This window comes from Trachypithecus francoisi, unplaced genomic scaffold (assembly GCF_009764315.1).
Source record: "Trachypithecus francoisi isolate TF-2019V2 unplaced genomic scaffold, Tfra_2.0 Lachesis_group18, whole genome shotgun sequence".
Lineage (NCBI taxonomy): Eukaryota > Metazoa > Chordata > Mammalia > Primates > Cercopithecidae > Trachypithecus > Trachypithecus francoisi.
This window is the reverse complement of record NW_022681463.1, coordinates 56,553,872-56,842,229: the sequence shown is the minus strand read 5'-3', so window position 1 is coordinate 56,842,229 and position 288,358 is coordinate 56,553,872. Positions and strand designations below refer to the sequence as shown.

General features: G+C 37.7%; 1 protein-coding gene and 1 pseudogene across 4 annotated transcripts; both read left to right on the top strand.

Annotated features, from left to right (window-relative positions):
* Positions 1-76,839: 76,839 nt before the first annotated feature.
* On the top strand, positions 76,840-263,379 carry TDRD3 (tudor domain containing 3). 4 transcript variants are annotated; one of them, XM_033177599.1, is made up of 14 exons: positions 76,840-77,402; positions 115,542-115,626; positions 120,815-120,876; positions 142,918-143,078; positions 149,518-149,659; positions 168,558-168,629; positions 170,583-170,732; positions 178,884-179,024; positions 199,269-199,425; positions 200,452-200,577; positions 218,406-219,256; positions 224,068-224,193; positions 256,735-256,860; positions 263,117-263,379. In XM_033177599.1, exons 4-13 carry the CDS (start codon positions 143,005-143,007, stop codon positions 256,849-256,851), a joined length of 1,956 nt encoding a protein of 651 aa, XP_033033490.1. In that variant the 5' UTR covers positions 76,840-77,402; positions 115,542-115,626; positions 120,815-120,876; positions 142,918-143,004; the 3' UTR covers positions 256,852-256,860; positions 263,117-263,379. The 4 variants fall into 4 exon arrangements, with proteins under 4 accessions (XP_033033490.1, XP_033033487.1, XP_033033486.1 ...); XM_033177596.1 differs by having other exon boundaries at positions 77,289-77,402; positions 120,811-120,876; positions 263,117-263,377; XM_033177595.1 differs by lacking the exon at positions 76,840-77,402 and adding an exon at positions 77,649-77,797 and having other exon boundaries at positions 120,811-120,876; positions 263,117-263,377.
* On the top strand, positions 219,749-219,817 carry LOC117063783 (annotated as a pseudogene).
* Positions 263,380-288,358: the final 24,979 nt, after the last annotated feature.

The window sequence follows — 288,358 nt, the reverse complement described above, 5'->3', positions numbered from 1 at the left end:
GACATTCTAACATCACAATTAAAAGAACTAGAGAGGCAAGAGCAAACACATTCAAAAGCTAGCAGAAGGCAAGAAATAACTAAGATCAGAGCAGAACTGAAGGAGATAGAGACACAAAAAACCCTCCAAAAAATCCATGAATCCAGGAGTTGGTTTTTTGAAAAGATCAACAAAATTGACAGACCGCTAGCAAGACTAATAAAGAAGAAAAGAGAGAGGAATCAAATAGACGCAATAAAAAATGATAAAGGGGATATCACCACCGACCCCACAGAAATACAAACTACCATCAGAGAATACGATAAACACCACTACACAAATCAACTAGAAAATCTAGAAGAAATGGATAATTTCCTGGACACTTACACTCTCCCAAGACTAAACCAGGAAGAAGCTGAATCCCTGAATAGACCAATAGCAGGCTCTGAAATTGAGGCAATAATTAATAGCCTACCAACCAAAAAAAGTCCAGGACCAGATGGATTCACAGCTGAATTCTACCAGAGGTACAAGGAGGAGCTGGTACCATTCCTTCTGAAACTATTCCAATCAATAGAAAAAGAGGGAATCCTCCCTAACTCATTTTATGAGGCCAACATCATCCTGATACCAAATCCTGGCAGAGACACAACAAAAAAAGAGAATTTTAGACCAATATTCCTGATGAACATCGATGCAAAAATCCTCAATAAAATACTGGCAAACCGGATTCAGCAGCACATCAAAAAGCTTATCCACCATGATCAAGTGGGCTTCATCCCTGGGATGCAAGGCTGGTTCAACATTCGCAAATCAATAAACATAATCCAGCATATAAACAGAACCAAAAACAAGAACCACATGATTATCTCAATAGATGCAGAAAACGCCTTTGACGAAATTCCACAGCCCTTTATGCTAAAAACGCTCAATAAATTCAGTATTGATGGAACGTACCTCAAGAGCTATTTATGACAAACCCACAGCTAATATCATACTGAATGGGCAAAAACTGGAAAAATTCCCTTTGAAAACTGGCACAAGACAGGGATGCCCTCACTCACCACTCCTATTCAACATAGTGTTGGAAGTTCTGGCTAGGGCAATCAGGCAAGAGAAAGAAATCAAGGGTATCCAGTTAGGAAAAGAAGAAGTCAAATTGTCCCTGTTTGCAGATGACATGATTGTATATTTAGAAAACCCCATCGTCTCAGCCCAAAATCTCCTTAAGCTGATAAGCAACTTCAGCAAAGTCTCAGGATACAAAATTAATGTGCAAAAATCCCAAGCATTTTTATACACCAGTAACAGACAAGCAGAGAGCCAAATCAGGAATGAACTTCCATTCACAATTGCTTCAAAGAGAATAAAATACCTAGGAATCCAGCTTACAAGGGATGTAAAGGACCTCTTCAAGGAGAACTACAAACCACTGCTCAGTGAAATCAAAGAGGACACAAACAAATGGAAGAACATACCATGCTCATGGATAGGAAGAATCAATATCGTGAAAATGGCCATACTGCCCAAGGTTATTTATAGATTCAATGCCATCCCCATCAAGCTACCAATGACTTTCTTCACAGAATTGGAAAAAACGGCTTTAAAGTTCATATGGAACCAAAAAAGAGCCCGCATTGCCAAGACAATCCTAAGTCAAAAGGACAAAGCTGGAGGCGTCACGCTACCTGACTTCAAACTATACTACAAGGATACAGTAACCAAAACAGCATGGTACTGGTACCAAAACAGAGATATAGACCAATGGAACAGAACAGAGTCCTCAGAAATAATACCACACATCTACAGCCATCTGATCTTTGACAAACCTGAGAGAAACAAGAAATGGGGAAAGGATTCCCTATTTAATAAATGGTGCTGGGAAAATTGGCTAACCATAAGTAGAAAGCTGAAACTGGATCCTTTCCTTACCCCTTATACAAAGATTAATTCAAGGTGGATTAGAGACTTAAATGTTAGACCTAATACCATAAAAACCCTAGAAGAAAATCTAGGTAGTACCATTCAGGACATAGGCATGGGCAAGGACTTCATGTCTAAAACACCAAAAGCAATGGCAGCAAAAGCCAAAATTGACAAATGGGATCTAATTAAACTAAAGAGCTTCTGCACAGCAAAAGAAACTACCACCAGAGTGAACAGGCAACCTACAGAATGGGAGAAAATTTTTGCAATCTACTCATCTGACAAAGGGCTAATATCCAGAATCTACAAAGAACTCAAACAAATATACAAGAAAAAAACAAACAACCCCATCAAAAAGTGGGGAAAGGATATGAACAGACATTTCTCAAAAGAAGACATTCATACAGCCAACAGACACATGAAAAAATGCTCATCATCACTCGCCATCAGAGAAATGCAAATCAAAACCACAATGAGATACCATCTCACACCAGTTAGAATGGCAATCATTAAAAAGTCAGGAAACAACAGGTGTTGGAGAGGATGTGGAGAAATAGGAACACTTTTACACTGTTGGTGGGATTGTAAACTAGTTCAACCATTATGGAAAACAGTATGGCAATTCCTCAAGGATCTAGAACTAGATGTACCATATGACCCAGCCATCCCACTACTGGATATATACCCAAAGGATTATAATTATTCTACTACAAAGACACATGCACACGTATGTTTATTGCGGCACTATTCACAATAGCAAAGACTTGGAATCAACCCAAATGTCCATCTGTGACAGACTGGATTAAGAAAATGTGGCACATATACACCATGGAATACTATGCAGCCATCAAAAAGGATGAGTTTGCGTCCCTTGTAGGGACATGGATGCAGCTGGAAACCATCATTTTTAGCAAACTATCACAAGAAGAGAAAACCAAACACTGCATGTTCTCACTCATAGGTGGGAACTGAACAATGAGATCACTTGGACTCGGGAAGGGGAACATCACACACTGGGGCCTATCATGGGGAGGGGGGAGGGGGGAGGGATTGCATTGGGAGTTATACATGATATAATTGATGAATTGATGGGTGCTGACGAGTTGATGGGTGCAGCACACCAACATGGCACAAGTATACATATGTAACAAACCTGCACGTTATGCACATGTACCCTAGAACTTAAAGTATAAAAAAAAAAAAAAAGAATGCCTTCTCCACCTTGTTTTGTGGCAGAGAAATACCCCTTGATCATGTCCAAGTGTGTTTTTCACTCTTATTTCTGAATCATGTTCTAGTTGCTTAGCCCTGCCATATGGGCCCAGTATTCATTTTGAGTATAATATACTAAATATTATTTTTTCCAGATCAGTATGATAAAGGAGTGATGTGCAATTAAAAAAAAAAAGCATTGACGGTCCCATCACTTGTCTGGTCTCATATCAGAGCTATAATAATTGACAATGTTAATTGAGTATTTACTGTGTGCCAAGTTCTGTACTAAGTGTTTGACTTTGATGATTGATTGATTGACTGATTGATTTTTGAAATGGAATCTCACTCCGTCACTTAGGCTGGAGTGAAGTGGCACAATCTTGGCTCACTGCAACCTCTGCCTCCTGGGTTCAAACAATTCTCCTGCCTCAGCCTCCTGAGTAGCTGGGATTACAGGTGCCCACCACCATGCCTGGCTAATTTTTTTTTTTTTTAGTAGAGACAGGGTCTCATCATGTTGGTCAGGCTGGTCTTGAACCCCTGACCTCAAGTGATCGGCCCACCTCAGCCTCTCAAATTGCTAGGATTATAGATGTGAGCCACCATGCCTGGCCTGATGTCTTATTTAATCGTTCCTCTGACTCTGATGGAATACGTATAATTTTTAGAGACTAGGCAATGGAAACTTACAGAGGTTAAGTGACTTGTCCAGTCACATGTTAATAAATAACAGTTCTGGGACTCAATCTCCTCTGCCTTCAAAGCCTGTGCTCTTAAGTACAATATGACATTGCCTCAGTATATCTGAAGTCATAATGAGATAGTAGACTGCTTCCAAAAAGGTCTCCAATGATCCCTGCCTCCTAATATTCGGTCTCTCACGTAATCCCCTCCCTGTGTGTAGTATGGATCTAGTGACTAGCTTTTAACAAATAGAATGTGGCAACGGTGATGGGATGCCACTCTAACATTAGATGATAAAAGATTGTGACTTCCATCTTAACAGCACTCTCACTTGCCTTATTGTTCACTTGCTCTTATAAAGCAAATTGCTATGCTGTGAGCTGCCCTATGGAGAGGCCCATAATGCAAGGAACTGAGAGTGGCCTCCAGCAAAAAGCCCATGTAGAAATGAATACTGCCAACAGCCACATGTGTGCGCATGAAAGTGGATCCTTCCTCACTTGAGCCCTGAGATTTCTGCTGACCAATGGGCACTTTGAGTGCAGCCTGTGAGACTCTGAGCAGAGGATCCAGTTAAGCCATGGCCAGATTCCTACTTTACAAAAACTGTTGTTTCAAGCTACCCAGTTTGGGGGGTAATGTGTTACACAGCCATAGATAACTAATACAAATGATAACGTCAATATTAATAATATTAATAACTGTCCTAGTATCTTGCATTTATGTAGTGTTTAAAACTTTTCCAAAGACAAATCAGGTTTCAGAATAATGAAATTAGAAAAATATATTTCTAGTATCTTCCCCTAAAGCATAGCAGCTGCTTTTGAAAGAACCACCTGTATTTTCAACAAGAAAAGCTGGTATTTATTCACCTGTTTTCATTACCTTAATTCCCATCTCTAAAACCATTTGAAATATGGTACCTAGCAAGGGACGCTTTTTCTTCTTTGCACTAAGCTATTAGCAAAGAGATATGTTTAAGCATCTGGCCTGGGTGTTCTTTAGGACCTCACATTTGTAGCAGCCAGTTGGACTTCTTAGCCTGTGCTGGGGTTTCCTAATCCCTATATCAATTCCTGCTCCAAGAGAGGGACATGGATTTTAACCTGTCAATCAATATTTTTGCCAGTTGAGATGAAATATAAGAGGTAAAAGTAAAAAAGTTAACATAAGACCAGAGCTCAAATTGGGCAAGACTGCAAAGAATTTTTCCAGAAAGTTTTCCCGGAAGGAGCTAATTACTGTGGGAAAAAGTAATCTTCATGTTTGGCTTGAATAACCACAGAAACAACAAAATGCAAATATTTAAAAAATAATGGGAAAATAGAAGAAAAACTTTTGATTATACTCTTGGTGGGCTTACTTTAAAAACAAGAAACCACTGAGTGTATGTGCAAATGTGTATATACCTACACATACACATTAGCAGAAAGAGAAACATAGGAAATAGACTAAAAATGTACTTATTTTGCACATAGTTATAGAGCAAGGAAGTCCTGGATATAACTGTAAAGGTTATACCACAGAATAAGATAAACACAGTCTCTATCCTGATATAGCCTACATTTTAGTGGGATAGACAGATAAGTAAAAGCTAACGTAATAAATCAATAAACAACTACAGGTTGTGATCATGATTGAAAGTAAAAACGAGGAATTGTTTACACTGGACATTCAGAAAAGGCTTGTCTGAGAACGAAAGAAAGTGGGGTCAGCTATGTTAGGAGCTGGGAGGGAGGTTTCCAGATAAAGGGAATAGCAAATACAATGGCCCTAAAATAGAAAGAGTGTAGACTGTTCTAGAACTGTCAAATGTCAGTGAGCCTGGTGAAGAATGGTATGAAATGAGGAAGTGGTGGTCATAGGCCAGATCATTTAGGACCTTATAGGCCCTGCAAAGGAGTGGGATTTTACTCTAAATTCAAAGGGAACTTATGTTTTCAAAAGATCACCCTCGTGGCTATGTGAGGAATAGATATAAACAAGCTAAAGTGGATGTCAGAAGCTGAATAGAAAAAAAAAAAGCCTATTGCACTATTCCAGGCTAGAGATGAGAGTGGCTTAGAGCAGAGGTTGGCAAAAGACATAAAGAACAACGGACAGATTTTGGTGGTAGAATGAAAGGGACTTAAAGCTGAATTGGATGTGGAGGCTGAAGGATTGGACGAATCCAGGAAACCTCTTGGGTTGCGTGTTTGATATGTGAACATAGTGCCATGAATTGAACTGAGAAACCCTACAGTGATCTGTGTGTTGAGAGAATCAGGAGGTTGGTTTTGAACATGTAGTCTGAGATGTCTCTAAGAAATTCAAGTAAATATGTAATTTAGAAAATTAGATCTATGAGCTTGAGCTAATATTATATTTTATATATATTATGAATATAAAGTCAATCACATTCTGTAGCTAGCTTAAATATATCAATATATACAACATGAAGGATTATGCTTACTAATGTAATTCTTTGATTTTACAGAGCTGAAATAAATCTCAGACTTTTTCAAGTCATTTTTCACTTTTAATTGTCCAAACACAACACCATTTAATTTTTTTCAGCTTCATGCTTTCTAATTTTTTAATATTTGAATTTTCCATTATAAAAATATTTCTAATATTTTTTAGAATATTAGAAAGCTACAGAAAGGGGAAGAGGTCTAAAATTTATAGAGCACTTACCGCAAAACAGGCAGAAACAACATAACATTATTTCACTTAAATTCATAACAATCCTCTAAGATTACCTCCTTTGGGCAGGTGAAGAAGCTGAAGTTCAAAGCATCTAAGTTAACTTGTCCAGTGACATGTGATCAAGATTCAAAGCCAAGTTGTCTTTTGGCACTAAAGGCCACATCCCATCTTTACAGAAGATGCAAAGCCCACAGCGTCTCCTTTTGTTTCTCTTTTAGTTTCCATATTTTTCCCCCTGTGCTTACATCTCTTTTACTGTTCAACCCAACTGAATTCAACAAACACTTGGAGCAGCCCCTACACTTGTATTGCTGCTAACTGCATTTCCGCTGGGTTTTGGACATGTTCCGTTCTTCACCTCCACCATTTGATGGTCTTCTGCCATCGTCTCAGCTGCTTAATAACAAGAAATTCCCCATATCCCTTCCTCTCAAAATGTCATAAATAGCTGCTATTGCCTTGGCAATTTCCTGGACTTCCATATCCAGTGAGGATTGGCTGTTACCTAAACTGTTAATTTTCTCCTGGCCATAATCCACAGGAAACCATATTCATTAACTCTGAGGTTTGCATCCTGGAATAAACAACTTGATTTTCTTCCTCTTTGCTTTTTGTTCTTCTATGTTTTCTTACTATATTTCCCATTCTCTTATTTCACTTTTAATTTCATTATTTTCTTTTTACGTCATTTTAAAAATAATCTAATGCCCGTTTCTAGTCTCAGTTTTTTTCCCTGCATTTCTTTTTTTTTTTTCTAGTTGAAAGTGCACTACTTGAACCATAGTACTTATTTATTCATTTGTTTAAATAGACTAACAGCCCCAGCACAGGACTTGACCATTCCATATCAGAAAAAAATTGGTAGTTGTCCTTGAGAGATATACCTATCTTAATTAGATACATTAGTCAAAGGAAAGTCACATGATTTTTTTAAAAACAAACTCCTCTGTAGCTATTTCTATGTGCCTGTCACTGTTACAAGACATGAGCTATTACTTAATCTTCCTATTCACTCTGAGATAGCTACTATTATTATCTTGTTACAGATGAAGAAGCCACAGGAACAGAAACTCAGAATAGAAAATCTATATCAATTTTTACACATGAAAATAGAAACTGACCCTTATCACCTGACAGAAGTTTTATATTTGGGGTATTGTATGATGGGAAAAAAAACCCAGAAAATGGGGTCTCTTACTGTGTAAAGAAGTGTAATGCTCTCAGAAGAAGAGAGTTCCACAGGGAGAGAACTGAGGAAGGAGACCTGACTTCCTCTGTGTGCAGGAAAGGCAGCTATGAAGGAAGAGTGACCTCCTTGTGAAGGTAGAAGTCTCTGGTGTCTTTCCTTTTGATAACAAAATAAAAATTTTATGTTAGCTAGAAATGTATCCTTTACTCTGCTAGTGCTCCACTAGAGCAATCTGCATTTACCTGTACGCTGTGATGTGCTTGTTTGAAGACACTAAAGGAACATGGTGCCCTCAGAGAAGACAGCATCAGCTTCTTGAGTGGACTGTGGGTCACAGTTCCACGAAGTGATTAGCAGTGCTGTTTGGCAGTCTTAGAGGAGTATTCCAAAGAAATGTAAGACCAAACCTGGCAACCCTTATAGAATGGAGAATGCTTCCCTGAAAGGGGACAAGAGGAAATTAGGAAACATTTGCGTTTCATAATACACATGAATTTTTCATAACATATAAGCATGATTTCACAGATAATCTTAAAAATAATCCAGTAATAATATGACATCCTGATAGCATTGTAATTAAAAAGAAAAAAAATCACAAATCCACTGGTAGCCTAACACCAACAAAACACGTACAAACAACTTTTTGTTAAGAGTTACTCCTTTATCAGTAGCAACATGGTTGAGTTCTATTTGGAACCACAATGTATACATGAACCAAATTCTATTATTTGGAAAATTATCACTCAAATGAAAATAAGCCAACACTATAAGTTTAACCAAAGAATGCAAAATAAACTAGATTAATAATAATGAAGTGAACAGTACTATATAATTAAAGAGTAAGACTAGTAGTGAAGAAAATTATGACTAACACAACATAATACTGTTGATGCACTGATGATAAAGGGTACTTTCAAAAACAGGAAGAATTGCAAGTATCTGCAAAGCATAAATAGTAAACAGTTTTCAAATTTGCTTAAAAGCCAGTAGAATGTTAATTTAGAGTCCCTAGTAAATTCCAAAATAAGTATAATTTAGTTTATGAATACCACATTGTAGTAATTCTTAATAACTACTTACAAATTATTAACTCACTTAGAAATGTTTTGGCCAGCATGTAATAGAAAACTCTAGCTGATACTGACCTAAGCCATAAGAATTTTCACTGTTTATATAACAAAAGCCTGGAGGCATATGATTTGAGGATTAGATCAGCAGCTCCAGATTTTAGGGTACTTGGTTGATGTCTTTGTGATTATCTTGGATATCCCCGCAGCACCAAGTATCACGTTCTCAGGCCTCAAAATTTAAAGACAAGAAGCAAGAGTGAGGCCAGAGTGGTGAGAGAGCTCCTCCCACAGGCCTGTTCCTGTTTATCAGGGAGAGAAAAACCTTTTCTAGAAGCCTGCCCATTAGACCTCTCAGGTCACGTTGGCCAGAACTGGGTCCATGGCCATGCAAGCTACAAGGGAGACCAGGAAAGTAAATATATAGGTTTTGTTTTGTTGTTTTTTGTGTTTTGTTTTTTTCCCAGCTTCTAGAGAGGTAGAGATTAGCAAGGAAGAAGGAAGTTGGAAATGGGTGTTGGACATCGTTAATAAATGTTGGCCATGTTTTCTGTTTTAGTCTATTTGGGCTACTATAACAAAATACTTTAGACTGGGTAATTTATAAACAATAGAAATGTATTGCTCACAGTTCTGGAGAATGAGAAGTTCAAGATCAAGGTGCCAGCTGATCTGGCATCTGGTGAGTACCCATTCCTCATAGGTGGTGCCTTCTATGTGTCCTCACATGGTAGAAGGGGAAATGAGCTCCCTTAGGCCTCTTTTATAAGGGCACTAATCCCACTCATGAGGGTGAAGCCCTCTTGAAATAATCACCTCCTACAGGATGCACATTTTAATTTTATTGCATTGGGGATTACGTTTCAACAAATGAATTATCAGAGGATGGAAACATTTAGACCAGAGGATTTTCCATGTGTAGAAGCTCTTACTTTATCTGAATTTCTTACAAAATGAAGTCAAGACTTCTTATATGGCAGGCCTTTCATGTGCCTACTGTCTAGCCTTTTCCCCACCTTCTCCCGTAGGCAACTGAGGTTCTGACCATTGTAAACTAAGTACAGTTCCTACACCTCAGCATCCAGACCTATACATTTACATCTTAGCTTTTCTTTCACCCTTAAAAGAAACAGTCTGTGAAGTACGTTCCAGCCTGCTCTGTAATCCCAGGAAAACTCCGTGCTTTCCACGTCATCCTGTATTCTGCTGTATCACTTGATCACATTGTTTTGTGTCTGTTTATTTGTCAGTCTTCCTCACCAAACTCCGAAGGGGATTTTATTATGCTCACTTTGGGGCAGCACCTTGCACATTGTCAGGCATGTAATAATAGCTTCCTAAAGGCTCCTTGAATGAAGGAATGGATGGATAAAAATATAAATCTTTGGCCAGGAGCAGTGGCTCACGCCTGTAATCCCAACACTTTGGGAGGCTGAGTCAAGCAGATCACGAGATCAGGAGTTCAAGACCAGCCTGGCCAACATGGTGAAACCTGGCCTCTACTAAAAATACAAGAAGTAGCTGGGTGTGGTGGCATGTGCCTGTAATCCCAGCTACTTGGGAGGCTGAGGCAGGGGAATTGCTTGAACCTGGGAGTTAAGAGGTTGTAGTGAGTCAAGATTGTACCACTGACCACTGTACTGCAGCCTGGGCAACAGAGCAAGACTCCGTCTCAAAAAAAGGAAGGAAAGAAAAAAGATACAAATATTTGGATTCGTCCTTGCTGTCCTATGTGTGAATGTCCTGGATATAAGCATAATTTTCTTTCCTTTCTCTTTTCTTCTGCACATTTTCCCTTGGATGCCCATCTTACCTGGGGAGCACAGCACCAACAGGCTGCTCCTTCTCTGGGCTGCTGATTTGTCCATTGTCTGTCCTCCGCAGGCTGCCTCCTAGGCCTCAGGTGCAGTCTGACACCTTGCTGCATTTCCTCTTTGCATTTACAGAAGATCTCCTCTGTGTTGTCTGCCTGTGATACTACAGGGCTGCTCAATCTCAAAAAGGCCCTGTCCGCTGCCTCCAAAAAGCCCTGTCCACTAGAGTAAGTCCATTTCTTACCTCATCACTTGGTTACCAACTGTCTTTACTGATCACATTTTTCTCAGTATATCCTCTAATAGGAGAGAATGTTTTTCTTTATCAGAAAACTTTGTATTATAAAAGAATAGAACCGATTTCCTATTTGAAGATTTTCACCACACCCAAAAGAGAAAACAAGAGAACACACAGTTTCTAAGGTTCTCCCTGGTTTCCTTACTTGCCGGATCCCGTTACGCCTGAGGAGGAGGGATGGAAGGAGAGAGCTCAGCAGGAAACATTTCACTCTTTCCTGCCTCTTATTTATTTATAATTTTGAGAGCGCTGTCTCCAGGAGGGAAGTAATGCTTCTCTTCTCAAATTTCTCACTGGCTTTCAAATGGGGTTAAATACTGATTTCTTTAGACTTCTGACCTAATATATTCTACACAATATGAATCTGAGGTTTGATTTCTAGGTGGGTGGGTAAGAGGTGGAAAGAGTTTGTACTCAGAGCTTAGAACTGAGAACAAGTTGAAAGATTTGCCAAAGTACAGGGGAACAAAAAATGTGCAGAGGTCTCAGGATTTCAGGCTTCTCTGCTAAAACATGAGTTTTCATAACTTGAACTGACTTTAATATGATTGATTCATTAGTGAACATTGTATTTTGTAGATTGCATTGGCCATAATTGGATAGAGATTGGGAATTAGCACCAATCAGAGCAAAACTGCTGTTTGGTTGCAGCCAAGCTTGTTTAAATGGCTGGGTGATAAGAAGATGGCTGATGAAGGTGATAAGTGCTGTCTGTAGATAAGCACTGAGCTAATTGATAGTTCTGGGGGTTACTGGAAAAGAAACACAATTAGTTCTGCAGTGACACAGAACTCGTCTTCAAAAAATATGGGGAAATTTTTAGTTATTAAAATAGTGTGGGTGGGAGATTTATTGGCAATAAGTGGATAGAGACCAGAGATGCTAAACTCCTTGCAATGCGCAGGATAGACCTACACAAGGAGGAATGGCTTGCCACAAATCTAAAATGCCAAAAGTTGCATGTCCCTAATCTCCTCCTGCCCCAAGGATGGGTATACCAGCTGGAGAGAAAGCAATGTTTTGGGTTTATAGCTGTACATGAAATTATTAAAAGAAAGCCTTTATTCTGGACATCTTGAAGTCAAAATTCTATGGTTCCTTTACCATCTTTCTCACTGAAACAAAAGTTGTTTTTCAAAGCTATTTTTTCTTTTATGTAACAGGAATTTTCTTAAGAAGACAACTAAAAATCTCTTTTAGCAGGGCAGGTAGTAAAAGAGGAAGTACTTCCCAGTACTTGAAATATTACAGATTCCCTTTCCTAGAAAGTTTACTGTACTTGTCAGTTTTCTCCTCCACTTTGGGTAATATTTGAATTCAAAAGAAAACTGCTGTGTGAAAGGGAAAGGTTGGCCAACTTATGCTTCTTTTAGATGGTATCAGTAAATCTGAAGTATCTTCAATCTGTCTTCACTTTAAAATAAAATTTAGCTTACTATACTTTCCCTTAGCACTTTAAAAAATCATCTCTTTCTGATGAAAACTCAGTGCTCATGTTGATAGTCCATTTTAAAAGTTAATCTGTTTTTTCTCTGGTTATTTCTAAGATTTTTCTCATGACTTGTAAGTTTGATTACTTTATCCCACAGTTTCACTATATGTCTAGGAATGGATTTGTTTCATTTATCTAGCTCAGAATAATGTATGTTTCTTTAGTCTGAGGTCTCATGTTTTTGTTTCATTCTGGAATTCTCTTAGCCATTTACCTTCTTATCCCAATATTTTCATTCTATTTTCTATTTCTCTTAACTTCTCTTTCTTTTTTTTTTGAGACAGAGTCTCGCTCTGTCGCCCAGGCTGGAGTGCAGTGGCCGGATCTCGGCTCACTGCAACCTCCGCCTTCTGGGTTTACGCCCTTCTCCTGCCTCAGCCTCCCGAGTAGCTGGGACTACAGGCGCCCATCACCTCGCCTGGCTAGTTTTTTTGTATTTTTTTAGTAGAGATGGGGTTTCACCATGTTAGCCAGGATGGTCTCGATCTCCTGACCTCGTGATCTGCCCAACCTCGTGATCCACCCATCTCGGCCTCCCAAAGTGCTGGGATTACAGGCTTGAGCCACCGCGCCCGGCTCTTAACTCCTCTTTCACATTTTCTATCTTATTATTTCTCTGTGCTACGTTCTGGGTTATTTTCAAAGATTTATCTTCAATTCACTAATTTTTTCTTCTGCTGTATCTAAGCCATTATTTAACAAGTCTATTGAAGGTTTATTTTTAAGCAACTGTTACTTCCTTTCTATTGTTCTTAAATGGTCCAAATTCCTTCAGCTTTAAAGTTTTACTCATCAAAAAAACGATCTCTTTGAACACCTTAAATATGTTTATATCGAAGTCCTCTTTGGATTGCTGTATTATCATAGTTGTGAAATCTCCACTTTGTTGGGTTTCTTGTTTACCACTAAACTCTCTCATACATTATAATCTCTTTTTATGTGTTAACCTTCTATAAGTTATCTTTGCTAGCAGTATCATATGAGTCCTTAGAGGTTTCCCTTAGGGAAACTTTCTCATAGACTCTATTGAGGTTCTGAACTATCATGTTTTCCAGTTTGAGATTTCTGCATAATGTGAGTAATGTAAATTTAGATACTTTCACCTGAGCATAGATTTGACTTTTCCAGGTAGACTCCTCCATATCCCCAACCAGATGGGCTGTTTCTGGGCTCTGTTTAAAGTTTATTGGCCTCGTGGCAGGAAAATTCTTCCTTGGCTTCTCACTTTAGGCAATGAATCTAGTTCTTACTGTGTGCAGGCTCTGCACTTTGAGTCTTATCTCCACAAGGTATTAAAGCCTTGATTATGGTATCCTGGTACCTCACAGGCAATGAAGATTTAATTCCTCTTTACTTGGCGATTTCTTCATTTATGCAATCTGGATTTTTTCTTTTTTAGTGTTTAGATACATACTATTAAAATATTTTAAATGTTCTATCTAGATTTCTATGTTTTGTGATTTTTTGCTTTTCTGGAGGAATGAAAACAATTTCCCCTTCTGCTTAGTCCACCATTTGGACTGGATGTCATTCCAGGTCTTCTTGTCTTTACGACAAAAGTAATATTCACTCTAGTACAGATTAGATGCTCAAGAAATAGTTGTTGAATTGTTATATAATTAAAGTTTTATAGCATACTTTGGCTGAGTTGAACCTTGTGTAAAGGAGCTTTAAAACAATCTTAAGGAAAATACGTAAAGCAAGAGACGAATACTGTTTTTGATAATGTGTCAATTTGCTTATTCATTTTATAGTGGATGTTTCTGTTTTTCACTATGGAATTGCCTGTTAGAGTTACCTGAGAAATTTATTCTTTATACTTCTATAATTAACCAGAAGAGCTTGGGGCTTTGGTTTCAGCAGATTCTGGGTTTAAATTTCAACTGTGCCCCACTCAAATGTTCAAGTCACATCGTAGGGACTCAACAATTACTTGTTGAAGGAATAAATGAATGGATGGATAATTTAGCTAAGGATCAGTTCCTCCTATGTGAAATGTGGCCAATAATAGTAACCGCCCCAGGGCTTTAGAATTAAATGAGCTCACCTCTGCGAAGAAACCAGCATAGCGTTTAGCATAGAGTAAGAGCTCAGTGAGTGTTAACTATTATTATTATTCCATATAGTTACTTGAAATGCATATCTCAGGGCCTAGAAATAGAAGAATTAAATAATTATGCATTCCTTTAACTTTTCCTCTTACTTTCATTCTTTATATCTTCTTTTGAAGAATGTCTACTCTTGGCTGGGCATGGTGGCTCATGCCTGTAATCCTAGCACTCTGGGAGGTCGAAGCAGGAGGATCACTTTAGGGCAGGAGTTCAAGACCAGCCTGGGGAACACAGTGAGACCCCGTCTCTATTTAAATAAAAAAATAAGAAAAAAAATCTGCTCTTTATAAGGCCATTCTCATAGATGTCATTAAGAATCCAATTTGAATTCATAGTTCTATGGTTTCCCCCATATTTCTGAAAAAAAATCTGATTTTTAAATATATTAATAATATTGGAATAGTTGTTCTCCAAGTAAGTATTTATTACATTATTAGAAAAATTAAGAAAGTAGAGCCAAGTAGAGTTCTGGCATCACTGCATCAGTGAAAACACTGTATCAGATTTTTCTAAAGGAGGAAATGTTTCTCTGACTTAATAGATATTAAAAACCAGGAAGAAATAAAAACACAAATTTCCTTGAGGTCATTCTAATCTTCACTGATTACTTTTTTAAAGGGAGTTAAAATATCTTAAAGAAAATTAGATCATCCTATAGTTTTGTGCTATTATTTTCCCTTTAATATTCAACTACAATTTTTGCAATTTAAACTATAAATTTTTAGAATTCAGTTGTTTCCTTGCTTGATAATAAATACAGAAACGTATAGTGCCATCTTGTGAAAAAGATGCAGAACTGCATTACACTAATTTATTTGTGTTAAGTTGAAATATAGCAGAGGAAAGGGATATAGAGCTAAAAGTTGTGCATAATAAAGATTAATCAGCATATTTCTGCTAACTTAGCTAGATTTAATGTTAAAAAATAGAATTTAGATGGGTTTTCCACCCGTCCAAATATTTCTGTAGCCTGGACAATAACCAGAAAGGCAAGGGTAACATATTGAGTTGAAATTGTTCAAGGGGAACTACCAAATTTCAGAACATTTTTATTCTGAAGGGAAAAAGGAGAAGAGAAAAACATTATGCCTGATGCTTTGAAATGCAAAGCTGTGTACATGATTGAACCAAAGATGTTGTTAACCGCTATGGAGAGGAGAGGTGAAGCACATTACAGGTAAATTCGAGGCCCTTGGAATGATCTGATTAAATAGACAAAAGTGGCTACTTGCCTACTGACTCAGGAGCACTTTCCTTGACTGCTTTTCTTATTGAAACACCCCACACATGTGTATGTTGGAAATTGTTACACATTTTTATCAGGATAGTACAGAGATTCGGTGAAGGCACTAATATAGGAAATGAATTTGTATTTGAGGTGTTTTTTGTTTGTTTTTGTTTTTGTTTTTTGTTTTTTGTTTTTTTTGAGACAGGATCTCACTCTGTCACTCAGGCTGGACTGCAGTGGTATGATCTTGGCTCACTGCAACCTCTACCTCCTGGGTTGAAGCCTTTCTCATCCCTCAGCCTCCCAAGTAGCTGGGACTACAGGCATGCACCACCATACCCAGCTAATTTTTGTATTTTTAGTAAAGATGGGGTTTCACTATGCTGGCCAGGCTGGTCTTGAACTCCTGACCTCAAGTGATCTGCCTGTCTCAGCCTCCCAAAATGCTGGGATTACAGGCGTGAGCCACCATGCTACCCATGTATTTGAGGTTTTATAGAGGGCCAAATGAAAATAACAAAGAAAGATTGTTTTTGTTAGGATGGGCTGATAGAAAATGAAGATGAGGAGACAGAATCAGGGAAACAGTGATAGTTGAGGGTAGGAGGTGATTAAGTGAGGTAAAGAGATGGCAATAGCATTTGAAACAGAATCTCATTTTTTGTGATATCGTTCTGATGGCCAAAAAGGTAGCTTCCAGGAAGTATGCTGAAGAAAATACTAAGGACAAAGAAAAGATGGGAGAACAGTAATAATGAAAGGCTTCATTTGAAAAAAACATTTGATCATTCCCTTATGATCCTGCTCCTATTACCAGTATTTTGTTTCTTGATTATGTAATGGCTCATAGGAGTTGTCATCAGCAAAATAATTTAACTCCCTCTCCTCCTTGCTATATGTCTGCAGAAGTGGTCATGTACCTGCAGTGAGGCATGAAACTGAAGGAATTTTACTCCTAAAACCTTGCTTTGAATTTTCTTGCCTTCATGGATTTAACTTAGATCCTTTAATGCCATAATAATTTGGTTTCATATTGAATGTCCTTTGGGCTTTCATTGTCTTTTTTTTTTAAGAAGTTTTCTATGAGTTCAAAATAATCCTTTTGGTGAAAAAGCAATTCAATTATAGTCACAGCATAAAAGAAACCCAATGTGATACAATTCTCTATCAAGATCAGATTTACTGCTAAACCCAGATGATTTTATAAAACCAAAATTTGTGTTTGCATTTTGAGACACTTGACTGAGAGGCTTGATCAGAACACAAAGTGTCAAATAAAAGTGAGTCTCTCATCTAAATAAAGCAGAGCTGAATTAAGAGTTTAAGTGACTCTTAGGGAAATAAGTTACCTTGGCATGCCATTTATGCAGGTTTGAAAGGTGATTCTTAGATACTGGATCTCCCCTGATACCCTTCCACTCATAGGCAGAGGAGAAAATGTGCAGTTCTTTCCATATCATGGAGGTTTCCCATGCCACAGGAATGCTTAACACACACATTCCCAACCTTACCAGGACAGCAAATAGATGGTATTGCAATTTAAGAAGCACCATTCTTTGAAGACCTGTTTATATTCAAATTGGTGATGGCACTTAGTGGCAATGTGATCTTAACCTCTATGTCTCAGTTATATTTAATCTGCAAAATGGGGTATTAGTATTGATCCCATAGGCTATTATGAGATAGCAGTGCTTGGCATAATTTAAGCTTCCCCTAATGTGAGCTATTATTATTATTATTAGATACAAATAATCAAAATATAAATGAATAGGTTTACATGTATATGTTTAGACACTGCTAGTGATCATAAAGATGAGATAAAATTTGGCATTGTATGCCTAGAAAAGGGAATTTTCTGAAGAGTGACCGATGACTAAGGATGAGATATTTTAGGATGAAGGAATTCTGTAAAGGTTTAAGTGAAACAAAGAAGGGAAATAGCGGAGCAGAGAGATGCTTTTGTAGACATGAAAATACTCTTGAATAACATGGCTTTGAGCTGCACAAATCCATTTACATGTGAAAATGTTTCAATAAAAGTTACACAGAGTATGCCTGCCTGTCCTGCCTTCCCTTTTATCTCCTCCACCACTTCTGTCTCCCTCCCTCCCACAGCAAAACCAACCCATCCTCTCCCTCCTCCTCTTCAGCCTACTTAACATGAAGATGATGAGGATAAAGACCCTTCTGATGATCCACTTCCACTTAATTGAATAGTAAATACATTTTCTCTTCCTTGTGATTTTCTTAATACCTTTTTCTTTCCTCTAATGTACTTTATTGTAAGAATAAAGTATGTAATACATATGACATACAAAATATGTGTTCATTGACTGTTTATGTTATTGGTAAGGCATCTGGTTAACAGTAGGCTATTAGTAGTTAAGTTTGGGGGAAGTCAAAAATGACATTCAGATTTTCGAATACATGGGTAATGGCAGGGTATCAGCTCCCCAAACTCCCATATTGTTCAAGGACCAACTGTAGTTGTTAGTAGGTGCTTAGTAAATTTTTAGGGTGGGAATTGATGGCAGAGGTTCAGAATAGGACCAGAAATACTTAAATGAATCAAGAGCAGCAGAGGGGAGGTTAGAGGTGGTTACTGAGAAATTGGCACAGACCAGAGGGAGGTGGGACCCCCCCATACCTTCCATTCTCAGTTTCTCACGTATTTATCACAGCATCTGTAACTATTTTGTTGAACTTCATTGTTTATATTCCCATTGTCTTCTATTGCTATTCAAAATGTGTTCCTAGGACTAGCAGCATGGGCCTCACCTGGGAGCCTGTTAGAAATGCAGGCACTCAATCCCTATCCCAGAACTAAGCATTCACAAGTGCATTTTTAACAAGATGCCCTGATGCTTCCTATGCATGTTACAGATTGAGAGTCACCATTTTCATAGATCTTAAGCTTCTAGCATGGCGCCTGGCACTTAGTCAATTCTTCAAGGAATTTTATTGAATGAATTAAGTTGAATTCCTAGAGGCTACCAAATTGAGCTACAGGTGGAGATGAAGAAAGTAATTTCAACCCAAAATCAATGCCTTGAGCTAGAGCTAAACTTTTAGTGACTATAGAAACTAAGTAAAATCATCTGGGCTGGGCACAGTGGCTCATTTCTATAATCAACCACTTTGGGAGGCTGTGGTGGGCAGATCGCTTGAGTTCAGGAGTTTGAGACCAGCCTGGGCAACATGGCAAACCCTGTCTCTACAAAAAAATAAAAAATAAAAAAATAAACAAAGAAAAAACTAGCTGGGCATGGTGGCTCACGCTTCTAGTCCCAGCTACTCAGGAGGGTGAGGCGAAGGGATCACTCGAACTGGGGAGGTGGAGGCTACAGTGAGAGAAGACGGCGCCACTTCACTCCAGCCTGGGCACCAGAGCAAGGCTCTGTCTCAAAACAAACAAACAAAATCTGCCTTGGCTCAGAGATAAAAAGTATGGTGAGGAATGAGGAACGAACAGAGTGATTGGAGCTAGAGGGCAAAGGGACCCTGAGAAGGAAGGGCAGGAAATAGCCCACCAAAACCCTGGGAATATATATAAGAATCCTTCCACAGCAGTACAAAATGTCAAGTTCTTAAACTATTACTTGTGTCCTACACTGAGGAAGATTGTGCATGGCAGTGGGAAAGGCCTAAGTGGGAGGGACAGGCAATTTAATCATACCCAACTTCTAGGGGAGGTGAATTGTCAGGGAACTTTGTTTAGACAATTGACTTAAGCATTTAAATTGCAAAAGTATTATGTAGAAGAGGCCCCTACCCACTCTTACAGGGCTACATTTTTAGATGCACAAAGAAATTGCCACTTAAATAATAGTTAATCATAATACCCACTTTTTGAGTTGACCCTAACTTACTGGATATGCTGACAATGACTTTGAAGTATTCACTTAAAATATACATTTAAAATATTCATTTTATAGGCTTCCTTTAAAATAAAGTATCCCTGTGTTTTAACTTAGCTTTGAAAAGACAGAATCATCTTTCATCTCTTTACCTTGCATATAACCTAACCATAATTCTTATCTAACCTTTGTTCACAATCTGTCTCAAATAGATTTCTTCCCTTACATTTCTGAAGCCACTGCCTTGATTCAGGTCCCTGAAAGGAGCAAGCAAGATGATTTTCTCCTTTCTACCTTTAAAAAGTCTATCTTTCTCTTTGAAAAATGTTTTTTGTTTGGTTTTGTTTTGTTTTCTCCAGAAGCATACCTAAAACGGTTTTCTAACTAGGAATTTGGTATCATGCTTGAACTTTGGAGTTAGGTAGAACTGGACTTGACTTTCTACTCCATCTCTTGTTACATGTGTCACAATAAATTACTTCTCTGTTTCAGTTTTCTCATTTGTAAAATGGCAATAGCCATGGTATTTTTCCTCATAGAATTGTTATGTAGAAGTAAGATAGTACATGTTTGTAAAATAAATGCACACTAGTGGTTAGGAGCATAGACTCTAAAGCCAGGCTGCTTAGTTTAATGTTTGGCTACCTACTAGCTCTGTGTCTTTCGGCAAATTGTATCATCTGTCTATGATTCATCTGAAAAATGGGGATAATAATAGTACTTACCTCATAGAAGTTTTTTTTTAACCTTAATTTATTTTTTATTTTTATGTTTTATTATACTTCAAGTACTAGGGTACATGCATACAACGTGCAGGTTCGTTACATATGTATACATGTGCCATGCTGGTGTGCTGCACCCCTTAACTTGTCATTTACATTAGGTATTTCTCCTAATGCTATCCCTCCCCCATCTCCCCCACCCCACGACAGGCCTCACTGTGTGATGTTACCCACCCTATGTCCAAGTGATCTCATTGTTCAATTCCCACCTGTGAGTGAGAACATGTGGTGTTTGGTTTTCTGTCTTTGCAATAGTTTACTCAGAATGATGGTTTCCAGCTTCATCCATGTCCCTACAAAGGACATGAACTCATCCTTTTTTATGGCTGCATAGTATTCCAGCCTCATAGAAGTTTTATGAGGAATAAATGAGAAAATGCTTCATTGTGTCCGGTACATAGTAAGTGCTATACACGTTTCTTAATTTAACGATTGCACACAAGATGCGTTCAATAGTTGTTTTTCTATCTCCTGCCTTTAGTTTCATCACCATATCACATGCATCCCCACTGATTCCTTACAGATCTTTCTAAAATATCCTTCTCCGCATCAGTTAGAATGTTGTGGTCAACATGAGACCCTTCCTTATGGAGCTAAGATTGCTGCTGAAGCTCATAAGTACCACATCCTTAAACAACAGAATTCACAAGGGGAACCAGATGGATTTGGAGAACGTGGTAGCCAGATGATTTTCTCGTTCTGCCTTTAAAAAAGTATGTCTTTCTCTTATAAGGCATGTCTTTCTCTTTGAGAAATGTTTTTTTCCCCCAGATGCATTCAGTGGATTTATTTTACAGCTTATTGCTCAGACTTACATTCCCAGAGCTAGTGGTCACCATCCATTAAAGCTAGGCAGGCCAAAAGAAAGAATGGCTATTGGGGAGCCAATTGACATTGTCTGGTATGCTTTGATCGCGTCACTTTCTTGCCCTTTCATGTCACCCCATCGCCTGTTCAAAGTGCTCTCACCTTTCTCAGTAGTTATCAAGACTCCTCCATGAGGTAGCCCTTCCACTTTCCCAGTCTCATCGCCATGGACCTCTTCTGTATAGTTCTACAGGTGCCAAACCATTCTATCAGCTATTACATAACCATGACTTGTACTTTGCTGCTGTTATGGTCTGAATGTGTTCCTCCAAATTCATATGTTGAAACTTAACTGCCAATGTGGCAGTTTTAAGCAGTGGCTTTTTGGAGATGAAAAAATCAAGAGGGTAGCGCCCCATGAATGGGGTTGGTGAACTTTTATAAAAGAAGTTTGAGAGAGCACCCCAACCCTTTTTGCCCTCCTCTCTGCAATGTGAGGATGCAGTGTTCCTCCCCATCAGAGAAAGGCAGGATTCAAGGTGCCACCTTGGAAGCAGAGATCGGGCCCTCACCAGACACTGAACCTGCCAGCGCCTTGATCTTGGGCTTTTCCACCTCCAGAACTATGAGGAATCGATTTCTATTATTTATAAATTACCCAGTCTGCAGTGTTTTGTTATAGCCGCGGGAAGAGACTAAGACACCTGTCCTCCTTTCCCCATACTTTATTGTCTGTAACACATTTATCTTTTCTCTCTCTTCCAGCCACTACAGTACACAGGCTTCTTGCTCATCTCTGTGTATTAAATTGAACCTCTCCTTAAAGGTCCAGATTAAATGTCTTCTCTTTTCCTGAAACATTTTTTGATCTTCCATGACAGAAAGACCTTCCCTTCCTTCACATTTCTCATGTTGATTGTATTACTTAAATGTTCTTTGGTGTTTTAGTTATGGAATGGGCTATGCATTTTTCACCTTTATGTCCCATTTCTCCCAACTATGTTTAATAAATAATAATAATTATAATACTATTTATTGTTTACCATAGATGGGTATATTTACATTGAGCACTTTACATGTATTATCTCACTTATTCATCACACTAACTCTTAAAGGCATAAATATTTTCTTTTTAAAGATGAGTAAACTGAAGTCAAGGACAGATAGTGACTTGCCTTAAATAAAAACTCAAATCCTGTATTTTCAAATAGTGTGCTATATGCTTCTTTAGTTATTTACTTCTCAAAGTAGTCTTTATTATGTTTAAAAGAAGGAAAGGGTATTTGTATGATTTTCTAATGAAGATAGCCAGTCTGTATAACATGTACCCTGTGCTCACATCTCTTTCCCTCAAATTTAACCCTAAGAAACAAAATTATGTTTTTAGTTTTTTTAAAGTATCTGAATAGCTATGTATTCTTCTTCTATTTTCTTGTTTTTGTTTTTTCAAGATGGAGTCTAACTCTGTTGCCCAGACTGGAGTGCAGTGGCCCGATCTCAACTCACTGCAACCTCCGTCTCCCGGGTTCAAGTGATTCTCCTGCTTCAGCCTCCCAAGTAGTTGAGATTACAGGCATGTGCCACTATGCCCTACTAATTGTTTTTATATTTTTAGTAGAAACGGGAGAGTGGGGGTTCACCATGTTGGCCAGGCTGTTCTTGAACTCCTGACCTCAAATGATCTTCCTGCCTCGGTCTCCCAAAGTGCTGTGATTACAGATGAGAGCCACTGTGCCCAGCTAGCTATGTATTTTTCTATCCATTCAACAACAACAAATTCCTGAATAAATTGAACGTATACTGCCTGTATGTACCGAGCAACATGCTAAGTCACAATACTTTGGCTCTATACAACTATTCAACAGAAATTGGCTTAAACATATAATGTTTTTATTATCTCCCTTAACAATTGGTAGGAAGTTGCTAGGTGGGTGCAGTGGCTTAATGATGTTAGGTCTTAGGATTCACATCTCTACAATTCTCCTGACCTAATAGTTGTAGTATGGATGCTGCAACTCCAGAAATCACACCCTCACATAACTGCATTCAGAAGCAGGAAACAGGGAAATGCAGGGCAGAGTTCTGTTTCACCATCTTTTTATTATCAGGGAAGAAAAGCTGTCCTACATTTCCCAGATTTCTCATTGCTTTCCACTGGCCAGAGCTGGATTACAACCTTGCCCCTGGAACACTAGTCCCATATTGCCTGAGATGAATCTTCTGATACTTAAACTAAATTGAGATTATGTTAGTAAGAAAGAAAGGGAAATGAACTTTGAGCCAACAACAGAAATGGTCTTGTTAGATGAATAATGTACACGTGAGTAAAAGGGGCACAGTTTCTTGTCCTGATGAAGCTAGCAACAACAACAAAATCTCCTAGCAAGGGTGATAGATATTATATTTAAAAATAAAATTCTACATTGTGATGAGTAATAAAAAGGAAATAAACAAGGAGCTGGGAAGATAGACTGATGTCTACTTAGGACAGGGTATTTCTGGAAAGACCTCTCTGTGAAGGTGACATTTAAACTGAAACCAAAGAAACAGAATGAGTCAACCATAAGCAGAGCAGAAAGGAGTGAGTAGAAGCAAGTATAAAGACCCTTGGTTAAAATAAAAGAAAGCAAGTGTGACTGCTGATTCGTTGGTACTATAAGATTAGAGAGGGGTGGAGACCTAGCTCTTCACAAAAACTCATTCTCTTCTTCTTTTGTAGCACTTGAGTGCAGCCAGGTGAATGGAGGTACAACTGCATTATACTTCCCAGGCTCCCCTCATTTAGGAGGGGAGTGGCACGTCAGTGGGAGTGATGCAAAATACTTTTGGGCCAGTAACGCATGCAAAGGGTGTACCTCCTTATCCTCTCTTCTCTGGCCCCCCTCCACCCCCACTGGCCGCATCTTCTTTGTAGCAGCTTCTTTGGATGTTTAACTGCACCCTCTTTGTGGCAATTTAAACTTTGGATGTTTAGATGTGGAGAAGACTCTAAAATACTTGTTCTTAAAGTGTTATCCCAGATCAGCAGTAGTAGCATCACCCAAAAACTTGCTAGAAAGGCAGACTCTTGAACCCCAACCCCAATCTACTGAATCAGAAACTCTGAGGATGGGGCTGATATCATTTTTATGTTTGTCTCCTCCAAACCTCATGTTGAAACATAACCTCGCGTGTTGGAGGTGGGACCTAATTGGAGGTTTTGGATCATGAGGTGGATCCCTCATGAATGGCTTAACACCATCCCCTTGGTTTGAAGTGAGTTCTCAGTTCATGGAACATCTGGTTGTTTAAAAGAGTCTGGGATCTCCACTTTCTGTCTCTTGCTCCCTCTCTTGCTTCCTCTCTAACCCTGTAAAGTGCCCTCTCCCACTTTGCCTTCCAGTATGAGTGAAGTTCCTTGGAGCCCCATCAGAAATTGAGCAGGCACCAGCACCATGCTTCCTGCTCAGCCTGCAGAACTGTGAGGAAATTAAATCTCTCTTTATCTTTTTTTAATTAATTACCCAGTCTCAGGTATTTCTTTACAGCAGTAGAAGAACGGACTAACACAGGGCCTAGCAATGTGTGTTTTAACAAGCCCTCCAAGTGCTTCTGATGCATGCTGGAGTTTGAGAGCCACTGTTCTAAGAGAAGGAGAAAACACAAAATGAGAGAAACCCAAGTCCCTGAATATTATGTGGAATAAGGCTGGATATATGAATCTGGAGCTTAGGGGATAGTTTTGGGTGGGAGATGATCAGCTTAGTATGATATTTAAAGCCACAAGAGTGAGTAAGATAACCTAGGGAGAGGGTTAGAGAAAGAAAAAGAAGAGGACCTAGGATTCAGGCATCCGTAATTTTGACATTTAGAGGGAGGGAAGAGGTAGAGTAGCCTACAAAGGAATCTGAGAAGTTGTGGCTAGAGAGGTATAAGGCAAACCAAGAGCTAAGAATGTGATGTTATGGAAGTCAAGAGGTTAAAATGCTTCAGGGAGGAAGTTGGGGTCTCCTCTGCTTAACTCAGAAATTTTCTCCTCCTCACTGAGTAGTGCCATCACATATTTTGGAGAAGGGACTCTGACTCAACAGTGAATCTGAAAGAGTAAAAAGCAATCCTATGCTCCCTTGCCAATGTTTAATACAAGAATGAACCTGAGGCCCAATTCTGGCAAGAAGTATATTAAAGACTTCTGAGAGAATCCTTTCTTTCTCTTACTAGACAGCCACAGGAAGCCAGTGACTTTCTCTCCCGTTGGATGTAAATAATAGCACTGGCTATAATTGGCAGCCATTTTACAACCACGAAGTGATCATGAGGGTACCATTTTAAGACCATAAGTTTCCTCATCTGTAAAATGGGGATAATGCTAGCATCTACATCATAAAGGATGAAGCTGGCACTTTAGACTCCAATACAGAGATCAAAGTAACCAAAGTCCTTGACGACATGGTTGAGCTGCCAAATCTACCAAACCAAACTTTCTGTTAGGCAGGTTAATACATTTCCTTGTTGTTGAGTCAGTTTAATTTAGGGTTTCTGTTACTTGTAGCTGGAAGCAGCTTATCTGATACAGTGATATATGAAGGCTGCTTCTATTTTTAATTGTCAGAGAGTCACTGATTTATTTCAAATTTTCAAGAAAGATTATTTGTATGAAGTATTGTTCAATGAGTTTTGTAAAGCACTTTTCTAATAAAATGGAATCAGTAACCTAATCTTATAAGACAACAAAAAAATCAGCTTAGGAATAATGGATTAAGCATTTTACTTATCTGAAAATGAATATATATTTTCTATTAATGCATTCTACAATTCAAGTCATATTTTGAACTCTCATTTGGCATAAAAGATGCAAATATTGAAAGTCTATGTCTTATCCTTCCCTCAACCTTGAGCAATTGTAAGGATTGAAAATTAGGTGTATGGAAAGAACATCTTGAATATTAAATATGCAAAATACTATAAACATGAAAATATATCCACACAAAGTCAATGGTTTGACTGGTTGAAATATTGATATCTTAATTTCATTTAGAAAATCGATTTATTAAAATACAATGAAGCGTAATACTTCAAATTAATTTTATTTACTACTAGAACACTGAGGTCGTAGAAAGAATGTTAATTTAGAAATCAGGAGATCAGGAGCTTTGTTGATTAGTTCCATCCCTGCCACCAGTTGTGTGGTCTCAGGGACATAATTAACCTCTTGTTACCTTCTCTAGCAAAGTGAGGAGAGGTTGGTAACCTGTAGAGTTCTTCTAGTTTTCTAATTCTATAATTTAAATTGTGTCTTAAATTTCTAAAGTAAAAATAACTATAGACACATTTTTATAAGCATGTTATATGTTTTCTACCCTGTTTCTGATTCCAAATTGGTAATTGCTTCTAATTCATAACTTGGTCTCTTTTCAAACATTTCTATCTGGAATTATTTACTATGAGCAGGTAGGAAAATTCCATATAGATGAGTTTTAATTAAAGTACTTGCATACTATGCACTGGCAAGATGCATTTCAATGAGAGGTGCAAATAGATTGTCACAATGAAAAGGGAAAATTTCCTCTTTGTGTTGGTTGGAAACAGGATTAAAATTAAGAATGATTCTTAAACCAGCAGTGTATTTCATAAACCATGAGATTATCATTAACAATATTCTTATTGCAAATGCCACTGTTGACATTCTCACTTATAGTGCAGTACATGCCGCATCAGCAGGATTAGTTTTGGGTGTGAAGTTTATAGTGTTTGATTTGTGCTACAGTGTCTACAATGACAAACATGTTTCAATGGTCCAATGACCTAAGTCAGCTTGTGCAAATGTGAACAGCAATGATGATTTTCTGTGAACCTTCTCAGATATTGGTAGACAAATGTTATATTTGTTTATTTTAGTCTACTATTCCTTGTATTTCTCCCTTCACACCTTCCCAACAAAAGATATGTATATTATACATGACTATTAATTTGGGGCATTTTCTTAGTAATTCACTGCCTTCTCTAATTTTAAAAGACTGTGTAGAACTTAACCTTGGACTTGATAAATATGATTCAATTGAGTTAAACTACTGTTCTTTTGGAACTTAAAAGGTAAAATGCCAATATAAATATGTGGTAATTATCACCAGAACTGTTCATTTTTAACTATTAAATTTAAACAAAGAGCAATTGCTGTTTGTTCATGCAAAACAAACAGTGCCTGCTTAAGATCTTTTTGATTAATCTGCTTCCCTGCATGCAGATTCAAGAGAAAACACAGCCTCAGGCTCAGTACACACATCTATGAAACAAAAAAAAGCTTTGCTGTCCCAGTCGATTGTTAGAGTGTTCCCAAAAAAGGGGTTTAGTGGTAAATAATGCAGGATCAGCTCCGCGAAGGGAGACCAAACCCCAGGAACAGACCAATACATCCAAGGCTTGGCAGATGTAGCCCAGTTCTAGAACAGGCCTTGAAAACAAAAGGGGTGCTTTGTTGTTGGGAGAGTGTGGTTGAATAGGTGAAGTATAGGGATTTACAGAGAAGGTAGCTATTAACAGGCGTAGTGCCAGGTCATACTAGAAACTGCGTCCAAAACAAGATAATAAGGAAAAAATTTTTAAAACCAAAACTCCTGGCAGAGTTGGAGCTGTGAGTATGACAGTCAGACACAAGTCCCAGGCACTGTGCTCAGCTGGATAGGTCACCTGGGTGGATGCCAAGGGCGGGACAGGCTGATAGGGCCAGATAGGAAGGAGAAGACTCTGTTGAAAGCTCCCCCATGCCCTTCAAGCCTCCCAACTTGAATGAAGATCCATAGAAAATTACAAAATACCAAGTCTGGTTGGATTTTTTGTAGAAATGGGGAAAGGTGGAGATGGATGTTGAGGACATAATGAAGAAAAGGGAAAGCATTCCCTTCTCAGAGAGCTATAGGAAATCACAGGGAGGACTCTAGATGGGCACCAGGTGGGACAAGCGTTTCTGTCAGCTCTGATGGAGAGGGGAGCCTAGGAGATCCCTAGGTTACATGAAAGAAATGAACTGCATACTGCATTTTAGGCACTACTGTCACCAGATCAAGGAAGGCAGGAACTGGGTTCAATCTTCTGGGAGCAGGGCTGGCAGGGACAAAGTAATGAGCAGATCCCAGCTGCTGGCAAGAGACATTGGCTGAGCTCCTACAGGGAGCCAGGGCTCTGACCAGTGTGGTTAAGGTCTGCGTGTGAGTGGTGGTGGGAGTTGTGAGTCTGTGGATGGGCAATGTCAACCAGGGGAGAGCAATCTTAAACATCCAGGTGGAAGAAGTCAGTTAGGCAGCATGCCCCCATTGGAGTTATTAAAAGGGTTCTTTTAGGTGGATTCATAGGCTCCCCTAGCAATCTTGTCTCAGGCCTGAATATTTCACACCCTATTGCTTCCTTGGATGAAAAAGTTGATATGCAGATTCAATATCTTCTGATTTAATTTTGAGGCAGAGCAGAGTAGACTGCAGCTGCAGGGGGTCATTTGGACCATCTGGAAGGGGGCTAAGATAGGGACAGGAACTGCCATCAATATGGACAGAGTTTGATTTCTGAGGGGGCAGAAGAGACTTGTGAATAACTTATTATAGAACAAGTCAAGACAGTATGTGATCATTTGTCATTATATGACACAGATTGGATAAAAACTAGGGCATTACACAGCATTGATTAATGTATTAAATAATTGTTGAGAAAGTGCTATGGGACAAGAACCATACTTGGTACTGAGGACACAAAGATGTATGATATCATCACTGTTCTCAAGAAGCTCCTTGTCTAGTAGAGAAACACATGAGTTAAATTGAAAAAAGCCTAATTTGCTATATCACATACAAGCAACAAGTCTTATGGAAGGCCAAGGGAGAACACCCTACTCAGCCTGGGAGCTAAAAACAGCCTCCCAGACAAAGAAAGTCATGTCAACTAGGATGTAAATCTTACACTGAGAGAGAGAGAGAGGGAGGAAGGAAGGAGAAGAGAGCTGGGAGGGGAGGGGGAGACAGAGAGACAGACAGACAGACAGACCAACTTGGGACAGGGAGCACTGGGCTATAAAATCCTTTTTTAACCAGTAGTTCCTCTTTCAAACTTCCACAGGGAAATGTGTGCACAGGAACTAATGATCAGCTCTGGCCCTAAATCAGTGAAATGAGCAGGTGAGGACAGACCATGGGGATTGTGCAGAGTAAGTTGCCTACAACAAAGGTAACCCCACAATCCTTTGCCTCTTTCTGTTTTGTCCTTCACCCTGATTTCAACCCAAAAGTAGACCAACTACCTCCAACCCTGTCAGGTTGAGACTACAGGGATACTCCCTGAGCCCATTGCACCTCTCCAGCAACTGGTAAGGGAACCACAAAGACTGTCCATGCACGGGTTTACCTTGTGATATCTTTTCTCAGCCCAAAGAAAAGCTCTTTTCTTCTCATGGCACTCGGTAAAATGCCTTTAAGATGACCAAATATAACAATAGTCCTCTATTTTGGGAGAAGTGTATGGTGAAGGGACTGGGTGAGAGGAGCTCTCCAGAGAGGTCAAGAGTCCTGTATGCATAAAGTTTTGAAGCATGAAGAAACCTAGAAATGGGTATTCTTAACAGAGGAAACCCTATGCCAAAGATCTCAGGCATGAGAGATCCCAAGGAGTCTAGGAAATGCCAGAGAATGCAGCATGGTTGGACCCTAGGATGTGAGGAAGGATTGGGGGTGACAGAAGAGGGGAAAGGCTACATACCTTGGACATGATTCTCTAAAGATTCATAGGGCATCAGATGACTGAAAGTAGTAGGCATATGATCAGATTCTTATTGTAGAACCATTGCCTGCTCATATAAAAAACCCACTTAAACCTATTCTGAAATTTACTTACTACTATCCTGATTCCCATTCAGTCTCAGAATTTAGTAAAATGAGATTCCTATAGTGGATGATTAACTGCATGCTCACTGCAAATTGGAACGTGTCAGAGAGTGTCCAGGAGGAATGAAGTTCTATTAGTGTGAAAGCAGCATTATAGTCTCAGAATAAGAAACTACTGGGCACATTAGGTTGAAACTCTAGGATCAAGATAAGAAAGAACATGAATGGCATCTTCCTATTCAGTAACATCCCCAGACAGCATACGGAAATGAAGAAGCAGCTCACTGAAAGGAAGGGAGGTGAGGTGAACCTGCTTGGGTTAGGACCTTGAATAAGCTATGAGTAAGGATAGATCTTCCCCCCAACCCAAGACAGAGTTTCACTCTTGTTACCCAGGCCCAAGTGCAATGGCACGATCTCAGCTCACTACAACCTCTGCCTCCCAGGTTCAAGCGATTCTCCTGCCTCAGCCTCCCAAGTAGCTGGGATTACATGCATGCACCACCACGCCAGGCTAATTTTTTGGTGTGTTTTTAGTAGAGATAGTGTTTCACCATGTTGGCCAGGTTGGTCTCAAACTCCTCACCTCAGGTAATCTGCCCGCCTCAGCCTCCCAAAGTGCTGGGATTACAGGCGCGAGCCACTGCACCCAGCCTAGGATAGATCATTTTTAAGAGCAGTTTAGAACAAAGTTTACATAATGATTCCCAACCCAGATCTAAAGAGAGACTCTGCCAAGAGTTTTTTGGAAGGGGCACTGCCTTGATAACCAATTGTTAAGTAATTGCTACATAACAAATTAACCCAAAACTTAGTGACTTAAAACAACAATACTTATTATCTCACAGTTTGTATTGTGTCAGGAATCTGGCCATGACTTAGCTGGATGCTCTGCTTTAAGGTCTCTCACAGACTACAATCAAGGTGTCAGCTGGGCTGCAGAAATCTCAAGGTTCATCTAGAGGAGTATCTACTTCCATGGTCATTCCTGTGGTTGTTGGCAGGGTTTAGTTTTCTTGTAGATTGTTGGCCAGAGTCCACCCGCAGTTCCTTGCAATGTGAGCCTCTTCATGGGGCAGCCAAAAACGTGGCATCTGGTGTCCACCACAGGGCAAGCACATCAGAAATCAGAACATTTTTGTAACTTAATCTTGGAAGTGCCCTATGCTCTATTTGCTAGCAGTTACGTCCAGCCCATTCTCAAGAGGAGGAGATTACAAGCCATCTTAGGAGATGTTTAATACAGGTAGGAAAATATGGGAAGAATAAGCCCCATTGAAACTCTCTCAATCTAAGGATAACATTGGAGATGGAGCCTAAGATTGTAAATAAGGGGAACATGAGAGGCTGAGAAGGGGGATCTTCCCATTTAAGCATTGGAAAGAGTATGGGGAAGAGAGGAGAGTCTAGAAAGTGGCAAGAAGAAATACTGTCAGGATTTCTTAGGAGATAATGTGAGACACCTGCTGGGCAAAGAGTTATGAGATTGGACTTCCATTTTGCTGCTAATGACTTACTGAGCAAAGTTCTTCTGCCTCTTGAAAATCTCGAGGTTGAACAGTCACAGCTGGATGCAGGCTCTCTCCATAAGGCTGATAAGGTGGCTTCTGACAGTCCCAATCTCCCATCCTCCTACTCAGTAATCACAAGATGTTTCTGCCTGTAACATACATTCACTCCATAAAAGGGCTGGTTGGTCTGCTTATGCTATATGACCACTAGTGGACCAATCATTGTATGCAGGAGGGTGTAAGATCACAGTTGGCCTATTCTGAGACTCATACCCTCGTAAAGGCCCAGGGCCTTGTAGTCATTAGCACCGTTCAACAAATGTTTTCATTTCCCTTCTAAGCACATGGAAGGAAGGATTGCACTTCCTTGGCCTGTTGGAGTAACTTGGGGCTTTCTTTGACTAATGAAACTAAACAGAAGTGATGGGTGTTACTTTTAAAAAATATAACAGTTTTACTGAGCTATAGTTTACATGCCATAAAAGCCAGTCATTGGTTTTTAGTATACTTAAATTATAACAGTCAGTGGTTTTTAGTATACTCACAGAGCTGCTCAGCCATCACCACTAATTCCAGAATATTTTAATCACCCCAAAAAGAAACTCCATACTCATTAGTAATCACTGCTCATTTTCTCCTCCCCCATTCGCTGTCTGTTACTAATCTATATTCTGCGTCTATGGATTTGCCTATTCTGAACATTTCATACAATATGTGGCCCTGTTGTAACTGGCTTATGTCATTTAGCTTTAACTTCTTTCATAATGTTTTAAAGGTTCTTGCATGTTGTAACTTATATCAGTACTTTATTCCTTATTATGGTTGAATAGTATTCCATTTATGGATACACCACATTGTGTTCATCCATTCATCAATTCATGGACATTTGGGTTTTTCCCATTTGGGGGCTATTACAACTAATGCTGTTATGAACATTTGTGTAGAAGTTTTTGTGTGAACATGTTTTCAGTTCTCTTGGTTATATGCCTACGAGTGGAATTGCTGGGTCATAGGGTAACTCAATGTTTTCTTTAAAAAAAAAATTCTAAATGGTTTTCCAAAGCACCTATACCATTTAACATTCTCACTAGCGATGCTCAAGGGTTCTAATCTCTTTGCTAATGCTATTTATTTTCTTTCTTTTTAACTGGGGTATCTCATTGTGATTTTGGTTTGCATTTCCCTAATGATTAATGATGTTGAACATCTTTTTACCTCCTTATTAAGCAATTGTATATCTTCTTTGGAGAAATGTCTACTCAACTCCTTTGTTCATTTTTAAATTGGGTTGCTTTTTTTTTAATTGTAAGAGTTCTTTGTACGCTCTGAATACAAGTTTCTTATCAGATATATTATTTGCAAATATAGTTTCATATTCCTTGGGTTGTAATCTCACTTTCTTGATAGTGTTCTTTGAAGCCAAAAGTTTAATTTTGATGGTTTGTTTTTTGTTGTTGTTGTTTCTGTCATAAAAAAGAAACACAAGGTCATAAAGATTTATTGCTATGTTTAGTTTTTACATTTAGCTTTACATTTAGATTTTACGTTGAACTTTTACATTTAGGTCTATGATCCATTACGAGTTAATTTTTGTATATGATGTGAGGCTCAACTTCATTCTTTTTAACGTGAGTATCTGGTTATCCCAACATCATTTGTTGGAAAGACTATTCTTTCCCTCATTGAACAGTCTTGGCACCTTTTTAAAAATCAATTGCCCATAAATATAAAGGTATAATTCTGGGCTTTCAATTCTGTATCATTGATCTATATGTCTAGCTTTCTACCAAGACATGTGTGTCTCTTCTATGTGAAGGCTTTAAGAGCAAGTGAATGATTTAACACACTTTATTCCTCTGCCTCTTCATTGGCAATGCTCCCAAAAGAGGCTGGAGTCTTAGTTTGGGTTTCAGAGTGATAGTAACATGAAGAGCTCTGAGCCAAAGCACACAGACATCATCACACACAATGTGAGTGAAAATTAAGTTTTACTTGAACTATCTAATATCCAGAGGTTCTTTGTTTACTGGTCTGTCCTGACAAATACAGAACTATAATTGACAATTCTACGTAGAGTAGGGTCAAGTCCACAAGAAAGCCAGAAGAAGAGAAATGAGAAAGTATGCTGGACAAGCAAAACTAGCTACAATTTTAAACCCCAAGGGTTATGAGCTAGCCGTTATTGTAAATCTTGGTTACCTTACCAACATCAACACACATGACTGACTATTGCATCTTGGGTACTGAGGTGCAAGTAATTCAGTGTACAAATGGTATCTCTACCCTCAGGATCTTACATTTTAATTAAGGAAACAGAATGTATACATGGAAAATAAAGAACAATGCAAGGTGCCATGTAATAAGCGGTGCTAGAGAGGATTAAAGGAGAGGGAATGAGGATGAGATGGGAGGCTAGGAGAAGCTAGGAGGGCTTCTTGGCATTGTGACTTCAGCTGTGCCTTCTGGGAAAAGAAGGACTTGGGTAATCAAAGAGGAGAAGGAAAATGCATTGATATAGGTGAGTAGAGGGGTAGGCAAAGAAATACTAACCTGCTTGGGAGACAAAAATAAACAGACCATTTTACTTGGGCCAAGAACGTTTGTTCAAAAATAGATGTAAAAAGAGTTTGGGGGTTAAACTGAGGAAGGCTGTGAATAATGAGCCTAAGTTTTATTAAGTAGGGAGTGAAAAAATATGAAAATTTATGTAGAGGGAAAATGATGTTTTTGTGAAATTAATCTCATTGCAGTGACATTAGAAGCAGCACAGGAAATTCTACTTTCTCTTCTCTGCAAGGACCAGTAAAGGTGGCTCTTTAGACTTGCCTTAGCTCATCAGTACAGTCCTGTAGGGACCTGGAAGTGCCAATTACTTTACTGGCATTCTCTAAACTAGAAGCAGACTAGCTGAATATTATCATCTGGTATTGGAGTTTTCTAAATTGGGTAGTATACTGTCAGTATATGAAATGATAGTGTGTATTTAAATGGTCAAAAAACATACTGAATGTGGGCTTCAAATTTTCGGATCCATCAAGACCTTGCAAACAGACTCCAGAGACAAATGGTAGACTTTAATAGTGAGGAAAATTGAAGACTCAACCATCTGAATGTGGCAATTATGAGCCATTTTGAGTGAGAGTTAGCAAATATTTTCCCAACTGTCAATTCTAAGAAACATGCAAACAGAATCTGTATAAGTGAATGCAGCAGTGAACCTGTATCTCTGTTAAACCACAGAGAAATGAAATAAGCTGATTTTAAATTTCTAAAGGGAACTTAAACCACCTGCTAAGTGGTAGAATTTAATTTGCAAGATGAATACTTGGCAATGTGACACTTCTTTCATAGCTTCATTTGCTGTTTTAATAAAAATGTTCACAATGCTTTGGTTCCATCTGTTAGAGAGAGTGAAAACAGCTAACTGCTATTCAAACAACAAAAAATACAGCTTTCTAGAAAACTATATCAAGTGCCACCAAAATGTAAAGAGGTATTTATAAATTTTAAACTTCTGCCTCACTTCTAAAAAATGTTGTTGTAATTGCATTGCATCTTGGACTCAACATATAAATAATTTATGCAAAAATTTTAAATTTAAATTATTCCCCCACACTCTAAATGCAAACAAATGCTTTCAAAGTTATCATGACCATGAATCTTACTGCAGCAAGCTACAGATTTTCATTATAACAATTTGTAAGCAAATATTTGGTTATTTTTATAAGCCACAAATCTGGCTGAAGGAGAAAATGATGTATAATAAACAAAAACTCTGCAAACCACAAAGTATGTTGTTGCTATATTTCCAGATCAGAGATAACAATAAGCTATAGTAAGGTAGCCTCCCTACTATTAATTGGCTTTCCATGGCTTTTTCCTCAGAATAGATCAAGATTTTACAACTTTCTTTTTTTTTTTTTTTTTTTTGAGACGGAGTCTGCTCTGTCACCAGGCTGGAGTGCAGTGGCCAGATCTCAGCTCACTGCAAGCTCCGCCTCGGGTTCACGCCATCTCCTGCCTCAGCCTCCCGGGTAGTGGGACTACAGGCGCCGCCACCTCGCCCGGCTAGTTTTTTTTTTGTATTTTTAGTAGAGACGGGGTTTCGCGTGTTAGCAGGATGGTCTCGATCTCCTGACCTTGTGATCCGCCCGTCTCGGCTCCCAAAGTGCTGGATTACAGCTTGAGCCACCGCGCCGGCCGATTTTACAACTTTCAATAAGAATTATTTCTCAAGCACCAATTCCAGTATTTAATACAATGCTGGCAATATAGCTAGACACAACCTATGTGTTTGTTGAATCAGAGAAGTACAATAGTAGTCATGTTACATCAAGAAGAGACAATGAAGGGAGAGACACAGAGATGGGAACAAAATGTAGGAAAAGAAAGAAGAGCTTTTTCAGGCCAGGTGCGGTGACTCACGCCCGTAATCCCAGCACTTTGGAAGGCTGAGGTGGGCAGATCACTTGAGGTCAGGAGTTTGAGACCAGCCTGGCCAACGTGGTGAAACCCTGTCTCTATTAAAAATACAAAATTTAGCCAGGTGTGGTGATGTGTGCCTGTAATCCCAGTTACTCGGGAGGCTGAGGCAGAAGAATTGCTTGAGTCCGGGATGCGGAGTTTGCACTGAGCCGAAATCACGCCACTGTACTCCAGCCTGGGTAACAGAGCAAGACTCCATCTCAGGAGAGAGAGAGAGAGAGAGAGAGAGAGAGAGAGAGAGAGAGAGAGAGAGAGGAAGGAGAGAAAGAAAAAGAAAGAAAGAAAGAAAGAAAGAAAGAAAGAAAGAAAGAAAGAAAGAAGGAAGGAAGGAAGGAAGGAGAAAGAAAGAAAAGAAAGAAAGAAGGAAGGAAAGTAGAGCCTTTTCAACTCTCTGTCCCATGGAATTATCTAAAACATTGGCTTCAGCTTGTCTTAACCTTGAGGTACTGGCGAGTTGTACAGTGAGGAAAGCTAAGGCTAGCAATGACATATAAGGGGGTCTGCAGAATGTCCTATTGTCTTTCCTGTGCTCATTCCTATAAGAAAATTGTGTATTTACCTTTCCTGCCGAAAGGTAGGGTTATGAGACACATCTTCTTGCTGTGTCCTCACTTGGTGGAAGGAGAGCTAGGTTGCTTTCTGGCCTCTTCTTATATTAGGGCACTGATGCCATTCGTAAGGACTCCACCCTCATCACCTAACTACCTCAAAAAGGGTCTACCTCCAAGTACCATCAAGTTGGGCTTACGGTTTTAACCTTTGAATTTTAAGGAAACACAAACATTCAGTTAATTGCAACAAATATGTTTTAAATGGTAAATGAAACAATTGTCTCCGCATAAAGAGACCATGAAGCAGGACTATATATAACAATTTTGTAAAATAACAGAAAGAAATTAAATATGAGGTGCAGAACTGAAAGTTGAAGAAAAACGTAAAGCAATTACAGAAAAAGAGGAACTGGTTAGAGAACAAGGGAAAATAGACATTGTGGAAATTCATGGGGATATAAAAGATAGAGGAAATAGAAATTGAGGAAGTAGAAAAAACTTGAGGAGATAAAAAGAATTAGAGGGAAAACAAAAGAAAAATCAGGCAAAGAAGCTTCAGTGTATGCATATTGAAATCCTTAAAGAAGATGAAATTTTAAAAAATCTGAAAGTTAAAGATACTTTTTGATTCAGCCTATTGAAAGGGTATATACTAGTTCAACGAAAATTGACGTAAAATGGTGAATCTGAAGATATATCCTAGCAAAGTTACTAAGCTAACAATTGTTTTATATTAATTTTAATTTTTAAAATTTACTTTAAGTTCTGGGATACACGTGGAGAATGTGCAGGTTTGTTACGCAGGCATACATGTGCCATGGTGGTTTGCTGTACCTATCAACCCATCATCTAGGTTTTAAGCCCCACAAGCATTGTTGTCCTAATGCTCTTCCCCTCCTTGCCCTTCACCTCCCAACAGACCTCGGTGTGTGATGTTCCCCTCTCTGTATCCATGTGTTCTTATTGTTCAACTCCCACTTATGAGTGAGAACATGTGGTGCTTGTTTTCTGTTCCTGTACGCTATCAATTTTATTTATTTATTTTTTTAGACGGAGTCTTGCTCTGTCACCCAGGCTGGAGTGCAATGGTACGATCTCGGCTTACCGCAACCTCTGCCTCCTGGGTTCAAGCGATTCTCCTGCCTCAGCCTCCCTAGTAGCTGAGATTACAGGTGCGCACCATCACACTCAGCTATTTTTGTATTTTTAGAAGAGACAGGGTTTCTCCATGTTGGTCAGACTGGTCTTCAACTCGCTACCTCAGGTGATCCACCCACTTCAGCCTCCCAAAGTGCTGGGATTACAGGCGTGAGCCACTGCACCCGGCCTCTCAAGCTAACAGTTTTGTATCTACCCAAGTTATCCTTCAAGGCCTTGAAGTAAATTTTGAAAACATTTTGAATACATAAGAACTTGAGGAATAGAATGCCCATGAACCCTTATTGAGGAAATTATTGAAGGATAAACTTCATTAACAAAGAGTGACTAAGGAAACAATAGCAAAGAACTTACAGTGAGAATTAAGTTCATTTAGCAATAAAACCAAGACAAACAAGTTAATTAGCTAATTAATTTCAAAATTGTGTACATGTATACAGGGTTTACTTTCTACCACTCTATTCTAGAAAGCAAACTTTGTATATATGGTCACAATTTTGAAATTAATTAGCTAATTAATTTGGAGAGTAAGGGGGAGAAAAAGGAAGATTGTCTCATCTGTAATATCTGAAAGTCATAAGATATTATTCTGAGTTGGCAGTTAAATACTGGAAGTAAAAGAAAATGAATAAACATGAATAAATATAATTGTATTGACTCATACTGGGGACAAAGGCAAAAAGGAAAGCAAAGAAGAAAACATTCTGATATTATAGGATTACATCATAGAAACTAACAGTATCTAAAGAAATAAGGGTAAATCAAAAAATAAAAATATAGACCTTCCTAAATATAAAAAACTACATACAATGCAAACAAATTACATTAAAAGTACTTTAAAAACTTTTCATCAGATAACATAGCATAAACAATAAGGCCAGATATATCTATCATATCCATAAGTGTAAATGAGTTTAACTCACTTCTGAAAAAAATTTTGTTGGAGAATAAATAAAAACTGAGTTTTGTTCTATATGCAGGAGACACATATAAAACTTTCAGAAGAGTTGTAATCGAAGTAGTTCTCGGCCAGATGTGATGGCTCATGTCTGTAATCCCAACATTTTGGGAGGCTGAGGAAAGGAGGATTACGTGAGGCCTAGAGTTTGAGAACAGCCTGGGCCACATAGCAAGACCCCATCTCTACAAAAATAAAAAAATTAGTTGAATGTGGTGGTATGCATTTGTAGTCACAGCTACTCAGGAGGCTAAGGTGGGAGAATCGTTTAAGCCCAGGAGCTCAAGGCTCTAGTAAGCTATGATTGTACCACTGCACTCCACACTGGGTGAAAGAGAGAGACCCTGTCTCTAAAAATACAAAACTAAGTAGTTTTTGAATTTTCAATATCAGATAAGGTAAAATTTAGAATAAAAAGCATTTTATAACAAATGTTTTTGTAATGCCAAAGCAGACAATCGACAGTGAAGATATGAAAGTCATGAAAATCTATGCACCAGTCAAAATAGCAGTCATGCCCATAAGGCAGAAATGATAGAAATTACAAGGAGAAATGGATAAAAATACACCAGTATAGAAGATGAATGTCTTAAAAGACCTAAACATTATTAAAATAAATCCAGTTGATGCATGTTGAACTTTGTTCCTGAAAATAAAAAATACACCTTGTTTTCACATTACCATGGAGCAAGTCATGAAAATTAGTCATCTTTTACGTCATAGATTACTCCTCAAATAGTATATTTGATAACAATCAAATAACTTTGTGATTACAAATAAAACTATGAGTAATGAGAAAATAAAAGGGTCCTTTCACCTGAAAATTTAAAAATTCTTAAGCAACTTGGGGCATGGGTCAAAAATAGCTATAAACTTAAATTGCTGAATTTCTAAAAATAATAAGAGGAAAAATACCATAAAACTCAGCTCAAAAAAGATTATAGCCCTCAATATTTATATTACTTAACAAAGAATAAAAATAAATGAACTATGCTATCAACTGAAAATGTTTGAAAAAGGAAATCAAAATAAACTGAAGGAAATAAGGAAGTAGTAATAAAGATAAAATGTTAACAAATTAAAAATAGAAAAATAAAATGGATAAATCCAAAACCTGATTATTTGAGGGAGAAAAAACAAAAGAGTACACAAACTAGCTGGCTTAATAGAGAAAAAAAAAAAAACACAAGGAAAGTATAACTACGCAAATTAATAAATGACAGTAGGGAAGTAACCTGTGAAGGAGGACATTCAAAGAATTTTGAGATTACTCTGCTCAACTCTATGCAAATAAATGAAAAACCTAGATGAAATGAATAAATTACCATAAAAAGATAGAAAATGTAAACAAACCAATTTCTAAGAAGAAATAGCAATTGTCAAGGAGTGATCTTCTTTGAAAAATTACCAGACCCAGACAATTTTATAGGAATTTCTGCATAACCTTTAAAAAAATGACTCCAATGCTATTGGAACTCTTCCAAGTATGGAGAAAAACTAAATTCTAAATCTATTTTTTTCATAAGTCTGCAAGACCCACACACAAAAATATTAAAACACAAAAGAAGGACACATAGAGAACAATTGAAATAATGGAAAGACATATCATGTGCTTGATTAGGATTCAAATCAGTTTCCTCCATGTTAATTTGCTAATTTAATGTGGTCTCAGTGAAAATACAACAGATTTATTTTCCCTAGACAGTTGTTTCTAAATTTCACATAGAAAAATTTAAAAGCAAGAATAAAACATAATGACTCTAAAACAAAAAAGGAAATGAATTTTTAGTGAGGTAGAACTAACCTTACCAAGTGTTAAAATATTACAAGGCCTTCAGACAATCAAATAGGTAAGAATCAAACTTTCAGAAATAGAGCCAAGTATATAGTATAAATTAGTATATGATAAATGAGGCGTCTGAAAGCTGTTGAGAAAAAAACTAATCAAAAGGTGGTGTTGAAAAAACTGTTGTGTGTTCTGAAAAATACTTTAAAAAGATACCTAACACCTTCTGATAGTCATAATTCCAAGATGACCCCAAGATTCCCACCTCCTAGTGTACATGGCCTGTACAATCCCTTCTACTGGATTATAAGCAGGATTTATGAATATGTGTCACTCTCGTGATTAGATTATGTTACTGGGAAAAAGTGAAGATTTAACAGATGTGATTAAGGTCTCTAATCAGCTGACTTTAAGTTAATCAAAAGGGAAATGTTATTGAGTGAGCCTGACCTAATCAGGTGAGCCCTCTAATGAAAAGTTTTGGTGTCAGAGATTCTCCTGCTGGCCTCAAAGCAACAAACATCCAGATGTAAGGGGATCACATAGCCAGGAACTGTGGGGCACTCTCAGAGTTATAATACGTCTTGGCAGATAGCCTGCAAGAAAGAGGGCCCTATAATCATAAGAAGTGAATTCTACCCACAACCATGTAGGCTTGGAAGAGAACTCCAAACTCCACAAGGGATCACAGCCCGGTCAACATGCGATTTCAGCCTGTAAGACCCTGAGCAGAGGACCCATCTAAGCCATGCCTGGCCTCCTGATCCACAGAAACTGAGGGGTGATAAATATAAGTGGTATTAAGTCACCCAGTTGTAGTAGTTTGCTACACAGCAATAAATAAATACAAGTCAAAACATGAGTTCCAAAAAAAAAAAAAAAATGAGAGAATTAAACATAAAGGTTGAAACCACTAAATAGGACAGCACATTAATAAATATATGTAGGATGTCAATAGTTGACTCAATAAAGTAGCCAGGCACAGTGGCTCGCACCTGTAGTCTCTGTTACCAGGGAGGCTGAACCAGGAGGATTGCTTGAGCCCGGGAGCTTCAGGTTGCAGTGAGCTATGATCATGCCAGCCTGGGTGATGGAGTGAGACCTGGACTCAAAAGAAAGAACAAAAAAAAAGAGAGACAGAGGCAGAGAGACAGAAAGAATGACATGGGAGAAAATTTTTTATGGGATATAGTTAAAGCTATAAAGCTATATTTTTAAATGAATAATGCACAACACAACTAAAATGTTGGGGGGGAACAAAAAAATAAGCAGAAAGGAAAATTTAACTAATAAACCTATAATTGAGTATGTTAAAAGCAATAAAATAGACAAAGACAGAAATAGAATTGATATGTGAAAATCTTTAAAAGGCTAGTAAGACAAACCTCAGACAAATCTGACCAATGAGAAAAGAGAAATGTACATTACATTCAGAGAAAAATTTTTAAATAATGATAGAATTCTAAGTACAACTAACCATTTATTTAACATAATGAAAAAAGCAATCCCATTCAAAATAGCAATAAAAACATATAAATTACCTAGTAGTATTCTTAATAAGAATAGAAAGAAAGAACAACTTTTTAATATAAGCTCTAAAAAGACTTGAAAAATCAGAGACATGCTGTGCTCTTGTATGCAAAGACTGCATATTATAAATATGCAATTCTAGGCTAAGTGTCTCTAAAAAAGTTTTAAACATTAGCCAGATATGGTGGTATGTACCTATAATCCCAGCACTTGAGAGGTTGAGGCAGAAGGATTGCTTGACCTCAGCTCAGGAATTTGAGGTTGCAGTGAGCCATGATTTCACCACTGCACTCCAAATTGGGCATCAGTGTGAGATCCCTGTCACACACACACACACACACAAAAACTGCAATTCTATAATTTAATCTATATATTTCATACAAGTCCAATCAAAAGTCCATTTGAAGCTGAAAATCTAGATTAAGAAATTTTTTAAAAGGTCATGAAAAGTTACACTACCAGAGACTAGATAAATAGAAGTATAGTAATGCTAATATTAACAAGATTAATAACGATGCTCACCATGTGGCAGGAATCATGTTAAGTATTTCACAACTATTTTATTTTTGGCGTGCTCTTTGAGGTAGATACTACTATTATTCCATTTTTACAGATGAAGCAATTCAGCATCAAAAACAGTAGACTTCATTGAGGCCATCCTTTTAACCACTGTCAATATAGTCTCAAGGTGACACTGCTGGCAAAAGTTTGGACTAGTGAATAGCTGATATTGGGGCAATTGATATATTATTTGGAAGAGAATAAAGCTGGATCTTTCCCATCTGAGTGAAGCAATCTCCAGAAGGATTAAATGGAAACAATTTACATTAAAATAAGCTAGAGAACAATAGATATAATTATGTATAATTCATATGCTCTCTGGGAAGGAAAAAATTTTCTAAGCCCAACACTGAAGAGAGGAACATAAAAATTTAAACTTCTATATAGGAATAAAAAAATCAGCAAACAAATATTAAAGCTTACTAATACATTTAAAGTATCAATGACAAAATGGTAAAAAAAAAAAAAACACAGGAATTTGCTAGGCAAAGGTAATATCTTAATGTATAAAGCGCCTTTCAAATCAATAAGTAAAAGACAAAGACCTCAGTTTTGTAAACTTGGGTACTCCTTAGGGACAACTCAGTAAGACCATGGTGGGGGTAATGTTGACAACTTGGCATGGAAATATAGAGAACTACTGTGAAATACAAGGACATTTCTTGGTTGGAAGGAGATTTAAAATTATGCCGAGACGCTCCAGGGAGTATAATTAACTCCTTTAATTAGTCATTCAATAAATGTTTATCTAGTCTGTACTCTCCACTAGGTGCCAGGGGCACAGTGGGGAGCAAGACATGGAGCATATCTTCCCGTTGTGAAAGAATGTAGATTAAGGAGATCAAGGCAGAGTGAGAGAGTGAAGAGCTATTCTGAGAATTAAAACAAGGTGGGGGGACTGCTTGAGAATGATTGGCCATGGAAGACTCCTGTGTGGTAAAATTTAAGCTGAATCCGATTGACAAGAAGCCTGATGATGCTGTGGCAAGAAGTCATTGTACATAAGAGTGGAAACAAGGTGACCAGGTGGCAAGGTCTGGCAGTAGTCTAGGTAAGAGATGATAGTGTTCAGACTAAGGTGGTAATAATGGAGACAGAGAGAAGTCAGCGTACTTGGAGCATGTTTTGGACGAGGTAGATCAACAAGATTTGTTGATTTGGAGGCTAAGGGAATGAAAGGAATTGGGGATGTCAATATTTTTTATGCTACAAATTGGGTCTGGGTTGATGGTGGTGCTATTTACTCAGATGGAAAAAGCTTAAAGGGAAGCAGATAGCTTACGATGGAGGGTAAGTGGGTAGAATGTGAGAATCATGAATTATGTTCTACCATAGTAGGTTTGAGATTTCAGAGACATTAAGAGAGATGTCCAATAGGCAGAAGTAAGTGGATGGACTTGGAGAACAGAGATTTGTGTGCCATTTTCTTTTTTTTTCTTTTTTTTTTTTTTTGAGACGGAGTCTCGCTCTGTCACCCAGGCTGGAGTGCAGTGGCCAGATCTCAGCTCGCTGCAAACTCCGCCTCCCGGGTTTACGCCATTCTCCTGCCTCAGCCTCCCGAGTAGCTGGGACTACAGGCGCCCGCCACCTCGCCCGGCTAGTTTTTTGTATTTTTTTAGTAGAGACGGGGTTTCACCGTGTTAGCCAGGATGGTCTCGATCTCCTGACCTCGTGATCCGCCCGCCTCGGCCTCCCAGGGTGCTGGGATTACAGGCTTGAGCCACCGCGCCCGGCCTTGTGTGCCATTTTCATATAGATAGCATGAAGGGAAGAAAAGGATATAAATGTATCTATTACCACTAAGCTGTATACTTAAAATGATTAAGATGTAAATTATATATGTGTATTTTACCTCAATAAAAAAATAGATATAAAAAAATCCTAGGGGCTGGGTGTGGAGCCTCATACCTGTAATCCCAGCACTTTGGGAGGCCGAGGCGGGTGGATCACATGAAACCAGGAGTTCGAGACCAGCCATGGCCAACATGGCGAAACCCTATCTCTACTAAGAATATAAAAATTAGAGGGGGTGTGGTGGTGCACACCTGTTGTCCCAACTACTCAGGAAGTTGAGGCTCAAGAATCACTTGAACCTGGGAGGTGGAGGTTGCAGTGAGCCAAGATTGTGCCAATGCACTCCAGCCTGGGCAACAGAGTAAGACCTTTTCTCAAAAGTAAAATAAAATAATAAATAAATAAATAAAATAATTTTTAAAAATCCTAGGATCTAGATAGGAATCTCCAGGGCAAGAGTGTAAATAGAAAAGAGAAGGATGTCCAGGAAATAACCTCAGAGTACTCCAACATTTAGAGCCGCTGAAAACAGGAGCCAGCCAGAAGCCTAAGAAGAACTGGTCAGCGAATGAGGAGCAACGCAAGAGGGTGTGGTGTCATAGAAACCAAGAGAAGAGTTTCAAAGAGGACAATGTGGCCAACTGGAAGACAAAGTGATCAACTGCTTTGAATGCTGCTGAGAGGTCAAGTAAGAGGTCAAAGTGATGATTAGATTTGGCAACCTGAAGCTATTGGTGATCTTGATGAGGACAGTTTTTGGGTCGGGTCGTAGAGGGAGCAAACGCTAGCCCTAAGTTTAGTTAATCTCAGTTTTGCTATCATGAAGTAAGGAAACTTTAGCTACTGGAGCAGGTTTCCATAGGCTTACCTTGAGTTGCCTGTCCATTCCCAGATTCATAGTAATATAAAGAACTCACTTTAGACTGAGTCCTTCTACCTGTATCCATTGCTGTGTCCAGGGAAGTCAATTCATGGAGCAGGAGTCTATAACCAGGAAACCTCCCTTGTGCCTGTGTTTGTCTGCAAAATGGTATACAAACATTTATCTATTCTTAAAATAAGTCAGGGGGAGCAAACATTTTGTAAAAAATACCTGGATCCAAGGTCAAGTCTTAATATAGGCCTTACTTATGTGGTACAAATATTCTCAAAGAGACAAACCAAAATGTATTAAGTACTTAACATTCTTGACTCATCATCTCTTTGTAAGAATAGTGTTTCTCCTATTATCTTTAATCTAGAGTCAAGTTAATTTGATTTAATGATCGTATTGTAAGCTTATCTAATTCTTATTTTCGGGTATCATCCTTTAATGTATTGTGAACTATGTGTTTAACTAAGTGTAGAGAATTGTAAAATGAAGATAATAGGGTAATTAATTTGAGCACAAGTACAAGTTAGTTTTAACAGTACTATAGTGTATACAAGTATTTCTCTGAATTATTTCTGAAAGTATAGTTAGATTTATCCCATTTAATCATAACATATTTAACCTGCTTTTAAGTGAGTTAAGACCACTAACTTTTTCAATTTTGTTTTAGAAGTTAGGTAAATTTGTTTTAAAAGTCAAGAAAGTGAAATAGAAATGATTATATTAGTCAGTCTATATGAAATGTCACTCATGTTTATACTTTTAAAATGTTAATTCTGTTTTACCAATGAATTGTAATTCTACTTAGCAACACTCCTTTCCATTTTTAGTTTCTAAGAGAAGATATGTTTAAGTAATTACTAATAAGTTGCTATAAAGTGAACACAAGTTTTGGAACTTTTATTGCTTATATTTACAAAAACTCAAAGTAAACGTGTCGAAGAGTTTCTTATAAATGTTTCACAGTCCATCTATTGGGCTCAAGAACCTGAGAGCTGGGGGAGGGAGGGAAGGAATGGACATAGTGAAATAAGCTATCGATATTATTTTATTCTTTTATAAAACCATGTGATGGAAAAAGAGTTCTGATTCCACATGGGCACTGTGCTGATTGACATTATGGCCATAGTGAGGATCAATTATTCTTTTATTGTGGACCTGATTGAGAAAAGTCTACTTGCTTTTAGCAGCTAAAGAATAAAATCACTAATCAAGCAAATCACCATGGCCATTCTAGTTGTTTGGGAAAGTCCTAATGACTTCGTTCCTTCCCATTGATGCAGAGGCAGGTGCAGGATTCCTCCTCACCCACAAGTTCCCTTCTATTGTGCACTCCATTGCATCAGGGCTTTTCTCCACGCTCTGCTTCCAGAAACAATCTCTTATCTTTCATGGCCTCATGGCAGACCCATGAATTTCCATCCTGCTCTTGCTTTCTGCTTACCTTATGGCCTTGGATCAAACCACCTGGGACTCAGACCTTGATTGACACCCCAGCCTAGGTCAGTAAATATTTGTTTAATCTAATTTAATTTTAATAACAACTTTCTACTTCCAAGATAATTATTCAATGTTTACAAATTTGCTTGCTGATATAATTAGTTTTGTTTATTTTCTCCTCTTGTAATAACAGCATTGGATTTTGTGGATAAACCTCTTGCTTATAGTAAAACCTTTATTTATGGTGTTACATTATCTCTAGGTTTTGCTATTATCTATGCATCTGTTCTTTTATTTACAATATTCAAAAACTGAAAGCACAGCATTTGTATTAATTTTCTATCGCTACTGTAAAAAAATTGCCACAAATTTAGAGACATAAAAAAACACAAATTTGTTATCTTATAGTTCTGGTGGTCAGAAGTTTGCAATGGGTCTCCCAGGGCTAAAATCAATGTGTTGGCAAGACTTCATTCCTTCTGGAGGCTCTAGATGAGAATGTGCTCTGTGCCTTTTCCAGCTTCTAGAAGTTGCTTGTACTCCTTGGCTCTTGGGCTGCATCGCTCTTCCCTCTGCTTCTGTCCTTATATCTCCTTCTCTCACTATCCCACCTTTCTATCATAAGGACCCTTGTGATTACATCAGGTCCACCTAGATAATCCAGGAGACTCATCTTAAGATTCTCCCTTTAATCACAACTGCAAAATCCCTTTGTCATGTAAGGTAGCATATTCACAGTTTCTGGGGCTTAGACATAGACAACTTTGGAAGGACTATTATTCAGCCTACCACAGCATTCCTTACTGCTATACAGACAAACAAGGAAATACTTAAAATTGAGACCAGACTTTAAAATGTTAATTAAACCCTAATACTAAAAGACTGAAGTTGTATAGAAGAAAAGTTATTAAGCCAGGTGGTAATATTCTGTGAAATCAAAAGTTAACATTAGGTATTTAACCACATTTAAATTTAAGAGAAAATATAAATGGCATATTGTTTGAAGCCAACATCTATCTACTCTAGTAAATACCCAGGGATGATTTGTTTTGTTTAAGACTTTAGCTTTTTATAGCATCAAACTAGATACTTAGTGATATGGTTTGGCTCTGTGTCCCCGCCCAAATCTCATGTTGAATTGTAATTCCCAATATTGGGGGAGGGACCTGGTGGGAGGCGATTGGATCATGGGGGCAGATTTCCCCCTTGCTGTTCTCATGATAGTGAGTGAGTTCTCATGAGATCTGGTTATTTAAAAGCATATAGTACTTTCCCCTTCACTCTGTCCCTCTCTCCTGCCACCATGTGAAGATGTGCTTGCCTCCCCTTTGCACTTCTCCCATGATTGTAGATTTCCTGAGGCCTCCTCAGTCATGCCTCCCCTACAGCCTGTGGAACTGTGAGTCAATTAAACCTCTTTGTAAGTTACCCAGTCCCAGGTTATTCTTTATAACAGTATGTGAATGAACTAATGCAGTTAGCCCTCATCATTTCATTTTTCAGTCATTTGTTTTTGTAAATAATACATGGAAAACAAAAAATTAGCAGTAAAAGTATGTAAATGATTATATATATGTGTGTGTGTGTATATATATATATTCCTCAATCCCTCTGTCTTCTAGTTGCTCAGGTTCATTCAGATGCAACAGGTCACCAGTTTTCTCTTCAACAGCTTTTGTTTATTTTTCCAGAAATTACTTGATCATTTTAGAAGCTTCTCTCCAAAATCACTGAGGCATTCAAAAGTTAATCTATACATACTTTTTTATTTATAAAACTGTCTCAATATGAGTTACATATCTGTTGGAAATAATTTCTGGCTGGGTGTGGTGGCTCACGCCTGTGGTCTCAGCACTTTGGGAGGCTGAGGTGGGTGGATCACAAGGTGAGGAGATCAAGATCATCCTGGCTAATACGGTGAAACCCCATCTCTACTAAAAATACAAAAAATTAGCCGGGCATGGTGTCACATGCCTATAGTCCCAGCTACTCAGCAGGCTGAGGCAGGAGAATCTTTCAAACTCAGGAGGCGGGTGAGCCAGGATCGTGCCACTGCACGCCAGCCTGGGCGGCAGAGTAAGACTCTGTCTCAAAAAAGGAAGAAAAGGAGAGAGAGAGAGAGAGAGAGAGAGAGAAGGAAATAAAGAGAAAGAAAGAAAGGAAAGAAGGAAGGAAGGAAGGAAGGAAGGAAGGAAAGAAAGAAAGAAAGAAAGAAGAGAAAGAGAAAGAGAAAGAAAAAGAGAAAGAAAGAAAGAAAAGAGAAGAAAGAATTTCTATTGGCAGTAGAGACCTTTTTTCCTGCAATTTTTGGTGTTTAATATCTCATAAAGTATGCACTGCCTAAGAATCTACAGTAAGTACTTTAGTATCAATATTTAGGTCCTTGATCATGCTTTAAATTTTATCTTTAATTATCTCCACAAAAAGACCAACTGTCATGTGAACATCAAAGTAATGGCCCTGGAGGTAATACCTTAGCTCAAAGTTTGGCTCTTTGAGCTTCAAGTTGTTTGGCTTTGAGCAAGTTAGTTTACCTCTTTTTCTTCGCATTGTTGAGGAGTAAAATGGGCAAAATAATAGTACCCACCTCCTAGGGTTGTTAGGAGAGTTAACTACTGCATAAAGTAGCTGGTATTTACTTAGTATTTAATAAACAATTGTATTTATGCATAACTCCAGTCATTGTGTGAGGATTATCCTCTTGTATTTGCTCTACATAGCTTCGTTGCTAGTGATTACTATTATTCTACATTTAACAAATTCACCCTATATGGGAGAAAGAGTACTGGCCTGCAATTCTCAGTGTTACGACTGGGATTATTTTATGGACAGTAACAACTAATGTTCATTAGTGTTTATTGTCTTCTAGGCTCTGTGCTAGTGTGCTTTAGTTGCATTGTTTTTTAAGCTTCACAAAAACCTTTGAAGTAGGTCATGTTATTGTCATCATCGTCATTTCAAGGGTGGGAACATAAGCATTAGATAGGTTGAATAACTTGTCCAGCTAGTTAGGAACAAAGCCAGGATCTGGACCCAGGCGGACTAAGTCCAATGTTCATACACTTAATTATTGGGTTATACTACCTCCTGAAGAAAGTGCTTACTCTGGCATTTCTTCAATCATTAGGCCATCAGTTCCTTATTCTTTCATTTTCTAAAAAATAAAAATAAAATATTTGTTGAATGTCTATTATACCCCAGCTACTCTCATAGGTAATAGATAACAGTGTGCCTACCCTCAGGCTGACAGTGGCTAACAGCAACAAGTTAAAGATTCCGAAAAATAGTACCATAACTTACTACTACTAACTTGAAGCTGGTACATGTAGTTTTTAATACTTGCTATAGCACCAGCTACCTTTCTCTTTCAAAAAAACAATATGGAAATGAGAAGTTCTCTCATATGTTTCTCTGACTGAAGAAAGCAACTCATTTTTTCTCTCTCTAGTCTCCTCTGTCCTTCTTTTACACTCTGATTATTAAGTGCCTATCTAGCAAGATCCATACCTTTTAATATTTTTAAAACTTATTAATCTTTTATGTTTTTATTTTTGCATTTAAACTTTTTATTTTGAGATAATTATAGATTCACATACAGTTGTAAGAAATAATATGAGAGGATCCAGGTGCCCTTTACCCAGTTACCCCAATAGTAACGTCTTGCAGAACAATAATACAGTATCACAATGAGGATATTTACATTGACAGAATTCATCAATCATATTAAGATTTTCCAAGTTTTCCTGGTGTGTGTGTGTGTGTTTGTGTGTGTGTGAGTGTGTGTGTGTGTTTGGTTCTTTATATCAGCAATCCCCAAACTTTTTGGCACCAGGGACGGGCTTCGTCAGGGGGAGGGGTGAATGGTTTTGGGATGAAACACTTCCACCTCAGATTATTAGGCATTAGATTCTCATACTAAGTGTGCAACCTAGATTTCTTGTATGTGCAGTTCATTATAGGGTTCCCGGTCCTATGAGAACCTAATGCTGCCACTGATCTGACAGGAGGCAGATCTCAGTTTTGGTTACTCACCCGCCACTCACTTCCTGTTGTGTGGCCTGGTTCCTAACAGGCCACAGACTGGTACTGTTCCCTGGCCCAAAGGTTGGGGACCTCTGTTTTATATCATTGATATTTTAATTCAAGATAAGCCCTTAATTTTTTTCCTCACATAATTTAATTTTCAAATGGCCTTCAGCTTGAGCAATCTTTACATTTTGATTTTATTTTTGGTTTTTACTTTTTTTTAGAGACAGCATCTTGCTCTGTTGTCCAGGCTGGAGTATAGTAGTGCAATCATAGCTCACTGCAGCCTTGAACTCCTGGGCTCAAGCAATCCTCCCCACTTTGCCTCCCACATTTTTAGAGAGAATCTCTATCCTTTTCTGTAATAGAACCTTTGACGTTGCTTTATCTATTTATTTATTTATTTTTGAGACACTTTGTCTCTTGTCACCCAAGTTGGAGTGCAATGGCATGATCTTGGCTCACTGCAACCCCCACCTCCTGGATTCAAGCAATTCTCCTGCCTCAACCTCACAAGTAGCTGGTACAACAGGTGCGTGCCACCACACCTGGCTAATTTTTGTATTTTAAGTAGAGACAGGGATTTACCATGTTGGCCAGGCTGGTCTCAAACTCCTGACCTCAGGTGATCTGCCCACCTCAGCCTCCCAAAGTGCTGGGATTACAGGTGTGAGCCACTGCACTGGGCCGATGTTGCCTTTTTTTAAAGACATTTTAGTCAACCATGAAGGATCCTTATCATTTTTGTTCATGTCACATATCTTTTATGTATTTATTTTCTTTAGCTCCCAGTGTGTAGTTTTTAAATTATCTGCAGAGATCCTGTGGCTTATTTACTTTAAATTAATTTATGATTATTTTCCTTATAAATGCACTTATCTTATTGTATTGGTAAAATAAGGTAAATGTGCTATAGTATTTTTTTATTTTCCCTTAAGTTTAATCATATTGAGATAGATCATATATTAATGGTATACTATCAGATTTTCTATAGATAGGGCTTCCTATTTTTACTTTCATTCACATCTAATATAATGTATTTCTTTTTTGTATGCTAAAATTACTTATTTTAAAAACCATCGAATTGAGTAATTTATCCTACATTAAAGCTTATCCTCAAGATGTCATCTGCATTAGTTATTGTCAACATGTGTTTTATAGCACTGCAATCTTCCTGCGTTTTCTATGGTTTGCAGCTTGGCCTATATCCCATTGGTTTTTCTCTATCCAGCTTTTGAAATTAAAATGAATACAAAATTATCATCTTCAATTCCAATTAAATGCAATATAATAGTCACATTACTTTGAATTTTTGAGTTTTAATCGTTGCTTTTTGTTTTTAGAATTTATTATTTATTAAGTAGGTAGTCTTAGTTCCACCATCTGATATAAAGACATAGGAACTCCAGATCTCTTGAATCTTTAAACAACTATCTACTGCCCCGCAGTCGCTAAGACATGAAGATCACGTAACACAGGGGACACACCACACAGAAACTACAAATTGATGGCCCATAAACCACATTCAGTTTGCAGATATTTTGCTTAGCCTGGATGGTGTTGGCCAGCATTGCATTTTTAAAAAAGTTTTAGTTGATTGACAGAACCTTAAAAATCAGGAGATTTCACATTAAAAACACAGATTTCCAATTTCCCTTGAAAAATTTGAATGTTTGGTAGCAATGAGCCAGAGTAGAGGAGCAGTGCCCAGTTTGGACAGGGCAGGTACTCTAGTAGGCCACAGCCCCTACTGCTTACTCCTGTCTCTGACCCTGAAGGCAAGTGGCACTGATCCTTTATCATGGCACTCATGCCATTGTTTTCCTTAGAGTTGGTCTACCTGGCTCAGTCATGTTACCTGCCTGATCCTACAGGTATTATATTATTCAGGCCTGATGCCTGGACTTTGGTCAGAACTTCTATCTGGTTTTCTGCTTGGTGCTGTCATTCAACACAAGATCAGGAGACTTCCTTCAAATTACACCAGAGACAAGTTGGAGGCTTCCTCCTTGGCTTCCTTCAGGAGGCTTGTACCGCTCTCCCTAGTACCCTGGAATTTTACCTCTGAAGCTAGGTAGAGAAAAAGAGAGCCTTCTCTGTAAGGACTGGAGAAGAGCTTCCATGTCTTCTTTCCCTGGTGTCACCCAGCTGTCCATTTAAATCTTCCAAATTTAAGGCATTCCCAGTAAGAATTCTGCTGGTAAACAGCCTTCTGTTTACTCTTTGATATCCCAGTATTCCAAAGAACTACACAGTTTAAGTTGGAGTAGGGTGGAGTTCCCCTACGGGAAATACCCCCAGGCTCTGCCTTGACGTACAGTCACACTGAGGGGAAGAGAATGAAGAAAGTCAGTTCAATGGCTTAGGAAGGAAAGAGGCTGATGGTCTTATTATAATTCTATTAATTATATCTTTGCAATTTCCACTAACATGTCCTTCCCTAATACAAAGACCTAAATCTGGTATACTTTGGACTCCATTTTGTCCTTGATTCTTTCACTAGTTGGAGTGAGTAGGGGTAGGGAAGAGCTTTGGTCTCCCATAGAAGTCGGATGCCACTAACACTTTAGGGTATTAAAATTTCAGAGTGTCAATTGCTGTTCTCCACATCACACTGCTTGTGTATGCATGACTTTAAAACCTTAGGTTTTTGGCCCATTAAATACAGCAAACTTTGATTTTTGAACTGTCCTCAGGGTTTTGAGAATCATTTGTTAGTCTCACTATTTTGATACCCACCAGGGAAAATATCCAACCTGCTATGGAACAGGATCGTTAACTGAAGCAGCCACTATGAGAAGGAAAGTGCATAATGTTATAAATGAAGTCACCGCCATGAAATAATACAGATGTATTCTTTTCAGTGAATTCTGTGCAAACACCCAGTCAAGCTGAGACTTCCCTGATTATGTATAGGGAATGTGTTCAGAAAATCACCAGCTGGGTTTTTCAGTGGTTTAAAAGCTGCTGTGCTGTAGCATTCCAGAATAAAAAAAGTAAATACCACCTACCAACCAGTAAAGTTTTTTGATGCAGCATCCCTTTACTTCAAAGCTTATAATGAAATTGATTTTCAGTGCTTTTTCATTTCAACTTGCAAGCCCCATGAATAACTACTCTAAAATAATTTCAACTTAGAAATGTTCAGGAACTGGTGAGAAATTGATAGTGACTGTTTTATGCTTAGCTAAAAGATATTGAATAAAAATGTAAAGGAAGAACTTGCTGTGTTTAGATGAGACGAACTATATGATAAGGAGGCAAGAGGCCAGAAATAACTTTCCATGATAAAGAGAGTAATTTAAAACTTTCTTTAATTTTTAGTAGGACTGAACCCTCAAACAAATAATGTTTCACTGCCTGGAGAATTGGCAGAGGCTGTAAATCAGATTCTAATGCATTTGTTCCTGCAATGCCATCCATTGATTATGGGCATCTGATGCTAAACATTTTGATGAGTTTTTTTTTTTTTTAATTCAGCAAATCATCTAGATATTTGGAAACTTTGGGATGACAGCCACAAATTTTTTACTTTGCATTCATGTAGATATAATTTTGCTGATATTTATTTTGAAGGACTCTGTGGATCCATATTTTATGTGTCCTCAAGTTTATACAATTTGGGAGGGGTGGCACTTCTTTAAGAAATAGAATACAAAATTATGCACAAATATTTGGCAAGAAAGTGAGTATTTACTTGGAAATATAGTGAAAAGCACAACAAATTATAAATCTCAAAAAGCTAAAAAATACCACAAAGATCATAATATCCAGAAATTTAACAAAATGCTTTTAAATGATGAACTTTCTGATATGTCTCTATAAAAACTTTTTTCCTTATACTTTTTATTCTCAAACTCACTGATTGTCCCTTCATATGACAATAATTTCAGAATATAATTTTTTATCCAGGGAATAGAAAAATAATTCAAGCTTCTCTCTAGCATTGTTGATGTAAACTTGGTTCTCCTTTTGAAAGTTTAGAAAAGTTTTAGCTTCCAACTCCTTCTTGGTAAGGTTGACGTACAATTTTAATGTTGTTGCTAAATTTGGGAAACCTCTGTAAAGTTTCTTTCACATATGAGCTGTAGGATTTCAGGGCGTTTCAGGATCTTTTGATCTGATAGCAGATCAAAAAATTTGTAATTGAGGCCTTTGTGTTAAGATGTTCAGTGGTTCTGCACAGTGTGGTGTCAGAAGATTGCTGGAAGCCATTCCTACACTGGAACAGCCAGCATTTAAAACTATGTAAGACTTTGGGAGGCTGAGGCAGGCAGATCACCTGAGGTCAGGAATTCAAGACCAGCCTGGCCAACATGGTGAAATGCCGTCTATACTAAAAGTACAAAAATTAGCTGGGCATGGTGGTGGGCGCCTCTAATCCCAGATACCTAGGAGGCTGAGGCAGGAGAATTGCTTGAACCTGGGAGGCGGAGGTTGCAGTGAGCCAAGATTGGGCCACTGCACTCCAGCCTGGGCAACAAGAGCAAGACTTTGTCTCAAAAAGGCACAAAACAAAACAAAACAAAACAAACTATGTAAGAAAAGTACTACTGACTTTCTTCACAGAATTGGAAAAAACTAAACTTCATATGGAACCAAAAAAAGAGCCCACATAGCCAAGGCAATCCTGGGCAAGAAGCAAAAAACTGGAGGCATCACACTAACTGACTTCAAACTATACTACAAGGCTATAGTAACCAAAACAGCATGATACTGGTACCAAAACAGATATATAGACTGATGGAACAGAACAGAGGCCTCAGAAATAACACCACACATCTACAACCATCTGATCTTTGACAGACCTGACACAAACAAGCAATGGGGAAAAGATTCTCTATTTAATAAATGGTGTTGGGAAAACTGGCTAGCCATTTGCAGATAACTGAAACTGGACCCCTTCCTTACAACTTATACAAAAATTAACTCAAGATGGACCAAAGACTTAAATGTAAGAATAAAAATCCTAGAAGAAAACCTGAGCGATACCATTCAGGATGTAGGCATGGGCAAAGACTTCCTGTCTAAAACACCAAAAACAATGGCAACAAAAGCCAAAATTGACAAATGGGATCTAATTAAACTGAAGAAACTTCTGCACAGCAAAAGAAATTATAATCAGAGTGAACAGGCAACCTACAGAATGGGAGAAAATTTTTGCAATCTACCCATCTGACAAAGGGCTGATATCCAGAATCTACAAAGAACTTAAACAAATTTACAAGAAAAAAAAAAAAAACATCAAAAAATGGGCAAAGGATATGAACAGACACTTCTCAAAAGAAGACATTTATGCAGCCAACAGACATATGAAAAAATGCTTATCATCACTGGTCATTAGAGAAATGCAAATCAAAACCACAATGAGATATCATCTCATGCCAGTTAGAATGGTGATCATTAAAAAGTCAGGAAACAACAGATGCTGGAGAGCATGTGGATAAATAGGAATGCTTTTACACTGTTGGTGGGAGTGTAAATTAGTTCAACCATTGTGGAAGACAGTGTGGTGATTCCTCAAGGATCTAAAACTAGAAATACCATTCCATCCAGCAATCCCATTACTGGTTATATACCCAAAGGATTATAAATCATTCTACTATAAAGACACATGCACACATATGTTTATTGTGGTACTATTCACAATAGCAAATACTTGGAACCAACCCAAATGTCCATCAATAATAGACTGGATAAAAAAATTGTGGCACATATGTACCATGGAATACTATGCAGCCATAAAAAAGGATGAGTTCATGTCCTTTACAGGGACATGGATAAAGCTGGAAACCATCATTCTCAGCAAAGTATCACAAGAACAGAAAACCAAACACTGTATGTTCTTACTCATAAGTGGGAATTGAACAATGAGAACACATGGACACAGGGAGGGGAACATCACACAGCAGAGCCTGTTGTGGGGTGGGGGGCTAGGGGAAGGATAACATTAGGAGAAATACCTAATGTAGGTGACAGGTTGATGGGTACAGCAAACCACCATGGCATGTGTATACCTATGTAACAAAACTGCACGTTTTGCACATGTACCCCAGAACTTTTAAGTATAATAGTCATAAAAGAAGAATAATCCCTAGGCATTTGCAGAAATGCCTTTAATTAAAAAGATGTTTTAATATTTATCTTCAAATTGTGTCTCTTCACTATGTCTGACCTAAACAACATGCATATATAGCAACGTGCCCCCACTTTGAAAATTAATGTATTTTCTGTAACAATGCACATTTTCTTTATTTTGTAAGTTTTTCTGTTGGTGATGAAGAACAGTAAAGAGGGGGGTGCTATAAAACATCAAAAAACCAAAAAAAAGAAAAGCACTTACAAACCACATAAATACATGACACCAAACCCAAACTAAATGTAACCCATCACAGTTCCCCTTAGGCAAATCCGGAAAATGCCTGCAACAATGACAATGCAGAGTAGAAAGAGACAGTGACTTTAGCTAAGTGAGTAAAGTATCCTTCTTTTGCAGATTTTATAAAACAGGCACAGTGAACATGCCTCTGTCTTGAGGAAAAAAAGAATATGAAGCCAGAGGACTAGATTCAGCATTTTGCTTCATTTTATTATTCACTGAGAAGCACCCTCTGAACTCTGACTGAGTGCTAGTCTAGCCCCAGCCCAGCAAATCAAGAGCAATTGTCCCCTGAATGTTTGTGTCCCATTAAGTGTCTAAATATTTTTCTTCAGATACAAATTTGGTGCCTAATTTCTTTCCTTCTTGTGTTGAACAAATTCTTCGTTTTCTTCTGTTCAAACTCTAGACTTTCTGAGACTACCAACTGAGATCTGGTCTTTACGATTCAGCCTTAGAAGTTACCTGACCCTCGTGTAATAGAGAGAAATCATTCCTTATGAATATAAGAATGAGAAGATGAAATATGTTTTAAACATAAAGCACCATATTATTTAAGAAATCAGAAAAAGAAAATGTGGCATCTTTTTTCAATTGAAGGGCAAATACATTATTTTATTTTATATACTATTAGGGCCGGGCATGGTGGCTCACACTGTAATCCCAGAACTCTGGGAGGGCAAGGTGGGTGGATCACCTGAGGTCGGGAGTCTGAGACCAGCCTGCCCCGCACAGTGAAACTCTTTCTCTGCTAAAAATAGAATAAAATTAGCTGGGCATGATGGCTCATGTTTGTAATCCCAGCTACTTGGGAGGCTGTGGCATGAGAATCCCTTGAACCCAGGAGGTGGAGGTTGCAATGAGACGAGATGGTGCCACTGCACTCCAGCCTGGGTGACAGAGAGAGACTCTGTCTCAAAAAAAAAAAAAAAAAAGAAAAAAAAAAAAGATTGTTAAATGTAAGGAGAGCAGATAGATTAATTTATGTCTGGATTGCAATTTTCCTGTATCAGATGATACTTAATCATGTTTAATGTAAGTAAAGCTTTGCCATGTTCAAAGTCCCATGCTCTTTCAAGAAAGAATTCAGTTTAACTTATGATTTAAAAAGAAGTGTCACTAGCATTGTTGGAATAATTTGGTGAAGTGGTAGTTTCCAGTACAACTTTCATTTGGAGGACACTGAAAAGTCAGCTTGTTCCAAAATATTTCTGTATGTCATGGCAAAAAGGGATATTTTAGTAGAGCATGCCCATCTCCTATTGTGATTATATAATTTATTTAATTATATGAGCTATTTATCATCTTGATTTCTGTAGAGACAAAAAATCTGACAGGTCTGTGGGTCAATACAATTGAATGAAACACAGCAGAGACAAGATCTCGATGGCAGTAGAATTTTTGATCATAAGATGACACAGTTGGGGTAATGTCACAGAAACCAGCTACTGTGGAAATCGCAACTTTTCAATTTTATTTGGTAAACATAAAATATGCCAGTGTTTGTTTTATGCATTAATTTTCTGGAGTTTTTGAAAGGTTTCAGATAGGGAATAAAATAATCAGTATTCTAGCTTTCCAAATGTTATTTGATTTCTTTTTGAAATGGTAGCATTCCATGTAATTAAAGAAGTAGATTGTGGTTAAGGGAATCAGATGAAGCATGCATATTAAATATACAACTTCTATAATCTCGTGTAAATTTTTTCTCTTCAATTTGAAATACACCGGGGAAGTGCTTGAAATGGTTGTAAGAGAGAAAATCCAATTCGAACAGGCTGAATAATGTATTGGCCTATACAACCTAATTTCTTCAGGTTTGGCTTGATTCAAGGGCTAAAATAAATCAAGTTATCTTTTTCAGCCATGCTCTCCACTGTGGGGCATCATTTTAAGGCCTCAAGCAGTGGATTCTTGTATCTCCAGGCTTGTATCATCCAAGATTTAAACCTATGTAAAAAGGGAACATGTCTCTTACTGGTAACTTCAGCAGAATCTTAGATGCTATTTTTACAGGACCAACTAGGGTCACATTCCTATTCCAAATCAAATCATTCCTAGGGGAAACTAGTAGTCTGATTGGCCAGGCCTGAGTCATATGCTTCATCCCTGCAACAAGAGATGAAATTGTACTTGAACCACATGGATGCAAGAGTTGCAAAGAAATGGAACCCAAAAGAAATTCAAATACAATACTGCTAGCAAAAGCAGAGTAATGACTTAAGAAAATAATTTGGAACCTACCCTTTGATTAACTTAACATCACTACACATCTTTCTTCATGTATATAAGCTTCCAAACATGTCTTAATTTGCTACGTAATGACACACTTTCATGTGTACTCATGCCTTCCCGCAAGGGAGGCAACTCAGCATTTGGTACAATTACTGCATCTAACTCTAAATCTACAATATCTGGGTTATGCATGTGTATTAGTTCATTCTTACACTGCTATAAAGAAATACCTGAGACTGGGTAATTTGTAGGCCGGGCGCGGTGGCTCAAGCCTGTAATCCTAGCACTTTGGGAGGCCGAGACGGGCGGATCACGAGGTCAGGAGATCGAGACCATCCTGACTAACACGGTGAAACCCCGTCTCTACTAAAAACTACAAAAAACTAGCCGGGCGAGGTGGCGGCGCCTGTAGTCCCAGCTACTCGGGAGGCTGAGGCAGGAGAATGGCGTGAACCCGGGAGGCGGAGCTTGCAGTGAGCTGAGATCCGGCCACAGCACTCCAGCCTGGGTGACAGCGCGAGACTCCGTCTCAAAAAAAAAAAAAAAAAAAAAAGAAATACCTGAGACTGGGTAATTTGTAAAGAAAAGAGGTTTAATTGGCTCACGGTTCTGCAGACTGTACAGGAAGCATGGCAGCATCTGCTTCTAGGTAGGCCTCAGGGAACTTACAATCATGGGAAGGCAAAGGGGAAGCAGGCTCATCTTATGTGGCCAGAGCAGGAAGAAGAGAGTGCGGGGAAGTGCTACACACTTTTAAACAACCAGATCTCACAAAAACTCACTCACTGTCACAAGAACAGCAAGCACCGGAGTGGAAACCTTCCCCCATGATCCAATCACCTCTCACCAGGCCCCATGTACAACACTGGGGATCACAATTTAACATGAGATTTGGGCAGGGACACAGATCCAAACCATATCAGCATGTTTAGGTCTTAATATAATTCTCATGGTTTAAGAATTTATAGATAAATGATAAATCTAATCCCTACCAATAGACTCAAAATGCAATTGTAGATAGAAATAGGCTAATATCAACTTAGAATTCTTTTAGAGAGGAGGATAGAATGGGAAACAACTTTAAGTAGTAACTGACTCAATAGTATATATCATGTCCTGCAGATGAGGAACTTTTTGACTGGGCAGTAAAAGAAAATTTTGGGGCAGTGAATTTAGCTGCCTCGTTTCTTCCCTCTGGAAAGCTCTCCCAAGTCTGGTATCCTCCATAGATAGTGAATAATAGGAAGGAAGCTCCTTGTGGTGGATGTGCATCTTTACACTCCACTTCCTGGTACAGAGGAGACAGGAGTGTGAGAGCCAATTGTATACATCCCTTCCCAACTCTGTATCCAGTGACACACTTTGATAGCTTGAAATGGCCATGAAGGGAGTATTTATACCATAGAAATCAGCAACTATGAATCAAATGCTCCCCATAGCCAGTTTTACCATTCTACCAGGACATCACTGAGAGGAAGTGATGGGATTACTTAGGACTTAGGGGTTTAGTAATTATCAACTTTTGTTTATTAATCTTGGAATTTCTTTGGCAGTGCAGTTTTTAAAAGAATTTAGTTAGCTCTGTGTCTATAAATTCCATGGGTTAATCACCAAATCTGTTGATCTAAAGTTAGAGTCTTTCAACATAGAATCTGGGCAGGGGATTTGTACTTCTTAGCAACTATCTTCAGTTCCTTCTTTGTTTGCCTAGACCTCAGTTTCAGGACCTTTATCTTGGCCTTTGTCTCCCAGCACAGGGAACATATGGTCTGCCAGTGAAGAGGCAATGGCTAATCGACTTTTGGCCCCCAAGCTGCAAGCCCAGTGAACATTTGCAATTAAAATAATTATCCCCTTTTGCAGGAAGAGAATTTATAACAAGTGATGCTAGGTAGGAGCCTGACCATCAGACTTCTTTTAAGTGCCAGTTTCATCTCATGCTAAGTTTCCCACCTCCTGCTTTGTTTATATTTCTCTAGTTTAGTGCAGATAATTTTATTTTTATAATATTGCAAACCTTCAGATCACTGAACCCTCAGCCATCTTGGATTATAGGGCATTGACAATGTCTTTCTGAGAATATTTTAAAAGTCTTTCAAATGGGTCAATTTCTATGAAGTTGTCTTCCTTGTAGGAGGAAAATCAAGAGACTATGGTATCTTGCAAGCCAAGTGAAGAATATGTATCAGAGTGGAAGAAATGCTTAACTGTGTCCATTGTTAAGACTGGCTACAAAAGGGTAAAGAAAGACTGAGTACTGGATTTGGCAATCTGCAGACCTATGATGACCTTGAGCAGTTTCAAAGGAGTAATGGGGACAAAGTGAGATGGGTTTAACTGAAAATGGAGGAGAGAAATTGGAGAAAGTAAGTTTTGACAAGGTTTTGGTGTGAACAGCTTCCAATATTATTTCTATCCCGATAAGCTTTTGACTGCATGTCCCTCAATATTCTTCTTTCAACGAGAAGGGTCTTTTTCTACTGGGTCTGTCACATTCCTGTAACTACTCTAATGAGCCTAACTTATTACCACCTTATGGAATCTATAGGTATTACAAAAACGAGCGGTTTTTTTTTTTTTTTTAAACCCTTTAACCTTTTTGCGGTTAGTCAATAGTATAACAAGGGTCACAGGATTATTTGTTGAGAATTTATCACAGCTAATATATGTAGTGTAGTATTTTTTATTAATAAAATGAAGATAAAAAATACAGATACAATGCTGCAACATAAATAAAAATTAGACTTAAAAAGTGGTTTGAGGTATAATGAACAAAGCTATACACATTCCAGGCATTATTAATCTATTTACATTTTTATCCACTATATTTAATTCCACTTATTAATACTTCCTGGGAAATCTCATTTTACTTTGTTAAAGTTAGAATAATCAATTTTAAAGCTATCATCTGCTGGAAGGTCTAAATTTGAGAATGAATGAATTTACTCAGGCTTTTCTAGGAGCCTTGAATTTTAAAAAGCCTTACAGTTTATATATAATAAGGATCAAACCTCTCCTCCACTGCTCATTTGTAGATAGAATGTGCATTTGGAGGTAATACTATACTGGCTATTTGCTTGACATTTCTGAACACAGCTTAAGTACAGGAAGTAATGAAGAGGAGTGATAATGGAAGGAAATGCTGAACAGTATCATCATTCAGCTCAGTTCCTACCTTCTGCCTCCCACATGCTGTTTTTCAGCAGTAGGGGCTGTCTTTGGTGGGGTATTTTTGTTTTTTTGTTTTTGTTTTAGCATTTTCATGTGGGGAGGAGGAAAATATCTCCAGTCCTTAGAAGACAAAGAGGTTGGCATGTTTGGGAGAGACAGGATTCATTTTTGCTGTGTTTCAGGAACACACTCCAGTCCCCTGACTTCTGACTTTACTCCCCACAGGCACTTGGCCTTCATTCAGCCACTGTCCTGTATTCAGGACTATGGCTTCAGGAAATTGGCAGCTGATTATTATTACTGTCCAGGGCTATAAATAAGGTTAATCTATATCCAATCAGTTATCCAGACTAAATTTTTCCTTGTAGCCTAGTTTGAAACTGCAAAATGTTTCAAGTTCCTTGTCCTGTAGCAGGAGACAAGTCTGATTCTACACAGAGTTCCTTTGCCCTATGTGAGCCTGCAGATACATATTTTGGAATATGTGTGTGTGTATATATATATATAAATATTTTTAAGAAAACACAAAGAAAACTATTTTGCCATGATTCCTATTTTTGCCATGAATCACCATCTCTAAAGATATTAAGTAATATATTTTGAATCTTTTATATATAATAAAATAATATTGGTTAGAATAGTAATAATGGGTCCATTTTCACATATAAATGTAAACATATTAATTAAATGCATTCAATTAATTTAAATACACTTCATATTAACAGAGAAAAATTATGGGGGAATACATTTAGTGTAATTGATAACTATTATGATGATGGTGGTGATCATTTTGTAGTTTTGAGGATGTCCTGGGACAGATAAAGGTATTGACTCAAATGATGCCTCTAGGGACTTTTTTCATTGCTTCTTACGATGCATCGGTGATTTGTTTGGTAACATTCGAATATGTAAATGAAAAATTACATGAAGTTCTTTTAATCTAGAAAGGATGAATGCTATGACTACACTAATTTCAGTCTGATCTAACCTGGCATAAACATTTCAAGTTACTTAGATAATGACACACATTTATCACATTCAGTGATCAGTGTTTATTGAGTACTCGCTGTGTAACGGACACTGTATGTGTATTTTATCTCATTTAATCCTCAACGCAATCCTACCAAGACGGTCCATGAACAGATAATGAGGGTTTAGAGAAGTTAAGTAGCTCTTCTGGTATCACACTGCCAATAAAAGGTGGGGCCAAAATTCAAAACTGCATGTCTAACTTTCAAGCTCTGTGACCAGGCGGAGTAGTAAAAGGATGAAATAATGGTTGCTGACGTTAAGCACCTCACACCTCAGAATTGAATGCATAAATACATAAATGATATCAATGTGGTACAGCGAAAGCTGTAGAAAATGGATATGCAAAATAGCATGTGACCATAGAAGTGGCAGGCAGCAATTGCATCTGGGTAAATCAGGCAAGGGTTCGCAGAAGTGATAGCTGAGGCACAAATGAGAAGAGTAGCATTCAAGACTAAGGGCACAATCAGTAAAAAGCCACCAAAGAGGAAAAGGCATTAGCACATTATGGAAATCATGCAAAGTTCAATATTGGGATAGAGGTGGTTGTGGCAGGAACATTGGAATTAAATACTGCGATGCTCTGAATTTACTCTATTGAATAACTGAATATTAAAATAGTCTGCGAGGATTAGAGAGCATAAGTTAGAGGTTAAGTGACTAAGACAGGACTTACGACTTACTGAGTTTTTAGCTAGGTCTATTTCTCTAGTTATTTTAATTACTTTATCAGCATCCTTCAGAACACATCCTTTCTGTGGATTTTTTTGTTTTAGGTCAACAATTCCATGTGCATTTCAGCTAATGCCTCATTATTATGCGAACTGTATTTTCTTTGTTGAAACTCTATATTACAGTGTGTTACTATATATGGCAGGGTATGATTTGGCCTTGCCGAACTTTGGGCCATTACCAGTGGCTTCAGATTGAACAGGGTTATTTTGAGGTCATTCACTGATGCTATAAAGGATTGAATTATTTACGACTTTAATATTCACCAGTGTTTCTAGCTCAAGATCCAATATAGCGCTGAATATTATCTGTCAACAAAATGCTGCATCTGTTCCATTTGTTGATGACTGATAGAACAAAGCAGTTGAATTCTGCTTTGAACTAAATATGGGTAGAATTTCCACCTCAAGCATTTCAATAAAATAATATTTATAATTAATATGTCTGATACTAATTGGCACCAATCATAATGCATAAAAGTAAACATATATATCACTATAATATATTGCTTTATTACTATATTTAGTATATTTAGTATTTTTACTTTTGCAAAAGACAGACTGGTTGGGGGAAATAGGCATCTTGCTCAAATGCTAGCCGTAAAACAGCTATATTTCTGTAACAAAAGTCTGGCATAAACAATTATTTTTTACGAATTAAAAGAGCAAACACCTCTGTCTCATTTGACCACATTTTCCTTATATTTATTACCTTCAGCAAAGTGAGAAAGATAGATATTAGTTAATATGAGAGAAGAGGTAGAAGAAATATTTTAGAGTAGTGACTAACATTCCCTCTTTTTTAAAGGCATCTGAAAAATAAAGATATTGATAATTTTATAGAATTAAACCTTAGAGATGGAAGGCAGTTTAGAGTTCAATTTTAATCATTTTAAAAACAGGTTTTTAAAATTGTCATTGTCAAAACATTTCTTTGTAAGCATCAACCCTGAAGTGGGTCTTCATTACCTCATGGTAGTTTTTCTTCTGTACTAACCAGACAGTGCCGGGCATTTCTGGGAACAGCACTAGGAAATTTCCCCAAGGGACAATGATATATTTGGGAGTTGCATTACTGACCAAAAACATGGCATATAATAAGTCAAGATATGTCTAATAACACAGCATAAAAGCAAATGTTGAGGCATAGCGCCGACTAAGGGAAATGATGCAAATAAAGGTCCAGCAAGAGAACCTGGCATATGGGAGCCAAACCAAATGTGTTTCTCATATCCCAGACTAATGTTATTTTGGCTGCCTAACAAATTGCCCCTATTATTTAATAGTAAAAATCACTTATTCCCTTTCACGGTTCCTGTGCGCCAGGAAATCAGACAGGGCACACAGACTCAGCTTTCCTCTGCTCCACAATATCTGAAGCCTCAGCTGGAATACTCAAAGGCTGATGGCTGCGTCATGTGAAGGCTCCTTCGTGCACACGTCTGGCAGGTGATGGTGATTTTTGACTGGGGACCTAACTAGGGCTGCTGGCTGAAACACCTACAGGCAGCCTCTCTGTGTCACCTGAGATTCCTTACAACATAGTGGTTGGAGTCTAAGGACAAGCATCAAGATAGCTTAATAGATGATAGATAAGAGAGAGAGACAGAGAGACACACTACACAGGAGTTGTTTTGCCTTTTATGATCTAGCCTCAGAAATCAAGCAGCCTTACATCTGCCACATTCTTATGGTCAAGGAAATTACAAAGATCCAAAAGGAGGAAATAGAAGCTCCACCTTGCACTGGAGGCATGTGGATGCCACACTGTAAGAAGAGCATGGGAGGAGATATATATTGGTGCAACCATCTTCAGAAAATGCAATTTGCTAACCTATCAATAATATGAAATAATAAAATTATACTTTTATTATTTAAAATCATAGAAAGTAGAAGGGTCTAGAGGATTTTTATTATTCACCTCTTCAAGCAATTTAACCCCCTGAATGAAAAATAGAGTCTAAGAGAAATAGATTATCTGAGTGGAACCATTCACCTGCTTATTCCAGTGTCAAGAGTTAAACCCAGGTTTGCTGAATCTCAATTTTATAGTGATTTACCTTATAAATATCCTATAAAATGTGTCTGAGTTTGTTCATTGATTTTAAAAGTGGCTTAATGTATTTTAAACTATCCATTTGCATAAAAACCACAATCCTTATATGAAAAATCTGAATTATTAAAACTAATATTAGAGGAGGATACCCCCCAGTTGGGATTTTTAAAGATGTAGGTGTGATCCACAACCACTTGATCTTCAACAAGGTTGACAAAAACAAATAATGGGAAAAGGACTCCCTATTCTATAAGTGATACTGGGATAACTAGCTAGCCATATGCAGAAGAATAAAACTGGACCCTTATCTCTCACCATGTACAAAAATTAACTCGAGATGGTTTAAATATTTAAATGTAAGAACTCAAATTATAAAAATCCTAGAAGAAAACCTAGGAAATACCCTTCTCACGACTGGCCGTGGCAAATAAATTTTTGGTTAACATTCCAAAAGCATTTGCAACAAAAACAAAAATTGACAAGTGGAACCTAATTGAACTAAAAAGCTTCTGCACAGCAAAGAAAACTATCAATAGAGTAAACAGATAACCTACAGAATGGGAGAAAATATTCACAAAGTATGCATCTGATGAAAGTGTAACTTAAAGGAACTTAAATCAACAAGCAAAAACAACCTTATTAAAAAATACACAAAGGAGGGCGGGGTATGGTGGCTCACGCCTGTAATCCCAGCACTTTGGGAGGCCGAGGCGGGCAGATCACGAGGTCAGGAGATTGAGACCATCCTGGCTAACACGGTGAAACCCTATCTCTACTAAAAATACAAAAAAAATTAGCTGGGCGTGGTGGCAGGCGCCTGTAGTCCTAGCTACTAGGGAGGCTGAGGCAGGAGAACGGCTTGATCCTGGGAGGTGGAGCTTGCAGTGAGCTGAGATTGTGCCACTGTACTCCAGCCTGTGCAACAGAGCAAGACTCTGTCTCAAAAAAAAAAAAAAAATACACGAAGGATATGAACAGACACTTCTCAAAAGAAGACACACAAGTGACCAAGAAACATACAAAAAAAATGCTCAACATCACTAATCCTCAGAGAAATGCAAATCAAAACCACAATAGGATACCATCTCGCACCAATCAGAATGGCTATTATTTAAAAGTCAAAAACAACAGATGTTGATGAGGTTGAAAGAAAAGGAAATGCTTATTCACTGTTGGTAGAAATGTAAATTAGTTCATTTTACAAATGAAATGTACACAGTTTGGAGATCTCTCAAAGAACTTAAAATATATTTACCATTTGGCCCAGCAATTCCATTACTGGGTATTTACCCAAAGGAAAATAGATTATTATACCAAAAAGGCACATGTACTTATATGTTCGGCACTATTCACAATAACAAAGACATGGAATCAACCTAGGTGCCCATCAATGGTGGACTGGATAAAAAAATGTGGTACATATACACCATGGAATACCAACTACATAGCCATAAACAAGAATGAAATAATGTCATTATTATTAATGCAGGAAGAGAAAATCAAATACCACAGGTTCTTACTTATAAGTGGGAGCTAAACATTGAGCACACACCGGCATAAATATGGGAACAACAGACACTGTGGATTACTGGAGAAGGGAGGTGGGGAGGTGGGTATGGGTTGAAAAACTAACTATTGGGTACCATGCTCACTACCTAGGTGCAATATACAAAGGTAACAAACCTGCCCATGTACCCCTTGTATCTAAAATAAAAGTTGAAATTTAAAATAAATAAATTAAAAATCCAGACTTAACTTGAAAAAAAAAGTAGGTGTGTCTGATAAACAGCCTAGCTTGTGATCTCCCTGACATCTACTTGTATGAGCTGGATGTATGGGTCAGTTTCAGCAAGACTGAGGAGTGGAGAGGACAGTGTAGTGTCTGTTCCTCAACCCTTTTCCATGCAGTTTCTTGTTTGGGTTGTAGGGAATCGGAGGGCTGAAGCAAAAGCTGTTCCAAAAGGAACTTGCGAGACCACAGAGTAAGCTGAGCTGCCCTGGGTCCCAGGTGACTCAAATGAAGCTGGGATTTGGAGAGGGGCAGTCCTCATTTCATGCACAGAAACAGAAGAGAACACAATGCCGCTTGACATATTGAGATTGTGCAGGTTTGGGGTCAGTAACAGACAATCTTCTATGCAGAGAAACAGCATTTTCAAAGAAGTCACTGCAGCATGATAATATCCAGTTACTTCTCTTTCTCTCTCTCTCTTATTTCTATTTTTTTGAGACAGGGTCTTACTCTGCTGCCCAGGCTGTAGTACAACGGTGGGATCACAGATTACTGCAGCCTTGACCTCTTGGGCTCAAGCAATCCTTCCATCTCAGCCCCCAGAGTAGCTGAGACTACAGGCATGCACCACGACTGGCTAATTTTTGTACTTTTTGTAGAGATGGGGTTCTGCCATATTGCCCAGGCTGATCTTGAACTCCTGGACTTAAGTGATCCACCCACCTCGGCCTCTCAAAGTGTTGGGATTACAGCCGTGAGTCACTGTGCCTGGCCCAGTTACTTTTCTCTAGTGGGTTTTGAACAGTGGATAGAAGCAAGGGGTTGCAACAGAAGACAGTGGAGGACTGTTAGTGTCCATGTTTACACAGCCCCTGAGGAATCCTTGCAAAACTAGGATGAATTATTGTCTGAGAGAGCAGGGGTTGGGGGATGATGTTTAAATCCTGTAGTTATGTTGTGAAGAGTGACAATAACCTGCAGGCAGATACAGCTTGTGGATATTTGTATCACACTAATAACTTATAGTTAACATTTAATTAGCAATGATTTTATTTGACTTAGAATTCTGAAGGGTATTTGAAGGAATCATTTGGGTAACTTTTGTCCAAAAATACCTGAACTGTTACCTTTTCCTCCTTTCATTCTGAGAAGAGCTGGAGCATTATGAAATTACCCAATTTATCACCCTTTAGAAGAACATTTACTGAAGAATCTATATGAAATCCTTCTTATAGGTTTTTTGTTGTTGTTGTAATTTAGAGATCCTCAGCCTCTGTAATCTAGATGTCTTGCTTACTGTCTCAGTCTTTGCTGTTCCCAGAATCCTAATTTTCCCTAAGTTCCAAGACTCCTCATGCCACCTAAAATCCAGGGTGGTTTGGAAATGTACAAAAATCACAAAAGCGCTGTTGGGATGGTTTATGGAAGTGGAGACAGGGTTGAGTAGGTGGTTGGAGGTGGATAATGTGTTATCCAAAGCTTAGGCTCAAACCCCAGCTCTGCCACTGACCGACTATGCATGCAAATTTGGGCCTTAGTTTCCTGATCTGCAAAATGAGGATTTTAGATACACACACATACACACACAAACACACACACACGCCCCTATCTCTAATAGCTTTGTTGCTAAGATTAAATCATCGAAGACATAAAAAAGTGTGGCTCTCATTGCAGGAACTTTCCTTATTTAGGTCATAGAAGAGATATGCGCCAAGTTTTTTCAAAAAGTGCTAACTGGATAAAGCGATCTCCACCCAACACCTCCCTTAATCCCTGCTTACATGATACTCCTCTACATGAGCTGATTTGTTTCTCAAGATCGTTCTCAAGAAGTGGAGGATAGATGTTAATTGAACAGTTTTGAATGTGCAGAAAGGCTTTTTTTAAAAAACAAGCTTTGAAAAGTAATAATAGCATTTATTTATTACTGAAACATTTCGGGCATAAAAGTGAATGTAAAGCTGCTTCATTTCCTCTGTGCTTAGAAAATTTGCCTCTAAGTCCTTTATAGCAAAAATGAGCAGAAGTGACTCCTTGCTGGTGATTCAGAGGTCTCATATTTTTAGCCCTAGAAAGTCAGTGAAGAGAGCTGGACTGCGAGAGCAGGGTTTCAAAGCTCAGCTCTACTTTTTTGGCCTACAAACATCCCATCGAAGCTCAGTATGACAGCTAGTGCTCTGACAGCTGGTGAACAGGGATTTTAAAAAAAGACTGAAAGAGAGAGAGAGAGAGAAATCTACTATGTGAGAGGGATAATCACCTGGAAGGTATTACTTGGATCAGTGCTATAGTGAGTTATAGGAATGGAGGGTGGAAAATAAATAACTGATCTTTGGCACCAAGTTTATGATTAAGGATTTCACAGTAAAAAGGAAGATAGTTAAGATAGTGCAGTTTTCCCTAAATTTTAATTATCCACAAGCCTCCCTTACAATTTTGCCACATCCACACACTTCCTGTATTATTGTTTGCTTAACATGAGTTTTTGAACAGTCACTTTAAAAAATCTTATGTGTATTTATTATTATTATTGTTATTTTAATTTAGAGACAGGGTCTCACTCTGTCACCCAGACTGGAGTGCAGTGGCATGATCATAGTTTACTGTAGCTTTGAACTCCTGGGCTCAAGTGAGCCTCCTGCCTTAGCCTCCTGAGTAGCTAGAACTACAGGCATACAACACCATGCCTGACTAATTTTCAAGTTTTTGAAAAGGCTGGTCTTGAACTTCTGGTCTCAAGTGATCCTTCTACCTCAGTCTCCCCAAATGCCAGGATTACAGATGTGAGCCACTGCACCAGGCCTTGTGTGTATTTAAACAGAAAACTTTATTGGCTACTGTTAATGAAATGTCAGAATAATGTGTCATAAGTATAAAACATAAATATAATAAAAATAAAATAATGTTATTAAATTATAGCTAGATATTGTGGTCTACAGAAGATTCTGACCTTGAGGCCTGCTATCTTTTTGTTAAAAATGGAGTTTGGCAAGTGTTAAAGGGATGTTAACTCACTCCAAACTGACACCTTCTCTTTGAGGCTGTTGGACAAATGGAAAGGGAAATAGCTTTCTCATTATGGGATAGATCCAGCAATATTTATTGAGTCAATGTTATTTAATGTCATGTTACAAACACCTAGAAATGCTGTTTATCTCTACTTGTCCCACATTTTGGGAATAGTGTACTTGTTAAGAGGGTGCAGTGAGTGTTGGACATACATGAATTTAAATACCAGCTTTGTCACTTAATGACAAAACTACCTTAAGGTCATTTAACCGCTATCCTCTTTCTTCATTTTTTATTTAGAAAATATTTAGCACATTGAATAAATTTTGTTGCAATGATGATGTTAATAATGTGAATACTGATGTGCAGGATGGGCTGAGGAGGCTTGGCAGTATACGTAAATTGCCCTTTTATTAAAGTTTTGTCTATAGGTTGTCAAGCAAATACATTTTAACTTAATTCAGCTTATTTATTTTAAAAATCCAGTCATATTATTTGTCCTTCTAGCATTCTAGTTCTCTTCCTCGAAATCTGAGTATGGCTTTTCTATCTTTTTGTGGCTTCTTCTTCCTCCTACTGTTTACTGTGGTTGTTCCTTAGGCTGCATCTTTGAGCCTCTTCTCCATTTTTATACAACTCTTCAGAAGCCTATTCATTTTTAAAACTTTCACAATGTCTTATAAAGTGACTCCTAAAATCAGTATCTCCAAATATGCCCTTACCTCTTTCCAGCCAAAGTCTCTATTTGATTATAGCCATGTCTTGTCACTTTAGATTCAGATTTAAAATCAGCCCATTCATTTCATTCTCTGTTCCTTGTCGATGATCCTATCATATTTCCAGTTCCTTATGAACATAGGCACTAAGTGCATGTGTTTTGGAGTCAGAATATTCTGGAATCCTGTTTCTACCTTTTACCAATTTTAACAGAAAATTACTCATCAGCAAGATGCCATTAAACATATGAGATCAAAACTTCCTCATACTTCAAGAGAAGTGGAGAGTGGCATAAATAGTCTGTAAAGAAATAGAGCTAGCATATTTTTTAACTTGAATTTCATTACTTTATTGACCACTCTAAAGGAAAGTGTTAACATTAGTTGAAAAAAGGTGAATAATAAAGCGTATATATTTTTTCTTTTACATAGTTTCTCGTGAAGTGTTCTAAAATTAATTCAAATTAGTTAGATAAGGGTCCTTTCAGTGTGCTGAAAAGTGGCTATGTACTAAAGACCAGGGATAAGTGACAGTGGTTGAGCTCTTCATGAGATCTGAAGAGGGGACTGCATGTTAGGCCAAGTGTTTATGGTAAGCTTTAAAGAGAGTATATTATTTGTAGCATATTTAGAATACAGTAATTTTGAGTGTGAGAAATAAAGTCACCTGTCCAAACCCAACGGATGGACTTACAGACCTGGAGAAGAGTGAAAGTGAGATTTTTAATGATAGTCTTGCAAGATTGGGTGTCTGATGAAGAGGCACACCCAGCACAGTTTTAATAAGCAATTTATCCCCTAGTGCACAGGTCCTTCCCCCGGTTCCTCATAGGCTGAGTACTGTGGAGTCACAATTTTCCCGGACATTGCCTATTGATTGTTGGGTAGGGGCTTTAGGTTTTTTTTTTTTTTTTTTAATCTTTTAAGTTTGTCTTGCAGCCCACAATGCATTGCAATCTAGTTAGCTCAGAGGCTCTTCAAGTATTTGACTTATGACTTAAGTAGCTGGACAGGCTGATAAGAACAGACAAAACGAGCTATTTTGCGGGCTAGTAAACTTTTATCTTAAACTTCTTTGGTTCAGGTGAGGGCAACTAAGTAGTGGCGGGGAAGAGGGGTAGGGAGGCCGACAAGCAGGCATCAGCTATCCAAACAGTGGCCCAGTACATCCTGTTTCTTCTGTAGTTTGTTGACCTAAGCCGACTTAAGGCACTTTGTCTTGGAAATGGACCACTGCATATATTAGTCCCTTCATGAGGAAGGTGAGAAAATATGGGACATAATCTTGCAAATTTCATTAAGTATGAAAATTACAGCAGAAGTTTACAAAGTTTTTTTGGGGCCATTTTCCACTTTTCTTTTAAAAACAGACCTTCCTGCACACTGTATCATGCTGTAAACACAAAATAGATGTAGTCTTTGGACTAAATAGCTAAAATGGTCAGTTTAATGGCTTTAAGTAATATGGCAAAGTTAAGTGCTTGAAATGAATTAAATGAGATAACTAAAATATATACAGCTATATCTTGTGATATGAAAGCAAAAGAGGCCAATTCCTCTTGTATATACTTATGAAAAGTCACATGGTAAAACTGTTGGAAAATGACTGATTTTTATTGAAATCAAAGTGAATATGGGAAACTAAAATGTATCCAGAAGATACATTAAATTGTGATATTTCATTTTATAAGTGAGTGCAACTAGCATTCTTTTAAATTATAGGTTCTTCAGATGATTTCAAATATAATAGGGCCCCCTGGCACTGGCTCATCTATCATTCATAGGTAATTTTAGTATTCCGTAGGATGCAAATGGCTTACAGTCACAAGATGTAATTTGCCTCAGAGGGCCAGGCACTCTTACCATCTCACTTTTTATTGTAGCTTCTATTCTTACTTATCCATATTCTTTTACCCTTTTCAGTCTGAGAACCTTTTCCTTTACTGAAATGATAGAGGCGAAACAGAGGTGAATGGATTTTCAGTCTCGCTCTTCTGTTAATTTATACCACAGACTCCAAATAGATTTAATTCCTCGTTTTTGTTTTCTTGGACCTAACAATTTTTTTTTTTTTTTTTGTCACTCTTAGAGTTTCCCCCAACTTCAACTCATTATAGACTTTCTATTTTTCTGTAAATCAATGATTCATCTAATTAAAAATGGAAATTCATTTTATCTAGTCAGTTGCTACCATTTTTCATGGCACTAAATTACCTATACAGAATATAATTCCAATTTAAAATTTTTGATGTGAAATTAGTGTAATCCACACTTCTTTTTGTTTTGGAAAATTTCAAACCTAGAGAAAAAAAAACATAAAACATTTGGACCCTTCTCCAACTGATTCACCCATTTTTAATATTTTGCCATATTTACCTCCTTTCTCTCTTTTTTCTCTTTCTTTTTTTTTTTTTTTGGAGACGGAGTCCCGCTCTGTCGCCAGGCTGGAGTGCAGTGGCGCAATCTGGGCTCACTGCAACTTCCGCCTCCCAGGTTCAAGCAACTCTCCTGCCTCAGCCTCCTTTCTCTTTCTTACCTATATACATGTATCTATGTTTATATGTTTTATATATTTTACAAATGTTTTTCTCTGAATCATTTACAAATAACTTGTAGATCCAATTCTTCTTCATCCATAAATGTTTTGACATAAAATTCTCAATTGAAGGACAATAACATTATCACATTTAAGAAAACCATAATTCCATTATACTATCCAATATCCAGTCCAGATTCAAATTTCTGCAACTCGCCACCTGTAATTATTTTTTCATTTATTTTTTAGATCCAGGATTGAATTTTGTTTTCATGTCTCTTGCATCTCTTAAATTTGAAATAATTCTTTTCTTTTCTTTACTTTTCTTTCTTTTTTTTTTTTTTTTTGAGGAGGAGTCTCGCTCTGTCGCCCAGGCTGGATGGAGTGCAGTGGCGGGATCTCAGCTCACTGCCAGCTCCGCCTCCCGGGTTCACGCCATTCTCTTGCCTCAGCCTCCCGAGTAGCTGGGACTACAGGTGCCTGCCACCGCGCCGGCTAATTTTTTTTTTTTTTTGTACTTTTAATAGAGACGGGGTTTCACCGTGTTAGCCAAGATGGTCTCGATCTCCTGACCTCGTGACCCGCCCGCCTTGGCCTCCCAAAGTGCTGGGATTACAGGCATGAGCCACCGCGCCAGACCTTATTTTTTTTTTTAAAGAATTATTTCTGGCCGGGTGCGGTGGCTCACGCCTGTAATCCCAGAACTTTGGGAGGCCGAGGCGGGTGGATCATGAGGTCGGATCACGAGGTCAGGAGATGGAGACCATCCTGGCTAACACGGTGAAACCCAGTTTCGGCGACAAAGCGAGACACCCCTCTCAATTAAAAAAATATATATATTAAATTACATTTTAACAGTCTAGGCCAGAGGAGAATATGTCTCATTGTGGATTTATGTGCCTGCGTCTTCATGTTCAACTTGCTCAAATATCACCTATCCGTCCTTTACATTTCTTCTTACATCTAGACCTTAGCATTACTGACATTCTGGGTCAGATCATTCTTTGGAGTTCAGGGATGTCCTGTGCTTTGTAGGATATTTAGCAGTATTCCTGCTGCATCCCATGAGATGCATAACAACACTCCTACCTCCTCAGATTGTGACAACCCAGACATTGCTAAATGGATTTGGGGATGTGGGGGTTAGTTTAGGATCCACTGTCCAGAAGCTTGGTTAAATTCAGGTTAAACAATTTTGGCAAGAATACTTCTTAAGTGATGTGTATGTCTAGTTGCATTACATCAGTAGGCAGATTACATTAGAGTGTCCCATTATTAGTGATTCTAGCTTTGGTCTCTTAAGGCAGTTTTTTTTTTTTTTTTTTTCAAGGTAAGGTACATTTTCCCTTCTGTAATAAGTTATGGCTTGATACTTTGAGACCATGTGAAGATCCTGTACTCCTAGTCTTTTACCCTGTGACTTTTAGTATCTTCTGATAAATTTTCCTGAATCAATTGTGGTTGACTTGAAAAATTGTGATTTTTCTAATTCTATCATTTGTTCTGCATTTACTATCTTGTATTCCTCTGAAAGAAAAGGTTTTGTCCTCCTTCCCTTTTATTTTTCGTGGCACTCCGAAGAAATTCAATGTGTTTCATCAATTATTGTCACCATTTTTTGGATGCTCATGTTGTCCCACATTTCTCCAGTAAAAATCCCATTCTTGAAGGGAATTTAGTATTTTGTGGAGTATTTTATTATTGTAAGGACCATGCAGTCGTAAATCCTTACTGAATCACACGGCATGTGAGAACAAATGGCTTTATAACCAGTGAGGAATTCTGATGATTGGGACAACTTATCATTTTCATAGTTAACAGGTTACACAAACTGCAAAATGTAAATAATTGGTAAGAGAAAATTCTAACGGCCAATAAAAATTATTGGAAATTTATTTTTGAGTCATCTACTTACATTTAAAACGGCATATCTATTCTTGGCTCCTGGATATGATGGCCGATGACTATAAATTGAAATATACCTGTAGCATACTTATCACCTAAACTAGGGCACCTTGTAGCGAACAGGATGGAGCTACTTCTGATCTAAAATTATCTAAACGATATGCCTGGGAGCAAATCTCAATAGCATTCCATCTAAGAAAAGCATCGCGATTTTATAACTATGACTTTTGGGAAGACCAAACGGAATACCCCAGCTGAAATGAGAAAAATCTGTATTAAGGAATTTTAGCTCCACCCAGGGCAATTATCCCCTTCTTTCCGTAACTGTCAATTTCCTCCCCAATCCCAAGAGCGCCTCTGCCCAGTTCCGCAGTCTCTGCTCCAAGTCTGTTTTTGATGATGCCCTTAGAAGAAGCAGCGGCAAGCGGCGGAGTTAGGGGTTAAGTTCGTAACAGTCTTCTTCTCCCTACCTGGCAGATGGGGACAGTGCCCCTCAGAAGCCTCTTTGCCCGCCCTACTGGACGCCGCAGAAGTGAAAGACCAACAGGGTGGCGCAATCTTTTAGGGAGCGCCTGTACCCTTCCTCCTGTTCCTCTCTGATTGGCCAGCGTGAGTCACGGTCGCCGAATCGCACGGCAGCGTCCGCCGTGCCGCTCGGCGACGGCGCCGCGCATGCCCACTCAGGGACCCACCGCGCGCCCCAGCACTCTGGAGCGCTGGCGAAGGGCACCGGCGGGGAGGCGGCTGTGGTTGCTGGACCTGGCAGTACAGACCTGGCAGTACAGAGCTAAGGTCGCAGGTCCGCGCTGGGACACGGATGGTCCCAGGGGGAGGACAACAGGAAAAACAAACACTGACACAACCGCCCCATTTCCCCATATTCCCTAAGAGCAGGTTTTCTTGGGCTGACCAGTCATTTTCACTGTGGTGTCCGACTTGGGCAACTCGATCTGCCCGTGGGGACTCAAGGCTGAGCTGCATTTTTTCTTTGCGTCCCGGCGGAACAAAAGGCGCGGGAAAGGGAACGAGTCTTTATAAAAAAGTAAACTTCAGTGCAGAATGGGCTGGGGACACCTCCGAGTTTGGCTTCCCGCAACGTGACCTTTTTAGCGCCGTCCTGGACGCGCTCCCTCGCAGCCAACCCATCAGTCTCCTCAGGCCTTATCCTGCCCTCTCTGAGGTGGCCGCCTGTCGGCGCTGCAAACGCCACACTTTTGCTCTACGAAGAACCTCCTCACGACTTTCCAAGGTGTGCAACTCAGAAAAGTGCCCCCCCAATACAAGTAAAAACCTTCGGGGAAGAGGCAAAGTCCCCGAGCTATCCTGACCCCAGCCGCCAGCCCGTGTTTGGTGGATCAGGTCCTGGAGCTCGGCAGCCTGGAAGCCCCACATCAGGCCGGCCCCTACGGCCGCTCCGAAAACGCGGCGAGCGGAACCCGCACGCGGAAGCGCCGGCCGCACTGAGCATGCCCAGTTGCCGAGCCGACCAGAGGAGTTTTTTCTTTTCTTTTCTTTCTTTTTTTTTGGGGGGGGGGTCTCAAGTAGGAGGCCTCCCCACCACTCCCACCCCAACCCCCCACCACCCCCGGCTTAAGCAGCTACCATGGCCCAGGTGGCCAACGCGGCGTTGTCCCAGGCGGGTTGGTAAGTGGCGAGTCCCGCCGGCTGCCGGGCCGCGGGCGCGGGCCGGGGCCCCAAGGAGGTTGGGTTGGGGGCGGCGGGGTGCGTGTCGGGGTAGGCGGAGGCTGCTGTCCGCCCCTGGCCTCTCCCCGGGCCCTCCGGGCCGGCTCCGCCCCCGGCGCCACGCGAGCCCAGCGAGTCCCCCTATGTCCCCTCGAGGCGGCGGCGGCAGCGGCCTGGGCCTCGGGCGGCGGGCGGCGGGCTTGGGGAGAGGCCGGGGGCCGCGAGCCAGGCGGGTGGCGGCCCAGACCCCGGCCGAGCGGAGCGCCGGGGAGGACCTGCAGCGCTTTCCACGCTGCAGCTCAGGGGAGGGGGTGTTTCTGCGGCGGGACAAGGGGAGGCGAGGGCTGGAAACGAAGTGCGGTGCAGAGGGACCAACGCGGCGGAGCCCGCGGGCCCATAGGAAGTTGAGGGCAGAGCGGAGCACAGCCTGCGCTGCGGTCGGAGCCGCTTCTTCTTGCCCCTTATTTCAAAGTATAGTGTGGACCAGTGTGAAGCTGCCCTCCGAGTCACACACACACAACTTCTGGAGCTAAGAATGACCGTATTGTCAACTCGTGGGGGTGCTCGGTAGAACTTTTCTTGAAAGGATGGTGTTCTGAATTTAAGAGGCCTTTCGTGTCAAGATTTTCAGGATTTGAAAACAATACAAAATTATGTGAAATTAGGCAGTTTCTGGAATTGCGGCCATTACGGTTGTAATCATCCCGTTTAATTCAGTAACGCTTTTCCCAGATTTGCACAGGCACAAGGTACAAGGGTAGGAACGGGGATGAAAAAGATTTGCCTTGACTCTGCAATTACTGCTTTGGAAGACAGAGTGAGGTATTAAAAGACCAAACAAAACCAGGGGGAATAGTGGTAAACCGTATGTACAGAGGAACAGATGAGTGCACTGTGGAATGGGAGGGAGAGTTAATTTCCTGAAGTGGACTTGGGAAGATGGTAAGGGAAAGGCTTTCTAGCACAGAGCTGCTAGAGATGAGACAGGGAAGCGCTTATTGTTTTGCAGAACCTACACAAGATCTATATGGTTCGTGAAAGATGTGGATTTGATTTTGTGAATAAAGGTTTTGATCAGTGGAGGGATATAATCACAGCTGTGTTTTGAAGAAGCCCGTCCTGGTTTTAAAGGTACTTGTGTTGTTAAACACCCCATTTTACAGTTGAGGAGACTGAGGCAAAGAGGTGTTAAGTAACTTTCCCGAAGTGACATGGCTAGAAAGTGGTGGAGTTCAGTGTTGAGCACAGAGGGCCTGGCTCTGGTCCTGGTTCCTTGAATTCTTATGCGTTATTGTTCCTGTAGCTTTTTCACAGAACAGCATTGGCGTGAAAGATTGTAGAATTAAAAACTCACTGTCTTCAGTTTTGTTTTTGTTAAATAGGAATCTCTTCTTTTAGTTTTTTTTACCCACAGGGGTGTCGTGAATTATCTTGGGTCGCTCTTTCATTTTGCCTTACTCCCCATTATCATTAGATTGTGCGTTGATCCTTCACACTAGTAATATTTTCATTTACAAACTCAGTATGTTACTACTTTCCAACATGACCCCGCCTCCTCTGGAAAGATTAGTCTCATTTTTTAGGTCCCGAACACATGCTGACTTTGTTTTCTGTGGCCTCTTATGCTCTTCCAGGGCAGGGAACTGAGTCTTATTTTTCTCCTTATCTGGATTGTCAAGAAGTGCACCAGATTGTAGGTTCTTTGTAAAGTCTAACACAGTTGACCTTGGAATGCCCCTGCCAGTCAGAATTCTCTGGACAGGGCCTCTGCAGAAGCTTAGGCAGAGTCCCACCCTGCTTTGTTATATTGTTGTAAATCTTCAGCAATGTTATATTGTAGCATTTGCTACTTTGTATTGCAACTTATCTGTTTATGTTTCTCCCACCTGTCTGTGCTGCTTCTGTGTGGCAGTAACTCATAAAGGCAGTAGTAATCTGTGGGGCTAATAAGACTATCTTTCTAGGAATTGTGAGTTTCATGTAATTCCTGCTACGTCTTGAACAGACGAGGCATGAGGATCTCCTAGGCTTTCAGGTGGCTTCGACTAAGTCTTTAATTAGGGACTTGCTATGTTAAAATTTAGAATCACAAAGGTTTAAAGGCAGAAAAGAGCACTGGAAGGAAAATTTCTGACTAAAGGGCTTTCACCAGCTAATTTTAGTTCTTACATCCTGAGTTTGCTCTTACACTTGGGGTTCTCTGTTACTGTCACTGACAAACCATTTTTCTTAGTATTCAACTCTATGTGCTTAGTTACTTGTAGAAGCTAAAAAGAAATAGATGCTAAACATGGAAACACTATTGTTAAATCTGTTCTACAGGCTTTACCTAAAATAGCAGATTAGGGAAATATTTAGTGCCGAAAAGTTTACGATTCTGAAAATATGATCTTCAGGGGGGTACAGAAGATCTATGTAGACCAATCTGTTCAAGTTTACATTATTTTTAAGTGCAGTTTTTTTACTTCTTAAGGTTTTAATCTTCATTAGAACCGCTGTAAAAATCAATATTTTAAAATATAGCTTCAAAAGTAGCTACCTGGCAGACTTAAAATAATTTTTTGTCTTCAATGGCCAGTAGCACACAAACGATTTGCTGATTTGAACTTAAGTGTTTCAGGGCTTTCTACAATATAGTGATTATGTTTAAATAATGCACTAAATGGTACCTTGTAAGGCTTAATTATATGAATGGAATAACTTCATGGGGAAAAGAAATCTGACTCTGAATTTATCTAGATAACAGTATTACTCACTCTGCATTTTTGTTTTCTCTCTTCAGAGATTCATTCTCCTTTGGGATGATATCCTTGGTCACTCTGAGTGGAAATACAAAATTCTACTCGTGGGAGAAAGATTTAAAAGGCTGATCTCTGGACATTTTGAATTTTTCTCTTCCATCTTCATCCTTTGTTTGTTTGTTTTTAACAGAAACATGTCACGGGGTGCCTAATCAGTTGTGTTTTTGTTTTTGAAAAGTTATCTTCTGGCTGGGCATGATGGTGGCTCATGCCTGTAATCCCAGCACTTTGGGAGGCTAAGGCGGGTGGGCAGGAGTTGGAGACCTGCCTGGCAAAAATGGTGAAAACCCATTTCTACTAAAAATACAAAAAAATTAGCCAGGCGTGGTGGCAGTCTCCTGTAATCCCAGCTACTTGGTGAAGCTGAGGCAGGAGAATCGCTTGAACCCAGGAGGCGGAAGTTGCAGTGAGTCAAGATCGCACCGTTGCACTCCAGCCTGGGCAACAGAGCAAGACTCTTTGTCTCAAAAACAACAACAACAAAAAGAGTATCTTCCGTGGAATTAGTGTTGCATAGCTTTAACTCCCTCTTTGTGCATATGAGAAAACTGAAGCACAGAGTTTTCAATAATTTTCTCAGTTATAAATGGCAGAACCAAGAATAGAGCCCAGATGTCTAGAGTAAAGATTCAGTACTCATTTCCACCAAAAATGAACAGAAGTGACCGCATCTAATTTAAATTATTGATCAAAAGTGACACATTTTAAAATTGAAAATTGGGTTGAAGCATTTTGTGGTGTGTAAATTTACTTTCCTAGTCCAGGAAAGATAAAGGGCCTATTCTGAGGGGTGATCCTGTTAGAATCAAATAAATGTTTGCCTTGCAGTGAATCAACTAATTGCGTACTAGGCTTATCTGAAAATCTGGTACATTCTGTATTTTTTGAGGTTTAAGAATACAATTGGTCCTCCATATCTGTGGGTTCTGCATCCTTGGATTCAACCAGTCACAGATCTAAAATATTTGGGAAAAAAAAAATACAACAAAAATAATATGAATACAAAATAAAATATAACTTTACATAACATTTACACTGTATTCGGTATTTTAAGTAGTCTAGAGATGATTTCAAGTATACAAGAGAACGTGTGTAGGTTGTATGCAAATACTGTACTACACTATTTTGTGTCAGGGACTTGAGCATCAGTAGACTTTGTTATCTGTGGGGTCCCTGGGACCAATCCCTTATGGATACTGGGGGATGACTGTATCTGAAAAAGTGGGACACTATATTGTGTGTCTTTGCTTCTTTTACCAAGTAGTTTGAGTTGAAGACCCTTTAAGGTAGGATATGAAATAGCATTTCCATTTTGTTCTGAAAGAACATGTAGTCTTAGGAAGCCCAGGTTTCTGACACCCAGTGATTAGCCATGGAGTACTCCAGGTTTTGTTTTGTTTGTTTGTTTTGAAGGCAGAGATGGGATGGAGAGGATAAACAAAGGTCTCCTTTTAACCCCTTTGGGGTTATTTCCATTTGATTATTGGTGCTATCACCATGCTGACATCCTCTGGTGCAAGTGCATACATAACTCCTTTCCCTTCGTTTCACCTTTAAACAACTAAGAAAGGCTACAGTTTATTAAGGTCTTTATCAAAATGTAGAACTAGAAAACAACCACGAGATAAATAGAAAAAATAAGAAGCATGATGACAGTACAGGTTATAAAGTGATTATTGTGCTCTTGTATTCAAGGGCCCACTCTATTCCACATTACTTTGAAGATAGCTACTACAAAGAGGTGGAACAACTTCAGGATATTTTGCTGGAATTTCTAATTCCTAGTTTTTGACCTGTCCACAGATGAAGGGCTTCCTTTCATATTCCATTACATAGAGGCTTCTTCTCAGACACATTAATGACCATGACTAAGAAACTCAGATGCCCAGCCTGCAGCCACTGCTGTGCCTTTGTTTGTTCGGTTCTAGTTTTCTTAGAGACACACCTTTTTCTAGGAGATTACTGGTGAATGATCTCACTCTTCAGATGAGAAACATTGTGTAGCAGCATCAGTACAACCTCTGCAGTAGCAGCAATATAATTTATACCTTCTTATACTAGTGGTAATATACATAAAATATGAGTTTATGCATATAATAAGAGGGTATTAGAAGTTTTGCTCCCTCACTATTCCAATACATCTCTTAGAAATAGGTAAATATTTGTAGAGAATATTGGTCGTTCTTTATAAGGTTTAATATTAAGTGCAGGGTTTTTAAAATCTAGAATTATGATATACCTTTAATTATCATACTTCATGGCCTTTAAAGTATGTCATATGTATAAGACAGGCAGATGTAAATAGCTTGGTATACTCTTTTGGAAAGGATTTGAATCATTAAAACATTTTTTTAGATGCTGAAGAACATTAGAGGAAACCAATTGCTTTTTTTTTTTTTTTGAGACAGAGTTTCACTCTTGTTGCCCAGGCTAGAATACAATGGCGCGATCTTGGCTCATTGCAACCTCCACTTCCCAGGTTCAAGCAATTCTCCTGCTTCAGCCTCCCAAGTTGGTAGGATTATAGGCACGTGCCACCACACCTGGCTAACCAATTGCTTTTTAATCAGATTTTAGTGGAGCTTGTTGGAGACATCCTTCTATTTTGAAATATTTTCTATTTCTTTAATGAACATTTGTAACTATCTCTTTGGCTTATATTGTTTGTGAAATTAAAATGTTCAAATGTAATAAGCCTTGTTGACTTTCTGTCTCAAAATATGTTACACATTGCTTTACAGCTTCTACTGATACCGTAAACTGTGAAAAATGACTGGATATTCTGTTGAATTGTGCAAGTGTTCAGGTTTCAAGGTGCTGTTTGCAGTGATTTTTTTTTTGGTAACTAACCTATAAATCTAGTTTCAACTGCTTGTAGACTTGACTGCCTTAAGCATAAAGGGGGTATAAAAAGAAACTTGCTACCTCAGCAGGTTGAAAATAATTTTCTCCTTTCATACAGCAGCATTTGCTAAATCAACTAAAAATTGCATAGTAACATTTTAAGAACCATAAAAATATGACTATATCAACTTTTTTGGCTTATGTTTTCTCCTTTTGACAAAAGAATATTGGCATTTTGACTTATCATGTTTCAGTTAAGTGCCATCAGTCTAGAAATTCATTCTTTCTGAAAGGTCTAGGATATAGAAGTAGCTGAAGAACAGTATTGCCAGATAAATTTTGGAAGAAGACTACTGAATGCCCAGAAATTTTCATGTAAAGATTTAAGAAGCACTTGTGAAGTCATAGCACAACAAAGAAAAGCAAACAAGATGGGGCAAAAATGTATGGTAATAATGTAAAGTATTAAGAAGGGTGTGAAATCAAAGACACTGATAGCAGAAAGGAAACAGGTTGGTAATGGACAAAAGGAGGAAAGAACTGCGTGGTGCTCTAGGGCTAGACAGAGAGCCTATATGTACCATAGCACTGGAACCCCAACAGGTTTCACGTCTCTATTAGATGGGTGCAAGTGTGTGTATGTACTTCTCACATGTAGTACAATTTTATGGCCTTAAAAGTAGAGGCAAATAGCAGTATAGTGCTCTTGAATTATAGTATCTTTACAATAGTAAGTAAGGCATATACAGAGAAATACGTAACTCTGTACAATAATATGTGCGCTGAAATACATTTAGTAAATATTTATATCTCCTGTATACAAAGCACTGTGTTTGTTGCTAAGATATGATGTACAAGACAGGCAGAATTTAAACATGATATACACTGTTGTTTTACTTGCAAGATTTTGTTGAAACACATCTGAGAGCAATTAACCCAGGCTTGGGAAGGTTGGAAGGCTTTCCAGTACTGATGATGGATAAGCAAGGTTTTTGTATATGTCTTCTTTAAACATCATGTCTTCTGCTCTTTGTCTAAGGAGAAAACAAGGCACTGTATATGTCTTCTTTAAATATTGTGTCTTCTGGTATTTGGCTAAGGAAAAAACAAGGCACATTCATCAATGCACTCATTCAACAAATAATTATTTTTGTTGTTGTTGGTTTGTTTGCTTTTTGAGACAGAGTCTCACTCTCTTGCCCAGGCTGGAGTGCAGTGGCATAATCTTGGTTCACTGTAACCTCCACCTCCCAGGTTCAAGAGATTCTCCTGCCTCAGCCTCCTGAGTAGCTGGGATTACAGGTGCCCAACAGCACGCCCAGCTAATTTTTGTATTCTGAGTTGATATGGTTTGGTTCTGCATCCTCACCCAGATCTCATCTTGTAGCTCCCATAATTCCCACGTGTTGTGGGAAGGACTCGGTGGGAGGTGATTTAATTATGGGGATGGGTCTTTCCCATGCTGTTCTCGTGATAGTGAATGGGTGTCACGAGATCTGATGGTTTTAAAAATGGGAGTTGCCCTGCACAAGTTCTCTTTTAGCTTGCTGCCATCCACATAAGATGTGACTTGCCCCTCTTTGCCTTCTGCCATGATTATGAGACCTCCCCAGCCATGTGGAACTGTTAAGTCCAATAAATGTCTTTCTTTTATAAATTGCCCAGTCTCAGGTATGTCTTTATCAGCAGCATGATAAAGGACTGGTAGAGACAGGGTTTCACCATGTTGGCCAGGCTGGTCTTGAACTCCTGACCTCAAGTGATCCACCTGTCCCGGCCTCCCAGAGTCCTGGGATTACAGATGTGAGCCACAGTGTCCAGCCTCAACGAATAATTCTTAAACACCATATTGTGGCAGGAACTTTCTTAGTACAGTCAGATATAGTCTTATAGGGGAAAAAAAATTAATTACATGTTCAAACATGCTGCATCTATAAAAAATACTAGAGAGGAGAAGAGACATCATTCCAAATGCACATACTAAGGGGGAATTAGTCTTTTCATGGTGGTCAGAAAATAGCAGAATTACTAAAGGGGAATTTTAGCCTTTTCATGGTGGTAGGAGAATGCTATCCTGAGATCTGGAGAATGAGTGTTAACTGACAAAGTAAGGGGAGCACAGCATCTGCAAAAGTCATGGGGCACTGGGGAGCATGGTAAATACAAACATCTAAATGACCTGGGTGACTAGAGGGCAAGACAGAGGGACAGTGTAGTGAGATGGAGTTAGTAGCTACTTAGGGACAGGTCACATAGCTTGGACCTTGTTGGCCATGTTAGGATTTATTTTTATTTTGAAGGTAATAGGAATCAGTTGAAGAGTTTTAATCATGATGTGAGGATTATGGTGGGGATAACATCATGGTTTTGAAGTATACTTGGGCTGAAGAAAATGGAGCCGGGCAGGACTATTAAATAGATGGCGATGGTTGAGATAGAGAGCAGCAGATTGATTTGACAGATATTTGGAAGGTAAATGGACAGGACTTTTTGACGGATTGGACATGAATGTGACAGAGGAGTTGTCAAAGACTTGACTTCTAGGTTTTGGCCTTGTATCCTCAAATCAATTACAATCAGTTAGATAGGGACTCTTAGAAGATTGTCATATGTTTTGGGGTTGGGTCATGAGTTAAGTTGGTCATTACTTGAGTGTAAGATCCCTTTAAGTCATCTAAAATAAGATGTCAGGCATTAGGAAATACCAGTCTTGCACTCAGAAGAGAAGACTGGTCTACAGATAAATCTGGAGTCATTCCAGGATAGGTGGTGATTGAAATGGTATATTGATAAGATCATCTAAGGCTGCAGCTGTCCAGTATACGGTGGACATTAGTCACATGGCTGCTGATCACTTGATATGTGTCTAGTCTAAATTCAGATGTGCTACAAATGTAAAATACACAGTGAATTTGGAAGACAGTACTAAAGATGAGTGTAAGGATCTCAGTAATTTTTATATTGATCATACTTTAAAATATATTTTGTTAAAATAGTTATTAAATTAATTTCACCTGTTTTTACTTTTTAAAATATGGCTACAAGACAATTTAAAATTACATATGTGGACATTATATTTGTTGGACAGTACTGATGTAAGAACCAAGCTTTGAGTAAGAGGCTGGGTTCAAGTACTGAGAAATTTTAGCATTTTTAGAGGAGAATTAACCTTTAAGGAGCTGCTAGTCAGGCGAAAAAGCTTTAGAATTCATTATAAAGTCATTGAGTTTTTCTAAGAAGAGAAAATGGATATATCTTTTAGAGTTCTTTGATAAGACTATTTGATATCGTCAGTATTAGTTTATTGACTTGCTGATATTGGAGACTCAGAGCAGCTTTTAAAACATTCTTTATAAATTTAGATATCTGAAAGTCTTTTAAAAAATTCCCCACAATCTTTCTCCAGATTCCTCTAAATATATAAAATGCAAGTAAAATTTAGCTGCAGCTTTTCAGAAGGCAGTCTGTCATGGATATTACATGAAGATGTTAATGAAAATTTTTTATTTTACTAAATTTCTAAGTGGGACCATGAAGAGTTTGAAAATTAATAAAGGTGGATCTTGTAAAATACCTAATGTGAAACAATAAATGTAAGTATTGATGGAAAAACTTGCTAAATAAATTAAGCCAGTATTTTATAATAAATTTGGAATTGACTCAGTTCAAGCTTTGTTTTGAGAGAGAAATAGAGACATATGTTAAGTTTAAGTGTCCGTAACGTTGATAGTTTGATTGATGCCTTATGACTTTGTCAGCTTCTGTAAGGGAAAGATCAAGTCTTTTCATGTTTTTGTAGTATTCCAAGCATTTAGCAGGATGTAAGTTGCACAGTAGACACTTAAATACTTGTGGAATGAATGTTACTCTCATCTTAATTGGTCTTGGTATCATTCATCATTTTGCTTTTGTGTCCTCAAGGGACGTGAAACTTCTTCAAGCTTTTTGTAGAGTAGAAAATTGTGATTTCTGAAATGAATGTTGTGAAATTTAAACAAAGTGTTATGAAAAATGTGATCTCCTCAGAAATGCAGGAAATAGCCTTACGAAAGCTTTCTCTATTTGTTGATATTTTCTACCTTGTTTATAGAATTCAACTGTTAAGAGATATAACTAGTGATAATGTAGATAATACACTTAAAGGTATATGTTTGTATTTAGTTAGAAGAAAACTTTGAAATATGTTGATAGCATTTCTTTGCCTGAGACAACCGTCTCTTTAGGGTCCTTGAAATGTTCTCTCTCATGGTAATATTAGTAGAAACGATAACTGTTTATCATTATTTGTAATGTTTTAAGCAGAAGTATATGTAAAATATATGATTATAGATCTTTATATATCTAAGATGTGTACTTTAAAAGTGGAAAAATAGGCTCACGTTTGACTGTTTTTGTTATTTTCAACTTGCCTGTTCCTGTTATGGCCTGCCTAGTATTCCCTGCAGTATCCCTGTACCCCCAGTTTTTTTTATTTTTTGCCTAAGTACCCAATATATATGAACTAGTAGGTCAACAGGAAGTTAGCTTGTGAAAATGCTGCCAAGGAATGGGCTCAAAAGCTTGAATCACTTTGTGTTTGAAACTGAGATGTGTAAATTAAATGATTTTGGATAAATGTTTATATTAGAATTAATTTGTTAATTGTAATTAATTAGAATTTGGTCACAAAACTGAATTATTGTGAGAGATTACTGAGAAAAAGAAAAGAGTTACAAAAACACTACCATGTACCTTTTATATTCAGTTATATTTATGTCTGCTTGAGAAGCTGTATGGCTGGTGTTTACGAGCATGGGCTCTTGAAGACCAATTCTCCTGAGCTGAGATCAGTCCTGGTTCTGCCATAGATTAGCTATAACCTTGGGCACATTTCTTAACTGCTCATGCCTCAGTTTGCTTATCTATAAAATGGTATCAATATTGTACCTACTTCATAGTATTGTTAGGAGGATTAGTAAGTTAATACACACAAAGTGTTTAGAACACTGCTTGGCATATGCTGAATGCCCAGTAACTACTTAAATGTTCTTGCTATTGTATGTCAAGACTGGACTCTCTTAAATTAGTGTTGCCAGTTAAATACGTTCATGTTACTTGCACACATGAATTTCTGATCTTGTGTCACCTTTGGAAAAAGTTGATGCCCTTTACTCTATTTTAGATTACCTTATATAGCCTGTGAGAGTGTTACTTTGATAAAGATAAAATCTTTATGTCTTATAGATTTTTAGTCTCAAATATATATATATCTCTCTCACTATTAGCATTTTATAATCTTATAAATATTAGTGTCTCAAATTAAAGATAAAATGGTACAGGTAGATAGAATAGTTCATATAATATTACATTATTTCACTTGTACAGGAAGAATAGAAATTTGAGAGAGGAAACTGTCAATATTCTGTCTCTTAATATGGACATGAATTTAAGTCTCAGCTGAAGGGAGGTAATTTCATGTTCTTGTTGAAATGTTGCATTAAGTATTTGCCTTTTATTTTTATAAATAAGGATTTCACTTAAAGAGTAGTGTGTTGCCCTCCTCAAAAATTAAGTGTGTGGAACCAGTTGTGCTATATATAAATTTATGAGACGATGTATGTTTTTTTTTAAGTGCAAATGCTTTTTTTTTTTTTTCTTTGAAAGAAGGACATGTCTTTTAAGTCTAGTTTTTGAAGAAAGAAAGATTATATAGCTTTATCCTAAGGAGTTGGCAGACTATGGCCAGTGGGCCAAATCTGGCCTGCTACCAGTTTTTGTAAAGAATATTTTAGTAGAACACAGCCAGAACCACTCATACACCTACTGTCTATGGCTGCTTTTGTGCTACAGGAGCAAAGAGTAGTTGCGACAGAAATCAAGTATTGTAGGAAAGCCTGCAATATTTACTATCTGGCTCTTTACAGAAAAAGTTTGCCAATCTCTGCCCTAAGTAATTAGTAAAATAGATGTATTAGTTCTTTATTACTTAGAAAAAACTGAAGTTGGAACAAGTAGTATATGCTACTGGTTCCAGAATTTGTCAAAAATAACTTGCCAAGAAAACCACAATCCTTGTTCTTATCCTTATTTGTAGTGACTGGTATGAATGGGGCTGCCTCATAAATTAGTAAATCGTAATTATTTGATAGGAATGTGTCAGTACTTGTAGGGGGGGCTTTCTGTCAAGTACAGAGTTATCAGGTGTTTTGAAATGGTCTACTGATTTTAATAGAACTTTCCATTATATCCTAGGGCAGATAGAAATCCTTCATTGGTTTCCATTGAGCATTCATTCCTATCACACTTGGACAACTTTTGGGTTCTGTAGAATACCTAAACAGACAGTGTTTTTTTTCTGTTTTTGTTTTAAAAAAATAAAATCAGTACTGCTTAAACAGAGGGAAAAGAGTGAATATGAGGTTGAAAAACCTGTTAAAACACATCAGTCTTAAGTAAAATATAGGAGGAGTTTGTTCTTAGATATCAAAATATATTTGGTAGCCAATCAGATTTAAATTAAACTGATTGGTCATCAGCATACTGATTATTTTATATAAGAAATTGAACTTACGAAAAAAAAATTTCATGTGTTGATTTGACCCAGATTGATGTTTTATAACAGTGTTTAGGGAACTAGGCATGAAAGGCCTAATGAGATCCTGTTTTACAATATTCATTGCCATTCTCGTTCATATTTTTCCTTTTTAGGTTTGTATTCTGAAACTTTGAGAATTACCAGTTCCACTATGTGGACATTCATATTAACTGGGATCCAGTGCACAATTTTCATTTTTGACATTATTCTGATTATATAATTATTTTATTATCTGATTATGTTATTCTGATTACATTGCTATTTCATCAGAATCTTTACACTTCATCCAAGCACTTTGGTGTATCAGGACTATAATTAACATATTGGTAATAAGCAAACATACTCATTTAACAAATGTAAGCGATAATAGGCAAATGCCATTATTGGGAAGCTAGGCCTTCAGTGTTAGCTAACTAAACAAACCAATGCAATCTTTATAGCTCATTCACACATTTAAAGAATATGAGAATTTTGAAGAGTACATTTATTGTTCTGTAAAACATGATTAATATCAATTTATAAGATGTATGCAAATAAAATTGCTTTCTTTTCTCATATGGGCAAGCTTTGTATAGATGCCTTGATGGATCTTCCGGGAGCTACCATGTCCAGAGATTTATTGAGTTTTAACTAAGAGCTATGAAAATATTAGATTTGCCAGTTTTACAAAGATCGTTCTGGCCTTTATTTCAAGGATAGGTGAAGAGATCAAGGCTCAGGCAAAGACAATTTAAAGAAAAACATTCTTTAGAGACAAACTTCATCAATGTATCTTTTCCTTAAGGAAAATTGAAGAAAGGGAGAACTCTGGTTGGCTGTCAGTGTCCTTGACTTGTCTCCTTCCCCTATTTAAAGATAGAATCAGTTAATAATGTTTATTAGTGTTAATGTTGGACATTTTAAAGTACCCTTTACTTAAGAATTAATAACTTCGTTGGATGGCTCAAAAATTGTGTTTTGTAAGTTGATAAGATACTGATTTTTAGATTTAACATGCTACAATACCAAATCATGGCAAAAATGATCCACTTTATGATTTCACTGACTCTTTTCAATAATTAAGGTTTCTCTAAGTGTGAAGTGTAAAGATTTTTAAAGGAAGATGTGGAAGTACTCATAATATAGTTCTTAGTCTAAATTTCTAACGAGATTTTTTTTTTTTAACTAAGGAAGTTTTAAGAACATATTTACCAAACAATGATTATTGAAAATGGTAATACTTGCTCTTACCTTTCCCATGATCAGTTGAGCTGATGTGGTCAACTACTAATTCTATCCTTAGTGCTATTTCCAAAGCAGTATGTGAATTTCGAAGCTGTATATAAAAACATTCATTTACCAAGTAGATATTTATTAAGCAAGACTTTTTTCTCCAAAATCTGGGTTTCCTTTTTTAAGAAAATATTTTATGAATGCCTTTTCTTGTTGTTGTAATGTTTAGCACATGTATGACTGTGTTCATATGCACATTTGTTTGCATTAGTCTTTATATCACTTTTCACCTCCTTACTTATACCTACTGTTTCTTTGGACTGACTGCTACAGTCTGGCTTGTGCTTCTTCCACACTGCTGAAATGCTTTTGCCAAAGTACCAGTGACCTTCCAGTTGTGAGATATCTTTCAGATCTTTCCTTACTAGCTCTGTTACTTTGGACGGTTTATGTCTACCTTGGAATTCACTGTTAAGACATTATAGTGTCTTAAAGTTCACTATTCCTTGTCTCCCCTAACACTGTTCTCTTCTTCTTGCTCTTGTTCTCTTCATTCCTTTCTCATCATTCATTTTTTGTCTTTTTATGATATTCTTATACCTTTCCCTGGCTTTTCTTAGTTTCCTTATTGGTACTAACAAAGTTCTATCTTTGGTTCACTTTCTTTGGTTCTTCTGACTTTCATCAGTCTCTCTCTCTCTCTCTCTCTTTCTTCTTTCTTTTTTTTTTTTTTTTAGGTCCAGTCTTATTCTGTTGCCCAGGCTGGAGTACAGTGGCATTATCATAGCTCACTACAGCCTCAATCTCCTTGGGTCAAGTGATAAACTCACCTCAGCCTCCCAAGTAGCTAGGACTACAGGCACATACCACCCTACATGGCCAATTTTTTATTTTCGTAGAGGTAGGCTCTTGCTACGTTTTCCAGGCTGGTCTCAAACTCCTGACCTCAAAGTGATCCTCCTGCCTCAGCCTCCCAAAGTGCTAGGATTACAGGTGTGAGCCATTGTACTTGACCCAGTCTTATTTGCTTTCATAATTTAATTTTTTTTTTCTTTTTTTGAGATGGAGTCTTACTCTGTTTCCTAGGCTGGAGGCTATCCCAGCTCACTGCAGCCTTTGCCTTCTGGATTCAAGTGATTCTCTTGCCTCAGCCTCCCAAGTAACTGGGATTACAGGCTCCTGCCACCATGCCTGGCTAATTTTTGTATTTTTAGTAGAGATGGGGTTTCACCATGTTGACAAGACTGGTTTGAACTCCCGACTTCAGGTGATCCACCTGCCTCGGCCTCTCAAAGTGCTGGGATTACAGGTGTGAGCTGCGACGTCCGGCCGATTTAAACTAATTTCTATATGCTGATGATTCCTAAATCTTCCTGGGCCTGAACTTCAAAATACAGCCTTATATATGAAATACTCTCTGCACAATTTGAACTAGATATCTCAGGGGCACCTCAAACTCTTCATGCCTCTCACTGTACTTCTCTTCCCCTCTATCTCCCAAGTTCTTTTCTTTACACTCTTGTTTTAGAGGTGTTACACTTATCTCACCATTCATGAGTCATTTTTTTTTTCTTTTTCCTGTTCACTCATATTTAAATTAAGAATCAGACCTGCCAGTTTTACCTTCTAAATATTTTTCTGCTTCAGGCCTTTATTCTTGAGAGTAGCCTCGTGTTTGGTCTTCTTGCTTACTGTCTCAAATCTATCTTTTCTATAGGTGATATAATGAGTTATCTACAAAGGTTGTCTAGTCTTTAGATCTTTTGTCACCTACAGGATGAAGTGTGTCTTACAAAGGTATGCACAGCCTCTTGTTTCTTCGTGGCATCCGTTTTTGCTCCTACCTCTCTAGTAGTTTATGCTCTAACAAGACCAACTTGCTTGTGGGTCTTTTATGTGCATGGTATTTTATGTCCTGCCACTGTACTATTTCTCATCTTGTCCTTTCTGCTTGGATGTTTTTCTCCAATTAAGTTAGTTAATTCTTGTCCATCATTTTAAAACATAGCTGTCATCTGTTATAAGAAGTCTTCCCTGATAGAAAGTAGGTACCCTTCTTCTGAGGTCCTTTAACATTCTTTCTCTAGCTCACTGTGCTGTAATTAATTGTTTATATGTTTGTCTCCTCAAGTAAACCAAGCTTCACTGGGACTAAACTTATTTGAGGTCAGTACCATGTTTTTTTCATCTTTGAATTCTTGGAACTAGTACAGTGTCTGCCACGGAGTAGATCGGGACTCAACAAATGTTTATTGAATAAATAAACTGAATGGACTTGTCTTTTTAAATTGTAGCACAATTAATATACATTAAAATGCACGGCTCTTAAGTAGCATGATAGGTTTTGATAGTTGTGTACACTTAGGTAACCCCCATTCTAAATGTGATATAGAATGTTTTCATCACCCAAGAAAGTTTTCTCCTGCTCTGTTTCTTCTGTGCCCACAGATTGTCTTTTTCTGATATCTGGCATCATGGATTCACTTTCCTGTAATTGGATATTATAAAAATGGAAACCTTATTTCTTCTGACATCTTAGAAGTGTAACATAATGCTTATGAGATTCATTCATATTTTTGTCTGTATTGATAGTTCATTTTTTATTGTTGAGTAGTAGTTGGTGTTTGAATATACCATAATTTGTTTGGTCATTCTCCTTTTGATAGACAATAACCAGTTTTGGGTTATTATGAATAAGGCTTGGAACATTCATTTATAAGTATTTTTTGTGGGTATATGTTTTCATTTCTCTTAGAGGATATCTAGGAGTGAAATTGCTGGACCATAGGGCAGATTTTTGTTTAACTTTATAGGAAATAGCCAAATGTTTATTTCCAAAGTGGGTGTGACATTTTATACTCCAGCCAACAGTGTATGAGAGATCTGGTTTCTCCACTTCCTCACCAGTATTCTGTTTTCAGTCCTTTTGATTTGAGCTATTCATGCTGGTGTGAAATGGTATCTCATTGTGGTTTTAATGTGTATTTTCTTGATGACTAAAGATGTTGAGTACTTTTTAATGTGATTATTAGCTCTTAATAAAGTATCTATTTGAGTATTTTGTCCATTAAGAATTTGGATTATTGTACCCATCACTGATAGACTAGATAAAGAAAATGTGGCCCATATACACCATGGAACACTATGCAGCCATAAAAAAGAATGAGTTCATGTCCTTTGCAGGGACATGGATGAAGCTGGAAACTAACATAGGAACAGAAAAACCATTCTCAGCAAACTAACATAGGAACAAAAAAACCAAACACCGCGTGTTCTCACTCATAGGTGGGAGTTGAACAGTAAGAACACATGGACACAGAAAGGGGAACATCACACACCGAGGCCTGTTGTGGGGCAGAGCGGGGAAGGGGAGGGAGAACATGTGGACAAATACCTAATGCATGTGAGGCTTAAAACCTAGATGACGGGTTGATAGATGCAGCAAACCACCATGGCACATGTATACCTATGTAACAGACCTGCACGTTCTGCACATGTGTCCCAGAACTTACAGTAAAATAAAAAAAAATAAAGAATAGATGGATGAAAGGAGAAAGAAAGGAAGAAAAGGAATAATCTAAGGTAAATATGGTAAATGCTAATATTTTAAAAATCTAGGTAGTGTGAGCAGGAATTTTTAAAAATTATTTTTAATGTTTTTCCTATAAGTAAAAATATTTCATATTAAAAGACAAAAAGAGATGAAAACGGATTTTCATCTCTTTTGTAATTATTGTGATTATGTGTTTTACATGTAATACATCATATAATGATATATATCATACTAGATTATTAATATTACAAATATAGGCCGGGCGCGGTGGCTCAAGCCTGTAATCCCAGCACTTTGGGAGGCCAAGACGGGCGGATCACGAGGTCAGGAGATCGAGACCATCCTGGCTAACACGGTGAAACCCCGTCTCTACTAAAAATACAAAAAACTAGCCGGGCGAGATGGCCGGCGCCTGTAGTCCTAGCTACTCAGGAGGCTGAGGCAGGAGAATGGCGTGAACCTGGAAGGCGGAGCTTGCAGTGAGCTGAGATCCGGCCACTGCACTCCAGCCCGGGCAACAGAGCGAGACTCCACCTCAAAAAAAAAAAAAAAAAAAAAAAAATTACAAATATGTACTTAGAAGATAGATACCATTTACGTCAAGTTAATCAAGTGTAGAAGTAGTATGATTTTTTTCAACTTGTAATTATTTCCTTAAGGTTAATGTTTTTTACCCAACAACAACAAAAAGAAATTGGATTGTTGGACTTCTTAATGTTGATTTGTAGGAGTTGTTTATATGTCCTAGATATGAGTCTTAAAATACACATGCTATGAATGTGTTTTACAATCTGTGGCTTTTTAGTTTATTTTATTAATGGTATTTTTTGATAACTAAATATTTTAAATTTTGGTCAAATCAATTTTGTCAGTTTTTTTTTTTTCTTATATAATGAGGGCTTTTTATGTCCTGTTCAAGAATTGTTGCTTACTTCAAGTTTGTGAAGATACTTTCTTATGCTTGCTTCCAGAAGCTGTAGGATATGGATTTTATATTTAAGAATATGATCAAATTATGTTGGTTTGTGGAGTGGGAAGGAAGCATGGTATTATTTTTATTTTTATACAGATATTCAGGTATTTCAGTAACATTTGTAAAAAAAATTTCTTTATTGGATTGACTTGGCATTTTGATTGAAAATCTGTTGACTGTATTTTGTGGGTCTATACCTGGATTTTATTGTTATATTATTCTATTTGACTGTCCTCATGCCAATATCACACTGTCTCCATTGATGAAGCTTTATGATAAGTACTGATAACAATTAGTGTGAGCCCTCATCTTTTCTTTCCGGTTAATTTGGATATTCTTGAGCATTTGCATTTCCATATTAGTTCATTTTCACACTGCTGTGAAGAAATACCCAAGATTGGGTAATTAATAAAGAAAAAGAGGTTTAATGGAGTCACAGTTCCATATGGCTCGGGAGGCCCCACAATCATGGCAGAAGGCGAAGGAGGAGCAAAGGCACTTCCTATATGGTGGAAGGCAACAGAGCATGTGCACAGGAACTGCCTTTTATAAAACCATCGGATCTCATGAGACTTAGTACTATCACGAGAATAGCATAGGAAAAACCCGCCTTCTTGATTCAATTACTTCCCACCGGGTCCCTCCTGTGACACATGGGGATTATGGGAGCTACAATTCAAAATGAGATTTGGGTGGGGACACAGCCAAATCATATCACATATGAATTTTAGGATCAGTTTGTCTATTTGCTGAAGAAAATCCTACTAGGACTTATGATAACTAGAAAATGGTGGCAGTGTAGTAAATAACTTCCAAAAATCTTTGCCCAAAGTATACAAGTATACGGATAACTTCACACCTAAGCGAAATCTGTGTAAAGCGATGCTCTCAACCTTATGTGAGCACACAGAATGTGGAAACTATCAAAGATCTGTGAGTAAAAAGAAAAAGTTAAAAGCCAGCCCCATGGTTCCACACACTCCTATGCCAATCTTGTCCCACTTGTGGGACTTTGTTGATCCAAGGCAGACCTCAAAAAAAAAAAAAAAACTGTAGAAAAGCAGAGGAGAGATGCAAATAAAGTGACTGGAGGGTGGTAGGAATGACCACCAGAAAGATCAAATCCACACTAAATGTGAAAAATAAAGAAACTTAGTATATTAGGAAGATATTTGAAAGTAAGGAGAGGTGCCAAATAAAGGGCCAGAGAGAAACAGATGAAAAACAGTGGGTCAGGCATGCAACTTAAAATAGACACATGCCATATAAAGGAATTGGTGTGTGAATTAAAGGGATAGATTCTATTTAAATGGGTAAGTCTAATTTCAAAGAATAGGTATGATTTAAAGGGTTCAATTTTTGAAATGCATAGCTTCTGGGAGAGAAAAAAACAGAAAGGAAGGAAGGCATTTCCTTTGGCAATTGGAAAATAAAGACGAAAAGAAGGAAAAGGGAAAAATTAAGGCCCTGTGAGACAAAAGAGAACTACAAAAGTGGAGGACTCATAATATGCCCGCTAATGAAACCAACCACTTCATTAAAGTATATGGCATTGATTGACTGGTAGGAAAGGGTGACATTGGACTAGAAATATTGTAAAACAGCCCAATGTCACAAAAATGAACAAAAATATATCTAAATCAGGAAACAAATTTGCACACAGACCGAGGAAAATTCTTTTCCTCCAAAACAACCGTGAACTATAACTCTAAGTTCATACTCCAGCAGAATTAAATAAACAAGCATTTGGAAGTATGAAAAATCACTTGAGTCAGAAATTCAAAAACTGAAGACAGAAGTGGACAATAATAAACCGGGACAAATGGGGGGAAAATGTTGATGGAGCTTTGGAAAGAAATGGAAGACGGTATCAGAATTATTTTGGAAATAAAGAATACATTACAAGGTACCCAAGGGAAAATGGACTAGAATGAAAATTTGATAAAGAGCATTGAAGAAAGAAAAACAACTATGAGAATTTAAAGAAAGAAGAAATGTCAGAGAGAAAGTAGTTGAAATGTAAGACTTAGTCAAGGAAGGAATATTTATTTTATTTGAGTCCCTAACGGGAAAAAAACAAAACAAGTGAAAAGAGCTGATATCTAAAACTATAATTCAAGAAAACTTTCCAGATAGAAAAAGATGGAAATCCACACATTGAAAGTATGCCAAGTGCAATGAAAGATTAATCCATAGCAATTAACTGCAAGACATATCCCAGTAAAAATTATTAGATTATTGAGATAATGATAAAATCCTTAGGACCACCATGAAAAAAATTCAAATAAAAGCAAAAGAATTACAAGTAGCATCATGCTTTTCAAAACCAATATATAAAGCAAGGCAAAAATAGAGCAGCAGCATTCAAAGAAAAGTCAGTGGAAGTATGAATTTGAGATTTTATATCTAGCCAAGCTGCTTTTTAAATATTAAGGCTATATAAAAATGGTTTTCATCATACCAGAACTTTTATGCATCAAGAAATAGAGCAACTGGCTTTCTGAAACAGAAACTTCAGGCGTTTGCAGGGACACATACATAGAAACATAGCAATAACAGGATACTGCATTATACTACTTTTATTACTAAATAGATTTAAGTGGACAAAATACAACGAGGTAGAAGATGTAAACAATATAGCCAATAAGGTTGATCTTCTGGGTATACTGTATATTGAATGCTATATCTTGATAAGAGAAAATACTCATTTTCTTAAGTACATATGGCACATTCACAAAAACCGATTATATATTATGTTATAAGGAAAACATTAATAACTTCCATAAAGTAGAACTATTATGAACACTCTGATTACAGTGCACTAAAACTAGGATTTACTAACAAAACCAAATACAAGCCCTTTCACCTAGAAATTAAAAAATTTGACTAAACAACTTTTTAAAAAGTATTTTAAACAATTGTAAAAGAAATACAATTAAATGTATTTAATTGTAAAAAAATGTAATGACAGTGAAGACACTTTATATCATAATTTATGTGGTGTATTTAAAGCAGTGATTAGAGGAAAATTTATTTTACTATTAACAAAATGGATAAATGATAAATGAACTAAATTTTCAGCTAAACTAAAAAAGAACGAGGTAAGTCAAAAGAATAAAAATAATAACTATAAAAGCAGAAATTGATGAGCAAAAGAATAGAAAAAGAGTCACTCTAGCAAATAAACCAAAATCCTGATGTTTTCTCTCCCTGGCCATGCAGTGTTTTTATTTTTATTTTTCATTTTTTATTTTTTTATTTTTATTTTTATTTTTTGAGACGGAATCTAGCTCTGTCGCCCAGGCTGGAGTGCAGTGGCGCGATCTCGGCTCACTGCAAGCTCTGCCTCCCGGGTTCACGACATTCTCCTGCCACAGTCTACCGAGTAGCTGGGACTACAGGCGCCCGGCACCGCGCCCGGCTGATGTTTTGTGTTTTCAGTAGAGACGGAGTTTCACCGCTTTAGCCAGGATGGTCTGGATCTCCTGACCTCGTGATTCGCCCGCCTCCGCCTTCCAAAGTACTGGGATTACAGGCGTGAGCCCCTCCCTCGGCCAGTGGTTTTTAAAAAACAACTTTATTGAGTTATAACTCACAGAAAAAAATTCACCCCTTTGTTCAGTTCTGGCTGGTCGCAGTGGCTCACGCCTGTAATCCCAGCACTTTGGGAGGCTGAGGTGGGCAGATCACTTGAGGGAGCAGTTGGAGACCAGCCTGGCCAACATGGCAAAACCCCTTCTCTATTAAAAACACAAAAATTAGCCGAGCATGGTGGGATGCGCCTGTAGTCCCAGCTACTCCAGAGGCTGAGGCAGGAGAATTGCTTGAACCCAGGAGGCGCAGGTGCAGTGAGTGGAGATTGTGCCACTACACCCCAGCCTGCGCAACAGAGGGCATCTCTGTCTCAAAAAATAAATAAATAAAAAATAAAGCATATAATTCAGTAGCTTTTCGTGTATTCACACAGATACGTAATCATCACTGCTATCTAATTCAAGAACATTTAACTCGATATGCGTTGCCATCACTCGCCTTTCCTCCTAGACCCTGGCAACTTCTCATCTGCTTTCTGTCTCTATGAATTTTTTTATATGACATTTCATATAAGTGGAATCATACAAAATGTGGCTTTTAAAGTTTGATCTCTTTCATTTAGCATAACATTTTTATGGTTCATTCATGTTGCTGCATGTATCAATCCTTCACTCATTTTTATGACAATAATATTCCAATTTATGGAAATAACACATTTTGTTTATATCCATTTATTGGATGAACAGTGTTGGTGTTTTTGAAAAAGTTAACAAAATAGACAAGCCATTAGCTAACTTATTGAAGGAAAAAAAGTATAACTGTGTAAAATAAATAACAAGAAGAAGACATCTTTGAAACAATATATTAAAAATAACTTGATTGAAAAATGGGCAAAGGACCTGAATAAACTTTTCCCCGAAGAAGACATAAAAATGGCTAAGAGGTGTATGAAAAGGTGCTCAAGATCACAAATGATCAGGGACGTGCAAATTGAAACCACTATGATGTATCACCTCACACCTATAAGGACGGCTATTATCAAAAAAGATACGAGATAGCAAATGTTGGCAGGGATGTGGAGAAACACCCTAGTACACTGTTGATGGGAATGTACATTGGTACAGCCTTTATGGAAAACAGTATGGAAGCTCTTAAAGAAATTAAAAATAGAACTACAATACGACCTAGCAATCCCTATGCTGGGTATATAACCAAAGAAGATGAAATCACTACCTCATAAAGATATTTTCCCTCCCAAGTTTATTGCAGTATCAGTCACAGTAGCCAAGCTATGGAAATAATCTAAATGTCCATCAATGGAAAAATGGATAAAGAAAATGTGGTATATACAGTTGATCTTGAACAGTACGGATTTGAACTGTGTGAGTTAACTTATACGTGGATTTTTCTTTCATTTCTGCCATGCCACCACTGAGACAGCAAGACCCACCCCTCCTCTTCCTCCTCGTCCTAGCCTACTCAGCGTAAAGACAATGAGGATGAAGACCTTAATGATGATCTATTTCCACATAATGAACAGTAAATATGTTTTCTCTTCCATATGGCTTTTGTAACATTTTATTGTAAGAATATAGTACGTTATACATACACAAAATATGTATTAATTGACTATGTTATTGGTAAGGCTTCTGGTCAGCAGTGGGCTATTAGTAGTTAAGTTTTTAGGGAGCCAGAATTTATACTCAGATTTTCGACTGTGCAGTGGTTGGTGCTGCTAACACCCGAGTTCAAGATCACTTGTATATACAATGGAATATAATTCAGCCTTTAAAAAGGAGGAGATCCTGCCATTTCTCACCCATGAATAAACCTATAGGATGTTATGCTAAGTGAAATAAGCCAGACACAGAAAGAAAAGTATTATATGATCTTACTTACGTGTGGAATATTATAAACAAAAAAGAGCTCAAATATAGAGATACAGAATGAAACAGTGGTTACCACAGGCAGTGGGGAGGGTAGAGGAAATGGGGAGATGTGGGTACAAGGACACAAAATAGCAGATATGTAGGACGAAAAAGTTGAGAGATGTACAACATGAGGACTAAAGTTACTAAAATTAGAGATTTTTGTTAAGTAGATTTTAGCTGCCCTTGTCGCACACAAAAAGTAACTGTGAGACGATAGATACATTAATAAACTTCACTGTGGTAACTATTTTACTATCTATAGGTATCCTGTAACATCATGTTGTAAACCTCGAATATACACACAACAAATTTTTTTTAAATGTCATGAGACACTTTGCAAATACTTCTAAAAACCTATCTGAAATGGGTAATTTTCTAGGAAAGTACAGATGACCAAAGTTGCCCCTATTAGAGTTAGAAAGCTTAAACAGACCAATGTTATAGAAGAAATAGAGAAAATTAAGGGAGAGATTACTCCATAAAAGCCCCCAGGGCCAAATGTTCACAGAGGAATTCTATAAAACCTTCATATACCATATACTGTCATTCATCACTTTTTGGGGTATATTCTAGAAATGTGTTCTCAGGCAATTTTGTCATTGTGGGAGCATCGTAGAGTGTTCTTACACAAACCTTAATGGTATTGCCGACTACGCACATAGGCTATATGGCATAGCCTGTTGCTCCTAGGCTACCCACCTGTACAGCATTTTATCATACTGAATACTGTGGGCAGTTGTAACACAACTTAGTATTGTATACATATTTATGTATTTAAACATATTTGTATGTTTAAAAATGGGTAAACATAGAAAAGATACAGTATTTTAATCTTAGAGGACCACAATCATATGTGTATCTGTCATTGACCAAAATGTTATGTGGAGTGTGACTGTATTGAAAACTTTTTTTTCTTAAGTGCAAATAGCTGTAATATCCACTTTAAATCTTTATTATTTTCAGCATCAGGTTCATCTTGGGATCAGACAGATTTGATTGATTTATTTTTTCTTCAGAATGTGTTCAATTTTTTCATTCTTTGTATGTTGGGTAATTTTGAATTTTGTACTGCGTATTAATAGTGTTAAATTGTAGAGATTTTTCTTTTGTTTTCCACTGGTGATTATTGTTTCCTGTATTATTAAAGGTACTTTTTTTGTGTGGGGAGGCTGGGTTTGAACTGCAGTTTCTTATCCTATGCAGCAGCTCCATTCTCTTTTCAAATCTTTTGTCTTTAGCTGGGATGTTTGGAGTCTGTTTCGCACTTGTCAGTTGGAGGTCAGTCAGGTGTAGGTAGACAGAGTTTGGTGATCCCCTCTCTATGTCTTTCCTTTGCCTGATCTCTCTACACTGTTCAGTGCTCCTGGTTTACCCACTTTCCTTTTCTGTATAATAAGAAGGGCCACCGTCACTCTGTGTAATTTGTATTTTCTTATTTATAGATTTTAAGCAATGAGGTTCACTGAAAGTATTCATTCAGGAAGAGATAATGAATCAAGGCATTTAAAGTTGAATAGAAGAAATGTCCTTCATAGATTCTAAACTAAGGGATGGACTGCCTTTTCAAAATTATGTTTTTTGTTTAATTAAATCAATGCTTCTCAAGTAATTACTGGAATTTGTAGTGGATGTATTTATTTCCAGTGGCTGTGGTAACAAATTACCACAAGCTGGGTGGCTTAAAACAATTGAAATTTATTCACTTAACAGTTCTGGAGATCAGAATTCTGAAATTAAAATGTCTATGGAGCTGTTCTCCCTGCAGAGGCTCTAGGGGAGAATCAGTAACTTACCCCTTCCAGCTTCTATGGTTGCTGACATTCCTTGGCTTGAGGCATCATCAGTCCAGTTTCTGCCTCCAGCTTCATATGGCCTTTTACTTTTCTGTGTGTCACTTTACTCTGTGTGTTTGTTTTTAAACTCCCTCTGCCTCTCTGCTATAAAAACACTTGTCGTAGGACTTATGGCCTGCCTGTATTATCTTGTATGATTTTCTTATTTCAGAGTTCTTAATTTAATTACTTCTGTAAAGACACTCTCTGTAAATAAAGTAACATTCACAGATTCCCAGGCATTAGGACATGAGCGTATCTTTTTGTGGGCCACCATTCAGACTACCATGAAGAGGTATGGGGGATGTAGTCAAATTATGTTTTCTGAGTTAATATAGGGGCCAAGGGAAAACTCTCCCTTCTCCCTCTGAAGGTTTGCTGAAAATCAGCTGAAGAAAGGCCGATTAATAGCAGAGACATACAAAATTTATTTTATCATGCATAGCACAAGGGAATTACAAGAGAATGATGGTTTATACAGTAGTGCAGTGGGGGTACAGATGCTTATATACTCTTCACAGAGGAGAGATGTGGATGATTTTAAGGGGGATAGTAAATGATTTTTAGGGGAATTCAGTGGGCTTGGAGAACATACAATGTCCTGAGACAAAGCCTTGTGGGCCCACAGAGAAGGCAATGGTTCTGTTCAGGTGTGTTGACAGACTTCAGTCTTTATTCCTGCAGTATGAGTTAATGAAAACTCAAGGAAGGGACCAGTGGTCATTTTCTTCTTTGAAGAGTCTGGAGTTTAAGCAGTCTCCAAGGGCCTTTAATTAAAAATAATCAGCATACCAGGGTGCCATATTTTGGGGTGAAATTTCCTGGTCTCCTTCGATAGAAAAAAAAAATCTAATTTATTTGCAGCATTTCTATTTCAAAAATGTAAGCAACGCTAAGCACTTTGTATTTAAGATGCACTTTAAAGAAATGGAGGCCGGCCGCGGTGGCTCAAGCCTGTAATCCCAGCACTTTGGGAGGCCGAGGCGGGCGGATCACGAGGTCAGGAGATCGAGACCATCCTGGTTAACACGGTGAAACCCCGTCTCTACTAAAAAATACAAAAAACTAGCCGGGCAAGGTGGCGGGCGCCTGTAGTCCCAGCTACTCGGGAGGCTGAGGCAGGAGAATGGCGTGAACCCGGGAGGCGGAGCTTGCAGTGAGCTGAGATCCGGCCACTGCACTCCAGCCCGGGCCACAGAGCGAGACTCCGTCTCAAAAAAAAAAAAAAAAAAGAGGCCGGGCGCGGTGGCTCAAGCCTGTAATCCCAGCACTTTGGGAGGCCGAGACGGGCGGATCACAAGGTCAGGAGATCGAGACCACCCTGGCTAATACGGTGAAACCCCGTCTCTACTAAAGAATACAAAAAACTAGCCGGGCGACGAGGCGGGCGCCTGTAGTCCCAGCTACTTGGGAGGCGGAGGCAGGAGAATGGCGTAAACCGGGAGGCGGAGCTTGCAGTGAGCTGAGATCCGGCCACCGCACTCCAGCCTGGGCGATAGAGCCAGACCCCGTCTCAAAAAAAAAAAAAAAAAAAGAAATGGAAATGGAAATGGGAATTACTAATTCATATTTATCAGCTAACATATATATGGAACTATTTCACTTTTTTGACAAAAAATTATTTGTTTAGTATTTACCTGTTTAATATGGTGACACATTTAAATGGCTGCCCTTTTTAATTGTAATATTGTGCTTTTTATATGCCTCATTCATTTTTTACTTCATTTTAATGTACAGGAAATTGTTATGTTACTAGATTGTAAGACATATGATTGCATATACTAAAAACAAATAGGTATTTGTCTTAATTGCCTATGATAATTGAAGTAAATTTTCGTTTTAAGATTTTGAATGACATTAAATTTTAAATGTAAATTCTAAAATGACTGATTTTTCTCTGTGCAATATAATTTTAAACTTTATTGCTTACTAACTCTTTCTTGACATTATTGTTTTAAATTCTGACATAAATGGCAGATTGAACAAAAATGATAGCAATTCATTTTGCATTAGAAATTCTGTTCCAGGCAGAAACAGTTGTACAGTCTAATGGAATAACTTATTTTCTTATTGATAAAAAACTTTCAATTGTAAAACTGAAAGATTTAAACAAAATAAATAATAAAAGTATTTCCTTCTTTCTGATACTTTTCTTTAGTTCTCAGTGAACTCCATGTGAGTAGCCTGCTAGAAATATGTAGTCAGGCTTACCAATAAGGAATCATACACGCTTCTGACTATTAGCTCTAGCCTTTGAAGAAATTCCCTTTATCATTAGACAAATTTTATTCTCTTTCTTTCTCATTAGAATCCATATTTTTGAATATCATTATGTTTTGAAGATATTTTATAGAATAAACAAGAGCACCGTGTTTAAGAGGGAAGAAAACTAATACTTATTTAGCACCTACTGTATTCCAAGCATATGCTAGATATTACATGCTATCTCCTCATTTTTTCTTAGAAAAACTCAGTAGATCAGTATTTTCAGGATTGTTGTTTCTGGTAGGGGGAAACTGAGGCACAGAAAGATGAAGTTAATTGGCTAGGGTTCCACACGTATTAAAAGGTAAGGTGTAGATTTTCATCCAGTTTTCACTAAAAAGTGATAGTCTCTCCAGCTACTCATGAAAATGCCTTCCAATTTTTATAATACCTTACATTTATAAATAGCATTTCTTATGTAAACTTAACCAAGTATGTGATCATCTTGGGGTTAATTCTGGAAGGCCTCACCTTGAGAAACCCTCGGCATGGACTTTGTAGGCACCAATGCTATGAGTGCAGTAGTCAGTGTAGTGTTTAGGGCAGTAGGCTTCATGTAAGCCTTTTGACCTGATGTAATAAATATAGCCACTACCTTTGTGCTGAGAAAAAGAGGACAGAAATATTAAGTAATCTCACATCTTAAAATCTGATTTATTAAAAAGTAACCCCAGTTCTGCTTCTGAATTAATGTATGAAAATATAGAATTAGAGGAAGGCTATAAATTGTAACCTCAATGAAAGTAAAAATATCTAGGCCTTCATTTTATACTTTTAAATTTATGTGAAGTCATGGTTTACAAAGATGAATAACAACATAGTTAAGATACCATTGCCACTATACTTTGTAATATATTAATTATGGGATTTCAAGGGAATTATTTACACATTTTTACTTGCTCAGCTGTTACAATTTTTTAAATACCAAATAAGCATTCTAGGTTTAATGCCTTCATGGATTGGTTTATGTATGGGAAAAATATTTTAATATTTTGAATATGAGTCAGAATAGAAGTTTGTTATTTATTACCTGTCTTCTTATGATTATTTTAAAATTGTCATGCTTTGTTTTGATGTCAGAGAAAAGCAATTACTGAAATAATGTTGAAAATACTTTTTGTAACTATTCTACAGCAGAAAAACATTAGTCTGTAATAATTTATGTGTACTTTATTTTTATAAAATCATCTATTTCCAAAGGATATAGATGTAGAAGAGATGGGAAGAGAAAATTGTCTTAATACATCTACTGGTGAGGTATCTCTTGAATGCTTATGAAATGAGTTTTTTTTAAAAACCCTGAGTGATCTTTATATCAAACACAAATTCAAAATTATAGTAGTCTATTTTATTTTCTTTGTTATCCCTATTCTCCAACAAAAAACAAATGTCAGGAACCTTTAAGCTAGTTTAGTGTATCTTCAGAGTCTTAGCTTCAAGAGTATAATATTTTACTTGTGAAACAAGGTTGTCATCTAGTGGTGCTTTCAAGTAGTACAGCTTTCACAATTAGCTACCGGATAGTCTTCAGCTTTTTAAAGGAGTTGCTTAACAAAAAAGTATCTAGGTTTAACTTTTCAGAGTTTAAACACTTGAATACTGTTAAATTAGATATAAACTTACAAAGGATTTTCCCTAAAACTTTTTTTAATTTCCATCTCAATTTTTAAAATAATTTTTTTTGTTTGGCTACTGAAATACTGATATTTGACCAGAGTGGATGTTAACCATGATGTATATCAAGGCATTTCATATTGTTTTACATCATCAGAAGTTGTTTATTTAGAAGAAGATTCTTAAATAGTGTTACATAATTAAAAATTTTTTTTTCGCATATTAATCCTTTCACCAGCCTGAGCAACAAAGCAAGACTCTATCTTTACAAAAAAAAAAGGTGGAAGTAATATATATTTGTGATTGCAAAGGAATCATAAAAACTAAAAACCGGAAAAGTAATGCATTTTAATAGATAGTTTATTAATGAGTAAAATAAATCTTGTATTGAAAATAGTTTACTACATTAAGATTAACTACATGCTGGTATTTAGAAATACTTTAAATAATATGTACCTTTATTTATCTGATCCATTTACATATAAGCCACAGAGAAAATTAAATTTTTAAGCTAGCATTGATTCAAGTCCTTGTTTAATTGTTGGAATACAGATTGTGGTATTCAATTTGGGATAGGAAGTGGCTACTTTGCCTAGACAAGAAAAGAAAATGTGGTAATATTAATAGAAGAGATACTTGGTTGTTAAGGGAAGCAAAATAAAAGACCTTTTTTTTCATTTTCCACCATTTTTTGTAGTACTCACTCTTCTGAATTACATTTTGTAGAATTCTGATCCTTCTGTTTGTTATGCTTAATAGAGCTTTTGCCATGGAATTCGTGGATTCATTCAACTAACTGCTGGTGTTCCATCTTATATTCTCATCTGCAGTCCTTTCAATGTATCTGTAAGCTGTATTGAATATATTGATTTTATTTTTACCAGGTTATCTGAAGAAAATCTTGTGCCCCAATTCTTACTAGCATTTTTACCTTACTAATCTTGTTACTCATTATGGCAAAATACTGTATTTTGCCAAGTTATATTCATAAACAAGAACTTGCAAGCAATTTCCTTCTGCCCTAGAGGAGGGAATCGGCAAGTTAATTCTTTCAGTGTCTCTGGCTAGGTATGGTATATTAAGAGTCTATAAGAATAATAGATAAAACAATTTTTTGGCAGGTGTATTACAATTAGTTTACACTGTGGAGAGAGAAACAGGATAGGCAGAGTGAACAGAGATCTTCTTATGGGTAAATTTTTAAAAATATCTTTACAACATTAAAGTTTTGGGAATTTGTAGTAGGTCAGGAACTTCCATATTTGCTAAGATCAAAAATATCCTTTAATAGAAGTTTTTTTTTTTTAATTATCTTTTATGTTTTTTCCCTCTCTTGTCCCACCTTAGCTTGGGTAATTGGGAATTAGTTATCTTTATTTTCTTTGTGGCTAAGGAAGAGTTCATTTATCAAATTCCCATTTTGGTATTTGGATATCGTATGCGGGGGCTAGTAACCTCAGTGTGGTAGCAGATAATCAGGTATAGGTTAGAGACCCAAAAACTGCATGAAGCCATTTGATTTGGGTTTTATTCAGGGGCAATTAAGAACACCATGTACCAGTCACTGTCCAGATATCTTCTTATTTTTTTTGACATAGTCCCTATCCATTTGTGAAGAATGTTTTCACTCTTGGTTTTCTCATTGGCATTTTAAAGGCTTTTCATGTGTCATCAGCCTAGTTTATATCAATGTGCAATAATTCTGTATTTGATTATTTTAGGAAGTCATGTTGCAGTTCAGATTTGAATAAGAATTCATTATTTCAATGGGTGACAGTAGGTAAAAGAGAATAAAACTTTGTGTTTGCTTTTATGGCTCACTTTCTGGCCAATTAAAACATTCCTCCTCCTTAAAAATATAAGTAGTCCTCAAAGTCTGAAGTTAGCATGGGTTCTTTATATGTCCAGTTTGTAAAATATTTACATCAATGACCAGACTGAATGATTTGATACTTTTTAGTGTGATGTAAACAACTCACCAGAGAACCGTTTGTTACAGGCCTAACTGTGTTCTTTGCTCTCCCAGTGTGTACAAAGTGACCTAAAAGATACTTGGTTCTTTTCTTGCTTGGAAAAGAAGTTGGCTATGAATGTTATACTATTTGAGGTACACTTATGGCACAACACTGTATGTCAAAGACAACTTGGAAGTGAACAAGAGCAAATAATTTAAATAAACTAATATGTTTAGTAAGTACAAAGTACATGTACCACATACAGGCTGAGCCCTGTTTTGTTTGGTTTATAGAAATCTAAAAGCTAAAAATCAAATCTGACACAGTAACTGCTTTACCAATCCTCGTGCAGACATGGCTGCCCCCTTTAGCTCAGTCAGCTGATCTGTAGTTTGCCTTGCTCCTTTTCATTATCTATACATCATAGCCAGTGAGTAAGTTAGATTCACCGATTTTACCTGCTTTCAAAGAAATAGATCAAAAGAAAATTGACCCTCTTCTTTCCTTACTGATGGTAAAGGGTGGTAATGGAGATCTACTATCTGGAGCAATGAGTTTAAAACAATAGTGTTTGTTTTATCACAATTTTCTGCCAATCGAGATTCTTGAGCTATGGTGTGGACATGTCTGTTTGATATGCCAAGTGACTTCTGAACACAAGGTGAAGACAGTTAAGTGATTCTAAGAATTTTGACATCTTCTCATAAATGGAAGCATTTACCAAAGGAAGCATTTTCTAAAATCTCTTTTTAAAAAATTTTGAGTACTTAAGGCTGGGTGTGGTGGCTCATGCCCACAATCCAGCACTTTGGAAGGCCCAGATGGGCTGATTGTTGGAGCTCAGGAGTTGGAGACCAGCCTCTGCAACATGGTGAAATCTCATCTCTATAAAATAAAATAATTAGGTGGGCATAGTGGCAAGTGCCTGTAATCCCAGCTACTTGGAGGACTGAGCCATTAGAATTGCTTGAGCCCAGGCAGTTGAGGCTCTTGTGAGTTGCGTTTGTGCCACTGCATTCCAGGCTGGTGAAGAGTGAGACCCTGTTTAAAAAAAAAAAAAAAAAAAAAAAGGTGAGCACTTACTAACTGTGGTGACTTAAAAATTGCATTATTTGAAGGTAAAACTAATGAGAAATATTTATCTGTTTTGTATTATGCAGAAATTTAGCCTTTTAATGCTCTGCCTGTCAGTAAAATGTATTCAGATGTTTTCAACAATAATAAGTGGTTTTATAATATTAATGTCCAAAATCTTCATTAGAGAGTGGAAAAAAAAAATGTGCTTTTGCTGGCTGTTTTAGTAAACAAGAACCCTCTGGTGTCAGTTTCTTCTTTTGTATCAACGCCCTTGGGTTTTAGATGTTCAAAGATGGCACGTGGGAACTGATGATAATTCTCATCTCTCAAGGTCCACCAGGTGGGTGTATGCACGGGGACGGTAACTGGGGTGCCTGCTTCACTTTTCAGTTGCTTTCTTTCCTGATTACCACAATTAAGACTGATGAATCCTGTGTTGTGTTGTTCTTCAATTACTATGTTACTGAAGTTCTTGAAGCACATGTTGGTCTTTGAGTTTTTGTTTTTTATCACTTGTTTTATTCATTGGTAATATTGGAGTTCTAAATGTTTATAAAAATGAAAAGATTAATTTGTAAATCCCAAAGTATGGTTAATTTAGGCTCAGTCCGTCTGTGACAATTGTCCAGTATTAACAAAAGGATCAGTAAGATATTATTCAGGGAGAGCTGTGAATGGGTGCCCTGTTTCTTGAAAATTATGGAGTAAACTTATAAGGCTTAAGTTTTTTGGTTTTGTTATGTTCAGAAAACCTTTTACAGGCCTTATTATTTTCTTATTTCAATAGTTTTTTGGGTATAGGTGGTTTTTGGTTACCTAGGTAAGTTCTATAGTGGTGAATTCTGAAATTTTAGTGCACCCATCACTCAAGCAGTGTACACTGTACCCAATATGTAGTCTTTTATCCCTCACCCTCTCCTAACCTACCCCGGTGGAGTCTCCAGAGTCCATTATATCACTCTGTATGTATTTGCACCCTCATGCCTTAGCTCCCACTTACAAGTGAGAACATAAAGTATTTGGTTTTCCATTCCTGTAGTTCATGTAGAATAATGGCCTCCAGCTCCATCCAAGTTGTTGCAAAACACATTATTTCAATTCTTTTTTAATGGCTGAGTAGTATTCCATGGTGTATATATGCCACATTTTCTTTATTCACTCTTTGGGCGATGGACACTTAAGTTGGTTCCACATCTTTGTAATTGCAAATTGTGCTGCAGTAAACGTGTGTGCATGTGTCCTTTCATATAATGACTTCTTTTCCTTCGGGTTGATACCCAGTAGTAGGACTGCTGGATCAAATGGTAGATCTACTTTTAGTTCTTTAAGGAATCTCCATACTGTTTTCTATAGTGTTGTACCAATTTACATTTCTGCCAGCAGTGTAAACCACATCACGACAACATCTATGTTTTTTTTTTTTCTTCTTCTTAATTGTGGCCATTCTTAGAGGAGTAAGGTGGTTTCTCATTGTGGTTTTGATATGCATTTCCCTGGTGATTAGTGATGCTGAGCATTTTTTCGTATGTTCGTTGGCTGTTTTTGTATATCTTCTTTTGAGAAATGTCTTTTTCCATCCTTTGCCCACTTTTGGATGGGATTGTTTGTTTTTCTTTCTTGCTGATTTGTTTGAGTTCCTTGTAGATTATGGATTCTAGTCCTTATTGCATAGTTTGCAAATATTTTCTCCTGCTCTGTGGGTAGTCTGTTTACTCTGCTGATGATTTCTTTTGCTGTGCAGAAGTTTTTAGTTTAATTAAGTTCTACTTTCTTTTTATTTTTGTTGCATTTGTTTTTGGGGTCTTGGTCATGAATTCTTTGCCTATGCCAATGTCCGAAGAATTTTCCAATGTTTAGAATTTCTAAACCATGAAAATGTTTAGAATTTTCATGATTTCAGGTCTTAGATTTAAATCTTTGATCCATCTTGAGTTGATTTTTGAATAAGGTGAGAGATGGGGATCCAGTTCCATTTTTCTACATGTGGCTTGCCAGTTTTCCCAGCACCATTTATTGAATAGGGTGTTCTTTCCCCAGTTTATGTTTTTGTATGCTTTGTTGAAGATCAGTTGACTGTATTTGGCTTTATTTCAAGGTTCTCTATTCTGTTCCATTGGTATAATTGCCTATTTTTGTGCCAGTACTATGCTGTTTTGTAATATAATTTTAAACCAGCAATGTGATGTATGGGCCTTGTGTTTAAAGAAATCACATATTTTATTTATGTGGATAAAGGCAAATTTCCAACCCCTTACAACTCTGCCTTTAGAATTCTTGTTAGACTTTACCTTTTAATATTTTGTAGGGATGGGGTATTTTTATTCTTCTGAAAACTTGAATATCTAATAATTAGTTGATATTAGTTTCTTGATCTTCTACTATGCAGAAGGGAACAGCATGACTGCTTTTATAAACTGAGTTTTATACCTATTTACCTGTTCTTGTTTAATGTACTTTGGAGCTCACCAGTTGAATTTGTCTAGTTCTGCTTTTGTGTGTGTGAGCTGCTGAAGTGTCTAGCTGATTAGGAAACTGATTTGGATAGCTACTGGCTTTTGTTTATGAGATTATCATATCACTAGTATCAGCATTAATTGTTTGATAAATGAATTTTTTTTTTTTTTTTTTAAGGCAGAGTTTCGCTCTTATTGCCCAGGCTGGAGTGCAATGGCATGATCTCTGCTCACTGCAGCCTCCGCCTCCTGGGTTCAAGCAATTCTTCTGCCTCATCCTCCTCCCAAGTAGCTGTGATTACAGGGATATGCTACCACACCTGGCTAATTTTGTATTTTTAGTAGAGATGGAGTTTCGCTATGTTGGTCAGGCTGGTCTCGAACTCCTGACTTCAGGTGATCTACCTGCCTTGGCCTCTCAAAGTGCTAAGGTTACAGGCATGAGCCACTGTGCCCAGCTGAAAATGGTGTGTTGTGATGGAAAGAGTGCTGAATTGGGAGTTAGGAGTCATTCTTGTTTTTAACTTTGCATCTTCTAAATTTGTATTTTTGGGGGCAAGTTTAATTTACATCTCTAGGACTCCATCTGTAAAGTTGAGGTAAATTTTGATTATTTTTAAAGATCTATTCTAGTTCATCTGACATCCTGTAATTCTTTAATTCTACAGTTTCCTTTCTAGAAAACAAAATATTCTATTAGTCATTGCATACTGTTTCCCTCTTGTGTAGGAGCTTGGAAAGCTGTGTTTTTGTAATCAGTCAATCAGAATTTAATTTATCACCCATATCCTTTTGTGCACTGTTGCTTTCTAAAATTGGTCTCAACTTAAACTTATCTCTTGTTTCTTCTCCATTTTCCAGTCAGAAAGCTCTAGGATATTATCCCTAGAAGGTGCTTCACGCTTACTCACTTCCAAGTTTTGATTACACTGTTCCTTTTCTGTGTACTTTCTCCTGTCCCACAGCCACTTTGAACCCCTATAACATTTTTATAGTTATTTTGGCCTTGTATGATAGCTGTTTATGTATTGTGTTATGCTGTATAGGAGATGGTAAACTTCTTGAGGGCAGGTGTTTAATTTTCATCATTTTACTAATCTTATTACTGATTTCACACAATACTTTTTGCTTAAGAGGGGCATAATATTTATGAAAGTGAATTTGTAAGATGATTAATTAGAGTTACAGATACAGTTGGACAAATAGTGAAAAATTTAATTTTATTTAATAGTGAAAAAAATTAACTATTTAATAGTGAAAAGTTAACTATTTTCACTATAGTGAAAAATTAACAGGATAATAAAGAAATTACTATAGCCATTTTGAGTTAAAGCAATATTTTAACCATCTAAATTGACTGCAGATATTTGTATTCCATGGTCACTTATATACTATCATTCCTGCCTACCATCTATTCATTCTTACTGACTCATCTATATACTTGTATTTTCTCTGTCACCCATTTAACTACTTGCCTTCATTTATCATTGTGGTTCATCAGTGTCATGGTCTTAAACTTTTAATAGTACCTAATTTTGTTAACATTCTTAGTTTGATTTAAATATATATTTTTCTGACTTTTACCTCCTTGGTCTTGCTCATTGGCTTATCTACTTTAATCTTCTATTGCTCTTCTGTACTATTCTAACTATTCACATTTCTTTTCACTTGCTTTTTTACTTTGGAGAAATTATTCTCTACTTCTTAAACGCACTTCTTTTGGTTGCTATTTCTGGGCAAGGTTTTCTTTGATAAGTATCTTAGAATCAGTCTAGTGTTGAGGGTTGATGGTGGAATTGCTGTTCATAAAAAATGAGCTTGAGTTAGATCTCTTAAACTAGCAGTCTTGGATCCTTTTAACTGTGGAAGAATGTCTGCAGTGATGATGGTACCATTAGCTCTTTGGTTAAAGGGGTTGATACTGATTATAAAAAAATGTGAGATATTAATCGGGGTTTTTACAAGTGGACTTTTTGATGGTTGATTCCAGAATTGTTGAGTTTATCAAAGAGTTTCAAAATGTTCATGGGTGGCCGGGCGCGGTGGCTCAAGCCTGTAATCCCAGCACTTTGGGAAGCCGAGACGGGCGGATCACGAGGTCAGGAGATCGAGACCATCCTGGCTAACACGGTGAAACCCCGTCTCTACTAAAAACTACAAAAAACTAGCCGGGCGAGGTGGCGGCGCCTGTAGTCCCAGCTACCCGGGAGGCTGAGGCAGGAGAATGGCGTGAACCCGGGAGGCGGAGCTTGCAGTGAGCTGAGATCCGGCCACTGCACTCCAGCCCGGGCGACAGAGCGAGACTCCGTCTCAAAAACAAACAAACAAACAAACAAACAAAAAAAAAAACCAAAATGTTCATGGGTATGGAAACAGATGAATTTTTTTCCTTTGGATTCAATAATCTCTTTACTCTTGAATTAATTGTCTCTGACAGATGCATAGTTAGTTTGGACTGGATAAAAGAAAAAAGGGCAAATAAGACAATGAGTAAAAAAAAAAAAAAAACAAAAGAAATAGGAAAAGTAAAAGATGTATTGTAAAAAGTTGCCTATCTTTATGTTATTGGAATGATATTCTTTATGTTATTGGAATTGATAATCCTTGAGAACATTATGTGAAAGAAAGGGGACTTGAGAAGATAATGTGAGAAAGTCCAGAGAGAAGTTCTGCTGTACTGAGTTTAAAACCGTGTTGATTTTAGTTTTATTTTTATAACACATCTCAATCTCTTTTTAAGAGCTTACTGTATTAACAGATACTTAAGTCGAGATTATATTTGTATAATAGCAAAGAGTAGCTTATACCTTCCTTAAGTATATTGACATTTAAATAGCTTTTCTCAGAAAGCATATGAATAATCTTATTAACAGTATCTCTTTAAGGGTACAAAAGAAATGTATGCACTGTTGATCTGTTCTATAAGAAATAGTAAATAAACAGGAAATCCATATCCAAGACTCTTTCCCTAGTATTTGTAGCAGAAGCACTTTATAGTAGAAAACAAAATTGCATGTAGACTTAAGAAAAGAATTTTGGTTAATTTTGATTTTAGATAATATTAAGCCATATATTTTATTTTAACAGGTATCTTTCAGATGAAGGCATTGAAGCTTGCACAAGCTCTCCTGACAAAGTCAATGTAAATGACATCATCCTGATTGCTCTCAATGTAGGTTATATTTATTAACTTGTAAACATTTGAAATTTGGAAGCTATATTTATAAAAAAGTCTCAGAATAAATTGGGTTATATGATAATGAATATAGAGAACATCTTTCTTATTTTTTCCATTTTAAGTTGTAGTGATGTTTGTTGAATTTGATAATCTCATATTAGCAAGTTATTAATATCTATTATACAAAATCCAATGAAAAAGGAAAAAATGAAATTAACATTCCTATTTTTCATCCACTGATCAGTTATAGACTTTTTTTTTTAACATTTACAGTAGCTATATAATAGTAGTAAAAACTGACTGTTCATTAAAATGAATTCCCTTTTACATAGAAACTCTAGCTAGGTTATAGCTTTTTGACAGTGGTATTTATTGTTTCAAAATAACTTTTCATGATGATAGAAATAATACTTATTGTGGAATATTTCAGAAAAAATAGAAAAGCAAAATAAGAAAATTAAATCTGTTTATAATTACTGTTAATGTTTTAGTGTATATTTCTTTTCAACTCTTTCTCCACCCAACCCTCTAGCTGTTTTTTTTTTTCCATAATTAGATTGGCTTTTGGATTTTTTCAAGAGTTATAAAAATTGTTTGAAATAAAAATGTAAGTAAACAGGCCAGGCACGGTGACTCACTCCTGTAATCCCAGCACTTTGGGAGGCCAAGGCAGGTGGATCATAAGATCAGGAGTTTAAGACCAGCCTGGTCAATATGGTGAAACCCCATCTCTAGTATAAATACAAAAATTAGCCGGATGTGGTAGCGTGCACCTGTAATTCCAGCTACTCGGGAGGCTGAGGCAGGAGAACCGCTTGAACCCGGGAGGTGGAGGTTGCAGTGAGCCGAGATTGTGCTGCTGCACTCCAGCCTGGGCAACAGAGCGAGATTCTGTCTCAACAACAACAGAAAAAGTAAGTAAACAAATATTCTTTTCTCATTCCTACAGTTACCCTCTTATTGTTTTTCTATGTAGCTTTATAATAAGCTATAAACAATCAAATTTATGTACTACGCTATATGGTCAATGAAATTTCTAAGAGAACTATAGTTTGACAAATCCATCATATCACTGCAAAGTCAATGTAAAAGCAGAAATGATGGGCATAAGGAACATTTAAAATATAAATAAATGTATAAATCTAACTTTAAAAAAATTACTTAAATTTATATTTGTAGAATTAAACTGGGGTTTAAATAGATAAAATTTATGTCCTAAACTGAGTCATTTTTTTTCAGCTTCTTCGAATTTTATTTAACAAGAAAAGATCGTTTATTTTGGTTTCTGAGCTAAGTATTTAGGGTTTTTTTTTTGAGACGGAGTCTAGCTCTGCCGCCCAGGCTGGAGTGCAGTGGCCGGATCTCAGCTCACTGCAAGCTCCGCCCCCTGGGTTTACGCCATTCTCCTGCCTCAGCCTCGCGAGTAGCTGGGACTACAGGCGCCCGCCACGTCACCCGGCTAGTTTTTTTTGTATTTTTTTAGTAGAGACGCGGTTTCACCGTGTTAGCCAGGATGGTCTCGATCTCCTGACCTCGTGATCCGCCCGTCTCGGCCTCCCAAAGTGCTGGGATTACAGGCTTGAGCCACCGCGCCCGGCCGTATTTAGGTTTTTAATAAATAAAAAGACTAATTTTTTAATAATAAGAATTAGCTAGAAATTATGCATGTTATTTATGACTAAAAACTTTATTTTTCTTTGTCTTGCATTGAAATTAGTTAATTCTATTGTTTAAAAATATTATAAAGGACTCTATTTTCTTGTTTATTTAAGAAAAACTTTCTAAAGATTCTAGGAAAGATATTTTATGACAATTTGCTGGGGTTTTTTATTTATGTGCTTAGGTAAATAACAATAAATTATAATTGGTATGAAAATTTGAATAAAATAAATCAAGATGAAGTATTTGTGCAGTGCTCATAAGAGGTGCATGCTGACTATTATCTGAATGAGTTAATTTGTCTTTTATATTTTCCCTGAAGTATGCGGTTAAATACTGCAGTCCAAAGCTGTGATACCGTATGATAGGAAAAAACTTTTTGATTAGGGTGAAGCCTATACCAGACAAATTATCTATCCAAATTTATCATCTTATTAATAAAATTTAGGCATTTATAGTATTCTGTTGAAATTTTTTCAAATTTTGAGTGATTGTGGGAAATTAACCACTATTGATTCTTATTGTACATATATGTACGTACCCACACATGCATAGCTAATTATATATTGGGAGGATAATCCATGAACAAGTTTTCTTGTCTTCTTTCTATGGGGTACACGCTGAGCTTGTTCCTTTATCTAACAGTGAACACTAAAGTAACATGTATGTAGTGTTTCTCTCCAGGGAAGCCCTCTGGAGGCTAATACCCAAGGCCTTTATTGGGCTGGTACCAGAATTTCAGATCACTCCCAGAAAACAGATGTCCACCATAAATCATATTGTCTATATGAATAATCCATACAGTGAACTACATTTTTAGTTAGGGAATGGTCCAAGTGCAAAGTCCCTAGCTGCCAGCCTGGGGCTAACCTTGTAAGCTGGACTTTCTAAAGATAGCTGCCTCAGATCTGCTATGTAACTTTTAGGCTTAGCTTTTTATGTTGAAAAGGAATGTTTTTAATTTTTGCTTTTTAAATTGGGGAATAAGAATATTACGAAATGACATTGAAATCCAGCATGAAAGTTTTACAGTCAACTACCAGAATTATTCAGAAAAATACTTAATGATAGCCCAGTCTTAAATTACTGATCACTATCCATTAGTAAAAAATTAAAAACAAATTATATTTTTATTTCTTTTAAGATTCTGTATAATATAAAATGATTCACCGAATAGATGTTATCTTGCATTTACTTAAGTAAATAGGAATTGTGTGTGTGTGGTGTGTGTGTGTGTGTGTGTATTTATATGTGCATATGTATGTGTGTGTGGGTAGGTGGATGCTTTGAAAATTATTTTTAATATTTTACAGGCTAAAACTTTTCTTGTATTATTATTTTTTGTTGTTCAATATAACAACATTCTTGGACCCAGTCATTGTCCTAGCAATCCTGATATAATGGCATCTGAATAATAAAATTATCTTTATAGTATGAATTTAGGGCATTTAAAGATTTGGTAGATCATTTTCATCTTGCTAAAAATACATCAAAATAACATTTGTATATTTAAGGACACATACTATATATATGTATAGCACTTTAGAAATTATGTAAACTTTGAGTGTGTAGTCTTTTTTTAGCCTAACCACAACTTTGTGAGATAGGGTTGGTGGTGTTTTTCCATTTTATAGAAGAGTAAATTAACTGGGTTTAGAGAATTAGTGACAGTGTCCTAGATCATATGATTGTTTAATTACAATTGGGATGGATCAAAATTTAGGATTTTTGTCTAGTGCTCGTTTACTTTACAGTGATGGCTCATTTTCATTTGAATGAAATTTCATAATGATCAAAACCAGAAATGAGGGACCATGATATATTATAACATTTGTATGTGTTCTGTTTCTCATTCATATTGAAATATTTCAGCTTTTGGGTGACTTCAAAATAATGTAAATGTTTTCATGAACTGTTAGTTACATTATTGATATGATGGTTATGTATGTTCAGATGATTTTAAAAAGTGCATGTTTTATACTCACTAAAATAAACAGGATGGATAACATTTATTGAGTGCTTACTCTGTGCAAGTCATTATACTGAGTGCTTCACATCTATTAACATTTAATTTTAAAACCATCTTAATATAGGGAAGGCTGGTGTAAGAAAGTATTTTTTTACCCCTATGTTATTCAGTACTTTCCAAGTGAAAAGGCGTACAATGTGAGGTACAGTTTATGTTTCTTTTCATTCTGTTATTGGATTGAGGTTGCAAAAAGCATAAGCCTAAAGCACTGTTACACGAGTCTGGATTTGGCTCTTAATTTGCCATGCAGTTCTATTCAGTGAGTTTTAGTCTGAGTGATCCCTGCGTTACATTAAAGAGTTTAAGTTATGAATCACAGCAGTAAAAAACTGGAAAGAATCTGTGGGGATTATGTCACTTATATTCTCATTTCTTAAGCTGACTACATGTGGATATTTCAAATAGGAGGATATTCTGTTATGGGTAGGTGTTAAAAGAAGGTGATTCTGCCCCTCTGTGTGTATTCATTTCACATCACAATAACTTTAATCATCTAGTGTTTTCTCTTTAAGTAAAAATTTTTCCCTTATAATTTATGTGGTTAAATGTACTCTAAGTCTGTTTCCTTTTATCTTGTTTTTAAGGTGATGAAGAGCTACTGTTTACTATAAGGATAAATAAAACAATACAGCTTCAGTTATTATGCTAATCTGACTATCTCAAGCATCAAGATAATTTATTAATTTAAATAATTGGACCTTTTTTATGAGTACTGACAGTTTTCCTCTGAACAAGTCTCTTACCATTCCTTTATATTTTCACTTTCTGAAGAGGACACAGTCCTAAAATGTTCTGTTTTTTATGTAGATTGTGTAGTCAGAATTTTCTTTTTTTATGTCGTGAATGCTATAGCCTTGTTTATGTTAGTTCTTATATTTTCCTTGCTGAGTTACAGGTACTTCTGCATTTTCATAGTCATTGTTTACCAACCTCTGTTTCTGTAACTTGTTTAAGCAAATGAAATTACTATAGTAAAGGTTACTATAACTTCTTTGGTATTCCAGTGGTATTGTATCCTGGGATATTGTATGTTGTGTAGCTTTATGTTACAGATATCATAGCCTATAGGGTGATATGTTTTTATGTAATGTCAAGGTTATATGGGATTCAGTTTTTAAAAATATATTATGTATATGTATTCAAAAGCTGTCATTTGATTTTGGAATGTGATATTTTTTAGTAAGATCACAATTTACATAAGTTAAGTTTTGGATTTTAGTAGAGAAGAGTTAGTAAGTAAAAAGGTTACCTAAAGAAATATGACCAGGATTAAGGTCTTATGTGTTGCTGTTCATCTTACTGGTAAACTTTAAACAACGTATAATGGGACTGTGTTACTTGAAGGATTGATAATACATGTAGATTTCATGACCAGTTAAACTGAATTTTTGTTTCACGAACCATAAGTAATTTAATCTTTTGTTCATGAGATTAGCTTTAAGTTTACTCTTTTCTATAATTCCATTTTAATAATAATATTTTTATTTTAGACAGATCTGAGAACAATTGGCAAGAAATTCCTCCCCAGTGACATCAATAGTGGAAAGGTAGAAAAGGTAAAGAAAATCAATAACTTTTTAAATTATGCTAACTACACTAAATGTGAACTAAATTACTGGAATTATTTTTTGTCAATAAAGACTGCAATTGCAAAATACTCTGGAGGTGAACAGGTCACAAAGTCATTGTTATGGTGACTTCCATGGAAAATTATTAAGAGTTAAACTTTTTTGACTTTTCAACATTAAAAAAAAAAACAGCCTTTTGTTTCAGGAATTTTAACTATGGCATCCTTATATGAACCGCGAGACTTACCAGATGTAACTGGCACTCATTATAATGACCTTTGCCTATCTTTCAATTTTATTTACCTTTTTATTTTAGTTACTTTAATAAACTGTTATGTTTATTTAATGAGCTTATTATATACAAATATAAGATTAGGAAAGTATTAGGAGCAATTTGGTGAAGCTGTGCATTTGTTGATTGCAATCATTTTGCAGTACACACGTATGTATTCGTGTTATGAATTTTTTTGTGTCAGCAAACTTTAATTATATTTTTACCTAAATTTTTTATCCTGCAAGTTAAAGCCCATGTCTTCTTTGTCTTTTGTCAGGAGAAATGGAGTACATCTGGTCACCTTCCTTTGTGAATAATTATATACATGAAGACATAAATGTTACTGCCACAGGTTTCTTTTTGCTGAAGCCATCTATCTTGATTCCTTTGTTTATTCTCAGTCTCAAGCTTTTCTTTCATCTCTATTGTTCTTAGAATCCTCCCCAGTTTCTTTACATTTCTTTTTCTTTTGGTTATAGTGGCTCTCTCAGACTTCAGTGTGCACCAGAATTTCCCAGAGGTCTGGCTAGAACACAAATTGCTGGACCTCAAACCACCTCTACTCCTGTCTGAGTTTCTGATTCTGTAGGACTAGGATGGAATCCAAGAATCTGCATTTTGAACAGTTTTCCAGGAGATGTAGAGTTCTAGGAAGCATACTTAGAAAACTAAGCAACAATCTCGACTAGGTCTGTTGAGTGCAACAAATCTCTATAATAATAGTAAATAATATCAAAGCAGTGTCTGTACATCCTTACATTATTTTACTTAAAATTTTGAAGCTTTCTGATTCTTGGTTTTCTGGTTTCTCTGTGTGTCCTAAAAGATGCTGAGAACTCACCTCTGCTACAAGTTCGTAGGATAGTATTACAGAGACTCTTGTCTGCTCCTTTCACTCTTTCAGAGCGTTTTTACTTTTAAAAATTTTGCACAATGGTCTCTTTAAGATTTCCTTTGAATGTAGCTAGCAAGAAGAAAAATAACCTTAAAACTTTCTGATTTCGATTATTCTGTGTCAAATTTTATCTTTTAAAACATTCTTAATGCAAATGTAAGTTTTCACATGAAACAAAAATTTATTATCTCTGCTAGCTCTTCCTCATTGATTATATTTTTTCCTTTCATTACATACTTCCAACACAATATTAATAAACATTTCTCTAGAATTATTATTCACAGAAGTATTATTATTATTATTATTTTGAGACGGAGTCTTGTTTTGTTGCCCAGGCTAGAGTGCAGTGATATGATCTCAGCTTACTGCAACCTCCACTACCTGGGTTCAGGTGATTCTCCTGCCCCAGCCTCCCTAGTAACTGGGACTACAGATGCACACCGCCACGCCTGGCTAATTTTTGTATTTTTTAGTAGAGATGGGATTTCTGCATGTTGGCCAGTCTGGTCTCAAACTCCAGACCTTAAGTCATCTGCCCACCTCAGCCTTCCAAAGTACTGGGATTACAGGTCTGAGCCACCGTGCCTGGCCTTTTCACAGAATTATTCTTTTTTTTTTTTTTTGAGGCGGAGTCTGGATCTGCAGCCCAGGCTGGAGTGCAGTGGCCGGATCTCAGCTCATTGCAAGCTCCGCCTCCCAGGTTCACGCCATTCTCCTGCCTCAGCCTCCCGAGTAGCTGGGACTACAGGCGCCCGCCACCTCGCCCGGCTAGTTTTTTTTTTTTTTTGTATTTTTAGTAGAGACGGGGTTTCGCCGTGTTAGCCAGGATGGTCTCGATCTCCTGACCTCGTGATCCGCCCGTCTCGGCCTCCCAAAGTGCTGGGATTACAAGCTTGAGCCACCGCGCCCGGCCCACAGAATTATTCTTACATGTCATATAAGAATATATATTATTCTCACAGAATTAATAATTGTCTTCACCGTATTAATGAAGATGTTTTGAAAAATAATTTAAATAAACATTTTAGAAGTTGACACACAGAAATTACTCATTTGGTTTGTCTTTAGTTAAAAATCCGTATGTTACATAAAAATGTAACTATCTTAAACCAAAGTAAATATTCAAGGAATATATTTTAGATGTGAATTGAACTATTTTAGTTTCTTTGTTAGTAAAATAAGACTAATGTAGTAAAAGCTCCTTATTTATGTCTTCATTGGAATACTTTTATTAACCAGCATTTTACCATTAATGATGACTATAAATGCATGACTCTAGAATCAGACGCTACTGATCACTTACTAACATTATGTAAGTTATAGTTCTTGTTTAAATCAACTTTGTTTGAATCTGTGCATAAGATATAGGACAGCATTTGGCGAACAGAATATTTGAATAAGTAATCTGCCTATCTCTTGACCATGCCAGATTTTGGTATAAAATGATATTTTCTAGTTTTCTTTTTATATTAGAAAAGAGTGAAAGAAAGAAAGAACTGGGTTATCTAGTGATCTTTCAAATAAGGCGTACTAAAAACCAATGTTCCAAAAACTAACTTAGAAAACTTAAAATATATGATAGACTATTTCAAGAAGCAGAGGAGGCATGGGTGTGGCATGTTTCTGATTGAGGGTGGAGGGGCATTAAATGATAGGGATCAGGAACAGATTGGAGACATCCAGACATAGGGTTATTGCCCTGGATTTAAATCTTCTTTCTCCTGCTTATTAGTTTTTGTGACTTTTCATAAGTTAGTTAATCTCGCTAGATTTTAATTTCCTTATCATTTAAATACTACTCCCTTACAACATTGAAGACCTAAATGAGATAATGCTAAATCCAGCGCAATGCATATGGCAAACTTCGAGAATTATGAGCAATTTAGGATGATATTTTTGTCTTGGAAGTCTAAGAATATATGTATCCTTATTATGGGTATCTTGTTACTGAGAGATCTTCAAGGGGATTCAATGAATAAGGTAAGGCAAATTGGTAAATCATTTTTGTCTGGGTTTTGGCCCCAAACCCCATGCAGAATTCTACTACTTGAGGTAGGTTGGTCTCTGGTAGAATTAAAGCAAGCTAAAACCCCTGCTCTGACTGTTTCTACTAAGTTCCAAGCCCATCTGATAATTACCATTTCTGAGAGAGAAAGCCAAAGGAGAATGAAGATTGGAGAGCATTTGGCCTAATATTTAAGAAGCAAAGAGTTAAAAAGCAACATGTTGCGGGGAGGAGGGTGCCATCTTAGTAGAAGCTGCCTCTGTTAACCTTGTGTGGTCCCTTTGAAAGGGCCTCACCCATGTATTTTCCAACCACCTTGGAATCTCATTCGCTAGGCCTGAGGCTCAGTACAATGTACTGGAGCTTCCCCAAGACAAATCAGTAATTGTTTTTGGAAGTAGATTAAAGGAGTGTAGAGAGGAGTCTTCAAACTTCATCTCCTGAAAGCCCAAAGTAAATGATCACACAGTGTGCATTATTATTTTTGTAATTAATAAGACTTAGATAATGCTGTTTTCAGCATTTGGGAACTTGAGAATGGAAAGGGAGATTGGAGAACTGATAGATTTGTGATCAGGTAAGAAAGATTGTAAGTCTGCAGTTAGAAGACAGCTAATCCCAGACATACTGAATTTACATCTCTCGTTCTAAAACACATCAGAGGCCTTCAGAAAGGCATTGTCCTGAAGCTTTGAAACTGAAGTCTTAGTAATTGCTACTATCACTGATTATTTTGGGAGAAGGTAGAATGGCAAAAAGTAGAAGTAACTTTATTACTAATTAATATAGTAGTTTTGCTCAGGTTCTTTTCTCTTTCTTCCATTTTCTTCTTAACATACTTTTCAATTTCTGTCTTTTCTCCACAAAGTTCCCTTAAAAAGTGGTGAGAGTTGGATGATGACAGTTTTTTCCAGGCTTCCAGATTTTCTTATAGGTACTTCATATTTGATTCAAAAACTGTAAAAATTGTGACTGGAGGGAAGTGTGGTAGGGAAGCCATATTTTGCAACTTATTTTCTGAGTTTTTCAGGGTGCTTTGTTTTTCTCGGATATTACAAAGTCCTAGGACTGCTGTAGCAGCTTGTAAGCTAAAAATTATGGAAAAAGTCATGATAAAAAGGAAGTATAACTGTTTAATATTCTTCTCCAATTTTAATATTTTGCTGTAGCTTTTTAAACCAAAAGTTAATTATAAAATTCAGATTAGTTTCAAAATACTTTGTTACCAATTCAGCTACTTGAGGACCTTATGTACTGCTATGGAGTCCTAACTGTACAGTCTTTCAGTTCTATGTTTATTTTTTCTAAGTTCTAAGAATGACATGTTGTATATACCTTTTTTTTTTTTTTTTTTTTTTTTTTTTTGAGACGGAGTCTCGCTCTAGCCTGGGCTGGAGTGCAGTTTCCGGATCTCAGCTCACTGCAAGCTCCGCCTCCCGGGTTTTTTACGCCATTCTCCTGCCTCAGCCTCCGGAGTAGCTGGGACTACAGGCGCCCGCCACCTCGCCCGGCTAGTTTTTTGTATTTTTTAGTAGAGACGGGTTTCACCGTGTTAGCCAGGATGGTCTCGATCTCCTGACCTCGTGATCCGCCCGTCTCGGCCTCCCAAAGTGCTGGGATTACAGGCTTGAGCCACCGCGCCCGGTTTTAAATGTAAAACTATGATTGACCTAATTTTCCCGAGTAGGAGTGACTGGTCTCAAAACCTCAGCAATACTGACATCAACCACAAGATGGCTTCACTGCCTTAAAATTGAAAGTGAAGGTTCTCTTGCCCTTGGATAGTCTAGAAATCGGATGTTTTTAAAAAGAAAAGGAATTGAAAAAAGTGTTAACTTTTGATTTAATAAGATAATATGTTTCCTATATGTTAATTTAGTCTATGTTAAGTTATACAATTTGTTTCTTTTAGTGAACTATATGTTAAAATTAAACATTTACTTGTATTTTTAGAAAAAATGGATTACTAAAACTCTTATGCTTTATTTACAAGTCCTTATTGGTACTTATTAATAGGACTTCTGTGGAGTTTAAATAGATACTCTTCCCGATAATTGAAAAATAAACTATTTGACTTACCTTTTTCTGTTTTTGGTTCCAAGGAACAAAAAGTTAGAGAAGTGAAGAATAGAAACGTGGGAATTGTCAAATGATACATTGGGAAAAGTGTTACTTTTGGCTAGTAGTCCCACATACTTTTCTTGTATTCATTTGCTATAATTACTTTATGATTGAATGCGAGCAATTTATATGCCCTACTGTTATTTTGAGGGTTAAATTGAGGCTTTTTACTTTCAGGGAATCTTAAGTTTGTGAAAACCTGTTCAAGATTATGTTGTCAATTTCTTAATTATTAGGAATTTATTAAATGTTTAAAAAATTCCTAAGGGGTAGATCTTCTAGTAAATATACCACTATATTTATAATTCAGGAAGTTTTAATTTTATTATTTATTTTCCACTTAAACTCCCTTGCTGCATATGAATATCATTTGAAAAATTTCAGATTAGGATTAGGTACTCCCTTCCCTAAAGCTATTTCTTTCAATATTCTTGATGCTATTCTCATCTGCTTCCCTCTTGATCTTTTTTGGCACAAGCACCTACCGTACCTAGGAGAACCCTGATTTTTAGTGAATTCTAATAATTCTTATTCTTGTTTTTCTTCTGTCATTTGTTGAGGACCTATTCTATGCTAGGTCCCATGTTAAATAATTTGTATGTATTATCTATACAATATTCAGAACAACACAGAAAATATAAACTATTACAGCCTTCCCTTTTACTTTAGAGATAAGAGAATTGCACCTTCCCTAAGATTACAGTTTTTTGTTGCTATAGCACCTGAGCATCCTTCCCTCAGCTGTCAGACAAACTGCTATTTATTTTTCAGATTCCAACTGAGGTGTGACCCTTCTCTTCTAATTTTCTTGACCTCTTTTGAGCAGAATTAATTTTTAAATATAAATGTTCTCATTGCCCTTTATACCTACTTGTTTTTAGTATGTAACAAATATTATCATACTTTTAGAATATGCACTACAAAGACAGGCTTTGACATGAGATAGATCTGAATTGGAATTCTAATTTGCCTCTTACTGAGTGACCACTGGTAAAGTACTTTACCCTCTGTCCTTAATATTCTTGTTTAGTATATACAAATAATCCTAATGTACTTTGTATTTCTGGAGGTAAATTAAAGCACTTATGTAAAGATCGTGCTACATTTTCTGGTGTGTATCTAGGAAGTGCTAAGTAAATTATAGTTAAAGCACTAGAAATTTTCTTTTTTTTAATCAGACAGTGTCTGAATGTGTATTTGTGCCAAGTGATAGGGATACAGAGATCAAGATAGCCTGTCTCTTCTTGGAGCACATAGCCTGATGAAAGGTTGAGAAACCAGCTGTGTCAATGCAGTGAAACAAATGCTATGTCAAAGATGTGTGCAATAAAGGGGCAGCCATTTCAGTTTAGTGAGGGTATGAGGTTGCTTTTCTTGCTAGACCGTTAGCTTTTAGAGATGTGATTTTCAATGAAGGAATAGTGGGTAGATGCCCCGTATCGGGCGTATTTAAAATCTTAGGTTAATAGCTATACGATACATACACACATACACACACAGATTACACTTACACACACTATATTTAATATTTTCTGTTACACAAAAAGCTCCTTTGTAGTAGAACTAAAGAATGGAAAATAAAGCTTGACAGATCTTGACCGGTAACAATACATGGAAGATAAGTATAGTGGATATTTGTAATTCCTAAAACCTGAATTATCTCCCTGTGTTTGGGAGAATTTCCCATTTTAAGAGTTTTGGTGGTAGAGAAGAAGAAAATGCCAGATACTTTTCTCTCGGCCTCCTTTACAGCTATGCTAGTCAGGTGTAGCTGCCTTGGGGTTGGGCCAGTTACGCACAAAAAAGTGGGACCTGTGGAGAATCCTGTCAGTAATAGTTGAAGCTGCAGCAAGATTGTTTCTGGAGTAGTAGCTGCAGGAGTGCCAGAGTAAATGTCCAGAGCCATTGAGATCACTGGTACAAGGCTTAGTGTTAGATGCTTGCCGTATGCTGGATCCAGCTTGTTCCAGCTCATGAAGTTGATTGTCGGCATCTTTTCCCAATTTAGAGTGCAGTAACATCCAGTTGATGGTTGTGGTTGGCCGTGGAAATTGGCACAAATTACAGATTACAGTGGCTTTTCCCCTGTCCTTCTACCAGAAGTATTTTACCAACACACCTCTGCACACGTGTAACAGTTTCCCTAAGGAATATAAACAGGAATGGAACTCTACTGCATTGTGGAATTAAGCCAGTATTCAACTTTACAAGATAATGCCAAATTTTCTTACAAAGCACTTGTATCCACTATGTTACCTTCAGTATTGTATATGAGATTCAATCGAGACATTCTTTTGTGACACTTAAAATGATCAAAATTTTCTAATCTTGTGATTGTAAAATACATTATTCTTCCTTATGCTATTCTCTCCCCTGCCAATACAGATTTTAGAATCAAATGATTAAGACTCTTAAAAATATCATGTTGGAGTTTTGACTGAAATTGCACATTAGCTTAAAAACAATTAATATCTTTATGTGATATGATATTACCAGTGAAATGCTGGTAAAACACATCTCTGAAGAGCAAAAAAGAGCCCTTACACATAGCATTTGCCACTTTCTGTGGTATAAATATTCCCTGTTTGACTGATTATAAGCTATGTTATGAAATCACTGAACCGGGAATTAGGAAGAAATGTACATAAAAAGTTCTTGTGAGCTTTTATAAGCTGGCTCCAGCACAACCCTGGATATATCTCTTCATTTATTTTTCCCATAATGTTTTATAATTTATTGGAAGGACATGGGCTGTGCATCTTTTGTAAGCTTTTTTCCTGGATCTATCTATTTTTGTTATTGTAAATGGTGTTTAAAACTTCTTTAAATTACTCTTTCCATCTGTTACTGGTACATGGAAAGGCAGCTGATATTTGCATATTGATTGTAATTCTGTCACCTGCCAGTTATTATTATTATGTTATTATTCCTATATATTCTATTCTTCTTATTCCAGATATAATTTTTAAAATACCATTTACAATAAGAATAATACATTCTTACATTATTCTGTATATTCTTTTAAGTTTTCTCTATAAATTTGCCTTTTCTTGGTATTTCACATGAATGGGATCACATGATATATATGTTGTATCTGGCTTCTTTTATTTAGTGTAATATTTTTTAGGGTAATCTATAACATAGCATATGTTGATAGTTTTTCATATTTATTGGTGAGTAATATTCCATTGTATGGATATATCATGTTTTGTCCTTCCACTTACTATTAGGTTGGTGCAAAAGTAATTGCGGTTTTTTCCATTGAAAGTAATGGCAAAAACCACAGATACTTTTGCACCAACCTAATAGTTTATGGACATTTCAATCACTGTCCTTAGTTCTTTTTTTTTTATTACTAAATGTGTATGTCTCTTATTACTGTTATCATTTCTTAAATTGTTGGTTTGTGCCTTTACTCTTTGCTTCTTGATCACTCTTGTCAGTTATCAATTTCATTAGTCTTTGTTACAATATAACTTGTTAATGTTGTTATTGTATTTTAAGTTTGATTCATTTATTTTTCTTCTACCTGATTGAACTCATTGCTTTTTTTCTCAACTTCTTAGTTCAACTCATTAGTTTTATATTTTCAAAAATAGGTGTTAAGATATACCAAAGAAACTATACAATACAAAAATTTAACAACGAAGTTAAAATGTATAGCAAAAGCCAAATAAGACAATACACATGAATAATGTATAAAATACGCCTTCTAATCCTAGAAAACGAAAATGTGGAGAACTTACTGAAGGTTAACATACCTAAAATGAGAACTAATAGCAAGAAACAATTCTTTTTTTTTTGAGACGGAGTCTTGCTCTGTCACCCAGGCTGGAGTGCAGTGGCCAGATCTCAGCTCACTGCAAGCTCTGCCTCCCGGGTTCACGCCATTCTCCTATCTCAGCCTCCCGAGTAGCTGGGACTACAGGCGCCGCCACCTCGCCCGGCTAGTTTTTTGTATTTTTAGTAGAGACGGGGTTTCACCATGTTAGCCAGGATGGTCTCGATCTCCTGACCTCGTGATCCGCCCGTCTCGGCCTCCCAAAGTGCTGGGATTACAGGCTTGAGCCACCGCGCCCGGCCGCAAGAAACAATTCTGAACATTTTCCCAATGACTGACTAAGCCTCAAAAAGACAGCTTAGGAAAACGAGTAACATGTAGTTTTTCTTTTCCTAGCCAATTCAGTTCTACTTAGATAAAGCTGGTTACCAACCAATACACATATGAATTAGAGTAATTGTTTTTCTACTCAATTACTACCATTTTTTCTTTTTCACCTTTTTCCTAATTTTCTGTAGCAACACTTTTCCTTTGGTTTGATCAGTTGAACTCAAAAGGTTTGGTACCTAAAATGAGTATCAGCTCTTACTGGAATAGCACTTGGGAAGTACAATTGTAGAAAAGGCAAATGTGTAACCGGGGTGCTTGACAAAGTTAAGCATTCCATTCTCCATAAGACAATGTCTCCCATGTTAATCACTAGGTTAATGGCTGCTCTTGGCTAGATCACATGACCCTGCATGATACTGGAATGCTCCCTGGCGAGGTGTTGTAGAGCTATGTGAACAAATACCCACCCATTTAAGCTTTCAATAAATACAAAGCATTTTAAACAATTTCAGTAGAATACATTAAAAATACAGCATTTCTGTTGGCCTGCTTTGCTTCTTGAGCTGGCTTGGAGTGCTGTTCGTGATATAAAAGACAACTTCTTAATTCAACTCTTTAGTTTTTTTTTTCAGTTTTCTTTAAGGCTATTAATTTTTCTTCTGGCACTGATTTAACTATACTCCTGTATTTATGTAGGAAATATGTGTATTTACATATTTACAAGCATAACTATATGTTCAGGTATAAAAGTTGTATACATGGTACTTTCATTATTCAGCTCTAAATATTTTTTAATTCACCTTATGATTACTTCTTTCCCTATTTTGATTACAGAATATTAGATTTGTTTTGGTTATGGATTTCTAATTCAGTTACGTTGTGATCAGAGAATTTGGACTGAATGATAAATGTATTTTGAAATTTGTAGAGTCTTTATGGCTTGATATGTATTTGTAAATGTCACATGTATGCTTGAGAAGATACTTGTTCCTATTGGGTTTAAAGTTTTGTATAAATTTTCTAGTTTAGGCTTATTATTTTGTAGTCTGTGTTTGATAATTACAAATTCTCAAGACCTTAGGGGCTTAAAATTTTTTTAAATAATTTTTTTTTTATGTTTCTCAGTCTTTGTAGCTTGTTTCCTTGTAAGTCTCATGATAGTTTGTTATGATTTCATTTTTCTTGATCTTTCTCTGTGAGAATCCTGGCCACTTGAATCAGAAGGGATATGTGCTTGTTTCCGCCTTGAGCCAGTGGGGGTGCTACTGACTTACAATGAGTTAAAGTGCTGCCTAAGGTTAATTTTGCACCTTTGCCACCAGCCCAAAGCTGAAAGTCTTAGTTGCAGTGCTGTTACTGCCAGAGGCAAACATACATCTTCTCTGGAGGGAAATGTAGCCCAAATTGGGGTTTACCCTAGATGCGTAAATGGATGACATTGGGAATATTTCTGAAATTTCTAACAATGTATAGTTCTTTTTTATTTTTGTTTTCTTGGGTCTGATACCGTACTTAGAATGGTACAGGGTGTGTGTGACAAATCTGACTTTTTCTCTCTTCCTATCCCACCTCTATTTTTTGATTGATTGGTTGAGATGGAGTTTTGCTCTTTGTTGCCCGGGATGGAGTGCAATGGTGTGATCTCGGCTCACTGCAACCTCTCCCTCCTGAGTTTAAGCGATTCTCCTGCCTCAGCCTCCCAAGTAGCTGGGATTACAGGCGCCTGCCACCACGCCCGGCTATGTTTGTGTTTTTAGTAGAGACAAGGTTTCACATTTCACCACGTTGGTTAGGCCAGTCTCCATCTCCTGATTTCAGGTGATCCGCCCACCTCAGCCCCTCAAAGTGCTGGGATTACAGGCGCCTGCCACCACACCCAGCTACTTTTGTGTTTTTTGTTGTTGTTGTTATTTATTTATTTATTTTATTTATTTTATTTTTTTATTATTATTATACTTTAAGTTCTAGGGTACATGTGCATAACGTGCAGGTTTGTTACATATGTATACTTGTGCCAAGTTGGTGTGCTGCACCCATCAACTCGTCAGCACCCATCAACTCGTCATTTACATCACGTATAACTCCCAATGCAATCCCTCCCCCCTCCCCCCACCGCCCCATGATAGGCCCCGGTGTGTGATGTTCTCCTTCCCAAGTCCAAGTGATTTCATTGTTCAGTTCCCGCCTATGAGTGAGAACATGCGGTGTTTGGTTTTCTGTTCTTGTGATAGTTTGCTAAGAATGATGGTTTCCAGCTGCATCCATGTCCCTACAAAGGACACAAATTCATCCTTTTTTATGGCTGCATAGTATTCCATGGTATATATGTGCCACATTTTCTTAATCCTAGAGACAAGGTTTCACATTTCACCATGTTGGTTAGGCCAGTCTCCATCTCCTAACTTCAGGTGATCTGCCCACCTCAGCCCCCCAAAGTGCTGGGATTACAGGCGTGAGCCTCCACGCCTGGCTTATATTTATTTTTTAAAGTCAAATTATGTTAAAATGATACTAGGAGATGTTTGACAGAGAAAGTAGGTAAAAAAAGAGATAATCATAAATGCTATTTAAAGCTTATCTTTCAGGCTTTTAAAGCAGCTATATGCAGAATTAGTATTTCTTCTTCCAAGGCAGCTTTCTTGAAACATTGCCCTGTTGCCTGGGCCTTAAGGTAAAGATGTGAATAATTTAGTCAAAAACCTCCCTTAAAATAAAAGAATAGATGAAAAAATAAGCTCTAGGATTTCTCCTCTGAAGCCACTGGAAATGCTTTTGGAAGTAGTGGTAGGGTAGAGAAGGAAATGAATTATGGCTTTGTAGATAAAAGAACTATGGAGGATGAAACTATTTCATTTTCTCTTAATTTTAATCTACTTTGCAATAATGATGGAACATTGATTGGAACTGAATCATACTCATATATTCCTTTTGGGTATATGGTTTATTTTTGGGGTTGATGGAGAATGTGATGCTTATGTTGTTAGGTATACAGATTGAGAAATTTTTCTCAAGAGAATTAATAAGATTCAAAAACAGTCCAGGTGTGGTTGCTCACGCCTTAATCCCGGCACTTTGGAAGCCCAAGGTGGGTGGATCACCTGAGGTCCAGAGTTTTGAGACCAGCCTGACCAACATGGCTAAACCTGTCTCTACTAAAAAAGATACAAAAATTGGCCGGGCGCGGTGGCTCACGCCTGTAATCCCAGCACTTTGGGAGGCTGAGACGGGCGGATCACGAGGTCAGGAGATTGAGACCATCCTGGCTAATATGGTGAAACCCCGTCTCTACTAAAAAATACAAAAAGCTAGCCGGGCGAGGTGGCTGGCGCCTGTAGTCCCAGCTACTCGGGAGGCTGAGGCAGGAGAATGGCGTAAACCCGGGAGGCGGAGCTTGCAGTGAACTGAGATCTGGCCACTGCACTCCAGCCCGGGCGACAGAGCGAGACTCCGTCTCAAAAAAAAAAAAAAAGATACAAAAATTAGCTGGGTGTGGTTGCTCACACCTGTAATCCCAGCTACTAGGGAGGCTGAGGAAGGACAATCACTTGAACCTGGGAGGTGGAGGTTACAGGGAGCTGAGATCAAGCCATCGCACTCCAGCCTGGGCGACAGAGTGAGACTCCATCTCAAAAAAAATAATAATAATAAACAAAAAGATTACAAAAATAAATGGCTGGCATGTATTTTCAGGCCAAGTGTCTTAAATGGTTTCTAGAGTTAAGAAAAAAAAATTGTTTTAAGTGTTTATCCATATATGATTATACTGTAGAGAATTAGTCCCCTGTCATCCAAACTTTGGAGAGTCTGATTGATACACAAGAATGTTATTTAGTATGATCAATAAACTAATAAACTAACACAAGCATTTAAATCTGATATTTCATATCAGTTGGTGTGACTAGTTAGGAGTTTAGATGACAGAGGTATTCATCTACCTCGGAAGAAGAAGGAATGATGCCTGGATTAATGCCCTGAGAGAATATTTGTAGCAGATACTTAATATTGTTTATTAGAGTTAGACATGCTTACCTGGAGGTGCAATGATACATCATTCTAAGCCATTAAAATTTTTTAGAGTATTTTCATTTGATTGTTTCTTATACTAATACAAAAGAGAAAATCAGACATTAAAGAAAACTTACGTGATCAAGATTAATCCTTTTTATTATTTTCATTTGAAATTGGTACTTTTTTTTTTTTTTTTACTTTGCAGTTGCTCTTAACAGTAGTTGAAGAAAGATTTTGAAATTAATTCTTGTCTATTTTTGTGGATGTTTTAGATGATTTTTTTTTGAGACACTTTTTTTTTTTTTTTTTTGTCACCTGGGCCAGAGTGCAGTGGCACAATCATGGTTCACGGTAGCCTCCACCTCCCAGGCTCAAGAGATCCTGCCATCTCAGCCTCCCAAGTAGCTGCGACTGCAAGCACACACCACCATGCTTGGCTAATTTTTGTATTTTTTGTAGAGATGGGGTCTCCCTATGTTGCCCAGGCTGGTCTCAAACTCCTGGGTTCAAGAGAGCCACCCACCTCCATCTCCCGAAGTGCTGGGATTACAGATGTAAGTCACCGCACCTGGCCTTAAGATGATTTTAGATTCAGGATTTAGGATCTTAGAACCATAACATTTAAAAAAATTTATTATGTATTTTTTATCTAGATCCATTACTTCCCTATGTTTTAACTACAGAGTATAAGAAACTGAATATTGTAAGCAGAATAATGAAAAAAATCATTATATATATACTGGTTTACTTATAGAATATTTCTGAATTGTGGAACTACTAACTTAAGGCTTGGTGATTCAAATTAAGAAGTGACAAGAGATTCTGTAAAATCTGTGGGTTTCTCAGGAGGATCTAATAAGTAATACCTCCTTTTCTACTTTGCTTTTGAACCAGTTAACAAGAGTAACATATTTGGGCCAAAATAACCTTATTACTGATTAAAATGTATTTTGAAGATGTGGCTTGGGGGACAGCCAAATGGACGCATTAACTGAACCACAGAACATGTAGGCTTGTACACTCACTCATGGAAGTGCCAATCCAGTGAGGAGGCTGAATAAGTGCCCCCTCCCTCATGTTCCCTCGCTAGGCTGGATCTCAAGGGGAAGATGAATGAGGCTGAGACCAATATACAGTATTTTCTTCGCAATCAGGTAACTCATTCCATAAGTGGGTATATTAGTTATCTGAGGCTGCTGTAACAAATTACCACAAACTTAGTGGCTTAAAACAATGGAAATTAATTTTCTCACAGTTTTGTAGGCCAGAAGTTTAAAATTAAAGTGTCAGCAGGGTTGGTTCCTTTTGGAGGCTCTGAGGGAGTATCAGTTCCATGCTTCTCTCCTATCTTTTGGTAGCTGTAGTAGTCCTTGGTCTTTTTTGGCTTGTAGATGCGTAACTTTAATTTCTGCCTTCATTTTCACTTGGTCTTTATACCCTGTCTCTCTGTGTTTGTTTCCCCTTCTCTTCTAAGGACACTCATCATTGGCCTTAGGGCCCACTGTAATTCACAGTGTTCCCATCTCTAGATCCTTACCTTAATTACATCTGAAAAGAGCTTGTCCCCAAATGAGGTCACGTTTATAGGTTCCAGTTGGACTTGTCTTTTGGTGGAGCCACTATTTAACCCACAAAAAGAGGTGGAGAGGCCAGGAGCAGGATTAATTAAATAAGTAAACTGGCTGCTTGCTTGGAAATCAGCATTTGGGGGCAGGTGTTCCTCTCTATCCTTCATTCCCCAGATCTTTGTTCTCATAGTCAACCAGATGTAGGAGATCACCAAAATAGTCCTGTTCCTGCCCTGCATTTGCATCATTGGTATTGTCTTCAATTTGTGTTCCTTTGACAGAATCTTTTAAAGTGATGTCCATTTTGTGAGCATTAGTGGGTGAAACTAGGTAATGTAATACATATGTCCACTTAACTGTGCACAAAGAAAAGGCAGTTTGTCACAACACATTGAAAGCAAACAAGAGAAGGTGTTATGCCAACACCCAGGGGACGTAGAACTCCCAGAATTCCATGAAGATGCCTAGTGACCTGTGTTGTATGGATTGAATAAGGGTGCTGTTGTTTCTCCAGGAATCGAATGCTGGTAAAGTTGGAATTTTTTGGCTACCAAAACAAAGAAAAAACTTGATAATATATAATTTCAGTTTCAATCTTAATTGAATCAAATAAAAACAAATGTTTCCCTCCTACATTTGAATGGAAGTGCGGTGCCTAGGATGCATGAGTCTCATTTTGGACTCTTTTGGAATACATAGGCTTAGACCATCACCAACTGTGTGGTGGGTTTTTTGCAGTGATGAAAGTGGTCTAACTCTGTGCTCTGAGTATATAGAACACTTGAAATATGGCTAGTATGATTGAACAATTTTAAATTTCACTTAATTTTAATTTAAATGCAAATTTAAATAGCTACATGTGGCTGGCGGATTGTATTGGAAAGCATAGGCTAGATATTTGTCAGTGCCTGGACTAAAAATATGGGATACCAAAATAAACAGAATTATGAACTATAATAAGCATAACATGCCTATGATTTAATTAATTAATTTTTATTTATTTATTATACTTCATTATTATTATTATTATACTTTAAGTTCTAGGGTACATGTGCATAATGTGCAGGTTTGTTACATATGTATACGTGTGCCATGTTGGTGTGCTACACCCATCAACTCGTCAGCACCCATCAACTTGTCATTTACATCAGGTAGAACTCCCAATGCAATCCCTCCCCCCTTCTCTGTTTGTCTGTTATTGGTGTATAAGAATGCTTGTGATTTTTGCACCTTAATTTTGTATCCTGAGACTTTGCTGAAGTTGCTTATCAGCTTAAGGAGATTTTGGGCTGACATGATGGAGTTTTCTAAATACACAATCATGTCATCTGCGAACAGGGACAATTTGACTTCTTCTTTTCCTAACTGAATACCCTTGATTTCTTTCTCTTGCCTGATTGCCCTAGCCAGAACTTCCAACACTATGTTGAATAGGAGTGGTGAGAGAGGGCATCCCTGTCTTGTGACAGGGAATTTTTCAAAGGCAGTTTTTCCAGTTTTTGCCCGTTCAGTATGATATTGGCTGTGGGTTTGTCATAAATAGCTCTTATTATTTTGAGACACGTTCCATCAATATCGAATTTATTCAGCGTTTTTAGCATGAAGGGCTGTTGAATTTTGTCAAAAGCCTTTTCTGCATCTATTGAGATAATCATGTGGTTTTTGTCTTTGGTTCTGTTTATATGCTGGATTACATTTATTGATTTGTGTATATTGAACCAGCCTTGCATCCCAGGGATGAAGCCCACTTGATCATGGTGGATAGGCTTTTTGATGTGCTGCTGGATCCGGTTTGCCAGTATTTTATTGAGGATTTTTGCATCGATGTTCATCAGGGATATTGGTCTAAAATTCTCTTTTTTGTTGTGTCTCTGCCAAGCTTTGGTATCAGGATGATGCTGGCCTCATAAAATGAGTTAGGGAGGATTCCCTCTTTTTCTTTTGATGGGAATAGTTTCAGAAGGAATGGTACCAGCTCCTCCTTGTACCTCTGGTAGAGTTCAGCTGTGAATCCATCTGGTCCTGGACTTTTTCTGGTTGGAAGGCTATTAATTATTGCCTCAATTTCAGAGCCTGCTATTGGTCTATTCAGGGATTCAGCTTCTTCCTGGTTTAGTCTTGGGAGAGTGTAAGTGTCCAGGAAATTATCCATTTCTTCTAGATTTTCTAGTTGATTTGCGTAGAGGTGTTTATAGTATTCTCTGATGGTAGTTTGTATTTCTCTGGGGTTGGTGGTGATATCTCCTTTATCATTTTTTATTGCGTCTATTTGATTCCTCTCTCTTTTCTTCTTTATTAGTCTTGCTAGCGGTTGATCAATTTTGTTGATCTTTTCAAAAAACCAACTCCTGAATTCATTGATTTTTTGGAGGGTTTTTTGTGTCCCTATCTCCTTCAGTTCTGTTCTGATCTTAGTTATTTGTTGCCCTCTGCTAGCTTTTGAATGTGTTTGCTCTTGCTTCCCTAGTTCTTTTAATTGTGATGTTAGAGTGTCAATTTTAGATCTTTCCAGCTTTCTCTCATGGGCATTTAGTGCTGTAAATTTCCCTCTACACACTGCTTTAAATGTGTCCCAGAGATTCTGGTATGTTGTATCTTTGTTCTCATTGGTTTCAAATAAATCTTTATTTCTGCCTTCATTTCGTTATGTACCCAGTAGTCATTCAGGAGCAGGTTATTCAGTTTCCATGTAGTTGAGCAGTTTTGATTGAGTTTCTTAGTCCTGAGTTCTAGTTTGATTGCACTGTGGTCTGAGAGACAGTTTGTTATAATTTCTGTTCTTGTACATTTGCTGAGGAGTGCTTTACTTCCAATTATGTGATCAATTTTGGAATAAGTGTGATGTGATGCTGAGAAGAATGTATATTCTGTTGATTTGGGGTGGAGAGTTCTGTAGGTGTCTATTAGGTCTGCTTGCTGCAGACATGAGTTCAATTCCTGGATATCCTGGCTAACTTTCTGTCTTGTTGATCTGTCTAATGTTGACAGTGGAGTGTTGAAGTCTCCCATTATTATTGTATGGGAGTCTAAGTCTCTTTGTAAGTCTCTAAGGACTTCTTTATGAATCTGGGTGCTCCTGTGTTGGGTGCATATATATTTAGGAGAGTTAGCTCTTCCTGTTGAATTGATCCCTTTGCCATTATGTAATGGCCTTCTTTGTCTCTTTTGATCTTTGATGGTTTAACGTCTGTTTTATCAGAGACTAGGATTGCAACCCCTGCTTTTTTTTGTTCTCCATTTGCTTGGTAGATCTTCCTCCATCCCTTTATTTTGAGCCTATGTATGTCTCTGCATGTGAGATGGGTCTCCTGAATACAGCAAACTGATGGATCTTGACTCTTTATCCAGTTTGCCAGTCTGTGTCTTTTAATTGGACCATTTAGTCCATTTACATTTAAGGTTAATATTGTTATGTGTGAACTTGATCCTGCCATTATGATATTAACTGGTCATTTTGCTCGTTAGTTGATGCAGTTTCTTCCTAGCCTCGATGAATTTTACATCTTGGCATGTTTTTGCAATGGCTGGTACCGGTTGTTCCTTTCCATGTTTAGGGCTTCCTTCAGGGTCTCTTGTAAGGCAGGCCTGGTGGTGACAAAATCTCTAAGCATTTGCTTCTCTGTAAAGGATTTTATTTCTCCTTCACTGATGAAACTTAGTTTGGCTGGATATGAAATTCTGGGTTGAAAATTCTTTTCTTTAAGAACGTTGAATATTGGCCCCCACTCTCTTCTGGCTTGTAGAGTTTCTGCCGAGAGATCTGCTGTTAGTCTGATGGGCTTCCCTTTGTGGGTAACCCGACCTTTCTCTCTGGCTGCCCTTAAGATTTTTTCCTTCATTTCAACTTTGGTGAATCCGGCAATTATGTGTCTTGGAGTTGCTCTTCTCAAGGAATATCTTTGTGGCATTCTCTGTATTTCCTGAATTTGAATGTTGGCCTGCCCTACTAGGTTGGGGAAGTTCTCCTGGATGATATCCTGAAGAGTGTTTTCCAACTTGGTTCCATTTTCCCTCTCACTTTCAGGCACCCCAGTCAGACATAGATTTGGTCTTTTTACATAATCCCATACTTCTTGCAGGCTTTGTTCATTTCTTTTTCTTCTTTTTTCTTTAGATTTCTCTTCTTGTTTCATTTCATTCATTTGATCTTCAATCGCTGATACTCTTTCTTCCAGTTGATCGAGTTGGTTACTGAAGCTTGTGCATTTGTCACGTATTTCTCGTGTCATGGTTTTCATCTCTTTCAGTTAGTTTATGGCCTTCTCTGCATTAATTATTCTAGTTATCAATTCTTCCACTCTTTTTTCAAGATTTTTAGTTTCTTTGCGCTGGGTACGTAATTCCTCCTTTAGCTCTGAGAAGTTTGATGGACTGAAGCCTTCTTCTCTCATCTCGTCAAAGTCATTCTCCGTCCAGCTTTGATGCCTTGCTGGCGATGGGCTGCGCTCCTTTGCAGAGGGAGATGCGCTCTTATTTTTTGAATTTCCAGGTTTTCTGCCCTGCTTTTTCCCCATTTTTGTGGTTTTATCTGCCCCTGGTCTTTGATGATGCTGACGTACTGATGGGGTTTTGGTGTGGGTGTCCTTCCTGTTTGTTAGTTTTCCTTCTAACAGTCAGGATCCTCAGCTGTAGGTCTGTTTGAGATTGCTTAAAGTCCACTCCAGATCCTGTTTGCCTGGGTATCAGCAGCAGAGGCTGCAGAAGATAGAATATTGCTGAACAGCGAGTGTACCTGTCTGATTCTTGCTTTGGAAGCTTCCTCTCAGGGGTGTATTCCACCGTGTGAGGTGTGGGGAGTTGGTCTGCCCCTAGTGGGGGATGTCTCCCAGTTAGGCTACTCAGGGGTCAGGGACCCACTTGAGCAGGCAGTCCGTCTGTTCTCAGATCTCAGCCTCCGTGTTGGGAGATCCACTGCTCTCTTCAAAGCTGTCAGAGTCGTTTGCGTCTGCAGAGGTTTCTGCTGCTTTTGTTGTTGTTGTTGTTGTTGTTGTTGTTTAGCTGTGTCCTGTCCCCAGAGGTGGAGTCTACAGAGACAGGCAGGCCTCCTTGAGCTGCTGTGAGCTCCACCCAGTTCGAGCTTCCCAGGGGTTTGTTTACCTACTTAAGCCTCAGCAATGGCGGGCACCCCTCCCCCAGCCTCGCTGCTGCCTTGCAGTTAGATCGCAGACTGCTGTGCTAGCAATGAAGGAGGCTCCGTGGGCGTGGGACCCTCCCGGCCAGGTGTGGGATATAATCTCCTGGTGTGCCCGTTTGCTAGGACCCTTGGTAAAGCACAGTACTGGGGTGGGAGTTACCCGATTTTCCAGGTGTTGTGTGTCTCAGTTCCCCTGGCTAGGAAAAGGGATTCCTTTCCCCCTTGAGCTTCCCAGGTGAGGCGATGCCTCGCCCTGCTTCAGCTCTCGCTGTTCGGGCTGCAGCAGCTGACCAGCACCGATTGTCCGGCACTCCCCAGTGAGATGAACCCAGTAACCTCAGTTGAAAATGCAGAAATCACTTGTCTTCTGTGTCGCTCACGCTGGGAGCTGGAGACTGGAGCTATTCCTATTTGACCATCTTGCTCCGCCCCTGCCTATGATTTAATTTAAATGTCCTTATTTTAATGACATTAACAAAAGCCAAAGAAAAAGTTCATCCTGAATTAGCAGCTTATCTATACTTGTTAAGAGTTTCAGACTTGCTTCAACTTGAAATTTTTTTTCTTAAGTGAAAATTAGGTGAAATTTTTTATTCTCTTTTCTAATTATATTCTCTAGGCCTAAATTTATAACAACAAAATTATTAATTTTTTGGCAAAATACTGGTTAATATGGAATAGAAAATTTTCAACTTGGGAACATGCTTGCTCAGGAAATGTAGTATAAATATTTGTCAATCATTTCACATTTATCTTTGCTGAAAATATAAAGTAATATGCACAGGAATATTTTACTTAAAAGCCTAATTCTAAAACAGCCTTTTTCCCCTGAGGTATGATACTACTTAAAGATGTAGAAGCTGTCACTTTAGTTAAATTTATTTTTCAGACACATAAGCAGATTTTACTGTTGTTTCTCAACTTTGCTCAATTTTTTTTTATCTTTGAAATTTGGCCAACACATATAATACAGCATTAGATTTAATATTGAGGTTAAATTAAAATGTTTATTTTAAAAAGGAAAATGTGAAAATATGTCAATTACAACTCATACTTCTTGAACCTTTTATGGTTTTGGTGGTATTGTATGCTTCATGTATACCAAAAGAGGGAGCACTTTAAACTTGATTTGTGAACAGAAAACATTCTTTTGTTGTTGTTGTTGTTGTTGTTTTGAGATGGAGTCTCGCTCTGTCATCCAGGCTGCAGTGCAATGGCTTGATCTCGGCTCACTGCAACTTCCACTTCCCGGATTCAAGTGATTCTGCTGCCTCAGCCTCTTGAGTAGCTGGGATTACAGGTGCATGCCACCATACCCGGCTAATTTTTGTATTTTTAGTAGAGACGGATTCACCATGTTGGCCCAGCTGGTCACAGGCTCCTGACCTCAAGTAATCCACTTGCCTTGGCCTCCCAAAGTGCTGGGTTTATAGGCGTGAGCTACTACACCTGGTCCAGAAAGCATTCTTTTGGACTGCTGCCATAAATTTGATTCCCTTAAAAAAACTGCAAAGTTCTTTATTTTCAAAATATCCCTTAATGTAAAAGGAGGGAGAAGCTGGATTTATGTGTACGATTTAGATTGCATAAGACTAACAACATCAATAAATATACCTTTCATGCAGAAATATAACTGTTTTCCTAGGGTTTTCTTTTCTCATTACCTTCTGAAAATGAGTTCAGAATTATTTTAAAAAAATGTTCTTCAGGAGACCTTTTTGAAGTTTTCTCTTTCAATACCAAAACAAAGAAAAAACTTGATAATATATAATTTCAGTTTCAATCTTAATTGAAGTTATTATAAATCATAAAGCATGACTGTTACGGAAAAGAGAAACACTATAAATGAAAACACAGCCCTGAATAGAGTTTCATGACTAGAAAGTGATTTTTATTCTTTTCTGTTTTGACAGCTCGAAGGTCCATGTGTTTTGCAAATTCAAAAAATTCGCAATGTTGCTGCACCAAAGGATAACGAAGAATCTCAGGCTGCACCAAGGATGCTGCGATTGCAGATGACTGATGGTCATATAAGTTGCACAGCAGTAGAATTTAGTTACATGTCAAAAATAAGGTGATTGGCACTTTCTTTTGTGTATTTGTTACAGAATATTGAAGGTGCTATTCAATTGGAATGATTTAAGAATTTTGAAAAGGAGGAATGGACCCTTAATTGTGTGTTACAGCTTTTCAGATGAAATTATAGAGCTTTTGTGCATTTCTGCTTCATCTGTATAAAAATAGTTAAGAATATATGGCCAGGCACGGTGGCTCAAGCCTGTAATCCCAGCACTTTGGGAGGCCAAGGCAGGTGGATCACCTGAGGTCAGGAGTTCAAGACCAGCCTGGCCAACATGGTGAAACCCCGTCTCTACAAAATATAAGAATTAGCCATGCATGGTGGCAGGTACGTAATCCCAGCTACTTGGGAGGCTGAGGTGGGAGAATAGCTTGAACCTGGTAGGCGGAGGTTGCAGTGAGCTGAGATCATACCTTTGCACTCCAGCCTAGGTGACAGGGCGGGACTCTGTCTCAAATATATATATATAAAATAAAATAAAAATAAAAAAATAAGTAGTTACATTCTTGATCGAATGTTAATTATAAAAACAAATTTATGGTGTTCTTGCATGAAAGTAATCTTTTCAGTTTTGTCACATACTTTAGGTCACTCAATTGTTTAGAACAAACAGAATTTTAAAAAATATGGTTTCATCCTTGACAGTTCAGTAGCTAGCTAACTGTGTGTATAATAGTGTGTCCATCACACTGTTTAATGTTCTTGCAGAGTTTTATAGGCTAATGAATTTTCCTAGGGAATTACTGAAATCAGGGAGGTATGTGACTGACTTTAGTCATTTCCTAGGAAATCATTGGGAATGATTTTCCAAATCCTTCATTTGGTTATTTTAATAAACTTTTAGAGCCATGCCCAGTGGAATGGAGGAAAGCAATGAGAAGTAAGGGAAAGTGTCCCCTCTATTCTTGGTATTTCCATTTGGCCATTCTGAGCTCTTTTCTGAGGTGGAAACTTTCACTAGACATTTGCAGCCCTCCTCCCACCTGCCTTTTTTGGTGTTCTTTGTCATTTTATATGCTCAGCTTTGCAGCTCGGGCTCCTCTGAGCTTTTTCACTTAATATAAACTCCTATACCATACTTTTCTCTTGAGCAGGCATTTATCAGGTGTTCTAGCCCTTTAATCCCGTGCTGAAGGTACAAAGGCAAATGAGGTTTAGATTTCAGCCTCTTAGTAGCTCATATGCCAATGAAGTAGGCACATAGGCATACAAATATTGTAAGAAATATGTAAACTGAAAGGACTAAGAGTCTCGAAAATTACTTCTGCCTGGGGTAACCAGGAGTGGGGTTAAAATATGAGTAGGTATTTTAAGGTGCAGGGAGGGAATAGTACATGCAGAGACACAGTGTTTTGACAACAGAAAGAGTGAGAAGTTACATTTGCTGGAGCTTAAGTGATTTAGAATAGTAGGTATGTGAGAGAAAATGTGGTAGGTTGAGGCCTTGTATGATCTTTTCAGTGATTTCCCTTCTTTTTTCCTCTTTCATCTGGTGTCTGCCTCTGGTAAATGAGGCAGGGCCCTTCCTCAGAAGATATATGTTTGTCTAAAATGTTGATTTCTCTACACACAGGGAGATTTGTTGACTTTGTGATTATGTTGTCTTCTTTTTGAAGAATAGGATTCCTACTTTTGTGTAGAAACAGCTTTTCAAATTCCTATGTCAAATTCAGTCACACACCTTGCAAGGGAACCTCACAGATGACTCAGAAGAAAGACTTGCCGCGTAATGGCTCATTCTCCGATTTTATGGCTGTATATTTCTCTAAGGAATGAAAACACAAGGTCAGCCCTGAGTGTAGGGCACTGCTCAATCTGCCCAATGTGTCTACTGTCATCCCTTGTTGAATTTATTGCAACTTGACAACTGAAAAAATTATCGTCATATGCTCTTCACTCATCATTAAAGCAGCTTTTTTTTTTTTTTCTTTCAATGAAGTAAGATTAAAGGAACCTTCGGGTACCAATGAAAATATTAACTAAACCAAAATATACTTTCTAAATAAGAATTAATTATGGTTCTGAAGGTAATAGTAAAAATTGTGTTAAAATTTTAGTCCCTGAGTAAAAAGAACAAAGCTGGAGATATCACGTTACCTGATTTCAAATTACACTAGAAATCTATAGTAACCAAAACAGCATGGTACTGGCATAAAAACAGACACACAGACCAATGGGAGAGAATAGAGAACCCAGAAATAAATCCGCATACTTACAGCCAACTCATTTTCAACAAAGGCATCAAAAACATACATTGGCAAAAGGATAGTCTCTTTAATAAATGCTGCTGGGAAAACTAGATAACCATATGTAGAATAATGAAATTCCCATCTCTCACCATATACAAAAATCAACTTAAATGTGGCTGGGCATGGTGACTCATGCCTGTAATCCCAGCATTTTGGGAGGTCAAGGCAGGTGGATCACCTGAGGTCAGGAGTTCAAGACCAGCTGCGCCAACATGGTGAAAAATGGTGGTGCACACCTGTAATCCCAGCTACTTGGGAGGCCGAAGCAGGAGAATTACTTGAACCCAGGAGGCAGAGTTTGCAGTGAGCTGAGATCACACCATTGCACTCCAGTGTGTGTGACAAGAGCAAAATTCCAGCTCAAAAAAAAAAAAAAAAAAAAGACTTAAATATAAGATCTAAAACTATGAAATTACTAGAAGAAAACATTGGGGAAATGCTTCAAGACATTGGTCTGGGCAATAATTTTTTGGGTAAGACCTCAAAAACATAGGCAACATAAGTAAAAATAGACAATTGGGATTATATCAAACAAAAAGCTTCTGCACAGCAGTGGAAACAATGAACAAAGTGAGGAGACTACCTACAGAATGGGAGAAAATATTTGCAAACTATCCATTTGACAAGGATATTAATATCCAGAATATATAAGGAGCTCAAATAATAGCAATAAAACAAAAACAAAAACAAAATCCAATTAAATTTGATAAAAGATCTGAATAGACATTTCTCAAAAGAAGACATACACATGGCCAACAGGCATATGAAAAAATGCTCAGCATCACTACAGTGAGAAATTATCTCACACAGTTAGAATGCCTATTATTAAAAAGACAGAAAATAACTGCTATAGTTTGGATATTTGACCTTCCAAACCCTCTATTGGAATTTGATCCCCGGTGTTGGAGGTGGGGCCTAGTGCGAAGTATTTAGGTCATGGAGGGGCAGAGCCCTCATCAGTGGCTTGGTGCCATCCTTGCAGTGAGTGAGTTCTTTTTTTATTACTTCCTGTGGGAGCTGGTTGTTACAAAGAGCCTGGCACCTGCCTCTTCTCTCTTTTGCTTGCTCTTGTCATGTGATCTGCATATACCCCTTTGCCTTCTGCCATGAGTGGAAGCAACCTGAAACACTCACCAGAATTGGATGCTGATGCCATGCTGCTTGTACAGCCTGCAGAACTATGAGCCAAATAAACCTTTCTTTATAAATTACCCAGCCTCAGGTATTCCTTTATAGCAACACAAATAGACTAAGACAATAGCAAATGCTGTTGAGGATGCAGAGAAAGAGGAATGCTCAAAGACCACTGATTGGAATGTAAATTAGTACAACCACCATGGAAAACAGTATGGCGGCTCCTAAGGAAACTAAAAATGGAAATAGCATTTGACATAGCAGTCTGACTGCTGGGTATGTATTCACAAGAAAGGAAGTCAGCATATTGAGGAAACATCTGCACTCCCATTTTCTTTGCAGCACTATTCACAATACCCAAGATAATGGATTCAACCTAAGTGTGCATCATTGGTTGAAGGATAAAGAAAATGTGATATGTATATATATGTATGTAGATAATGGAATATTATTCCACCATAAAAAGAGTGAAATCTTGTCATTTGCAACAATAGGGATAGAACTGGAGAGCATTGTATTAAATGAAATAAACCAGGTACAGAAAGACAAATATTGCATGATTTGTCATGTGGGAAGTAAAAAAACCTGATCTCCTGCAGACAGTAAAATGGCAGCCAGGAAGGATAGTGGAGAGTGGATGATAAGGAGGGGTTGGTTTATGGGTACAAAAATACAGTTAGATAGACGGAATAAGATTTAGTGTTCAGTGGCATAATAGGGTGACTATAGTTAACAGTAATTTATTGAATATTTCAAAATAATTAGAAGAGTAGATTCGTAATGTTCTCAGCAAAGATAAATGTTTGATATAATAGATATCTCATTTACCCTGATTTGATCATTACACATTGTATATATGTGTCAAAATATCACATGTACCCCCACAATATGTATAATTACGATATCAACACAAATAAAAATTTAGCCCCTATTTTCTTTTGTGGGAATGGAACTTGAATTTAATCTGGTAAGACTATCAATTGTTTCAATGAAATTGTAAGTCCAGCTTCAAATAACTTGACTACATAGGTCTTAGGTAAAATCTAACTCATTAGCAATTTCTTTGGAGGTAAAGAGTACAGTAGCCTGGTGTCCTTGGTGCTTATTTTTATTTATCCCTGTACCTTGACTATAAAAGTTATGAAAATCTGAATTTGCTGATTGTCTGGAATTAGGAACCCTTCACTATTGTAATTGTATTCAGCTGTTGCTGATCTTGAAGGCTAATAGATGGTTCTAAGTTTACTTCATTTATCACCACAGAACTCTCTACTTAGGTTAGGTTAGGCAAGGCTGTTTATGACCATTCATTTTGTCAACTGTGATTGATCACTAAAAATGATTGAGCTTGGGGCCCTCAAAATAATTTTTCATGGCTTTATTGAGATAGCATTGATGTATAAAAATTGTATATATACAAGATGTACAGAATAATTTTTAATATGTAACCTACCTTACTCTTTATGGGCTCTTTGAAGCTTTAAAATCAGACATCCTCTATTTCTTCTTGTTAATAATTATTTTATTAATTATTTTTCTCTAAAAAAGTCCAGTGATGTTAGCATTCTCACTGATTGGCCTTTGAATATATTAGCATGTGGTGAATTTTATGAGATTTTAAGATGTGAACAATGCAAAGTCATTTCAGAATAATTTTCTAATTTATCCTAAGTATTTACTTTAGAATTACTATTTGCAGTACTTCTTGCTGTATGTGAGAAGAGATGGGTGGGGCTTGGTGTATATGCTTTTATTTTAGAACAGACCTAAGTGACAAAATAGATTTCTTTCCCTGTTTTCCTTTGCCAAAGGTTAAGAGGATAAACATTTTGTCTCTGATTTTCTGTAAGACGAGCCATGGTGTAATGTTTGCCCTAAATTTGATACTATTAGCCTACTATAGAAATGTTCTTTTAAAGTTAGTGTATAAATAGCTTAAAATTAGCATATAAAAATTCTTTTAAAGTTAGTGCATAAATAACTTTCATTTGATTTTTGACTTGATGGATAACAAAAAAAGCATTTTGTGTGAATCACTATGGCTCATATAGATGTTAAATTTTTAGGTTTATTACTCATCAGAGATCTTCTGTATTGAAATTCAACTTTGTAACAAACAAACAGTATTTTTTGCTGTGCACAGCTAAAGCTCAGAGGAAAAAATGTCAAATCTTATAATAGTTGAAAAAGTATTTTATATTTTTATTCTATTTATCATGTCTTTATCACAAGTTAGTGACATGTGGTTATTGTCCACCTTTTTTTTTTTTTTTTCTTTTGCAAGTGAAAACTAAAGCTCATTTCTTTGTCATTGAGATAGAAAATGACAATATGGCCAGATGCAGTGGTTCTTGCCTATAATCCTATAGCACTTTGGGAGGCTGAGGCAGGTGGATCACCTGAGGTGGTGAGTTGGAGACCAGCCTGGCCAACATAGTGAAACCCTGTCTCTCCTAAAAATACAAAAAATAGCTGGTCTTGGTGGTACATGCCTATAATCCCAGCTACTCGAGAGGCTGAGACAGGAGAATCACTTGAACCCGGGAGACAGAGGTTTCAGTGAGCTGAGATTGTGCCACTGCCCACTGCACTTGAGGAGCTTGGGCAACAGTGGGAGGCTCTGTCTTTAAAAAAAAAAAAATCTTGTTCCTAGTCTTCTAACTTCCTCTCTGGTGGTGTATTCATATGATATAGTCAGCCTCCTGAAAAATTAGTTTTGGTGTTAGTTCATTTTGAAGAACCTGATTGGGTCACAATATGAGACTGAATTCCAGTTTTGGGAAAGAGTGTCAATTTTTTTTTTTTTTTAATTTCAATGTACATATGTAGGATGTACAGATTTGTTACATAGGTAATATGTGCCATGGTGGTTTTCTGCACCTATCAACCCATCACCTAGCTATTAAGCCCAGCATGCATTAGCTATTTTTCCTAATGCTCTCCCTCCCACTACCCCACCCCTCGACAGGCCCCAGTGTGTGTCATTCCCCTCTCTGTGTCCATGTGTTCTCAGCTTCAATATGTTTTTAACACTTTTCTCTTTGTTTTAGCCTGAACACACCACCTGGAACTAAAGTTAAGCTCTCAGGCATTGTTGACATAAAAAATGGATTCCTGCTCTTGAATGACTCTAACACTACAGTTCTTGGTGGTGAAGTGGAACACCTTATTGAGAAATGGGAGTTACAGAGAGTAAGTGTAAACTATGGCTTGAACTTTTGAAACATTACACTCTTTTTTATTGCATTAAAGAGCTCTTTCAAAAATGAGTAAAATTAGTTCTTTGTGTCAGAGTTGAATAGAATGGAACGTGATTATCTTTAGAGAAACTATCTTTGTCTAAGCGTATTGTTTCTCTAAAGTAGATATACTTTTTCAGTATTTGTTACATTTTATTCCTTATGTTTAAACATTCTTTCCTGACAAGTTACAAAACTGTCAAGATACCAGTTATAAGCTATATACAATTTATTTGTGTATAATTCTTTCTGCAAAAAACAAAAGTGTGCATATATATGAATATATATATACCTGTCTTATCTACAGACACACATACGTGCAAGTAAAAGTAAGTTAGAATTTCACTATAATGGAGTTCTTGTTGTGCTTGACTTCCTAGTCTCATTAGTTGATATTTTCCCTCATTTATATTAACAATATCTTCATCCTTACAGTCATGTAGGTTATCTTGTAATCGTTCCTCTACTTTGCTTCCAACAACCATTTCTGTTGATCCATTGCCGTCAAATCTCATATCACTTCCTTGCTCTTCAGTTCTTATTATTACTGTAGTTTAGGTCTTTAGTGTCTCTTGCCTGGACTGCTGTAGTAGCCTTTTGACTGTCTATCCACATATCCTTTCTCCATCTTCTAATTTATTTTATGTACTTTCACCAGGTTTTCTTCCTTCAGCATAGTTGAGATGCTTTTATTTCAAATGCCTTAATTTGAGATCGAACGCCATTTATAATCTAGCCCTAGTTCGTTTACGTTTAATTTTCAACTTTCTAAATTCTTCCATGTAGATCTTGTTGTAGCCAAATGGAGTTGCTTCGTCTTTCTTTGATTCTCTATGATTTCCTCAGTTATACATTTTTAATAAAACGTTTTTCCACTTTTACGTTATTCATCTTGTTTTTTCTCTCCTGATCCCCGCATAGCCAAATCATCCCTGTGCTTTTAGACCCAGATCAAATGATTGCTTCTTCTCAAGGTGAAGTACTTGTTTCCTTATTGAATTCTTTAAGCATTTTATTATTTTTAACAGTGTATTGCTTTTTACCTAGCAGTAAAATTATGTTCATTTCTCATCTCCTTTAACAGATAGTATGCTTTTGAGGCTAGAATTTTTGTTTGTATCATCTTTCTTAAGTTTTGCACGTATTTGTTAGATGTGTAGATGTAACACCATGTGTAGATACGGTGTTGGGGTCTTGCGTCTGTATCTCATGTTACCCTCCCAGTAGTTTTTATAAGGGCTGTTAAATAACTTACTTTATGATTAGACAGGTGATGGATCTGAGCACAATCCAAGACCATTTTTTTTCTATTATACCAGAGCAGCCTTTTCGTGATCTCCAAAGCGGTAGCACTGAACTTTACATGTAATAGGCATCATAAAAAATACTCATGGTATAAATGAATTACAAAGCACATAAAAATATTTGTGGAATGAATGAATTGTAAAACTGATTACTCCTTGAGCTGAAATGTATTCTTGTGACACCCTCAAATCTTGCCTGTTTTGTAAAGTCAGCCAAGGGCCTAAGCAATATTTCAAGCTTTTGGTATTTTATGATACACTATTCTCCTGTTTTCTGAGTTGGAAAGTGCCTGTGTTTGGGAGGTAAATAGATAAGGACATTAGGCACATTTTTATTCCTTAGTACTAATTTCTTATGATATGAATATGCTGTGACTTGGGCTGCTGTACTATGCAATATAAAGTAATGTTCCACAACTGCATTGTTTAATTGAAAATGTCACAAAAAAGTAATTCAGAAGTAGCTTTATAGTTTTACATAAACAGCCAAGTTTGTGAACTTTTTCCTAGAGAAACTTCACCCATTTCATGGGATCTTTTCGTATGCTGATATAATTGTATTTTTTTAATCAGTAGAGAGTTTTTAAAGTGTGGTAAAATGCTCTTAAGTCTAATACCTTATATAATTTTCTCACAACCCAGTCCCATAGCCAGGACCACTTTGCTAACAACTGTAAACATTCGTAGGAACCTTCTCACCAACACACACACACACACACACACACACACACACACACACGTGCACGCAGAGTTTAGTAGTTTGATAGTTGCCCTTGAAATGTTTAATTATATATCTCCGCACTTGACTTCCTGCAAGTCACATTAGTATTTCTTATTAGGGAGTGATAAAAATTTACATTTAAAATCGTTTAAAAACATTTTGATATGATTATAGTTCTTTATGGTAGCCACAGCAATGTAGGAAACAGGGAAAGTGCAGTTACTTGAGCAGCTGGCAGTGATATACATAGAAATTATAAACCATAAAGCTAATGTTGGAAGTGAAGAAACACTAAACCTTCAGTAAACTATATGCAGGCATTGTAACTGTAGCAAGTTGGTACCAGATGTAATTTACAAAATGCTATAGGTTTATAAGTTTTAGTGCCCCCAAACTATAGATTAAAAAAAAATTTTTTATTGTGGCAAAGTATACGTAACATAAAATTTAACATTTTTAACTTAACATTAACTTAACTTTAACATTTTTAACTTAACATAAAACTTAACTATTTTTTAAGTGTAAATTTCAGTGGCATTAGGAATATTCACATTGTTGCACAGTTGTTACCAACATCTACCTCCCTAACTTTTTCATCTTCTCAAACTTAAACTCTGTACCCATTAAACAGTAACTCTGCATTCCTTCCTCCTCTCAGTCTCGGGCAACTACCATTCTACTTTCTGTCTCTGAATTTGACTAAGTAACTCATATGTGTGGAATCATACAGTATGTATCTTTTTTGTGCCTGGCTTATTTCACTTAGCATAGTATTTTCAATGTTCATCTATGTTGCAGCGTGTGTCAGAATTTCCTTCCTTTTTAAGGTTGGATAGTACTCTATTGTATATCTATACCATCTTTTGTTCAGTTATCCATCAATGGACATTAGGGTTGTTTTCACTTTTTAACTCTTATGAATAATGCTGTTATGAACATGGGTATACAAATATCTCTTTGAGGCCCAGCTTTCAATTCTTGTGTGTGATCTAGAAATGAGATTGCTGGACCATATAATTGTATTTTTAATTTTTTGAAGAATTGCCATACTGTTTTATATTTACTTTACACTCATTTCCACCAGGATTGTATAAGGGTTCTAGTTTTTTACATCCTCACCAATGGTTGATATTTTGTGTCTTTTTGATAGTAGCCATTCTAACATGGGTAAAATAGAATATCATTGTAGTTTTTTTTTTTTTTTTTTCTTTTTTTGATATGGAGCCTTGCCCAGGTTGGAGTACAATGGCGCGATTTCGGTTTATGCAACCTCTGCCTCCCAGGTTCAAGCGATTCTCCTGTCTCAGCCTCCCAAGTAGCTGGGATTACAGGTGTGCACCAACACACCCAGATAATTTTTGTATTTCTAGTAGAGATGGGGTTTCACTGAGTTGGCCAGGCTGGTCTCCAACTCCTGAACTCAGGTGATCTGCTGGCCTCAGCCTCTAAAAGTGCTGGGATTATAGTTGTGAGCCACCGTGCCCAGGCTTCATTATAGTTTTGATTTGTATTTCCCTAATGCTTAGTAATACTGAGCATCCTTTTGTGTGCTTATTGGCCATTCGTATATCTTCTTTGGAGAAATTTCTATTCAAGTTCTTTGCCCTTTTTTAATCAGGTTGTTGTTGGTGGTTGTTGTTGTATGAGTTATTTATAGATTCTGGATATCAGTCCCTACTAAGATAATATGTTTTGCAAATATTTTTCCCATCCCATTTGTTGCCTTTTCACTATGTTGTAGTGTCTTTTGATGCATAGAATTGTTGAAGAATTGTTATAGGTTTAGCTTTTATGCTTAGGTCTTTGATCCATTTTGAGTTAATTTTTGTATTAGTAAAAAATCCAGTCATACTTTTGCATGCGAATATCCAGTTTTCCCAGCACTACTTTTTGAAAATAGTGTTCTTAATGAATGATCTTGTCACCCTCATAAAAAATTATTTGGCCATATATTAACAAATTTATTTCTAGGTTACGTGTTCTGTTTCACTGGTCTAAATGTCTATCTTTATGCCACACTGTTTTGATTACTGTAACTTTTTATTAAGTTTCATAATTGGAAAGTGAGACCTTTTTCAGGATTGTTTTGGCTATTCAGCATTGAGATTCCATATGAATTTTAGGATAGATTTTTCTTTTTCTTTTTTTTAATTTTACTTTAAGTTCTAGGGTACATGTACACAACGTGCAGGTTTGTTACATATGTATCCATGTGTCATGTTGGTGTGCTGCACCCATTAACTCGTCATTTACATTAGGTATATCTCCTAATGCTATCCTTCCCCCACTTCCCCCACCCGCTGGCAGGCCCCAGTGTGTGATGTTCTCCACCCTGTGTCCATGTGTTTTCATTGTTCAGTTCTTCCCACCTCTGAGTAAGAACATGTGATGTTTGGTTTTCTGTCCTTGCAATAGTTTGCTCAGAATGATGGTTTCCAGCTTCATCTATGTCCCTGTAAAAGACATGAATGCATCCTTTTTTATGGCTGCATAGTATTCCATGGTGTATCTGTGCCACATTTTCTTAATCCAGTCTATCATTGATGGACATTTGGGTTGGCTCCAAGTCTTTGCTATTGTGAATAGTGCTGCAATAAACATACGTGTGCATGTGTCTTTATAGCAGCATGATTTATAATCCTTTGGGTATATACCCAGTAATGGGATGACTGGATCAAATGGTATTTCTAGTTCTAGATCCTTGAGGAATTGCCACACTGTCTTCCACACTGGTGGAACTAGTTTACATTCCCACCAACAGTGTAAGCATTCCTTTTTCTCCACATCCTCTCTGGCGCCTGTTGTTTCCTGACTTTTTAATGATCGCCATTCTAACTGGTGTGAGATGGTATCTCATTGTGGTTTTGATTTGCATTTCTCTGATGGCCAGTGATGAGCATTTTTTCATGTGTCTGTTGGCTGCATAAATGTCTTCTTTTGAGCAGTATCTGTTCATATCCTTTGCCCACTTTTTGATGGGGTTGTTTGATTTTTTTCTTGTAAATTTGTTTAAGTTCTTTGTAGATTCTGGATATTAGCCCTTTGTCAGATGGGTAGATTGTAAAAATTTTCTCCCATTCTGTAGATTGCCTGTTCACTCTGATGGTAGTTTCTTTTGCTGTGCCAGAAGCTCTTTAATTAGATACCATTTGTCAATTTTGGCTTTTGTTGCCATTGCTTTTGGTGTTTTAGTCATGAAGTCCTTGCCCATGCCTATAGCCTGAATGGTATTGCCTAGGTTTTCTTCTAGGGTTTTTATGGTTTTAGGTCTAAATTTAAGTCTTTAATCCATCCTGAATTAATGTTCGTATAAGGCGTAAGGAAGGGATCCAGTTTCAGCTTTCTACATATGGCTAGCCAGTTTTCCCAGCACCATGTATTAAATAGGGAATCCTTTCCCCATTTCTTGTTTTTGTCAGGTTTGTCAAAGATCAGATGGTTGTAGATGTGTAGTATTATTTCTGAGGGCTCTGTTCTGTTCCATTGGTCTATATATCTGTTTTGGTACCAGTATCATGCTGTTTTGGTTACTGTAGCCTTGTAGTATAGTTTGAAATCAGGTAGTGTGATGCCTCCAGCTTTGTTCTTTTGGCTTAGGATTGTCTTGGTGATGTGGGCTCTTTTTTGGTTCCATATCAACTTTAAAGTAGTTTTTTCCAATTTTGTGAAGAAAGTCTTTGGTAGCTTAATGGGAATGGCATTGAATCTGTAAATTACCTTGGGCAGGATAGATTTTCCTATTTCTGCAAAAAAAAAAAAAAAAGATCATTGGGATTTTGATAAGGATTATGTTGACTCTGTTGACCACTTTGGGTAGTATTGATACCTTAACAATATTAAATATTTCAATTCATGACCCTGGGAAGTCCTTTTCATATTGTTCTAAATTGTTTGTGTGGAGAAACACAACTGATTTCTCTGTGTTGATTTTGCATACTGCAACTTTATTGAATTTATTATTCTAACAGTTATTTTTTTTTTCTTTTTAGTGTGAATGTTTGGAGTTTTCTACATATAAGATCATGTTATCTGTGAAGAGTTAATTTTATTTTTCCTTCTCAATTTGAATACCTTTATTTCTTTTTCTTGCCTTATTTAGCCCTGGCTAAAACTTTTAATACTGTGTTGAATGGAAGTGATGAAAATGACATCCTTCTCTTGTTCTTGATCTTAGAGGAAATGCCTTCAATCCTTCACTATTGAATATGATGTTAGTGGTGGGTTTTTTATATGTGGCTTTTATTAGGTTTGAGTAGTTCCTTTCTATTTTTAGTTTGTTGTATATTTTTATAAAAGTGTGTTGAGTTTTGTCAGATGCTTCCTCTGTGTCAATTGAGATGATCATGTGTTTTCCCCTGCTTCATTCTGTTAATGCATTACATTGATTGATTTTTATATGTCGAAGCATTCTTGTATTTTGGGAATAAATCCCATTTGGTCATCGTCTGTAATGCTTTTTATATGGTAGGGGATTCTGATTGCTGGTTTTTCATTGAGGATAAATTACTTTTTTCCTAATTTCTAAAATTTTGTTAACATGCAGATAAAATTTACCATCTTAACCATCTTAGATATACAGTAGTTTTAAACACATTCACAAATGTTTAATATCACTAATCAAAATGCAAATCAAATACAGTGAGATATACTACCTGACAGCCATTAGCCATTATGATGGGTACTGTAAAAAACAAAAAACAAAAAAACCCAGAAAATAGCAAGTGTTGGTGAAGATGTGGAAAACTTGGAATTAAGCCTTGTGCACTCTTGGTAGGAATAGAAAATGGCATAGTTGCTACAGAAAACAGTATGGCAGTTCCTCAAAAAATTAAAAATAGAATTAACATATGATCCAGCAATTCCACTTATGGCTATAAACCCAAAAGAATGGAAAACAGGTCTCGAAGAGATATTTGTGTACCCATGTTTATAGCGGCAGAGGGCATTATGCTAAGTGAAATAAGCTGGGTATAAAAAGACAAATACCATGCGATTCTACTTATGTGAGATACTGAGAGTAGCAAAAATTATAGAGAGAGTACAATGGTGATTTCCAGCGACTGGGGGAGGAGAGAATGGGGGAGTTATTGTTTAATGAGTACAGAGTTTCAGCATTAGTAGACCATTTACTTGTAATGGAACTCAGTATGGAAAGTTTTAATTCTACTATCTTGCTATTTCTTTTGTTGTTGTTTTGCTTTTTCTTTCCTGTTTTACTCCATTTTCTGCTGCTATAACAGAATACCACAGACTGGGTAATTATGAAGAGAAGAAATTTATTTCTCACAGTTCCAGAGGGTCAGAAGTACAATAACATGGCTTTGGTATCTAACTAGGGCCTTCCTGCTGCATCATAACATGGTGGAAGGGCAAGTAAGCATGTGAGATAGAGAGAGGCTGGGAGATAAACTTCATCTTTCTTCAGGATTCTGCTCCCAAGATAACTAACCCATTCCTGTGATAACAGCATTAATCTATTCATGAGGGAAAAATACTCATAATCCAATCACCCTTTGAAAGTCCCACCTCTTAACACTGTCACAATGGCAATTACATTTCAACATAAGTTTTGGAGGGACATTCAAATCATAGCACTTCCTTTTAAATGAATTGCATTTTTTAAATGATTCTGTTATCTGCATTATTAATCAGCTATATTGTGGGTGGCAACCCACCCAGGTACCAAGGCAAGAGACTGAGGGCACAAGCTGTTCCAGTATAATAAAGAATTTATCGAATAAGAATAGTTATACTAGAAATAGATTGCAGATATGATTATATATGAATATCATTAATTATTTGTAGTATTACTCTTTATTCCAATATTATAATAATTTTTGTTTTATAATTATAACCTAGGAAAAACCAGGCCATACAGAGATAGGAGCTGAAGGGACACAGTGAGAAGTGACCAGAAGACCAGTGTGAGCCCTCTGTTATGCCTGGACAGGGCCACTAGAGGGCTCCCTGGTCTAGCGGTAACGCCAGTGCCTGCGAAGGCGCCGTTACCTAGTGGACCTTGGTCTAGCAGTAGCCTCAGTGCCTGGGGAAGGCACCCGGTTACTTAACAGAGCAGGAAAGGGAGTCTCCCTTTCCCTGGGGGAGTTAGAGAAGACTCTACTCCACCACCTCTTGTGGAAGGCCTGACTAATGTCAGGCCTGTCCTCAGCCTGACTGTCTCCCTGTGATGCTGTGCTTCAGTGGTCATGCTCCTGGTTCGCTTTCGTGTTCCACCCTGTAAACCTGTCTCTGCCTTTTACATAACAGTAGCAGAATTAGTGAAAGTACTAAAAGTCTTTGAAATGCATAGAATAAATAATGGTGTAAGCTGTCCTCTCTCTGTCTCTGCCTTGGCTGCCAAACAGGGAAGGGCCCCCTGTCTGGTGGACACGTGACTCACGTGACCTTACCTATCATTGGAGATGGCTCACACTCCTTACCCTGCCCCCTTGTCTTGTATCCAATAAATAACAGTGCAGCTAGGTATTTGGGGCCACTACCAGTCTCTGTGCCTTGGTGGTAGTGGTCTTCTGGGCCCAGCTATCTTTTCTTCTATCTCTTTGTCTTATGTCTGTATTTCTACAATCTCTTATCTCTGCACATGAGGAGAAAAAACCCACAGACCCTGTGGGGCTGGACCCTGCACTATATGACTGTGTTTTTGTTTTTAAGTGGTTGCTGTAAGGTTTAAGACGTGTACCTTTAACTTCTTTCTTTCTACCTTCAATAATATATACCACTTTATGCATATTGTAAGACCCATACAATTTTATGCTTTCATGTACCCAGTTTTGTCTCTATGCTGGTTTTGTCATATACTTTACATTCATTACAAGGGTCACAACACATGGTTTATTTTTCTTTTTTCCCTTAAAGGGTTTTTTAAAACAATGAAAAACATTTTTAAAGATATTTTTGTCTTTCTACACATTTACCATTTCTGTCCATCTCTCTTTTCTTTGGTAAAGATCAAGTTCCTGCATGGTGTGTCTTTTAGTTCAGGTTAGCTGATGATAAAGTATTTTAGTTTTGGTTTGTCAGAATTTTTTTTTTTTTTTTTTTTTTTTTTTACTTTTTAAGGATATTTTCTCTGAATGCATGTTTCTACATTGAAAGATTTTTACATTTTTTGTTAAGTGTTTTAAGGACATCATTTCTTTGTCAATTACCTACTATACTATCTATAGTCTATAGCAATGTTTTTTATGTCATGTATCTTTTCTCTATCTACTTTTAAGCCTTTTCCTTTTTTTTTTTTTTTTTTTTTTTTTGAGACGGAGTCTTGCTCTGTCGCCCGGACTGGAGTGCAGTGGCCGGATCTCAGCTCACTGCAAGCTCTGCCTCCCAGGTTCATGCCATTCTCCTGCCTCAGCCTCCCGAGTAGCTGGGACTACAGGCGCCCGCCACCTCGCCCAGCTAGTTTTTTGTATTTTTTTAGTAGAGACGGGGTTTCACCGTGTTAGCCAGGATGGTCTCGATCTCCTGACCTCATGATCCGCCCGTCTCGGCCTCCCAAAGTGCTGGGATTACAGGCTTGAGCCACCGCGCCCGGCCTTTTTTTCCTATTTTTATTTTAGGTTAAGGAGGTGCATGTGCAGGCTTCTTACATGGGTAAATTGTGTGTCACTGAGGCTTGGTGTATGAAAGACCCCATCACCCAAGTAATGAGCATAGTACCCTATAGGTAGCCTTCCAACTTATTTCTTCCTCCCACCTTTCTCCCTTAAGCAGTCCCCAGTGTCTCTTATTCCCATCTTTGTGTCCATGTGTAGTCAGTGTTTAGCTCCCACTTATAAGTGAGAACATGTGATATTTGGTTTTTCTGTTCCTGCCTTAGTTTGCTTAGAATGATGGCCTCCAGATGCATCCATATTGCTGCAGAGGACATTATTTCATTCTTTTTATGGCTGTGTAATATTCCATCATGTATATCTACCACATTTTCTGTATCCAGTTCTGTGTTAATGGACCTCTTTGTTGATTCCATGTCTTCCTATTGTGAATAGTGCTGCAATGATCAAACGAGCGCATGTGTCTATGTGAAGTAATAGTAGTTCAACTCAGTTCTTTGAAGAATCTCCGAACTGTTTTCCACAGTGGCTGGACTAGTTTACATTCCTACCAACAGTGTATATGTATTTTATTTTCTCTGCAACCTTGCCAGCAGTGCTTGTTTTTTGACTTTTTAATGATAGCCATTCTGTTATGAGATGGTATCAAATTGTGGTTTTGATTTGCATTTCTCTAATTTTTAGTGATAATGAGCATTTTTTTCATGTATTTGTTGACCATTTATATGTCTTCTTTTGAGAAATGTTTGTTCATGTCATTTGCCTGTTCTTTAATGAGGTTATTTGTTTTTTGCTTGCTGATTTGTTTAAATTCCTTACAGATTCTGGATAGTAGACCTTTGTTGGATGTACAGTTGACAAATATTTTTTCCCATTCCATAGGTTGTCTGTGTACCCTGTTTATAGTTTCTTTTGCTGTGCACAAGCTCTTTAGTTTAATTGGGTCCCACTTGTTATTTTTGTTTTTTGTTGCAGTTGCTCTTGAGGACTTGGTCATAAATTCTTTGCCAAGGCTAGTCTCAAGAAGGGTATTTCCTAGGTTTTCTTCTAGGGTTTTTATTGTTCTAGTTAAAGTCTTTAATTCTTCTTGAGTTAATGTTTGCATATGATGACTGGAGGGGGTCCAGTTTCAATCTTCTGCATATTGGTTAGCCAGTTATCCCAGCATCATTTATTGAATAGGAAGTCCTTTCCTCATTGTTTGTTATTGTCAAGTATGTCAAAGATCAGGTGTTTGTAGTTGTGTCATTTATTTCTAGGTTCTTTATCCTGTCCCATTTGTCCATGAGTCTGTTTTTGTACCCAGTACTCATTGTTATGTGTGACTATTTTTGTACCAGTGCCATTCTGTTTTGGTTATAGTAGCCTTGTAGTACAGTTTGAAGTTGGGCAGCTTTGTTTTTTTTTTTTTTTTTTTGCTTAGGATTGTATTGGTGATATGGGCTCAGTTTTGGTTCCATATGAATTTTAGAATAGTTTTTTTTTCTAATTCTGTGAAGAATAACATTGATAGTTTGATAGGAATAGTGTTGAATCTGTAAATTGCTTTGGATAGTGTGACCATTTTAATGATATTGGTTCTTGCTATCTGTGGGCATGGAACGTTTCCATTTGTTTGTGTTGTCTCTGATTTCTTTGAGCAGTGTTTTGTAATTCTTATTGTAGAAAGCTTTCGCCTCCTTGTTAAGCTGTATTCCTAGGTATTTTATTCTTTTTGTGGCCATTGTAAATGGGTTTGCATTCTTGATTTGAGTCTGGGTGCTATTGGCATATAGAAATGCAACTGATTTTTATACATTGATTTTGTACGCTGAAACTTTACTGAATTTGTTTATTAGTTCTAATAATAACCAATTCTGGTGGAGTCTGTGGGTTTTTCTCGATGTAGAATGATATCATCAGCAAAGAGAGATAGTTTGACTTTTTTTTTTAATTTGGATATCATATGTTTCTTTCTCTTGCATAGTTCCTCTGTCAAAGACTTCTAGTACTATGTTGAATAATAGTAGTGAAAGTGGGCATCGTTGTCTTGTTCCAATTATCAAGGAGAATGCTTCAGCTTTTGCCTGTTGAGTATGATGTTGGCTATAGGTTTGTTATAGATGGCTCTTATTATTATTTTTATTTTTGAGACAATCTTACTCTGTCACACAGGCTGGAGCACAATGACACAATCATAGTTCAATATAACCTTGAACTCCTGGGTTCAAGGGATCCTTCTGCTTCAGTCTCCTGAGTAGCTGACACTACAGGTGGACACCACCAACTCTGGCTAATTTTTAAATTCTTTGTAGAGATGAGATCTCGGTTGCGCAAGCTGGTCTCGAACTCCTAGTCTCAAGCAATCCTCCTTGTTTGGCCTCCCAAAGTGCTGTGATTACAGCCCTGAGTCACTCTGCCCAGCACAATGGCTCTTATTATTTTGAGGTATGTTCCTTAGATACCTAATTTGTGGAGAGTTTTTAACAGGAAGGAATGTTGAATTTTATTGAAGGCCTTTTCTGCATCTATTGAGATGATTATGTGGTTTTGTTGTTAATTCTGTTTATGTGGTGAATCACATGTATTGATTTGCATATGTTGAACCAACATTGTGTCCCAGGGATAAAGACCGGTTGATTATACTGAATTAACTTTTTGATGTGCTGCTGGATTAGTTTGCTAGTATTTTGTTGAAGATTTTCTCATCTACGTGCATCAGGAATATTGGCCTGAAGTTTTTTTGTTGTTGTTGCATCACTGCCAGATTTTGACATCAAGATGATGCTGGTCTTTGTACAAAGAAGTAGGGAGAATTTTCTCCTCCTTGATATTTATGGAACAGTTTCGGTAGGATTGCTAACCAGTTCTTCTTCATATGTCTTATAGAATTTGGCTGTGAATATATCTGGTCTAGAATGTTTTTTGGTTAAGAGGTTTTTTTTATTAATGATTCAGTTTCAAAACTTTTTATTTCACCCCCTTCCTGGTTCAGTCTTTGGAGACTGCTTCTAGGAATGTATCCATTTCCTCTAGATTTTCTAATTTGTATGCATAGAGATGTTCGTAGTCGTTTCTGAGAATCTTTTGTATTTCTGTGGGATTGGTTGTAATATCATATTTGTGATTTCTGATTGTGCCAATTTGGATCTTCTCTCGTTTTTGTTAATCTGCCTAGCAGTCTATCAACCTTTTTTTTTTTTCTTCTTTTTTGAGACAGAGTCTCACTGTGTCTCCCAGGCTGGAGTAGTGCAGTTATGCAATCTCGGCTCACTGCAGCCTTCACCTCCAGAGTTCAAGCAATTCTCGTGCCTCAGCCTCCCAAGTAGCTGGGATTGCAAGCCTGTGCCACCACATGTGGCTAATTTTGGCATTTTTAGTAGAGACAAGAGTTTCACCATGTTGGCCAGAGTGTTCTCAAATTCCTGACCAGAAGTGATCTGCCCACCTTGTCTTCCCAAAGTGTTGGGATTACAGGCAGGAGCTACCGTGCCTGGTCCACAGTCTATCAATCTTGTTTATTCTTTCAAAGAACCATCTTTTGGTTCCATTGATCTTTTATTTGGATTTTGGCATCTCAATTTCACTTAGTTCTCTGATTTTAGTTATTTCTTTTCCTTTGCTAGCTTCAGGGTTAGTTTGTTCTTTTTATTCTTTTTCTTCTAGGTGCAATGTTAGATTGTTAATTTGATAACTTTTTTTTTTTTTTTTGAGATGGAGTCTCACTCTATCATCTAGGCCAGGGTGCAGTGGTGCAGTCTTGGCTCATTGCAACCTCTGCTTCTGGGGTTCAAGTAATTCTCCTGCCTCAGCCTCCTGAGTAGCTGGAACTACAGGCACGCACCACCATGCCCAGCTGATTTTTTTTGTATTTTTAGTAGAGACAAGGTGTCACCATCTTGGCCAGGCTGGTCTTGAACTCCTGACCTCAAGTGATCTGACCACCTTGGCCTCTCAAGGAGCTGGGATTACAGGCATGAGCCACCACACCCAGCCAATTTGAGAACTTTCTAACTTCTTGATGTGTAGATGGTTAGCACTAAAAACTTTCCTCTTATCACTGTGTTAGCAGCATCTAAAAGATTTATGTTATGTCTCTCTTTTCATTAATTTCAAATAATTTTTTGATTTCTGCCTTGATTTCATTGTTCACCCAGAAGTTATTCAGGAGTAAGTTTTAAAATTTCCATGTAATTGTGTGTTTTTGAGAGATCTTGCTATTGATTTCTGTTTTTACTGCACTGTGGTCCAAATGTGTGCTTGGTATGATTTTGATTTTTTTGAATTAATTGAGACTTGCTCTATGGCCAAGCATGTGGTCAATCTTAGACTATGTTCTGTGTGCAGATGAGAAGAATGTATATTCTGTGGTTGTTGGGCAGAGGATTCTGCATATGTTTATTAGGTCCAATTGATTGGGTATTGAGTTTCAGTCCAGAATTTTTGTGTTATGTTTCTGCCTTGATGATTTGTCTAATGCTTTCAGTAGGGTGTTGAAGTGTCTCACTATTACCGTGTTTGTCTAAGTCTTTTCATAGGTCAAGAAGAGCTTATTTTATAAATCTGGGTGCTCCAGGGTTGGGTATGTACATATTTAGGATAGCTAAGTCTTCTTGTTGAGTTGAATTCTTTATTATTATGTATGTCATGCCTTTCCTTGTGCTTCTTAATTGTTGTTGGTTTAAAGTCTGTTTTAGTTGACAGAAGAATAGCGACCCCTACTCTTTTTTGTTTTGTGTTTGCCTGAAAGATGTTTCTCTGTCTCTTTACTTTGAGCCTCTGGGTGTCATTACTTGTGAGATGGGTCCCTTGGAGACAGCAAACAGTTGAGTCTTGCTTCTTTATCCAACTTGCCACCCTATTCCTTTTAAGTGTGTCATTTAACCATTTTATATCCAGGGTCAATATTGATATGTTAGGGTTTGATTTTGTCATCGTATTGTTAGGTGGTTGTTATGTAGACGTGATTGCATAGTTTATAGTGTCAGTGGAATATGTGTTTAAGTGTGCTTTGTGATGACAGGTATCATTTCTTCATTTCTATGTTTTGCACTCCCTTTAGGAGCTCTTGTAAGGCACGTCTGGTAGTAATAAATCCCCTTAGCATTTGCATGTCTGAAAAGGACTTCATTTTTCCTTTGCTTATGAAGCAAAGGAAATTCTGGGTTGGAATTTCTTTTCTTTAAGGATATTGAGGCCAGGCGCGGTGGCTCAAGCCTGTAATCCCAGCACTTTGGGAGGCCGAGACGGGCGGATCACGAGGTCAGGAGATCGAGACCATCCTGGCTAACATGGTGAAACCCCGTCTCTACTAAAAAATACAAAAAAAAAAAAAGAAAACTAGCTGGGCGAGGTGACGGGCGCCTGTAGTCCCAGCTACTCGGGAGGCTGAGGCAGGAGAATGGCGTAAACCTGGGAGGCGGAGCTTGCAGTGAGTTGAGATCTGGCCACTGCGCTCCAGCCTGGGCGACAGAGCGAGACTCCGTCTCAACAACAACAAAAAAAAAAAAAAAAAAAAAGGATATTGAAAATAGGCCCTATTCTCTTCTGGCTTGTGAGATTTAAGCTGAAAGGTGTGCTCTTAGCTGAATGGGATTCTTTTTGTAAGTGCTCTTTTTCTCTAGCTGCCTTTGTGATTTTTTTTCTTTTGCATAGTATGTCACAGAGGTTCTTTGAATTTCTTCAGTTTGCATGTTGACCTGTCTAATGAGGTTTGGAAAAGTTCTGTGGACTGTATCCTCAAATATTTTTCCAAGTTGCTTGTTCTCTCTTCTTCTCTTTCTGGAATGTCAGAGTTGTATGTTTGGTCTCTTTACATAACCACATATTTCTTAGAAGTTTTGTTCATTTTCTCTATTATTATTTACCTCAGCTTGGAGGTGTTCTCGCAGGAGAATGCCATGGGTGTAGGGTGCTGCAAGTGGGAGTGCTCCAGTGAGGAGGGCCCCACAGGCAGGGGGTGTTATAGCCAACATGATGGGGAGTGCTGCAAGCAAGGGGGCCACATGCAGGAAATGCTTCTGTGGTAACAACTGGGGCACTTTTGGTGGGAAGTGCCCCAGTAAGGGGCACTGCAGGCAGGGGGCCATATGGGAAGGGGGTACACTCTGGTGGGAAGCACTCTGGTATTGGTAGTTGGGTTGCCTTGGGTGGGCAGCTCTGGTGAGGTGCACCACAGGAGGGGGGCATTCTGAGAGGGTGGCAGGGACTTAGCAGGTGGGAAGTTTTCTGAAGGGGTGGCAGCGAGGTCATAAGCAAACAAATTCTGGCAGGAGGCTGTCAGCAGAAGTGCTCTGGTGGGGCAGTGGGAGCTGCACTACTTGCAGTCATGGCCAGGCAGGGACTCTTAGAGGAGTGTTTTCTTTATTACTGATTTCAACAATTCGATTTTTTAATTATGATATACCTAACATGGCTGGTGTGTGTTTTATCCTGTTTGGTTTTCAGTGAACTTTTTAGATCTATGAGTTTATTGTTTTCATCACATTTAGAAAAATGTGATTTGGCCATTATTTCTTCGTATGTATTTTTTCTCTTCCCTCTTTCTACTCTGTTTTTTTTTTTTTTTTTTTTTTGTATTATATCTTCAATTACACATACGTTAGACTGCTGGTAATTTTCTGACCAATCACTGAAGATCTATTCATTTTTTTCCCCGGCCTCTTTTTGGTAGATTATATTACTATACCTTTAAATTCACTGATCTTTTCTTCTGTCTTATTTTATTTACTCTTAAGCCCATCCAATGAAGTTTTCATTGTTGGTGGTTTTTTTCTTTTATAGAAGTTCCATTTGGTTCTTCTTTTTTTGTATTTTTCTTTTCTAGTTGAATTTGTGTTTTCTTTTAAATACTTACACATAGTTTTAATAGCTGTTTAACACTCTGTTTGCTAGTTCATCATCTTTGTCATCTGTGGACCTGTTTCTCTTGTCTAAATTTTCAGATGGTTATGGTCACATTTTTCTGTCTTGACATGCCTTGTAGTTTTTGCTTAGATTCTGGACATTGTGATGTTGGTAGTTGTTGAGAGCCTGGATTTTGCTATTTTCCTTTAATGAGTATAAGACTTAGCTTTGGTCAACAGTTAATTTACTTTTGATCAATTTGACCCTTTCAAGACATGTATTCAAGCTTTGAAAGGAGTATCTAGCATAGCCTTTGTTCCAAATATTTTTTAGCCCTCTGGATTTCTACTCCTTGTCCTGAATGAATGTCCAAAGAGTTTTTAGTCTGCATGGTCTGATCTGGCTGGATTGTCTGTATACCCTTTATGAGTTCTGGGAATTGTTCAGCTTACAACTCTTTTTTGCTCAGCCTTGTTCTCCACAGTGACTCAAGGGAACTACTATGAGAGTTTCTGGAGCTTCTTTTCTATGCAGGTTCTTCTTTCTGAAACAGCCCCACAACTTCCAGTTGCATCAGCCTGCTTGAACTGTGAGACTGATATTCTCAACTCAGCTCTCTATGATCTCTGTCTGCATCATGGTTACAAGCAGAAAGCCATAGCTCACCTTTTTTTTTTTTTTTTTTGCCCTCTCTCAGGGATAATAGTCTTGCATTATCTGTTATCCTGTGTCTTAAAACAGTTGTTTCTTACACATCGTCAAGATTGTTATTTGTTTTTATTTTAATTTTTTTATTTTTGTTATTATTTTTTTTGAGACGGAGTCTTGCTGTGTCGCCCAGGCTGGAGTGCAGTGGCACGATCTTGGCTCACTGCAAGCTCCGCCTCCCGGGTTCACGCCATTCTCCTAGCTCAGCCTCCTGAGTAGCTGGGACTACAGGCACCCGCCACCGCGCCCGGCTTATTTTTTGTATTTTTAGTAGAGACGGGGTTTCACCGTGGTCTCAATCTCCTGACCTTGTGATCCGCCCGCCTCGGCCTCCCAAAGTGCTGGGATTACAGACTTGAGCCACCGCGCCCGGCCTGTTATTTGTTTTTAAAGAGAGAGTAAGGATTGCTCATGTACCTTTATCAGATCCTGTAATATATTTTTAATTATATAATGTTATTGAGCTATGGTGTTATTTGCAATTCATGAACTTTTAAAGGAAATGATAGTGTAAGTTGAAATGATTTATAGCTGTTTGAATAGTCTTTGTTTATTATTTAAATTAAGGAAAGGGCCTCTTGATAATTTTATGCATTTGTCGTTTTTAAAAATTAGGTTAATATCTTAAATATAGGCTTTAGAGAAATGTGGCATTCATATACAGTTTAAATTATTTTTTGCTCAATAAACTGAATGTTGTGCTTGTCATTACTCTTAATTATCTTTATAAAATATACAGTGTTTACACGATTCAGGAACTCTGGAATATGCTTGAATTTGCACATGGTGATTTTTTTTTTTTAAACTTTGTCAGCTGCTATTATACATCATATTTTGATCATAATGGTTTCTGTAATGATAATGATTAAAATGCACAAAAAGTTTAAAGTTGAGATGTATTAAGTAACAACTAGTAAGACAGATGTATGTATATATTAATACCTCAAAACCAAAATAAATCAGAGGAATAGATAACTGAAGAGAGTCCTGAAGACTCCTTATGGGATTTTAGAAAGACTTTATCATGTGAGAAATTGCTTTTGCCAGAAGATTTTCTTTCCATTTTCATAATACATTGTTATCTCTCTAGCTTTATGAGAAAAAAGAAAACTAAAATTAGTTGGATTTGGAAGCTTATTTTTAGTTAATGAATAATTTGTTGAATACTTTTTCAAAATATGAATTGTTTTGCAAAACAAAACAGGAAAATATAGTATAAGGAAAGTTAAGGAAATTTTAGTATAATTAAAAGAACCTCCATATTATATACTATAACAATCTGTTCTCTTTAAGTAGTTAGAAATCACCCTTATGTTAACTAATAAATTTTGTGTCTAAAAAATTTATTTTTGAAGATAATTTCCAGGTAATATTTGTCTCTCATAGCTTTATGCTTTAAAATGGAATTCTGTTACCAAAGTTTGTTATTTTTGAATTTGCTTCTTAAGAGGACTGTTTTCTCCTTAGGGGAATGGCTTGATAAATATTTCTGTAAGTTATATGTGAATATGTGTTTTGGTAATATGTGAGAAGAGTCTTTGCCTAATTATTGAAGCTAAGAATAATTTTTTTTTGTGGTTTGAAATACTTTATGGAAGACCTTTTTTTTTTCCTATTTCTTGTAAGAATCTACTCAAATAGGTAGATTCCTATTACAATATAAATGCTGGAAATATATTTTTTATGTATAACTGCTCCTTTGTGACTGGATTTTTTCCACAGAGCTTATCAAAACACAATAGAAGCAATATTGGAACTGAAGGTGGACCACCTCCTTTTGTGCCTTTTGGACAGGTAATGACTTTTGTGTTGGCGGATGAATTTAGGAAAAAGTGTTTTTTGTTAGCATTCAAGCTGTGTTTCATTATGTGCTGAACTATTTATTAAGAGGTTATGGAGTTATTTGGAAATACGAAGTTCAAGGAATTTAATAATTTTGAGGTTTTTTTCCTTCACTGTAATTATATTGTTGATGTTTGCAAGAGCTGTTAACCCAAAGACTGAAGCAATTAAGAGCCATATCTGAAGAGTAACTTATAACTAATTAAAATAGGATGGGAGAGGGTTTTTTTAAAGAGAAATTCAAAAGTAAGAAGACAAGAATATGTCATAATTTCTCACTTGTTCATTAAAAACATTAGAGGGGGAGAGAAAAATAAAGCCTCACAGAGTGATCAAAGTGCTGCTTTGAAGCATCTCCCCTTCTGACCAGTATCTTGTGACTTCACTTGTCTTCAGCATCAAATCGATCCTCAACAATCTTCTCCAGCCTGCTCTTGCTTTATCCCTGACAATTCTAAGAATAATTCATGTGGCAACTTGCTCTTCTCCTGATGATGCCATCAAAATTTAGCTATTGGTAATCTGTCTTGCATTTGCTCTTTAATTTTCTTCAAGAGTGCTGGGCTGGCTAAGAGTAGCAATGAGTTATGGACATAACAGGTAGGCAACAGATGTACATTTCCATAATAAGGTTTATTATGTGTCTGTGTGTCTAAATTTTGGTATTTAGTAAGATCATTTGACTGTTACCCTCTTTAAAAGCCTTTTGCAAGATCCACTCTAACTTAAGTAAGTCATTTTTGCATCAAACCTATTTTAAAGCATTTTAAAAATAATGTTGATTTTTTTTTTTTTTTACTGAGTTTGGAAGAAGAGATAGCCAAGATAAAAGGAAGTATGAAGTCCTATGGTGTGATCCATGTTGATGGTTGATATTCTCCCAGTGTAATGAAAACCCCCATAGGGAAAACAGTGCAAACATTCTAATAACTTATATTTGAAAATAATAGTATATTTGTAAAAACTTACCCTTAAACATTTTGGTGATAACATTTCTCTTCCAGAGAGACTTATGATCTAATTATTCTTAAGACTTTGAAGTGTATTTTATAGCTTCTTGAGGGTTAGAGAATATAATAAAGGGTATAATTTCAATAATATTATTTGGTTATAAAGTTCATTCTGAAAAAATTCTTATATAGCATCTTACAGCCTTGTACATGGGTTGAAGGTAGGTAATGCTGGCTGTGTATTGGCATCAACATGATATGTTTATATTACTGAAATTTTTCTGTATTTGTGGAACACATTTCTTTGAGATCTTCTCATTTTCCCTATTAATGAGTTGGGAAAAAGTTCATTTTATATGATTTTTACTGGTAAGATTGGACTGAAGATCAGAATCGAGGGCTTCTTTTTAGGCAGTGATGCCTTTTTTTACTTTATGAGACAAAAGTATAAAAACTTTGAAGCCTGATATGGGGGGAAGGTATGTTTTTAGAGTGTGGTTTATAAGTGCAGAGACATCTTTTTATATATTAATATAATTGTACTAACCAATCCACATAGGGATACTGTGGTATAATATGGGAATTAAGCTCTTAATTGCAAAACCAAATTTATATCTTATTGTGCATTATTCAAGACTGTTTGAAATCTAAAATTATTTATTACTCTAAAATGAAAGTTAGCTCTCTTGACCCATTGTATGTTTTAAATATGTGCCCTGCTTAGTTGGCCCCATATTTATATAGCTTTTAATTTTATTTATAGTTATGTTTATTGAAAAGTTACTTTCCTGGTTTTCTGCTTTTACTTTTAAATACATGGGATAGAATTTTATTTGTGTAGGCTTTTAGCTATTGTAAAAGATACAAGATACTTTTGAAGAAGTATTATTTTCTAATGAAAACTTGAATCTCTTTTGGAACTATTAAGTTGACTTATTCTTAATTGTTTTACCAGAAGTGTGTATCTCATGTCCAAGTGGATAGCAGAGAACTTGATCGAAGAAAAACATTGCAAGTTACAATGCCTATCAAACCTACAAATGATAATGATGAATTTGAAAAGCAAAGGACGGCTGCTATTGCTGAAGTTGCAAAGAGCAAAGAAGTAAGAAATCAAATCATTACACATTTTTTATTTCTTATCATTATGTTCTGTTTAGATTTTTTGTGATCGTTATTGTCTTTTCATATAAGCTAACTAATTCAACAAACGCTTAACCTTATTCTTCTTGCATATTCCGTAAGTGGGAATGCCCTGCCACTTTATGGGATCTTACATATTTTATTCATGTGTTCTGTTTCCAGATCTCCATGGTAGTTCTAATAAGTTACTCTTGCTGGCAAATTACCTTCCTTTTCTCCTTCTTCCTTTTTTTAAAACAATGTAGCAACTGAACACACTTTTTATTCTGACAGGGAGTTTCCTATTAGTAGATGGGCTAGTTGCCACTTTTTTGGAGATAATTTCCCCTTATTAATAGCAACTTATGAGAAATAGCAACTTCTGAGAGATGAATAAAAATCAGCGGATCTGTCACTGGGTCAGGAATAACATTTTTGTCTTTATACTTAATTTTATTTAGCGTATAGTAAAAAATAATTTTATCTTTACATATGTGTATTTACACACACACAAATCCTCCCTTTTAACTGACAAATAGTAATTACACATATATATGAGGTACATGTGAATTTTGATACATGTATACAATGTGTAATGATCAAATCAGGGTAATTACTATATCCATCACCTCAAACATTTACCATCTTTGTGTTGAGAACATTGAAAACGCATCTAGCTATTTTGAAATATATAATAAATTATTGTTAATTATAATCACCCTAGTGTTTCATAGAATACTGGAACTTATTCCTCCTAACTGTAATTTAATTCCCATTAATCAACCTCTCCCACTCTCCCTTAACCTTCACCCTTCCCAGCCTCTAGTAACTACTGTGCTGCTCTTCTATGAGACAACTTTTTTATCTCTCACATATGAGTGAGAATATGCAGTATTTGTCTTTCTGTGGTTGGCTTATGTCACTTAATGTAATGTCCTTCAGGTTTATCCATGTTCCTGAGAATGGCAGGATTTCTTTCTTTTTTATAACTGAATAATAATCCATTATGTACAGGCAGTCAGCTCTCCATGTCTGTGGATTCAGCTCTTCCTAACTATGGATTCAAGCAACAGTGGATCAGAAATATTTGTGGGGGGAAAAGGGATGGTTGCATCTATACTGAATGTGTATAGACTTTTTTTTTGTCTTGTGATTGTTTCCTAATGATATAGTATAACAGCTATTTATATAACATTTGTACCATATAAGGAATTATAAGTAATCTAGAGATTTTTTAAATATATAGGAATGGCCAGGCACTATGGCTCATGCCTGTAACCCCAGCACTTTGGGAGGCTGAGGCGGGTGGATCACCTCAGCCTGACCGACATAGCAAAACCTGTCTCCACTGAAATTACAAAATTAGCTGGGTATGCTGATGCATGCATGTAATTCCAGCTACTCAAGAGGCAGAGGCAGGAGAATCGCTTGAACCCAGAAGGCAGAGGTTGCAGTGAGCCAAGATTGCACTATTGCACTCCAGCCTGGGCAACAAGAGTGAAACTCCATTTCAAAAAATAAAAATTTAAAAAAATAAAGTATACAAGAGGATGTGCATAGGTTATATACAAATACTATATCATTTTATGTAAGGGACTTGAGCATCCATGTTTTTTGTTATCTGCTAGGAGTGGGAGAGTGGTGGGAGTCCTAGAACCAATTCCTCACGGATAACAAAGGATGACTGTATAACATGTTTTCTTTATCCCTTCATCTGATAGTGGGCACTTAGGTTGATTTCATAACTTGTCTATTGTGACTAGTGCTACAGTAAATATGGGAGTTATTTCTTTGACCTACTGCTTTCCTTTCCTTTGGATAAATACCCAGTAGTGGGATTGCTGAATCATATGCTAGTTCTATTTTTAGTTTTTTTGAGCAACCTTCATATTGTTTTCTGTAATGGCTGCACTAATTTACATTCCCACCAACAGTACATAAGAGTTCTTTCTTTAAATCCTCACCGGTATTTTTTTTTTGTCCTTTTGATTATAGCAGTTTTAAGTGGGTTGAGATAATACCTCATTTTGTTTTGATTTGCATCTCCCTGATGATGTTACTGAGACACCCAGGGTTCAGTCTAGATCCTGCTGCTCACTGCACAGTAAGCCAATCACTGAGACAATGAGTGTTGCCAGGAAAGAAGGCTTTAATTGGGTGCTGCTGCTGAACAGACGAGTGGTCAGTCTCAAATCCATCCCCTTGATGGGCTAAAATTAGGGTTTATATAGCAGAGAAGAAATCTATGTGCAGGAAAACAGGAACGAAGGAGGGGTAAGGAAGCAATTATGATGAATGAGGGGTGTGGCATCTCATTGTCTGGATGTGGTGGTCTGGTGAATTTTAGTTCTTGATACTTGTTGAAAGGCCTAAGTGTCGTTTCCTGAGGAAGGAACTCAGATAAAGATAAATCAAATGAAAGTTTCAGACTTTAAGATCAGAAGGGTCAATTTCTGTTAATACAAAAAAAGTCTATGGGACTATTGGGCTGATTTCAATGATAAATGATGTTGAACATTTTTTCATATACCCGTGTTGGCCGTTTGTATGGTCTTTTGAAAAGTGATATTCAAATCATTTGTCCATGTTTAAATTGGATTGTTTGGCTTTTTTTTTTTTTTTTTGAGACAGAGTCTCACTCTGTCGTCCAGACTGGAGTGCAGTGGTGTGATCTTGGCTTTCTGTAACCTCTGCCTCCCAGGTTCAAGCTATTTCTCCAGCCTCAACGTCGCAGGTAGCTGGGACTACAGGTGTGCACCACTGCGTCTGGCTAATTTTTTTTTGTATTTTTAGTAGAGACAGGGTTTCGCCATGTTGGCCAGTCTAGGCTTGAACTCCTGACCTTAGGTGATCTGCTTACGTTGGCCTTCCAAAGTGCTGAGATTACAGGCATGAGCCACCACACCTGGCTGGGTGTATTTTTTTGTTTTGGTTTGGTTTTGAATTGTTATGTTCCTTATATATTCTAGATATTAACCCCTTGTCAGATGAATAGTTTGCAATTATTTTCTTTCATTCTGTAGATTGTCTCTTCACTCTGTTGATTGAATTCTTGGCTACACAGAAGCTTTTTAGTTTGATATGATCTCATTTGTCTATTTTTACTTGTGTGCCTGTGTTTTTGTGGTCTTATCCAAAAAATCTTTGCCCAGACCAACATCCTGAAGCAACAAACCCCTCCCTCTTATATTATTGACAGCCAAAGGTTCTCTTTTTATTATTTTGAATTTTTTACTTATTTGTAATAGGTGTTTTTCCTAGTTATTTATTGATTTCTTTTAGATTGATAAGAAATTTTAGGTCATAAATTAGTTGCTACATAGACATTTCTTAACCAATGAGATTGAAATTATTTCCTTTATTCAAAACCTGTAATGAAACTTAGCTTATAATTGCTTTCCTATTTAATTTTGAAGTGTAAATAGTAGTAGTCTTGAATTTTGGTTGTTCTTCCCGCAATGTCTTTCTGTTGTCAGTCTAATGTAGGGGCCAGAAGTACAAGCCCTGGAATCACAGACTGGAAGCATATCCTGCTGACACCTTTGGATGGTTATTCAGCTTTTTGTATCTCCTGTTTTTTTATTTTTTTCATCTGTGCAACTCGGAGATAATAATGGTACCTACTTCATATGTGAGAATTAAAACATTTAGAGCCAATACTACTGCTACTTGGCACAAATCATAATATTCTTGCTCAAAGCTCTCAATAAACATGACTGTTGCTACTCTTTATTTTTTCCTCTATCCAAGGCATACTTTGAAAAAACCAGTTTTACCATTTCTTAAACTAATATGTTTTACATAATTTGCATGAAACATATTTTTTTCCAGAAATTTCTAAAATTATGGAGTTTCAGAATATATTGAGAATATATATTTTTAAAATGATTATAGAAAGATGTTCTTTTGATTTACGTTTAACTCAAATGAACTTTTCTACCAAGGATTATGTTGGATGCAGTTACAGCTGTCTATTTATTGGAGCATAGTTAACCTATTGTAGTGTGCTTCTTTTTGTTGCCACAATTGATATTATATTTTCCCGTAAATATTTGATAATTAAAGCATCTTAGTTTTTTTTTTTTTTTTTTTTTTACAGCAGCCATCAAAACATCTCAATTTATATTTGAGAGAATTGATGGAGGCTCAAAACTAACAAACAAACTTGGGACTTGCCAAAGGTTATCCGGTGATAATTGTGGGACTCAATTGATGTAACTTAGAAGATCTGAATCATAGTAATATAAACATACTAAATAAGCAGATTGCAATTTTAAATATAATAGTCTGTTTAGGACTCAAGATAGTGAGAGCTGGGCCAAGACATGAAGGAGGTAAGAGAATTAACTACTTGGTTATCTGAGCAGGAGTATTCCAGGCAAAAGGAAAGCCATGGCAGAGACTCTAAAGCAGGAGCACAGAGAAACAGCAGAGTGACCAGTGGAAGCAGAGAGATCAGAGGGACAAGTAGTAGAAGCTAAAGTCAAGAGAGATAATGGAGGTTTCCTTATGTAGGGCCCTGTAAACTATTGTAAAGACATTGTACTTCATTCAAGGAGAAATGGGAGCCTTTGGGATGTTTTGAGCGTAGCAATAACATCAGCTGACCTATATTCTAAAAGAGTAATTCTAGCTGCTGTGTTCAGACTTGGTTATAGAGAAGGAAAATTGGAAACTAACAAGTAGAGAATTATTAAAGTAATCTAGGATTTTTAAAAAAAATGATGATGGCTTGGACAAATATAGCAGTTGTGTAGGTAGTGCAGAGTGGTCAGATTTTGGAATTTTGGAGGAGCCATTAGGGTTACTGAGATTGGATATAGGGTACAAGAGAAGATGTGGTATCAAGAATGAATCTAGCCGGGTGCAGTGGCTCACGCCTGTAATCGCAGCACTTTGGGAGGCCGAGGCGGGCGGATCACCTGAGGTCGGGACTTCGAGACCAGCCTGACCAACGTGGAGAAACCCTGTCTCTACTAAAAATACAAAATTAGCTGGGCGTGGTGGCGCATGCCTGTAATCCCAGCTACTCGGGAGGCTGAGGCAGGAGAATCACTTGAACCCGGGAGGCCGAGGTTGCAGTGAGCCAAGATTGTGCCATTGCACTCCAGCCTGGGCAACAAGAGTGAAACCCCATCTCAAAAAATAAAAAAATTAAATAAAAAAAAAAAGAATGAATCTAAAGGTTTTACCCAGAGAAATTGGCACGTTAGAGTTGCTTGCCTTGAAATGAAGAAGCCTGGAGTGGAGCAGATGTGAGGGGAGGAAGATCTGGTGCTCCGTTTTGAACATGTGAATATTGAGGTACTTACCAGACATGCATGTAGTTTAATAGACAGTAATAGACATAATGTTTAATAGACAGTAAGATTGAAGAATTAGCTTTAAAATAGATACATGCACTTGAGAGTTGTAGACATATGGATGGTATTGAAAATTATGAGGCCAAATGAGATCACCAAAGGAATGAGTGTTGATAGAGAACAGAAAAAGCTAAGGAATGAACCCTGTAATACTTCAAATTGAACTTACAGCCTAGATGGCAGAAGTGGAACCAGCCAAGGCATGACCAGTAACAGGATAAAAACAGAGAATGAAGAAAATAGATTATGGAGAAGGAAGTGTTAAACTTATCAAAGGCAATTGAAAAGTTATATAAGATGAGCACTTAGAATTAATATAGAAACGAGAAAGTTGTTTATTCCATCCTCATTCCTCTTAACATTCATATGGTTGGTGGTATGATAAATAATGTAGGATTAAGATAAAGTATAACCATGCATGTACCAACAGTGTGTGGGTTGATGTGGTCAAAATCTATGTGAGTTCTTTAATGATTATTTCAGTTTTTTTTTTTTTTTTTAATAAGGAAGTAAGCATGGTCAACAGTGACATGAGAGGAGGAGGTTTGAGAAGTGAGGAGAATGTGTAAAATAGTGGTCTAGAAGATTAGGTATGTGTATGGGCTAGGGAAATATGGTAAGATTGCTAGACAGCATTAAGGCCCACTTGAGTTTCGCAGTCATGATGATCTCATGGATGCCTAATTCATATAATATGAACAAAAAGGTGTGGCTCATAAAGGGCAACACCAGTTACCTTATGGGTAATGTTTAGGTTGTGATGGTTCTAGATATTTATATGAATGAGTATTAACTATTTTAGAGCAGTAAAAAGCAATTCTGAAAATGCTACTTATCCTATTCCTTAATCCATAAAATGGAAAGAAAATTATAAGTAAATGCATCCAGAAGATGGGACTATTTCACTGGCACCAAAGGAAAAAACACTTTTGGAATTATGGGTTGTAAATTTTGGAAATATGTTTAATTTGGAGCAGGTGAGATTCCAGACTTTTCAGGTAATTTTTTTCCAGTATATTATTATTGAGTGTTTGTCATGTGCCAGCTACTGAGATAATCACTTCGTATCAATGATGTCATTTAATTCTCCCAATATCCCAGTGAGGTAGGTTTTCTAATCCCAGTTTTAAAGATGAAAAACCTGAGGCTCTGTGGAAAGTGGATGTTAAGTGACTTGCCTGAAGGCTAAAGATAGTGGCTGGGCCAAGATAAGTCCCAGCCTTGTCTAGTTCCAAAGCCAGTGTGCTTAACTGTGCTACCTTGTCTCCCAGTCTAATAAATTTTGTATCACATTAATAAATATATTTTTCTGGTTATACAAGTAATGACTATGAAGGCATTTCAAATTTTTTTTTTTCTGGGATTCCATAAACCAAAAATTTAATGAATCTAGTAATGAAGCTTTGGTGATTGAAGATGTGGTTTTAATTTTGATTTGAGTTAAATGTAAATACTGTAGTTTATCAGCTACCTAATAGAGATACTTCATATGTTATCCATTAGTGCTCATCCAGCATTTAAACACAATTTTCATGTATACTTCTTTGTATTTTATTCTGTATAAAATAATTTTCTAATGTTATATAAATTTATATCTAAGATGTTTCCTTACTGTAATCATTTTAAAACATATTTTAAAATATTGGTCATTGTCTCTAATAAAAATTGTTTTAGTGTCTTCTTTTATTATATCTATTAGAACTATAAAAAACATTGGCCGGGTGAAGTGGCTCATGCCTGCAATCTCAGCACTTTGGGAGGGCAAGGTGGGTGGATCATCTGAGGTCAGGAGTTTGAGACCAGCCTGGCCAACGTGGTGAAACCCCATCTCTACTAAAAATACAAAAATTAGCCGGGTGGTAGTGGTGTAATCCCAGCTACTGAGGAGGCTGAGGCTGGAGAATCACATGAGCCTGGGAGGCAGAGGTTGTGGTGAGCTGAGATCGTGCCACTGCACTCCAGTCTGGGTGACAGAATGAAACCCTGTCTCAAAAAACAAAAACAAAAAATATTATAAAAATGTTGTATAACCAAATGTTTCATACTCTACAGGTAACAACTGGGGATGCTTTTCAGTTATGAATTTGTATCTTTCCAAACCAACATTCTTTATGTCCTAATCTTTTCCTAATAGTTTTAAAAAACAAAAATCATATCAAATCAAAATTTCAAATTTAATGTCACGTATATTTATTCAAAAAAGATAGGCCAAATAAGAAATACAGACTTAAAAGCTTTTATATGTAGTTGGGAAAAAATGACATATTACCTGATTCATGTAAATAATAAATTAGTAATGAGAGTTTTAATCTAATGTTCAAACTTGTTTACTAAGATTATGCAATCATAATACTGAATTATGGACATAATTTTAACGATTCTAAAGATAACCTTGCCTGGTAGCTGGATTTAGAACCCAACTCTCAAGACAGTAGTCTAAGTATTTTACCTAAAATCATTTTAACAAGTAATCTTCATAATGCTTGTATCATTTTCTTCTCTATAGTTGTACACTCATTTTCATGACTTCTCTTTTATTCACAAATCATGTAATTATTTTTATTGCCTGGCCCGGATTTGTGAATCAGAGAGATTGTGACTAGTAGATATGTTTGCTATTCAAAAAGAATAAGTTAATATTTTATTTTTTCATGTAAAACATAATTAAGAAACTTTTAATTACTTCAGTTGTTTTTAGTCATAGCTTAGTTTTTAGAGCTATTTTTAAATGCCGTTTACATACCTCTCTTTTATCTTTCTCTTATCTAAAGACCAAGACATTTGGAGGAGGTGGTGGTGGTGCCAGAAGTAATCTCAATATGAATGCTGCTGGTAACCGAAATAGGGAAGTTTTACAGAAAGAAAAGTCAATCAAATCAGAGGGAAAACATGATGGTGTCTATAGAGAACTGGTAAGGCTAAAGAACCAACCACAAATTTAACGTGTTACTTCTTTAAATGATTCTTTTATTCTTTCTTACATACATTTTTCTGTGTTTCCCCACCTTCCCCACATCTTTTGTCAAATTTTGTCTAAAGTGATTTTGTTTTGTTTTCTACTGCTCTTTGGGAAGAATATTATAAAACAAGCATATGTATTATGTGGACCCAATTGCAAAATATTCTTGAATTTTTAAGATAAATGAGTGGAGTCAAACATACTTCTGTCATGCTACAGTGTTCTCAAATCTAAGGATGTTGGCAAAAATTCATTTTCCTCTGCCTTTAGAGGTTGAATGACTTTGGTTGATTTTTCTCTATAGTGTACAAATTATGCAAAAACAGCTTAAACCATGGGGGTTTATTATTTCATATAACAAGAGCTCAGAGGTAGATGGTTACAAGTGTGGGTAAATTCAGCAGTATAACAATATTAGAGCATTTGTGGGTATTTCCATGATTTCTTGGCCTTCTCCTTAGTGTTATGTAACTGCTCAATGGATTCACCTTACCTACTGCCTAAATAGAGCTGATTTATCAAGACAAGGGAATTACAACAGAGAAAGAGTAATTCATGCAGAGCCAGCTATCGTGAGTGACTGGAGTTTTATTATTACTTCAAATTAGTCTCAGCGATCATTCAGGGATCGGAGGGTTTTTTTTTTTTTTTTTTTTTGAGATGGAGTTTCATTCTTGTTGCCCAGGCTCAGGCTGGAGTGCAATGACTCAATCTTGGCTGACTGCAACGTCCGTCACCTAGGTTCAAACGATTCTCCTCTCTCAGACTCTTGAGTAGCTGGGATTATAGGCACCTGCCACCACACCCAGCTATTTTTTTTTTTTTTTAATTTTTAGTAGAGACAGGGTTTCACTATATTGGTGAAACTGGTCTCAAACTCCTGACCTCAGGCGATCCACCCACTTCTGCCTCCCAAGGTGCTGGGATTACAGGCGTAAGCCACCATGCCCAGTGGGATCAGAGTTTTTTAAGGACAAGTTGGTGGGTGGGGGAAGCCAGTGAGCCAGGAGCACTGATCTTAGGAGCAGTTTGCAGAGGGTCAGAATCTTGTAGCCTCCAGCTGCATAACTCCTAAACCATAATTTCTAATCTTGTGACTGCGACGATTAATACAGAGTGTCAACTTGATTGGATTGAAGGATACAAAATACTGATCCTGGGTGTGTCTGTGAGGATGTTGCCAAAGGAGATTAACATTTGAGTCAGTGACCTGGGAAAGGCAGACCCACCCTTAATCTGGGTGGGCACAATCTAATCAGCTGCCAGTGTGCAATATAAGCAGGTAGAAAAATGTGAAAAGACAGACTGGCCTAGCCTCCCAGCCTACATCTTTCTCCCGTGCTGGATGCTTCCTGCTCTCAAACATCAGACTCCAAGTTCTTCAGTTTTGGAACTTGGACTGGCTCTCCTTGCTCCTCAGCCTGCAGATAGCCTATTGTGGGACCTTGTGAGTTAATACTTCATAAACTCCCCTTTATATATATATGTATTCCATTAGTTTTGTCCCTCTAGAGAATCCTAATACAGATTTTGGTACCAGGAGTGGTTCTAGAGGAACAAAATTTTAAGGATGTGGTTCTTTCGTTAGATTTGGGGTTTTTGGAGTTGGCTGCTTAGTATAATTAGATCCCAAACTGCTAAGGACTCTATTGCTAATAGTGTGGAGAACACTGATAGTCCTTCGCATGAACCTTTTAGAGAGTTATGCAAAATAAATGCATCTGACATTTTTGATTCATCACTTGTGAGAGGCAAGGAGTTTAGTAACTCTATACATGATACCTTTGACCATATATGGAGAACCAGGGAACAAAATGAAGCTGGTTGGTTGCTCCTAAGTTCAGTGGACAAAATGATGAAAGAAAATAATGAAAGGCATCCTATCTCCTGGCTTCAGAAGCAGATACTGAGCCTCAAATCTGCTAAGATTGCGCTGAGTGAGACCCTTATTGTTACTGGTGGGGTCCTTGTTCTTAGAGCTCCCAAGATGGTGGCGGGCCATTTCCAAGATGGTGGCAAGCCTCTTGTTCTCTGACCTGGCCTTCTTGGCCTCATGGATTCTAAGGAATGGAACCTTGGGCCATGCAGTGACTGTTACAGCTCTATTAGAAGTGATGGGTCACAGAAGAAAACCGTGGAACCCAGTGACTAGTGTTCAGCTCAATTAGGACAAACCTGGGACTTAGCCATACAGGAAAAGGCGAGCCTTTAGCCTGATTGGGAGCGGCAGCTGGCATCCCGCTGGTTCAGAAACGCAGTGGACACCTGCTGGATCTGGAGGTGTGGAACCCCTATTGAACCCCTTTAATGAAGGGGAGGCTGGGTCCCGTTGAGGAAAGACTCTGCTACATTACTGACAGTTTATGCAGTGAATCTTTCTCCTATCCTTCTCCAAGGAGACCTTCAGCCTTTTACCAGAGTAACTGTGCACTGGGGAGAGAGAAATGATCAAACATTTCAGGGACTACTGGAAAGTGGCTCTGAGCTGATATTGATTCCAGGGGACCCAAAATGTCATTGTGGCCCCCCAGATAAAGTAGGGGCTTTTAGAGGCCAGGAAATTAATGGAATTTTAGCTCAGGTCCAGATTATAGTGGGTCCAGTGGGTACCCGGACTCAGCCTGTGGTCATGTCCCCAGTGCCGGAATGCATAATTGGAATAGACATACTCAGCAGCTGGCAGAATCCCCACATTGGCTCCCTGACTAGTAGGGTGAGGATGATTATGGTGGAAAAGGCCAAATGGAAGCCATTAGAGCTGCCTCTACCTAGAAAAATAGTAAATCAAAAACAATATTGCATCCCTAGAGGGATTGCGGAGATTAGTGCCACCATCAAGGACCTGAAAGACATGGGTGGTGATTCCCACCACATGCCCATTCAACTCTCCCATTTGGCCTGCTCAGAAGACAGATGGATCTTGGAGAATTACAGAGGATTATCAAGTGGTGACTCCAATTGCAGCTGCTGTATCAGATGTGGTTTCATTGCTTGAGCAAATTAACACGTCTCCTGGTACCTGGTATGCAGTCATTGACTTGGCAAATGCCTTTTTCTCCATTCTGGTCCATAAGGCCCACCAGAAGCAATTTGCCTTCAGCTGGCAAGGCCAGAAATATACCTTTACTGTCCTTCCTCAGGGGTATATCAACTCTCTGGCTTTGTGTCATAATTTTATTCAGTGAGAACTTGATCGCTTTTCACTTCTGCAACATATCACACTGGTCCATTACACTGATGACATATGCTGATTGGATCCAGTGAGCATGAATTAGCAAACACATTGGGCTTATTGGTAAGATATTTGCATGCCAGAGGATGGGAAATAAATCCGACTCAAAATTCACGGATGTTCTACCTCAGTAAAATTTCTAGGGGTCCGGTGGTGTGGGGCGTGTTGAGATATTCCTTCTAAGGTGAAGGGTAAGTTGCTACATTTGGCGTCTCCTATAACCAAGAAAGAGGCACAGTGCCTAGTGGGCCTATTTGGATTTTGGAAGCAGCACATTCCTCATTCGGATGTGTTACTCTGGCACATTTATTGAGTGACCCAAAAGGCTGCCAGTTTTGAGTGGGGTCCAGAACACAAGAAGGTTCTGCAAGAGGTCCAGGCTGCTGTGCAAGCTGCTCTGCCACTTGGGCCATATGACCCAGCAGATCCAATGGTGCTTGAGTTGTCAGTGGCACAGATGCTAGTTGGAGCCTTTTGCAGGTCCCCCATAGGTGAATCACAGCAGAAGTCTCTAGAGTTTTGCAGTAAGACCCTGTCATCTTCTGTGTATAACTGCTCTTTTTTTGATAGACAGCTTTTGGCCTGTTACTGGGTTTTGGTGGAAACTGAACATTTGCCTGTGGGTCATCAGGTCACCATGCAACCTGAACTGCCTATCATGAACTGGGTGCTTTCTGACTATCTCACCATAAAATGTCCCATGCACAGCAGCATTCCATCATCAAATGGAAGTGGTATATGTGATTGGGCTTGAGCAGGTCCTGAAGGCACAAGTAAGTTACATGAGGAAGTGGCTCAAATGCCAATGGTCTCCACTGCTGCCACCCTGCCTTCTTTCCCCCAGCCTACACCAGTGGCCTCATGAGGAGTCCCTATGATCAATTGACAGAGGAAGAGAAGACTGGGGCCTGGTTCACAGAGGTTCTGCACAATATGCAGGCATCACCTGAAAGTGGACAGCTGCAGCCTACAGCCCCTTTCTAAGACATTTCTGAAGGATAGCAGTGAAGGGAAATCTTCCCAGTGGGCAGAACTTCAAGCAGTACACCTAGTTGTGCACTTTGCATTTAAGGAGAAATGGCAAGATGTGCAATCATATACTGATTCATGGGCTATAGCCAACGGTTTGGCTGGATGATCAGGGACTTGGAAGAAGTATGATTGGAAAATCAGTGACAAAGAAATTTGGGAAAGAGGTACATTGATGGACCATTCTGAGTGGTCAAAAACTGAAGATGTTTGTATCCCATGTGAGTGCTAACCAATGGGTGACCTCAGCAGAGGAGGATTTTAGTAATCAAGTGGATAGGATGACCCATTCTGTGGACACCACCTCAGCCTCTGTTCCCAGCCACCGCTATTATATCCCATTGTGCCATGAACAAAGTGGCCATGGTGGGAGGGAGGGAGGTTATGCATGAACTCAGCAACATGGACCTCCACTCACCAAGGCTGACCTGGCTGTGGCCACTGTTGAGTGCCCAATTTGCCAGCATCAGAGACCAATACTCAGCCCTCAATATGGCACTGTTCCTTGGGGTGATCAGCCAGCTACCTGTTGGCAGGTTGATTATATTGGATATTTTCCATCATGGAAAGGGCAGAGATTTGATCTCACTGGAATAGACACTCACTACCTGCCTAAGTAATTTCTTCTTAACTCCTGTATCATTCCCCCCTTTGGAGTGGTAACCCTAACTGCTGTTAGGGGGTGTTGGACAATGACTCTTTTGGCTACTTCCTGCTGAAAAGAGGCATTGTGCAGGGAACAACAGCTAAGGCTCCTCCTAGGGTCAATTTAAAGCTCCTTGGAAGAAAGGCATGTACATGTGTTGTTCTGTCTACAGCACCATTTGGAGTTTGATTGCTGTCAGCCATTCCAATGGGTTGTAATACTGGTTTGCTTCCACCAGATGTTGCTGAAACACTAATATAAATGGAACATTCCTTTTGGGATAAGTGGCATTGGATTTGGATGGCTAGAGTAACTTCAGTGTTAACCTTGGCTAAATCTTTTCTGCAGTTATTAATTCCTCCATGACTTCCACAGACCATCTAAGACATGCTTAAACTTTCCAACTTGTCCTAAACATCCTTCTTTCTAAACAACCAATGATTCTTTCTAGGACAAGTGTTTACCATCCGTAAAATCCTTTTATGACTTCCCCAAACCATCCACAGCTTGCTTAAACCTTCTGACTTGTCCTAAACATCCCTCTTTTAAACAATCAACTATTCTCTTTAGGACAAGTACTTACTATACAAGATCCTTTCTTATATAAAATCTCTTTCCTTTATAATCTTATTTGCATAGCCAGAGTGTGACACATTACCAAACCCAATATAGTTCTAGGAGACTCATTGGTAGTGAAATTTTCGTGCTTCTTGTTTGTTGGTAACTATTATTCCTGCTATTAGGATAATAATTAAGCAAAATACTATAGCAATGGAAACTGTCTGATATTCCAGTGAGAAGGTGGTTACTTGTATAACCTTGCTGCAAATAGTAGAGTGAGTATAGCAATTCCTGCAAGTGTTGTATAGTACGTAATTTCCATCTAAAATTTTACTTGCTAAGATACAGAATTTCCCTTTGGGGGTCTATGAAGTTCCTTGGTTTTATCTTCCCAAACGAACCTCTGGGTTATGGACACCCTACTCACTTTCATTATGTGGCAGAATTTGCAGGATAATTGTCCAGAACTAGGATGTTGATCCAGATTTTTACATTAGCCATCCCTTTTTGTTTCTTCCAAGCTGCAGGAGATTACCACTTGATTCACAGGAATAAGCAGGGTTAGTCTAAAATGTCAGCAAAATAAACTGAAAAACAATTAATGGGACCGGAATTTAATGACAAATATATAAGCTTTGGAGCGTAATTTTTCTCTTCCTAGTCCTTACTTTTGGTAAAAACAAATTATGATAGGACTGTATTTTTTGTAGAATAAACTTTAGTCTTATACTTGGCCTGATTATTTGCATATAGTGCATCAAGAATGATTATTTCTATATAGGCCTTTTGGATTGTCTTTGATGAAACTCTGTTCCACAAGGAACCTCAGATAAGATCTTTTAAAGCTGAGCTCAGCCATGGGTTTGTATCTTCAGATACCAGTGAGTTGAGTGATCCTCTCCTCTAAAGGTCCCAGGATAAACTGGGAGCTCCTGGTCCTGTTAGAAAGTGACATTCTTTACTGACCACAGGTCAGGAACCCTGTACAGGGACTATATATATAGATATGAGGCCAGTTCTCTCCATGGGAGTTTTATTGTCTCTGCAAGTTGAGATTGACTCCTTAAAGAGAAGCATATCCTTCCAGTCAAAGCCTTGGTAAAATAACCAGTTTTTCTAATTGTGTCCTGTTGCAAAAGGAAAATGGATTCGTATTGAACTGATGCAAACTATACATTGCAATAAATTAAGAGTACTCAGAGATAGTTTTGAAATTCTAGAGGAACCAGGCAGAGAGAAACAAACATGCTCCAAACTTTGTTTACAGGAGTATAGCTTATTCAATTATTAAAGGCCATAAATAGTTCAAAATAAGTTTCCTTGACTCTGAAAGACAAACAAGGATCATCAATATTCTAAGAAAAATAAAAAAGGTTGCTTTAGCTTTCTAAGTTTAGTCCATTTAGTTAACTTCTGTTTTGCTTGATGCTTGTGAACATTTCAGTTCTTCATGAGTCCTGTACCTTCTCTATTCCAGTGTTACAATCTTCAAAGCTATTAGAGTCCTACATTTGAGAGCACCGGTTAAAGTTGTATAGCTTGATTGTAACCTATCTTTTGAGAAGGAACAAAACAAGACAAGAATTGTTTGCAAATGACAACATTTTCAGGGTAGTTACAGTTAAAAACATGACTGATGAAGTTTAGTTATCTGTGGTTTACAGTAACTTGACAACCTTAATTATGATTAATAGCATATACTTAGACATTAGAATTTTAGAAATTCCATACAATTTGGGAACATATATTAGTATTATTCACCAAAATATAACTTAAGATTGCACATCATTTCAGCAATATCATGTAACTAAATATGTCAAACAGTCCTGTTTACCTCTTCTCTGGATGTATCAGGGGCCCTCTGAACCATCCAGAAAGCAAGGTATCAGGAAAGAAAATTTTAAAACTTGAAATTTGATTTTGGGACACCTGCTAAATGTTGGAGGGCTTAAAACACTTGATGTTATGAAATAGAATTCCATATTGCTCAAAAGGCAAAAGTCTTTCATTAGTCTTTACTATTACATGAAAATCCTGTTGAAAGCCAAATTGTACCCTTGCATTAGTTTATTAATGTTAACCCCAATTGGTTTAAACAAAACCTTATAGATGATTACATCTAATCTTAACCAGTTTGACCGTAAGTGAAATCTTTACAATCCTTTTATAACGCTTTTTGCTAAAGGGCAGATTGGCATCAGAAGAAAACCTTGTTGTATTTTTATTTCGATGCTCAATTTATGAAAAGATCATATAATACTTTTTTGAATTTAGTTAATGTTTATGCATTTTTTGCAAGATTAATTTTTAAAATTTTAGAATTTTAAAAATCTTTTTACAACTTGCTTAAACCTCTAGCTTTATCTTATCAAATCTAAGATAATCACTCGTCCCTGGGCAAAATTTACATTTTCATGCTTTCTTATAATCTTTTACTAAAAAACACATTTTACTGTTTTTATACACCTTGCATGTAAAACTGGTTAGTGGTCTCAAATACATGTTGCAATGTAAACTCTTAGCAGCTTTTACATTTGGTGAAAAACCTTGTTAGTAAGCAATTTTAATTGTCTACCAGGTATGGAGCCTAGGACCCAGACAAAAGGGAAGATAAGGTCTGACTCTTTCCAGCATCTAACTCCATATGTCCCAGGCCTTGCCTGTCTATAAAGCAGACAGTTTACAACCTTGAAACATTTAGCAAACCTAATATCTAAACTCGTATGATTTAGACCACATATTTGTATTTTGACGACACTTGCATCTTACCATCCTTAAGCCATTTTGTTTCTTAAAAATTAAAGTCACATGAACTAAAAGGCATTGCACCTTTTGTCTTTCCTTAAAAAAATATTTGATTTGGTGGTAGCTGGCAAGATGGCTGAATAGGAACAGCTCCGGCCTGCAGCTCCCAGCAGATTAATGCAGAAGGCAGACGATTTCTGCATTTCCAACTGAGGTACCCAGCTCATCTCACTGGGACTGGTTAGACCGTGTATGCAGCCCATGCTGGGTGAGCAGAAGCAGGGTGGGGTGTTGCCTCACCCAGGAAGCACAAGGGGTTGGGGAACTCTCTCCCATTGCCAAGGTAAGCCATGAGGTATCGTGCCATGAGGAATAGTGTACTTTGGCCCAGATACTACGCTTTTCCCACAGTCTTCGCAACCTGCAGACCAGGAGATTCCCTTGGGTGCTCATGCCACCAGGACCATGGGTTTCAAGCACAAAATTGATGGCCTTTTGGGCAGACACTAAACTAGCTGCAGGAGTTATTTTTTCATACCCCAGTTGCTCCTGGAATGCCAGCAAGACAGAACTGTTCACTCTGCTGGAAAGGGGGCTGAAGTCAGGGAGCCAAGTGGTGTACCTCAGTGGATCCCACCCCCACAGAGCCCAGCAAGCTAAGATCCACTGGCTTGAAATTGTCGCTGCCAGCATCGCAGTCTGAAGTTGACCTGGGATGCTTGAGCTTGGTAGGGGAGAGGGGTGTCTGCCATTACTGAGGCTTGAGTAGGCAGTTTTCCCCTCACAGTGTGAACAAAGCCACCAGGAAGTTTGAACTGGACAGAGTCCACCACAGCTCAGCAAATCCGCTGTAGCCAGACTGCGTCTCTAGATTCCTCCTCTCTGGGGAGGGCATTTGTGAAAGAAAGGCAGCAGCCTCAGTCAGGGGCTTATAGATAAAACTCCCATCTCCCTGGGACAGATCAACTTGGGGAAGGGGTGGCTGTCGGCACAGCTTCAGCGGACATAACCATTCCTGCCTGGCGGCTCTGAAGAGAGCAGCAGATCTCTCAACACAGTGCTTCTTAACTAAAGGAGCGTGTTCTAACCCAATGCAAGGAAGCTAAGAACCTTGAAAAAAGGTTATAGGAATTGTTAACTGGAGTATCTATTTGAGAGAAGAACATAAATGACCTGATGGAACTGAAAAACACAGCACAAGAACTTCGTGAAGCATACAGAAGTATCAGTAGCTGAATTGATCAAATGGAAGAAAGGATATCAGAGATTGAAAATCAATTTAATGAAATAAAGCGGGAAGACAAGATTAGAGAAAAAAGAATGAAAAGGAACAATGAAAGCCTCCAGGAGATATGGGACTATGTGAAAAGACCAAACCTACATTTGGTGTACCTGAAAGGGACAGGGAGAATGGAACCAAGTTGGAAAACACACCTCAGGATATTATCCAGGAGAACTTCCCCAACCTAGCAAGACAGGCCAACATTCAAATTCAGAAAATACAGAGAACACCAGAAAAATACTCCTTGAGAAGAGCAATCCCAAGACACATAATCATCAGATTCACCAAGGTTGAAATGAAGGAAAAAATGTTAAGGGAAGCCAGAAAGAAAGGTCGAGTTACCCTCAAAGGGAAACCCATGAGACTAACAGCAGATCTCTCTGCAGAAACCCTACAAGCCAGAAGAGTGGTGGCCACTATTCAACATTCTTAAAGAAGAGTTTTCTTTAATAATTTCATATCCAGAATTTAATATCCAGGCAAACTAAGCTTCAAAAGCAAAGGAGAAATAAAATCCTTTACAGACAAAAAAATTCCGAGAGATTTTATCACCACCAGGCCTGCCTTACAAAGAGAACTCCTGAAGGAAGCACTATATATGGAAAAGAACAACTGGTACCAGCCATTGCAAAAGCTTACCAAATTGAAAAGAACATCAACACTGGCTGGGTGCAGTGGCTCACACCTGTAATCCCAGCACTTTTGGAGGCCAGGGTGGGTGGATCACAAGGTCAGGATCAAGTTTGAGGAGTTTGAGACCAGCCTGGCCAACATGGTGAAACCCTGTCTCTACTAAAAATACAGAAACTAGCTGGGCATGGTGGTGCATGCCTGTAATCCCAGCTAATTGGGAGGTTGAGGCAGGATGATCTGTTGAACCCGGGAGGCAGAGTTTGCAGTGAGCTGAGATTGCACCACTGCAATGTAGCCTGGGTGACAGAGCAAGACTATTTAAAATTAAAAAAAAAAAAAAGAAAAAAGAAAAAAGAAAAAGAACATCGACACTATGAATAAACTGCATCAACTAATGGGCAAAATAACCAGCTAGCATCATAATGACAGGATCACACTCACACATAACAATACTAACCTTAAATGTAAATGGGCTAAATACCCCAATTAAAAGGCACAGACTGGCAAATTGGATAAAGAGTCAAGACCCATCAGTGTGCTGTATTCAAGAGACCCATCTCACATGCAAAGACACACATAGGCTCAAAATATGGGGATGGAGGAATATTTACCAAGCAAATGGAAAGCAAAAAAATGCAGGGGTTGCAGTCCTAGTCTCTGATGAAACAGACTTTAAACCAACAAAGATCAAAAGAGACAAAGAAGGGCATTACGTAATGGTGAAAGGATCAATGCAAGAAGAGCGAACGATCCTAAACATATATGCACCCAATACAGGAGCATCCAGATTCATAAAGCAAATTCTTAGAGACCTACAAAGAGTCTTAGATTCCCACACAATAATAGTGGGAGACTTTAACATCCCACTCTCAATATTAGATCATCGAGACAGAAAAATTAACAAGGATATTCAGGACTTCAACTCAGCTCTGGACCAAGTGGACCTAATAGACATCTACAGAACTTTCCACCTGTAATCAAGAGCATATACATTCTTCTCAGCACTACGTTGTACTTAACTCTAAAAATGACCACATAATTTGAAAGTAAAACACTCCTCTGCAAATACAAAAGAATGAAAATAAACAGTCTGTCAGACCACAGTGCAATCAAATTAAATTCAGGATTAAGAAACTCACTCAAAACAGAGCAGAATTATTTGGAAACTGAACAACCTGCTCCTGAATGACTACTAGGTAAATAAGAAAATTAAGGCAGAAGTAAATAAGTTCTTTGAAACCAATGAGAACAAAGACAACGTACCAGAATCTCTGGGACACATTTAAAGCAGTGTGTAGAGGGAAAGATCAGCACAAGACAAGGATGCCCTCTCTCACCATTCCTATTCAACATAGTATTGGATGTCCTGGCCAGGGCATTCGGGCAACAGAAAGAAATAAAGGGTGTTCACATAAGAAGAGAGAAAGTCAAATTGTCTCTGTTTGCAGATGACATGATTGTATATTTAGAAAACCCCATTGTCTCAGTTCAAAAATCTCCTTAAGCTGATAAGCAACTTTAGCAAACTCTCAGGATACAAAGCCAATGTGCAAAAATCACAAGCATTCCTATACACCAATAATACAAAAACAGAGAGCCAAATCATGAGTGGACTGCCATTCACAATTACTGCAAAGAGAATACCTAGGAATACAACTTACAAGAGATGTGAAGGACCTCTTCAAGGAGGACTACAAACCACTTCTCAAGGAAATAAGAGAGGGTACAAACAATTGGAAAAATATTCCATGCTCATGGTTAGGAAGAATCAATATTGTGAAAATGGCCATACTGACCAAAGTAATTTATAGATTCAGTGCTATCCCCATAAAGCTACTATTAATTTTCTCCACAGAATTAGAAAAAACTACTTTAGATTTCATATGGGACCAAAAAGGAGCCCATGTAGCAAAGACAATCCTAAGCTAAAAGAACAAAGCTGGAGGCATCATGCTACCTGACTTCAAACTATACTACAAAGCTGTAGTAACCCAAACAGCATGGTATTGGTACCAATACAGATATATAGACAAATGGAACAGAACAGAGACCTCAGAAATAACACCACACATCTGCAACCATATGGTTTTTGACAACCCTGACAAAAACAAGCAATGGGGAAAGGATTTCCTATTTAACAAATTGTGTTGGGAAAACTGGCTAGCCATATGCAGAAAACTGAAACTAGATCCCTTCCTTACACCTTATACAAAAATTAACCCAAGATGGATTAAAGACTTAAATGTAAGACATAAAACCATAAAATCCCTAGAAGAAAACCTGGACAATACCATTCAGGACATAGGCATGAACAAATACTTCATGACTAAAGCACCAAAAAGAATTGCAACAAAAGCCAAAATTGACAAATGGGTTCTAATTAAACTAAAGAGCTTCTGCACAGCAAAAGAAACTGTTGTCAGAGTTAACAGGCAACCTATGGAATGGGAGAAAATTTTTGCAATCTGTATCTGACAAAGGGCTGATATCCAAAATCTACAGAGAATTTAAATTTACAGGAAAAAAACAAACAATCTTATCAAAAAGTGGGTGAGGGATATGAACAGACACTTCTCAAAAGAAGGCATTTATGTGGCCAACAAACATATGAAAAAAAGTTGATCATCACTGGTCATTAGAGAAATGCAAATCAAAACCACAATGAGATACCATCTCACACCAGTCAGAATGGCGATCATTAAAAAGTCAGGAAACAACAGATGCTGGAGAGGATGTGGAGAAATAGGAACACTTTTATACTGTTGGTGGGAGTGTAAATTATTTCAACCATTATGGAAGACAGTCTGGTGATTCCTCAAGGATCTAGAACCAGAAATAGCACTCATGTTTATTGCAGCACTGTTTACAATAGCAAAGACTTGGAACCAACCCAAATGTCCATCAATGATAGACTGGATAAAGAAAATGTGGCACATATACACCATGGAATACTATAAAAAAGAATGAGTTCACGTCCTTTGCAGAGACATGGATGAAGCTGGAAACCATCATTCTCAGCAAAATAACACAAAAACAGAAAACCAAACACCGCATGTTCTCACTCATAAGTAGGAGTTGAATAATGAGAACACATGGGCACAGGGAGAGAAACATCACACACAGGGCCTGTTGGCGGTGGGGGGAGGGGCAGGGGAGGGACAACATTAGAAGTAATACCTAATATAGATGACGGGTTGATGGGTGCAAGGAACCACCATGGCACTTGTATACCTATGTAACAATCCTGCACGTTCTATACGTGTCCTAGAACTTACAATAATTTTAAAAAAGGAAAAAAAAACTTTGATTTAAGCGCTTATTTTTCAAGCCAATCAGAGCTCTTTTTATAGACATTACATAACAACACATATATAGCAAAACAGAAGATTCAGCACTTGTAAGATTTTCATTTGCAGTTTCTTAATTGGATTACTGGCTTCAGGGTAGAGCCCTTGGAGGAACAGGGCCAGGATAGCATGCATTTTTTAGGGCCTAATAAGCAGGCATAGCTGAAGGCAAAGATCCCCAAAGTTAAGAGTGACATTTTATACTGAATCTTGGATCCCCAAAAGGAGGGAGATACTTTGGGAGAAGACAGTGCAGTGCTTCTACCATACATTTCATTACAAGGCAACCCAAAGCTAATCAGCTTATTTTGTAATCAGCCCATCCCCCATGGGAGTCTCATGTCTCAGTGGTGGGTGGGGATGTTTCTGTGTCTTTCATGTGGCCAAGAGCATGCTTCTCTAATTCAAATTTGCAGAGTTAAGTATTTCTCTAGAACTACTATTAGCCATTTTTAAAGTATATTTCCTACCTCATTATCACACACCAAAGCTCTCTCATAATGTGAAGTAGTTTGATACCTGAAAACTCAAAACTGTCAGATAACAAAATGCAAAACAGAACAGAGCCTTTGCCTTTGATTTTGAGAAGGAACTATCTGCTTTTAATTCCTGGGGTTTCATTCTGTGGTGCCTCCTCTGTTTTTTCTAAGGAGTCCCAGCTACCAGAAGTTATCTTGGGGCCTCTTTTGTGTATATTAAGAGTGGCAAGACAAAAAAACAGAGAAAGATATTTCAGTTAACTAAAAAGAAAAAAAAACTTTTTCCAGAAAAACAAGATCCAAGAAGAGACAAACATAAAGGCCCATTAAATATACTTGTAACTTAGATATTCACTTTTAATGAAGCTGAGTGCTCCTTAAGAAAATCCCTTTAACTCTCTTGTTACTCCACTTTAGGTAAGATTTTCAGCTTTAATTTCACAGAAAGTAACATAGGTGAAACCAACAAGCCTTAGTTATTTTATGACTTAACTGCAAATATATGAGGTATTTTCAAAGGGTGATAAGCAGCTTTTGAAACTGTCATTGCAAAATTGTGACTGAGATATTGAAAGCAACCCGACCCAACCAAGTCCGTTTTGTTTCCAGCACCCAAGCTGTCCTTGCCTATTCCTGGGTGTAGGCTGAACCAACTTTGGGAGGAGCCTGGTTTACAGTTTATAGTCTGAAACAAAGATGATAACAGCCCCTTTTTAAGATATGCTTTCCTCTTTCCTGGGGACCAGACCAGTAAACTAGCCACAAGATTAGGAACCGTGGCTTAGGAGTCATGCAGGTGGAGCCTACAAGATTTTGATCCTTTCTTAACCTCTCAAGATCAGTGCTTAAGATATTTTGTAAACCCTACCCTTAATGGATTAGCTTGTACCACCCAGATCAATAAACTGGCTTATCTGATTTTGTGGCCCCCACCTAGGAACTGACTTAGCACAAGATGACAGCCATCATTGTAAAATGGTGGAGACTAAAAGTATTGCCATGTGTTTGAGGTCATGTTTCCAAGGACATGAAACAAGACTGAGACTTGTAGCCAAGTTTGTTACTGACCATTTTGTTGGGCTAGTGTGAACGGCAGGCCAGTGGGGTCCTGGGTCTGCATCCTAGCCTGAGGTACCCTTTCTTTTGATAGATCCATACAGAAAGACACGTAAAGCACACCAGATTGGCTACAGTTTAAGACTAACCTCACAAATCCTTTTTAATTAATTCAAACTGTACAGAGAATCTAAACAGTGATCCTTATTATTTCTTTTACTGATTCGCACAGGGAAAGAGAAGCCAAAAACCTGATTGGTAAAAAAAAAAAAATGTTTTACCCTTTTGCCAGCATGTCAGGCTTCTGGATTTTCTTCCCTCTAGCTCAACTCTAAGCCACAAATTTTAAAGTTTGGGGAAATTAATTTTTCCAGTTTGGATGAACATTATAAAAGAACCATTTTAAACCACGAAAGAAGGAAAAACACCATAGAAAAGTGTGGGGGCTCCAGTTAGGGTTGTCAAGAGGTCTTGCTTCCCTTCCTATTGGGAATGGTGTTTCCTCTATTTCTTCACCTTCCCTATTTTCTCTTCCCTTTTGGCCTATTATAGGAGAAATATTGCTCATCTCTGAAATTCTCTGTTGTCTGCAGAACTGCCTGTTTCTCAGCTGTCGTTAGGGTTTGGCTTAGAAGCAGCATAACATCCCTTCATGAGAGGTCAAACACCTGAGTTAAATTTCAGAAAGACTTCTGTATATTTATCAGGGTCATTAGAAAATCAGCCAACGTCTCTGTTTATTTGCCTAAGGTCCTGTAATGAGGGAGCCCTAAATGAGGGGGATCCTCAGATTGTTCCCCTGGGGGTTGTTTCTCTAACTTCAGAGAATCATTCTCCATAGGCTTACCTGATATGACTACTGAAAGGGCTGAGTTGATTTTGTGATGCCTGCAAAGGTCTAGTAAGAAGCTATACCTTTGTGCAAAAGAAAGCTGCTTTTTCTTTAAGTTTTTAGGATCAAAGGAATCCCTGTGTTTCAGAACACACTCCAGAGTAGTACAAGCTGAGGATGATCTGTTACCCATCTAGAAATAGATGCGAGTAAAAGGTGTCCTTTAGTCTCCTTCCTTTTGTTGTGATCTATGTGGAGAGGAAGCCAGTGAAGGCATCCCTCCTGCTGTTTTTTTTTTTTTTTTCCCTGTAGTTCCTGGGTCCCAGCACCTTACTGAATGTGCTGCCTGTGGTTGCAGGTGTGACCCCCAGCCATGGAACCAGAGGAACTAAGTGATTGGGATTTGTCACGCTCACCCATGTGACTCTAGTCCTCTGCCTGTGATTTCCCTTTGAATTCCTTGACTTGTGTGACCTGCCTGGCTCCCCGCAAAAATGGACCTCATGGACCTCAGGAGAGACTATGTGACAGTTGCATTTGGGCAACTGTTGCACTTCCCTTCTTAATGGAGGAAGTGTGCTGGTTTAGCTCTGTATCATGCTATTATTGCCTGTGCTAAAGCATTTACCCTTAGAGAATGCTTCCAGTTAAGTTCTAAACTTAAAACCCCTTACTAATTAAGTACCATTCTAATTGGAGGTAGAATAAGTGCCTTAAAAGATTATAGGAATTGGGTTGCTGTTTTCCTGCTGATGGGACAGTATAAAGACTAAAATTTGGTTTTGGAGGATATTTTACTCCTAGTCGTTGAAGGCAGAATGCTTCTGTTCACAGAAGCAGCATAAAGCCTGGTTTCTAGTAGAGAAGCACAGAAAGGGAAGAGAATTGGGAAGGGTGTTTTGGCAAATAACTGATAATGTGCCTCATAGAGAGAATCCCTATTCCACTAGGTGGCACTGTTGGCCTTGCCATGCCATGTGCTCTCCAGACCAAGGGCAGAGATCAGGAAGTACTATTTGCTCTTCAAGGGAAGAGAGAGACATGGAAATGCCATGTGCTCTCCAGACCAAGGGTAGAGAGAGACACTCACTGTGGGGGACGGGGAGACCTTCTGTTCCTAGAAAATCACAAAGCTGCCTTCCCTGGCACTATATCCCCAGTTACTATGACATTCCCTGATCTTGCCAAACAAGATTATTCTCTGAACTGTAAAACTTCCAACACACTGCATACACAGAGAGGAGAGGCGCTATGGCAGTCATAGACAGGAAAGGAGGAAATTATGATAGAAAAGTTGGAGATCCTGTTGCCAGTGCCCCATCGGTGGTTGGAGTCTGATCTGAGTCCAGAAGCCTTTGGATAACACCGGGAAGTAACCCTAGCCAGAAATCCTCAGTTTCTCCAGAACCTCTTCCAGCCTCATGTGACAGCTAATTCCTCCAGGAAAGGAAACTGTTTCAAACATAGCCCACATGCCCAGCAACCTGTGGGTACTGGGAGACTCTCCATGTTCTCTCTAGCAAGCCAGTCCCCCAAGTCTTGTCAGACTGGCAGCCATGCTAATTGTTTTTAAATGGCTGAAGGGGGCCCAGTATTTGGTTGATTTAGTTCTAGAATGGAGGATGAGAGTCCTGAAATGAAAGGACAGAGTTGGAGTCCACTTCTCTACTCACTGTTTCAATGAATGTTGTGCCTTGGTATCCTGGACGAGGTCCCCAGTATGAAGCAGCTACGTTGTCTGGGGGAGATACCCGGGCTTTGTCATCTTGCACCAGAAAAACTTAGGACATGGACAACACAGGGAGTTTAGGAGTGGAGGTTTAGTAGGCAGGAGAAAAAGAAAGAGAAAGGAAAACAGGTCTCTCCCTAGTGAAAGACAGGGGACTTCTGAGAGGAAAAGAGTGGCCAACAGCAGATGCACCTAATTACATAGTCTGGCTTGAGGAGGTGATGTCTGATTTACGTAGGGCTCACAGATTGGTTCCACCAGGTATGATGTTTACATAGTGTCCAGGGAAGACTGGCCTCCCCACCCTAATGTTATTATGCAAATGAACTTTCCTTCTCGGCCGGCATCATCTTGTCTGCTATGTGGCTGACAAACAGAAGGGATGATGGAGCCACCATCTTGAATGTATTTGGCACCACTGCTGGCATCTGTGTGTGCAGCTCAGTTTTACAGGCTGCTCTTTGTTAGAAAGGAAAATAATTTGGTGCTGCTTTTCATTAAAAGGAAAACCTTACCGAGGACTTCTGTATCCTCACTATCTGCCTAAATAATTTCTTCTTAACTCCTGTATCAGTAGGATTCTCCATGTGCTAAATCTTTTTTTGTTTTTTTTTTTTTGAGATGGAGTCTTGCTCTGTCGCCCAGGCTGAAGTGCAGTGGCCAGATCTCAGCTCACTGCAAGCTCCGCCTCCTGGGTTTACGCCATTCTCCTGCCTCAGCCTCCCGAGTAGCTGGGACTACAGGCGCCCGCCACCTTGCCTGGCTAGTTTTTTGTATTTTTTAGTAGAGACGGGGTTTCACCATGTTAGCCAGGATGGTCTTGATCTCCTGACCTCGTAATTCGCCCATCTCGGCCTCCCAAAGTGCTGGGATTACACGCTTGAGCCACCGCCCCCGGCCCTCCATGTGCTAAATCTTAACACAGAGTTTCAAGACAGGAAAGAAAGGGGAGTATTTATCTGGTTGAAGGTCTATCTTATCAGAGAAGAAAATCTTTTCTGAAATCTTCAGCTGATTTCCATTTGTATCTCCTTGACTAGAACTGGGTCTGATGTCCATTCCTAAATCAATTACTGATCAAGGGGAATGAGTTTATCACTAAGGGCAGGCTATCTCTTCCTTGAACAAAAGGCCATCTCATTCTTAACAATAAAATAAATAAAATCAGGGTTTAAATGGCAAGACAGAGTGGATACACTGAGCTGCAAAATACGTGGTCCCTAACTCAAGAATCTCTTAAACTTGAGTAAATTGTGAACACTTCTCTGGAGATGTCTTGACAAAGAACACAAGAGAACATTAGCAGATTAGGGTGTGTTGTGAGATTAAAAACATATGAAAGAAATGACATCATAAAGATGATGGAGTAGAAAGTTCAAGGAATTTGCCCCTCTACTGAAGTCCTATATTCTCTACTGAAGCGGCTGTTGAGCTGGCAAGCACTGTCCAAAGCAACCATTTTAGAACTCTGGATCCTAGTCAAACACTTGTAGCATCCAGGGTAAGTAAATGATGAAGAAAGAGGCTGGTCACTGGCTGACCATGGAGATGATGGAACAGAGACTTCAGTGGACACACATGAGAAGGAATATATTTCTTGTGAAAAAAGTTCAGAAAAGTCACTAAGCAAACTGATGACTGTAACCTTCATCAAGTAACAGTAGTGATCCTTGGGGAGGAGGCACAATCTGACTTACAGTTACCTAATCACAGGATTCAAAATGTCCAGTTCCTAACAAAAAATTACAAAGCCTACAAAGAAGCAGGAAAGTTTAGCCCATTCACAAGAAAAAGAGAAATCCATAGAAACCGTACCTCAAATAGCTCATGCATTGGACTTAACTAGACAAAGACTTTAAATGAACTGTCTTATATATGCTCAAAGGTCTGAGAGAAATCATTGACAAAGAACTAAAGAAATCAGGAAAACAATGTATGAACTTATTAACTATTAGATGTATAAAGTTATGTTTTTCTCAGCTGGGGTTAGCTGAAGAAATTTCTTCGTAGGATATGTTTATACTCCTTAAGTGGTTCTTGAATTCTATTCAGGTCTAGATTTTTAAAAGAGATTTGGATTCTGGCATTTGTAAAGTAGACTTTCCTGTTGGGGTATAGCTGTCAAAGGCATCATAGATAGTATTGCTAATGAATATAGAATACTCAAGTAATAGTTTTAAAAAAAAGCTACTGGGGGGTATCATTTTGTTAGCTTCAATACTTTACATTTTTGGAGAGGTGCTGTATGAATTACATTTCCCTTCTAGTATGGAGAAGTATCAAAAAATTTCCATTTTTTACCATGGAAAAGTTTCATTAGGTAGTTTTCTCCTCACTGTCTATATTATTTTCAAAGGCCATACTCTAACATACCATAAAATTTATTTTTTGTGCATTGCTTTTGCAGTGTTACTTGTGAGGTCAGAGCATACTCAAGGCACAACCCCGCATATCATACAGATTCTTCCTTGCCTCTTGTAAAAAATCAGCAAGAGACTGTTGTATTAGAATGACATTTTTACATAAGTATGAGATGTAATTTTTAGTTAAGACAGTAAATAGTTAAAAGTTTATGCCTTGCCTTATGTGTGGGCTGCCAAACAGCTTTTCTCTTGATTCCTTCCAGGTTGATGAGAAAGCTCTGAAGCACATAACAGAAATGGGCTTCAGTAAGGAAGCATCCAGGCAAGCTCTTATGGATAATGGCAACAACTTAGAAGCAGCATTGAACTTACTTCTCACAAGCAATAAACAGAAACCTGTTATGGGTCCTCCTCTGAGAGGTATAATGTATTAAACAGTGTGCCAGATAGTATTGTTTGCTTTTTAGATGAATATTTGTTATTGACAGAGTCTGTTAGCTGTGAGGGCTGTAATTTTATTTAACGTTATGGTAAGTGGAAGGAACACCAGTTTGGGAACCACAGAGACATTGGTAGTCTCAGTCTCATTGTCTTCATCTTTGTACAAAATGGGTCTAACAACAACAACAAAACAAAAACAAAGTGGGTCTCACAATGACTTATTTAACAAGGTTGTTATGAATAATAGAGAAAATATGTGACTGGTTCTGTTATTTCTAGAACTCTGCCACCTGAGTAAATGACTAAGCTTTTAAACATTAACAAAAATATTACATTTACTTGGTGGTATTATTATTATCATTTTTTTTGAGATGGAATCTTGCTCTGTCACCCAGGCTGGAGTGTAGTGGCGCGATCTTGGCTCACTGCAAGCTCTGCCTCCTGGGTTCACGCCATTCTCCTGCCTCAGCCTCCCGAGTAACTGGGACGACAGGCACCTGCCACCACACCTGGCTAATTTTTTTGTATTTTTAGTAGAGATGGGGTTTCACCATGTTTGCCAGGATGGTCTCCATCTCCTGACCTCATGATCCGCCCATCTCAGCCTCCCAAAGTGCTGGGATTACAGGCGTGAGCCACTGCGCCCGGCCTTGGTGTTATTCTTTAATCATTGCATGATCAAGTTTATTATGTGGTTTTTCAAGTCCCAGTCATATATTATTTTTAAAATGTCTGTGGTTGAAGAATAAATTATAATTTTTCCTTAGAAGATAGTTTATATAAACAAATTCAGACTTCTGAATAGATGATTTATTTAGAGGATTAAGTGTGCTACTTAATATAATTACTTTAAAAACTTTAAAAAATTACTTAAAAGATGTAGACTATACAAAAAATATTAAAAGAAATTAAAATCCCTATTTAAAATTTTTGGTTATATGTTAGTATATATTTTCTTTTTGTTTTTGCATATATAGTACATATTTCTTGCTTTTACATCTAAAGGTAGAGGAAAAGGCAGGGGACGAATAAAATCTGAAGATGAAGAGGACCTGGGAAATGCAAGGCCATCAGCACCAAGCACATTATTTGATTTCTTGGAATCTAAAATGGGAACTTTGAATGTGGAAGGTAGGCTAATTTAAAGTCGATTCTTTTTCTTTTTTTCTTTCTTTCTTTTTTTTTTTTTTTAGTGTATTCTTTATAAAAGACCAAACTTTATTTAGAACTGTATAATAAGGCAACTATAATATGAACATATATCCTGATTATTTATTTATAAATTTACTTAATTACAAATTCCTGTTTGACAAAAGCATAGAAGAAAATGTTGTTATATTCTGAAAACATAATGACAGCTTATTTTGCCCCCTAACTGGGATTAGTAATCTCACCAAACTACTTTTCCCTAATTTGCTCATATCTAGATGACAGATATAACTATGTAAACAGATTGTTGTTTTGGAAAATTTATTATATAATCTTATATAATATTTTGATTGTGAAATTGATATATCTCTTCTTTCACCCCATATTACATAGTTTGAAAATGTTCACACAGTGAGTGAAAAGGCTTTCACAATGTGATTTTTTTTAATAATCTTTAGTGATTGACATACTGAAAAGAGAACTAAGTATGGTAATATGCAGCCTTTTTCTAAGCACATAATATAGTAAATATTTTCTAAAATGATAAGTTTTCAAAATACGATCCAAAAAGTTAAGGAAATATGCTTTTAAATTCAGTTTCTCATTCAGATATATTTTGAATCTAGCCAAATAAGCTCATAGATAAAATGCTTTTGTAACAAATATGAAATGTTCAGATTTCATAAAAATTGAAGCATGTTTGCTAGATTATATAGAAAAGGCAGTGTACCATTTGAGAAAAAGTTTGATGTGGGCAAGATTTGTAAGCATGATGTATTGGTTTTCTGTTGCTGTGTAACAAATTCCCACAAAGTTAGTGCTTAAAACAATGCAACTTTATTACCTTATAGTTTCTTTGTGTCAGGAGTCTAGGCACAGCTTCACTGGGGCCTCTGTTTAAAGTCTCAGATGCTGATGTTAACATTTTGGTTGGAGCGGTTATCTTATCAGAGAGGTCCTCTTACAGGCTCACCAGTTCTTATAGAATTTCATTTCCTTGTGAATGCAGGACTGAGGTCCTGTTTTTTCCTTGGTGTTGCCTGAAGACTGCTTTATCTCCTAAAAGCTGCCTTCAGATTGTTGCCACATGGGCCACCCCATAGGCAATTTACATATTGTTTGCTTCTGCAAAGCCAGCAAGAGAGTCTCTGCTGCTGCTTCAGATCTTTCTTTTTCCTGACTCTGACTTAATGAGTATTTTTGTCCCAACCTCTCTTCATACTGTCCCACTGAGAACTCTTTTGATTTCCTTTCATCCTCCTGTCCCCTTACGTTTGCTTTTGACTCCTGTATTTGTTTTCAAGCTGCTCGTAAAGACATAACCGAGACTGGGTAATTTATACAGGAAAAAGGGTGTATTGGATTTACAATTCCACGTGGCTGGGGAAGCCTCACAATCATTGTGGAAGGCAAGGAGGAGCAAGTCACATCTTATGTAGATGGCAGCAGGCAAAGAGAGAGCTTGTTCAGAGAAACTCTACTTTATAAAGCCATCAGATCTCATGAGTCTTATTCACTGTCACGAAAACAGCACAGGAAAGACCTACCTCCATGATTTAATTACCTCCCACTGGGTCCCTCCCACAACTTGTTGGAATTCAAGATGAGATTTGGGTGGGGACACAACCAAAACATCATTCCACTCCTGGCCCCTCCCAAATATCATGTCCTCACATTTCAAAACCAATCATGCCTTTGCGACTGTCACCCAAAGTCTTAACTCATTTCAGCATTAACTTAAAAGTCTACAGTCCAGTCTCATCTGAGACAAGGCAAATCTCTTCTGCCTAAGAGCCTGAAAAATCAAAAGCAAGTTGGTTACTTCCTAGATACAATGGGGGTACAGGCATTGGGTGAATACAGCCATTCCAAATGGGAGAAATTGGCCAAAACAAAGGGGCTACAGGCTCCATGCAAGTCTGAAATCCAGCATGTTAGTCAAATCTTAAAAGCTCCAAAATGATCTCCTTTGACTCCATGTCTCACATCTAGGTTACACTGATGAAAGAGGTCTTGGGCAGCTCCACCTCTGTGACTTTGCAGGATACGGCCTCCCTCCCAGATGCTTTAACAGGCTGGTGAGGGGTGTTTGTGGCTTTTCCAGGTGAATGGTACAAGCTTTTGGTGGATCTACCATTCTAGGGTCTGGAAGATGGTAGCCCTCTTCTTACAACTCCACTAGGGGGTGCCCCAGTAGCAAACTCTGTGTGGGGAAATTCCCTTCTGCACTGCCCTAGCAGAGGTTCTCTATGAGGGGCCTGCCCCTGCAGCACACTTCTGCTTGAGCATTCAGGCGTTTTCATATATCCTCTGAAATCTGGTTGGAGGTTCCCAATCCCCAATTCTTAACTTCTGTGCACTCATAGGCTCAACATCATGTGGAAGCTGCCAAGACTTGAGGCATGCACCATCTGCAGCCACAGCCCAAACTCTACGTTGGTCTCTTTCAGCAATGGCTAGAGTGGCTGGGATGCAGGGCACCAAGTCCCTAGGCTGCACACATCATGGGGACCCTGGGCCCAGCCCATGAAACCATTTTTTCCTCCGAAGCCTCCTGGCTTGTGATGGGAGGGGCTCCATGAAGACCTCTGACGTGGAAGACATTTTCCCCATTATCTTAGGGATTAACATTCAGCTCCTTGTTACTTATGCATATTTCTGCAGCTGACGTGGGTTTATCAGAAAATGGGATTTTCTTTTCTATCACATTGCCAGTCTGCAAATTTTCCAGACTTTTATGTCATATTTTCCCATTACCTCACGATTTAGGAGACACTATAGAAGTTGATATGGTTTGGCTGTGTCCCTACCCAAATCTCATCTTGAATTCCTACATGCTGTGGGAGGGACCTAGTGGGAGGTTATTGAATCATGAGGGCAGGTCTTTCCCAAGATGTTCTTGTGATAGTGTAAGTCTCATGAGATCTGATGGCTTTATAAAGTGGAATTTCCCTGAACAAGCTCTCCCTTTGCCTGCTGCCATCCACGTAAGATGTGACTTGCTTCTCCTTGCCTTCTGCCATGATTGTGGGCTTCCCCAGTCACATGGAACTGTTAAGTCCAATAAATCCTTTTTCCTGTATAAATTACCCAGTCTCAGGTATGTCTTTATCAGCAGCATGAAAATGAACTAATATAGTAAATAGGTATCAGTAGAGTAGGGCACTGCAGAAAAGATAACCCAAAAATGTGGAAGTGACTTTGGAACTGGGTAACAGGCAGAGGTTGGAGTGGTTTGGAGGGCTTAGAAGAAGACAGGAAAATGGGGTAAAGTTTGGAACTCCCTAGAGACTTGTTGAATGGCTTTGAACAAAATGCTGATAATGATAGGGACAATGAAATCCAGGCTGAGGTGATCTCAGATGGAGATGAGGAATTTGTTGGGAACTGGTGCAAAGGTGACCCTTGTTAGGTATTAGCAAAGAGACTGGCAACATTTTGGCCCTGCTCTAGTGATTTGTGGAACTTTAAACTTGAGAGAGTTGATTTAGGGTATCTGGCAGAAGAAATTTCTAAGCAGCAAAGCATTCAAGATGTGACCTAGTTGCTGTTAAAGGCATTCAGTTTTAAAGGGAAAACGCATCATATAAGTTTGGAAAATTTATGTTTGGGTTCTCAGGGACACCTGCTCCTTGGATGAGCACCATGACCTTGACTCACAGTCTTGCCTTCAAGGTTTAGTAACCTTGTTGGGGACCCATCACACTACATCCAGAAAGCAAAATTTTTAATCTCTCCTAGATGTACTGTGTGGGGAGGGCACACTGACTGATTCAGGAAATGAGCAGAAGGCTTCTTAGGGGAGATGGCATCTAGCCAAGACTGAGGAGAAGTGTTGGGGCAATCCAAGTAGAAGGAGCACTATGTATACAGGCGTGGAGGCATCAGAGCACCAGTTTCCTGTGCCTGGGAACATATGGTAGAGGCAGTGCTGTGAGGAGAGAATTGGAATTGGTAGGCTAGAGCCAGATTACAAGGATTTTGTCCTAAGGAGTTTTAATTCTGTCCAAATGTGATACAAAGGCATTACAGGGTTTTTGGCATAAGAGCCATGAGGTTTATTTTGGTGCTTCAAGAAAAAAATTCCTGTCTGCAAAATGGAAAATAGGGTAAGATGGGATTGAGATTGAAAACAGGCAATAGTTGTATGTGTTGTGGGGAATTATTCATTCAATAAATGCTGTATTTTATTTAGTATTTAAAATACCTCATTCAGAAAACTCAGGGAAGTAGACTGATTTTGTAGCTCTTGTCCCAAAGATGCTCACTGTCTAGTGTGTGAGACAGAAGAAATCATAAACTAAAGGAATATAGGAAAGCTTACTTTCAAAGGATTTCATCATTTACTTAATGTAAAACAAAGCAATACTGAACAAAGTGTAAGTGCTTAGCAGAAGTTATTTTGAAAACAGTAATCAGATTTGATCTGGTATATTTGTAACCTGTAATAATATTTAGTCCTTTATTTCAAAGTTTTATTGCCAAACTAAGACCTACCAGTTGTTTTGAATGGCTAGTAAATAATCAGACATACTTGAAAACACTGTTTGGTTTGCTATTTGATTGTTTTAAAGGTTTACCTTACTGGGACCTGATTGCACCATTACTAGCAGCTTTTCTGACCCTAAACTCTCTTTGATGATGTTGGCATCACACAGAAGAGATTCATGATAACACACATAAGTACCAATAGCTAGACAATAAAGTGATACACACACACACACACACACACACATATATATATGGAAGATTATAGTGCTTGTAGCTCTTTCTTATATTCTCTTGGCTGTGTCTTCATGGGTATGATGAAGGTAACAGGATTGATGGGAAAGCTGTGTGTTGGTTGCCCTCAGGTATCTTTAGCAGGGATCGTTGTGTTACTTTCTCTTGTTAACCTTCTCACACTACTAAGTGCCAGTATTCTTAGGTGAGCTGGGGTATATTGTAGAACGAACAAACAAACAAACAAACAGTTGAGGCAAGCTACTGAATTGTTTTTGCGCTCATTTTAAGATAGCATGTAATTTTAATTGGAGTTAAAGCCCAGAGTAAATTTTTACTTTTATTAAGTTGAATCTCCACTTTGGTGGAAAATTTGGTTATTTTCTGTAAATCTCTTGTTCTAAAATTAACTCTTCATTGATGGGAGAAAATGTTGGATATTTTTCTAAAACAAATCTAGATAGTGTTTCAGGATAACATCTTCATATTTAATGGTTACATGTGTTATAGACAGCTAATGAAGAGAGTTAAGATCTTATTTATGTTCATATTAGCAGCATCATTATTTGAGTCTGTTATAGACTCAAATTGACATTACCAAGCAGTAATTGTGATTCAGTGGTATGCATATATTTAGGGTTTAAAAGGTTTGTTTTTCTAATACAGTTGCATAAACAAATCTTTCTTGCTTCTGTGTTTTATATCAGCATAAGCTGTCTGAGTATTTTGTTTAGTTTTAGTACCCCTAGAAGTCAGAATTTAGTGGAGGAAGCCTTGGCTTGGATGGACTTGTTATATCATGATATCAGATTCTGGACAGTAATTTGTCAGGCTGGTTGGAAAATATATATATTCTAATTTTTAAAAGTTTCATTAGAAATAGTTGATTATCACATTTACTTTTCTTAGAAATTTTTCTCAGCATTGACTTTTCGTTATATCTTTAAATTGGAATAAAACATAATTCTAGTTGACATTTTTATTAATATTCTGAACAAAGTGAGGTTGGATTACATTGTTTTCTGTTACCAAATGAAAAGGACAGGATACTGGAGCAGATACATACAACTAATTCCACCACTAAACTTACAGCTCTTGAATACTAGTTGTATGTCTTTGGGTGAAATATAGAACTATTAACCTTAATTTTCTCATCAGGAAATGGAAAAGTAGTGACAGCACCTATTGTAGGGCTACAGGATCATTGGGAAGATCAAATTAGATAATGTATATGAAGTGCTAAGCATAGTGCTTGGCATCAGCAACAGCAGCAGATGCAACAGCATCCTCCACTCATCATGTATCATCTCCACCTTCATTGCCCTACTTCAGGCCTTCATCAAGGCTTTCATCAGACTTTCACCGTTTTTTGCAGAACCTTATCATCCCATTCTCCATACTGTGATCAGTGACCTTTCAAAGCACAAATTTGATCACACTACCTGCTGGCTTAAAATGCTGCATTGACTCTTCTCATTGGCAGGATAAAATTCAGACTACACTATATATATTGTTTTTATGGTGTTCCATTACTTCTATTTTCTGTGGATTTTGTGAAAATTAGTATTTATATTGGTTAACAGGATATAGATGTAAATAATCTGTTTAGATATTAGCAGATATAAGGATAACATTAATGGTTGATGTGTACCTCACATCAAGTTGCAGGTCTTTGATAGTTCACGGAAGGTGTCTTTTTGGCTTTGTTTTTGCCTTTTTTTTTTTTTTTTTAATTCAAGTTTCAGGTCACTTTGGATAGTTTGCCTTGTAGATTTACTGCTTGAACTTTGAAGACTGAAGAACAGGGACCTCACAAAGAGAATGTAATATAATGATAATAGAGAAAATCTGTATATATTAGGCTAGATGTTATTGTTAGGGATTTCCTCAAGAATCATCTATATATTGACTATAATGTATATTTATATCATATTGCATCAAACAGCATTACTGCATATTGATGGAAATCTATGGTAGTGTGCCTGTTTGGAAACCAGGGATAAATGGTTGCTATGTGAGTAAAGTCATCAACTGCCAGCACAGCCGAAAGCAGAAGAAATGTATAGCTATCTACCCACAGCCTATCACTTTCTTTCTATTCCTAGCCATCTCTATGGGCTTCCCAGCCCTTGACTCTTTCTTCCTGTAAAGCTGATTCCTTTTTACCATTCCATTCTTTTTGAAGTACAAATGTACCCCAAATTTCTAGATAGTACTTTAAGCTTAACTTGAATTAATTATTTCCAGTTCTATTTGTGGACAACTTGTTACCTTTAATAGTTAATAGTCTGTGCCAGAGCCACTTAGTATCTAGTCAACAAACAAGTACAGATTAAGTGCTGAAATTGAGAGCGTTTAGAAACCCCTTTAGCAATTTGATCGTACCTAAACATTTGTTACTGCATTTTACAAAAGTAACAGTCAGTGGCAGATTGGAAATTAAAACCAGAACCAGCAGCTAAAACAAAAACCCTGGTCTTTCACTACAGTGAGTTTGAAATGTTCTGGTTTATGTTGTTAGGACATTGCAGTCTCTGGATTTACCTGCATTCTGACAGCATGACAGTTTTTGTCAGAGTAACAAGGCCAGGCAGGTAGTTTAAGATGGTAGGCACAGTACCAGGTGGGAAGTGAAAATATACTACACTGCTGCCTCCTCTGAGACAGCCATGCAGTGAGGCACCCAAGCTTCATGGAGAGGCTGTCTCCAGTCCTCAGTCCTAGTCTTTAAATGCTGCCAGCCCTGGCCCTGGACCTGTGTGGTACGTGAATCTTTAGGTAATTCTGGTGCTGGCTGTTGAGCCCCTCTCAAGCTGTGCATCTTAACACTGGAGGCTCCACATCCAAGAGGGATACACTGTCCCCACTGTGCCTTTTCTGAATTCCTGGCCCACAGGATCTGTGAGCATAATAAAGTGAATGTTCTTTTATGCCACTAAGTTTGAATAATGGTTTGTTACGTAATTGTAGTATTGGGGAAAAATCCCTAAAAATTGGCCTCACGTAGAATTGTGATTTAGAAAAAAACACTGGTGAGTGAAAAAACCTTGTCCTGCCATTGGTGTGTTGCTTTTTAAGTCATTATAGTATTTTAACTTTGTAAATACATGTAAAAAGGTAGTTAATAATTTCAATGTCATATTTAATTGCCTAGGTATGTGTGAGTTCTAGGCTTCATCTTTTATGAGCCTTAAATTATGCTTAGTGCATTATATACATGGATGTTTTCTTAGACTAAAATGTATCCAGCACTAAGCTACAAACATCTCCAGACTTTACTAAGAGCCAAACCCAAAGGACCTAATTTTTCAGAACTAGTCTATGTAAAATACCATGAAAAGAGACTGTGTAGGTTCCTTTTAGCCCGCAGTTTTATTAGAATATTATTAGGGGCATTTCTAAATTTGAATGATCCTAATATACTCTGCTCTGAATTTTTGAAATATTAGATGTTTTATCTAATATAATTGAGCATTAGTAAACTGAAGAAGTTTGCTCTATTGTAGGGTTTTCATATTAAATCTACATTGTTTTAAATTAATTTAATTTCTTTGCATATGGTAATATTACTTTTTGGTACTTGGATCTGTAGAAGATGGATATAGCTTTTCTTAGAATACTAGAACACATGAGCCTCTTTTTCATTTTTGCTGTTATTTTCTTCCTCCTCATTTAATTGTCCGTTCACTTACATATTTATTAACCATAAGATAAAATAATAAGCGTCACTTATTGAGCATCTGCTATGTGCCAGGGACTATGCTAGGTGCTTTGCATACTATTAATTCATTTTATCATCTGCAAATGCAAAATATATATTATTTCCATTTGACAGATAAGGAAATAAGCTTGTATATTAATATTTGAATTAAAGCAAAAATAACATAAGGTTGTTATTTCTGAATGGTTTTTGACCCACAAGTGTAGTGTCTCGTATATAAATACCTGTTTATCAACAAGAGAACCACATCTGACTTTACCCAAGTAGCTAAATTACTCAGATACATGTATTTTCATTTAATGGATCAATTTGTCCATTAGTACTTTCTTTAACCCTGGCAGAAAAATGTTTTTATAGTAATCCTAACCTGAGTTTCATGATGAAATACTGAAAATAACTCATGGTTATTAATGATTTAATGCTAGTAGTATAATGGTAACTTTGTTGAGGTTTAAGAGGGAGGTTAATACTGGGGTCTGGAATCTACTCAGTTAATCCCAGCTCTACCCTGTGCTAGTTGTATAACCTTGTCAAGCCTCTTCAGCTTCCTTATCTGTGAAATAGGGATGTTATAACTGTACTCTGAGGTAAGCTTATTTGGTTTTTTAATTATGTGAGAAATTTTACTAAACTGGAAATTTTTTCTTTTTTGTATTTGTAAGGACTAGCTTGGGCTTTGCATGCATTTTAGATGGGACTAAACCGGGCAATCTTTGCAGTTGTATTGTTGATGTGTGTGGCACTTTTTCTCAGAATTCTCATTATTTGTTCATTTATAACAGCAGTAGTCTTATGCTTTATGCTAACTTTTTAAAAATTGGCTTTTCTCTGTTTTTTTTTTTTTTTTTTAAAGGAGCTTTGAAACACCAAAAAGTTAGTTCTTTGAACACTGGGCATCTTAAGTATGTTTATTTTGAGCTTAGTCTTCAGTTTAATATGTGTCATATCTATAAAGATTTTAATGAGAACAGGAAAACAACTGTATATATTTGAATAATTATACAAATTATAATTGAAAGAAAAATACCATGCCAAATTAGAACTAATGTTAATTCTTGTGATCATTTTTTCTGAGATCTGGTGTTTTTATTTAGCAAAATGGACATCAACTTTATGATATTGGAATATACAATAATTTTTCCTTTGAAATTAATAATTAATGTTGATTATGGCTTTACTTAGAATTTAAGCAGGTTTCTAGCCCAGGATCTTTGTATGTGTTGTTCTCTCCTCTTGGACGACTCTTCCCTACTTTCCTTGCATTTCCTCTCATTAGGGCTCATGTAAACACCATTTCTTCAGAGACGTTTTCCCTCCACATTGCTGTACTCCCCACTCCTAGTTTTTTCATAAGTCAGTTTCTTTCATAGATTTTATTACAGCTTTAAGCTACATTATTTGTTCTTTTTACCTATTTGTTGTCTACCTCTGCCCATTGTAACTAAGCTTCACGGGATAGAGGGCAATGTGTCTTACCTACTGTTTTCATATAGAGTGACTAGGAGAGCGTTGACAACGCCACCAGCAGTCAATGCTCAGTAACTATGATGAGTATCAGTGAAGGAAAGAGGTAAGTAGCATCATCCCTGTTTTACAAGGGTCACACAGCTGCTCAGTGGTAGGACTGGAATTTAATTCCAGTAGTCAGTCTAATTCCAAACACTTTGTTTGGACCCAGGAGAAAGCAGTTTTATATATATTCTCAGATTGAATCATTGCTATAATCCTGTGATAAGAATCATTACTCACATTTTACAAATGAGGAAACTGGGGTCCTTTGTAACTTTGTCAAAGGTGCATTACTGCAAAACTAGAGAAGCAGTTTATTTGGTCTCAAGCTCAGTGTTCTCTAGTGAAAATCAGAGATGGCTTTTATAAGCTTACTTTTTGTGTGTTGTGGAGTCTTTTTCTGTGATCATTTGAACTCAATCTAAATCTACCCTAATGTGCTTTATGCATACTTCTCTTAAAGGAGTAAAAGTAAAGGAGTACATTTTCTATTTCAGTCTTGCAGCCTTAGCTAAACCCAGGTAATGGTGTTAAACAGGTAGCAATTTTGAACTTGGAGGCTTGTTTCATTCCCAGTGTTTTCAGTAATTCTGTCTTTCTTTTAGCAAATATATACTGAGTGCCACTTATTTGCCTGATTCTGTCGTAGCTAAGCACTGGAGAAAACAATGCTGAGCAAGACTCACACCCTACTATTAACATAGTAACTATGTAAAAAATATTTAAAGCAGTATTTTCTTAAAAAAATGTAATACTGAAATGAATGAGATACCTGTAGTCACTAAACTGGAAAGATGCCCATGAGATACTGTTCATTTTAAAACTGAATTGTAGCCCATGAGATATAGCATGAGTCTACTTTTTTTTGTTAAAAAAGAAAGTGTATGGGCTGGGCGTGGTGGCTTATGCCCATAATCCCAGCACTTTGGGAGGCCGAGCCGGGCAGGTCACCTGAGGTCAGGAGTTCGAGACCAGTCTGACCAACATGGAGAAACCCTGTCGCTACTAAATATACAAAAAAATGGCCAGGCATGGTGGCACATGCCTGTAATCCCAGCCACTCAGGAGGCTGAGGCAGGAGAATCACTTGAACCCGGGAGGTGTAGGTTGCCGTGAGCAGAGATTGCGCCATTGCACTTCCAGCCTGGGCAACAAAGTGAAACTCGGTTTCCAAAAAAAAAAAGAATGTGTATGAATTATATAAAAGAGAGTAACCTGCGAAACTGTGAATAATTACTATATCTGGAAGTGGGATTGGATAAGCAGAAGGTGGAACTTTCTTGTACACATTTTTCTAATGATAGGATCAAGAGTAATTTTTTTTCTTTTTAAATATTTCTTAGCATTTTTAATATAGAAAAAAAAAGGATGTAGAGAAAATTTTTATATGGAGAACGTTTATAGATTACTATATTTTAAGTGAAAAACAGTATTAGAGTATGATTTTGATTTTCTGATGTATCTAAATTTTCTCTGTAATACGACTTTCATAATATGACAATAAAGAAGTTTTTATTAGAGCGTTCTTTCTGCCCTGTTTTCGTTAAGAATCAAATAAAAACAAATAAACAAGAAAACTAAAGCAAGGTAAAGATCCTAGCTAAAAATGGGAGTTGGTGGTAGTGGGAATGTGTAAGTAGGGAAGCACCTTATTTTCTGATTTTTGGTCTTTCCTGATGTGTCATCAATTAAGTTTATTTGCTGAATTTTTGGGTGCTTACTAAAGCCAGATACTGTTCTAAGTACTTTACATATGTTAATCCTCTGAGGTATGCTCTATTATTACCCCCATCTTAAAGATGAGGCTCAGAAAAGTTAAATGTTTTGCCTAAGGTTACAGAATTAGTAAGTGGCACCCCTATGATAAAAAGCTATATAGTCTTTCTTTTGCTATTTCTAAGTGCCAGTTTGTGAACTGTAAATACCAATCCAATTTTCAACAGAGGTTTATGTTTTTCTGCATTAATGGAAAGAGATTATTAATTTTAGGTCAGGATTCTGGCAGTCCTAGTGTCCAAATGTATTTTTCGGCCCCATCAGGGATTGTGAAAGAGCCTTTGTGATTTCTACATCTCACCAGAAATGAACAGATACGGGTTATAAAACTGAAGCTAACATGTTGTTGGTCACATTCTGGGTTTTTTTTTTTTTTTCCCTCTGGCAGCTTGGCATAATGGAAAAATCCTGGGTTTTAGCTTCAGTTAAGATTTCAGTTTAATTCTGGCTTCAGCATTTTCTACCACAAGCCTTTAGTTGAGTCACATTCCTTTGTTTCTTCACTTGCAAAATAAAGATGATAATACTGCCCTTTTAGTATGCTTGTGAAGATTACATGAAATGATGTAGGCAAAAGACCTTTAACATAGAGTCAGGCATATAGTAGGATCTTCATAAATATTAAGGCATTTCTTCAGGTAGGTGTATCAGAATAAAATGAGGATTAGCCTTGGGAAACAAATTCTACCTGATTTTCTACTATAGAATGCAGGTACAACTGCTGCTGGAGAATATTCTGCAAAAAAAAGTGTTAATATTTTAAGATGCCTGATTAATTTAGTACATACTTATATACAGACTTAAATGATTTGTGACAATTAATAAGTTAATTCTTAATTATTATTTTCGTTTATTTATTTATTTATTTTTGAGGCAGAGTCTGGCACTGTCTCCCAGGCTAGAGTGCAGTGGCACCATCTCTGCTCACTGAAGCTTCCACCTCCCAGGTTCAAGCAATTGTCCTGCCTCAGCCTTCCGAGTAGCCGGGACTACAGGTGTACACAACTATGCTCAGCTAATTTTTGTATTTTTAGTATAGATGGGGTTTCACCATGTTGGCCAGACTAGTCTTGAACTCCTGACCTCAAGTGACCCACCCACCTTGGCATCCCAAAGTGCTGGGATTACAGGCATGAGCCACAGCACTGGTCCCTGTAATATGTTTTTCTATCATTTTTTTTTTTTTTTTTGCTAATCTTTTCTTTTTTCTGCTGTTTAATGTTAAATGTTACCCATTTCTACTTGTGCTTTTTTTTTTTTCACCTTTTCCTTTGGGCTGCTTAAAAAAAAAATGTGATGCATTTTACTCTGCTGTCTGTACAGAAAAATATATTAATATATTTATTAGAGTGATTGCAGACCTGACCTGTGCTGCCCCTTGCTATCTAATGTAGTTTAGAATTATGATGTCTTCTTAAAAAGGGTAGAGGAGAACAATTAGATTCTGACCGGGGAACCAAGGAGCTGCCTTTTCAGTTGATTTGGGATATATTCCTTAGTTTATTTAAAATTGCTTTTCTGGCCGAGCACGGGGCTCACGGTAATCACAGCACTTAGGGAGACTGAGGCAGGTGGATCACCTGAGGTCCGGAGTTCGAGACCAGCCTGGCCAACATGGTGAAACCCAGTCTCTAATGAAAATATAAAAATTAGCCAGGCATGGTGGTCTGCACCTGTAATCCCAGCTACTTGGGAGGCTGAGGCAGGAGAATTGCTTGAACCCGGGAGGCGGAGGTTGCACTGAACCAAGATTGTACCACTGTACTCCAACCTGGGTGACAGAGTGAGGCTCCATCTCAAGAAAGAGAGAGAGAGAGAGAGAGAGAGAGAGAGAGAGAGAAGGAGAGGGAGAGAGAAGGCAGGCAGGCAGACAAGCAGGAAGGAAGGAAGGGAGGGAGGGAGGGAGGAAGGAAGATTGCCTCTCCCACAATTTAATAATTGAGTATATTTATTATGTGTTTAATAGATGAGCTCAGTTTCAAAATACTGACTTTATGTATGACTTTATGATTTAACTAACCTAAGATAAAAGGTATTGGGCTTAAGGAAATCCAGGAATGGATGATGAATCCAAGAATGATTGGAAATCCAAGAATGACTTCTTAAGTATTTCATTTTCAGTGAAATGGATATATATGAAAACTAACTTCTTTTAAAAACACAATTTTCGGCTGGGCACAGTGGCTCACACCTGTAATCCCAGCACTTTGGGAGGCCTAGGTGGGTAGATAATGAGGTCAAGAGTTCGAGACCAGTCTGGCCAACATGGTGAAACCCCGTCTCTACTAAAAACACAAAACTTATCCAGACGTTGTGGCAGGTGCCTGGAATCCCAGGTACTCGGGAGGCTGAGTCAGGAGAATCACTTGAACCTGGGAGGCGGAGGTTGCAGTGAGCCAGATCACGCCACTGCACTCCAGCCTGGGCAACAGAGCAAGACTTTGTCTCAAAAAACAAACAAACAAACAAACAAAAAAACTCCCACAATTTTCACTTTCTACCTCTGTGAGTTTATTTTACTGTATTAAGGAAATTCTTTTTTTTGAGACAGAGTCTCGCTCTGTCGCCCAGACTGGAGTGCAGTGGCGCAATCTCCGCTCACTGCAAGCTCTGCCTCCCAGGTTCACGCCATTCTCTTGCCTCAGCCTCCTGAGTAGCTGGGACTACAGGTGCCCGCCACCACGCCCGGCTAATTTTTTTGTATTTTTAGTAGAGACGGGGTTTCACTCTGTTAGCCAGGATGGTCTCGATCTCCTGACCTCGTGATCCGCCCTCCTCGGCCTCCCAAAGTGCTAGGATTACAGGCGTGAGCCACCACACCCGGCCTTTTTTTTTTTTGAGACAGGATCTCACTCTGCCACCCAGGCTGGAGTTCAGTGGTGCGATCTCGGCTCACTGCAGCTTCCACCTCCCAGGTTCAAACAATTCTCCCACTTCACCCTCCCGAGTAGCTGGGATTACAGGGCCAGGCCACCAAGCATAGCTAATTTTTGCATTTTTAGTAGAGACAGAGTTTCACCATGTTGACCAGGCTGATCTCGAACTCCTGACCTCAGGTGATACACATGCTTTGGCCTCCCAAAGTGCTGGGATTACGGGGTGAGCCACTGCACCTGGCCAGGAATTCTTATTTTTTAAAAATAATTTTCTTTGTAAATTTTACTCTCACTATGTTATCTCAGCATAGTAATGGAAATGAAATATGTTCATTATTAACAAAATTACTAGTTTTATTCTATAGTCTAATGTACATCATCGTCAGTTCAGTAACTGAAAATAATATTTTAAGTACTAAGTGTAATGATTTTTCCTCTTTACTATCAGCAGTTTCCTAAGCTTGTTTATTTGTTAAATAATAAGATCTTCAGGAATTTGTCATTCTCTTTTCTAGGATAGTACTTTTGCTGTAAGAAGGTTGGTGCATGAGAGTGCTTAAGTACATAAATGAAAGTGTTAATTGTTAGTAAAAACAATAATAAAAAATTAGAAATTCTTTAAGTAGATTGGATCTGGAACAAAGTGAACAGATTTTATATTTTCCTATTAATATAGTTCTCCAGCATAGTTCCATAGACCCATAGTACCCCTTAATTCTAAATGATAGATTAGGAAATTTTTTATGTTTTCCTTTTAGAAGAATTGGAATCAAGTTCTGCCACATCTGCCAAGCCTGGTTGAACTTTCATTCTGTATACGTCATTATTCATCCTTCATTTGTAGTCCATTATACTTAGTTACTCTCATCATGACTTAATTTTTTCCCTACCTCCTGATTATCATAGATATTAAGGGCCCTCACTGGAATAATATAAGAAAAAATTGATCCCTAAACGGCAGATCTGAAAAGCTTACTCCCCAAATACTTATTTATTCAATGTACCATACAAGGGACCTTACTTTACTTCTCTCTGTTAAGCTTCATAACATCTATATCATAAAACTATCTTGGGGACTATTGATAATGCATATAAAGTGCTAGTGTGGGCTATCTAATACATAGCAGGTAATCAACAGGAGGCAACTGCTGCTTTTATTCTCTAAAAATGTCTAGAACAAAAGCCAATACATGCCTTCTGTTGAAAGTGCTCATTTGGGTCCTGATTTTGGTCACTGCTGTTCTTCCTGGAATCTTTACTCCTGAACAGTAAACAATGCCAGCAGAAACTAAAAGTGATCATTTTTCTTCTCTCTAAAGAAAAATTTAATATTGACTGCTTTTGTTAAAATAAGACATTATATGATGTTTATTAGGCAGATAATCTTGAGGGAAAGTGTTTTTTTTTTTTTTTTTCTTTTTTTAAAGATCTCTCTTATGGCCTTGGCTAATATTTGAAATGTTGTATCTTAGAAAAATCTTCATTCTTTGTCACAATTAAGGGGTGGTTTGACTGGATTAATTTTTTCCTTAGAAAATATTCCATAATTTTAAAGGTATTTATAGCCTTTTGGCTTCTAGCTTCCATTGGTTCGGTTGAGAATGAGTTTTTTTGGACCACTTTGAGTGTTTTTTTTTTTTTTGAGATGGAGTCTTGCTCTGTCACCAGGTCGGAGAGCAGTGGCACAATCTCATCTCACTGCAACCTCCATCTCCCAGGTTCAAGCGATTCTCTTGCCTCAGCTTCCTGGGTAGCTGGGATTACAGGTGTGCACCACCACACCTGGTTAATTTTTGTATTTTTAGTAGAGACAGGGTTTCGCCATGTTGCCCAGGGTGGTCTCAAACTCCTGGCCTCAAGCGATACACCTGCCTCAGCCTTCCAAAGTGCTTGGATTACAGGTGTGAGCCACCATGCCTGACCTGACCACTTTGAACTTTGATCTTTAATTGGTGACCTGTTTTGTCACTCAGTAACCTTTAAACCTTTATTCCTGTTGTTTTAAACAATCTACCAGATACCTTTTGGCCTCTATTCCTGTTGTTTTAAACTATCTGCCAGATACCTTTTGTACTCCGGTGGCTGTTTGGAAATGTTTTGGGGCAAGTTTTGACAGTCAGCATGCCTGGGGATGCTGGGGGAGGGTCCTTTGGCATTTTGTATCTATAGGCCAATGAAGTTAATTTTCTTGTAGTTAATTTCCTTGCAACAGAGGGAACAGTCTCACCCAAGATGTCAGTGGAGGCTCTCATTGGAAATGTTGTAACCCTGGGGAAATATAAGAATAATTACAGCTGCATGTTGATTATGATGTATGATGAGAGAAACAAGACACATACACCAAAGACCAATGAGTATGTTTGGTATGTTTGGTAATCGTGTTATAGACATGCTAAGTGAAATTATGGAGGAAGAAAGTATAAATGACATGGTACAAACTGAAACAATAAAAATCACTATGTGAAATACAGCCATTAAAAATTATCTATATATATGTATCATGTTACTTCTTGGACATTATAGGCACTGTTACGCTTAGTAATGTTTCTGACACTTTTTTGGTATTTCCACTTTTGACACTTTTCTGTATTTCCAAGTAGTACCTACTCTTAATTACTTTGACAGATCAAGAAAATTAACTCTTTTGTATAGTAGGATATCTATGTGTAACATAAACTCTTTTTTTATAGTAGGATATCTGTTTGTAACATAAACACTTAGCAATTCCCAGATCCAGAAAGATTTGAAAAGAAACATTTTTGCTAAGGCTAGAACATGGCTGATAATAATAGCTATATATTTCTAAATTAGAGTGGCATTCAGAAAGACTTGATCAGGGTTGTACTTGTGCAGTTTCATAGCAGTTTCTGAGTTAGCAATTTGCAGATCTGTTTCATTAATGTTTTAGGAGATGATTTACCAGAATAGCATATGTAGGTAGCTGTATTATAAGAATTTGGATTATCCACCATTTTTCTGTGGTCCATTTTACTACTTTATTAATGTTGCTGACTAAGAAAACTGTACATTAGAAATGCAGGACTCCAAGGAAGCAGAGAAGGAGTAAGATAATGATGTAGGAAGATGGAAGAAGATTTTAGAATAGTAGTTTGATAATTTTGTATTAATAGAATAAAGCATTTTAAAATAATTATTAATGTAGAGTTTTCATCTTAATTTGCATATGGTATACTTTTACCTTTCAGAACCTAAATCACAGCCGCAGCAGCTTCATCAGGGACAATACAGATCGTCAAATACTGAGCAAAATGGAGTAAAAGATAATAATCATCTGAGACATCCTCCTCGAAATGATACCAGGCAGCCAAGAAATGAAAAACCGCCTCGTTTTCAAAGAGACTCCCAAAATTCAAAGTCAGTTTTAGAAGGCAGTGGATTACCTCGAAATAGAGGTTCTGAAAGACCAAGTACTTCTTCAACATCTGAAGTATGGGCCGAAGACAGAATCAAATGTGATAGACCGTATTCTAGATATGACAGAACTAAAGATACTTCATATCCTTTAGGTTCTCAGCATAGTGATGGTGCTTTTAAAAAAAGAGATAACTCTATGCAAAGCAGATCAGGAAAAGTTCCCTGCTTTGCAGAGGCAAAAGAAAATCCACTTCCTCAAGAATGTGTAGATTATAATAATCAAAAACGTGGGAAAAGAGAAAACCAAACATCTATTTCTGATTATTTTTATGACAGGAAATCACAAACAATAAATAATGAAGCTTTCAGTGGTATAAAAATTGAAAAACATTTTAATGTAAATACTGATAATCAGAATCCAGTTCGAAGTAATAGTTTCATTGGTGTTCCAAATGGAGAAGTAGAAATGCCACTGAAAGGAAGACGAATAGGACCTATTAAGCCAGCAGGACCTGTCACAACTATACCCTATGATGATAAAATATTTTACAATAGTGGGCCCAAAAGAAGAACTGGGCCAATTAAGCCAGAAAAAATACTAGAATCATCTATTCCTATGGAGTATGCAAAAATGTGGAAACCTGGAGATGAATGTTTTGCACTTTATTGGGAGGACAATAAGGTATGGATGTTTAAAGATACTATACACTAATATTACTAAATGTTACATTCTAGTGGGACTTTCTAGAAGCTGTCACTTTGGAACTATGAGTTTTTTCCTACTATTGTACCTGTTTAAAATATTTGAACAAATTTATAGATATATGAAGGATAAACAAAATATTTAATATTTTTATGGATGCCTAGGGACAATCTATCTCATAAGATTTGGTTAAGTTCAGTTTGGTTTTAGCTTACATGCCAGAAAAATATTGTAAAAGTAATTGTGTGAGGTTAAACTTTATTTTACTTATCATCAGCTGAATTCCATACGTTTGCTTTTCATTCTGGTAAAATTACGCTGATCCACAAGGAAGAAAATCAGTTGAGTGGCACAAAATGAAATTCTGCAGATTTTCAGTTAAAGAAAATAGTACACATTCAGCCTACTTTTTAAAAAAGTTAACATGTAAGTTAGTTATTTATCTTGTAATGATTTAAAAATTATTAAACCATCGCTTCTCAGCCTTTTGGCTAAGATCAAGTGTAAAAATTATTAAACCAATTTTTAGTTTTATATTGTGGCTTAAGGGAAAGAGAGAAATTGTAGGGGAAAGGAGGAAGGAAAGACAGAAGATGAGGGCAAGAAAGAGTATAGTGGGTCAAGTAAAAGCCTAGCCAAGAGTTAGAAGTCCAGCACAGTGAGAACAGGAAAGGGAAAGAGACAGAGAGATCATCAGAGAGAAGGGGACTTGGCACGTTTTTTTTTTTCCTTCTGCCAACCTGCTCTTCTGTCAGCTAGTCTTCTCATCCTTGAGGGCTTGGCTCAAACCTCACCTCCTAGAAGAAGCCTTCTTTGACCTGCCCCATACTTCTACTTACATTATTCTCTTAATCAGTACCTTAATCACTTTTTAAAATCTATCACAACTTGTAAATATTTTTTGTTTTGGTTCTTGAATTGGTATCTCTTTGCACTATGATGATATTAAGTTCCCTGAAGGCTGGACTCTATCTGGTTTTCGTCTGTAGTCTTGCTTCTTTCATAGTATAGGGACTTCATAATTATTTGTTAACTCTGTTAATTAGTTAATTGTGGAGAGAGCACTTATAAAAGTAGGATGGTGAAGGGATGAAGACAATAGCAAGGTAATAAAAATGTGTGTAAGGGAGTTACAGAGCAAAGGGTCTGGGAGGATGTGAGAAGCAACTCAAAAGAGGAAAAATATTTTAACTAATTTTTTTTTTTTTTTTTTTGAGTTGGAGTTTCACTCTTGTTGCCCAGGCTGGAGTGCAATAGCATGATGTCAGCTCACTGCAACCTCCGCCTCCCAGGTTCAAGCAATTCTCCTGCCTCAGCCTCCCAAGTAGCTGGGACTACAGGAATGCACCACCATGCTGAGCTAATTTTTTGTATTTTTTTTAGTAGAGACAGGGTTTCACCATGTTGGCCAAGCTGGTTTCAAACTCCTGACCTCAGGTGATCCACCCGCCTTGGCCTCTCAAAGTGCTGGGATTACAGATGTGAGCCACCGCACCAGTCCAAAATAAATATTTTATAGGTTGCAGTTGATACAGTAAGGGTGTGCCTATGAGAGTGTGTGGCTGAAGGGAATAGTATAAGTAAAGGCAACTGAAGATTTCAAGGAATTGAAATTCACACTAGGGATTTGGGTGGATCCTTTATTTAAGGATTCTATAGGATTTGGGGTCAAGAACCAGACCTTCTTGTGTTCATTAAATAATGAGGTATAAGCAGAGTGTTAGATGTTGCCTGCTGATAGAATAAGGAGTACAGAGTGAGACAGCTAGATGGCGCAGGCTTTTAAGGTTTTTGTGTGAGTGGGATGATGATTGTTTAGAAACAGCGTCTCTGTCACATCTTTACTTAAGCCTGGAAGGAAAGGAGGAGACAGCACTGTGTGTCTTTCCTTTTTCTCTGGAAAAGCAAAAGCCTGGTATTCCCAGGAATACCAGCAGATTTGGAACTATTTCATATGGCCACTTCCTGGCTATTAGGAAGGCTTGAAACGCAGATGCAGGTGGTCTTCACTATCCAGATTCTTATTCTTCCAACTCAGACCACTTACTTTCCAAAATTCAGAAACTATTTGTTTTGAGTAGTGGGAGATTCATTATATTTAGCTATTTTTCCTTCATGGTGGAGGCAAGAAAAAGTGAAGTACTTGGAAATCAGTGTTTATTGAGCCAACAGTAGCTACCTTAGAAATAATAGTCACTATATCTGATGCTCCCATGAGAGGTTAAGATGAGGATGGAAAAGTGTTTTCTGTATTGGATAATGTGGGGTTATTGGTGACCTTGACAAGAGCAGAAGTAAGAGATTGGAATTCACCAAGAAATGTTCAGAATGTTTGAAAGGCTTAGTAAGTGACTCTAGCTTCATTTCCATAGGAGAATATGGGAATTTCAGGGAAATTCTTCTTCCTTTAGACTGCTAAACTAGTTCAGCTATTTTTTCCTTAACTGGAACATTACAACAACTTCCATATTGATTTCCTTGCCTGAAACTTTATTCCCTTTAAATTTGTCACCAGTATTGCCACCACTGTGATCCTGGTCTTAGACCATGTCATTCCTTCTAGTTAAAAGTCTTCACTTGTAGAATAAATATAGATTTTAGCCTTTTTATTGGATTTATATCCCAATAAATCCATCATAAGTTGAAAATATCGTAAGTCAAAAATACATATATCTTAGTCATGCTAAGATATAGCATGATTCAGTGTTTGTTTAATTTACCTGAACTGGCATAATTTGGCAACTCAGAACAATTTACAGAACACAGAAGTATGGGGCTAAGAAATAAAGGAAGAGGGGAGAGATCGGAAGGTATAACAAGAACTCTAAGATGAGGAAAATTACAGCATCATGTCTCTAAACTTGCTAACATTCAGACCTGGAAAGGAAACACCATGAATTCACTTACTACCTTTGTAATATTAAATATACTAGATAAAAACCAACTATTTTGAGGGTAACTCATTTTTTTTTATTATTATTATACTTTAAGTTCTAGGGTACATGTGCATAACGTGCAGGTTTGTTACATATGTATACTTGTGCCATGTTGGTGTGCTGCACCCATCAACTCGTCAGCACCCATCAATTCGTCATTTATATCAGGTATAACTCCCAATGCAATCCCTCCCGGGTAACTCATTTTTTAGAAGGATGTGGAAAATATGAATTTTTGTTTCCCAGGGCATTTTCTAATTCAAACCTCTTAAGAGATACTATTATTGGCTGGGTGCAGTGGCTCATGTCTGTAATCCCAGTACTTTGGAAGGCAGAGGCGGGCAGATCACCTGAGGTCAGGTGTTCGAGACCAGCCTGGCCAACATGGTAAAACCTAGTCTTTACTAAAATACAAAACTTAGCCAGGCGTGGTAGCACGTGCCTGTAATCATTGGAACTCGGGAGGTGGAGGTTGCAGTGAGCCGAGATTGCACCACTGCGCTCCAGCCTGGACGACAGAGGAAGGAAGACTCCATCTCAAAAAAAAAAAAAAGAGCGATACTATTAGAGTAGATAGTGTTATACTATAATAGAGCATTCAAATACCCTAGCTTGAAGAAAACATTAACAGCAATTTGTTCTTTGTTTCCATTTCACATTTACTAAGCAACATTCAGACCTACAATTTGTGTCCTGAATAGGATGATCTGTACTGAAAGATTACTGCAATCAGATGTCCTATTCCCAGTTAATTTAACAGATAAATTTTAAAATTGTAGTTATTGGCGAGACACAGTGGCTTATGCTTGTAATCCCAAGACTTTGGGAGGCCAAGTAGAGAGGATCACTTGAGGCCAAGAGTTTGAGACCAGCTTGGGCAACCTAGCAATACCCTGTCTCTGAAAATTTTTAAAAATTAGCCAGGCATGGTTGTATGCACCTATAGACCCAGCTACTTGGGAGGCTGCAGCAAGAGGACAACTTAAGCCCAGAAGGTTGAGGTTGCAGTGAGCTGTGATCATACCACTGCATTCCAGCCTGGGCAACAGTGAGAATTTATCTCTAGAAATAAAGATAAATAAATAAGTAGATAAAATTGTGGTTATTAAGTAAAGCAGTTCCTTGTGAGTATGTTAATATGCATCAGTTCTTAGAGCCTGCTAACACTAAGGAAACTGGTAAGTCTCTGGACTTGCAATGTCTTTAATCCTATAAATACTGGATCTAAGTGATGGACTTGGCTTCTTACCTGACATTCCTACTTCATTCCAGCCACTTATGATGACTGAAACAATGAGCCGCCTTTTTGCAATTTTTTTTTTTTTTAGTCAGATATTTCTGTTTTTAAAATAAATTGCTCTATAGTTATATATTCTGATTAGTATATAAGAATTGTTGGCTGGGCACAGTGGCTCATGCCTTTTATCCCAGTACTGTGGGAGGCCAAGGCAGGCAGATTGCTTGAGCTCAGGAGTTTGAGACCAGCCTGGGCGACATGGTGAAACCCCCATCTCTGCAAAAAATACCAAAAAATTAGCCAGGTGTGGTGGCATACGTCTGTAGTCCCAGCTTCTTGGGAGGTTGAAATGGGAGGATCGCTTGGGCTGGGGAGGTGGAGGTTGCAGTGAGCCAAGATCTTGCTACTTTACTCCAGCCTGGGTGACAGAGCAAGACCCTGTCTCAAAAAAATTAAAAGAATTGTCTTACTAATGTTAGTCAGAGGGTTCCAAAGGTAAGTTTTCCTTCTAAAGAATATTACACATTGGAACACTTTAAGAATTTGCATTTCCCTCAAATATTGCCCTTTATAGACAATACCAATTGTCATATTTAAAACTCCTTTTGCCCCCTCAGTTTTACCGGGCAGAAGTTGAAGCCCTCCATTCTTCGGGTATGACAGCAGTTGTTAAATTCACTGACTACGGAAACTATGAAGAGGTGCTACTGAGCAATATCAAGCCCATTCAGACAGAGGCATGGGTACGTGATACATATTCTGTACAAAGGCATAAACTATTTTGAAGAAAATACATAGCTCTAAAGAATTGATAACCATACAAAATTTGCAAGTGGAATAATATTTTGAATTTATAACTGGCTACCCCTAAAGTAAGATTTGAATTTAATGCTTACACTGAACTACAATAAAAATGAATGCATTGGAATTACTTTTTTTGTATAATGTTTTGTTGTATTATGCTTTGGAAATAGGTGCCCTTATTTACATGTTTGCCAAAAATTTGTACGTGTGAAATGGGTTTTTATGCATATTTTGTTTTTTTCCCAGTTTGTTACTTTGAATTTTACTAAATTATGTCCAGCAGTTGTCAAATTCAAATCTCTGTTGGATATGCATATATCATTTATTATTTTAGTTACAGGTGAAATTAAGAAAAACACTTTAAGTTATATACAATTTTACACTGCATTTACTGCATATATATTGATGTATATATGTACACGTTAACTATAAATTATCTGTTTGCTAATTATTGGATTAGTTTTGTTACCAAATGTTATGTCAAAGCTGTGTGATAAATTTGATGATGTAACTTAGAACTTACTGGCCTCATGGAGTCCATTTTAGAAACAACTTATGTGATTGTATATAGATTGATTCTTACATTTAGGCAAAAACAGGAATACAAGACGTATTAGAATGAGCTCTGTGAAGTTTTTCGTAATTCTTTCATTTAGTTTGTGTGTAGCTGTTAATAAATTTATTGTTATAAGCCAATATCAACAAATATGTTGGTATTTTCCTAAAATAGCAAAATATTCTAGAAAATTACATCATCCAGACAGTAGCTTTCATCACTGAAGGATACATTTTTTTCTCATGAACTGCTTTTAGTTTTGGTCTTCTAAAATTTTTCTGTCATATCTTCAGTGGCACCCCTTCTCCACCTTCCAAAAAGAGAAATAAAATGGCAACAAGAAAACAAAAACTCTAATAGTAGTAATAATGTTTTGGGCCATGGATCTTTATTTTTTGGCTTTTTGTTCTAGAGAAATTGTTTTCTAGATAATTTATTATTTCAGCTTTTACAACATAAGATTACTAATGGCTCAATGTTTAATTAAGAGATTGTTTTCCTAACTCTTATTCTCTAAACTTTAATTGCTCTTTGCCTAAAAACCCCAAATCATCAATATCTAATTTATGTCTTTCTTTTCTTGGAGAAACTTGGTGTAACTATATTTTTACTCTTCCGAGAGCTTCTCATATGATGGCTATTTTCATTTTCTTTTCCATTAATACACACATTTTAATCTAGTTTTGATGATGAAAGTAATTATTTATTGAATCTGTATTTCTAGAAGTTGAGTCCTGGTTTGCTATTTATTATGTTCCCAGTTGTTTTTAGCCATAGCAGTTAAAGATTCAAAATACAATTCTTATGTTGTTTACTTCTTACTTTTTAGAATACTTAATAAGAGATTAATTTTATTCTTCTCTCCCTAAAGAAAAATTTAGTTTTCTTAAGTGGTTTCTTCTCTCCTTCCTTTTGCTGTTCCAGGGTGGCCATAGCTGATGAGCACATTTCTTATTTCTCACTGTAGCTCTTCTATTGAGAGGTGTTTGGTCCTGAAGTGATCATTTTCTTTCTACAGTCAGTGCCTTTTCATATTTCTCCCTTAAGAGTCCTCATTGCTTTATCCTTGATTTTAGGTCTGTATAAACTTAGCTGGAAAATCAATTTATCAGGTGTCACAGCTCATTTAATGATTCTGTTCTAAACTACAGCAATACTTTCATAATCTTTCTGCTTATTTATGAATATTTATCTTTTATTATGTCATTTATTAACCTATTTTCTTTTTCTGCAGTCAACTTAAAAATCTTTTATAAAATATTTGAAATATTTTACAGAAAGAAGCAGGATAGAATCACTAAATCTTTTGGAGAGTCTGGTATTTCTTTTCTCATACTTTTATAATCAAGTGGTTGTTGATGTTTTATGAATTTGCATAAGTTACTATAATAAACATCTCTGGATCATGCACATCATGATCAGCCTTTCTTCTTTATCTGCATAAATAATTAACTTAGTTGAGAGAAATATCTCCTCGAAATATAGAGGCCACCAGCTTAATATATCTCGACCTATTTGTATTTTAAAAAATATTTGTGTGCACATAGATGTCAAAAAACCCTGAAGAAATATAGTCTGTGTTGCTGTCAGTACATGTAATGTGGAGTTAGTATAGCATTCTCTTAGCCCCTGAAAGTATTAATGTTGGGGTCTTTGAGTACTTTTTAAAAATTTTGGTGAAGAGGAAACTATAACAAGTTTTAAGTCAATCAAAAATGTACAAAATTATCAAAAAACAAAACATTCACTCTACCAATAAGAAGGTAACTGTAACTGAGAAATCATACTAGAAAAATTAAAGGGCTGCAAAGCTGCAGGGAAATGGTTAGAGAGGACTTAGCACAATTACACTATGGATTGTGGAATTTTTAATTTTTTAACTTGTGCACTATATATGTGCATTACAATTTTTTTATTGTGAAATGGTATTGTATCTTTTATTAAGATTTATGTTTGTTATTGCCACAAGATTTTGGAGTTTTCCTAAATGTAGCAGTGATCATTTAGTGAAGATTTTTTAAAACTAGTTTGCAGAAAAACAGTCAGAAAAGCCTGCATATAAGCCAAAAGCCTTTGTAGAAAATTAGTTGCTTGTATTGTCTTTTAAAAGTATAAGCATAAATCATTAAATAAAAAGCATTATATATGAAGTGACTCAATGACTAAGTTAATAGCTCGTTGTATGGAAAATTAAAATAAAAATCAAGTTAATACTTTAAATGTAAGTGTTAATGTTTTTCTCATGAAATTTAGAAATTATTTGCCTTAAATTTGTCAGTAGGCCAAATATTTATTTCTCCTTTTCATGTGGATATATATTTTTACTTCCAGAACATATGCACTCGGGGAGTATATTTTTGAAATATTTTGAAAGTGTTAATGTTGGTGTCTTTGAGTACACATTTATATGGCCAAAATGTGTGTTTTGATTATTATTAAATACTAATTTTCTTCAAAATGATTCATTAAACTTCTGTTGTCATCCCTGATTTATTTGTTCTAGCTAGATTTCACCTGTTTTTTTTTGTTTTTTTGGCTATCTTAGGATATTCTATCTTAATGATGTCTTTATTGCAGTGAACTTTCTAGTTAACACACATGAGATGTGTTATTATTTAATAATAATAATATCTCCTCGAAATATAGAGGCCACCAGCTTAATATATCTCTTAGCCCCTTAAAGTATTAACTGGATAAATACTCATTATTAACTGGATAAATGCTCTTATTTATCTCAAAAAATGAGTTCTTTGAACATTGTAGGATTTTTCTTATTTTAGCAAAGTAAATGAAGCATTATGGAGTCTCATGTTTTACTAGTAAAATTACATATGGAAAAAGAAACAGATTTTCTATTTCCTACCACTGTATGAGAAAACTTCAGGGGCAAAGAAAACCTGCTGCTTTTGTTTTCCACAGGCCCTTTCCAAATTGGTTCCTTTAAACCCTAAAACTAATTCCAGGAAACCAGTAAACAGATGCCACAGGCAGTTTGGAAGCTTGTAAAATACCCTGGTGCCGCTGGTCAGGCAAACTTTTTGTGTTGTTGCTTCTGAATTGCTCTCCTAAACCTGGGAAAACATTGTTGGGTCCTCATTTCCATAAATATTCATGACCTGAATTTTATTGAGACTTCTATATCCTAAGAAGTGTTTTAGAGTGTGTCGATATCTAAGCTTTCTTTTTAAAAGTTCATAGTATCTGCTTCTTGGTATCAGGAAATGATCATTGTTCCGGTATTATTTCAACTATAAAAATGATCATTATGTAGGTAATTGTTAGTTCTAAGACCTTAACATACAATGCACATCATCTTGGCCAGTACTTCTGGAAAGTAATAGGCAAATTGTTATTGTCTTTTAGGTTGTCATCTTAAGTGTTTTTCTGTAGAATACTCATTTATTCAACAAATATTCATTATGTGTCTAGTACATCTCTTAAGTGTCGGGCACTGTTCTAGGTGAGGGTATACATAAGTCTATAAAACACAAAAATCCCTGCCCTCTGCACAAAGATAAGAAAGTCATAGTTTTTATTATATGAAACAGACTGAAATATCTGATTAGGGTCTGAATTCTTCTTGAAGCTTTAAACATAATACGAGTACAGAAAATGTTATTTACTGAAGTTTTAATTTAAATAATTATAGATTATTATTCCATATTAGTTTAAAGATAAAATTAATGTGGAAGAAGAAAGCATAACTTAAAGAATTGTATCTCTTTAAAAAGTTCTTATGGCTGGGCGCGGCAGCTCAAGCCTGTAATCACAGCACTTTGGAAGGCCGAGACGGGCAGATCACGAGGTCAGGAGATCGAGACCATCCTGGCTAACCCGGTGAAACCCGTCTCTACTAAAAAAATACAAAAAACTAGCCGGGCGAGGTGGCGGGCGCCTGTAGTCCCAGGTACTCGGGAGGCCGAGGCAGGAGAATGGCGTAAACCCGGGAGGCGGAGCTTGCAGTGAGCTGAGATCTGGCGACTGCACTCCAGCCTGGGCGACAGAGCCAGACTCCGTCTCAAAAAAAAAAAAAAAGTTCTTATATATTTTATCTATTTAAAAAGTAAAATTTGTAGGAGGGGTTGGGTTCTTTTTATGATAATTATGTATATTTTCATGTTACCATACTTTAAAATGAAGATCAATCTCAAGTTTTAGTTTTGAAGTAACTTTGTATACAATTTATTTTACGGTGTCATCCTGGGAAGCACATGTGAAAGTTACCTTTTCAAATTCAAATAATATTAATAAGAAGCTATAAATTATTCCATCACTATTATAATATTAAAAAGAAAAATAGAATCTTCCATAATTCTAATGAGGAGGGTGATGGAGAGTTGTGATACATATAATAATGAGTTTAAAATGAGTACTAAATATAGGTCGTGTTAGTAATTTTAATGGCATAGTTATAAAATTAGGCTCCATCTAGTTTTATTTGATAATAAAATATCGTAGTAGATATTAAGAAGGATAATTCTTGTAAAAACCATTGACCTCAGAGGAAGATTAGAATTATGTAACAGTGTGGTTTTGCCAATTAGTATTTAGTAAACAATACAAGCACCTATGTGACCCAAGTCCAGAAGATTTTTCATTTTTACTGATAAGTTCTTAAATAAGTTAGTGGTTATAATTTTTCATACTTACTGGTTAAGGTCACTGAAATACATCTTCTTCTACCACACATATTTTGGGAAACTTTCACAGACTGCCGTGTGAGCAGTGTTCATTTTCTTTTGTAATATAAACAAGAGTAAATCAGAAAGAAACCGTATGGCTAGTTTAGCGCCATTCAAGAATGTAATTTTCAAATCATGGTACATGGAACTTAGGGATTCCATGCAGTATCTTTAAGCTTTCTTTTAGTAAAGTTTGGTTGTATTAGATGGTGCTTTATTTATTTCTTCCTCATCTGTCACCCAGCCTTTTACAATTTTTGTGGGAGGTTGCGGATTGTACAAAAACACTTTGCTGGAGATACAAGAACTGCTGACACAGAAGGACAGAGCATTTATTAATAAATGTATTCCATATGCATAAATATTACCTTAAAATTTGTTCATATCTAACCCTTAATTCCAAATTCAGTTTGTGATAGTTAAGCCTAATGGAATATTATGGAAAACTTGAGATTTAGTTTTGACCTAGCTATATTATTCAGTGGGGACATTTTAATTGACCATTTAAAATAAACTTAAAAAAATGCTATTTTAATAACCTGTACAAAATATTGTTTGAATTCTAATATCTGATAATAACATATTATGATCTATTTAAATAAACCATATGTAAAAACATATTTAAAAAGTTTCTGGGTATTCTGAGTTTTCCTTTATTGAGCAATGAAAGTATAGATTTTTTTTTTTTTTCTGAGGGTGAAGTAAATCCCAAAGTGAAATAACATGGCAGGATATTACCTAACACATGCCATCACTCTTTTTAAAGTTATTTTAAGAATAATGCAGCTGTTTCTAACTTTAATTACAATTCATAAAATAATTTAAGCCTCAAATTATTTAACTATTATTAAGTGGACATTAGTTCCACTTCATAGTTAAACAAATTTGGAAAATGCTAGATTAAAAATATTAAGTATTAGGTTAGCATAACTATTTGAAAAATCTACAGCATTCTTTTTATTTTTCTATTCTTTCTTTTTCTTTCCTTTTTTTTTTTTTTTTTTTTTTTTTTGAGATGGAGCCTTGCTCTTGTTACCCAGGCTGGAGGGCAATGGCATGATCTTGGCTCACTGCAACCTTTGCCTCCTGGGTTCAAGCAATTCTCCTGCCTCAGCCTCCCTAGTAGCTGGGATTACAGGCACCCACCACCACCCAGGCTAATTTTTGTTTTTTCAGTAGAAACAGGGTTTCACCATGTTGGCCAGACTGGTGTTGAACTCCTGACCTCAGGTGATCCGCCCACCTTGGCCTTCCGAAGTGCTGGGATTATGGGTGTGAGCCACCTCGCCCAGCCCTCAGCATTCTTTTTTTTTTTTTTTTTTCCTTTTTCTTTTGTATATGTGAATAATACCAGAAGCTATTCCATTAATCTTTTATCACCTAAATCTCCCCTTTATTAATGGTAACCTAAAATAGGGACTTCTGAATATATGGCATTGGTTGATTAAGAAGTATATTTACGATACTTTACCTGTATGTCCAATATTATATAATAGATTGAGTTTTCCTTCAGCATAGTCTTTTTTTTTTTTTTTTTTTTTGAGACAGAGTTTTGCTCTTGTTGCCCAGACTGGAGTGCAATGGTGTGATCTCGGCTCACCACAACCTCCGCCTCCCAGGCTCAAGCAGTTCTCCTGCCTCAACCTCCTGAGTAGCTAGGATTACAGGCATGTGCCACCACGCCCGGCTAATTTTGTATTTTTAGTAGAGACGGGGTTTTTCCATGTTAGTCAGGCTCGAACTCCCAACCTCAGGTGATCCGCCTGCCTCAGCCTCCCAAAGTGCTGGGATTACAGTCGTGAGCCACTGTTCCTGGCCTCCTTCAGCATAGTCTTAAGGAAGCATCATGGGTGAGAGTCACAACTGAACGGGGCTGGAATTGTTCAGGCAATCTTATTTTTCTCTCTGATACTTTTGGTTCAGTAGTCCCAAAACTTGTTCTCCTGGAAGTGCAAATTTTATCTTTTCATTTACTTTACTTATAGATACTTTTAAAGCTGTAATTTCAGACTGTACTGAATTTTACCATTCTTTTGCAAATATATGTAGAAGACTTACTAATATACTCAGTGCACAGGAAATAAAGTAGTAAAATAAGTGGATTTGAAGGATATTTTTATCTTATTTCTATGGTCTCAGAGATGTTAGTCTCCTATTGGGCATATACCTTGACACTCATGTCAATGTATTTTAAAAATTTTTCATAAATCTGAAAAGGCATCCTCATTGAACAGACACACACACACCCTGTTTTAGTTTCTGATGAATTTCTGAGCTTCTTTCATCTGCATCTAAAAAAGCAGAAAAATAATGTTGCTCATTTTACCATAGACTTTATTCCCTTTCAGATGGAACTCCCTCAGTGCAGCTTCTCTCTTTTATAGTCAGTGATGGTGAACCTTGATGGTATGGACTAAAAGTGAACTTATGATACATATTTGATTGCATACCATAATGAGTTGTCAGTTGTTCATTCTCTTTTTAAATCCTATGTATATCTCTACTTAATACTATTTCTCTTTAGTCTTACTTTTATCGTCTTATTAGTCATCTCTCAATTTCCATTGTTTCCTAAACATTATATCCTTTTGGCCTTTTAATTTTTAAATTTCTTTTTCTTTTTACCTCTGGTGAGTGGTATCTTTTGATGTATGTGGGCTGCCCTTAATACTGATCTTAATTTATTGAACTTTGCTGGACCTGTGCTGTTTATTCTAGAATCACGTATAATGGGTTTCACTATCATACCTCTAGTAAAAGAGCGGAGTTGATCTGTTTCCCTGTGAGAAATATTCTGATGTTATAGAGCTTCCAGTTCCATTAAACTTGGGAACCACTGGCAAGAGTTTTACATTTTGGCTTGAAATAACTCCTTTAGTAGCCTGTCATTGGCTGAGAGCTCCATTCAGAAGGTAAAGGAAGTACTGCAACAGTGAGTACATTTTATTTGCCTTTAAAAACTCATATAGTTTAATAAGAGTAAACGTAATGAAGAGGTTCTAGTAAGCAACCTAGACCATCATAAGAATACAAAAGTTTTTTTTTTTTTGTACATAATCAATCTTGCCTCGTCCACCTCACTTGGGGTTTTCTAAAGTATGTTCTGAGGACATTAGTTCCACTTCATGGTTAAACAAATTTGGAAAATCTAGATTAAAAAAATTTAAGTACATTTTTTGATTACAGGACTTCTTTGAGTCAATAACAAGTTAATATGTATTTTAAATCTCCGAGAGAGATATATAATGTATGTGTTTCACAAAGTCATTTTCTCATGGAATTTTTTTTTTTCCTGTATAGAACCTATTATAGAATCTCTACAGGAAATACTTGGAAACCATCTTAACTTTTTTTTATCTTTCTGGTTTTCAAATTTCCCATCCATAACATGGGTAAAGATTTATCTCTGGAATACATTGTTTTATAATTTCCAAATCTCTAATAATATGGTATTTTTATGTTATAAATAGAGATTAAATAAATACATAAACAGCAATTTCTCCTCAATCACATTCCAAGCCTCTTCCTTTCTGTGAGTAGAAGATAAAATATATTCCTGAAATTTTGTCCTTTTTAAGTACTTGTGCCATTAGTAATACTATTTTATTGCATACAAATAAAGATTTTATTTTACATATAATTATATACAACTCACTGATCTTTTACTTTTAACTAATTCTGGAAACTTTTATGTATTCACTTTCAGAAATTGTTATTTATGAAGACTCCCATTATAGCTTTTGTAATATTGCTGTCTTTTTTTTGTGATTGTTACCTGATAACCTACATGAAGTTTATATGTCCCAGCAGTGAGGCATTTTCATCATTTGTTTGGGTTTTGTGTTTGTTATTTCACAATAATCTAGTCTAAGCCAAAACGTGAAATTCCTTTTTTTTTTTTGTCATTAAGCTAGCATTTGCTACTAAATCAACAAAAGTGTTGGGCTAGGCATGGTGGCTCATGCTTACAATCCCAACACTTTGGGAGGCCGAGACAGGAGGATCATTTGAGACCAGCTTGAGCAAACATAGCAAGACCCTGACTGTACAAAAATAAAATAAAATAAAAAAGTAGCCAGGTGAGGTGGTATGAACCTGTAATTCCAGCTACTTAGGAGTCTGAGATGGGAGGATGGGAAGATTGCCTGAGTGCAGGAGTTCAAGCTTGCAGTGAGCTATGACTGTACTACTGCACTCCAGCCTGGTCAACAAAGCAAGATGATATCTCTAAAAAAAAAAAAAAAGAAAAAAGTGTCAAAACTAGTAAATTCCATTGAGTATGTGTACATTTTTAAATGGAGGAGAGGCTTCCTAAAAGGCCACAATTTCTACTTTGTATCAACATTTATATTGCTCTTTTACTAATAGGCTACTGTGTTGTCTCTGAAGCCTTTGAATAGTATATTAATTCATTAAAAGCTTGTTATTCAGAACCTTCTAAAAAACAAACTCTTATTAATACTTAACTGCTTTTGATCTCCTGTTCTTGCTTTCCTGATACCAGTTGATAAATCAGATGAGCTGTGGTACTCTCAGATCAAACTCCAGAGCTTACCTGAGAGATCTCAAAGTGAGTTCATGCAAAGGAACTCTATAAATAATCAATAGATGCATACTATAAGTGCTATCTCTTTTAAATCTTGATAGTGTCAGAATTTTAAGTTAGTACATGAACTGGGCTGTTAGCTAAAACAGTGGAAGGAGATCAGTAATTATTTGTTGAATGATGATATACTCCTGGTGGTCACCTTTATTACTGAAAAGTCCTTCTTCAGACATCAAGCTTGTACATGATAGTTTAATATGATAGCTTTTCAACAAATATTCTTTGAGTTCTTTTTGTACCAAAGCTACTTTAGAAAAATAGATTGATCTATATGCTCAAGGGATTAAAAGGATATATGAGAAGTAGAAGGTACGTTTTCTTCCCTTCAGAAGACATCTAATATTGTTAAGGCTACCATGACACTGAGATGATACCAGTCTGGGAACCATTGCTGGCATGGGTCTTGATTACAATTTTACATGATAACAGCATGTTAAATGAATGAGATAGTTTAGGAAGTAATTTGGGAAACCCAATATTGACTTTCCAAAACTTCTGTTAACTTTAAGAACCTTTTATTGGCATGTTTTATCATGTCTGATTATGCTCAGTTTTCCCAGATTGTGTAATTAGGAAATTAGGGTCAACCCTTTTGGTCATGATTATTAAAGAGTTTATTATACAAAGCAAGGTATTAGATGTCAGTTTAATTTTAGTTCAGTATGATTCAAATTGTAAAATTTAAGGACTTGTAATTTTAAGTGTTGGTAACCATTTTTTGGTATCACTTAATGAATGACTTAGGACACTAGTGACCATCTTATCTTGAAAAGACTTAATAAGGCTGAAAATAATGTGGAGAATGTACACTAATACATTTTTTTCTCTTAAGGTGATCAGATAATATAAATATTATTATTATTAGGAAATCCTGAATTTGACCGTCAGTACCCAAAAGAATGTTAGACTTGATTAGATTCTTAGAATATGAAATTGAAGTATTAAAGCAAATGGAAAAAGGAGACAGATCAAGGGGTTGAGAGTATTGGTACTTTAAATTTTCAGTCTATTTTAGGTGAACTGTTTATTCTCTTCCTTTTTGTTCTCCATTTATCTTTTTTCTCTTTAAGCTCCTCCTCCTCATTCTTTTCCTCTTTTATTTTGTTTTCTATGTGAGTGTTTGCCTTTTTATTCATCTTATGGGTGTCATGGGCTCTTATATAGGTTGCATATTTTCCAACCCAGACAGGACTAGTGCTCAAATGAAGTCTGGATAAATAGAGCATTATTTAAAGTTTAGAAAGCCTCTAAAAGCTTTGGGCACAAATGCATTGACATACCTGGTTGATCTTTTGTATGCCCTGATTATTGTAAATGCTTACTTTGTACTTGGCCATACTGGTAGTGGTTCTCATAAATGGAAAGACTTTTAGAGACTGACTTGTATTGGAACTTATTACAAAAAGATCTAGAAATGATAAAGCATTCATCATATATCCAGTCCACTTATATTGTATTCTTTAGAAATTAGCAAGGGAAATAAAATTTCTCATTAAATATGTTTAAAACTCATTGGAAACATAAATAATTAAGATGGGATATTAAAATATATAATTCATTTCAGAAAAATTAAGGAACTAGAGACTAGAAAGTCTAAATTTTGTTATAGAAGCTTAATTATAAAAGGTCATATTAAAAAATTTTAGGCATAATTTAGAAATAAATATAAAATTTACATCTTAAGGTGGTGATGGTACACTTACCTGTTTATTGAAAATATTTAAAGTGGTCATGAAAAGACTGAATATATGACTTTCCTATCCTAATGACTATACTTATATTAATGAAATAATCACTGAGAGAACATGATTAAGATAGGAAAAAAGTGGTCACCGGGCTACAGGTAGATTTGGTGTCTTGATTCTTAGGCAGTTTTCAAAATAGTTTCAAAGTTTTGACAGAAACTGCTAAGCAAAATTTTTAAGCAAACTGCTTTAAATAATTTTCATTATAAAAAATGTTTTAAATTCTGAAATGAGAATTACTATGCTTTGAGGTTCCAATGAATGTCACATAAATGGCAAATTATAACCAAAAAAATCTCATGACATTGTTCACCACTTTTGCCATTCTTGAACCCAAGGCTGAAAAACATTTTCAGACATTGTGCTTTATCCTGAAAGGATCTGGTGAAAAGGGATCTCTGAGGTGAATATCTGCTCTGCTTGGACTTTGAAAGAAGGGGAGAGGGTAAGGCTGGTCTTGGGCAAATTACTTCCACCTCCCTTTTTGCCCCTGCTTCAGCTCCAGGGGAGCTGGAAATGCACAGGAGGAGTCAGAAGACCTGGGTTCGAGTCCTGGCTCTGCCACTTACTACCTATGTGACTTTGGGTAAGTTACCTAATATCTCTGGGTGCCAGTTTCAGTACAGGATTGTTGTGAGAATTAAATGAGCTATGTAAATGTGCTCTATAAACTCCCAAGAGCTATAGAAATATAAATTCCTATTATCATAGGCTTAGCCTTCTTCTCCCCTATTCTGTAGTCTATTGTCCTCAAATATCCCTTTTTAAAGCAAGCCAGAATGACTTAACTCCTTTTGCTTCTCCCTATCTCCTCTTCATATTGGAAATATTATTTCTATCCTCGGTCTGATTAATCATCAAGTATTCTAAGAATGTAAAACACAGTTGATTAAATTAATCTTCACTATAGAGAGTGGATTATTATGACCCCTTCTTAACCTTCCCACTCTCACCTTTCTTCTTTAATATTCCTTAGAAACATCAAAGAATCTCTAATGCATGAAAATTCAGACAGTGTTGAGGAGAAAGATTTTGGCAGAGGAAAGTCCCTTGAATCCTGTTTCTTAGCTCACTGCTCCATTAGTTAGTAAGGTTGACTGGGAAAATGGTTATATAAATGTACCTGTAGTCCATTCCTTTTCTCTATGGGAAAGGAAATGCAAATAGTTCAGAGTTAAAAGTTCTTCAGAGGTCTCACTGAAAGCTTAACCTGAGGAGTATAGTAGAGAGAAGAGATAAGGAATTTGGTGGCTGTTTGGTCAGTGCTTTGAGTATTATCTGATTTGCCTCAGCTTCTCAGAAATTAAGTCCTAGCCCACCCTCAGCTAAACTAAACTTGAAATTCTATCTTTATTGGGTGCTCAGTTTAGAGAGGGTGCTTGCAGCTAAGGAAGAAAGAGAACTTGCCTTCTGGATCACACGTGGGTTCTGATCAAGGGATTTTTATGAGGGCATAAGAAGAGCTTGTCGCTCTACTTATTCCAGTCCTCTCCAACAATCTAAGAATGCTTGGTCTATCTGTAAATAATAGTAATAATAGCCACTTACATGAGCCGCTTGCCATTAATGCCTAATTACCATGGAACATAATAACAATTACTCATATCATGATTAGATTAACATTATTAAAGATTTTTTTTTTTTTTTTTTTTTTTAGCCTTGAACCATTCACTTATGCTCAATATGGTTTCTTGCTGAAGTAGCAGTGTCATCTTTCGTAACTAAAAATTAGAGGAAAATATGGTAGAAATGAAATGCAAATTGAGACAGTAAAATACACTTTTAAATTTACCAACTAGTGGAAAAAATGAAATTATAATACTTGTGCTGGCAAGGATGCAGTGATATGGGTACTCTTATACATTGCTGACGGTGCTGAAAATTAGTATGATCCTTTTGATTATTTTTTCCCGACACTTAAAAATGTTCATAACTTTTAAACCAGTACTCCCATAGTTGTTAATGTTCTCCTAGGGAAACAGTAGAAGAAGAAAGCTAATCGCTGGGAGATTATCATTGTAGGATTATCATGATAGTGAAAAACCAGAAGCTACCTAAGCATCCAACAGTAAGAGAATGGTAAATTATCATTCATCTGCTGGATGAACTATTATACAGCTGTGATAAAAAAGATCATTACAAAGGTTGAATGAGAAATATATATAAGTGAATAAAAGCAATTCATAGCTTGAATAAGAAGACACTCAAGGTAGTGTTGTTTTAGAGTCAAGTCTCTGGGTATGTGTATTCAATTTCATAAACGTTCTGTAATTTTGGATTACATTTTACTTTTAAAAAGTAAAAGCAAACAAAATTAAAAGAGAAACATGTTGTGACAGATCATTATTAGTTTCTAGTTGCAAGAAAAGTTTAGTAACAGTTAACCCCTCAGCCCATTTTCAGTAGAGGTTCTCATTAAGAACCTGCCATTTGAAAATCTGTGTCATCATAGTGACTATATTATTGCCCTAGGATGTCAGCAAAATTCAGTATTTGAAAATGCCCTATAAAGCTGGTTTTAGCTTCTGCTGGAAACATTAATATAATCCTAAAAATATTGATAATGTTTCAGGCCTTCTAGAGCTCATCTTTATGCTAGAGATTAATACATTAAATAGATTGAAATGTTAATTATATACTTGAGCATTCTAAGACACGTGTGTATGGGTGTGCACATGTATGTGCACGTGGACAAATGTGAGATATATCAGTCTTTAAAAAGTTGTGATATTTGCTAAATGTTTCCTTTGCGGGCTTAGTAAGGAAAGTAAGAAAAAAGGTAGAAAATAATTTTGTTTAAACTTTTGTTTAATCTCATGAGGCTTAACCTATTGACTTATCTGTCTATTATTGACCATTTTATGGAAAGAGATTTTTCTAACATGGAGCACAGTTTTAAATGAGAAAAAAAAATGTTTTAGTGCTCATCGTATTTTTTTCATGAAAGTTATAAAGTGTTGTCCACTACTAGATGTGAATTATAAAACAAAATCCAAATAGGAAACCAAGTAATCCTATTAAGAACATACTCTTATGCTAATATAATTAATTTGTAAACTACCATATAATAATCTTGTTGTGGCATTGAATAGTATGCCTGCATCATGAACACTTGATCTCTTTCTAATTGGTACCATGCCAAAATATTGGTAAATGTTCAAAGAAGAACCTAAACAATTTATAGTGTGTCACTAAGAGTAGAGAGAACTTAGAAAAATAGTCTGTTTCAAAGTTTATGCCACCGCATGTAATAACACTCATTAAATGAAGAAACAATACTATGAGGTTTATCAAATTATGAAATTGATGAACATCCCATTTAAAAAATGTATTCTAGTGATAAATTCTTTGGTAAATTTAGGAACTTGCCAATAAAGTATACAGAACAGAATTATTTGTATTCTTCTAAGCCTTTGAGGATAAATATTTTGGAACATGCAATAATGTGAAGAATTTGGTGTGAAAATATTTGTATTAGTGAATTTTAGTGCTTTATTACACTTTTCTTCTCAATAGTCTTGTTCTTGGAGGAGTTAATGCTCCATGTCTATAGATACAAAGAGAGGGAACTTGCATGAATTTTATAAAAACGATGACTGTATTTGATAAGCTGGTAGGATTTGTCTTAGTAAATAGGTTGCCTCTGGGTTCCTTTCTTTGTTGTAAGAAAAATGAACATTTTGCTAATGACAAGATTCATAGTCTCTTTTTAGTATTACATTAGTCAAGTAATCCAAATGAATTATAAAATAACTTTGTAAAGTGCCAATTAAGAGCTAGTTTAGCACTTTGTGTTAGGTTAACTCACTGGGATAAAATAGTCAAATTGAATGGCTCAAACCAATAAAAGAAAAACTGTTTATGTTGTTATCTGGCATTATAAAAAATAAAACTTTACATTTGTGAAGTAATAGTGATAGCTCACTTTATTGAACTATTGAACACTCAACTTTGTACCAGACATTATTCTAAGCTCTTTTACTTAAATTAATTCATTTAAGTATAGGAGCTGCTTATGGATACTACAGCCATTTTGGGATAGCTCTTTCTGTCTGTTGAATGAGAGTAGAAAGTATTGTGGATAATTTGTGTTTGACAGTAGGAACTATAGCATGTAAATTATATCTACTTTGTTTTACTAATTTCATTATGTGTTTAAAATACGAGATGGAAAGCACTTCCTTTTGGTCTACTTATATAAACCTTTAAGAGTTTAATGTGGTCAGTCTAATCCTCTTCTCTAGCCTCTGTATCCACTGGGATATATGGAAAGAGCATGAATTTTAGAGTCCACCATACCCTGGGAAAGATATAGAATATTTTTTAACTTTAGTTTTGTTTTCTTCCGTGGCAAATACCTATAAAAACATGTAACCTCACAGGATTATCGTCAGGAACATAAGAATTATTCAGTAAACATTTTGTTAGGTCATTGAATGATTGAAATGCTTGGCACACAGGTTGTTATTGGTTCTATTTCTCTTGTTTTCCTTTAAGGCTTTGGAAATAACAGTCTCTTTTATTGTTCACCTCCTGAAAGTAATGCTTGTTGACCCTTAATTGCAGCAGCAGCCACTGATTGAAATTTCCAGATCAAGAGTTGAGTATCCATTCCAAATTACCTCTCTAGGAAGTAAACCCAAACTGCTTATTTGCACCACCCTTTTCTTCAGACTAATTCCTTTTCCTTTTATTTTATTCTGTTAAAATTTTCTGTTCTGTTTCAATGTGTATTAGTCCGTTCTCACACTGCTATCAGCATAAAGATACTACCTGAGACTGGGTTAGTTATTTTAAGAAGAGGTTTAATTGACTCACAGTTCTGCATAACTGGGGAGGCCTCAGGAAACTTATAGTATGGTGAAAGGTGAAGGAGAAACAAGCATTTTTTTCACGAGGCAGCAAGTAGGAGAGTGAATGGGAACTGCAAACACTTTTAAAACCATCAGTTCTCCTGAGAACTCACTCGCTGTCATGAGAACAGCTTGGGGGAAACCATCCCCATGATTCAGTCACATCCTGCCAGGTCTCTCCCTCAACATATGGGGATTACAATTTGAGATGAGATTTGCGTGGGGACACAGAGCCAAACCATATCTTTCCGCCCCCGGCTTCTCCCAAATCTCATATCCTTTTCACATTTCAAAACCAGTTGTGCCTTCCCAACAGTTCCCCAAAGTCCTTAATTCATTCCAGCATTAACTTAAAATTCCAAATTGAAAGTCTCATCTGAGACAAGGCAAGTAAGTCCCTTCTGCCTTTGCACCTGTAAAATCAAAAGCAATTTTGTTACTTTCAAGATATAATGGAGGTACAGGCATTGGGTAAATGTCCTATTCCAAATCAGAGAAATCAGCTAAAACAAAGGGGCCACAGGCCCCATGCAAGTCTGAAACCTGGCAGGGCACTCATGAAGTTTTACAGCTCCAAAATAATCTCCTTTGACTCCATGTCTTACATCCAGGACACATTAATGCAAGGGGTAGGCTCTGAAGGCCTTGAGCAGCTCCGCCCCTGTGGCTCTGCAGGGTACAGCCCCTATGACTGCTTTCACAGGCTGGTGTTGAGTGCCTGTGGCTTTTCCAAGCACAAGGTGCAAGCTATAGGTGGATTTACCATTCTGGGGTCTGGAGGATGATGGCCCTTTTCTCATAGCTTCACTAGGCAGTGCCCCAGTGGGGACTCTGTGTGTGGGCTCCAGCCCCACATTTCCCATCTGCATTGCCCTAGTAGAGGTTCTCCATGAGGGCTCTGTCCCTGCAGCAGACTTCTGCCTGGATATCCAGGCTTTCTCATACATCCTCTGAAATCTAAGTGGAGGCTCCCAAAGCTCAATTCCTATATTCTGTGCACCTGTAGGACCAACACCACATGGAAGCCACTAAGGCTTGGGTCTTGCACCCTTTGAAGCCACAGCCCAAGTTGCATCTTGGCTCCTTTTAGCCATGGCTGGATCTGGGGTGGCTGGGATGCAGGGCACCAAATTCTGGGGCTGCACAGAGCAGCAGGGCCCTCCAGCCACAAAGCATTTTTCCCTCCCAGGCCTTTGGGCCTGTGACGGAAGGGGCTGTCTCAAAGATCTCTGAAATGCCCTAGAGACATTTTCCCCATTGTCTTGGCTATTAACAAGTCACTTATGCAAATTTCTGCAGCTGGCTTGAATTCTTCCCCAGAAAATGGGTTTTTCTTTCTTTCTTTCTTTTTTTTTTTTTTTGTTTTCTTTTTTATTTATACTTTTAAGTTCTAGGGTACATGTGCACAACATGCAGGTTTGTTACCTATGGGTTTTTCTTTTCTACCCCCTGGTCACACTGCAAATTTTCCAAACCTTTATGCTCTGCTTCCCTTTTAAACATAAATTCCAATTTCAAACCATATGTTTGTGAATGTATATTACTGAACGCTTTCAGGATAAGCCAGATCACCTCTTAAATGCTTTGCTGCTTAGAAATTTCTTCCGCCAGATACCCTAAATCATCATTCACTATCAGCATTTTGGTCAACATCATTCAAATAGTCTCTAGGAAGTTCCAGACTTTCCCACATCTTCCTGTATTCTTTTGAGCCCTCCAAACGGTTCTATCCTCTTCCTGTTACCCAGTTCCAAAGTTACTTCCACATTTTCAGGTTATCTTTATAGCAGTACCCCACCCTGCTGGTACCAATTCTCTGTATTAGTTCATTCTTACACTGCTATGGAGATACTACCTGAGATTGGGTAATTTATTAAAAAAAAAAAAAAAAGAGGTTTAATCGACTCAGTTCTGCATGGCTGGGGAGGTCTCTGGAAACTTAAAATCATGGCAGAAGGCAAAGGAGAAGCAAGCACCTTCTTCACAAGGTGGCAATAGAGAGGGCAAAAGGGGAACTGCTAAACACTTTTAAAACCATCAGCTCTCACGAGAACTCACTTACTATCACAAGAACAGCATGGGGGAAACAGACCCATGATCTAGTTAGCTCCTATCAGGTCCATCCATTGACATGTGGGGAATACAATTTGGGATAAGATTTTGGTGGAGCCAAACTATATCACAATGTTATTAATAAAATTAGGTTCTTTATTAGAAATCTTAAAATATAGATTTAATATAAAAATCTACAACTCTTTTTAAAGTAAACTAGTTTTTCTCACAGAATGAAAGAACCATGCTCCTTTAAGATAACAATATTGGTTGCAAAGTTACAAAGATTTTAGGTTTTTCTTTATGAAAACCATTTTTCTAAACACTTGAAATCCTACAGTTTGTAACAGCCTTCATAAGTCAGTGATTTCCATTTTAGCTCTGGCACAAAGCTTTTCAGCCAGTCCTGCTGTCAGTGTACCTGCTGGTTGACATTGACAGGATTCTTGTCAAAACCTGGGTTTTGCATAAATTAGTGTTTAACCCTGGACAGGCTTTTCCTCCTCACTTCAGAGCAGCTTTTAAAAGACTGTCATGCCCTTATTCAAAGATAATGAAAGTGAATTGACTATTGTATCATGCATTTTATACTCTGAAGAATGTAGCTTATCAACACTGTTAGAATAACTTGAACTTTCCTAGTCTTTTTTATTTGTCTTTGAGCCTTAATTAATAATCTTCAGTCTTACAGATTGCTTTATAATATAGACATCATCATTGATACTCCACTGTACCTTTCTCTTAGTCCGGAGGATCTATTTGGTCTACTTTTTAATACACAATTTACGTTGGGGGCAGGGGCACAACAAAGGGGCACACTTTAAATAATCTTATGGATAAACTTAGAATTTTTAAAAAGTTGATTGTCTTAACACTTTTCAGGAAGATACTATTTGAAAAACCCAAGAAAATATGTGATTCTAATACTGAGACTTCATGCTTTCCTAACTTGTTCTTACTGTCACTGTTTCAGCTATGGCTGAATGGCAAAGGAGAAATAGCTTCATCCTTGAATGTAAAGAATATAACATTTTTGATATGATTATACATTTATTATGTTCTTCCTTTGTGTAAGATGATAAGCAAATTACTCTCCAGATTGTATCAGTTCCCGCACCTTCTGTTGAACATCTCAGATGTTTCAGATGTGGAATTACAGGTTACTAAAATATGGTTTATAAATTTCAATAAGCCTAGAAATAGAATCATTACACTAAAATGTAATATATCTAGTAGTCCTAGTTGAATCAGGTGATATATATCATCTAATTTTCCTTTACCTAAGTTGACAGAAGTAAGTTCATCTCTTATTGTTCTTGTAGAAAATCTTGGGGATACTTTTTCTTCCTTCAACCATACTACCATCAAAAATGACTGAGAAGTTTTTCTAAGCTTGGAAAGAGAATAACTCTTTTTAAAATAAAGCTAATTACTAATATGTTGAACATTTTGAAATCTCAGTAGAAGCAAAAATTCATACATTTAAGCATGTTGTGCAAAATCAGCATTTAAATAACAAGATGATATATTCTCTATCTTTACTGAGGTAAAGTAGTATAAATGGTTGATAATGTGAGGATTAGAGTTTCAAAACATGATTACCATTGGAATATTTATTGTGTGCTCAACACCATGTATAACTCTTGACGTACATTAACTGATTTAATATCTATAGGATCTCTATAAAACAAATATTAATATGTTTATACACCAGGAAAACTACAATACAGGTTCAGAGCTGTTAAGTAACTTGCTCAAAATCTTTGAACTAGTAAGTTGCAGAGCTAATAGTCAGGTTTAGGACTTGGTGACACCATGGAGCATGAACCTTCACTTTATCTGTAAATGGAGGTAAATTATACAAACCTACTTGAGAATTTTTGTATGAGTTTAATGAAATAATGTTTATAAAAATGTCTAGCATATTGTTTCTCAGCATGTGATAAATTGTTCTGATGAGTGTCATTTAGTTCATTCAATCTTAGTTCTCACAAACTGTAAGTAGAGAATGGAAAATATAGTGGTAAGAGATATCAGCTGGTACTTCTCAAGGTGATAGAAGTATTTTACATACGGTAGGAAAATAACCAACTTATTTCTTTTAACCTATTATTCCATTGCTAGAAGGGCTTAATCTTACACTAAGACTATCTTTATTGTCTTCTAAAATTCACTAGGATCTTGCTTCAAGATTAAGGTACATTTCAACTACCCATTTTGTTCCTACCCTTTTTTTTTTTTTTTTTTGAGACGAGTCTCGCTCTGTCACCCAAGCTGGAGTGCACTGGCCAGATCTCAGCTCACTGCAAGCTCCGCCTCCTGGGTTCACCCCATTCTCCTGCCTCAGCCTCCCGAGTGGCTGGGACTACAGGCACCCGCCACCTCGCCCGGCTAGTTTTTTGTATTTTTTAGTAGAGACGGGGTTTCACCGTGTTAGCCAGGATGGTCTCGATCTCCTGACCTTGTGATCCGCCCACCTCGGCCTCCCAAAGTGCTGGGATTACAGGCTTGAGCCACGATCCTACCCTTTTATATGGTGTTCTTCTAACTTCCACTCAGACTGTAAAAATAAAGGCTAACAAATCACCTAAATAACTTTTTAGAAATACCTGATGTAATATTACATAGTTAATTTCAGAATATACCAATATACTGTGCCAAAATAATATCTTTCATTAGCACATGGACTTTATACACTTAAATTTAAAACTTTGTATTTAGGTTGGGAAAATAATTCCCTACAAATGTAGAATAAAATATATCTGGGAATAGATTGTAAGGATTTCATTTGATGGCAAGCACAATATGAGTGACCAGTAATTGAGCACCTACTAAAAATATTAAAGCAATTAAAGCAAGATTAGATATCAGATTGCCTAATAGATGTATATATTGCCTATTAGAGTACCTTCATGAGAAATAATAGCATTGTGTTCCAAGTAAGCCATACTTGGAATGTTATTCTTAGTACTAGGTTATGCAGAATGGTAACTATGAAAATTTATAAAGGTAAAGATGATCAAGATGATGGAGATTCTGGGATTAATGGTATTGACCAAGAATTCTTAGTAATAGAATAAGGAGAAGTAGAATATTTATTTTTAAATAATATCTTTCATATAGCAAAGGAAACAGACTTAAGAAAATGTAAATAGAAGTTCCAGAGGCCGAGTGCAGTGGCTCATGCCTGAGGTGGGCAGATCACCTGAGATCAGGAGTTTGATACCAGCCTGACCAACATGGAGAAACCCCGTCTCTACTAAAAAATACAAAAAATTAGCCAGCATGGTGACGCATGCCTGTAATCCCAGCTACTCGGGAGGCTGAGGCAGGAGAATCACTTGAACCCAGGAGGCAGAGGTTGCAGTAAGCGGAGATTGTGCCATCGCACTCCAGCCTGGGCAATAAGAGCAAAATTCTGTCTCAAAATTAAAAAAAAAAAAAAATAGTAGTTCCAGATGTTTAGATTTGCACTTTCTAGTGAAGGATGCAAAGCAATGGAGTTGGCTGCCGGAGGAAGCCTCAGCTCCCTTCACCTGAGTTATCTGCAAGAGGCAGAGCCACCATTTGTGTGAAATGCCATGGATGAATTTTGTGCTAAAGGGAAGATCAGATCAGTGACTCCTGGAGTACCTCACATTTCTGAAACTATAACTTTAGTACTCAGCCTGATAATTGATAAAGGTTTGTAAACCATAGTTTTCTATATATTTCACTGAAGAGAAATAATAAACTATGGGTTGTTGGACATGAATAGGGAGTTAAATGTGATAATGGTGTTTGTTACATTGGGCCCCACCTGCTTTAAGGCTTAAATTTTTCATTCTTTTCCTGTCATTTTTATATTTCTTAACTCTCATTAAGAGGGTGAAAACATCAGCAAACAACTATTTTTGTATCATTTGGTATAAAAATTTTTCTTACAATTATATCAAGCATTTCTTGGCCGGGCGCGGTGGCTCAAGCCTGTAATCCCAGCACTTTGGGAGGCCGAGACGGGCGGATCACGAGGTCAGGAGATCGAGACCATCCTGGCTAATACGGTGAAACCCCGTCTCTACTAAAAATACAAAAACTAGCCGGGCGAGGTGGCGGGCGCCTGTAGTCCCAGCTACTCGGAGGCTGAGGCAGGAGAATGGCGGAAACCCGGAGGCGGAGCTTGCAGTGAGCTGAGATCTGGCCACTGCACTCCATCTGGGCGACAGAGCGAGACTCCGCCTCAAAAAAAAAAAAAAAAAAAAAAAGCATTTCTTATAATATCTCTCCTACCACTCCAAGTTTTAGTACTGTTTTGTGGCATTGATCTGGCCTGTATTTTATCAATTTGACATAAAGGATTTTTTTTTTTTAAGACAGAGTCTCATTCTGTCGCCAGGCTAGAGTGCAGTGGTGCAGTCTCGGCTCACTGCAACCTCCACCTCCTGGATTCAAGTGATTCTCCTGCCTCAGCCTCCTGAGTAGCAGGGACTACAGGCGCAAGCCACCATGCCTAGCTAATTTTTGTGTTTTCGGTACAAATGGTGTTTCACCATGTTGGCCAGGATGGTCTTGATCTCTTGACCTCATAATCTGCCCACTTCAACCTCCCAAAGTGCTGGGATTACTGCATCTGGCCCTTTTTTTCTGATTTTTAAAAATCTGTGTTATAGGTCTCCATGGCATACTGTATCTGTCTGTATTGTTGGCCAGTCACATATATAAAATATGTTGTCCTGTTTTAGCATTAAAAGCATTCTAGCATTATGATATAATCATTGCTCTCAGAGAAAGAATTTGTTAACTCATCTTATATTAACCTACCAATTTTAGATGTAAAAAGGACATAAATTATGAGAGAGTGAAATAGTTAACCACTTGTGATTAGTGCTCATATGTCTTAACCATAAAATATTCTAAAACATACTCAGTTAGCATATTTGGGAAAGTAGTTGCTTTTGTAAAAATAATTTACAGGCATTGACCTGAAAACATATCAATAGGCATAGATAGGCATATGCATTTTTCATTATTAATCATAATTGCTGTACTTCTACCTTTAAAATATTGTTTCTAATTGGTTTCTTTTTATGGGATATCTTAAAATTTTAAGGGTGTAGGCTAAAGGCAGGATGTTCAAATAAGTTATGTTAATTTATTGTTTGCTTTATCTTAAAATACTCAGATTTTATAGAGTGTCTGTAACTTTTGATTGATCATTTTCAGTAATGCTCCTTTGCTAATTTCTTTCCTCCTTTTGTTCTATTTGCCCTTTTTTTCTTTATACATTAAAAAAGAAGAAAAAGAGGCCACCTGCCTCTCCCCAGAACTAACAAAAAAAAGTGGTAACAATAAAATGAATTATATGAAATTATTAGTTTTTGTGAATAGTTTTTGAAGCTCTGAAGAAATAAAAGTTAAGCTAGTGGCAGGAACCTTTCTTCTTGCATTGGCTCTTTCATTTTTTTCCAAAGGCATTTTTGCTTTTTTTTTTTTTTTTTTCCTGCTGAAAGCAATTTGAAGAATACACTTACAACAAGCTCAGTTCCTGATTTTCAGCAAAATCTATCAGTCTATTTAATTTAATTGAAGTGGGTGAACAAACTCATGTGTTTTGAAAAGAAGTATATTTTATTAGCTTAGAGTTATTTGATTGAGACTAATAGCCAACACTGATTGCCTATTTGTGAAGCTCTTTTTAGGTATTTCTCATAGAATTATCCTGCCAAACCTCTTAGGTTATTACTATGATCTATATGAGAAGACTAAGATGTAGAAAAGTTAAGTAACATGCCTATGATGTGGTAGAATCTAAACCCAGACTCAGATCTGACTTAAGAGGTTGAGCTCTTACATGCCAATGCTGTGATATAGTATCTCTCAAGGAAATCTTTGAGCCAACTGACACCTTTTGGAGCAGAAATATGTTCCCTACTCTGATTTCTGGACAAGCTTTTGGAATCTATTTAACCTTTAGCAATGGGTTTCAGAGAGGTACACATTTTTAAAAATTATATATTCATCCTTGTACTTAACTATTTCAACAAAGACAATAACCATTCCGTGATGTTTATAGCTTCAGGGCTGAAGCCATCCATTTAGTTAAAATTAACCATAGAACTTGGAGGATATTGTGCTAAATGAAATAAGCCAGACACAGAAAGACAACGCTACATGATCTCACTTATATGTGGCATCTAAAATAGTCAAACTCATAGAAACAGAGTAGGATGGTGGTTGCCAGGAGCAGAGGGTGAGGGAAATGAGGAGATGTTGGTCAAAGATTACAAAGATTCAGTTATGCCAGATGAATGGGTTCTGAAGATTTAATGTATAAAATGGTGACTACAATTAATAGTGGTGTACTGTAGGCTTGAAATTTGCTAACAAGGTAGATCTTGTGTTCTTTTCCACAAAAACGGAGAAAGAAGAAAGAAAATGGAAACTGTGAGGTGATGGGTATGTTAACCTTGATTGTGATTATTTCACGGTGTATATACATATATCAAAACATCAAGTTGTACATCTTAAATATATATGATTCCTGTGTGTGCATACCTCAGTAAAGCAGGAAAAATTCAGGAATAACATTGACTGTAGAAAAATGTTCCTGATGAAAAACTATGTGAAGCAAGAAATGTACTGTATGATGCAATGAAAAGAACTTCACGTGTACAGCCTAAGGGTCTCACTGAAGCAAGGCCACTAACAACTTTGGGCTAAGGAGCCTTAGTTTTTTCATCTATAAAATGGTGAGATTAATTCAAAGCCTTATTATAAGGATTAAATAAGATAACATGCAAAATGCCAGGCACAAATGGAATAAGCATTCATATTCCTTATTTTCTGTTTCAAGTTGTAAACTCATGTATTTTCAAATGGAAGAGGATCCATAACTTTTATCATTTGGAATTTAATAAGGGTGACTTCTATCTTTTTTGTACTATATTCTAATTAAAATATGGATGCAGCTTTTTGATGTTTCACATCAAATTTTCACAAGTGCTTAACCTGCCAAAAATAGCTTGTTTACATTATATTAATGTATAGATCTTAGTGATGTTAGAGGAAGGACAGTGATGAATAGTACTGTATTTGCTTCTACTGTCATTTAAAAATTAGTTTTTCATTTATGTTAAAGTTTAGATGTCTTGTTTAGATTGTGCTTTAGTAGGCAGAGCTTATAATAAAACCCTTGAGTTAGGTATTCACATGATTTCATGATATCCTGTAGAATCATAAACAATTTTAATATAACTTTAGAAAATATAGTATTTAAAGAAAAAAGATTAGAACCACAATGGGATGTCCCACAGTCCTCCTGAAATTTTCGGTGATACTGGAATGAAAATATTATGTTATGTCAGCTATGCATTTTGAAACAGTCGTTTAGTAATAAGGTTTTGGATCTGATTTTTCTTTTGTCTTCATTTAGCATTTTTTTCTCTTCTGCCATAAAATGTTTTGGTTTAAATAAAATATGCTGGATGAGGTACATAAAAAGAGATTATCTTAGAGCTGCTCTGGAGGGATGGGAGACTATAATTCTCCAATATATGTTCTTCTAAAGGGGAATTGTTTTACTCAGAGCTTCAGAAACCAAGATAAATTAATCTGTTATAAAATTTACTATATTTGGTTATATATCATCATTTTCTCATATGTTTATGAAACTTGAGGGTTTTTTTCCATTTAGGTATATGAGGTGAATTTGTATTATAAAATGAGACATTTAATTTATAGGAGTCAAGTATACGGTTTAAATTTTCTCTGTGATAGAAGGCAAAGGGAGAAAGGTTCTGAACTCAGAGCCAGAGGCCTGCATTCCAGTTCTGGCTCTTCCCCCAGCTCATTTTATTAATCAAGTCACTCCACCCAGTTGGTTTTCAGTGAGTAGCAAAGGTTGAACTAGGTTGGGTTTTTAATTTCTATGGCTTGAGGGCTACAGAGGTTGAAGAAACTGAGGAAGAGAAAGCCAAGGGGGCACTGCTCACAAATGTATAAAAACACTCACTTTAACCTGGGCCCATATATTTTATATAGGAATTCTGCATAAGATTTCATTTGAAACAAGAGTGCTGAATTTATCCTCAAAATAAATAATAAAAAAATATAAATCTGCTCTGTTAGATTGATCTCCAGTTCCCCTCCAGTTCTGAGATTGATGATACCTGTATTCCTTACCATCATTACTAAGTACCACAGTGAGGGGCAGTCAGGCTTGTGAGTCAGACCTGTGTTCTAGCCCAAGTAGTGGCACTAGTTACTTGAGCAAGTAATAGCCTCTCAGTTTGACTGGCTGTTCTTTACAAAATCTTCTTGTTTTAGAATCTGTTCCAGATTATAAAAGTATTCCAGATTATAAGTATCCTGTGGTTCCAGGATACTATGGACCCGGGTTTTGTTTTTTTGTTTGTTTTTTGTAGTAGAACTACAAATATTAAAGTGGAACTTTTTTTAAACAAGGATAATTGGTAAAGTTCAGTGTTGATAATAATACATGACTCCCATGGGCACCAAGGTTGTCTGTAATCTTCATAGAAAATAAGAGCTAAGGCTGGGCACAGTGGCTCACGCCTGGAATCCCAGCACTTTGAGAAGCCAAGGTGTGTGGATCACTTGAGATCAGGAGTTCGAGACCAGCCTGGCTAACATGGTGTATTTTTTGAAAATACAAAAAAATTATCTGGGCTCGGAGGTGTGTGCCTGTAAGTCCAGCTACTCGAGAGGCTGAGGCAGGAGAATAGCTTGAACCTGGGAGGTGGTAGTTGCAGCGAGCCAGGATTGTGCCACTGCACTCCAGCCTGGGTGACGGAGCAAGACTCAGTTTCAAAGAAAAAAGAAAAGATAGAAGAGCTGATTCAGCTTTCAATTTTTAGCTACTCGAATATAGAAGAATATTAGTATAGTTAATCTAAAAATAGACTTGTGTGTAAAGGTATTTTAAGTTTTACTCTTAAAGTCCATTACATGTTTTGGGAAAGCAGATTTGTCTTTATGATGACTGCTTAGGTTTTATATGAAAATTAGTTTACACTTCCATAAACACAAGCTAAACACCTCAGGCAAAAGGTGACTTGGAAATTCATAGAATAAGTGGTTCATGTATGAATCGCTGAAGGAGATATGTACGCATTAACATTCATGGTTCAAAATACCCTCAATTTCAAGGACTATTGCAGAGTACATTGACTTATGTATTGTGACTACAAATTCTGTTAAAAGAAACAGATTTTATTAAATTACACATAGCGTTGCTATTAGGTGACAGTATTAAGTTTTTCCAAGTTTTTATTTTTATTTTTTCAATGAAGAGAATAATTGTCATTCCCATTTCCCACCTCCATCAACCAAATAATCTATCACTGGCTCTTCACAAAGTTATGACTTGGGAAAATGCTGAAGGAATAGTAATATAACATAAAATGGGTTAGGCGTGGTGGCCCACACTTGTAATCCCAGCACTTTGAGAAGCCAAGGTGGGTGGATCATCTGAGGTCAGGAGCTCAAGACCAGCCTGAACAACATGGTGAAACCCCGTCTCTACAAAAATACAAAAATTAGCTGGGCATAATGGCTGGTTCCTGTAATCCCAGCTGCTCAGGAGGCTGAGGGGAGAATTGCTTGAACCTGGAAGGCGGAGGTTGCCTTGAGCCAAGATTGCGCCATTGCACTCCAGCCTGGGTGACAGAGCACGACTCCGTATCAGTTTTTTTTTAAAAAAAGGCAAGGCGATTCATTAAGTAAAAATGAACCTATAGTTGGAGCAGAGGTAAGTATCTAAGTATTCTCAGCAAATAGAGCCCCCCCCCCGCCAAAATTTGCATAGAGAGTTCGGTCAGCATTTACATCTTAGGGGTAGAAGCAGAGGAAGAAATGTCCCAGATTTCCAAACCCAAACTTCCTAAAGGTTAGAATTCTTTTCCAGGCTGCTCTGATACTCTTCTCTGAGTAGGAAGGGTCATTTGCCTAGCCTAAGGTTTCTCAACTTCAGCACTGCTGGCATTAGGACTGGATAATTTTTTGTTGTGTGGGCTGTCCTGTGCATTGTAGGATATTTAGCAGCATCATTGGCCTCTACCCATTAGAGGGAATAACAGCTCCTTCCAGGCATTGCCTAATGCCCCCAGGAGGCAGAATAGCTCTCACTGGAGAACTCCTTCCTTAAAGCACTGGTTTGTATGCTTAGCTGCATTTCACCTTACTATTTGTGGAACAGAGAACCTGACTTCTCTTTAAGTGTGTTTCATACCTCCTACTGAAGTGTCTTCCAAGTGACCAATTTATGATGAACTTTTATAACACGGCTCGTTTATAAATGGGGAATATGTAGTTTGTCTGTGTTCCCACTCCAGATACAGTATACAGTAATGAGAGATTGAAGATGATATGCAGGAAAAACACAGTTGTAACTTGTCAAACGGACATTATAGACGAAGTTGTGTATCTCCTTTTTGCATTGGTTTTTGTCTTTTGTTGTTTTCAAAATACCACTTCATTTATGTTTGGTGTCAATGATGATTGCATTTTAGTATCTTTTCATTAAGAAGGAACAATAAACTAGTAAATATTAGTATAAAAGAGCTCATATTGAATATTAGTTATTTAATTTTATAAAACCTATCTGACAACATGGCTGAGGTAAGCAAAAGTCTTTTTTTAATATTTGAAGAGATTGAGTCAAATATGAGTGACCACGGCCCATGACACAGCCCTCAGGAGGTCCTGAGAACAGTGTGCCCAGGGTGGTCGGGGTGCAGCTTGGTTTTATATATTTTAGGGAGATGTGAGACTTCAGTCAAATACATTTAAGAAATACATTGGTTTGGTCAAGACGGGACAAGTTGAATGAAGCTGGGGCTTCTAGCTTACACGTAGATTTTTAAAAATTTTCTGGTGCAGAATTCTGAGTCCCAATAAAATGGTTCTGAATCTCAGAATCTTAGGCGAAGATAACATTGGACAGTTCTGGTTTATGAAAATTCTTGCAGATCTTTAAAGAACCTTGCCTGTGAGTCAGAAAGAAAATGGCCCTGGTTTGGACTCTTTCTCTAATTAGTTCTGTGACTTGGGGAAATCACTTCACCTCTCTTGGTTTATAGATTCATCTGTCAAATCTAGAAGGATGGATTAGATAGCCTTCCAGAACTGTGCCAGCTATAATGTAGTGTCATATTTTTAAAAAAAGTTTGTAAACTGTGAAATTAAAATTATTTTTTTGAGTTGTAAATCTGTTACAGAGTACTGAGACCTAAAGGAAGAAGATAGGCTTGAAGAGGAATAAAGTACAAATTTCATTCAAAGATGACTGAAAATAAACTGATCTATTAAATCAAGCTGTGTGTTATATAAAGAGGAAAGAAGTACCCATTCTGTGCTAAAAGTTACTAGCCATAGACTATAAGAAGTAATTGTTGTGGGTAACCAGATTTGCTCTCAACAGCTGTGCAGGACGAATATTTTAAAAGTTAAAAAGCACAGATTGTGCCTCTTACTGTAACTTAAAACTAAACTATCGGTATCTTTTTTACCTTTTTTTGGCTTCTACTTTATATAGACAGATTAAAGACATCAAGTTATGAGTTATGTGAAAGAAATCTCATGGTTGGTCATCTCTATAAAACCATTTACTTGAATCTGGTTGGTTCAGTTCATGAATTCTTTAAACACAATAGATAGAGGTAGATTTTTCAAATAGCATTGTCATTTTATTATGTAAATCCAGATCACTCTCTCAGCAAATACAGTGTCCTATCTCTGTGTATTTTATTAATAAAATACAGATTTTTAGATGTTCTCCAGCCAGTTCTGCAGCCAAGTGTGGAGAAAAATAGTATTTCATTCTAATTCCTTAAATAATTACTTCATCTCCTACAGTACCAAATATATTTTCATAGTTTTCAGTTAATATGCAGAGTTTCAAATGTTGTCATTTGTCTTAAAATAGCTACTTTTCACATTTAGCTATAATACTTGAAAATCATTCAGAACACTGACTAGAATAATAAAAAAATAACTTCTTTCCTGAATACTTTTATATTTTTCTCACTGCATTTTAATTGCTTTGCTAAATTACAGATATAATATCTGATGCTTCTAACCATTTTGAGATTGATTGTTAATGAAAGGGATATAGGGAAAGGAAAGCTCATCTGGAAGTTGATCTCTAAAAGGCAGTTATTTAATTATACCAGATATATTGTCAGATTTCTGCATTCTCTTCTTTCAGTGATGATAGGCCCCTCAGGATGATCATTAATTTTTGGCTATTGGCTTATTTCTTTAACATGCAGACTGAGACTTAAAGATTTAAACAGCAGTGTTAGAATGCAAAACCCAAAGATACTACTGTCTTAGAAGTATTAGGGCAAAGTCACAAAGCTTTCCCAAGCCTCAGTATTCTTTATATAAAGTGGAAATAATAGTTCTTTTTTTTTCTTTTAAAGAATATTGTGGAGGATGTCTAAAATGAGAATTATGTTCATGCCCAATTTTAAAATCATTGCTAAATAATAGGATTTGACCAAATTATCTTACCATCTTTGTTTCCATTAGGTAAAATTGCAGTAATTCGATCTATAAAAATTTAAAGAATAGAACTCAGTCTTTTCATTTATTTTTCTATGTTTTCAATAAGGTCAAAGGAAAGCAATATTTTGAGAAAGAAGATTCAAAGATAAGGAAGAGAAAAAAATAGGATTAATTTCCAAAATCATGCAAATTATTGTGCTCTTATAATTCAGTTGTAATTTAAACTGCCTACTTAGTGAAATAGATGCTTTCTTTATCATAAACAAAACTGAGAGCTAATGTTTTCTGTCTTTCATAGGGCACATACTTCATAGCTGTGTTAATTCAGAAACACTAAAATAACAGGGTGGCAGCACTCAGTAAGAAACCAATGTGGCTTTGGCTATATTTTGTTGCTTCTAAGTCCTTTTCAAATATTATAATTAACTATACTCTTTCTGCTATTTAATCTGCTTATCCTAATTTCCCTATGCTACTCCTTGAGCTGGTAGATACCCACTCAGTAAGAAAGCAAATAAAATAGTTTGAGTCTTACTGTAGTGATCTCTCTATCTTGCATGAAGCTTTCTTTATATGTAAATTGTATTCCTCCCCTATTCCAAACCATTATTTTTTTCTGTCTCTGTAAGGTTCTTAACAGTGTTGGAGATTTCATCAGATGGGGACAGACAGCTGGTGAACATTCTTTGGCTCTTCAACCACTTTTCTTTATTCTACCGAAACCCTTTTCCATGATAAATACCTAGAAATATTTAGAAGCCCAAATATTCAAGAAAATCGTTATTATAATGCTTACTTTTCTGTATGTTTTTACCACATTGTGTCAAGCCATTTGATGAGATGATCTTGCTATTATTTGGAAATAGTTTCCTTTTCTAGAATAAAATACAGTTCTAATCTTACCACTATAAACAACGTTTTTCTGTTACCAAGGATCAAAAGAGTTTTTACAGTATCCCTGCCTTTTTCTTTTCTGTTTTTTTTTTTTTTTTTTGAGACGGAGTCTCGCTCTGTCTGTCGCCCGGGCTGGAGTGCAGTGGCCGGATCTCAGCTCACTGCAAGCTCCGCCTCCCGGATTCATGCCATTCTCCTGCCTCAGCCTCCCGAGTAGCTGGGACTACAGGCGCCCGCCACCTCGCCCGGCTAGTTTTTTGTATTTTTTAGTAGAGACGGGGTTTCACCATGTTAGCCAGGATGGTCTCGATCTCCTGACCTCGTGATCCGCCCGTCTCGGCCTCCCAAAGTGCTGGGATTACAGGCTTGAGCCACCGCGCCCGGCCGCCTTTTTCTTTTCTTTTCTTTCTTTTTTTTTTTTTTTTTTTTCCCTTCCCCTTGCCTCCCTCTGTTGTCAAAGTTGACATGTGTGAATTCTGGGGCAGCTTAAGAGAGATATTATTAAAATAGGGACCATAAAATTTTTTTTACTTAAGAAACTTAGAGCCATTTTGAACATGTAAAATCACTACTCTTTGCAAATAGGAGGAAGAAGGCACCTACGACCAAACTCTGGAGTTCCGTAGGGGAGGTGATGGCCAGCCAAGAAGATCCACTCGGCCAACTCAACAATTTTACCAACCACCCCGGGCTCGGAACTAATACGAAAAGGTAAACTTAACATTGTGAAGTGGTTTTCATATAAAGAAAGATGCAATTCATGTTAAGCATGTAAGTCCAATGAGTGATTCTTTTTTTCTTTGAGACGAAGTTTCACTCTTGTTGCCCAGGCTGGTGTGGGCAGTGGCGTGAGTGCAGTGGCATGATCTTGGCTCACTGCAACCTCTGCCTCCTGGGTTCAAGCGATTCTCCTGCCTCAGCTTCCTGAGTAACTGGGATTACAGGCATCCACCACCATGCCCAGCTTTTTTTTTTTTTTTTTTTTTTTTTTTTGGTATTTTTAGTAGAAATGGGGTTTCACCATGTTGGCCAGGCTGGTCTTGAACTCCTGACCTCAGGTGATCCACCTGCCTTGGCCTCCCAAAGTGCTGGGATTACAGGAGTGAGCCACCACGCCTTTTAATGTGGCTACTAGAAAATTTTAAATTACATACGTTTTGTGATATTTCTGCTGGGCAGTACTGTCCTAGAATGTGATATGTCTTTAGCTTCCCCAGAGTTCCTTCACTGGTTAAAAATTAGTTCTGCCATCCTAAGTGAAGAAATTTTTTTCATCTGTTCTAACCTTCAGCTTCTCATATAACAGTAGTCTGCCTAGAGTGGAAGTCTGATGCTAATTGACTTCTGAATTACTGTAGCAAGCCAACGTAGTACCTTTTTCTTTTTATCACTGGCTTTTTTTGTGTGCCTAATGCAAGGTCATCAAGTAAACAGTCCTGACCTACTGTCCATAGTGTCACAGAAGAGCTACTTCTTGACTCTAGATATTTTTCTTATGGCATGAAATAAGTGGTTTGTCATTTAGTGCCCATGTCTGTTTTTAAACAGAATCAAAAGAATATGTAAGGACTTCAGCAACTTTGTGTTGTATAAGACAGAACATACACTTACAAAATAAGCTCAGCATGCTTATAATTAAATCACTTTTAAAGGTGAATAAAAACTGAGAATTCTCTCTTAGCTTTGCCATATATGACAAAACCACAACATGAGTCTATCATACTGAACAGGGGAAAAACTGCAAGCCTTTCCTCTAAGATCTGGAACAAGACACGGATGTCCATTTTTACCACTTGTATTCAACATAGTTGAATAAAATAGAAGTACTAGCTAGAGCAATTAAACAAGAGAAAGAAATAAAGAACATCCAAATTTGAAAGGAAGAGTCAAATTATTCTTGTTTGCAGAGGATATTACCTTATATTTAGAAAAACCTAGATTCTACCAAAAAAACTATTAAAACTCACAAATTCAGTAAAGTTGCAGGATACAAAATCAATATACTAAAATGCTACTATTTCTGTATGTCAACCGCAAACAATTGTTTTTTCCCTCTTTTTTCTTCTTCTTCTCTTTTGAGACAGAGTCTGGCTCTGTCACCTAGGCTGGAGTGCAGTGGCACCATCTCAACTCACTCCAGCCTCTGCCTTCTGGGCTCAAGACATCCTACCATCTCAGCCTCCCTAGTAGCTGGGACTACAGGTGCACACCACCATGCCTAGCTAATTTTTGTATTTTTTGTGGAGATGGGGTTTCGCCATGTTGCCCAGGTTAGTCTCAATCTCCTGAGCTCAAGCAATCTGCCTGCCTCAGCCTTCCAAAGTGCTGGGATTACAGGCATGAGACCCACTGTGCCTGGCCTCAACAGCAAACAATCTGAAAAGGAAACCAAGAATGTAATCCCAAGTAAAATAGCTACAAATACAATAAAATATCTAGGAATAAACTCGACCAATGAAGTGAAAGATCCCTACAATGAAAACTGTAAAACACTGATAAAAGAAATTGAAGAGGACACACACAAAAAACTGAAAAGATACTCCATGTTCATGGATTAGAAGAATCAATATTGTTAAAATGACAGTACTACCCAAAGCAATCTACAGATTTAATGAAATCTCTATTAAAATACCAAGGACATCCTTCACATAAATAGAAAAAATAATTCTAAAATTTATATGGAACCACAAAAGTCCCAGAAAAGCAAAAGCTATCCTGAGCAAAAAGAAGAAAGCTGGAGGCATCAGACTACCTAACTTCAGATTATACTACAAAGCCATAGTAAACAAAACAGCACAGTACTGACGTAAAAACAAACAGACCAGTGGAACAGAATGGAGAACCCAGAAATAAAGCTCCATATTTACAGTCAACTCATTTTTTACATAGATGCCAAAAACATGCACTGGGAGGGATGATAGTCTCTCCAATAAATGATCCTGGGAAAACTGGATATCTGTATGTGGAAGAATAAACTAGATCCCTACTCTCATCATAAGCAAAAATCAAAATGGATTAAAGACTTAAATCTAAGACATGAAACTATGACACTAGTAGAAGAAAACACTGGAGAAACACTCTAGGACATTGGTCTGGGCAAAAACTTTTTGAGGAAGACCTCAAAAGCACAGACAACCAAAGCAAAAGTGAACAAATGGAATAACATCAAGTTAAAAAGATCCTGCACAGCAAAGGAAATAGTCAACAAAGTGAAGAGACAACCCACAGAATGGGAGAAGATATTTTCAAAGTGTCCATCTGACAAGGGCTTAATAACCAGAATATATAAGCTCAAACAACTCATGAAAAAAAAAAAAATCTGATTTTTAAAATGGTCAAAAGCCTGAATAGGCATTTCCCAATAGAAGACATACAAATGACCGACAGGTATATGAAAAAGTACTCACCATCATTCATCATCAAAGAAATGCAAATCAAATACAGTGAGATATCACCTTACATCAGTTAAAATGACTTTTATCCAAAAGAAAGGCAATAATGAATGCTAGCAAGGATGTGGAGAAAGGAGAACCCTTGTACGTTGTTGGTGGTGATGTAAATTAGCACAGCCACTATGGAGAACAGTAAGGTGGTTCCTAAAAAAACTGAAAATAGAACCACCATATGATCCAGCAATCCCTGGAAAGGAAATCAGGGTATTTTATTTCTTTTTAATTGCTTAAAACAAGGTTTTAAATTGTAGCCCAAGATTGTCAATGCCCTCATTGCTATAAGGCAGCCATTGTTTAACAGTGGACTCAATTTCTTCAGGGCTGTTGAAGGCAGGTAGGATCTAGCAGAGCTAGAAGTAGAGAGGAGGCAGTGAACATGAATGAGGGTGCACCCAGATGAGGGGAACTCTTAGTTCCCTTGACCTTTCTTTAGTTTCTTTCATATATTTTATATACTAGGGTTCCATGGGAAATTTCCTTCGAAAAAGAATATATTGCTTAAAAGTAAATTGTAAACTATAACCGTAGGGTAACTATAGCTTATCCATGTCAAATAACAATGCACACGGTTCGTAATCAACTTAAACATCACAATCTTAGTGGTTTTCTGCGTTCCCTGAGTTAAAACTTCCACCTTGACTAAATGCTCGCTTTGGATTGTACTGATAACGTAGGAAATACATGATGTAGATATTTTGGATTTCTGACATTGATTAAAAAAAACTGGTGGACCATGCCATGATGGTATCATTTTAAAACTCTCACTACAAAATTCACCCTAAAAAATAAGACACGTGATCTTGTTTGAAGAAAAATTTTACTTAGTTCTGCATTTTAATTCAAGCATATGTTATAAAAGACTATGAAATAGAATGAAATACCTCTTTGACCTACTATCTTTGGATGGGAGGTTCAAAAATAACGTTCTGCTCTTGTTACATGATGGAATATATTCTTGAGACAAAACCTCATTCCTGGTTTTTATTAACTTAAACATCTAAAAAGAAGATAAACATTGTAGCCAGCTATTTACTTCCAGCAAATATAAGCATGAATTCTAATATAGGCTGAAATTTTCTAAGTTTTTGTTATTTGAAATTATCAAGGTAGTGAAAAACACTTAAGGTGCTTTCTATTATCAATTTTAAAAAACATAATTTCATAGTCATAGGTTTTCTTATGTTTTGAGTACTAGGTGATGAATGACACATGGTAACTGTTCAGTGTTTATTAAATCAGTATGTTTTGATAAAGTTTTAGATATGTAATTTACTCATTCTTTGATTATCCTAAAACTTTTTTTCAAGGCCCCCACAGACCCCCTTCCCCCAACCCTCCACACACATGAACTTCATTGTGGTGAGAGAATTGGATTCCCCTTGAGCCTGATACTAAGGACAGCTTCAATGACTAACAGAGCAGGAGATACCTAGGAATCAGGGCTAGGTGAGAGGCGGTCTCAGGGAGCATGTGGAAAAATAGGCCCAAGTCTGAGAAAAAGTGGTGACAAGTCAGATCTGAGACTTTAGGGGAGATAGAGCCCAAAACTCCAAACTTCTAGTTCCTGGACACTGTCACAACTGTTCAGACAGCTTGGAAATATGAGCAGATATAAAATAGAGAAATTATACACAGTTCTTTAGTCCAACCAAAACTCTGTGGTTTGGAGAGGTTTCTGACATGAGTGGAGTCCTAGGAACTAGACACTAATTAGTAGGAGCAGCCCTTAAACATGAAGTTTAAGCTTCACATTCCTGGTGGGGTGGAGTCCTCTGAAGATACAGGCAGAAGAAGGTTTAAACGAGGGAAACAGAGTCCATAGCAAGTGGCTCTTAGTGGCTACAATAAAGAATATGAACCAAAACAATGGGTATTAAAAATATTTTTCGGCCGGGCGCGGTGGCTCAAGCCTGTAATCCCAGCACTTTGGGAGGCCGAGACGGGCGGATCACGAGGTCAGGAGATCGAGACCATCCTGGCTAATATGGTGAAACCCCGTCTCTACTAAAAAATACAAAAAGCTAGCTGGGCGAGGTGGCTGGCGCCTGTAGTCCCAGCTGCTCGGGAGGCTGAGGCAGGAGAATGGCGTAAACCCGGGAGGCGGAGCTTGCAGTGAGCTGAGATCCGGCCACTGCACTCCAGCCGGGGCGACAGAGCGAGACTCCGTCTCAAAAAAAAAAAAAAATATTTTTCGGTGATGAAAACAGCATGCTTCAGATACATAAGAGTTTGAATTTGTTGTGTTTGATGCTGTCATGAACTTTTGATTAAGAGAGTGATATGATGAAAATTAAGCTTAGGAAATATTGCAGCTGGATGTAGGATGGATTATAGCAACAGGAGGGAAAGAACCTAAGAAGCTATTGCACTGGTCCACTCAAACTTATTGGTTAGAGTTGCATGACCTGCTGTGAAGAGAGAGATGGCAGAGACCTGTGTAGGAAGCCTTTGTAAGACAGATCAGCAGGAAGCTCCTGCTGCCATGGAGGTCAAGGCTCAATGCGTAAAGCAGTTAAATAAACGCTGACGCACTTGGAACTTCTAGTTTCTTCTTTGTTTGATGAAAGAATGGTATTCACAGTTTCACATGTTAGAAACCTTAAAACCAATAGCTAAGCATAGACTACTACATAGGTACTGTAAGCTTATTTTCAAAGTCCTGGTTTTTAACACCATTTTTAACTACTAAAAGATGTATTTTTAAATGTTGAAATTTTTTTGACAATCTGGTCCAGCATCAATGTCAGGAAAATGATCAATATAAAGGTAACTGTTACAGAACTCCATCATGCCAGCAGAACAGGCAGCAGGTGAGGATTATAGTACCCGACGGTCTTTATTTTCTAAGCAGGAGACTGTTTACTTCCCAAGACTTATGAGCTGTTTGTATGCAGCTGCAGGAACTCCACTAGTCCCTGCCCAAGCACGCTGTCATGCATGAGGCTAAAATAGGCCCGGAGCAAACAAATCTTCTCTGCCATTTATCTCAGCTCTTTCTCTTGTCACCATCCAAAGTGGTTTTAACTAGAGTGGTGCCTAATAAATGTGGGGAGCAGGCAGGGGGAGGTGACAGACCAAACTAAATCACCTGTGTGGAGCAACTCAATTCGGAAGTGTTCACAGAAGAACTGGAGGTGGTTAGGATAGGGAAAGACATGGCTCATTGGCAGACTGCATCAGTTTTCGGTAATCCTCTGTTACAAGCAGTTCAATTAATCCAAATTCCTGAAATCAACATGCCAGCAATAAATGGTATAACAGTGGCAGAAATGTACTTTAACAAATTCTAAACGAAAAATTTATTTTCAAAAAAAATTCGCTTTTTTCTTTCATGTTGCTTTATAAAGATTATGGTTACAAATTAGCAATATCCAAAATTTATTCTAGTCAAGATCTATTTACATTTATACAAACACTTCACATTTACAGATAAGTTTCAGAAGAAACGTATCTTAACAAAGTATGGAAAAGTTAATTTGAGGCTTCAATTTCATTTTCTTCCTTTCTTTTTAAAGGAAACTCTTTGTGAAGAAAGAAGCGGGTGACTGAAACATCCTGGTGGAAACCTGTTGACCTTCCACTTTCTCTTCAGAATAAGTAGCAGCTGTGGTGGATATTATTATTTGAAGAAAGAAAAAGCAGATTTTAGGGTGGAAAAAACATTCAACTCATACAAAGAATGGGAAAAAATACTGAGTTAAATAAAGCAAATACTTTTTACAAGTGAAAGGAAGAATTTTTCTTCTGCCATCAATAAAACCATTGTGCTATTATTGTTTTACTGTGTGTTTTATTTGCCTGATGTTATCTTTCTTGTTCATCTGGTATTAACCCCATACTAATTGCCTTCTATAGGATAGCAATTACAGCATACTGAAGCCTCCCCTATAATTACAGAATAAACTGACACAGCTTGCCACATTTCTTTAAAAAACAACCTGAAGCCAAATAGCAGTTCTTAGTATGGTAATAGCTGCACAGCAAAAAGTATTTAAAACTTGAATATGATGTTTATAACACTCTGGTAGCTTTTCCAAGTGTAATTCAATTTTAAAAAACAGGTATTCCCTTCCTCATAAAATGTGCAGTGGATCTTTCAGGATGCATCTGGTTACAAGTATCAGAAAACCCATCTCAAACCAGCTTAAACATTAAAGGGAATTTATTGGCTCACTTCACTGCCAGAAGCATAGTAGGTTTCAGGATTGGTCTAATTCAGTGACTCGGAGATGTCATGAAAGACTGATTGTTTGCATCTCTCATTCCTGCTTTCTCTGAACCAGCTTCATTCTACAGCAGACTACCTACCCCATGTGGCCACAAGATGGCTTCCAGCAACTCCGAGAGCTATTAAGCCTGGGGCTGGGGCTGGGGCTGCTTCCAGAAATGCACTCAGAAGAGAACAACTTTTCTCCTTAGGCCGCATTTGGCTCTTTGGGGCTACTTTTCTATCTGTGAACCAGTAACTGCAGCAGGGTCTGGAGATTACCTTAGGCCTAATCCATGTGCCCCAGGCTTAGAAATGGGGCTGGATTGGAGGCAGAGGATATGCATCTGAAAGTCAAGATACTTGCCAAGAGGAGAGGGAGAAGGTGTTGGCGATACAACCAGAATGTCCAGTACAGTAAACCAATTGTCAGAGCTACAAACTCTTCATTTAATAGTCTTCCTATAGTCTCAGCCTTGTGAAGCCAGAAGTGAACAATTAAATAGGAGAAAGAAGGGAGGCAGGGGAGGAAGGGAGAAAGACAAGCCAGAGTGAACAATTAAAAACAGAAGAAGGGAGCAGGTGGGGAGGGAGGAAGAAGAGAGAGGGAACACTGGGCAAAATAATTGATAAAATGTGCTTTGAAGGAGAGGTCCTCAGGCATTCCCTCAGGGCCTATTACGTAAATTTTCATTATTAGCCCACAGTTGTTAATAGTTGGGTCTAGTAGTGGTGTTTTTTTGTTTGTTTTTGTTTTTGTCAGTCCTCCCATGCTGTGTATCATAATTAACTAGAAGTGGGTGGGTCTGGGCATTGCTATTTTTTTTAAGATCTCCAAATGATTCTAATGTGTGTCCTAGGTTGAGAACCAGAGGAAGGCCCATGGCAGTTTTGATGAGTTTGACAGCTGATAATAACGGAAGAGGAAGCAGAACTGAAACGAGTCCTGAGGGTAAAGTGTGGGCTGTTGGCACTTATTTGTTAGATGGGGACAATAATACCTGATACAGCATTAAGCCTAAAATGGACGCTCAATAGATACTAGTGTTGGTTAGGAGTCATTACTCAACCGTCCTTAAGAACAGTTTCATATGGTAATGTCTTTATACAAAATGATATATATCGATATCTAGATCATATATATTAAAATGACATATGGTCATATATATTATCTAGATATCTATAGATTTATCTATAAATTTGACCTGAAGACATCAAGAAAAGTTTAAACTGGACAGTAGTGAAGTGGACAGTAAGTGAAGCCCACCCATCTGTTCTGATTGCTGGCGGCACCTGGGCACTAAAGGGTGAGGAGTTCATTTCTGCCAGAGCAAGATATAGTTGGCTAAATATATCAAAAACTAAGTTTCACTGTGGCTTTCTATTATTAAGGGCAGCTGCAGGCCTAGATGCAGATGGTGTATGTAATAATAAAATAATTGTTAGTACTTGCCAAGGTTTTCCTATGTGCCCAGCACTGTACTAAAACATTTACCAGTCATTATTTCTTACAATCTTCACACAGCTCTGTAAGGTAGGCATCACCATCTCCATTCTACAACCAAAGTAGCTGATGTCCTTCAGAAAGGTTGGTCTCTTTGCTCACAAAGTGGAAGTCTCCTGTTCACTGAAGAGTATGTAGTTTACTTGACCCTCCAGGCTTAGGCCATAAACAACACTCCAGCCTCATGGGGTTCTCTATTTCTATATAGTTACATCTCTCTCTCATGCACCTTTCTTTGTAGCTCGTAGCTAACATCATGACTAAGCCCGTGCCTAGTTCAGCTGACTGCAAGGAATAAGCATGGGAATAAAGAAAACATGACCGGCAGTGTCAGAGTTATGCTCCCACGGTGACTGGGCCATAGTGGCCATCAGTCTTGCCAACATGGACCCTTGACTAGCTTAACACACACAGGAAAACAAAATCTAGTTCTGTGTGTGAGCGACAGAATGTCAGTGCGTGGCCTGGAGAACCTTTACTAGGCCCTGCCTATTGTCCCTTTCTGGGATGGATAGATCTATTGTATGCCGTTTTTCAAAAGTAAAAAGTGTTGAGATGTCTATCGTTCTTCCCTGTCTCCCATTCCAGTAACACTTCTAGAGGTAAAATAGTGAAGATAAGAATATTCATGAAGACAATATGTTTACATGAAGAAAAAGACAAGGCCACAGATATTTAAAAAAAAAATGGCTTTATATAAATAGGAAAGAGAGCAGGACTAGCCCAATTTCTTTGTTAACTACAAAAGGGAAACCTTGAGTTTTGTGTCCTAGAGCTTACATATGATGGGACAGAGAAAGTTCTGTTAAGAAAGCTAGATGGATCTGCCCCTCAGCCACAGGAATAGATTCCTCATATGCGGGACAGGTTTTCCTCCTGGGGTAGAGGTGGACTTGGGAGCCTCTGCTGCTCATTGCCTGATTGATAGCAGCGGGTAGCAGGGCAGACCTGGCTCTGGAGAGATGACAGGAGGTACTGTGCCCACCCCATCAGGAGATCCAGCACTAGGAAAAAGGCAGTCCTGTCTGGAACTAAGGCAGTTGCACCTCAAGGTGGGCATGGTTTCAGAGTGCAGCCTTGGTGGGGTCACCCACAAGAGCTCAATCCTCCAGGCTTCCTTACCATTCCCTGGTTTGTCAGCCAGTGTGGAAGGAGGGCCTGGTATGTGACTTAAATAGGGTCACAATCCACTGCTTTGGTCAAAGAGGCTGGTGCAAGGGGTATTTGGGCCCCCATTCTAGAAGCAAAGCTCATGCTGAAGCATTTCAAAATCTGAAATGACAAGGTTGAGAAAGAGAAGCATTTGTCAGATATTTGTTTTCCTCTCAGTCTTTGAGAATACAGGTGTGAAACACACTAGTCGCACAGTGCCTACTATGAAAAACATGTGATCTTCCTGGGCTAGAGAAAAGCGAAACACAGAGAAAAGCTACGATTGTTACTTGGAGAACAGGGCCTTAGAGAGATACTCGTTATAAATATCAGATTCTGCTCACAAGAGGATGGAACTGTTTCTCTTGACTGGACCCAGTGGTGCCAGGAACCTAATAGTCAAAAGGGAAATGCAAAGTAATTAAGGAATACTAAATAAAAGAAAGGCTTTTCGGGAAATACCTGAAAACAGAGAGGAGTCTTTTACATCTCAGTTTCCAAAAGAGGACTCCCACTCCTACTCAGGATGTGGAAATCTTAATGGTAGAACCTGTTAAGAGCTCTCTCCTGAGTTTTAATTCACTGGAGGTGGTCTCTGGACAGTAGTGTGGATTTTGCTGGCATCCTGTGACTCTTTTCTCTATTTCTTGCTAATTTTCCCATCTGCTTCTTTCTAAGTAACACAGTCTTTATTGACCATGGGTAGATCAACAATGTAGGTCCAAATCTCAAAACACTGCCTGCTGAATTGTCTGGTGTACATTGTATAATCCAAGGTAGTGAACATTATGACTTGAGAAAATCATGATGACCTGATATTTAGTTTCACTTTGGGATGGCCCTAATTGAAGTAATATACTAATTCAATTCAGGGCCTGCTGAGGCTAACCTCGAGAGACAGTTATAAAAGGTTGTGAGAGGCTAGCTGCCCATTTCATAAGGCTAGTTCTTTAAAAAATAGTAGATTATAGAAGAGCTATAGTAAGGAAAAATGCCCCGATGAAAGGGCAGGCAGAACTTTTAAAAATACCTGTTTCTATGTCAGCGAGTTTAACAGTGTACAGAAATATTCCTAATTATCACAGGCTGTTAACTGTTTTGAAGTTTATAGGAAAAGAACAAAATTTAGAGGACAGTGGTGACATTCTAACTTCCGGTAGCAAGGTCTTACTCTTTCACCATTGAAGAAAGGCAATTTTGTTAAAGTTCAGGAATTCACAGGACTTCTGCTTTTGGTTAGGGTAGAGCATCAGGGGATGGATTTACCTTCTTGGCTGAAACAACTGAACAAATAGACAAAATATACAAGATGTTGGCACTCCAGACATTGGACACCAGGCCAGAAAGTGCAGTCACCCTGGAGAGATGGGAAGCAAACTAGATGAACACTACAGTTTGTCCAGGTTACTGCTTGGCAAAACTTTCAAGGCCATGGTATAAGGGAACCCAGGCAGTGCCTGGCAGTCTCTGAGTAGGGAGATGGAGGAGTTTAGGAAAGGCAAGGTAAGTAGACGTTGCAAGGCAGAATATCAGAGAAGTGGTTCATAGACCTAAATGTAATACCAAAAACTATAAATCATCTGAGAGAAACAAATTCTTTGTTACCCTGTGTTAGCCAAGAGTTCTTAGATCTAACACCAATACGATTTAGATTAAGTGCAATTTATAAATTTGTTATTCATAAAAGAACAAATTTATAAATTGCACTTAATGAAAATTAAGAACTTATGCTCCTCAAAGACACTGTTAGGGAAATAAAAAGACAAGCTACAGACTTGGAAAAAATATTTGCAAATATTTGCAGATCTGATGGAGGACTCACAGAATATTTAAAGAATTATTCAAAACTCAATAGAAAAACATCCTAATTTTTTAAAAACGAGCAAAAGATTCAAATAGACAGTTGGCCAAAGAAGATATAAAGAAGGCAAATGAGTACATGAAAATGACATTCAACGTCATTATACATTTTAAGAAAGTGTAAACTAAAACCATAATTAATTAACTACTACACACCTATTATCAAGACCACAATTTAAAGGAGTCATTATACCAAGAGTTGGCGAGAATGTAGAGGAACTGGAAGTCTCATACCTTGTTGGTAGGAATGTAACATGGTACAAACTGTTTGGAAAATAGTTTGGCAGTTTCTTAAAGAAACATACGCCTAGTATATTACTCAGTCATTCCACTTCTAGTTCTTTCCCCATGATAAATGAAAGAATATGTTCATACTTAGATTTGTCCATGAATGTTTATTTGTAATAGCCCCAAACTGGAAACAACCCAAGTGTCCATCTACATGTGAATGGGGGCCAGGTGTGGTATAATCCCGGGACTTTTGAGGCCAAGGTGGGAGGATTTTTGAGGCTAGGAGTTTGAGATCAGCCTGGGCAACAGAGAGAGACCTCATCTCTACAAAAAACTACATTAAAAAAATTAGACTGGAGTGGTGGCATGGACCTGTAGTCCTAGCTACCTGGGAGGTTCAAGAGGAGGATCCCTTGAGCCCAGGAATCTGAAACAGGGCAACAGAGTGAGACCCTGTCTCCAAAAACAAAATAAATAAGCATGTGCATGCATAAACATAACGTGGCGTATTCATAAATGAAATACTATTCGGCAGTAAAAAATTGCATGATAACATGCAACAGAGGGATGACTCTCAAAATAATTATGCTGAGTAAAAGAAGCCAGAAACTTCAGGAGGGAGGACTTACTGTGTGATTTCATTTATAGAAAACTATAGAAAATGCAACATAACCTATAATGACAGAAACCAGATCAATCAGTGGTTGTCTAACGATGGGGAGGTAGGGAGTGATAGGAGAGAGGAATTACCTAGCGGCATGAGAAGACTTTCTGGGGCATGATACGTTCATTGTCTTGATTGTGGTGATGGTTTCCCGATTATACCTATGCCAATATTTATCAAGTTGTTCCATCTCTATGTGTACTTTTCTGTATGCCAATTATACCTCAATAAAGCTGCTTTTTCTTGCTCTTTACTCAACTCATTGAAATAATGTCAAACATGGCTGGTCACAGTGGCTTATGCCTGTAATCCCAGCACTTTGGGAGGCTGAAGCAGGTGGGTGATTTTAGCCCAGGAGTTTGAGACCAGCCTGGCCAACATGGTGAAATCCCATCTCTACAAAAATACAAAAAATTAGCTGGGCATGGTGGCACACACCTATGGTCCCAGTTACTTGGAAGGCTAAGGTGAAAGGATGGCTCAAACCCAGGAGGGCTAGGCTGCAATGAGCCAAGATCGTGCCACTGCACTCCAGTCGGAGCAACAGAGTGAGAACTTGCCTCAAAAAACAAACAAAAAACAAAACAAAACAGAAAGAAAGAATGTCAGACATAACTACTGCATTCAATGAAATAGTCACATGATAGCTATCCTCTGTTCACTAGGTTGTGGTAGAAATATATTGACGGTTATAACTGTCTTTGTTAGGGAATATTTTAACGTCAAAAATATTACTAGCTTTATAATCATTTTAGAGATCAGGAGTCTTTAAATTCTTACTATTATTTGTAAAGCTCTTGATTCTTAGAGGACATACAAGTTGTTATAAATATTATATTGTTGTGTTCGTACATGTGTGTGCCTAGCTTTGCTATTGTTAAACTTTCGTATATCTCAAGTCCCAGTCATTTATTTAACAGGACTAGGGTTTTCGATAGGAAACATTTGGCCATGTGTGCCCTTTCTATCTGCTTCTTTGTGTTTACTGTGCAGTTTTCGAGTATTGACAGTAATAACTACTACCTAATTTGCCACTTTAAAAGTACTTGTTTTAACTTCATAAATACTTTCAACCTCTTGGGAAAGTATGGCTCATAGATTATTAGCTTTGGTATTTTTACCATACTCTGAATTCTTCTCAACTTTACATGTCATTTTTGAAACATAAAATAATTTTCCCCACACCTATTTTGTAATAGATCTATGTGACATAAACATGCTACAGTAAATACACTTATATGGAAGTATTTTGTTACGATTATAACTCTTCTATTCTGCCAGGCGTGGTGGCTCACACCTGTAATCCCAGCACTTTGGGAGACTAAGGCTGGTGGATCACAAGGTCAAGAGATCGAGACCATCCTGGCCAACATGCTGAAAGCCTGTCTCTATTAAAAACACAAAAATTAGCTGGGTGTGGTGGCATGCACCTGTAGTCTCAGCTACTCGGGAGGCTGAGGCAGGAGAATTGCTTGAACCCGGGAGGCAGAGGTTGCAGTGAGCTGAGATCGTGCCACTGCACTCTAGCCTGGTGACAGAATGAGACTCTATCCCAAAAACAACAACAACAAATAACTCTTCTGTTCTGTGGACTCAGGTTTATGCGTATGAATACGTGTTCATTTTGTTCTAACCTGTGGCACTGAGTTTCTAACATGCTGAAACTCATACATTCAATAGAGACATCTAGATACGTGTGATTATCATAAAGTTGAAGATTGTCATAACCATTTTATATGAAACACTCCATTCTGACATGAACCATAGTAGTTTTTTGTTATTTGTTTGTTTTTCTTGAGATGGAGTCTTGCTCTGTCACCCAAGCTGGAGTGCAGTGGTGTCATCTTGGCTCTCAGCAACCTCCGTCTCCCAGGTTCAAGCAATTCTCCTGCCTCAGCCTCCCGAATAGCTGGGATTACAGGCTCACGCCACCACGCCTGGCTAATTTTTGTATTTTTCGTAGAGACAGGCTTTCACCATGTTGGCCAGGCTGGTCTCAAACTCTTGACCTCATGATCTGCCTGCCTCGGCCTCTCAAAGTGCTGGGATTACAGGCGTAAGCTACTGTGCCTGGCCCAATCATAGTAGTTTTTTCATGTCTTCATGTTATTAGTAAAACAATACCCTTTTTATACAACTGTCTCCATCTAAGCTTTTTGTATCCATTTGAGTAACAAGGCCCAGGAACTCAGGTCATTCACCATTTGCTTGTTCAAGAACGACCTGAGAAGAAACAGATCTTGGACTGGCTAGATTATAGTTTAGTTATTTCCTAAAATAATTTTTTCCATGAATGAACTTGAGTAATTTAGTACAAGAAAATGGTGCCATATGTTGCAAATAAGCTGCTTATATGAAACCAGCTTATTCCAACAGGAATTGCTCTTTTCAAGTGCCGTTTATACTGCTTCTTGGAACCTAATTCTTGGAGTCTTCATGGCAAATAGTTCCTACTTAGGTATCAAGATCATGTCCAGTAGCTCAGTCGGGCTTTCCTGGGTTGAAGTGTTTCTACAGCCTTTGAATCCATTATTTACTAAGATTTTTAGACATCAATAAAAGGAAGTTATTTATATTATCAGAGTCATACTACAAACAAGGCACCAATGGAATTACTTATTAAATTATTTAAACACACTTGTAGTATGGTGGACATCTGAATTGTGTGTCCATCCCCCTTTTGCTCAGTGTAGCTTTTCCTCCTATCTTCAGCCATACAGTTTCAGAAGGGATCTTTATAGCAGAGAGGAAGTAGAATCATGAAGTAGCTGGGAACAAAGCCTCTACTCATGGCTTTATGACCTTAGTCAAGGAGTTTAATTTTTCTGAGCCTTGGTTTCCCCATTTGGGAAACAGGAACAATAGTATTACTTGCACCGTAGGACTATTAAGTGACAAAGAAAGAAGTAGCCCCTGACATCTAGAAGCTGGCCTGGCACTCAACTCAACTCTCTTGTGGCCCATAAACAATTTCACAGAACACAACATCAGACAGGGTCACATGACCATGATGAAGCAAGAAAAGGAAAAATGCCAAAACCAAAATAAGAATATTGTCCAGACCACAAAAATGATGAAACCCCTCCCTTTTCTAGCTAATTTGAATGGCTGCTGCTGCTTTACCTCTTATGGCTTTAGCTCTGCTTTGTTTGTCCCACCATCCAGATAAACATTATCAAGATACCTACTCAGAGAATTATCCTGTGTCTTGACAACATGCAATGCTGAGCACCCACTTTCCTTGAGCCATCCCTGATTCCTCCAACACGAGATCAAATCCTATTGTATTGACCACATTTTCTAGTTTCTCTATCTGATGTTTTGACATCTGGGGCCTTGCTGTCTAGGGAGAGACTCCTCCTCCTAGAGACTGAAAGGGACTGTCTGCCTTTCATATGCAAACTAACCAATCCAGAGCCCACTTATGCTTCTGAGATATTAACCCCCTGCCCTAACTGCCCTGAGCCAGGCTTCAGAAAACTAGGGGCATCCCTTGCACCCCAGAGCCACTGAAATGATTCAAACTTGCTAGGCCTAAACCTGGTCAACCCACTCACCCTGCCTCACCCATTCCTGGAAAATAACACAATACAAATCATTCCCCTGTTTTCCTGTTCCCTCTCTGCCTGTGACCAGCCTCATTCACTAATCTCTACTATGGCCCTACATGGCAGGGTATCCGCCCCTTCTCTTCAAAACTGTGAGTAATAAACTATATCTCCCCTCCCCGGCCCTCCCCTCCACTGACCAAGACAGTGAAAGAGATCTCATTTTACTGACTCCATCTTGCTTCTAACCTTTAAGCTGTCTTTTTTTCCTTCCTGGGCGTAGGCTGAACTAACTTTGAGAGGAACTTAGTTTATAGTTAAAACAAAGACGATAACAGCTCTTTCCCAAAGCAAACCTCCTTCTTGCCTAGGGACTAGACTGTCTTTGTAGGACTAACAAATTAGCCACAAGATTAGAAATTATGGTTTAGTAGTCACGCAGCTGGAGGGTACAAGATTCTGACCCTCCCTAAACTGCTCCTAAGATCAGTGCTGGAGATATTTTGCAGACCCTGCACTTGATGGATCAGCTGGCACCGTCCAGATGGATAAACTGGCTCACCTGATCTTGTGGCTCCCCCTCAGGAACTGACTCAGCACAAGAGGACCTTCATCTTCCCATGATTTCATCTCTGACCCAACCAATCAGCACTCTGGGCTCACGGGCCTTCCCCCACCCACCAAATTATTATTAGAAACTCTGCTTCCCAAATGCTCAGGGAGACTGATTTGAGTAATAATAAAACTCTGGTCTCCAAGCACACCCGGCTCTGTGTGAATGAATTCCTCTTTCTCTATTGCAATTCCTCTGTCTTGACAAATTGGCTCTGTCTAGGCAGCGCCCTACTGGGCTGTTACACTGAGTTGTTTCTGCTTGCCTATATAAAAGAGTGAAATTTCTTCCTTTCTCTGTGATCTCTTTGCAGATTTCCTGTGATGTGCCTCACATTCTGGTTTAATGTTTATTACATAATAAAACTGTTTTCTGTCTCTATTACCTTTGAGGAGAGGTTTTCTGGATTGAGAGATTTTAATGCTATTCCCCTAACAGGTGCAAATATTTATCATAGGTTCCCCAGGAGAAGTAGTGAACCTACCCCCTCTGCAGACACCACAGATCCAGGGGAGCTTTATTCCCTTGTCTCCAGGGCCATGTGATCAGCCTATGAGGGTCCCTTAGGACGGCAGGATACATCCTCCCGCCTGTGCCCCGTGCTAACCTTGGCTACACTGCCCAGGCACCAGGCCATGAGTTAGAGCGCAAGGCCAGCACTGGGCTTGCCCAGGTCACTTGTGCTTACTGTCTGCCTGCCAGGCTCTACTCTGACCAGCACTTGTCTTAAGCCTCTGGCTGAGCCCTGTCTTTCCAAAAGGCTGCATCCTGGTTGCCTCGGGGCGCTGCTTTGTGCAGGCTCTGCGATGAGGAATGCTTCTCAGAATGCTGAGAAAACAAGCAGTAGGACAACTCTTTTCTCTGTTATATTTCTTTCTACCTTTCTTCCTCTTCAGACTTTGCCTTTGCCTTTTATAGCTGATGCAGTTTGAAATCTTATCTCAGTGGACTTTAAAAGCTAGAACAATCCTCCCCATATTTTAAACTTCCTTTGCTCTCTCGTGTACCCCTACCTACCTGGCTCCTCTCCACTTCCGTCCAGAGCTCCGTGTGTCCCTGGTAAATAGGATGGAGCCTGAGTGTTAACAAGGGGCACCGATGCACTGAGATTCGAGGAGGATGGAAATATCCCCTCCCCAACACCAAAACCCTAAATTCAGTGGGGCTGATTGAGCCATTTGCCTTTTAGCACAGAGAGGACATGGGATGAATGAGCAGATCCCAGATGGTGGAGAGAAGCAGATTCTGCTGTAGGCCATGCTATTTGCCCGTTGTGGCACATTTTCTTTCTTCTTCTTTTTTTAAAAAAAAAACAAACAAAAACAAAAAACAAAACAAAAAAACCTCTATTTTCTTCATTTCTAAAATGGGCAAGAGTCACCCATCTTGTCGTAAGCCCCAATTGGTGCTTTTTAGAATAACTAGAATATTGTGAAGGCTCAAACTATACTGCATGAATTTGCTTCTCCTTAGACAAGTAGCAGGACCTTGTTGTACAAAATATGTACAACTATTATGTTTCAAGGCTTATAATTCTTCTACCATAATTGATACACTCAAGGAGTACAGGAACAGCACAAAAGAAGGTAGGACAAATACACAGTGTGTATTCTAGGAAAAGTCTTCACTACAGGATTTTGTGCCTTTTCTCCATTCCTATTCCACTAAACTATCTAGACAACCTAGAAGAAACCCAATGTACTTGTAAGTCTTAATAGTAGGGTTGGATCTTTGTAGAAGATACTTCATGGTAATGCAGAACCGGGAGTAGTGGAATTTTTGACGTACACCTCAGTGGTGTGATGAAACTTGGTAGACTACACCATGGAGGTGGAATGTAGCTTTGGAGCTAGCAGTTGGAGGTTTGAATCTCAAGTCCGCCACTCCTCGTGAGACCTGGGTCATTTCACTTCACCTCTGTGAGCCTCAGTTCACGGAGCACAAAATGGTCATGCCCACCTGAGAGAGTGGGTGTGAGGTTTAAATGATATGTGAGCACAGCATCCAGTCTGGGCCGGACTCATATGGATCCACGTCAGACCATGGCTGCTCTTGCAAGAAATGAGGCTAGTTATCTAGAGCCTGGCATTCTGGACACTGAAATGGGCACTCTCACTTGTGTATTACCAATGGGGCTCCATAGGTGACAACTATCCCATATGCAAGGACCACAAAGTTCACTGTCTATAGTATGTAGTCTGGCCAAGCATGGTGGCTCACACCTGTAATCCTAGCACTTTGGGAGGCCGAGGTAGGTGGATCACCTGAGGTCAGGAGTTCAAGGCCAGCCTGGCTAACATGGTGAAACCCTGTCTCTACTAAAAATACAAAAATTAGCCGGAAATCACTTGAACCTGGGGGGGTGGAAGTTGCAGTGAGCCGGGATCACCACACTACACTCCAGCCTGGGCAACAGAGCAAGACTCTGTCTCAAATAAATCAGTAAATAAAGCATCTAGTCTAGGACCTACTCATATGGATCCACTTCAGATAGTGGCTGCTCTTGCAAGAACCAAAGCTAGTGATACAGACAGGAGATAGGGAAATACTGGGTAGGAGAGGGCAGTTCACCAGCAAAGGCCCCACCTTCAATCCTGGAAACCACGGCTATAAATGGGAACAGACATTCTTGTTTTTGCACCCAAATGTTGCTTTCTGGCCTGCCATGCCCCCTGTCCTATACCCATATAAACCCCAAGCCCCAGACTCCAAGAACAGACAAGCAGATGGATGGAAGAGCAACACAGCAGAGAAGGAAAGAAGAGAAGGAGTGTCTGAATGTCAAGAATAGTTTGGCTGGGGATGGTTGGAGAGGAGATCAGTTGCAGGACAGCTGAACTCCAGGGGAAGATCATCTTTTGACTTTTGACAACTCCAGGGGAAGACCATTCCCTCCCCTTTCCAGCTCCCCATCCATCTTACTGAGAGCCACCTCTATCACCCAGTAAAATCCCTGCATTCACCATCCTTCAAGTCTGTGTGTGACCTGATTCTTCCTGGATGTTGGACAAGAACTTAAGTACCCAAGAGGGCACTGAGCTGGTTAACACTTAAGCCATCTGCGGATGGCAGAGGCAAAAGAGTATGCAGCACACCCATTGGGCCTTCGGGAGCCACAGGCACCCACCCCCTAGACATCACCCTGGGGCCAGAGCCCAAAAGCGCTCATCCTGGTTCCTGCACCTGACTGTCTGCATGCTCCCCTTCCCATAAGGGGTTTGAGCAGGAGCAGTGACCAGACAAGCCACACCCCTGTCACACGTCCTGCAAGGGTGGTCAGGGAACTCTCCCGTTTCACTAGTTATCCAGGGCCTGGCATTTTGGACCTTAAAATGGGCACTCTCACCTAATACCAATGGCGCTTTGTAAGTGGCAACTATCCCATGTTCAAGAACCATAAATTTCACTATCTCCCTTAAAATGTACTGTCTGTCATGCTTTAGGCTCCATGAATCACATTTTAGCCGTGCTCCGAGTCCTTTGCTATCTGAATGATCAACTTGTCTTCTATTGTTGATGACACCTTCCCTGCTCTGTATCTTTACTCACTGAGTGTTCTTCATTTTCTCCCTAGTGAGGGTGGGAGGAAGGCCTAATAAAATTTACTGAACAAATTACAGGAGAAAAATCTTAATGCTGCTTTACAAGCCAAAATTGAAATTCTCAAAAGTGTATTGTATATTCTAAAGTACAGTTTAATGAATAGCAGGGTAGAAGTTGTCAGATTTTTTTTTTTTTTTTTTTTAAGTACTAAATAGCAGCCTCCTTCTTCTGAGAATTCATTTAACATAGTACTTTCAAACACAATGCATGAAAATTTTGGTTTTTATTATTAAACTCAGTTGTAATTTCATTTGAAATTATGACATTTTAAATGAACTGTTTTAAAGTGGCCAAATGTGCAATTTTTTTTTTTTTTGAGACGGAGTCTCGCTCTGTTGCCCAGGCTGGAGTGCGGTGGCCGGATCTCAGCTCACTGCAAGCTCCGCCTCCCGGGTTCACGCCATTCTCCTGCCTCAGCCTCCAGAGTAGCTGGGACTACAGGCGCTCGCCACCTCGCCCGGCTAGTTTTTTGTATTTTTTAGTAGAGACGGGGTTTCACCGTGTTAGCCAGGATGGTCTCGATCTCCTGACCTCGTGATCCGCCCGTCTCGGCCTCCCAAAGTGCTGGGATTACAGGCTTGAGCCACCGCGCCCGGCCCAAATGTGCAATTTAAATTTCTTGTAAACTCTCTCTAATTACATTTTAAGGTGTATAGAGACAAAATTAGATTTTACTTCCATGCATACTATAAAATCAATTAAAGAAATTCAAAAATTCTAATAAAAATTTTACAGATATTATGCTTGGATAAATATAGTCTCAAATCCATGCTATATGGCTAAAAGTTTAATCCCTAGTATCCCAATTAATAATTGTTATATTAATAAGGATGAGAGGTATTAATTCACCCATCCATTAATTCATCCATCCATTTATCTATCCTTTTATTCATTCAATCAGCCACGAATTTAAAGTTTATACAACCTACTTTTGAGGTTTTGTTAGATTCTAAAAAGATTAACATTATGAGACTATCCTTACAATGCTTAGGTGAAGATGAAACATGATGCAACCAATAAGGAAGAAATTTCTTTGAACCTGAAACCACCTTTGCAAAATTACCCTAAGGAAATTATGACAGTGAAAGATATCAGATCTACTCAACTCCGTCTTGATTCTAACCTCTAAACTGTCATTGTCCATTCTTGGGTGTAGGCTGAACTAGCCTTGGGAAGGAATTTAGTTTGTAGTTTAAATACAATAATAGCCCTTCCCAAAAGCTAAACGGTTCATGTAAAATGAATGGAAGACCACCAGCCACCAAGTTAGAATGAGAAGGGCTGCAATTCTAAATATTATCAGCCATTATTCTGGAAGTCATAAGATTTGCAACTTCCCCAATTACTCTTAAAGGTAATGTCACTGGGCCGGCGCGGTGGCTCAAGCCTGTAATCCCAGCACTTTGGGAGGCCGAGGCGGGCGGATCACGAGGTCAGGAGATCGAGACCCTCCTGGCTAACACGGTGAAACCCCGTCTCTACTAAAAATACAAAAAACTAGCCGGGCGCGGTGGCGGGCGCCTGTAGTCCCAGCTACTCGGAGGCTGAGGCGGGAGAATGGCTGGAACCCGGGAGGCGGAGCTTGCAGTGAGCCGAGATCGCGCCACTGCACTCCAGCCTGGGCGACACAGTGAGACTCCGTCAAAAAAAAAAAAAAAAAAAAAGTCATGTCACTATTTTGAGTCTTTTGAGATGTCTTTTCAGGTTTTTGCATTTCTAAATACCTCACAGCCCCACCTGGACTTGCCAACCAGGAACTGACTCAGTGTAAAAGGACAGCTTTGACTCCCTGTGATCTCATCCCAGAGCCAACTAATCAGCACTCGCGATTCACTGGCCCCTTGCCCACCAAATTATCCTGAAAACTCTGATCCCTGACTTTGCAGGGAGATTGATTTGAGTAATAATAAAATTCTGGTCTCTCACACAGTCAGCTCTGCGTGAATTACTCTTTCTCTATGGCAATTTCCCTGTCTTGAAAAATTTGGCTCTGCCTAGGCAGGTGGCGAGGTGAACTCATTGGGCAGTTACAAATTTGGAGGAAGCATCTTACTTTAAAGGAAATAGAGAGACAGAAAAAAGTTTGAGCTCTGAATGCAGAATACCTGGGTTCAAATAGTAGTACCTGGTGTTACTCTGTACTATCTTTGAGCCCCAGGGCAAGCTACTTAAATCTCCCATGCTTTAATTTCCTTGCCTATAATATGGAACATATTATATTACTTATATGTTATATTAATATGGAACGTGTTGTATTGAAAGAAATCAGGCACATTCCTCAGTCCTGGGCCCAGTACAAACAACATATATCTCTCAACTTCCTGAGCCCAGTACAAACACGTCCACCATATATCTCAGCTTTAGAAAAACACCACCTGGAAACATCCCTGATAACGACACAGCTGTTTGTAGTTTTACTGAAAGCACGGGAACCAATAGATCACCGCTAAATGTATAACTTAATATGTTAACCAATTGTAATGCTGTAACCTAAAGAATTCCCTTGTTCCTCTGTAACCTTACAAGTCCTATTTACATCGGGCTATAAAAAGCGAGCGCACGCATTGTTCGGGGCCCTCTTGTATGTTGTGGAACAGAGGGACCAAGTTCGAACTTGCAGTAAAGATCCTCGCCGCTTGGCTTTGACTCTGGACTCTGGTGGTCTTCTTCGGGGAATAAACGGTCTGGGCATAACAGTATTACTTCACAAGTTTGTTCTGAGAATTCATCAAGTTAAAATAAGCAAATCACAGTACTTTGCACATGGTAGGTAATCCAAAAATTTCAATTCTACTCCATTCATCTGATTTCTTTTAGTTCTGATCTAAATGTTTATTATCTGTGAAAGGAAAATAAATCTTGGGGCCCCCAAATCACATAGCTAAAGGGAAAAGTCAAGTTGGGAACTGCTTAGGGTAAACCTGCTGCCCATTTAATTCAGAGTCACCCTTCTGCTCACTGAGACAAATGCATATCTGATTGCCTCCTTTGGAGAGGCTAATCAGAAACCAAAAAGAAGCAACCATTTGTCTCATCTACCTATACCCTGGAAGCCCCCTCCCCACTTCAAGTTGTTCCCCCTTTGCTTCCAGTTGTCCCGCCTTTCCAGACCAAAACAACGTTCATCTTACATATGTTGATTGATATCTCATGTCTCTCTAAAATGTATAAAACCAAACTCTGCTCTGACCACCTTGGGCACAAGTTGTCAGGACTTCCTGAGGCTGTGTCACGGCCACGTGTCCTCAACCTTGGAAAATAAACTTTCTAGAATAACTGAGACCTGTCTCAGATATTCACAGTTCATGTATCCAAGTCTCTGGTTTATTCATACAATTTCCAGTAAAATCACATATATAAAATGCAACCTGCACTGAAGCCATATATGTAAACAATTTGATGTTATTTTTAAAAAAATTAAATTGGCCAGGCTCAGTGGCTCACGCCTGTAATCCCATAACTTTGGGAGGCTGAGGCGGGCAGATCACCTGAGGTCAGGAGTTCGAGATCAGCCTGTCAAACATGGTGAAACCCTGTGTCTACTAAAAATACAAAAAAAAAAAAAAAAATTAGCGAGGCATGGTGCCTGTTGTCTGTAATCTCATCTACTTGGGAGGTTAAGGCAAGAGAATCACTTGAACCCAGGAGTTGGAGGTTGCAGTGAGCCGAGATCGCACAATTGCACTCCGGCCTGGGCGACAGAGCGGGACTGTCTCAAAAAAAAAAAAAAAAAAAAAAATTAAATCACTCTTTAAGTTGGAAGTATTGACGTGCAAATGGTTCAGTCTCTGGTCACTACTGGGTATTTGGTTACCTGGCTTTGTTTTCACATTCCCTGTAACCCAGACACAGACACAGACACACAGCTACTTGTTTTCTGTTATTCTACCAGCACCTAGTGCTTGAGGTTGAGGTTTGGCTTTCTATGTCACAAAGTCCTTCAAGGTTGTGGTATGATTCTCTGAGCTCAGAGGCATTAGAGACAGATGCCAAAATCTAAACCCGCATAATTATCTGCTTCCTCCTCTCAGGAGCATGCATAATTCATGGATTTAGAGAAGCCTGCCACACCTTTCAGCTGTGCTATTCGGCTATAATTCATCTTTGGAGCAAAGGGATTCCAAATGTAAAGGTCAAACCACTCGGAAGCTGCATTGGCATCTAACAGAGCGATTCTGTGTTCTGGGACATCTACCAAACCCTCCAGGTGAGGCTGAGCAAGCTGGATAAAATTCCACCTCCGCTTCTCAAAATTTTAGTGAATAGTATTACAAAATCTCACAGGCTGTCAAATGCAGATTGGGCTTGACTCGCTTTCAAAGGAGAGAGAGGACTTTGACTCAGTATAATTATTGCATCTTACTAACCACCCCCCACCCACCCTGTCGGAGCCCTCCAGGCTAAGAACACTTTTGGTCCCTGACTGCACAGGCTCTTCTTGGCATGGAAGAGCACCTGCTCTGGGGTGCTTTCCATTTGTCACTTGCCAAAAGACTGCAGCCAATGTGCAGTCGAAGTGCCTGGCTTGAAAGCGTTCCAGTGCAATGTTTGTGGGTTTGAGGTTTGTCTTCACTCGTACGCATCGTGTGTGGGAACTTACCCGGGGAAGAGAGGCAGTGGCTTGGCACACTAGACTTCTCGATGATCTTCCATTGTGTGTGTCTGAGGCCAGCTCTACCAGCAACTGGAAAGCATCCAGGCTCTCTGAGGAGGCTAACAATTTGTCAGTGATTTTCAAATGCATTGTGGTGTATTGCTTTCTTCCTGTTCTCAATGCTGAATGTGGAAAGTTGTTTTTCTTTTTCTTTTTTTCTTTTTGTTTTAGGTCACAGAATTTTAAATCTCAATTCTGCATTTCCTGATCGTATTTCCTTTGTAAATTTTGCAGTATAACCTTTCAGATCTGGCAGCATAATCTGTTAGAAATCTCCTGAGGAGTAAATACTTGTTAACTGACTCCATTCCCCACTCCCCTTCCTTTCCATGATATTATTTCTACTTAGCGTTTAGTTCATAATGAGTTTCATTAAGATCAGAAATTTAATTATGTACATATTTAAAACCTGAACCCATTAAGTCTATAGATCCCTTGAAAATGCTGTTTACCAGGTGTACAGTCGTGGTGAGTATACAAAAATATCATAAGACAATGAGGTTTTAAAACTTAAAACAGGCGGAGGGACTAGCTTTTTAGATAGAGAAAAATGGCTCCATAAACGTTAGAAGAAATCGGGAAAATGCATGAAATCATTGAAAAATGAAATTAAGAGGATTGTATTCATGTGAAAGTTATTGGTGGAGACAGAAAGAGAGACATTAAATGGGAAGAAGGAATGAAGACTTGACTGTGTAAATCGGAGCTGGTTCCTCTTGCTAAAAGCAGGGCTTCTCAGCTCTGGGCTCTCACCAGTGTCTCCTTGCATCCTCCCCATACAGAGTCAGGCACTCCTTCCTCTTCATGTCTGTATGTAAATCTCAACATTCTTGTGTGTCTGTTTACCTTTATGTGTATAATTTTGTGCTTCTCATTCTCATCATGATGTTTTGTGTCTTCCACTAGTCTGTAGGCTCCTCAAGGGCAGGGATCATAAGAATTGTCTAGGATAATGCCTTGCAGAGCTTAACTTGCAGAGCAGGCTGTCATAAGTGTGAGTTCTTGCGGGGAAGGGGCATCACAGCGTCTATAATGGGTGTGGTGATGCATCCCCCAGATCCCTCTTCAAGGAAGGCTTGTGACTCAGGCTGCCAGGCTTGTCAGTGGATAGCCTTCAGCTCTCAGTCCATCCAGGGATGGTCTCAGCCATAGAGAGCTACCTCAGCCCAGGGTCACAACTTTTTGGAGGTGGCCACACCCAAGGACTGGGCTGGCCATCTCTGCCTGGCTGGGGGCAACTCTGAAGGGTCATTCTAGCTCCAGAGCTTCTCTGTGGGCTTGGCCAAAACTCTCTGGGGCCTGCATTGCAAGTTAACTTTTCTCTCTGCCCATTTCTTTTTTGAAACAGTCTCGCTCTGTCATCCAGGCTGAAGTGCAGTGGAGCAATCTCTGCTCACTGCAACCTCCGCCTCCCACGTTCAAGTGATTCTCCTGCCTCAGCCTCCTAAGTAGCTGGGATTACAGGCTCCCACAACCACACCTGGCTAATTTTTATTTTATTTATTTATTTATTTTGAGATAGAGTCTCGCTCTGTCGCCCAGGCTGGAGTGCAGTGGCGCGATCTCTGCTCACTGCAAGCTCTGCCTCCTGGATTCGAGCAGTTCTCTGCCTCAGCCTCCCGAATAGCTGGGATTACAGGTACATGCCACCACACCCATCTAATGTTTGTATTTTTAGTAGAGACTGGGTTTCATCATCTTGGCCAGGCTGGTCTTGAACTCCTGACCTCGTGATCCACCTTCCTTGGCCTCCCAAAGTGCTGGGATTATAGGCATGAGCCACTGCGCCCAGCCTAATTTTTCTATTTTTAGTAGAGATGGGGTTTCACCATGTTGGACAAGCTGGTCTCAAACTCCTGACCTCAAGTGATCTGCCCACCTCGGCCTCTTAAAGTGCTGGGATTACAGGCATGAGCTACCACGCCGGCCTGTCTGTCCATTTTTGTTTTCACCTCTTGCTTCCGCAGGTGGTTGTCCCAAGGCCCTCCCTATTGAACACTCTATATTAAATCCCAGCTTAGGTCTGTTTCCAGGAGAAGTCTACCTGTAACACCTTTTAGCAGGGGTTAAAAAATAATAAGATTGGAGGAAGGGACTGGAGGAAGAATATTTAAGAGAAAGTACTTTCATATCTTAAAGGACATAGGGTTCTAGAGGAGAATCAATGAAGGTAAAAACTAAGAAACCAGAGTAATCTGGTGAAAAGAAAAACAGCTGGGAAATCCCTGGACCAGGCACTCATTCATGCCAGCTCTGCTGAGAGCCTGCTGTGTGACCTCAGAGCAGTCACATCACCCCGAGCTTCCTGTCCTCTTCCACACAGGGAAGGAGGCAGAAGTTAATATCTCCAAGGTTCATTTCCCTCTAACCTTCTATCAGGCTGAATTAGGAGCTAGAGGAACATTTAGAGACAACTTGGCTGTGAACAAAAGGTTTCTAAGTATGACCTTAAAACTGTAAATCTAGGAGACAAACCTAGAGGAGAAGAAAATGCACCATTCGGAGTTGCAGGCGGTGATATAACATCTCTCAGAGACTCATTCTGACAACTCACAAAGACTTGCGTGAAAAAGAAATTCCTTTGATAACTGCTTGTCTGGAGATGACTGACACCTTTCAAAGGAAATGAGGTAAGAGGACAAAGAGGGCATGGGCTCAGCAGACAGGAGAAATTAGGATAGAAACACTGTGAGAGATCAAATCACACCTAGAGAAGTATAATCACTGACATTTAAGATAAAGAGATTGCCAAAGAGGAACATTTTGTAGTCTCGGAAGTAAAACTTACGTAAATCAATAAGTTTGGCCAGAAATGAAAGTTGGAATCTTACTTATTTTGTTATTGTATTTTGGTTTCAGTATTCTCTGGTTTATATTTTACCTTTAGTTAAAACAATGGTCATTCAACAAATTATTATTAAATACCCACTTGTGTCAGGCTTCTTTGGTGCAGTCATAAAAGGAATAGAATAATTTTTAAAACGTATGGTAAAGGGGCTGGGCATGGTGGCTCACATCTGTAATCCTAGCACTTTGGGAGGCCCAGGCAGGAGAATTGCTTGAGGCCAGGAGTTCAAGACCAGCCTGGGCAACATAGTGAGACCCTGTCTCTCCAAGAAAAAAAAAAAGTTAACTGAACGTGGTGGCACACACCCGTAGTCCCACACACTTGAGAGGCTGAGGTGGGAGGATCGCTTGAGCCCAGGAGTTCTTGGTTGCAGTGAGCTATAATTGTGCCACTGTCCTCCAGTCTAGTCAATAGAATGGGAATGGGTTCCTAAAAAAAAAAAAAACAAGCACTATAAACATATTCAGGCTGTAAAATATAAAAAAGAAAAAAAAGAAAACACACATACACACATACAAAAGAAATACAAAAATGTTATGGTAAAGGTATGAATAACAGAATAGAAGGACAAGCTGAACCAAGGCGACTACCAGGAGGAGAACCAGGAAAGCTCCAGGCATCTGGCAGTGGGAACAACAGAGAGTCTTTCCAGACTCCCAACTCTTTTCATCCTTTTTCCTGCTGCTGCTGCTGCTTCTTTTTTTTTTTAATTTTACTTTAAGTCCTGGGATACATGTGCAGAATGTGCAGGTTTGTCACATAGGTATATGTGTGCCGTGGTGGTTTGCTGCACCTATCAACCCATCATCTAGGTTTTAAGCTCCGCATGCATCAGGTATTTGTCCTAACACTCTCCCTTGCCTTGCTACCCACCCCCTGACAGGCCCCAGTGTGTGATGTTCCCTCCTTGTGTCCATGTGTTCTCACTGTTCAACTCCTACTTATGAGTGAGAACACATGGTGTTTGTTTTTCTGTTCCTGTGCTAGTTTGCTGACAATGATGGCTTCCAGCTTCATCCATGTCCCTGCAAAGGGCATGAATTCTTTAAAATGGGTACATAGTATTCCATGGTGAATGTGTGCCACATTTTCTTTATCCAGTCTATCATTGATGGGCATTTGGGTTGGTTCCAAGTCTTTGGTCTTTGCTATTGTAAATCGTGCTGCAATAAACATACGTATGCATGTGTCTTCATAGTAGAATGATTTATAATCCTTTTGGTATGTACCTGTAATGGGATTGCTAGGTCAAATGGTATTTCTGGTTCTAGATCCTTGAGGAATCACCACACTGTCTTCCACAATGGTTGAACTAATTTACACTCCCACCAACAATGTAAAAGCATTCCTGTTTCTCCACATCCTCTCCAGCATCTGTGGTTTCCTGACTTTTTAATAATCACCATTTTGACTGGCGTGAGATGGTACCTCATTGTGGTTTTGATTTGCATTTCTCTGATGACCAGTGATGATGAGCTTTTTCATAAGTTTGTTGGCTGCATAAACATATTCTTCTGAGAAATGTCTATTCATATCCTTTGCCCACTTTTTGATGGTTTTTTTTTTCTTTTAAATTTGTTTATGCTCCGTGTAGATTCTGGATATCAGACCTTTGTTTGATGGTTACTTGCTTCTTAAGACTCAATTTTTCAGGAGACAAGAGAACAGACTAACTTGAGTCCCTTCCCAAGTCTTAGCTGGAAGAATAGGACATCTTGACTGATGGTCCTACCAAGAATTACATGCAATGGGGGAGGGGCAATGCCCTGAAGGAAAATCAAGGTTCTGATGCCAAAAGAAGGGGAAAAGGAGGGATACTTGACCAGCAAAATTTCAGATGTCTCCCATACCTACTATATTGTTTGGCAAACTGAAGTATTCAGTTTCTCTGACCCCTTTGTGGCAAGGAATGGCCAAGTGACATTTTTGTCTGCTATGTTCAAGCAGAAGTCTGCTAGAGAGTTCAGGGGAAAAAAAATTTGTGCTTTCTCTGATAAAAAGGACAGATGCATCTGGCACTGTCTTTTGCCCTTTCTTCCTGCTTATTGCTATAGCAGTCCTCTTGTGACCATGACGATGAAACATCAAGTAAAAATAGTGGAGGAGAAGAAAGGACCGAGTTTAGCCTTAGTATCATTATTAATGGGCATTCTTGTTGTTTGTGAGCTGCTGTTACTGAGGGTTTTTGCTACTTGCAGCTGAATGCATTCCTGACTGTTATACATTGAATCTTACTTAAAACTATGGATTCTGGAATGCGCTTTGAGGACGTGAATGAAATATAAATAGGCATGATGGGATTGAAGGGAGGGAGGATCATTCCAGGTGACCTAGTAGTCAGAACATCTGTGTCCAGTTTCTGCATGATGTGTGTGACTTGGGCCAGGCTAACTTTTCTGAACCTAGTTCCATTCCACAGAATCCACCTTCACCTCTTTTCCTTTAAATGTAGGGAAAGATGGTCTTTTTTCTTTTTTAATAGCAAAAAAGACATCTCCACTCTGATCAGATGCAATTCAATTCCCTCACACCTATTCCAGGAATTTATCGATTATTCTGTTTTATAATTTCTCCCTCTCTCCTGCCTTCACCCCACAGACTGCTTACATTCTCAAGTTTCTCTCATTTATATATTTAAAGTCCTTTAGCCACAGCACTGTGGTTTTTCTACCCCTTAAAAATTTCACTCTACCTTTTTGAATTTATTTCCTCACCCCCCAGTAACTGTGTCTCCAACAACTGTTAGACAGTTATACTTCACACTGCACTGAAACTGTTTTTGACAAAGGTATCTGTGTCATTAGAAGGCAGCTTGTATGAGGGTAGGGATTTTGTCTGTTTTGCTCACCCTTGTGTGCCCAGTCCCCAGAGTAGTGCCAAGAACATAATGCCTACTCAAGAAATGAATAATTGTCTTCTAAATCATCAAAGCAAATGAACTCTGCCTATCTGACTTCACTTCTCAGTAGCTTTGTCATTTTTGATCATTTCCTTGTTGAAACTCACTCATCTTTTGGTCTTTATAACAATTATTTTTCCTTCTCTTTTAACTTTTTATTATGGGAAATTTAAACATGCATAAAAGTAGGAAAAAAAAAAAATGGCTGAGGCACCTATCACCCAGCTTCAGCGTTTGGCCAACTGTGTTTCATCTAAACCTTCATTGACTCCCCACTCATACTAACTTGAAGTAATTCCAGATAGCATATCATTTCACTCACAAATATTTCAGTCTGTATTACAAAAAAAAAAGAAACTCTTTAAAAAGCATAACCCTAATACTGTAATTGGCAAAATTATTAGCAATAATTTCTTTTTTAAAAAACTTTTATTTGATTCAAGGGCACATGCACAGTTTTGTTATATCAGTAAACTCACGTCACAGGAGTTTGTTGTACAGATTATTTCATCACTCAGGTACTAAGCCTAGTGTACTCAATAGCTATTTTTTCTGGTTCTCTCCCTCCTCCCACCCTTCACCCTTAGGCCGGCCCCAGTGTCTGTTGTCCCCACCTTTGTGGCCATGTGTTCTCATCATTAGCCCCCACTTACAGGTGAGAACATGCTGTATTTGATTTTTCCTTCCTGCATTAATTTGCTGAGGGGATGGCCTCCAGCGGATCTCATTCTTTTTTATGGCTTCATAGTATTCCATGGTGTATATGTACCACATTTTCATTATCCAATCTGTCATTGATGGGAATCTAGGTTGATTCCATGTCTTTGCTATTGTGAACTGTGCTTCAATAAACATATGAGTGCATGTGTCTTTGTGATAGAATGATTTATATTCCTTCGTGTATATACCCAGTAATGGAATTGCTGGGTTCTGTTTTTAGCTCTGAGAAACCACCACACTACTTTCCATAAAGG

What these genes read in the sequence shown, in the direction of transcription:
- TDRD3 (XM_033177595.1), top strand. Translation starts at nt 77,757, where the DNA reads ATGGCCCAGGTGGCCAACGCGGCGTTGTCCCAGGCGGGTTG. An exon ending in GCGTTGTCCCAGGCGGGTTG is followed by an intron (nt 77,798 to 115,541) that starts GTAAGTGGCGAG and finishes TTATTTTAACAG; the next exon opens with GTATCTTTCAGATGAAGGCA. An exon ending in GGGAACTTTGAATGTGGAAG is followed by an intron (nt 200,578 to 218,405) that starts GTAGGCTAATTT and finishes TTTACCTTTCAG; the next exon opens with AACCTAAATCACAGCCGCAG.